The 208,312-nt window shown below is 50.0% G+C and overlaps 9 protein-coding genes, 1 long non-coding RNA gene and 2 other non-coding genes across 56 annotated transcripts; 8 read left to right on the forward strand and 4 right to left on the reverse strand.

Annotated features, from left to right (window-relative positions):
- Positions 1-18,037: 18,037 nt before the first annotated feature.
- COL5A3 (collagen type V alpha 3 chain) lies at positions 18,038-62,483 on the reverse strand. Of its 3 annotated transcripts, XR_014056103.1 has the most exons (68): positions 62,256-62,478; positions 58,293-58,451; positions 58,020-58,209; positions 57,788-57,944; positions 56,151-56,255; positions 55,672-55,824; positions 52,853-52,966; positions 52,601-52,747; positions 51,016-51,072; positions 50,901-50,942; positions 50,519-50,581; positions 49,942-50,016; positions 49,757-49,840; positions 49,328-49,384; positions 49,176-49,229; positions 48,572-48,625; positions 47,439-47,492; positions 47,303-47,356; positions 47,056-47,109; positions 46,442-46,486; positions 46,277-46,330; positions 46,048-46,092; positions 45,154-45,207; positions 44,970-45,014; positions 43,767-43,820; positions 43,621-43,665; positions 43,430-43,483; positions 41,681-41,725; positions 41,518-41,571; positions 41,273-41,380; positions 40,796-40,849; positions 37,256-37,309; positions 36,267-36,311; positions 36,031-36,084; positions 35,862-35,906; positions 35,412-35,465; positions 35,267-35,320; positions 34,960-35,013; positions 34,718-34,825; positions 34,452-34,541; positions 34,043-34,096; positions 32,856-32,963; positions 32,644-32,751; positions 32,502-32,555; positions 31,798-31,851; positions 31,049-31,156; positions 30,919-30,972; positions 30,510-30,563; positions 30,350-30,403; positions 30,162-30,215; positions 29,250-29,357; positions 28,529-28,582; positions 28,300-28,353; positions 27,975-28,028; positions 27,760-27,813; positions 27,241-27,348; positions 27,011-27,064; positions 26,632-26,722; positions 26,245-26,298; positions 25,941-26,048; positions 25,636-25,689; positions 25,516-25,551; positions 25,041-25,094; positions 24,271-24,478; positions 24,073-24,185; positions 21,631-21,699; positions 19,138-19,377; positions 18,038-19,041 (listed from the first exon to the last, which is right to left on the reverse strand). XR_014056103.1 is itself a non-coding variant. In XM_081498139.1 (67 exons), the coding sequence occupies exons 1-67, from the start codon at positions 62,341-62,343 to the stop codon at positions 18,895-18,897; spliced, it is 5,250 nt and encodes a 1,749-aa protein (XP_081354265.1). In that variant the 5' UTR covers positions 62,344-62,483; the 3' UTR covers positions 18,038-18,894. The 3 variants fall into 3 exon arrangements, 2 of the variants coding, with proteins under 2 accessions (XP_081354265.1, XP_081354266.1); XM_081498139.1 differs by lacking the exon at positions 26,632-26,722 and having other exon boundaries at positions 58,293-58,454; positions 62,256-62,483; XM_081498140.1 differs by lacking the exon at positions 26,632-26,722.
- On the forward strand, positions 42,146-44,771 carry LOC145509472 (uncharacterized). The gene is made up of 3 exons (XR_014056104.1): positions 42,146-42,259; positions 43,753-43,913; positions 44,597-44,771. It is a non-coding gene; the product is annotated as an uncharacterized LOC145509472 (long non-coding RNA).
- Positions 62,484-64,780: 2,297 nt separating the features above from the next.
- RDH8 (retinol dehydrogenase 8) lies at positions 64,781-71,284 on the forward strand. Its single transcript, XM_081498142.1, has 6 exons — positions 64,781-64,883; positions 67,578-67,739; positions 68,388-68,567; positions 69,568-69,661; positions 70,021-70,204; positions 70,315-71,284. The coding sequence occupies exons 1-6, from the start codon at positions 64,781-64,783 to the stop codon at positions 70,528-70,530; spliced, it is 939 nt and encodes a 312-aa protein (XP_081354268.1). The 3' UTR covers positions 70,531-71,284.
- A 26,197-nt stretch (positions 71,285-97,481) lies between these two features.
- Positions 97,482-115,930, forward strand: LOC145509470 (complement C3-like). The gene is made up of 23 exons (XM_081498141.1): positions 97,482-97,605; positions 97,722-97,861; positions 98,326-98,532; positions 99,516-99,567; positions 99,740-99,826; positions 99,958-100,161; positions 102,174-102,249; positions 102,502-102,670; positions 105,379-105,474; positions 105,634-105,787; positions 106,793-106,974; positions 107,170-107,328; positions 108,497-108,556; positions 109,701-109,791; positions 111,846-111,891; positions 112,935-113,022; positions 113,305-113,391; positions 113,596-113,701; positions 114,376-114,465; positions 114,740-114,826; positions 114,915-115,004; positions 115,116-115,251; positions 115,700-115,930. The coding sequence occupies exons 1-23, from the start codon at positions 97,536-97,538 to the stop codon at positions 115,830-115,832; spliced, it is 2,610 nt and encodes an 869-aa protein (XP_081354267.1). The 5' UTR covers positions 97,482-97,535; the 3' UTR covers positions 115,833-115,930.
- Positions 115,931-126,916: 10,986 nt separating this feature from the next.
- On the forward strand, positions 126,917-131,314 carry SHFL (shiftless antiviral inhibitor of ribosomal frameshifting). Of its 2 annotated transcripts, none has more exons than XM_081498177.1 (8): positions 126,917-127,052; positions 127,509-127,632; positions 127,822-127,871; positions 129,280-129,318; positions 129,455-129,604; positions 130,051-130,154; positions 130,296-130,450; positions 131,012-131,314. In XM_081498177.1, exons 1-8 carry the CDS (start codon positions 127,032-127,034, stop codon positions 131,239-131,241), a joined length of 873 nt encoding a protein of 290 aa, XP_081354303.1. In that variant the 5' UTR covers positions 126,917-127,031; the 3' UTR covers positions 131,242-131,314. The 2 variants fall into 2 exon arrangements, with proteins under 2 accessions (XP_081354303.1, XP_081354304.1); XM_081498178.1 differs by having other exon boundaries at positions 130,404-130,450.
- On the reverse strand, positions 131,277-141,082 carry ANGPTL6 (angiopoietin like 6). 27 transcript variants are annotated; one of them, XM_081498154.1, is made up of 9 exons: positions 140,523-140,693; positions 139,665-139,772; positions 138,431-138,536; positions 135,418-135,559; positions 134,621-135,224; positions 133,318-133,495; positions 132,577-132,764; positions 132,227-132,497; positions 131,277-131,512 (listed from the first exon to the last, which is right to left on the reverse strand). In XM_081498154.1, exons 5-9 carry the CDS (start codon positions 135,215-135,217, stop codon positions 131,310-131,312), a joined length of 1,437 nt encoding a protein of 478 aa, XP_081354280.1. In that variant the 5' UTR covers positions 135,218-135,224; positions 135,418-135,559; positions 138,431-138,536; positions 139,665-139,772; positions 140,523-140,693; the 3' UTR covers positions 131,277-131,309. The 27 variants fall into 27 exon arrangements, with proteins under 27 accessions (XP_081354280.1, XP_081354274.1, XP_081354278.1 ...); XM_081498148.1 differs by lacking the exon at positions 138,431-138,536 and adding an exon at positions 135,651-135,723 and having other exon boundaries at positions 140,400-140,693; XM_081498152.1 differs by having other exon boundaries at positions 140,400-140,693.
- On the forward strand, positions 140,873-144,912 carry PPAN (peter pan homolog). Of its 4 annotated transcripts, none has more exons than XM_081498172.1 (12): positions 140,873-140,947; positions 141,036-141,206; positions 141,722-141,924; positions 142,025-142,075; positions 142,378-142,548; positions 143,195-143,271; positions 143,467-143,574; positions 143,689-143,812; positions 143,901-143,979; positions 144,084-144,213; positions 144,287-144,453; positions 144,544-144,912. In XM_081498172.1, the coding sequence occupies exons 3-12, from the start codon at positions 141,832-141,834 to the stop codon at positions 144,753-144,755; spliced, it is 1,212 nt and encodes a 403-aa protein (XP_081354298.1). In that variant the 5' UTR covers positions 140,873-140,947; positions 141,036-141,206; positions 141,722-141,831; the 3' UTR covers positions 144,756-144,912. The 4 variants fall into 4 exon arrangements, with proteins under 4 accessions (XP_081354298.1, XP_081354299.1, XP_081354296.1 ...); XM_081498173.1 differs by having other exon boundaries at positions 143,470-143,574; XM_081498170.1 differs by having other exon boundaries at positions 141,722-141,823.
- Positions 141,868-141,951, forward strand: LOC145511837 (small nucleolar RNA SNORD105). Its single transcript, XR_014058211.1, has one exon. It is a non-coding gene; the product is annotated as a small nucleolar RNA SNORD105 (small nucleolar RNA).
- Positions 143,309-143,388, forward strand: LOC145511850 (small nucleolar RNA U105B). The gene has a single exon (XR_014058222.1). It is a non-coding gene; the product is annotated as a small nucleolar RNA U105B (small nucleolar RNA).
- A 306-nt stretch (positions 144,913-145,218) lies between the features above and the next one.
- Positions 145,219-147,878, forward strand: P2RY11 (purinergic receptor P2Y11). Of its 2 annotated transcripts, XM_081498175.1 has the most exons (3): positions 145,454-145,513; positions 146,033-146,153; positions 146,492-147,878. In XM_081498175.1, the coding sequence occupies exon 3, from the start codon at positions 146,572-146,574 to the stop codon at positions 147,592-147,594; it is 1,023 nt and encodes a 340-aa protein (XP_081354301.1). In that variant the 5' UTR covers positions 145,454-145,513; positions 146,033-146,153; positions 146,492-146,571; the 3' UTR covers positions 147,595-147,878. The 2 variants fall into 2 exon arrangements, with proteins under 2 accessions (XP_081354300.1, XP_081354301.1); XM_081498174.1 differs by lacking the exons at positions 145,454-145,513; positions 146,033-146,153 and adding an exon at positions 145,219-145,322.
- EIF3G (eukaryotic translation initiation factor 3 subunit G) lies at positions 147,875-152,611 on the reverse strand. The gene is made up of 11 exons (XM_081498176.1): positions 152,557-152,611; positions 152,369-152,415; positions 151,710-151,793; positions 151,513-151,601; positions 151,307-151,366; positions 150,028-150,132; positions 149,737-149,926; positions 148,761-148,868; positions 148,506-148,642; positions 148,312-148,418; positions 147,875-147,998 (listed from the first exon to the last, which is right to left on the reverse strand). Exons 1-11 carry the CDS (start codon positions 152,574-152,576, stop codon positions 147,983-147,985), a joined length of 963 nt encoding a protein of 320 aa, XP_081354302.1. The 5' UTR covers positions 152,577-152,611; the 3' UTR covers positions 147,875-147,982.
- A 12,091-nt stretch (positions 152,612-164,702) lies between these two features.
- Positions 164,703-207,744, reverse strand: DNMT1 (DNA methyltransferase 1). 12 transcript variants are annotated; one of them, XM_081498179.1, is made up of 41 exons: positions 207,613-207,744; positions 199,532-199,568; positions 198,724-198,831; positions 198,310-198,529; positions 197,442-197,517; positions 196,096-196,171; positions 193,158-193,192; positions 192,685-192,766; positions 191,173-191,207; positions 190,167-190,254; positions 188,446-188,480; positions 187,872-187,953; positions 186,652-186,690; positions 185,852-185,886; positions 185,502-185,547; positions 185,325-185,405; positions 185,143-185,252; positions 181,947-182,065; positions 181,521-181,613; positions 180,893-181,044; positions 180,397-180,584; positions 180,111-180,294; positions 178,779-178,876; positions 178,284-178,431; positions 177,156-177,271; positions 176,540-176,744; positions 176,327-176,460; positions 175,193-175,366; positions 173,296-173,517; positions 172,237-172,429; positions 171,247-171,331; positions 170,926-171,054; positions 170,483-170,765; positions 170,020-170,161; positions 168,522-168,688; positions 167,956-168,133; positions 167,053-167,248; positions 166,568-166,731; positions 166,332-166,448; positions 165,464-165,554; positions 164,703-165,061 (listed from the first exon to the last, which is right to left on the reverse strand). In XM_081498179.1, the coding sequence occupies exons 1-41, from the start codon at positions 207,690-207,692 to the stop codon at positions 165,030-165,032; spliced, it is 4,875 nt and encodes a 1,624-aa protein (XP_081354305.1). In that variant the 5' UTR covers positions 207,693-207,744; the 3' UTR covers positions 164,703-165,029. The 12 variants fall into 12 exon arrangements, with proteins under 12 accessions (XP_081354305.1, XP_081354310.1, XP_081354309.1 ...); XM_081498184.1 differs by lacking the exon at positions 207,613-207,744 and adding an exon at positions 207,386-207,426; XM_081498183.1 differs by lacking the exon at positions 207,613-207,744 and adding an exon at positions 207,057-207,426.
- Positions 207,745-208,312: the final 568 nt, after the last annotated feature.

Consider the following 208,312-nt stretch of genomic DNA (forward strand, 5'->3'; position numbering starts at 1 on the left):
TACGTTGTCAGTGGGGAGTGGGAGGGGGATCAAGGGGCGGGAGTAGTAGGAGGAAGGCCTGGTAGCAAAGAAGAGACATTGAGAGGCCTCGTGTTTAAAGAAGTCAGGAGTGAACAGAGAAACTGAGGCAGAGTCTGTGAAACTCTGCTTTGCAGGAAGGGGTCACGGCCATGACATGGGGGGCGAGGGGTGGGGTGGAAGATGGAGACAAAAAGAGAGACAGATACTGGGGGCGGGGGATCGTTAGACTAGGCCGAAAGGGGTGACCAGCTGGTGGGCACCTTGTTATCACCTTCTCGCCTTCTCCAGGGGTCCTCGGGCTCAGTCTCCCTTCCCCCACCACACCTGGGACAGTCTCTCCCTCTCATTTCAATGGCCCAAGACAGGAAACTAGAATGCTAAGAGAATCAGTATTAACGCCACCTCCACACGAAGCTATTTGCATATGAAGGGCGTCCTTGTCTTGCCTCCATCCTTTCTCTGCCTACCCCCTCATCGGCTTCCCCAATCATCTTCTCTTTCCAAAGTCCCTCTATGGCTTTTTTGGAGGGGAAGGGTAGTAAGGGAGCAAGCCAGTCAGGTTATAGAGGAATCAATCATAAATATTGGGAATGGGGAAGCATGGAATTTTGCTGATCCTACTGTGTGGGACAGATAACAAGTTATGGATGTTTTTGTCAAAGCAAGGAGAAAGAGCTTGTTATATAATAAGACCTGGGTTCCACCCTGGTCTGTCCCTTCTCGGCCATGCAATGCCAAGCAAAGAGCTTTCCTTCTCTTGGGAGACCTGTTTCCTCTTGAGTTGTTGGGGACTTTGTGACTCATGCATAAAGAGAGCACCTAGCCAGCGCTCAATTCCCAGAGGGCATTACTACAATGAAGGATATATTAAAATTATGATCAGGTCATATTGCGGTCAGAGTCATACTGGGTGTCGTGATTGTACATTGTCAATTTGGACATCAGCGCCATTGGGAGTCCTCACCATGGTTCATTCAGCTCCTGCCAGGTGGCCGTTACCCTGGTAACCCCCTCCTCCCTTTGCTGCTTCAGCGCTTGGAGGTAGTAGCTTGCTACTCCTGAGTAGATTTACTTTCTCGCATTTACTCTTAAAGCTTAACTGCCATATCTGTGACTAAATCCCCATATTAAATTCTTGCTATTGAACTATCTGGTGTGAGCTCTGTTTTTCTGACTGGACTCTGACCAATATGTTCAACAGCTGTTATCAGTGGCCAGTTTCAGCGTCCTGATCATGCTATAGTCAGTGTCCTGTTAAACTGTGATCTGTGCTGCCGTCAGCATCCTGGTTCTACTGGGGTCAGCGTTGCAGTCAGTACTGTGGTCTTTACTGGTCTTAACTGTGCTGTGGTCAGTGTGGTGGTCAGCTTCCTGGCTGCGTTGTGCTCAGAGTCACGATCACTGTCCTGGTCATGCTGTGGTCAGGGTTCTGACCTAGCTTTGGACAGTGCCCTAGCCATGCTACCATCAAAATCATGATCAGGTTTTACTGTCATCAGTGTCATGCCCAGTGTCCTGGTTGTACAGTTGTCAGCTTCAAGATCAGCACCATGGTCAATGCTATGATGAGCATGGTGTCTGCCTTCCTCTGTGGTTAGTGTAGTGGTCAGAACTGAGCACCAGCACTGAAAAGAGATCAGCTTCTCAAGGACCTTGTACAACAAAAAAAACTACTGGGCCAGGTGGCTTGGGGTCTGGCACTGGCAGCCAGCTCTCCATAGTGTACAGAGGTACGGTAGAAGAGCAGTGGATCCCTGCCAACTCTCATCAGGTGTCATTGGGTTTTCTTAATTGGTGCTTGAGCATCCATTGGCTTTACTCACCTATGACCCCTCTATGTGTCCAGCTAGAGGAAGAAACAGTCCAGGCCTTTGTTTTCCTTTACTCTGCACAGGGCCTGACATGGAGAAGATGATCAAGAATAATTTAACGAGTAAATGAGCCTAAGCCATGCATGTCTACCCATGCCTTTGTTCTTGCTAATCCCACCATATATTATTCAGTGCTCCTTTGATAGCAAGTAGCAGAAAGACAACTTGAACTGTCTTAAACAGTAAAGACTATCTATTATCTCACACAACTGAAAAAAAAAAAAAATCCAGAGGTAATGGAATGCAGGCATGGCTGGATCCAGGGATTCTGTTATATCATCAGAATTCTGTCTCTCCCCATTTGTCATCTCTACTATTCTCTATGTTGTTGTTGTTGTTCAGTCACTCAGTCATGTCTGACTGTTTGTGATCCCCTGGCCTGCAGCATGTCAGGCACCCCTGTCCTTCACTATCTCCCAGAGCTTGCTCAAACTCCTGTCCACTGAGTCAGTGATGCCATCCAACCATCTCATCCTCTGTTACCCCCTTCTCCTCCTGCCCTCAATCTTTCCCACCATCAGGGTCTTTTCCAATTAGTTGGCTCTTTGCATCAGGTGGCCGAAGTATTGGAACTTCAGCTTCAGCATCAGTCCTTCCAATGCATATTCAGGACTGATTTCCTTTAGGATTTACTGGTTGGATATCCTTGCTGTCCAAGGGACTCTCAAGAGCCTTCTTCAGCACCAGAGTTCGAATGCATCAATTCTTTGGCACTCAGCCTTCTTTCTAGTCCAACTCTCACATCTATATATAACTACTAGAAGAACCATAGCTTTGACTAAACAGACCTTTGTCAGCAAAGTGATGTCTCTGCTTTTTTTTTTTTTTTAATAAATGTATTTATTTTAGTTGGGGGCTAATTACTTTACAATATTGTAGTGGTTTTTGCCATACATTGACATGAATCAGCCATGGGTTTACATGTGTTCCCCATCCTGAGCCCCCCTCCCACCTCCCTCCCCATCCCATCCCTCTGGGTCATCCCATTGCCCCGGCCCTGAGCATTTGTCTCATGCATCGAACCTGGAATGGTGTTCTGTTTCACATATGATAATATACATGTTTCAATGCTATTCTCTCAGAACGTCCCACCCTCACCTTCTCCCTCAGAGTCCATAAGACTGTTCTATGCATCTGTGTCTCTTATTCTGTCTTGCATATAGGGTTATCATTACCATCTTTCAAATTCCATATATGTGCATTAGTATACTGTATTGGTGTTTTTCTTTCTGGCTTACTTCACTCTGTATAATGGGCTCCAGTTTCATCCATCTCAATAGAACAGATTCAAATGTATTCTTTTTAATGGCTGAGTAATATTCCATTGTGTATATGTACCACAGCTTCCTTATCCATTCGTCTGCTGACGTCGCTGCTTTTTAATCCTTACTCTCTATAAGGGATCTCTTTTAGCCAGGAGATGATGTAGATACTTCCCAGAAGCTTTCATCTTCCAAGCTCTTCAGCTTTAGCAAAAAGTGAGCTTGCAAAATAATGACTCTCATTGGCCCATCTCAAGTTATGTGCCTATCTCTGAGCCAATCATATTTCAGAGGACTTGACTGTGTAGCTTGACCAGAGCTGGTTCATAGATCACCCCTCTGGAGCCGGAAAGAGGAGTTAGCCTCATTTAAACTATATTGGATAGAAAACAAGGGAGTAGGGGTGGAAGATATGAAACTTTTACCATTGAAAGAGGGAAAAAAATTCTGTGTATCAAAACCAAGAGACAATGAACTGCCTCAGCACCATACCAAACCCCTAGTGTGCCTTCCTAAACTACAGAAGCTGCAAAGCTAAAAACTGTTTTTCAGACTTCCTTGCAGCTAGATTTCTGTATGGCAATGAGATTCTATCAATTAGAAGCATGAGATGTGGGTGGGGGAAGTGAGTGAAGGTGGGTGGAGGTCATTTTTCTATTGTGTTGCAGTGATGTCTAGCAAGCACAGGTGTAGAGACACTAGGTTTTTCTGCAGGAATGCTACAGTCGCCATACATACATACATATATATATGTATATTTAAGTTTTATTGAGATATAATTCACATACCATATAATTTGCTCTTTAAAATGTACAATTCAGTGGAGTTTGGTATATTGCAGTATTAATTTTTTTAAGTTGTAGTAAAATACATGTATCATAGAATTTGCCATTTAAACCATTTTTTTTAAGGGTACAATTCAGTGGTATTACCTCTGCAGTGTTGTGAAACTATCAACACTATTTTTTTCAAGTTTTAGTTTTTATTTATTTACTTTTAATTTATTTTTATTTGAATACAGTTGATTTACAATGTTGTATTAGTTTCAGGTGTACTGCACAGTGAATCAATTATACATATACACATATCCACTCTTTCTTATATTCTATTCCCATATTGGTCATTACAGAGTATTGAGTAGTTCCCTGTGCTATAGAGTAGGTCTTTATTAGTTATCTATTTTATATATAGTAGTGTGTATATGTCAATCCCAATCTCCCAATTTATCCCTACCCCATGAGACCGTTTTCAGAACTTTTTCATCTTCCCAAAATTTTAGATATTCCATAGAATTAGAATCATACAGTATTTGTCCTTTTTTGCCTGGCCTCTTCACTGAGCATAATGTTTTCGAGGTTCATCCATGGTATAGCATGTGTGAAAACCTTATTTCTTTTTATGGCTGAATAATATTCCATTGTGGGCTCCCCAGGTGGCAATAGTGGTAAAGAACCTGCCTGTCAATGCAGGAGACAAAGAGATGCGGGTTTGATCCCTTGATGGGGAAGATCCCCTGGGGGAATGCTTGGCAACCCACTCCAGTATTCTTGCCTGGAGAAGCCCCATGGACACAGGAGCCTGGAGGGCTACAGTCCATAGGGTTGCAAAGAGTTGTACACAACCGAAGCAACTTAGCACACAATATTCCATTGTATGGCTAGGCCAGATTTTATTTATGCAATATGGTGTATTCTTGAAGTCAGTGGTTCCCAGTATATCATACCCCACCTTCCTGTGAATAATAGAGGCAGAAGCTCCTGGAAGCACAAAGTTCCCTGATTTTGGTCCTTATTTCCCACAGCTAATCCCTGATTGACATGTGCTTGGAACATGCATTCCTCTTATTTGTATGGAGAAAACCTCATCATTCACGAAGCCCTAATACCAAGGGCTATGTGAGACTACCCACTCAGGTCTATACCTCTCTCTTTTTTTTAATTTTAATTTTTGGCCATGCCTCACAGTTTGTGGACCCCTGACCAGGGAACAACCCCATGCCCCCTGCAGTGGAAATGTGGAGTTTTAACCACTGAACCACCAGGGAATTTCTTACATCTCTTTAATAACAACCATCCCACTCATCAAGCTCCCACTTAGGACTCAACACGAGGTGAAGTCTTTTCCATTGCTTCTTTGAATTCTTCCAACAACCCTTGGGGTAGGAATTATTATCCCCATTTTAAGATTGAAAAGTCTGTGGCTCAGAGAGGCTAGGTAACTTGGCCAAGGCTGCCCAGCTATGAATAGCAGACACAGGATTCAAACCCAGTTCTGTCTGACTCAAAGTCAACCTATTGACCTCCGTGGTATTGTGTTGGGTTATTTGTTCTGCATCTTTCCTTTCCTATCAATTCTGATTAGACAACTGAGGGTCAATACTCCTGGAAACCCCTGGGAGAGTGTGTAGATGCTGGCTGCCCTTCATAACTGTCCCACAGGAGGATGAGGGAGGTGGGTTTTTATTCTCCAAGTTCCACGTGTCACTGGGAGAGGGCTGCTCCCAGAAGTGTCAGCTCCTCAGCATTTCTGATCTGGCCAGCATGTGAGCTGAGACATCCCTGAGGCTGAAATGTGCACAGAAACCCGTGAGGGCAAGGGGTATATAGGCAGGGCACTGACATCATCTGCCTCAGTCCCATGTTTCAGATGGAGAAATTGAGGCTCAGAGAACTTAGGACACTTGAGCAAGGCCACAGAGGGTGTTCAGCAGAGCTTAAGACCATAATCGGATTCATGTGCAATTCCAGACACGAGGTTCTTTATTTTTTTAATTTTATTTATTTAGTTTTAGCTGCACTGGGTCTTCATTACTGCATGCAGTCTTTCTCTAATTTTGGAGACCGTGGGCTACCCTTCATTGCAGTGGCTTCTCTTGTTGCAGAGCACAGACTCTAGGGTGTGTGGGCTCAATAGTTGTGCACATGAGTTTAGTTGCCCTGCAGCATATGGGATCTTCCCAGACCAGAGATGGAACCTGTGTGCCCTGCATTGGCAGGAGGATTCTTAACCACTAGACCACCAGAGAAGTCCACAAGGCTCTTAATGCTGTGGTTGCCGGGGATATCTGGGCCAGCTCCTCTGGTGTCACATGGCTTCCAAAAGACCTGGTCCAGACCAGGTGAGCTGAGCATCATCTCTTCCCTTCCCCAGCTTCCACATCTCCATGGCAATCATTCCAGGGCCCTTCCGGTCCAGGGCTCCCAATCCCGCCCCTCCCACTGCTCACCCAGAATGGAGCCCAACTCTCTTTCCGTGTCCTGGAAAAGGCTCCAAGGTTGAGCCCTTGAGCTTGGGGTTCCCCACAGACTGTCCCCACAGTCCAGCCCCATTCTTTCCTTCTTGTGGGCCTTTCTCAGCATGGGAGTGTAGCCACCACAGGAAATCCTTCCACTCTAGATATCTCACACACACACACACACACACACACACACACATATACTGAATGACCACATGAAAATAGGAATTTGTCCCCCAGTTGCACAGGACTGGCCTCAAGTCCACTGACACACAAGTACACAACATTAGCATACGGTCACCCAGGGACACTACACCCCTATAAGTGGTCCAGGCACAACGCCATGCTCAGACCAAACAGTGTCACCCAGAACCAGTACACACAACCACCATCAACATACAGCCAGATACACGTTCCAGGCACAAGGGCCCACAGAAACCACCCCCTTGACACACATACACACCCATCAAAGGGAGGAAGAACATCAGAGGTGAACCAGCCAGTTACCCAGGAACCAGCACTCACACAATTGACCCAACACACACACAGACCCCCAACACAAAAAAATACACAGACTCCACAGTTCCAGCACACAGCTCACACACACAGATTCACACGCATAGAGATTTGTAAAACAGATCGTTGATACATTAACACGCGGGACTTCCTTGGTGGTCCAGTGGCTAAGACTGCACTCCCAATGCAGGGGGCCCAGGTTTGATCCCTAGTCAGAGAACTAGATCCCATATGCTACAACTATAAGTTTGCATGCCACAACTAAGCCAAATAAATAAATAAACATTTTTTAAAATACAGTAACATATACAAACCCACAAGACAATCACACAAAACAGGACAGATAGACTACATGCAACACAAGGACACACAAAAACAGACACATTGTTTGTTTAAAGCCTACCCACAGACCCACAATTCAGACACAGTCACACACACAAACAGTACAGGCAGACAGCTCAGACACACATACAGACCCACAGGGACCCATGACACGACAACAGACATCCTGGACACGCGAATCCCAGGACGGGGCAGCGTGAGAATGAGGCTGTGAGAAACTGGGAGAGGGGAGGTGGACCAGATGACTCAGGAGGCCTCTCTGGGGGAGGAGGTGGAGGAGGGCAGGCGGGTGGATGGGCAGGCGTCCAGCGCATATGGTTCCCATTAAAGGCTTGGGAATTGAGGGTTGAGTTGGCGGGACAAGGAGAACCAGCATTGCTTCCCAGCCCTGCCAAGCCAGGAAGGAGTGAAGCCCTAGTCCAAGGTTGTGGGGCTGGAACTTGGCTCTGAACCACAGCAGCTCCTACCAAGAGTGGTCTATCCTGAGCCAGGTCCAGATGGGGCTCATTTGAACCCCTGCAACAGCCCTAGGAAGGGTTTCACAGAAGAGGAGCATAAGGGACTCAGAGGGGTTAAGACACTTGCCTGAGGTCACACAGCCAGGAAGCGGTGGAACTGGGATTGGAGCCCAGGTGTCTCTGCAGCTGCTGCCCCAGCCCCAAGACAGATGCAAGGACTCCTCCATTTAGCCAGCAGCAGAGACCGGGCACTCAATCTGGGCCCACCCTGCCCTGGATTTGAGGCAACCCCATTTTCAAATAATTGAGAGTTAGGAGTGGGGCGGGGTTTGCTGACTGGCGGTGTCAGCATCAGAGAGTGACACCAGAGTTGCAACCTGAAGTTTGAGTAAGAGCTGAAGGGGTGTGTTGAGCAGAAAGAAGTGCAGGTGCAAAGGACCTGAGGCCATGGAGTGCAGGAGGCAGTGTCTTCTAATGAGGTATGGTGACAAGTGAGACCAGAGAGGCAGGTAGAAGAACTTGGACTTTGTCTCAGGGCCAACAGGGAGCCTCGGGAGGGTGGTGAGCTGAAAGGTACACAGTGAAGTTTGGATAACCAGCATGAAGATCATACTCAGGATAGATGAACATGTACATTCTCCCTGACCCAGAATTTCCTATTTTATTATATATTTATACACCCTAGAAGGGGAAGATCCCCTGGAGGAGGGCATGGGAACCCTACTCCAGTATTCTTGCCTGGAGAATCCCATGGATGGAGGAGCCTGGCCGGCTACGGTCCATAGAGTTGCAAAGAGTCAGACACGACTAAAGCGACTTAGCACGCATGCCCTGGAGACACTTAGCCATGTGCACACATGCCTGGATGTTTGCAGAGGAACAAAATGGGAAACACCTAAAAGTTTATGAGTAAGAAAACAGTTAACTCTGTTGAGGTAAACTTTTCAAAGCAATTAAAAAGACAAGATTAGATATACTTGTGTCTACATGGAGAAGATGGAAAAAAATCTCTGGCTGAGCTAACAAAGCAAGTCGCAAAAGAACATGTTCAATATTGTACCCATGTGAGACAGTTTAGAAACTTGCCAAATCATGTTGTGCATCACCCCTGGATACAACTTCCTGTATGAGATAAACATGGAGAAATAATGAGGTCAAAAATTCCCACAACCTAGGGAAAGGAAAAAATAGGGAGTTAGGGTTTCAACTGGGGACAGAGTTTCAGCTGGGGAAGATGAAAAAGCTCTGAAAGCGAATGGTGGAGATGATGGCTCAACAATAGGGATGGGGCACTGAACCAGACATTTAAAATGGGTAAATGGTTTAAATTTTATAGTATGTACTTTCAACCACAATTAAACCCACGTTTTTCACTGAAATTCATCTACCCTTGGAGGAGAAGGAAGAGAAATGCCATGGCGGAAATATACTCTTGTGTGCGTGCGTACTAAGTCATGTCCAATTCTTTGCTACTCTATGGACCAGGCTCCTCTGTCCACAGGATTCTCCAGGCAAGAACACTGGAGTGGGTTGCCATGCCCTCCTCCTTCCCAACCCACGGATCTCAGCTGTGGTTGTGATGCTTTATTCTTAGGTTGGGTGGTGGACATTTGTGTGTTCATTATAAAATTTCTCTCTTTTTCTCCCTCCATATGTGGATATATATGTTGCATTTAAGTGTTGCATAAATATGCATATTTTTATATATGCAACACTTAAATACAACATTTGTATAGCATTTACCTCATGGCAGACATTGTTCTAAGTGTGTGATCTCTTTTAACTAATTCAATCCTCACACAAATCTGATGCTGTAGGTGCTATTATTCACCCCATTTTACAGCTCCGGAGACTGAGACTCAGCATGGTGGAGGTCACATCTGTTATAGCAAAGGATCTGACACTTGTACCATGTGACTTGGCTCTAAACATTAGGCCACACAGCCTCTGTACAACTTCCATGTTTCATTCATAGGTTTTGTCACATATGGCATGGATCTGAGAAGAGGGTGTGTCTTGGCAGGGGGCATGGGAAAAGACATGAGGAATTTTCTGGGTGCTGGAAACAGTCTACATCTTGTTTAGGGTGTGTAGTCAATTGTCAAAAGTCCTCCACAAGAATGCTTAAGATCAATGCATTTCATTGTACATAATGTGTGTCTGAATGAGAACAACTTCTAAAAAGAAATAATACCAGATCCAGCAATTCCACTTCTGGGTATAGATCCAAAAGAATCAAAAGCAGGGTCTCAAAGAGATACTTGCACTTTTATATTTATAGCAGCATTATTCACAGTAGCCAAGAGCTGGAAGCAACCCAAGTGTCCATCAGCAGATGAATGGATAAACAAAATGTGGGCCAACCATCCAATGGATTATTATTCACTCTGAAAAAGCAAGGAAATTCTGACACATGCTATACCACACATGAACCTGGAGGATATTATGCTAAGTGAAATAAGCCAGTCACAAAAAGACAGATATTGGATGATTCTACTTATATGAGGTCACTAGAGGAGTCAAATTGCTAGGAACAGGACTTTCTGGGAAACCCAGTGCTTAAGAATCACCTGCCAATGTAGAGGACACGGGTTCATTCCCTATCCAGGAAGATTTCACATGCCATGGGGCAACTCAGCCCGTGTGCCACAACCACTGAACCCAGGCATCCTAGAGCTTGTGCTCCACAACAAAAGAAGCCACTGCAATGAGAAGCCCTCGCACCACAACTCGAGAGTAGCCCCTCATCGCTGCAACTAGAGAAAGCCCGTGCACAGCAACCAAGACCCAGCACAGCCAAAACCAACCAAACAAACAAACAAACAAATTAAAGGTGAGCACCAGGGTTTGAGGTGGGGGGGAATGAAGAGTTGTTTAATGAGTATAGGTTTTCGGCTTTGCAAGATGAAAAAGTTGTTGCCCAGCAGTGTGAACATACTTAACACTACTGACCTGTACAATTAAAAATGGTATATGGAAATTTTATGTTATGTAGTTTTTCAACACAAAAATACTATAAAATAAATATACCAAAGGAGGAAAAGCGTATATAAAGGAGATGAAACCAGCATCACAGAGGGACAAGACAATCTCTTGACGTCAATCTGGTCTTCCGTCTGCTCAGCCTCCCATCTCTCCTGTGCTACACAGTCATCTTCAGAGTCCAGGCCCGTCCTCTCGAAAGGAAGTTCTGATATGTCTGGGACACTAAGCATGGGAGGCCACACGTCTGCTCTTGTGGGGTTGGGACCTCTTTGCGAGACCAGGTGGGAATCAGCATGGTTCTGAGTGGTTCACTGCCTCTGGGCCTGGCTATGTAGGTGTCACTTGGCTCCCTCTCTGTCTCTCTGTATGAGCCTCCACTTCAAAGGTGCCTTCTCTAGGAAGACTTCTCTGACTACCCAGTCTTAAAGAACACCCCTCTAGTCCTCCTCCCTGCCTTATTGTCATAGTGCCACCTGACATATCATATATATATATATATATATATCTGCTTATGGCCTGCCAGCCCCACTAGAGTGTTAACTCCACAAGGGCAGGGAATCTTTGTTTTGTTCACTGCTGGGTCCCTGGAGCCTAAAACAGTGCCTGGCACGTGATAGGTACTTAATACAGATTTGTTGGGACTTCCCTGGTGGTCCAGTGGTTAAGAATCCATCTTGCAATGCAGGGGACAATGCGGATTCAGTCCCTGGTCAGTCAACTAGGATCCCACATGCTGCAGGGCAACTAAGCCCGTGCATCACAACTACTGAGTTGCCCACGCCACAACTAGAGACTGTGGGCCCTTGCCTGCAATGAAAGATCCTGCATGCTGCAGCTAGGACCCAGTGCAGCCAAATAAATAAATTAAATATTAAAAAAAAAATTGGTGGAATGAATGAATGTGTGGGCAGAGCGAGGGTTGTCTCTGAAACAACCATGATGGAGTTTACCTGGACCCACGTCTGTGGCTTGTGTGTTGGTAGCACGTCTCTGTGTGGGGGGCTGTGTGTCCATCTGTGTATCTAGCATCTGCCGGGCCCCAGGATGTGGTACTTCTGTGTGTGACAATGAGGACTCCCTCCAGAGGTGGCTCCATCTCTGAGTGTGGGTTTGTGAACATGGTTGTCTGGGGGGCTCTGGGTATGCATCCAGACACAACCGTATGTGTGGCCTGCTATGCATGTCAGCATATCCGCATCTGGCTAAGGATGTAGGAGTGTGTGTAAGGCAGGTCTGCTTCTCTGAGTCTGCTTGTGGGTCCAGACTTGCAGCTGTTGGTGGCAGAGGGGGAGGGGAGGAGGTGACAAGATGAGCGTCTGATTCCACCTGACCTTGGTCTGTGTATGTCATTGTTTGTATCTCTGACAATGTTATCAATGAGTATGTGTAAATTCCCCTGCTCCAGCCACCCCCTACAGCCTTGTCTAAAGCCACAGGCAGGCCTCCCCGCTGGCCATCCCAAGCCCCACCACCACCACCACCTCGAGAGTAATTGCTCAAGAAGCACTAGCAGTGTGATTAATTACGGCTGCTGAATATGCAGATCAGCTGGGGGTTTCCTAGCAGCCGCCTGGGTGCTGGTGATGATGCTGAGTAAATACAGAGCAGAGGCGAGCCAGGCCTAGAATTCCCTCCTTACATCTTTGTCAATTACTCTTTAATTTAGAGGGCAGATTTCTAATTCTTTAATGAGCTTTTACCTAATTAAAGAGTCCTCATTACACTATTAATTGGTCCTCCCCTCCAAAATACCTGTACCAGCATGGGATTGGAGTTGCCAAAGTGGATGCTGGCTGACCTGCATTCAAACCCTGGGGTGTTATTGGGTGTAATTTTTAAGATTATGCTGGAAATAATTCCCTTTAGGGAGAAGATGGCTTTTTGCTTAGCAAAATCATTAGCTGTAGACTCTGGGCAAGTTACTCTCTACCTCTGTGTCTCAGCTCCCTTATCTGCAAAAGAGAGGTAGTAAGAGAACCTAGTGGCTCAGACAGTAAAGAATCTGCCATCCTCTGGAGAAGGGAATGGCTAACCACTCCAGTATTCTTGCCTAGAGAATTCTGTGGACAGAGGAGCCAGGAGGGCTACAGTCCATAGGGCTGCAAAGAGTCAGACACAACTGGAGTGACTGAGCACAACAGAACCTTCCTCAAAGGTGGTGATGAGAAATAAATTAAAGCATTCGGGGAAGACATTTGATGAACAGTGCTGGCATGGAGACAAACGATGGTCTTTATTATCATTATTAATAGTGTGAGTTGAACTAATCATGGATCATGTGAGCATGGAGACAGGGTCTGAAAGAAGGGTTGAGGGGATTGATCTTCATAAGAAAGTGAGATAAATTCGATCTAGCAAGATAAATTTGATCCAGGGAATTCCCTGGTGCTCCAGTAGTTTAGGGCTCTATGCTTCTATTTCAGGGGGTGTGGTTTCGATCCCTGGTCAGGGCACTAAGATCTTACAAGCCACACTGTGTGGCCAAAAATTAAAAAAAAAAACACAGAAAGACTTAGAGGAAGGGAGTGAAGTCTTAGGCAAGGAGAGCTATCAGGGAGGGAAAGATGGTAGGGGGCGGGAGAATGGTAGGAAACCTGGGCTTGGGAAGAACACACCTCCAGTGACAAATTCACAGTGGTGGACACATTTGAAGATAATGATATTCAATAGTAAATTTTAGCTTGATTTTCTTGCAGTGAGACCTCCTGGTTTGCACACATGCTTATTTGCTGACCTTCAGTAAAATTTGGATTTATTCACTGTATTAGTCAGGATAATTAATGATAGCTGCTGTGACAAGCAACTCTTAAAAATCTCAAGGGCTGAAAACAAGTAATTTCTTGATCATATCTAACGGAGTTCTCCCTGACAGCATTCTTCCAAGTGCAGTTGACCCTTGAACATGAGTTTGAACTCACAGTCTTTTATATGTAGATTTTTTTCCAATAAATATATACAGTACTACGGGCTTCCCTGGTGGCTCAGCGGTAAAGAATCTGCCTGCAAAGCAGGAGCCACAGGAGATGTGGGTTCGATCCCTGGGTTGGGAAGATCCTCTGGAGGAGGGGATGGCAACCCACTCCAGTATTCTTGCCTGGAGAATCCCATGGACAGAGGAGCCTGGTGGACTACAGTCCACAGGGTCGCAAAGAGTTGGACACAATTGAAGCGACTTAGCATGCTCACACAGTACTACAATGATCCCAGGTTGGTTGAACCCATGGATTCGTAATCATGTATGCAGAGGTCTGACTATAAAGTTATGTGCAGATTTTTGACTATGCAGGGGTTGGCTTTCCTAAACCCAGCCTTGGTTCAAGGCTCAGCTGTAATAACTAATGGAAGCAGCCTTTCTAGTTCCACATCTGATACTCTCCTCTGACACACATGATCTCCAAGGTCTTCATGGAATGGAGAGAAAGAGCAAAGAGGACTGTGTGGGAGGTTTTATGGCTACACACATCCTCTTGGCCAAGACCCAATTGTCCCCAACCTGACTACAAGGGGAGCTGGGAGATGTGATCTCAATTATGTGTGCCCAAGAAGAGGAAAATAACATAGCAGCATTGGTGATACCATTATGCATTCTTTTGGGGGGTGGGGTGGGGCTGTGATGGGTCTTAACTGCAGCACGCAGGATTTTGGTTGCTACATGTAGAATCTAGTTCCTTGACCAGGGATGGAACCTGAGCCCCCTCCATTAAGAGCTTGGAGTCTTAACCACTGGACCACCAGGGAAGTTCCCAGTGTATGCCTTTTTTTTTTTCCTTAAAAGATGCATTTATTTATTTATTTAATTTAGCTGTGGTGGGTCTTTGTGGCTGCACGCAGACTTTCTCTAGTTGCAGCAAGCGGAGGCTACTCTCTAGTTGCAATGCGCGTGCTTCTCTGCCATGTCTTCTCTTATTGTGGAACACAGGCCCTAGGTTCATGGGCTTCAGTAGTTGCAGCTCTCAGGCTCTAGAGCACAGGCTCAGTAGTTGTGGCGCGTGGGCTTAGTTGCTCTGCAGCATGTGGGATTTTCCTGGACCAGGAATTGAACCTGCATCCCCTGCATTGCAAGGCAGATTGTTAACCACTGGACCACCAGGGAAGCCCACCATATGCATTCTTGAGTTAAAGATGTTTGAGAGAGGAACTAAAAGAAGGCAGGGCCAAGTCAATGTTTGGATTGATAGAAGTCAGGATGAAGAAATCAGCAAAAGCCACACATCCAAAGAAGAGGTGACTGGGAGAAACACCATCCTCTCAAGAGCCCTCATGGGTATTTGATGATTTCCGGGTTCTTACACTGTGTGTCAGATACTTCCTTAAGACTTCACATGATGAGTTCCCTGGTGGCCTAATGGTTAAGATTCGGGGCTTTCACTGCTGTGGCCTGGGTTCAATCCCTGGTTGTGGAACTGAGATCCCAAAAGCCACGTGGCCAAAACAACCTCCGTATGGCTCTTTTCTCACATCCTTCAGATCTCTGCTAAAACACCAGCTCCCCAGCAAAGCCTCATCTGACCAACCAGTTTCAAACAAGCCATCACTCCATCAGTCTCTATCCATGCAACTTGTTTGATTTTCCTTCACAACAATTGAAAGTGAAAGTGTTAGTGGCTCAGTCGTGTCCGATTCTGTGATCCCATGGACAGAGGAGCCTGGCGGGCTACAGTCCATGGGATTCTCCAGGCAAAAATACAGGAGTGGGTTGCCATGCCCATCTCCAGGGGATCTTCCCAGCAGACTCTTTACCATCTGAGCCACCAGAGAAGCCCTCACAACAATCACTACCACCTGAAATCATATTACACAGCTATTTGTGTATAATATGTTTTCCACGGGAGTAAGATCTTAAGGGCCGACACCACATCTTTCTTTTATCCCCAGCATCTAGAAACATGCCTAGTGCTGAGTACACATGCCACACAGATAAACAAATGAATGAATAAGTAAATAAATGGATGACCTCTGGGCATCAACATTCTTCATAGAATTTGAACTCTTAGTAACATTTATTGAATGAATAAATGAATCCAGGTGGCCTTAGAGAGCCTGCTGGCAGAAATAGTAGAGTAAGCTCTGACTTGGGCTTCCCACATGGCTCAGTGGTAAAGAACCCACCTGCCAATGCAGGAGACACAGAAGACTCATGTTTGATCCCTGGGTCAGGAAGATCCCCCAGAGAAGGAAATGGCAACCTACTCCAGTATTCTTGCCTGGGAAATCCCATAGACAGAGAAGCCTGGGAGGCTACAATCCATGGGCTGGCAAAGAGTCAGACATGACTGAGCATGCATGCATGCAAGCCCTGGTTTGGCAGAGGCAACTTACTACAACCTGTTACTTCTGCCCACCCAATCCCACCTGATCCAACTTAATGCACACCAGCCCTCCATCACTCCTAACTCAATAATGTCTATCAGCTGATGAATGGATAAACAAAATGCAGTAAATTATTATTCAACAATAAAAAGAAATGAAGTTCTGACACATGCTGCAACTTGAACTGTGAAATTATGCTAAATGAAAGAAGCCAGACACAAAGGACCACATGTTGTATGGTTCTGTTTATGGGAAATGTCAAGAATGGGCAAATCCACAGGGACAAGAAGATTAGTGGTTTTCTACCACTCAGAGGTTTGGAGGAGATGATGAGTGACTGCTAATGGATATGGGATTTCTCTCCGAGGTGATAAAAATGTTTCAAAATTGATTGTGGTGATAGTTGCACAAGTCTATGAATACCCTAAAAACCATTTAATTATGTACTTTAAGTGGGTGGATCAGATGGTACGTGAATTACATCTCAATTCGAGCCGGTGGCTTGTGGGATCTTAGTTCTGCCACCAGGGATTGAACCTCGGCCACAGCAATGAAAGCGCCAAGTCCTAAACACTTCATCACCAGGGAATTCCCAATCAATCTGTTTTTTAAAACTCTCAACCCGGGGAATTCCCTGGTGGCGCAGTGGATAAAAATCTACCTGCCAGTGCAGGGGACATAGGTGCAGTCCCTGGTCTGGGAAGATTTCACATGCTGCGGAGCCACGAGCCCACACGCCACAACTACTGAGGGCGTTCTCTAAGGCCTGTGAGGCCCAAGTACTGAGCCCACGTGCTGCAAACACAAAAGCCTGAATGCCCTAGGGCCCGACAGCCAGAACTAATGAGTCCCTGTGCCACAACTACTGAAGACTGTGTGCCCCAGAGCCTTTGCTCCACAAGAGAAGCCACTGCAAGGAGCAGCCTGCACGCTGCAACTAGAGTAGCCCCTGCTCTCTGAAATGAGAGAAAACCTGCGTGCAGCAACAAACACCCAGTACAGCCAAAAATACATAAATGTAAAGCAATGTGTACATGTCAAAAACAAAGTTAAAATCCTCAGCCCAACATCTAATCCCCAACACAAGTCATCCCACATCCAACTCATCTTAACTGATCCCATTTTGACTTACCAAATAGATAATCCCCCACCTCAAATTCATAATAACCCCTACTCACCTCTACTCAACTCAATCTACCTCTTAAGTCAACCCTAATTCAATTCAATCCAGTATCCAATTTCAACCCCTTAACTAAATCCTCTCGTCATTTCAACCTCCAACTCAGCGGATTCCCAGACCGACTCAACTCACTTCAAACTACCCTCCAACCTGACTCATCTTTAACCCACCTCCCTAATGGCTCAGGGGATAAAGGATCTACCTGCAATGCAGGAGACACAGGAGGTGTGGGTTCAATCTCTGGGTTGGGAAGATCCCCTGGAGGGAAATGGCAACCCACTCCAGTACCCTTGCCTGGAGAATTCCATAGACAGAGGAGCCTGGTGGGCTACAGTCCATGAGGTTACAAAGAATCAGCCACAATTGAGCATGCACATGAATCCCCAAAGCTACCTCTATCAAAAGGCACAATTAATTAAGGTAAGTGATGGCAAGATACCTTGGGTGAGATAAGAGCCAGACCCTAAGAGAGCATCAGTTGACAGACACAGACAAGGAACTTCCCTGGTGGTCCAGTAGTTAAGAATCTGCCTTGCAATGCAAGGAACATGGGTTCTATCCTCAGTCTGGGTAAATTCCATATGACTCGGGGCAACTAAGCTCGTGCACCACAACTACTGAGCCCATGCTCTCACACTCTAGAGCCAAGAAGCCAAAACTGCTAAACCTGTGTGCACTAAAATCCATGCCCTGGAATAAGAAAAGCCACTGCAATGAGAAGCCCAGGCACCACAACTAAGAGTAGCCCCTGCTCACTGCAACTAGAGTAAGCCTGTGCACAGCAATGAAGACCCAGGGCAGCCAAAACTGAAAATAAATAAATAAAAATTTAAAAAGAAAGAAAGACACAGACAGGACACAGTTCACTGATTTATTCTCAGACTTGAGATGCCAATTATGCCCTATGGCCTGGGGCAGGTGGCGGTGGGGGGATGGGGATCACACTAGAATTTCTCTCATCATATCCCAGCCTTCCCTAAGGAGGAAACAGATTAAATATACAACAGAGGGTATTCTCCCTTTCAATACAGACCCAGGTATAAATAGGGCAGCACCATTAGAATCCTGGTTTTCCCCCCGCCATCTTGGTCCCCATGCCACCTGGCATAGCAAGGTGTATTTGGGGAGGCATGGAGGGAGACAGTATTCAGAGCTGGGCTGAGGCAGCAGAAAGAGTACGCAGCTCAGTCCAGGGAAGTCCCACTTCCCTCCGTAGTCTGACATCAGTCCCTTCACTGCGAACCCACCTGGAAAGAGGAAATGAGCAAAGGGATCCCAGTCTGGGTTCAGGAGACATCCAGTGCTTAACTATGGGGAAGGTAGCACCAAAGGGTGTTGAGAGCACTGACTGAGGGGGTGGGAGGCAGGCGTGGGTGGGGGCATTCATCAGCTCTGAGTTAGAAGTTCATTGCTTTGTGGGGAGGGGAGGTTCAGGGGAGGGTTCAGTGGTGGGTGGGCACCGAGGGGAGAAAGAGCCAGACTACAGTTATGCCAGCCGGGGCGCAGTGCAGAGAAACTGGACCCATGGACCAGAATAGTCCAGCCCCCAGACCCCCTGGAACGGAGAAGGAATATTGTTTGACCGTGATGAGCAGACCGTTTCCTGGCTCCACACAGTCACAGGAGACGATAAATATGATGGCTTCAAAGCCTCAGCACCAAATGTGGCCCATCTGGGGGGCTCCCTCATTGTCCCTCGCAGCCCCCAAAACTCTCAGCTGCTAAAGCAGACAGGGCCCAGTTCAAACCCAAACTTCTGGTTTGTCTGGCCAAAGTCAGCAGCTGCCACATCCAACAGGGGCAGAAATCCCACTCGGGAGGAGCTGAACTCGAAGAGGGTCTTCGACTGTCCCTTCCGGAGCTGACACAGGAAGACAAGGATGGTGGGTGAGTCAGGGGGAGGGGAGTAATCACAGGCTCCTCTCCTCAATCTGGCCAGTCCCTGCCTCTTCCTTACCCTGCAGCCATCGTAGGGGACTGTGATGGTGGCGGCTGTCGTCTGGTTGAAAGACAGCTCCTCCCCATTGGCCCCAAGGAAGCGGGCAGAGCGGCTGTGGTCACCTACAGCTTCGTCCAGCCAGGCGGCCGAGTTCTGGCAGGTGTACGTGAAGCTCTGGCGGGCCGTGGCACTCAGCAACTTCAGGAAGGTCAGCTGTACCACACTCACAGGGGCCCCATCGGCATCCACGTAGGAGAACTGGAGGTGGGACAAAGGGGCGGTGAGGATGTGTCATTTGCCTCGACTCTTTCCGAGGTACCCACCTCCCAGGATCTCTATCCACTGCCAACCTGCCCTTTCTGCCAAGTCTTCCTCTTTGGCCTCCCCACCAGCCATCTGATCATCCCTGGTTCTCCTGCAAGCCCCTAGGCATGTGTGGCTATTGAGCACTTGAATGTTGGCTTGTGAGACTGAGAAACTTTTCACAATTTCAGTTAAATTTTAACTTTTTTTTGGCACTCATTTCTTAAAAATTGAAGTATAGTTGATTTACAATGCTGTGTTAGTTTCAGGCTTATAGCAAAGTGATTTAGTTATATAGATATATACACAAACATATATATACATATATATATTCTTTTTCATATTTTTTCAATTACAGTTTACTACAAGATACTGAATATATAGTCCCCTGTGCTATACAGTAGGTCCTCATTGTTTATCTATTTTATACATAGTAGTGTTTAGTGTGTATATATTAATCCCAAACTTCTAATATATCCCTTTCTCCCTTTCCCTTCTGGTAACCATAAGTTGGTTTTCTATGTCTGTGAGTCTGTTTCTGTTTTGTAAATACATTCATTTGTATCATATTTTAGCTTCCACATGTAAGTGATATCATCTGATATTTGTCTTTTCTGACTTACTATACATAGTAGGATAACCTCTGGGTCCATCTATTTAAATTATTTAATTTAAAAATGTTTAACTTTATTTAATTTATAACTAACAACTGAGCCTCAATCCATTTATCAGAAAACTGAGGTTTGGAACAACTTGAAGATGCAAATCTACTTTTTCAACTGCAGGTTTATGCAATATAAGTATTTCCAAGGAAATTTAGTATCAAAATTATGATGTGCTATAAATATAAAATATGCACCAGACTCTGAAGAACTCACAGGGAAAAATTTGAAAGTGCTTCAATAATCTTTATATTGATACAACAATATTTTGGATATATTGGGCTACATAAAATATATTATTAACGTATCACTGGCTTGAGATAACTAGCCCAGTAACACATCTTTTTTGGCTTCCTTCTCTTCCCTGTATCATTTCACATTTCCTGATTTATGTTTTCTGGACTTACATCACAGATAAACCCCTCTCAATTGAATCTCAGGTCTGTTTTAGGGGAACCCAAACCCATATACCACTTGACATTATATGGTAGCTTTGTTTCCTTGGTTATTGTCTGTCTGCTTCCTTGGTCCCATTCCCAATAGAATATTAACTTCATGAAGTCAGGAAGTGTGTGTTTTCTTTGCTGCTATGTTCCCAGTGCTTAGCATACATATATATGTTACATAAACACATCCCAAATGGACCCAAGATCCCCCATCACTGTTTAAACATGATCCTCTTCCCATTTATATATCTCAGAATCTCACTAGACATCTGTTCTTCAAACCAGGAACCTGGGCATCATCTCTGTCTCTTTCTTTTCCTCCCCTCCATCTCATCAATTACTATTGATAGGTCCTATTGACTTGCCATCTCATCAATTATCTAGGTCCTATTGACTTGCCCTCTTAGATAACATTCTAAGCCATTCCTTCCTCTTCATACCCCATGCCACTAGCTCCAGCCTCTTCCCTTCCTTGCCTTTCTAAACCAACACATCAGTCTCCTCCTGGGTCTCCCAGCCTCCAGTTTCCCCACAACCACCACCAGCAGCCCAGAGGCATTTTCCTATCACAGAGATTGAATCTCGGTCCCTCTCACTTAAACACATTCCATGGCTCTCTATTGCCCATAGATCTTTCTGAAGAGGTGGTCTAAGCTCTCACCTACCTCCCCAACCTCTTCTCCTACCACATCCTGCCTCACTCTCTTTAGAGCAGAGCAAATCTCTTTTTCTTCTAATTTACCAGGCTTTCTCTTGACTCTGGGCCTTTGTATATGCTGTTCCATCTCTCCAGAACACCCTTCCTTGTCCTCCCAAACTTGCAAACCAGTTAATTCCTTAGATCTCAGCTGAGCTGTGACTTCCCTCAGGAAGCCTTCAGGTCCTTCCAGCACTGCCTTTAGATCACCACCATGCCCTGTGTTTCCCCCCACATCACACATCTGATGCTGCCACACCCAACACCCCCCTACCCCCGCAAGCCTATGATCAGCATAAAGGCAGAGGTGAGGCTATCCTGTTCATCTCACCTTCTCCAATTCCCCATGCTGGTTTACACCAATTTTTATACCACCCCCTCCCTGGCTTTGCAGGCAACTCACCTTTTTCCCTCGACGGAATGTGCTATACCAGCCACCTGGCTTTTCTTTGGACCAAGAGGCCAGTTTCACCTGGGGGACAGAGGGAAGGGTGTAACAGGTGCCCTGGGGTGGTGGTGGTGGGGGGCTGGCAACGTGTCAATTTTGCATTTACCACCTCACATTGAAAGCTACTGACTGTAGGGAACTTCCATGGTGGTCCAGAGGCTAAGACTCTGCACTCTCAATGCAGGAGGCTCAGGTTCAATCCCTGGTCAGGGAACTAGATCTCACATGCTGCAACTAAGATCCAGTGCAGCTAAATGAATAAAAAGAAATCTACTGACTATAAATATCAGGGACTCTTAGGCTATTCTCTGGCTGTGGGACTGAGCTTGGCAGGTGCCCAGGACAGAGCCAAGAGGCTGGGGGTTTCTGACTTCTGAGGTCGCCTCCACTGATGATTGAAAACAGCTGGTGGATAAATGCTCCAGCTCCCACCTCTCCCCCGAGCTGAGGTAACTCCCAGGAGCCTGCCCTACACTGTCTGAAACCCCTGAAGCCCCCTGTGGATCAGAGCCTTGGGTGTCCAATGGTGATGGTTTAACAACACACCCCTTGGGAGTTGCCTGGTGGTCTAGTGGTTAAGAATCCACCTGCCAATGCAGAGGATATGAGTTCAATCCCTGGTCTGGGAAGATGTCGCATGCCACAGAGCAACAAAGCCTGTGCACCAAACTAATGGGCCTGTGGGCCACAACTACTGAGTCTGTGTGCCTAAAGCCCATGCTCCTCAAAAAGAGAAGCCACTGCAATGAGAAGCCTGTGCACCACAACAAAGAGTAGCTCCCGCTCACCACAACTAGAGAAAGCCCACACACAGCAACGAAGACCCAGTGCAGCCAAAAAATAAATTAATTTAAAAAAGAAGAAGAACATTACTGTGCACTTTTGCAGGCCCTGTGCTCACTATGTGTTTACCTGCAGTAGAGATATTAAGGAAAAATCAATTAGTCAAGTGACTCGGTCGTGTCTGACTCTTTGCAACCCCATGGACTGTAGCCCATCAGGCTCCTCTGTCCATGGACGTCTCCAGGCAAGAATACTGGAGTGGGTAGCCATTCCCTTCTCCAGGGATCTTCCCAAACCAGGGATCAAACCTGGGTCTCCTGTATTGCAGGCAGACTCTTTACTGTCTGAGCCACCAGGGAAGCCCCAAGAGGTATTAACACAGCACTGCACACAGTCAGTGTTTTATCAATGTCATCTGATATGGGTACTGGTACCAGGACTGCACAACTACCCTATGAGGTAGATACTTTCTTGACCCCCCACTTTACAGAGGAAAAAACTGAGATAACAGATCTGGATTCCAACCCAAGCAGTCCAGGGTCCAGAGGCTCACTGCTCTACAGCTAAGCCTGGTTCTTGGTGTCAGAGACTGTTAGGCTCCCTGATGGAGAACCCCAGGATTTCTGGGCGACCAGGTGGAGGGCAGTTAACCCATGGGACCTATAAGAGAGCAGGTTAGGAGGCAGTGTAGACGGGTGGTTAAGGGCTGAGACAAGGGCCAGATGATCATGGGTAATCTTGTCCTTCTCTGTGCCTCAGTTTCCCTATCTGGGGGATGATAACAGAATTGTTTTTTTTTTAATTGAAATAGAGCTGATTTCCAATGTTGTGTTAGTTGCAGGTGTACAGCAAAGTGATTCAATTATACCTTTTTTTTTTTTTTTCGGATTCTTTGCCCTGATGTTGGTGTTGTTTAGTCTCTCAGTTGTGTCCAACTCTTTTGCAGCCCTATGGGCTGCAGCCCACCAGGCTCCTCTGTTCATGGGATTTCCCAGGCAAGAATACCGGAGTGGGTTGTCATTTCTTTCTCTAGGGGTTCTTCCTGACCCAAGGATCTGGCTCAGATCGCCTGCTTAGCAGGTGGATTCTTTGCCACTGAACCACCAGGGAAACCCTCTCTCCCCTTATAAATTATTACAAGATATTGAGTATAGTTCCATGAGCTGTACAATAGGTTCTTGTTGGTTATCTATTTTAGGGATAATAATAGAATGACCACATCAGTAAGTTAATGCAGCTGAGTGCTTAGGGCTGGCACATATATCCTACTATTTCAAGGTTCAACGCTATTATTGATTTCTTTACTATTTTTTCTTATCTGTCTTTCCCCATAGAAAATGAGCTCCATAAAACAAAGCGAAGCAAAGAGGGTTTTGTTTTGTTTTGTTTTAGTTTGTTTGGTGTTTTAGATTCTCTGCTGTTGCCCCAGCATTTCAAGGACTTTGGCATACAGAAGGTGCTCAATAGACGTCGGTTGAAGGAAAAATAAAATCCCAATCAACTCCTGGTGTGGGGCGGGGTTGGGGAGCGGTGAGGTATGAATGAGATATGAGTTCCTCCTTCCACCAACCCCCCTTCCACCAACCCCTCCCAGGCCCCTACGCAGGTACTCACGGTCTCAAACTTCTTGTCTGGGTAGAGGCAGGTTTCTCCTCCTGCCGTGAAGTTACAGAAAACTCTGAGCGCATCCCGCGCGCAGCCTTGATTGGGATCAATCCAGTACTCCCCTGCCGCAGAGCCAGTGGGGAGAGGATGAGCCGGGGGCTGGATCCCATGGCTCCCCGCCCTCCAGGGGCAGGGGCGAGACCTCACCGTCGGGCAGATGCGGATGGCTGCGGTGCAACTCTTTGCACACGAGACCTGGGCGCTCAGCCGTGCCAGGAGGGCGCCGCAGCTGCTCCAACTCGAAGCTCAGAGACGCCATCGAGGCCAGCACCTCCTCCAGGCCGCCCTCCAGGGTTCCCAAGCCCAGCACGGAACGTCGGCGCCGGCGCAGCCCGTGCAGCTCCGCAGAGGGACCCTGGGCAGAGGTGGGGATGGAGGAGAGGAGGAAGGCAGGAGGAAGAGACAGGGAGAGAGACAGGCAGAAATGAGAGATGTGGGAGGCAGAAAGATACAGGGGTGTGGGGAGAGGAAAAAGAGTACGGAGAGATAGAGACAGGGACCGGGGACATAGACAGTCAGAGACAGAGGGAGACATAGCAAGGAGAGGGACAGAAAGGCTCAGAGATGGGAAGCAGAGAGAGGAAAAAGAAGAGCCAGAACCACAGTCAGGCAAAGGAGAGAGAGACAGAGGGAGACCCGGAAGACAAAAATAAAGATAAAATAGTGAAACAAAGTTTTGAGGTAGAGACAGAGAAAGGCCAGAGAGATGGATAGTCAAAATCCAATCAGAGCCCCGATGGAGGTCCCCCCAACCCCCTACACACAGCTCAGGTCCTCCTTCAGCTTTTGAGCCACCTTCCTTCCCACCTGCAATCCCTGAACACCTGGTGTGTGCACCGCCCACTTCTAGTCACTGAGGGACGAGGGGGTACACTCGGACAGAGCCCCATGGGGACAGAGCCCCATGGGGAACTTACCGGGGGACCAGGAGGACCTGCGGGGCCGGTGTCTCCCCGAGGACCTTGGGATCCCTGTAGAGAGAAGTCACTTGGGTGTAAACTCTGTCTATGGAGATTCCTGCCTGCCAACACACACACACACACACACACACCACTGGAGGAAGGACATGCAATTTTCAGCCCCAAATATAAAATGCAAATTTTCTTTCCATATTTGAACATCTCTGAAATCAGCATCTTAACATCTATGACAAGTCATCATTTACTTGGCAGAACTGTTTTCTTCTGTAGCAGTTCATAAAACAATGGCACACCCTGCAATGGATGACGTCTTAGATTTGATAAAATACAATGGTAGGTATTGAAGAAATAGTTGAATGCTTGACTGAATGAATAAATAAATGAATGAACCCAAAGGCATTGAAGGTTCTGGTACAGTGAAGGGGGCTGGGGAGTTGGGAGGTGAGAGCCCAGGAGAGCAGTGACTACTTACCTGGGACCCCTTTGAGCCTTTCTGTCCTGGAGGACCCTATGGGGTAGAGATAGGGAGGGCTTGGACTCCTGGCTGGCCCAACAGGGTGAACCCCCGTCCCCACAAACCCCTCATACTCACCACCACGCCTTGGGGCCCGGGGTGGCCCAGAGAGCCAGTGGGACCAGGGGAACCCTGGGAAAAGGACATCAGAGTCATCACTGATGGTCCAAACACATCCCCCAGACAAGTCCCCTCAAAAGAAGACTCTCAACCCCAGACACAACCTTCAAATCCCCCAGATAGAGCCCCCCATTTTCCCCAGACACAGTCCCTATTGTTTGAGACCCAGGCTTCCCAATCCCCCACACCCAAACAAGCCCCATTTCTGCTTTCCCATCCCCCTCGAACACAATCTTCCCTCTTGGGGCAGGACTCACACTCACCGGTTCTCCCTGGAGGCCAGGGGAGCCTTGCACTCCTGGCAACCCCTGATCCCCTTTCTCACCAGCCTCCCCAGGGGGGCCGATGAGACCAATTAATCCAATGTGGCCCTGGAGGATATGAGAGACACATGTGGGGGAAGAATGGGGGTGGGGAGTTGAAAGACTGTTCCGTTTCAGCCTTGGGGTAGTGAGTTTGGGAGCAGAGGAGACCCCAATGTCCTAGCCCTCTGGCTATGAAGGGAAGTAAAGGTGGAGGAGAGGGAGGTAGCTGGGGGAGAAGAATAATAAAAAGAGGCATCCTTACCTTTTCCCCCTTGGGGCCAGCATCTCCCTTCAGCCCTGGGAGGCCAGAGGGCCCCTGGAAGGAGAGTTAGGATCAGTTGAAAGTGAAAGTGTTAGTCACTCAGTGGTGTCTGACTCTTTGAAAACCCTATGGACTATAGCCCGCCAGGCTCCTCTGTCCATGGGATTCTCTAGGCAAGAATACTGGGGTGGATTGCCATGCCCTCCTCCAGGGAATCTTCCCAACCCAGGGACTGAACCCAGGTCTCCTGCATTGCAGGCAGATTCTTCATTGTTTCAGATACCCGGCAAGCCCTAGGGTCAGTTGGTGAGTCTCAAACAGAAAGCCTCATGTGAGTGACTGGGGGATAGTCAAATGGGAAATTACCTAGATTTCAAATGGAATTACCAGGTAAGTGGTCATGGGGGTGGCCAGGAGAGAAGAGAGATGATGAGAGATGAATGGAGGAGTTTTTTGGAGGATGGCCAAGATGAATGATCTGTAATCAACATCGGTGTGGGTAGTCAGTGTAGACTATTAAGATAGATGGTCAGTTTGGTCAGTGTAGACCATCAAGATGGAGGGTCAGGGTGGGTGGTCAGTGTAGACCACCAAGATGAGTAATCTGAAGAGATGGTTAGTATAGATGGTCAGGGTGGATCATCAGAAGGATAATCAGTGAGGGGTCAGTCTGCACTATCAGTACCCAAGGTCACTAGATGGTCACTGGATGGATACCCAGTGTGATTCTCAGTGCTGAGACCTCAGGGATGAAGAAGTCTCTTACCAGGGGACCAGGAGGGCCTAACAGTCCAGGACGTCCCAGGAGGCCTGGTTCACCCTAGGGCAAAATAGAACATGAGGGGGCTGCACTCTGCCAGAACTCAGTGTGGCGCCCCCCTCCCACCCCGACCAAGGTCAGCTCCTCCCAACTGTGATGATAAATTACAAGAAGCGAGCACACAGGCAGGGCCTGATCCCACCCCCCAACCCCATCCCTGTTCCCAGTCCACTCACCACAGGTCCGGGGATCCCACGAAGACCCTCAGGTCCAACACGTCCAGGGGGCCCTCGAGCCCCCACTGGGCCTGTACTCCCTGGAGGCCCATCAGGACCTGGTTCCCCCTGAAAAGGAGCAAGGTGGAAGGAAGGAGGCAGAGAGAATCAGGGGGTGCCTGCCTCCTGACCCTCCAGCCAAGAACCATCAGGGAGCGGGGAGAATTTGGGGCAACTGTGGTGGTCACAGGTCCCTCCCCATTCTTCTGGCCCAACTGTTGACCAATGGGTCAGGACAAGGACCGCTCCCTGGGACTTCCCTCATGGTCCAGTGGTTAAGAATCTACCTGCCAATGCAGGGGACACAGGTTTGATCCCTGCTCTGGGAAGATCCCATATGCTGCAGGGCAGCTAAGCCCGAGCATCACAGCTAGAGGGTAGCCCCCACTTGCTGCAACTTAGAGAAAGCCTACACACGGCAATGAAGACCCAACGCAGCCAAAAATAAAAGGACCCCTCTCTTGGCCAGGGGGAACTCACCTTGGCACCTTTCTCTCCTTCTTTGCCTTCTGGACCCATGCGACCAGAAGGACCCTGAGGGGAGAAAGTGTGAATAGAGGGCTGTGAGCTGAGTAGGGGGTTGTGATGGTGAGTGGGGGGCTTGTAGGTATGAGGCGGGGCTTGTGAAGGTAAGGAGGGCCTGTGAGAGTGAGTGGAACCAAGTTAGAGCCAGGGGGTGGAGTGTCATCACTCACCCTTTTACCAGGAGGCCCAGGGGCGCCAGGCTCCCCAGAAGCGCCAGATGGACCCTATGGAGATTGTAACCAGCACTGGAGTCAAGGATGACAGTTTCAGGATGCCTCTGATGGGAAGACAGCCTTCCCCAAACATCACCCCAGCACCAGCCATCCCTCCTTTCCCCTGCCTCCTCCTTCAAGCTGCTCACATTCATGGTATGAAGCAGATGCATTTCTGGGGGCCCTGGGGACCTCATTAACCCATTCTCCTGGCCCTCAATTCACTCACTCACCTGCCCCAACACCCCTCTTTAGGCACCACCTCCTCTGTTCCCCTACTCACCGGTCCCCCCACATCTCCAGGGTCTCCCTTCTCCCCTGGGGGACCATCTTGACCCTGTGGTAGGGGGAATGAAGTTGGGAGGGGTCATGAGGGCACAGGAGAATGTTGGGGTGATGCTTGGAGGAAAGTGGATGTTTTATGCTTCATCGACCTTGCCCAGGTCTATGATGAGTTTGGGGACAGAATAGGGAATATGCTGGGCTTTTGAGGAAGGCGGGGTCAGGCTCACCGAAACTCCAGGGTCTCCGGGGGGGCCTAGCTCTCCTGGGATCCCTGTGGGGCCCTGGAACACAGAATGATGAAAAATCATATCTCTGAATGGTGGAGCATTCATTCATTTATTCATTCACTCAGCCATTCTAAGACACAGTTCTGGTTGCCGGGGATACATTGGTGAAGAAAACACAAAATACCAGCCCTGCTAGAAGGAACATTCTGGTGTTTAATGGGAGCTAAAAATGTTCCATGAATCATTTCACTGCATCCTCCCAGCTTGAGATTTACGGATAAAAATCAGAGAGGGGACCCGGTAAGGGGTGGGTGCTGAAATTCAAATCAAGGTCCCTCAGACTCTGAAGCTCCTCACCGCCCTCCCTCTCCACCCTGAGCCCCATCGCCATGGCAGGAGGGGCGCAACCTCTGCCCTGATGGCGAATCCCAATCAACCATCCCTGATCCCTCATCAGCTTCAACTTTGACCTTTCCAGCACTGTTAGAATGACTCTGTGTAGAAGCAAGTTTCCCCTGCTGCCATGACTGATTACCACTGTATATTTACACTGATTCATTCTTTCATTCAATCATTCATTCATTCAGCCATGTTTGGGGCTGCTTGTGGAATCAGCACACTGATCAGCACATGGGACCTCTGGCTGGAAGTTGGGAAGCAGGTTCGAGTTGACACATGAGCCCCTCCCCGGGTCTCAGCCTCCATGTGCCCCAGGACTCACCACATTCCCCTTTGCTCCATCCTCTCCAGGGGGGCCTTTCTTGCCTGGGGGTCCAGCAGCCCCAGATGGGCCTGCATCCCCCTTTTCACCAACTTCTCCCCTGGGGCCCTTTGCAGAAACAGAGGTCAGAGATCAGAGTAGCCTGGACTCTCCGGGGGTCAAGGTTAGCATACCTGAACTCAGGAATCTGCGTGGCCTGGGACTTTCCTGGGGTTAGGGGTCAAAGTAGCCTAGACTACCCAAGGGTCAGAGGAATCTAGGATTTATAGGAGTCAGGGGTCAGGGTGATTCAGTTGACCAGAGGTCATGGGCCAGTTTGGGCTAGCCAGTGTGCCACTCTGGAGTGAATCAGAAAAGGGGTCCCAGGACCTCCCTAGTAGTCCAGTAGTTAAGAATCCACCTTGCAATGCAGGGAACACAAGTTCAATCTCTAGTCAGGAAACTAAGATCCCACACGCTGTGGAGCAACTAAGCCCACATGTTACAACCACTGAACTCTTGCGACACAACTAGAGAGTCTGTGCACCCCAAGGAAGGATCCCACATGGCCCAACAGAGCTCCCATGTGTCCCAACTAACACTGGACACAGCCAGACAAATAAATGAATCAATATTTTTAAAAGGAAGAAAGGGATCCCCTCTGGGCAGCTCATTCTCAAGCCAGGGCCTATGCTTTAGATCTGAGCCCCACCTACCCCCTCAGCCCCGCACCCTTGCACAGTACACAACCTAGAGAACTTGATGTAGCAACCCTGACACTTTTCAGGTCTCTGTCATCAAGATAACTGGGGATGCCCATAGGTCTGGGTCCATGAGTGACCTAGGGCTGCTCAGAGGTCACGGGGGCCCAAGATGCCCAAAGGTCGGGGATTCCCTGAGATGGGTGCAGGGGCCCAGAACAAAGTCACTCACTGGGGTGCCTGGGGTCCCTGGGGGTCCTGGGTCTCCAGGCTCTCCTGGCTCACCCTGCAGGAGGCAAAGTGAAAGTGAGGAGGCGTCCCCTCCTGGAAGCCAGAACTGCCACCACCAACCCCCCCCCAACCAGGCAGGACTGGTTGAACCTCCCTGGCCCCTGGGCATCCCCTTGTTCTCTCTCTCACCTTCTCGCCCACAGCACCGGGCTGACCAACTCCCCCAGGCAACCCTGGAGGACCCTGGAGAGACAACGAGGGATACAGGTGGGATGGAGGGATTCCAACAGCTCCTTCTTGGGAAAGTGATGTCCTGAGGCCTCCTAAGGCCCTCCCCCCAAGTCCTCACCTCTGATCCGCTGGGGCCCTGGGGACCCCGAGGGCCTGGAGCTCCGTGGGGACCCTATGGGACAGTCAGAATAGCATCCAGTGACCTCATTGCCCCTCAAAAAGCTCCAAGCAAGAGGAGAAGGGAGCGACAGAGGATGAGATGGTTGGATGGCATCACCGACTTAATGGACATGATTTGAACAAACTCAGGGAGACAGTGAAGGACAGGGAAGCCTGGTGTGCTACAGTCCATAGGGGTCACAAAGAGTCCAACACGACTGAGCGACTGAACAACAACAAACCACAAACACCACCCTTGACACTGGTGACCCACGTGATCCTTAAAACAATGTGCCCTGTGACCCCTCAAATCGATCTGATGGCCAACCCTGCCCTACTGCCCCTCCCATTTCCCCCATAGTTCATACCATGGACCCTACATCTCCAACTTCTCCCTTTTCTCCAGCAGGGCCTGGCATTCCCTGTGGAGCAAAGAAGCAAAATTGGGGCACAAAGTGGGGAGGACCCGAGGCCATACCCTCAAACTCAGACACCCACCTGTAGGCCAGGAGGGCCAATCACGCCAGGGAAGCCTCTCACTCCATCATCTCCTTTCTGCCCAAAGAGGCCTGGGAGTCCCCGGCGTCCCTGAGCCCCATCTGCTCCCTAGAAGGAGGACAGGGCAGGACACAGTTAGGATCTGTGTCAAGGGTTGGAGTTAGGTTCAAGGTCAAAGTCAGGATGGAAGTTCAAGGTTGGGATGAAGTTTGGGGAGGGTCAGGGTTGGGTCTGAAGCTAGCGGTGCAGGTTAAGGGTCAGGGTTTAGGAATGAAATCCAGGACTGAGTCAAAGTCTTGAGATGAGCCTTGGTGGAGAGTCAGGGTCAAGCTGAGGTCAATTAAGGTCCAAGTGGGGTTGAGAGGTAGGGTTGGGCTTGAGCTCAGGTCCAAGGTAAATTCAGAATTGGAGCTCAGGTTTGGAGTCAATATTGGAGGGTGGGTCTGGACTGGGGTCAAGGGTAGGACTGGGGTCAAGGGTAGGACTGGGTCAGGTTTGGCTAATGCTGGATGTGAAGATAAGGTCTGAGTTAGGATTGAAGTTAAGGTCACAAGCTGCATTAAAATTAGGGCTGTGATGGAGTTTGGGGGTTGAGGTCAAGACTGAGTCAGATTCTGGGGTGAGTTTGAATTGAGCATTGGCATGAAGGGGTAGGGGTTGAGGTTGAACTGGGGCCTGAATCACAGTGGAGAACACTGTCCCTTCCCATGAGGGATCCAGAGGAGGACCACAAAGCTGGGAGTACTCACCGGGGAGCCTGGGTGTCCCACCGGACCCCGTATCCCTGTTGGTCCAGGCGGGCCCTGGCGGAGGGAACAGAGTCAAGAAACCTTCAGGTTTAAGATTAAGATCACACGTGGGGAACTTCCCTGGTGGTTCAATGACTAAGACTCCGCACTCCCAAGGGGGTCAGGATTCAATCCCTGGTCAGAGAACTGGATCCCAGAGGCCACAACAAAGATCAAAGATCTCATAAGCAGCAACTAAGACCCAGTGCAGCCAAATAAATAAATTTTTTTTTTTAAACTGGAAAAAAATGATGAAGGGGAAACACCAGAGACATCAATCACTGCACCCCTGTCCACTCCCCACCCCACTAGAAAACTGCATTTCCCTCCCCACAACCCTGTCTTCCTAGCCACCAACTCATGTAACCAGACAGAGCATCTCTCATAAGCTTGGCCCATCAGAATGATGGCCCCAAACTCCCATCAGTTTCCCAGGACTGAGCTGGCTTCCGGGTGATGGGTGCTGAGACTGAATTCCTGGAGGGAAGTTGGGACCACAGTTGGCCCCTTTATTCTGGGTAGCTTAAGTGACTTCTGTTACTTGCGAGTGTCAAGATGGGGCTCAAGAAGGCAGGAAACCCCATGACCCACGCCCCTGCCCATCCTCTCAATATCCCTTTTACCCCTCCCCAAAGACCAGCTCCCTCTCTGGGGTCCCCACTCACCGCATCTCCCTTGTCACCTTTGCTGCCCTTGTGACCAGGGGCACCCACTTCTCCCTGCAGAGGAAACAGGAAGAGGGTCGACCCAGCCTCCCTCTTCCCCTATCCTCCCCCAGCCCCTCCCACTGCATCAACTCTCTCTCACCTTGTCCCCTTCCTCGCCAGAAGGCCCCGCAGCTCCAGGGGGTCCAGGAAGCCCCAGGGGCCCAGGGATCCCATCTTTACCAGTGGGGCCAGGGGCACCACGTTCACCCTGTTAGAGGGAGTAGAAAGAGTCAAGGCAGAAATGCGGTCCTGGTATGTGGAGGGCTGGTTCTTGGGGATGATGCCTGGGGAATGAAGGGGGCAGGAACTTACCGGGGAACCCTTCTCGCCTGTGGGGCCCACAGGGCCTTGGCCTCCACTTTGACCAGGAAGCCCAATGCCCCCTGCTGGGCCTACAGGACCACGCTCCCCAGGGGAGCCCTGAAAACAGGGGTGGAGTGTCAGGAATGAGAGCAATAACAGTAGATCTCATTTATTGGAGGGTTTGCAAGCAGCCTTGAGTTAGGTGGTTACCACCAATCCAGGCTGTTCCCCCACACAGCAGCCAGAGGGCGATGTGAACATCCAAGTCAGAGCACGTGACCTCCTCTGCCCGCAGCCCTCCAAGGCTCCCACCTCACTTGGAGAAAAAAAGCTCTCCTGGCAGCCCACCAGGCCCGGGGCGACCTGCCCCCATCTCCTCCCTGCCCTCACCTCCTCCCACTCACTTCCCTCCAGCCACACGGCCCCCCTCACTGCTTCCTCCAGCCTCAGGACTTTGCACATGCTGTTCCTTCTGCCTGGCACACACTCTTCTCCTAGCCAACCACATGGCTCTTTCCTCAGGTCTCAGCTCAAATGTCATCTTCTCAGGAGACTTGCCCTAGTCAGCTTTTTTATTTATTTTACTTTTTGGTGCCTCAGGGTGTAGTTCCCCCACAAGGGATTGAACCAGCGCCCCCTGCATTGGAAGCACGGAGCCTTAACCACTGCACCTCCAGGAAAGTCCCATGGCCAGACTATTTAAGGGCTCTCCCCTGCTCCCCACTAATCTGTGTTATTTGGCTTTGTGGCATTCACCACCGCTGATCCATTATCTCCTTGACTAGATAGTAGTAAGCTCCAGGAGAACGGAGGTTTTTAAAGGGGCTCACGTCCAACTTCCCTGAGGTCAAGTGGTTAAGACTTTGGCCTTCCAATGCAGAGGGGACAGGTTTGATTCCTGGTCAGGGAACTAGAGCCCACATTTAAACGGTAAGATCTGGCATGGGAGTAAGTGTGTGTTGGACAGAGCATCTCACTGAGGTTTACAACCTGGAGATGGGACTATTTTACAGACAAACCAACTGGGGCTGGTGGAATGATAGACTGCTTGGCCAGTGAGTGGCAGAGAGGAGTGTGACTCAAGCCTGCTTGGCTTACAAAATAGCTGGACATGATCATGACCGTACCCAGCTTCCCAGATATCTTGAAACCCCTCCACCCTGTCCACCCCCCATAGCAGATGGGTTTACACTTACATTGGCACCAACAGGACCCGGGGGGCCCTTGTCACCCTTTAAACCAGTTGGTCCCTGAGGAGGAGATGGTTCATAGTCAAGAGACCCCCCAAAGGTAATTCACTGGTAGTCCAGTGGTTAGGACTCTGTGCTCTGATTGCTGAGAGTCTGGGCTCGATCCCTGGTCAGGAAACTAAGATCCACAAGCCCCCATGATTTGCTTCCCCAGAAACAGAGAGACCCCCCCAAAGTGCCCCCAGGTCCCGTGTTTACTCTGGGGGGCTCAGAGTTCCCACCCCCTTCCTGGCACTGAGGTTAAGGGATCCATCCCTCCTCCTCCATGGTCAGGATGCTATGGCCATGTCCCTCCTGAGCCCCCCTTTCTTTCTCCACTTTACAGCCCAGCCAAGTACATGCAAACCATACTTACTGGGTCCCCGGGGGCTCCGTGGGGACCAGGGAAACCTCTGGGTCCAGGTGGCCCTTCCTTCCCAAGGGGTCCCAGTGGTCCCATGTCCCCCTGCAGGAGTCCAGGGGAGGGAAGTCAGACTGTGGAGAAGGGGGCATCTCCCCTCAATCTGTGAGTCTGGGTCCCCTACCCCACAGGGTTGATGCTGAGCCTGGAGATGACAGTGAGGCCATTCCAGGATCTTTGGGGTCATTCAACCGAGATGTCCCATGGGGTGGTGATCTCACCTTGGCCCCTTCTCTGCCTTCCAGGCCAGGAAGACCTTGTTCACCAGGAGGTCCAGGGGGCCCTGGGGGCCCTCTCTCACCCAGAGGCCCTGCTTCTCCTGTCTTTCCCTGGAGAGGAAGAAGGCTCATCTTGAATGGAGGTGGCCTGAGGCAGTGGTTCTGTCTGGGATCACCACCTCCTCTCCCCCCAAATATCCCTGAACTGGTGCAAAACTGAGGAGACCTGTAGGGTTCACTCTGACCTGAGGACCCACGACACCAGCCGGTCCAGGTGGGCCTGTCTGACCTTGGAAACCCTGAGGAGAAACATTGAAAGAAGGTGTCACGGGACTTCCCTGGTGCTGCAGTGGTTAAGGCTAAGCATCTTCTGCAAAGGGGTGCAGATTCCATTCCTGGTAAGGGAACTAAGATCCCACATGCCACAAGATGTGGCCAAAAAATTTTTTTAAAAAATAAAATATAAATGAAAAAAAATATATCACGGAGTGGAAGAAATGAAGAGCCCAATGGGGTCAGGGGTCAGGGGTCAGAGGTCAAAGGGTTGCTCACCAATTCTCCTCTCTGTCCAGGGTGTCCAGGTAGCCCGTCTTTCCCCTGGGGACCCTGAGGGACAAAGCATGAGAGAGTTGAAGCACAGTAAGGAGTCTTCCCACTGCCTGGCTCCCCCTCCCCCCAGCAGGATATGCTCACTTACAGGGGGACCCTTTGGTCCAGAGAACCCAGGAGGACCTTGCAGACCTGGGAGGCCCTGAAGTGGAAGCAGAAATCATTAGAGCATCCTTTCTGCTTTCCTCCCCCTCCCCTTGAGTCCCACCTAATGACAACAAGCATTTTGGGTACTTCCTGCAGGCCAGGCATGGAGTCAAGCATTCTACCTGCAGGAAGTCATTTCATTTGCCACTGAAGCCCTTTGGGATGGGGACTGTGGTTATTCTCATTTGGTAGAGGGAGAAACTGAGGCACAGAGAGGTTAGGTGACTCAACCAAGATCACAGAGCAGGTGAGCAGCAAAGTTAAGACTTGAACTCACAGCTCTCGGATATCAGAGGCTCTTTCTGCATGCTGCATTATAATGTCTCCCTACCTTCTGGGCTTGTCTCCCACCCAAAATCTCACACACACACACGTTCACTCACTCACTCACCTTTTCTCCAGGGAACCCAGGGGCTCCGTCCTGGCCCACATCACCCTAGGATAGAATGAATTAGACTCAAGCTGCCGAACAAAGTCAACAGGAAGGTATTGGGAGGGACTTGGTGAGCCTGAACCAGAAGGCCTGCATGGGGGTGCCTGACCACCCATCCTCTCCATACCTTAGGGCCTGGCTGCCCTGTGGCACCTGGTTGTCCTCTCTCTCCGCGGGCACCCTGAAGAGAAAAGAAGCAAAGATTAGAAGGGAGAGGGTGGGGGAAGCCTAGGAAATGAGGCCGAGTCCCTAGGGTCCCTTCTCTCTGTGACCACCCAAGGACCACCAACATGCCCCAAACTCTCTTCCCACCCACCTCTCCCCTCGTAGCCCATCCTTCTGGCCCTGTCCCCATTTTCTTACTGGTGGTCCCCGCTCTCCTTCCAGGCCTGGCTGCCCGGCCTTCCCCTGGAACATAAATTGGGGTGAGGGGGAAGAAGAAGGTGGTGATGGTGCAAAGACAGGACAGAAACACACAAAATACACCCAGTCAAAGACCTGGAAAGATGTCTGTCTCACATTCATTCACAACCCTTTCACTCACTCATATACATAAACACAACTTACACCCAACTATGAAAAGATGACAGACACCCAGTTATATTATGATTGCACCTACAGGGTCCACACCTAGAAGCATGTTCACTCACACAGACACCTGTTTGTTTATCACAGCTGCATGGTATTCACTCAGGATTGTGTACCACCATGGCATGCAAGGGGTGACCACAGCTTTGAGATGACACATGGAGCTTGTCATGTAATATGTTCCTTGCCCATGTGTCTAAACACATGCAATAAACACATATGTACATGGGCTCATGTGAGGACACGGTCTTGATAAACACAGCAGTATACATGATGGGTGCATATACACAATATCCATTTACATAGCCATAGTGCACACATAGCCAAACAATGCATGCATGTATACACAATCCCTCAGGTGCACAGAAAACACATACACCTATGTGTGTTTCCCTATTCTTTCATACACATCGACATGCCCTCTCATGCATTTATGCCCACAGTCACACGACATACATGCAGCTGGTGCCCTTGTTCACCAAGTCACAAGCCCCTAGGCTGCAGCATCCAGGCCTCATCTGATTTGCACTGAAGGGCACATAGGATGCACGTGCATGCATGGACACATGGGCACACATGCTGTAGTGCCAGGTGGGATCACCTACATGTGCTCTGCATTGCATGTGGCAATATGTCTGCACACAACTTCTTCCAGGCATAGACACAGCCGCCTAGGGTTCCACCTGCTGTCACGCACAGCCACACACACTCCTCCTCTCGCGCAGGCCCTTCCCCTCCCCCCTGACCCCTAGATCATGACTCACCCGCTTCCCTTTTTCTCCTAATGGTCCCAGGGGTCCCGGAAAGCCAATAGATCCCTGAATCAAGAGAATGAGAGAGAAGAAATGGGGATGAGGAGTGGGTGGTGGGCAATGTGAGCCCTCCATTTGGCCATCTCATCTTTTCAGGCATTTCCAGGTCATTGATTCCACAGGCTTCTTTGGTCCCTCCAGCCCCAGCCTCCTCCAAGACAGCCCTTAGGCATCCTCTCTCCTCTTGCTCACTCCTTTCCAGCCACACTGGCCTCTTTAATGCTACTCACATACCAGTACATTCCAGCCTCAGGGCCTTTGCACTGTCTGCCTTTGCCTAAAATTCTCTTCTTTCAGATCCCCTCCTCATCTAGATCTCATTCAGATGTCACCTCCTTCAAGAAGCCTCCCACCACCATCTTGACCACCTCATCCTCAGATCATACACCAACATATTTTCCTATTTTGTCTTGAAATGACGCTGCTTATATTCTTACTTATTCAATGACTAGGACATAATACTCTGGTCCTAATCCCCACTGCCCGGCATATGGTGGGCACTTTCTCAATACTTATTAACTGACTCCAGTAAATGCTTTCCTGCCCATCTTGGAGGCATCCTCCCTTGACCTGGGGGGAAGACATCATAGGCTCCAATATCCCCTTCTCACCCCTCACTGTGTTTTGAATCCTAGATCCATCACTGGACTAGCTGTGTAGCCCTAGACAAATGGCTTAACCTCTCTGAGCAGCAGTCTCCTGGTTTGTAGCCTGGGGATATGAACAATACCTGCTTCACAAGGTTCTGGTTAGGATAGATGGGATATGTATAGAAAGTATCTTGTTTAGTTTTGTTTTTGTTACAAAGTACTTGGCACATAGTATGAGTTCAAGAAATGTTAATTGTCATTGTTTCTCATGTGATTACTAACTGCTATGGGCTGAATGTTTCTGTCCTCTAAAAATTCATATGTTGATCCTCAATCCCAAGTGTGATAATATTTGGAGGTGGGGCCTTTGGGAAGTAAGTAGGTCATGAGGGTGGGGGCCTCATAAATAGGATTAGTGTCCTTATAAGAAGAGGAGGCTAGAAATACTGAGTGAAGTAAGTCAGACAAAGAAGGAGAAATATAGTATGACATCCCTTATATGTGGAATCTGAAAAGAAATGATACAAGCAAACTTACTTGCAAAACAGAGAGAGACTCACAGAATTAGAGAACCAACTTATGGTTGCCAGGGGGAAGGATGGGGGAAGGGATAGTTAGGGACTTTGGGATGGACATGTACACACTGCTATATTTAAAATGAATAACCAACAAGGACCTACTGTACAGCACATGGAACTCTGCTCAATGTTATGTGGCAGCCTGGATGGGAGGGGAGTTTGGGGGAGAATGGATACAGGCATATGTATGACTGAGTCCCTTCATGGTTTACCTGAAACTATCACAACATTGTTAATTGGCCGTATCCCAATACAAAATAAAAACTGTTTTTTTTAAAGAAAGGAGACTATATCTCTCTCTGTCTCCTCCCTCTCTCCTTGGTTGTTGTTCAGTCACTAAGTCACGTTCGACTTTTTGTGACCCCGTGGACTGTAGCACGCCAGGCTTCCTTGTCCTTCACTATCTCCCAGAATTTGCTCAGATTCATGTCCATTGAATCGGTGATGCCATCCAACCATCTCATCCTCTGCCCCCGCCCCTTCTCCTTTTGCCTTCAATCTTTCCCAGCATCAGGGCCTTTTCCTCCCCTATGTGAGGACAAAGACAGAAAATGTTCATCTACAAACCAGGAAGAAGCCCTCACAGAATCTAACCATGTTGGTGCTCTGATCTCAGACTTTTGGCCTCCAAAACAAATTACTATGTTTAAAACATCCAGTCTAAGGCATATTTATTCTAGCAACCCAAAACTGACTTCAACTTAACTGATACATTAGGCCTCCTGTAATGTGTTCATTGCTTGATGCCCAAGGCACACTGCTCAGTCTTGGCTATGAGCCTTTGAATTTCTTTGAACTCCCGGGAATTTCTGTTCCAACAGGCTGAGTTCTGCTCTGAGTTTGGTGCCTTGAGTTAAATCCCAAACCTGTTTATAGCAGTTACCCTTGCCAATGGACTCATGTGATTTAATGAAAGTTTATGAAAACTGATGAAATGTAGAAAGGGAAAAGAAAGATATCTCTAAAATCAAAGTTATATGGAAAAGACAAGAATTCCCTGACAGTTCAGTGGTTAGGACTCAGAGCATTCACTGCCAAGGACCTAGGTTCAATTCCTGGTCTGGGACCTAAGATCCTGCAAACTGCAGAGCTCAACCAAAAAAAGAGAGAGAGAGAGAGAAATAGAAAAGACTTAATATAAAGGAAAGCAATTAAAAAAAAAAGAATCACTGTCAAATTATGCATGGGCAAGATAACTATGGGGCTTCCCAGGTGGCGCTAGTGGTAAAGAACTCATCCGCCAATGCAGGAGACATAAGAGAGGCGAGTTCCATCCCTGGGTCTGGGAGATCCCCTAGAGAAGGGCATGGCAACCCACTCCAGTATTCTTGCCTGGAGAACCCCATGGACAGAGGAGCCTAGCGGGCTACAGTCCATGGGGTTGCAAAGAGTCAGACATGACTGAAGCCACTTAGCATGCATGCAGGCAGGGCCTCCAGGGTATGCAGGGGCCTGGTTAGAGGGAGGCCTCAGAGGCAGCGCCAGGCATTAGAGTCGGGAAGATCCCCTGCAGGAGGGCGCGGCAACCCACTCCAGTATTCTTGCCTGGAGAATCCCATAGACAGAGACTAGTGGGCCACAGTCCATGGGATTGAAAAGAGTCAGACACAACTGAAGAGACTTAGCACACACAAATTTAAGAAAACTGTGCCAGAACAAGACGCCAAAAGTATGGAACTCGAGGATTCTGTACTCAGATTTCTTCTAAATATCTTTGATTTTTTTGCTCCGCTTTATGTAAACAAAAACTACAAATCATCAGTGATGTAATACGGGTGTGGCTTAGGCAGAAAGACATGTCTTACCAATGCTTCATCCATCAAAACATTGGCAGCCAAATGTACATTTTTACATAAGCACCTTTTAAGTTATAATTAATTCAAGATATGTAAGATGCATGTTTTTTATTATTCTCCTCCTTTTTGTTTGAACCAGCCTCAATCATACCAGTAAGAAGGGTCTGAAAGATTTATTATCACCAAAATCATCAACATTATCATAATCAAATTGATGAGGTAGTTACTGCTGGTATCTCCTTTTTGCAACTGAGAAAATGGCTCAATAGACTTGTTCAAGTTCATGTAGCAGGTATTAGGGGGTGACTTACTCAAGGTCACTTAGCAGGTGCGTAGTGACTTACCCAAGGCCACTTAGCAGATAAGATTGGGTATTTGAGCCTAAGTTTGATGCCAAAGCCCACATCTTACACTTTCAGTGCCCCATGAGGTGGTCAGTTCACACCCTCAGACCACAGCCTAGAACCCCAAATGTTAATCAGTCTCTAAACCCTACCCTTGCCCACCACCTGCCTCCTAGCATCTGACCTTAGGGCCTGGACGTCCTGGATAACCTGGGAGACCCGGCACTCCAAGCTTGCCCTGCAGAGAGATTGTAGGAAAAAAGTCAGAGATTGCAATTTGGGGGTCAGTGGGCGAGGGGCAGGATGGCCAGGGCACGGTGGCAGAGGGAGGAGGGTGGGATCCAGGGAAACATGGGTTCAACTCCTGGTCCCTGCCTGCTAGGGGCATGTCCTTGGACAGATCATTCAACCATTCCAAATCTCAGTTTACTTGTCTGTAGAATGGGAATAAAAATGTCTGTTGCCTATAGTGGTTACAGGGATATAAATAAGACAGTGTGCATGGCATTGCTCTGTCATGCTGAGCTGCAGAAGTGAAGAAGTTGAGAGCTTCCTAAAGTTGGAGATAAAAGAACAGAAGGCTGAAGGCAAAGGGCCAGGGAACACCTTGACGGCAGGAAGCTGGGGACAGACTGGAGGGGGGGTGACCAGGTCCACTCACCTTCTCCCCAGCTGAGCCTGGGGGCCCCTCATCACCAACCAGCCCCTCCTGCCCCTTTAGCCCTTCAGGACCATCGTCTCCCCGAGGACCTGGGGGTCCGGGTTGCCCCTGGAACAGAAAGGAGAAACCCTGATATCAGTCCTTCTTTGTCACCCCTGCCCCCTGTCTTTGCCCCAGTCCACCTCCTCCCTGTTTTTCCCAAGTCCCCCAGGTTCACCAGACCCCTCCTCTGGAGATCATCTTACCCGATCTCCTTTAAGCCCCGCATCACCCTTGAAGCCTGGGAAACCATCCTCTCCCTGGATGGAAGACAGTACAGAGATCGGAAGTCAAGGCTTTCACGAAGGGGCAGAGTCAGAGCCCCATTATTAGGGATCCCCTCTCCCAAGGAATCCTCTTCTTTCTTACCTTCTCTCCTTTCTCCCCCTGGAGGCCCCTGTTGCCAGAGGTACCCTGAAAAGAAAGAATCTCTCAGTCCCCACGCTGCCCCCACTTAAGAAGGGCCCTGAACTCAGTCCTCTGCCCTGAAACAGCCAGGACAATCCCAAGAGGATGCAGGACTAGAGGGAGGGGGTGGGGAGCAGCCCCAGAGAAAATTATGTTTCCCCAGTGTCTGCTAGTATGATGTGCAAGAGGTTGCATTTCCCCCGCCCCTTCTCACTGGCAGCCTCCCAAGGTCATCTGTGTGGGGGTGTGAAGGGAAGGCCAAATTTCCAAGTAAGTGATTTCCATCTCCTAGGGACACTGTGTCCACAGTTCCTTCTGGCAGGAGAAAAAGGATGAACATTCCAGAACCCAGCTTCATTCTAAAGGCGAAGGAATGTTTCCCATTGTGCTGGATACAGTGCGACTCTGTGCCTGGCAACAAGAGAAGTCTGTGCTTGGCTACAGCGAGACTGCTCCGGGCAAGCCCAGATGCTGCTCACACCAGATTCTTGGCTTGGGCCATAAGAAAAGCTGCACTTGGCTACAGTGTAACTGAGCTCAGTGAGTTAAATGAAATTGTACTTGGATACACTATAACTATGTTTTGATAATAGCATGACTGTTTCCAGCCACAGGGAGACATACTATAATGGAATTAAGTGACTATAATGAAGTTATACTTGAATACAATGTAGCTATGTGTTTTGACAATATCATGACTGTGTCTGGCCACAGGGCAATTCATTGACCACTGTGTAACCCAGTTTGACCACAATTGTTCTCTGACCATGGCTATAGTGTAACTAGACTCAGCCAAAACATAGTCTTCAACTCTATGTAGAAAACCATGCCTGACTTTCAAAGGAACTCTGAGTTTGGACACCCACAGGACTTCGTGGCCAGCTACAACATAACTACACCTCCTTGGTTATAGGGTAACTAAGCTTGTCTATAATGCAAAAATGTCAAGAGCTGGCTTTTGGCTACAACCAAACTCTGTTCTTAGACTACAGCTAATGGATACCTGTACTTGGCTACAAGGTAACTGGACTTAACTACCACACAGATTTTAATTACAATGTCCCTACAGCTGGTCAACAGTGAATCTCTATTCAGTACAGCTCTCAACTGGTCCTAGCATTTCTAGGCTTGAAGATTGTATGGCTCTTGGCATGAGTTTTTGTTGCTTTTGTTTGTTTTAATTTATTTATTTTTAATTGAAGGATACATGCTTTACAATGTTGTGTTGGTTTCTGCCATACATCAACATGAATCAGCCATAAGTATACATATGCCCCCTCCCTCTTAAGCTTCCCTCCCACCTCCCACCCCATGCCACCCCTCTAGGTTGTCACAAAACACTGATTTAAGCTCTCTGCATCAAACAGCACATTCCCACTGGCTATCTATTTGAGCTTTTAAAACAACCCTCTGCTTGATTATCATGCGTTGACCTGGGGATGTGATGTGTGTGCTTAACAATGAAATGGGTTCAGCCTGTAATGGGTTTAACTGTTCTCAAGTACAAGGTGACAACTACGCTGTAATGTTATCCTTTGGCTGTTCAGCTTCAAAGTAGCACACACCCTACTATATAGGGTCAGTCCCAGCACACCTTGCCTGGCAGGCTGATCCCTCTCTCACACACTTGTAGAAGTGTCTGATGGAGCTGGCTTCCCAAAGTCAATGCTGATGAATCAACCCTAACTGCAGGCCCCAAGCATCACCTACCTTCACACCCCGAGGTCCAGGATAGCCCGGAGGGCCTGCTGACCCTGCTGGACCCTGAGATGGAGATAAGATCAGTGTCAACCGGTTCTTCCCCCTCCATGTTCCCAGTGCCCTCATCTCTCTTCGCATGAGACTCCTGGCCCTGCCTGCCAACCCCCATCCCCAAATCACCCCCTCTTCAGGTCACTTACCTGGGCCCCTTTGTCTCCTGTTGGGCCCTCATGACCGGGGTGACCCTGGGAGAAAGACGTTCTGAGTTGTCAAAGACCTGATTTGCCATCCAAACTCCCAAGCTTCCCCCTTCTCCTTCCTCTTCCTCCCAGAATCTAGTTCTCACCGGAGGGCCTTCAGATCCTGGGAGGCCTGGAATTCCTGGGTTTCCAGGGGGACCCTGAAAGAAGATGAAAAGTAGGGAGAGATACAGGGTCTCAGAGCCTGGCATTCCACCAGGATCATCCCTACTCAGACATGCAGCTGCCTCAAGGTGAGAGAAAAAGCAGATCCTACTGGTCAAGAAATCGATTCTCAGCAATTCCAAACTTGCTGTATGACCCTGGACAAGCCACCTCCCCTCTCTGTGCCTCAGAAAGCCTCTGCTTCTGGGAGAATTCAGGCAAGGGATATAATAACGGTGTGAGAGACATGCTGGGATGGGGGACTCCTTTCTTTAGAAGCCTCTTCGACCCACAGTTCCACCAGAGAGGGGTGGGTCTACACAGGCATGTGGGGACCCCTCTATGTCCTGCAAACAGTTGATGAGTCCAGAGGAGCGATCCTGGCCCAGCTAAGCCCGTCAGCCAGACTCTCTCCTGAAATTTTGAGGGAAGCGACACCTTGCCTCATAGAAAATATGATCAGATGGATTTGGATAAAGAAACTGTAAGATCCTAAGGAGCTGGGGACTGAAACAGTGACAGAGCAGCACAAGACTGTGTAGCAATAGAAGTTGGAGTAAGAACAGACTCAGATGGTAAAGAATCTACCAGCAACGCGCGAGACATGGGTTCGATCTCTGGGTTGGGAAGGTCCCCTGGAGAAGAGAATGGCAACCCACTCCAGTATTCTTGCCTGGAGAATCTTGTGGACAGAGGCACCTAGTGGGCTACTGTCCATGGGGTCAGAAAGAGTTGGACATGATTGAGTGACTAACATTTTCACTTTTTCAAGATGTATATAGGAAGAATCCTGTCTTGCAGGGGAGATGGAAACAGACGTGCAGAGGAACAAAGATGACACTGCAAGGCCCCAGAGAAAGGGATTTCTTGGCCCATGAATCTTGGTAATACTTTCTGGCTTCTGAGAGATCGCCCCGTGTCTTGATAATATCCCCTTGTACTCTAAACTTGGTGGAGGTCTATTTCTCACAATCAGCCCTTCTCCAACAACGACACTTGGTTACTCTGAGCTTGTTTAGGGAATGTTGCAATCGATCATTATCCATGGCTTACAAAAGGGGCCCAATGGGAAATTTTTCCTGCAGGCAGAGTTGAAGGAAGAAGACATGATGGGGGGAGGAGGGAAAAGTAGAGCTGTCACTCACCTTCTCCCCAGGAGTGCCGATGGGCCCCTGGGGGCCAGGAATTCCCTGGAGATATTTTAAAAGAGAGAGAAGAAAAGCATTAGAAAGGGACAGTGAGTGCAGAAGTTGGAGAAGCTAGGAATGGTCTATGACCTTCATGGACCACCACCACCACCACCACCCTTATTGGAAAAATAGCTCAAACCTGGGACCCAGGATTTCCCTGCTGTCCTGGGGGGCCTGGTTCTCCTGGAGGACCCTGGGGAGAAAGTGAGTGTTCTGTGAAGCTGGAAGGGTTGTGGTGTTAAGGTGTCAGTGAAGTTGAAATGAGGGAAGGGGTCATGGGAGTGGACAAGGATATGGATGGTCATAGGGTCAGAGTGTCTGAAAGCATCAGGGGGACTTCCCTGTTGGTACAGTGGATGGGAATCCACCAACCAATGCAGGGGGCATGGGTGTAACCCCTGGTCCAGGAGGATCCCACATGCCACGGGGAAACTGAGTCCATGTACCACAAGTACTAAGCCCACGAGCTGCCAACTACTGAAGCCCGTGTGCCTAGAGCCCGTGCTTTGCAACAGGAGAAGCCACCACAAGGAGAAGCCCTCACACCACATCTAGAGTAAGCCTGTGCCCAGCAATGAAAACCCAGTGCAAACAAAAATGTAATTAATTCATTAATTTAAAAGAAAGCATCAGGTGGGGCTTCCCTGGTGGCTCAGTGGTAAAGAATCCACCTGCCAATGCAGCAGACACAGGTTGGATCCCTGATTTGGGAAGATCCCACATGGCAAGGAGCAAATAAGCCCAGCAAATAAGCCCGTGAGCCACAAGTATAGAGCCTGTGCTCTAGAGCCTGGGAGCCGCAACTACGGAGTCCACGTGCTGCAACTACTGCAGCCCATGCACCTAGAGCCTATGCACGTAGAGCCCGTCCGTGCTCTGCAGCAAGAGAAGCCACCACATTGAGAATTCTGTGCACTGCAACTAGAGAGTAGCCCCCACTTGCCGCAACTAGAAAAAACCCCGTGTGGCAACAAAGACTGAGTGCAGCCAAAAATAAAGAAAGAAAGAAAGCATCAGGTGTCAGAACACGTACCACATTTCCTTTGGCACCTGGAGCACCATCACTTCCAATCACACCCTGGGGGAGGAGAGGGTTTGAGACCAGGGCAGACACATGTGGAGGAGCCTGCGTCTGAGACGCTGAGAGACACAGGGGGAACGGTGAGTGGGCAGAGAAGTCAGGCAGCAAGGAATGGACATGCAGAGGAGATAAAGGTGAGGAAAGGACAAACAGGGATGTAGAAAGACAGTGATGTTCTCACCGGGCGTCCCAGGGGTCCAGGGGAGCCTCTAGGGCCAATTAGTCCTCGAGGGCCCTGCAAAGAAGCGGGAGCTAATGTTAATCCAGCATCCCTGCTCTGAGGCCCGAGGAGGCCTGCCTCCCTCCTCTGTGTCAGACAAGCAGTCCAGGGGTCCCTCATACTCACCGGCTCCCCTGCCTGGCCAGTGGGCCCCGGAGGTCCCTCTGCACCCTGTGGGAAAATGGCATCACTTGGGGAGGCAGGGGTATAACCTTCAGAGAATCACCTTCCCTCATCTGGGCAGCCCCTTCCAGGGCATCTCAGAATCAGAACTTGTGGCAGAATCCAGCCAATTGGGTGTACGTGATTTGAAATTCAGGCCTGTGACCCCAGTCCTGGATCTGCAGTCCTGGGCCTCACCTCTGAACTCTAGTTATTGTTTAGTCTCTAATCAAGTCTGACTCTTAACCCCATGGTCTCCAGGCTCCTCTGTCCATGGCATTTTCCAGGCAAGAATATTGGAATGGGTTGCCATTTCCTCCTCCAGGGGATCTTCCCGACCCAGGGATGGAACCCATGTCTCCTGCATTGGCAGGTGGATTCTTTACCACTGAGCCATAGTTGAAGCCCAGTAACTCTAGTACTAACCCCCAAATCTCCATGTCTTTTTGAGCCCCCGATGGGGCCTCCTGACTCTCCAGTGCAGACCTTCACCCCTCCCCCAGTCTCCTGAATGCTCTATTTCCCTCATTCTGGCTTTCCGGCTTCCGAACCCCACCCTAACTTGCTTCCAAACTTACCTTCTGCCCATCCTCTCCCGGGGGACCAGGTTTCCCCACATAACCAAAGTCACCCTGGAGTGGGGAACACAGAGGGCCCTTCAGAGTCAAAAGAGGAGGATAGAGACCAGCCCCCAAGGAAGGGAGATGGGGTGTGAGGGGTGACCACTCAGACACAGGGATAGAGGCTCTGATATTGGGGGTGGGGAGAGTGTCATGAATATCGGGAGGGGCCTGGATGTGGGGGAGGGGGGCCTCACACACTCACCCTTTGGCCCTTCTCACCAGGCAGCCCTGGCAGGCCATCAAAGCCCCGATCACCCTGCACAAAGAGACACCATCTGAGCCTTGAATCCTCTACCCCGACAGTCCCTCCAAGTCCCAGTCCTGGCCACATCACCTACCTTCGGTCCTGTGGTGCCTGGGAGGCCCCGAGCCCCATCTGCTCCTGCGCGACCCTGTGGGGGAGGTGACATGGTCAAGATGTCTACTGCCATGTATGGAGTACCTTCCTCATGCAGTCCCTTGTGCTGGCAGTTTCTCTGTGTACTTATTGAACCTCTCAAGTATATCTCAAACCCATCCATTACTCTTTATCCCTAGTGCCCTTTCTCTAGTCTAAGTTACCAGCATCACAAAAATGAAAAACCCTCATCTTCAGGGAATTCCCTGGCAGTCCAGTGGTTGGGGCTCCATGCTTCCACTGCAGGGGGCAAGGGTTCCATCTCTAGTTGGGGAACTAAGATCCCACAGACCGCATGGCCAAAAAATAAAATAGATAAAAATTTAAAAAAAGAGGACTTCCTTTTCGGTCCAGTGGTTGAGAATTGATCCCGGGTCCAGGAAGATCCAACCTGCCATAGTGCAACTAAACCTGTGCACCACAACTCCCGAGCCTGAGCTCTAGAGCCCATGAGCTGCAACTACTGAAGCCCGTGGGCCCTAGAGCCTGTGCTCCACAACGAAAGAAGCCACCACAATGAGAAGCTTGTGCACCACAACTAGAGAGTAGCCCCCGCTCACTGCAACTAGAGAAAGCCCTTCACAGCAATGAAGACCCAGTGCAGTCAGAAAAATTTTAAAAATTAATTAATTTTTTAAAAAGAAAAGAAAGAATATACTTAAAAAAATAAAGCCCCCATCTTCAGTCTCCATTAATCTCCTTGCTGTATGTTCCCCATGGAACGTTAATACTGTCTGGAATTATCATCTCCCTCAGTGTGCCAGTCTTTCCTTTTGCATGTGCTGTTCCTTTGGTTGGAATGCCCTTCCTCTCCTGTTTCCCTGGTTATACCTCAAATCTCAGCTCAAGCATCATTCCTCAGCTGGTCCTCCCTGACTCTGTGACCTGGCCAGCTTCCTTTGGCACCCTTGACTGGGAACGGCAGTCCATAACCCTCAGTGGACCGCCATTCCCTGTCCTCAGTACTCTTATCCCACCAATGACACCAGCAGACCCTGAGAGCACAGAGCCGAGGCTCGTGTTGGGGGCTGAGAGATGGATAAGGGATGACCTGAAGACCTACGAAGCACTCACCATCTTTCCTTCTCGGCCAGGGGGCCCATGAGGTCCTTGAAGCCCTCGGGGACCCTAAAAGAGAAAGAAGAGGAGGCAGAAAAAGAATAACAAAGAGTTAGGGCTTAGTTTAAGTCATTCCCTGTTGAGTTCAGTCACTAAGTCGTGTCTGACTCTTTGCGACCCCATGGGCTGCAGTGCACCAGGCTTCCTTGTCCTTCACTATCTTCTGAAGTTTACGCAAACTCATGTCCATCAAGTTTGTGATACTATCCAACCACCTCATCCTCTGTTGCCCCTTTCTCCACCTGCCTTCAATCTTTCCCAGCATCAGCATCTTTTCTAATGAGCTGGCTCTTCAAATGAGGTGGCCAAGTTATTGGAGCTTCAGCTTCAGGATCAGTCCTTCTAACAAATATTCAGGGTTGACTTCCTTTAGGATTGACTAGTTTGATCTCCTTGCTGTCCAAGGGACTCTCCAGCACCACAATTTCAAACATCAAGAAGGCAGTAATTGCAAGTGTACCACCAGCCCTTTTGCCATTTTCCCCAACTTGCACTTTATCCTGTAGCTGTGGGAGAAGACCCTTCCCATCCACCCTGCCCCGCACCCCACCAGTCTCACCTGTGGCCCCATTTCTCCCATCTCTCCTTTCAGACCTGGATACCCAGGGAGACCCTTGGAGGAAGAAAGATAGGGTGATGCACTTAGAGGGAGTTTGAGTTAGAGTCATCTCCACGGATGCATCCCCTCTTCCATGCAGCCTCCTTACTCACCACAGGGCCTGGGCGTCCAGTGAGCCCCACTGGGCCAGGAGGGCCTTTCATAGAGAGCTGAAGAGACAGAGGGCAACAGAGCCTCAGGTCTTCCACACCCCCACAAAATCATCATCAAGAGTTAAATATCCACCTGTCTCCTGACTATTCTCTGCCTCCCACCTTTGTTATTCTCTCAGTGTCCTCCCATTACCTCCCAACATGCATGCTCAGTTGTATGCTACCTCATGGACAGTAGCCTGCCAGGCTCCTCTGTCCATGGAATTCTCCAGGCAAGAATACCAGAGTGGGTTGCAATTCCCTTCTCCAGGGGATCTTCCCGACCCAAGGATCAAACCCGCATCTCCTGAATTGCAGGCAGATTCTTTACCGCTGAGCCAACCGGGAAGCCCCAGCCCCATCACAGTCCCCGGATTATCCTCCCCTCACCTGAGCCTGTTGCAGGACTGCCTGAGCCTGGGCCTGCTGGAAGGATACTGGGGGTCCTTTGTGAGAGCCTCTTGCAAACTGGAACTAGAGGGCAACTAGTAGTGAGGGTAACTTCTACAAGAGGTTCCCCCTTCCTGGGCCAGGACTCCACTCCCCACAGCTGTGCCAGCCTGTCTCCCTCTTACCGGTATCATGATCACAGTGCCTGGAAGACCCCGGATCCCATCGATGCCAGGGATGCCTGGGAGGCCAGCAGGACCCTGAGAGAGGAAGAGAGACACAGAGGGATGGAGCTAGAGAGATGGAGCAAAAGAGAGGGGAAGGAGGGGACAGAGAGAAACAGAGCGGAAGAGAGGGAGAGAGACAGAGGTGAAGGCAGAGAGATGGAGAGAGAGAGGCAGGGAGAGAAGATATAGAAGACAAGACAAAGGCAGGGAAATGGAGGGAGGGAGGGAGAAAGTGGTAAAAAGTGAAAGAGACAGAAACAGAGAGGAGACAGATGAAAGAGAGACGAGGAAACAGACATAGAAATAGATGAAGAGCATCAAGGATAGAGACAGAAGGAGAAAAGCAGGGGACGGCCCCATCCCCAAGATGGAAGAGGAGCCAGACGGCAATTCACAAATGGGGAGAAAGATGAGCAGGAGGGGTCAGTGCCAGCCCCAAGATGATGTCCCCAGCCCCAGCCATGCTCCCAGCTTCAGCTCCACAGCTTGAAATCTCCCTCCCCCGGAAGGGTACATGCCAGAGAGACTCTCTTACCGGTAGACCACGGTCTCCAGGGAATCCTGGGGGGCCAGGAGGGCCTAAGGGGCCAACCACCCCCTGTTGCGGACAGAGGAACAGAGGTCATGAGAAGTGCAAAGTCTGAGCCAAGCGGACTTGCGGCCCACCACTGACCTCGGCCCCGTGTTGACCTTCCTACCCCATCACTGAGCCACTCCTGGCCCCTCAATGCTATGCTGATCCATATAAAGCTCCAACTTTACATCTCAATCCCCTTTTTTATTTAGCTTTTGAGCCTCAAGTATCTAACAGTCTTTGAATGATCTGGCAACATTATACTCCAACTCTCCACCCTGGGAGATCAAACACCCCAAGTGGAAGTAAAAGACAAGAAGAGGGGAATGCAGTCATGACTCACTTGGGGTCCCGGGGCTCCTGGGGGTCCTTCAAACTGCTGTCCCTGAGGGGAAAAAGGAGTGTGACCCCCATTCTTGCCCATAGCCCTGCAACTCTGCCAGCCCCACACCCCTTACCTGTTCGACCATGGCCGGTTCTCCTTTTTCTCCTTTTTCTCCTTTCTCCCCAGCACCCTGGGGCAGGGGGTGGAAAGAAAAGAGATGTGAGCCTGGAACTCAGACACAGAACTCTCAGCTAACTGACTTCACACTAAACACACACACATGCACGCATGTGTGCACAGAGGCCATTCTCTGAGCTGCCTCTGTTGTTCTTTTTTCAACCAATATGTTTCCAGCAGCCCAGCTTCCAGTTTTGAGCTGGCCGTGCTGCCGCAAGGTGAAGACCATGAACTCTGGGGCATGCTGTGGGATATTAATCCTGGAACTGCCTCTCGCTGAACTGAGTGATAGTGAGCAACTTATTCAACTCCTGCAGATTCACCTGCAAAGTTCATGGGTCAAAGCCTACTCTATACATCCCATGGGAGGATGAAGAAGTTAAAACAATGCTTAGCACATCACAAGCACTCAGGGTAAGATGGTTAGGATTATTCATCTTCTTCCCTGTCCAACATCAAGGCTAGAACCTAGATGCCTTCCCTATCTGCGTTATTTTTCTAGACAATCTCCTCCAATCCCTGGACTAAAGATAGAATCTCTCTGCTAATGAGTTCTAAGTCTTTATCTCCAGTCTAGATCATCCCTTGAGCTCCAGAATTTTCTAACCAATCACTTGCACTGACAACCGAACAAGGATTGCCAATTTGTCATTGCTGTTGTTTAGTCTCTCAGTCAAGTACGACTCCCTGGAACCCCATGGACTGTAGCCCCCGCCAGGCTCCTCTGTCTATGGAATTTTCCAGGCAAGAATATGGGAGAGGGTTGCCATTTCCTTCTCCAGGGGATCTTCCCAACCCAGTGATCGAATCAGCGTCTCCTGCACTCACAGGTGGGTTCTTTATCACTGAGCCACCAGGCAAGCCCCGTTGCCAATTTAGCACATCCAAAATAAGATCATTGACACTTTCCACCTGCTCCTCCTTCAGGCTTCCCCATCTTACTCAGTGGTGCCACCGTGCATCTACCCAGTCATCTTTGCATCTTTCTTCACCTTCAGCAGCAAGAGCAAAATGGGGCATGGTTCAAATCAGTCTACTCGTCTCTGTCCGCGCCCCCCTGCCTCTGCCACCACCACCACTCTCATCCAGGTTACCGCTTTCTATTTTGCATGTGTGTGTGTATTAATCGCTCAGACATGTCCTACTCTTTGCGACTCCGTAGACTGTAGTGGGCCAGGCTCTTCTGTCCATGGGGTTCTCCTTTTGCATAGACCGCTAGTTTCCCTGCTGCCCTTCTTGCTCCCCCTACAGTCCATAGGTTGTTCAGCATCAGAGAGAGCTTTGAAAACACCTAAGTCATATTCCCTCTGCAGGGGCTTCTCATCATGCCTAGACTAAAAGCCAAATGAATCACCCTACCCACAGAGCCATTCATTATCACAATGCCTGTCACATTAGCACAGTATCTGTAGATAAATATTTGTCAACTGCACTGTGGTGGTGGGAAGGCATTCTAGGCAAGAGTAAAGAAAGCAAAAAAGAGAATGTGGCCATATGTGGCTCCAGGAAGGAGTCCCTGCACCTAAGCCACCCAGACTCACAGGAAAGATCTGGAACTCAGTATTCCATGACTGTTCTGCTGCCCGGAAGTGGGGGCCCATGGTGGGACCACCTTCTTCTTCATCTTCTCTGGCTAACTCAGTCTCCGGGGTCTCCAGTTCAGTTCCATTGTCAGGGTCCAGGCCCTCCTGAGGACATTGGAACAGACCAAAGTTTGCCCCTGACCTCTTCATTGTCTGCCACCACCACCACCCCAGGACCTTCCCTTCCAGCCCCGCCCACTTCCCACCAACCTCTAGGATGGTGACATTGCTACCAAAGGTCACAGTTGTGGTGATGACCAAAGGCATGGGAGTCGGAGACAGAGTTGGTTCTGGTGTCTCTGTCTGGGGGATGTCAGTGGAGGTCTGGAGGAAGGACAGAGAGAGTATCAGGTCTGGGGCCAGGACAATCAAAGTGGAAGGGAGGGCACTTCCCTGGTGGTCCAGTGGCTAAGATTCTGCACTCACAGTGCAGGGAGCCCAGATTCAATCCCTGGTCAGAGAACTAGATCCCACATGCTGCAACTAAGAAAGATCCCACGTGCCACAGCTAAGACAGTGGAAGTGTTAGTCATTCAACTGTGTCCGACTCTTTGCGACCCCATGGACTGTAGCCCGTCAGGCTCCCCTGTCCATGGGATTCTCCAGGCAAGACTACTGGAGTAGGTTGACATTTCCTTCTCCAGGGGAACTTCCCAACCCAGGGATCAAACCTGGGTCTCCCACATTCTGGGCATATTCTTTACCATCTGAGCCATCAGGGAAGCCTAAGACAAGGCACAGCTAAATAAATAAATAAGTAAATATTTTTTAAGGTGAAAAGGGAAGATACTTTAAAAAAAGAAAGGCAAAAGGGAGGTGAAGGACGAGACAGACCCTGTCTCCCAGAGCACTCAGTCTAGGGAGGGGGACAGAGGAGGATTCTTAAAAAACATCAGAGGGGTGTAGGGCACCCGCAGGCCTGTGGAGGCGAAGGTATGCTGGCTGGATGAGGACAGCCAGCAGGGGGAGCCCTCTTGTGTGGAGGACAGACAGGGCTGGCCAGGGCTGGGAGGCCTGGAAGGCACAGCAGGACTGGATCCAAAGCCCAGTGGTCAAGGTCAATGTCCAGCACTCAGGGCCAGACTCCCGGAAGCCTAGCCCATGTGTCCGTTCCCAAGGCAGAGCTCAGCGGTCAGCCAGCCAGGCTGAAGTCAGAGGGGGAGTTCAAGCTCCTGCTGGCCCAGACAGCTACAAAGGAACTGGGTCAGGGTGCAAAGCGGGTGGTGGGGGCCCAGGTGAAGGGGTGACGCTGAGGAAGGGGCTGAGGAAGGGTAGAGTAGTCCTGGTGTCTCTGTTCTAGGCTGAAGTGCTAACCTCTTTCTCCACACTGATGCTGAGAACAGATGTAATGCAATCGGTGACCCTCCAAACAAGGGCCCCAAACAAAGGGCACCTACCAGGGACACCTACACAGTGGCCCTGCCAACTGATGACCACCATCAATGGCCCCCAATTATTCCTACAGTCATGACCCATTGTGTGTATGCATGCTAAGTCACTTCAGTCATATCCGACTCTTTCTGACCCCATGGCCTATAGCCTGCCAGGCTCCCCTGTCCATGGGTTCCTCCAAGCAAGAATACTGGAGCGGGTTGCCATTTCCTCCTTCAGGGAATCTTCCCAACCCAGGGATCAAATCTGCGTCTCCTGCATTTGTAGGTGGGTTTTTTACCACTAGCTCCACACGGGAAGCCCAATTTAGTGACCCTCCAATTAATAACCTGTGATCAGTGACCCCCATTAAGAATCCTAACCAATGACTAACCAAAATACCTCCTAATAATCTGTATCATTGATCTTCCACCAGGTATTCCTATAAGCAGTCACCCATCACTGGCCCCCCAGTTAATGACTTCCACCAATGACCCCAACCAGTTACTCTTTCAGTCAGTGACCTCCCCAACCAATGACCCCCCACAAGAAGTACTAACCAATGACTCCCTAACCGATGAATCCTCTTAACCAGTGATCTTTCAACAATGAATACCCACAAGTGAACTCAACTAGTGCTATCCAACCAATGACCCCCAGACAGTAATTTCATTAACCAATGACCCATCAATGACTTCCCAACTAATTACCCATCAGGGACTCCCAAATTAACTATGTTATCCATGATCCCCTAAAAATCACTCCCCAACTAATGATTCCAACTGGTGACCCTACCAGTGCCTTCTAATCAATGGTCTCCCACTGGTGACTTCCCCAATTAGTGATCCTCAACAGTGACACTCCCCCACCATTAGCCCTAAACTAGTGACACCAATAACACCAACAGTGGCCTCCGTCAATGGCTTCCAAGAGTGACCTCCAATTAGAAACCCCCAAACATCAACCTTAATAAATATCTCCTTACAGTGACCCATCCCAACCAGTAATCTCTATCAGGGAGTCCAAATAGTGTCCCCTTAATTGCAGTTTTTGCTGTTCAGTCACCAAGTCACATCCAACTCTTTGAAACCCCATGGATGTTAGAAGACCAGACAACTCCATCCTCCATTATGTCCTGGAGTTTGCTCAAATTCACGTCCATTAAGTCAGTGATGCTACCTAACCATCTCATCCTCTGCCATCCCCTTCTCCTATTGCCTTCAGTCTTTCCCACTATTAGGGTCTTTTCCAATGAGTCCCCCCAGTGAGTGACCCTTCATTGAATAACCCCAACCAGTCAACGCCAAACAATGATGCACCAACAAACCCATCATTGAACCCAGCTAGTGGCTCTTCTGAACTGAACTGAACTGAGTGGCTCTTCTTAAATAGTAGCCCTCACAAGAACCCCCCTAATAATAATGTACTCATCTGGGTGTGCCCCCTCCCACCAGCACCCCACCCCTAGAACTGGAGGTTGGGAGGAAGATATGAGAGAGCTCCTAAGACAGGATCAGCAACCCCCAACAGTGATTGGTCAGCCGAGAGAAGTCAAAGGTCAGGGATTGGAGACCAGAGGGGGAGACCCTGGAGGAGGCACAAGGGGTCAGTGGGGATCAGAGGCCAGAAGCAGGGTGGTTAAAGAGCAGGCCCCTTACCTGGTTCTCCAGGGAGCCAGGAGGTGGACTCACAGCTAAAGTTTCCTTGTTCTTCTTCTTCCTGCCCTTCCCCTTACGACCTCGTCCTTTTTTCTTCCCTTTTCCTTTCCCCTTCCGCCTTGGAGGAGGGGTTTCTGGCTCCCCCTGAGGGACCTGGGGAGAGGATTCCAATCAGATCCAGAGTCCCTGAGTGGAGGCTCCATCACTCAGATCACCGGAGGTCATGCTGGCACATGGTCCATTGGTCCTGTGTTTTAAAGCCAGGGCTTGCTCAGCCCTGAGAACTGGAGTTAAGGTCATTATGTGATCTGGGGCCAAGGGTCAGTTATATAACTGGAGGTCAAAGTCCTTCATGCCTAGAAATGGTTTGAGGGCAGGGGTCACTCAGCCCCATGGACAGGGCTCAGAATTCACTTATTCCTGAGACCTGGAGCCAGGGATGTCTGAGCCAGTGACCTCAGGACAAGCCCCATACTCACCCTGGTGACTGTTGGATCCAGGTCATCGCAGCCAGGAAGGTACTGCTCACATGCCTGGAAGGCAGCCTGGGGATCTGGGCTTATCACCAGCTCCTGAACATCTCCCTAGGGAGAGAGTGGGGGTTGGCAAGGGGGTCCACAGGCTGACTCCAATCCCCATTCCAAGCATCAAGGTCTCATGTTTTTCCACTCAAATCACCACTACTAAATATAAGGAAGGGGTAGCCCCACCACAGCCCCAGAAATTCCTCTGCCCCCCAAAACTGAGAGCAGGAAGATTCTATCAGGGTAATGCCAAACCACAAGCCACACCCCACAACATCTGTCCCATCAGAGGCACATTTGTTCCTTTCTCCTCAGGCACATAGTGACACCTACTGTGTGTCAGGTGCCCTTCAAGGTGCCAGGGACAAGAAGGGAAACCAAAACTTTCCTAGTGGTCGAGTGGTTAAAAATCTGCCAATGCAGGGGACATGGGTTCGATCCTTAGTCCAAGAAGATGCCACATGCTGCAGTGAAACTAAATCCATGCATCACAACTACTAAAGCCCACATGCCTTGGAGCCTGTGTTCCCCAACAAGAAAAGCCACCACAAGGAAAAGCCCATGCACTACAAGTGGAGAGTAGCCACAGCAGCAACGAAGACCCAGCACAGCTATAAAAATAGACATTTTTTTTTTAGAAAAAGAAAAAAACCAGATGATGAGTTCCCTGGATTTTTACGACACACATGACAATCATTTCATTGAAAACACATCTGTCACAGAGCCTTGTGACACCTCGCCTTGCTTGCAACACACACGGTCACAACAACCAGTGTGGTCACGCATCACAGTCTTATCCTCCCACTATAAGCCAAGTATGTGTGTGCATGCTAAGTTGCTTCAGTCGTGTCCAACTCTTTGTGACCGCATGGACTATAGCCCAAAAAGCTCTTCTGTCCATTGGATTCTCCAGGCAAAGATACTGGAGTGGGTTGCCATTTCCTCCTCCAGGGGGTCTTCCTGACCCAGAGGTCAAATCCACGTTTCTTATGTCTCTTGCATTGCCAGGCAGGTTCTTTACTACTAGTGTCACCTGAGAAGCCTAAGCCTAGTATGCACCATCACAAATGATCAGTTCATGGTTTTACAATCTCACAGACAGACACCAAAGATGCATTACAACACAAGGGGCTCCCTTCTCTCAGCTTCCTGGTGCTGAATTGAAGCTGGATAGTTCCCTTCTCTGATCTCTTCTCCAGATTCAGGCTGCAGACCAACCTTCCTTCAGCCCTCTGCCTCAGTTTCCCCATCACTGAAGTGAAGTGAAGTGAAAGTCACTCAGTCGTGTCTGACTCTTCGCGATCCCATGCACTCTACAGTCCATGTTTCTCCAGGCCAGAATACTGGAGTGGGAAGCCTTTTCCCTTCTCCAGCGGATCTTCCTAACCCAGGGATCAAACCCAGGTCTCCCACATTGCAGGTGGATTCTTTACCAGCTGAGTCACAAGGAAAGCCCAAGGACACTGGAGTGGGTAGCCTATCCCTTCTCCAGTGGATCTTCCTGACCCAGGAATCGAACCGGGGTCTCCTGCATTGCAGGCGGGTTCTTTACCAACTGAGCTATGAGGGAAGCCCAATCACTGAAAGGCTACCTCAAAAGTCTCCTCTCCAAGGTCCTGGGTCCCCAGCACAGTGAGTCCCGCTGTACTGATGAATCGAGGTCCCTGAGCCAACATGGGGAGCTGAGGTTCACAGTCAGCCACCAAGGTCACCATCCCACCGTCCACACTGACTGCCACACGGTGCCACCTGCAAGCGCACAGTCTCAGTGGAGGGGTGCTCCTCACCCACCCTCCCGGGATCCCCCACCCTCCCCATATTCACCTGCCATCCGTGAGGTTGACTTGCTGGGGGAGGGGGCTGAAGGAGTCACCTAGGAGGTCCAGAGCTGGCCCCAAGGCCAAGCCCAGCTGCCGGACACCGCCCTCATCATAGACAGATAGAAGGACAGAACGGTTGGCTGGCTGGCCCCGCAGAATGATCAGGATGGAGAAGTTCTCAGGAAAGTGCCCATCTGGGAGGGCAGAGGGAAGAGGGCAGTTCATGCTGTGACCCCAGCTCCCAGGTTGACCCACAGCCCCTCTGGCCCAGACTCACCTTGGAAGAGCTCCCACGTGGGGACACCAAGTGTGCTGGTCTTGCCCACCCGGAATGCTCGGTCACCCTCCGGGACCCTCTGGGGGCACAGGCCGGGTCCCTCAGGGATCCCAGCCTGGCCCCCCCGCATGCCCAGCGCCTTCAGCACATCCACAGGATCTGCTAGAGAAAGAAGGCGGGGTGCGGGGCAGTTAGAGCAAGCCCAGGACTCTGTGTGAGCAGCTCCAGTTTGGAGGACTCAGTACTCCCAACTGTGTTTATGGGTCAGGGGGAAGGAGCAGGCCTGGGACCCATGCTCCCCTCACCCCTCCACAGCTGTTCCGGCCTCATCAGCCTGTTGACTCCTGTTTTTTTCCCTTGGTTTTTGGTGAGAAGAAAAAAAAAAGCTGACCTAGTTCTGGGATGAATCAAAGCTTCCTGGCCTGAGCCCCAGAGCCAGGCAATCCCCCTCTCCACACTCCCCCGCACCAGCTCCTTGGGGCTGCTTCCCAGGCCTGAAGCCCCCTTGCCAGGGGAAACCCGCTTAGAGAGGAGGGGCTCCTTCTGTATGCTCTTCCCACCTCTTCCCTTGGCTCTGCTTCCTCTGACCTCCTCCCTCTGACCACGCTCATCCATGACTTCCTCTGACAACCTTCACCCATGACTTCCTCCCTCTGGCCACCACCTCTCCTGGCTTCTTCCTTCTGACCACCATCACCCACGGCCTCCTCCCTCTGACCACCATCACCCAGGACTTCCTCTCTTTGACCACTACCACTTTGGATCTCTTCCCTCTGGCCACACTTTATCTGATCCCCACTGTTTTCAGGCCATGCCCTCTGACCTTCCTCTGCCTGACCCTGACCGTCTCCTTCTGACTACCCCCTGACCTCTTTCCTCTGCCTATCCCAGTCTCTTCCAACCTGTGACCTCCCCATTTTATCACCCTCTTTGACCTTCTCCTCTGACCACCTCTCCCTGATAACCTCCTGACTTCCCCCCTCTGACCCTCTCCCTCTCATTCCAGCAAAGGAAGAGACTGGTCCAACCAGATCCTAACCCAGGCTGTCTTACCAGCCCCACCCTGCGCAGCCTGGCCAGTGCTAAGTAGAACCACATGGCTTGGGCAAGGGTGGGCGGGGTCCTCCTCTGGGCCCAAAGCCCCTGCCTGATCCCCCTCCCCTCAGCAGACTGTCCCACTGACCCTCTGACCCAGCCTCTTGGCAGGAGCCAGATTCTGCCGAATCTGCCATGACCTCACCCCGGGGGCGGCTCGGCTGAGCTCACCACTGGGGAGCCAGGGTGAGGGGCCAGACTTGGGGGAGATCGGGGCTCAGATGTGGGCTTCCCATCCCTGCTCCTCCTGGGTCAGATCCCGCATTCACCAGACTCTACAGAGCCCTGTTCCAGCCTCAGCTCTCTCTTGCCCCAAACTTCTTCTGCTATTTTTCCTTCTCTCCCCCTCCCTGCCTTCTCCCCATCCGACTTTCTGTGTCCAACTCTGAATCAGTCCCTCTCGCTCTCCCTTTTGCTAACTCACACTCGCTCTCACTCTCTAGCTCTCTCTGTCTCTGCCTCTTGGTACTTCCATGGTTCTCACATCTGTTTTTCTCTGCATGCCTCTCTATCTCTGTGTGTGGATTGCTTTCCCCATCTCTCTCTCTCTCTCTCCATACCCACTCCCCCCCAACTCTGCTGTTTCCACTAGCCCCATCTTTAATTGCCTGAATTGCCTGTTCTGTGGCTGGGCTGTCATTAAGAGGTATTTGGGTTACAGCCCCCTGGGGCTAAGATCTGGACTCCCAGGCTCTCCTGACCACAAGGGTCACTCCTGGGTGGAATGATCAGCCCAGCTGCCCTCTCTCCAGGCTGGAGCTCCAGGGAGGGCTGAGATCCATGATTCCACCCAGCGTGGCTCTCCCAGACTCTCCTTTCACCTGGACTCAGAAGGATCTCCCTTTGACCAACTGCTCAATCACATTTTAAAAGTCTTCCCCATCATCTAACCCAAATGTCTCCTACTTCAATCTGTGTTTCTTCTGTCATGGCCTTTCAGAAACTAACTGCCCTTTCTTTTCATGGCTGGCTTGGTGACAAGGAAACACACAAGAGGCATTGAGTTCTGCCTGCAGGGCCAGGAGGTGGGGGTCTGTCAAGCACCCAGCTTGCCCTTCTCCCCACAGACTCTCCTCGGTGCCGATTAGATGCTAGGCGGGGTCTAGGATGTGGAGGGAGGCAGGCTGGGACATGGCTGGGACCCCTCAGATGTGTAGGGGAGCTTAGGTATGAATGTGCAAATGTGTATATATGCTACAGTGTATGTGGGCAAGACTGTGCAAGTGTGTATATAACTCTATATGGTCCAGGGACTAGCTGAGCATGTGCTTTGTGGTGTGTCTATGTCTGTGAGTATTTGGCCTATGATGGAGTGTTTAGGTGCAGTTCTTTGACTTGTTCTGGGGTCCCAGGAGTGAGTCAGAGGTTCTGCAGGTGATTCAGGAAAATCTGTGATTGTAACAGCTCAAACTCGAGCGAGATGCAGACGTGGGGTTATCTGTGAGACTGTGGCCAAGTCAGCGAGTGAGTGACTGGTTGAGAATATTTTACTGCTTTGTGTGGATGCCAGTGGAAGAACGTGTGACAGTTTGAAAGCGTAGGCGGGTGACAAAAGCTGTGGCCGTGTGGCAGACGGCTGATGGGGTTGCCTGGGCATGGGTACCAGGTGTTTAACATTCTTGGTGTCCCAAGGGCCTAATATTCGGAATGCATGCCTGAGATCGCACGACTGTGTGGATGTGTGAGCCTGGGAATGGGGCATAGGCTAATTTGAGATTATCCGCATGAGCAGGGACCTCTCTGAACTGCCGAGAAAGTGAGAAAGTTGGAGGGGCCAGGGTGCTCGGTGAGGGGTGGGCTGCGTCTGAGTTCACCTTAGCGGAGGATTACCGGGAGGGCTTGACTTGGGGTATCTTAGACCAGGGAAGCCCCCTCAATCACACTTGAAGAACCACTACCTTCCCAAAGCCCGGGGCGCCCCCGACCCAGAACCCTGAGGGGCGGGGCGTGGCGTCCTGCCAGAACCGCACAGCTGGGCGTGCGTCAGCGCTGACTCATCCGTCCGGCGGCCCCCGGGACCCCCTGGGGGGGGCCCTTGAAATTCCTCGGGAAAAACACCCGAAGCTTGCTGAGCTTGGGGGAGCAACTTCCAGTCCCCCCACCACCCGGCCCGCACTCCGCCCCTCCCTTTCCTGAGCCCCGCCCCGTCTCGCCCCTCCCCAGGGCCCTCCCGAGGCCCTGTCCATGGTGCTGATCCCGGCTCTGGGGAGCGCAGGGTGGGGGAGGGGGGCAGGGATGGGTGAAAAGGAGGTGGGCGCGCGCTAACTGGGGTCAAAGGATGAAGAGGAAGAATACGGTGAAGCCATTTGGGGAGTCGCCAAGGGAGCTCTGAATCCTAGGTCAACCCTCTCCCCTACAAGTCCCCACCCACCACCCCCCTTAGAATGATCCTCGTGGGCAGTTCTTTACCTGTTTATCCTCCAAGTCACAACCACAGCCCTCATAGAGTCACCCAGAGACACACAATCACACGCATAACACGCGCGGTTATTCTTAAACTCAGCCCCACACACAGACACACACTCGCAATACAATTCAATCACAGATTTGTCCAGGGATCATCCCATCACCCATATCCACACAATCGTCAACTCCCACTCCGAGCACACACATAATTTCACTCTAAATGCCCCCAAGCTCATGGCTGCGTACGCACACATACCTATAAATTGTATGCATTCCCATGCACGCACCGCAAACAGGGTCACAGAATTCCATGCCCCCCCAATTGTCACACCCGCAAACCGCCCAGAATCAAACACTCGCGACCCACGCAGCGTGCACACCCCCCATTCCCCACTCCGCGGCGTCTTTGGGAGCCTCGCTGGACCCTACACTCCAGGTCCTATTTCCCCTCTCCCGGCTCACCGGCCTGCGTCCGGGGCAGAAGCTGCAGAGAGGCCAGGAGCAAGCAGAGGCCGGCCCACGGCTGGCCCGGGCCCCGGCGACTCCGCATCCCGGCGGGGCCCACACTCAAGGCGGGGGACCAGCCGGGGCGGCTGCGGGGCGCGGCGTCTCCTCGGGCTCGGTGCAGTCCCTCCGCGGCCGACTCCACTCGGGATCCGCAGGAGACTGCCCAAGACCCCGCCCTGGCCTCGCCCTGCGCTCCAGCGCCCGGCCAGGCGGAGCTCAAGGGAAGGGGGGCAGCTGACAGCTGGTGTGGGGAATTGGGAAAGTTTGTGCTGAGCGCTGATTGGCCGGCTAAGGGTGGAGCCCTGGGCCGGGAGCTGGGCCCTTTTGCCCCACCCCACAGTAGCGGAGAGTGAAAGAGCCGGCTTAAAACTAAATATTATAAAAAACTAAGATCATGGCACCTGGCCCCATGACTGCAGCCATGAAATCAGAAGACGACTGCTTCTTGGCAGGAAAACAATGACAAACCTAGGCAGTGTGGTGAAAAATAGAGACATTACTCTGCCGACAAAGGTCTGTATAGTCAACGCTGTGGTCTTCCCAGTGGTCAGGTACAGTTGTGAGAGTGGACGGTAAAGAAGGCAGAATGCCAAAGAATTGATGCCTTCGAAATGTGGTGCTGGAGAAGACTCCTGAAACTCCCTTGGACAACAAGGAGATCAAACCCGTCAATCTTAGGGAAATCAACCCTGAATACTCGTTGGAAGGACTGATGCTGAACCTGAAGCTCCAGTATTTTGTCATCTGATGTGAACAGCCGACTCACTGGAAAAGTCCTTGATACTGGGGAAGATTGAGGGCAGAAGCAATAGAGGGCATCAGAGAATGAGATGTCTGAATGGCATCACCGATGCAATGGATATGAACTTGGGCAAACTTCAGAGATGCTGAGGGACAGGGAGGTCTGGTGTACTGCAGTCCATGGGGTCGCAAAGAGTCGGACACGACTGGCCGACTGAATAACATCAGTAACAGTAGCGGAGGAGGGTCACTCCCACCCAGCCTTAAATTCCGGGGTCCCAGACTTTTTCTCCAAACAGGCTCTGTTGAAGATCTTAGTCACTTTCAAACCTGCAGCCTCCATCTAGGGCCTGGAATTACAGGGTAGAGCTTTATACCAGATCCTTTCTGTCTCAGTCAGGCCCACCTCACCCACCTGCCTGACCCCACAATAAGGTACCAGCCTCACCCCCTGCCTCTCCTGTGTGTGCTCAATCATGCCTGACTCTATGGAGACCCATGGGCTATAGTCCACCAGACTCCTCTGTCCATGGAATTCTCCACACAAGAATACTGGAGTGGGTTGCCATTTCCTTCTCCAGGGGATCTTCCTGACCTAGGGTCCAACCCGGGTCTCCTGCATCACAGGCAGATTCTTTGTTGTCTGAGTCACCAGAGAAGCCCAAACTCTTAATCTTCAAATAAAGCCCCCCACTTTCATCCTCCCTGCACTTCTCGCAGACTCATCCCAGCGGGATGTCCCAGCCGAAACCCCAAATCCTCAAGCATTTCCCCATTAAATCAGGGATGCTGATACTACCCTCAAGCAGGGCACTGCCGCAGGGAGGGGTGGACCCCTGCCATTCCTGGGGTGAGGCAGAATGCTCCCTTCACCCCACTGGGAACCCTCCCCCACCCCAGTGTAAGGAGGACCTAGGGGGTCAGGTCAGGCGGAGCAGTCTGTGCAATTGAACAAGCTCAGACAGGCAGGATCTGAGAGAGCTTCCGCAGGGAGGAACCCAAGGGGCGTGTCCCGGGCCCTGAGCTGCCCCGCCCCCCATGGGGAAGAAGGAGAAGCCTCCCTCCCGGCCTCTGACTCTTAGACAAAGAGACTTTGTGTCCCTGGGGAGAAGGGGGTGGGGACCCATCTGGCCTGAGGGGGAGGGGGGCCCTGAGTGGGAGGAGGAGAGGGAATCTCAAGTCACTCCTCCTCCCCCTTCAGGGACACCGGAGGCTAAGATTTTCCTAGCTGAAGACCCATAAGGTTCCTGCCCTGCCCTGTTTTGTTGGGAAGTTCTTCCTATAGTCTAACCCCATCTTCTACAATTTCTATGCGCTTTCTCTCTTTGAAAGGACCCTTCTGGGACCACACTCTCTCCACCAGAGATTCTTTGCCCAGGGTAGAAACAGCAAGAGAACACCCCTGCTCATTTCCCATGCACCCCAAAAACTACCAGCCCTGAATAACTTATCATCATAACAAAAGTCCCCAGTTATGAGTGTATGGGGAGGAGAGGAAATATTTGACAGATAAAAAGAAAGGACTATATTGAAGTTAAGGGATTCTCCTCCCCTCCCCCGCCACCTCCCCGCCCCGTGGCTGCTTGTGCAAGTTCAGTTCATAATGAAGGGATCCCAGGGTCCCTTCACGCTGCTGGGGATCAGGTGGAGGGTGCTTAGGAGAGAACAGATGAGTAGATGACAGGTGGCGGGAGTCAGGTGCTGGCCAGTGGAGGTCACGCGTCCAGGGAGGAATCAACATGGCCGATGCACCCCGGACTGTACTCATCTCAGGATGCTCCTCTGGGATTGGCTTGGAACTGGCAGTGCAGCTGGCTCATGACCCCAGGCAGCGCTACCAGGGTAAGGGGCCTGGGGGTGGGGAGGACAGGCTGGGAAAGACAGGAGTGGGCATGGCTTCCCAGGATCCCCCAGCTCTCCCTGCACTAGTCCATGCCTTCAGCTGCCTTGGTGAGCTTGGGGAGAACCCAGAACACCCAAGAGGTCCCCTTCCCACCTCTGCTTGTGAATCATCCCCCATCCAAAGAAAGTTTCTAATGCACCTATTGGTTCTCAGGTTTTAGGTGTGGAAATACAGCTGCGAAAAAAAAATAGACAAAAATCTCTGCCTTGGGCAGTGATATAGTAGGCGAGGAGAGGGAAGACAAATACTAAACAGATATTTTAATTGTATTATATGGCTAGTGCTGATGAGTGGTCAGAAGCAAAATAAAGGAAGCGGGGTGCGTGTGTGTGATATTTTTAGAAGGGCTGGCTGAGGAGGATTTTTCTGAGGTTTCACTTAGGCATTACCCGAAGATTCCCCTCCCCCACCCCTCCCCAGATTACTACTCAGTGATAAGCCTCTTAAGTGACCCTGACCTTGAGGGTTGGGGGGGGGGGCTGTAGGTCTAAAGACTTGGCTTCCTGCAGCCCTAGAGTCAACGGCCCCAATCTGCACCCCACCCAGAACCTCTGACCCAGAGCGCACTAGAGTCGAAGCAGCCAAAGGGCCATTACTTAATAGGAGGATGCAAGGGTGAGGACATTGCCCCACTTGGCAAGGCTGCTTCTCCCAGGGCTCTGCTCTCTGTCTTAGAGACATGCACAACTTTGGCAAAACCCATGGTCGGAGGAGCCTGGCGGGCTACAGTCCATGGGGTCGCAGAGAGTCGGGTTTGACTTAGCAACTAAACAACAAGGATAAATTAGGCAAGAAACTTCATTTGGTTGAGACTTGGTGAGTTAATGGGGATAATAACATTATCTATGTGTTCTGATTACTACTGTTAAAAACAGAGCACCTCCAAATGTATGGCATACAAGAGCTGTGATCACCTATCTTGAGAGATTTAAAAAGGTTATGAATTTGGAAGAGCTCAGCTGGGCAGTTCAGCCTCAAGGTCAAAGGCTACAATGAGAACAGAGGAGACTGGAACATTTCAGGGTTGGGCAGACATCTCTCTCCCTTCCAGCCATCTCGGGGCTGCTTCATGTGGTCTTTCTGTCTGGGCTGGCTTGGGCTTCCTCCCAGCATGGTGGCCTCAGGACAGGGCTGCTATAGGGTGGCTAAAGGTTTCAAGAGTAAGTATTCCAGCAAGCAAGGCAGAAACTGCAACATCTTTTCCATCCTAATCTCTGAAGCCACACAGTGTTACTTTTACCACAGTCTATTGATTCCCAGCTAGTCACAGGGGGGATTCAAGAATCAGATTTCATGACCTGCTGGGTGAGAAGCTACATTCTAGAAGAGCATGAGCAATAAAAGATGTTGTGACCATCTTTGGAAAATAAGTCAATGACCTAATCATAGGATTCTTGTGAGGATTAGAGTTAGCACTTATTAAAAAGTGTTTAGCATAGTATATGGCACATAGTAGGCGTTCAATAAATTGGAATCTATGCTGATGATGTAAATGTGGCTATTCATACTTACATGTGCATATTTGCACATATGTTGACTTTATTTTTTTATTGGAGGGTAAGGTGGCGCTAGTGATAAAGAACCCACCTGCCAATGCAGGAGACATGAGAGACATGGGTTTAATCCCTGGGTCAGAAAGATCCCTTGGAGAAGGAAATGGTAACCCACTTCAGTATTCTTGCCTGGAGAATCTCATGCACAGAGGAGCCTGGTGGGCTACAGTCCATGGGGTCACAAAGAGTTGGACACAAAGTGACTTAGCACAGCACAATGGCTTTACAATGTTGTGTTGGTTTCTGCCATACAATGCAAATCACCCACAATTATATTATATCCCCTCCTTCCCCACTCCCATTCCTCTAGGTCATCACAGAATGGAGGCTGGGCTCCCTGTGTTATATAGCAGCTTCCCACTAGTTACCTATTTTACACATGGCACCCCACTCCAGTACTCTTGCCTGGAAAATCCCATGGACGGAGGATCCTGGTAGACTGCAGTCCATGCGGTCGCTAAGAGTCGGACACGACTGAGCAACTTCACTTTCAGTGTATATATGTCAATGCTATGTTCTCAATTCATCCTACCCTCTCCTTCCCCCGCTGTGTCCATTCTCTACGTCTGTGTCTCCATTCCTTCCCTGCAAATAAGTTTACCAGTACTGTTTTTCTAGATTCCATATATATATACATTAATATACAATGTTTGTTTTTGTCTTTCTGACTTCTTCACTCTGTATAACAGGCATATGTTGACTTTAGATGTGCAGACATTTCTTTTCTCAAACTAATCTGTTCTATGTTTATTTTATTGTCTTACCTACTGGTTTTGAATTCCACAAAGGCATGCATTTTATCTTATTTCATGTGATAGCCTCTGCACCTCAAATAGGGCATAGGGTAGAGTGGATGCTCGATAAATGTTTGCTAGATGAATGGATGGATGGATGGATGGAGGTACATATAAATGTCTGTACATAAGTAGGCATTTATGATTGTATGGTGAATGTAGATGTATAAACCTATGGGTCCCCATTCCTCTGTGACATTCCTCATGCAGTATCACAGGAACATGGAAGTTCACTCATAGGGTAAAGGAACCCAGTGCCTGCTCCAACTCTGCTCTCTGTTCCCAGTGGTGGCCACCATGAGGGACCTGGGAAAGAAGGGGACACTGGAGGCAGCTGCTGGGGAGGCTCTGGGTCAGACCCTCACCGTGGCCCAGCTGGACGTGTGCAGTGATGAGTCAGTGGCCCAGTGTCTCAGCTGCATCCAGGGAGGGGAAGTGGACGTGCTGGGTGAGTCTGAGCATCCCCTGGGGTCACTTACCTCCTCCTTGGCCTAAGCAGAGATCCTCAATCACAGCAAGCCCTCTCCAGTGTCTGGGAACCAGCCCTCTTGTTTCACCAGTAACCTCTGACACTGTACGGAAGGGGTAGACCAGTTGGCTAAGAGCCCAGGCTACCATTCAGTTTATTAAAGTTACAAAAAATAAATTGAGACCTGGGAATAGGGCGGATTTTTTTTTGAATGGAACTTCTCACATATGAAGAAAACCATACGTGGTTGGGGAAATTAATTTGATGAGTCATTGAGGGAAAGGAGCATGATGAAGAAGCAACTCATGGTCCCTAAATGGTCCTCTAAGGAGGGTGGATGTGGCTGTTTTGATGCAATTTGGGGTCAGAGCTGAATTGCTCATGCATTGAAGGGGAGCCTGTTCCCAGCAGTCCTCTTCCCCACCCAGGATTAAGAGTACCCTATAACAAACGTTAAACTATATTTAAAGATTTTCAAGGCTCCACATTTGTCCACCCTAGATACCCTGGATTAACCCCAGACTTGGAGTGGGGGAGGGGTGGGATGATTTAGCGAGTGTCCCTGGGAGAGTGACCCTAGAAGGGTTGGGGGACTTCAAAGTAACCCTCACCCCTACCTCCGCTTAGTGAATAATGCTGGAGTGGGCCTGGTGGGGCCCCTGGAAGGGCTCAGCCTAGCTGCCATGCAGAACGTCTTTGATACCAACTTTTTTGGGGCTGTCCGTCTGGTCAAAGCTGTGCTTCCCAGCATGAAGAGGAGGCGACAGGGCCACATTGTGGTGGTCAGCAGCGTCATGGGGCTACAGGGTGAGTCCTGAGGATCCAATGCTGGGAATCCTCCCAGTGTCTGACCCTCCCCCAGCTGGAAGGATGGCAACTAGGTTTTAACTCATATTCCCTAAATAGGCCTGCATTGAGAAGAATACTGAACTTCAGGAGGAAAAAAGTTCTGGGATAGATTAATTATGTCTACCATGGTACAGGAATAGACAGAGCTGGTATACATGCTGCCAATGGCCATCCACATCCATTATCAATCCCACTTCTGGAGACCTCCAAAAATCTCTTCCAACCATCCCACAAAATTCAAAGGAACTATCAGCACTCCTCCTGAGACCCCTTCTTGCCAGATCCCACCAGACCCCAGATGTCTAGATCTGAGACTCTGAGGTTCTGCAGGAAATGGAGTGGTGACTGACTAGTGATGTCCTCTATGGGCCTACTATGGAGGCCACCTACTTGCCATCCTTGTGCCTGGCTCCTTCCTCCTCGAACCTCTCTCAACTTCCTTCCTCTCCCTGGAAACTTCCTTGGAGCTGCCCCTCACCCCAGCAGCCCCCTAAGGAATCCACCCTACTTGTAACCCTGACGAGGGTTATCTACAAGGAAAATCTACATTTACCCAGCTCTTTGGCCCCCCTCTTCCAGCTACGCTCCCTGACTGTGGGGGGACACATTCACTGTTCAACAGGGGCCAATAAAGACCCTGGTGAGTGGGGCTTGTCTTGGGGACCCCAGGAATCCCATGACCAACGGCCCAAGCATTTAGAGGATGGAGGGAAATAGGAGAGTTCCCTGGACTAAGGATGGATGGAACACTGCAAGGAAGAGGTGGGACCTGGCACCCCAACTTCATCCTGACCCCACATGGTCCCATAACACACTACCATACACCCATCACAGTGGCCCCAGATATCCTCTGATCCCTAAATCATCTTTGCTCTGTCTCCCAAGACCCCATCCCTCTGGACCCACCAAGCCCATCACCCAGACCCCCAAAGGGCCCACCTTCCTGCCATCCTCTCAGGTGTCGTGTTCAATGAAGTCTACGCGGCCTCCAAGTTTGCCATGGAGGGGTTCTTCGAAAGTCTGGCTGTCCAGCTGCTACAGTTCAACATCTTGTGAGGCGGGCATTTGGACAGTGATGGGAGGATGGAGGCAGTGACTGGACAGACAAGGAGAGAGGAGTAGCAGAGGAAACGGGTGGGAGCAAGGAGGCATGAAATAACAATGGGAGACATGGGGAAGTGAGGAGAAAAGAGGGACAGTATTGGAGATTTTCCTGGTGGTCCAGTGGTTAAAACTTCACTTCCAATGAAGGAGGCATGGGCTCAATCCCTGGTCGGGAAACTAAGATCCTACATGCCACGCAGCCACAAAAAAAAACAAAAACAAAACAGAGACAGAGACAGTATTAGACAAAATGGGGTATCTGGCATTTTGGGGGGCACCAGACTCTCTCCCCTCCCCCTTTTCTCAGCATCTCCTTGGTGGAGCCAGGCCCGGTTGTCACAGAATTTGAGGGCAAGCTCCTAGAGCAGGTTTCCACAGCCGAGTTCCCAGGCACCGACCCTGACACCCTGAGCTACTTTCGAGATCTGTACCTCCCAGCCTCCAGGGAGCTCTTTCACAACGTGGGACAGAGCCCACAGGATGTAGCCAAGGTGAGGTGGGGCCCGGAGCCCCAAGACATGGCTCAGGTATGTGAGGGGGCCCTTCCCTACAGAAACCCTGCCCCTCCTTGGGTCCCAGAGCTCAGGGCTCCACCCCACAGGTCATCGTCAAGGTCATCGGCTCTGCCAGACCACCCTTGCGCCGACAGACCAACATCCGCTACACTCCATTGACCGCACTCAAGGCCATGGACCCCTCCGGCAGCCTGTATGTGCGAACCTCCCACCGCCTGCTCTTCCGCTGGCCACGCCTCCTCAACCTTGGCCTTCGGTGCCTGGCCTGCAGCTGCTTCCGCACCCCAGTGTGGCCCCGATGAACAGAGCCTCACCCATCCCTCCTCACCCCTGAACAACCAGGCCTCTTTAGTTCACACCCCTCTCTGGATGTATGACCCTTCACTCATTTATTCATTCATTCATTCAACAAACTCTGCCTGACACATTTTTGTGTCTAGGTATTGCTGGAACCCAAGAGAGCACTCAGCCTCCAGGCACAGACCCCTCTGTGGTCAAGGCTAGGAGCAGAGAGAGCAGACCCTGGGATCCTGGCATCCTGGGCTGAGGAGCCCAGATCAGAGAGCTGGAGTTGTGTCCAGGAAGGCAAGGAAGGTTTCCTGGAGTGTGGGGGGGTGGGCATTGTCCCTGGACCTTGAAGGATGAAACAGGCTGTCTCAGTCAACCTCTGGACTTCATTATCTTCAGTCTGGGGATTTAGGAATGATCCAAACATCCACATCCCTCCTCCCCTCCTACACACACACTCAAAGCTGGCTTGACTAAGGGGTTTCCAGACTTCCTGGTCACATACTCCATCAGGAGCGCTTCCCAGGTGGCACTTGTGGTAAAGAACCTGCCTGCCAATGCAGGAGATATAAAAGATGCAGTTTCGATTCCTAGGTTGGGAAGATCCCCTGGAGGAGGACATGGCAACCCACTCCAATATTCTTGCCTGGAGAATCCTCATGGACAGAGGAGCCTGGTGAGCTACAGTCCACAGGGTCACAAAGAGTTGGACATGAATGAAGCAACTTAGCATGCACACATTCCATCAGTAAAATATGTTTGCATACACACCAGCAATGTATGTATATTTTTTCATAAAATATATATTTGCAACTAATAGTAACCACTGTAAATAATAAAGCTCAATTTCTTATGTATAAATAAAAACATTAAAAAGAAATGGGGCCTTTCTCACACCTATTAGCATGACTACATTTTTTAAAATGCCCAGAAAATAGCAAGTGTTTGCAATAATGTAAAGAAATTGGAACCCTGTGCACTGTTGGTGGGCATCCCAGATGGATCAGCAGGTAAAGAAACCACATGCAATGCAGGAGACACAGGAGACTCAGGTTCAATCCCAGGGTCGGGAAGACCCCCTGGAGAAGGAAATGGCAACCCACTCCAGTATTCTTGCTTGGAAAATCCCATAGACAGAGGAGCCTGGCCAGCTACAGTACATGGGGTCGCAAAGAGTCGGACACGACTGAGCACCTGGCACATTAGGCATTAGGCATGCACTGTTGGTAAGAATGTAAAATGGTGCAGCCACTATGGAAAGTGGTATGGCAGTTCCTCAAACAATGAAATGAAATTATCATATGACTCAGCAGTTCCATTCCTGGGTATTACCCAAAAGAATTGAAGAGATATTGTACACCCATGTTCAGAACAGCGTTGTCCACAATAGGCAAAAGGTGGAACCAACCCAAATGTCCATCAACAGATGACTGGATAAACAAAATGTGATCCATCCGTACAGTGGAGTATTTATTCAGCCTTAAAAAGGAAGGAAATTCTGACATATGCTAAACCATGGATGAAAGTTGAGGACATTATGCTGAGTGAAAGAAGCCAGACACAAAAGGATAAATAGTTGATGATTCCACTTATATGAGGTCCCTAGAGGAGTCAGATTCAAAGAGACAAAGTAGAATGGTGGGTACCAGGGGCTGGGGAAGGGGGAATGGAGAGTTGGTGGTTAATGGAGCTAGAGTTCCAATTCTGCAAGATGAAGAAAGAGTTCTTGGAGATGGATGGTGGTGACAGTTACACAATGATGTGAATGTGCTTATCACTAATGAACTGTAGGGGCTTCGCTGGTGGCTCAGTGGTAAAGAATCCACCTGCCAATGTAGAAGACATGGGTTCAATCCCTGATCGGGGAAGATCCCCCAACCGCGGAGCAACTAAGCCTGTGTGCCACAACTGTTGAGCCTGTGCTCTAGAGCCTGGGAGTCACTGTTACTGATGCCCTGGAGCCCTAGAGCCCATGCTCTACAACAAGAGGAGCCACTGCAATGAGAAGCCCAAGTACCACAACTAGAGAGAAGTAGGGAGTAGTCCTCGCTCGCTGCGACTAGAGAAAGGCTGCATGCAGCAATGAGGATGCAGCACAGCCAAAAATAAATAAGTACATTTTAAAAAAATCTAGTCAACTATACTCTTAAAAATAGTGACGAGGGACTTCCCTGGTGGTCCAATGCATAAGACCCCATGCTCTCCATGCAGGGGTGCAGGTTCGATCCCTGGTCAGGGAACTCAGATCCTGCATGCCTCAGCCAAAAAAAAAAAAAAATAGTGAAGATGACACATTTTGTGTCGTATATACTTTGCCACAATTTAAATTTTTTTTAAGCCAATAAGGATTCCATCTGAACCCTGAGACAAGTGTCCCCCAGGTTTCTTGGTCCTCCTCTTGAGAATTCGGAAGCAAATGGACTCTGGGTGTAAATGCTGACTTTGCCTCTCATTCAGTGAGTGGCCCTGGGCGGTAACTCCCCCGGTGTCATCTTCTACCAACCAGGACTAGCAATAAAGTGCTGAAACCAAAGTCCTCTGGACTGTTTCATTTCACTTGGAATACTTGTTGTGGCTTTGGGTTCAATAACCACCTTGGAATGCCAAGCTCCAGGCAAAGTTTTTTAATTAAAGTTTGCTCGGCAGCCTTATGAGATGGAGTCACTCAGAACATCCCCAGTTTCGTGAGACCAGGGGAGGCAGGAATCTAGTCTGGGGCCATCCAACTTGGTCTATGCTGATCTTTAGAACCTCTTCTAGGAAAAGGGAAACTGAAAAGGGAAATCCAGGACCCTCAGAAGAGATCTCTTTGAGTCAGTGCAGGGGCTACTCAATATTTTTTCAAATCAGTTCCTCCTTTCTGCTCCCTCTGTACTGGATTTTCGAAGCAATGTTGGAATACCTGCAAAAGAATATCTGGAAGTAGATAACGGTGATGGTTGCACAAGCTTATGAATCCACCCAAACCCACAGAATTGTGCACTTAAACAGGGCAGTGTTTATGGCATATGAATGATATCTCAATTAAAAAAAATTTTTTGGAGTCTATCTCCAGAGGACGAGGGTTCGATCCCTGATCAGGGAACTAAGATCCCCATGATGCTGCACATGATCCCCACATGCATGTGGTGACTTCCCTGGTGGCTCAAATGGTAAAGAATCTGCCTGCAATACAGGAGACCCAGGTTCCTTCCCTGGGTTGGGAAGATTTCCCTGGAGAAGGGAATGGCTACCCACTCCAGTATTCTTGCCTGGAGAATCCCATGGATAAAGGAGCCTGACAGGCTACAGGCCATAACATCACAAAGAGTTGGACATGATTAGACAATCAACACTTCCATTTTCATCCCCGTAATTTCATTTCACATGACCTGAATACTGATTTTTTAATTAATTTTTATTGGAATATGGTATTCACCTGCAATGTAGGAGATGCAGGTTCGATTTCTAGGTCTGGAAGATCCCCTGGAGAAAGAAACAGCAACCCACTCCAGTATTCTTGCCTGGGAAATGCCATGGACAGAGGAGCCTGGCGGGCTACAGTCCAAGGGATCACAAAAGAGTCAGATACAGATTAGCGACTAAACAACAACACAGTTGGTTTACAATGTTGTGTTAGTTTTTGCTGTGCATCAGAGTGAATCAGTTATACATATACATATTCCCTTCTATTTTTACATCTTTTTCCCATTCTTTTTTAGATTCTATTTCCATATAGGTTAGTATGGGCTTCCTGAGGCACAGTGGTGAAGAATCCACCTGCCAAAGCAAGAGACCCAGGTTAGATCCCTGAGTCAGAACGATCCCCTGGAGATGGAAACGGCAACCTGCTCCAGTATTCTTGCCTAAAAAATTCCAAGGACAGAGCCGCCTGGTGGGCTACAGTTCACGGTATCACAAAAAGTCGGACACAACTGAGCGACTAAGCACATAGGTCATTACACAGCATTGAGTAGAGTTTCCTATGTCAATTTTTAAATTAAATTAAAATTTAAAAATAATAGATGAGGGACTTCCCTGGTGGTCCAGTGGTTGAGAACCCATCTGCCAATGCAGAGGACTCGGGTTTGATCCCTGGTCAGGGAACTAGATCCCTCCTGCCACAGCTAAAAGATCCCATGTGCCACAGCTAAGACCTGGTGAAGCCAGACATAATAAACAGACAAATAAACACTGGGCTTCCCGGGTGGCGCTAGTGGTAAAGAACCCATTTGCCAATGCAGGAGACGTAAGAGACCGTGGGTTTGATCCCTGGGTTGAGAAGATCCCCTGGTGGAATGCATGGCAAACCATTCCAGTACTCTTGCCTGGAGCATCCCATGGACAGAGGAGCCTGGCAGGCTACAGTCCATAGGGTCGCACAGAGTCAGATACGACTGAAGCAAATTAGCACACACAGACAAATAAACATTTAAAATAAAATAAAAAAGAGTAGGTGTGCAAAAGGTCTTTAACCAGGAGGCTCACCCAAGGATTAGATCAATCAATTTTCTTCACCTCTGGCTTCCAGTTGCGTTGGATTCTGCCAGTGGGAGGCATCAGTAGGAGGTCAGGGGGTGGGAGGGGAAAGACCAGGGTGTTTGTCCCTCAAGCTCCTTCCAAACAGCGTCCCTGTGGATCCGAAGCATCTGTCATTCTCAGGCCCTGACTCCAGTTTCTGAGGACCATTCCCTCCTTTTGCCCCTTTCAGCTAAAGATAGTGATGGGACCCCATGGTTGGCAGCAGCAAGGCACTGCATTATCCTCCATTAGAATCCTGACCCGAGCCCTTCCTTTAACCATTGTTCCTGTCCCCATCATTCCCCAAATTACCCACTGCGAGTGTGCTGTCTCTTTCCATCTGGGTCGCTGACTGATGTAACAGTACATGCACTTGACAAGGCAGAGGAGCAAAGGGCATACACGGTAGCCTACCGCCAGACTCTACCATTAGAACGTTATTGATACTGGCCGCCTGCCTCACCCCAAAGGTCTCCTCTGTCCTGAATTTTATGATTTTCCAATATTTCCTTGCTTTAAAAAAAAAAAAGGAACTCCGATTTTTGTTTTTAGGACTTCCATAGTGGTACAGTGATTAAGGATCCACCTTCCAATTCAAGGGACCTATTCGATCCCTGGTTGGGGAACTAAGATCCCACACGCCTTGGAGCAACCTGCAACCACTGACTGGGCACTCTGGAGTCCATGAGCCACAACTCAAGAGAATCCTAACTGTCGCCACCGAGACTCAACACAGCCTGATTAATTAATGTAGAAACCTCCTTTAGAACTCTCCTCAATATTCTGTGATGACCTCTGTGGGAAAAGTATCTGAAAAAGAATGGATATACGTGTCTATATAACTGAATCACTTTGCTGTACACCAGAAACTAACGTAATATTGTAAAGCAACTATACTCCAACACAAAATAAAATCTGCATTTATAAAATGTTTTAAAAACTCCCTTAAGTAAATTATTTTTAAAGACACAATTACCTCCTTACCAAGAAGGAAGAGCCATCACACCCAGGATGAGTGAAGCCGAACTTGATTTTTATTTGCAGGCGGGGCAGACAGTATTCCAAACCCCATTCATATAGATTCTTTTTTTTTTTTTTTGGCTGCTCTATGTCTTCATTGAAGCTCACAGGCTTTCTCTAATTGCAGCAAGCAGGGGTTACTCTTCATTCCGGTGCGCAAGCGTCTCATTGCAGTGGCTTTCTCGTTGCAGAGCATGGGCTCTAGGCATGTGGCTTCAGTAGTTGTGGAGCATGGGCTTAGCTGCCCTGCGGCATGTGGGATCTTCCCAGACCTGTGTCCCCTGCATTGGCAGGCGGACTCCTAACCACTTGACAACCAGGGAAGTCTCCATATAGACTCTTGGCACAAGAACACCAGACCTTCTCTCCCAGCTTCCCTTGCAGCTTGAGGGCGAGCATGTGACCCTGATCCTACTCTGCAGATGCACAGGATTTAGAATGGAGAGTTGCCCACCCAGAGGAATGATCAGGAAGAGGAGGGGGCAGAAGGGATGCAAGCATGGCATCACCAGTGTTGGCAACAAAAGCCAGAGCTGCTGGTTGGTTCCGGGGGGTGATTTAAACTGTGGTGTTAGCTGCTGTCCTGCCCTCACTTTGTCCTTTTCCATCTTCCAAAGCTGATGATCCCATGAGCCCCCAGTATCCACCGAAGAAATTCCTCTGCAGCTTAAATCACCCTGAGTCAGTTTCTGTTGTGAATCAGAAAGAATTATCATCAATCCAGATAGCAGCTCTACAAACAAATGCAGAGCCTCCCTGGTGACTCAGTGGTAAAGACTCTGCCTGCCAATGCAGGAGACATGAGTTCAATCCCTGGTCCGGGAAGATCCCACATGCCATAGAGCAACTAAGCCCATGCATTGCAATTACTAAGCCTGTGCTCTAGAGCCCAGGAGCCACAACTACTGAACCCACCTGTCACAACTACTGAAGCCCTCTCACCCTAGAGTCTGTAACAAGAGAAGCCACCACAATGAGAAGCCCAAGCATGGCAACTAGAGAGTAGCGCCCGGCTTGCTGCAACTAGAGAAAGCCCACCAACAGCGAAGAAGACCCAGTCAAAAATAAATAAATAAATACATTTACGAAGCAATTGCAGTGGGAAGAGAAAGGTTGCTATTAAATTCTAGGTGGAGGCTACTGCTGACCAGCAGAGACTGACCAAAGCTCAGAAGGTGATAATAACCAGCCTACCTTTGACTCTTGATTTCTACACTCACACCCCCCACCACCCCATCTTCCCACCTTAGCAAAAATAAGTCCACCCTAACTGCTCAAGCCAAAAGTCTTGGCATTATCTCTACTTTCTTTCACACCTCATAGACAATCTATCAGGAGATCCTGTTCACGTGACCTGCAAAATATATTCAGAACCAAGTACTTCAAAACACCATCTTGGCCTCCAGCCTAGTCCAACCACCAAGATTTCTCACCTAGAATATTGCCCCAGCCTCCTCCCCTTCTGCATTTTCCTCCCTACAATATATTCTCCAGACAACAGCCCAGAGGATCCTTAAAAATATCTTTCAAATAGTTAAAACATTCACAGTGCTTTTCAGAGTCAGAAAATACAAAAGAACATACACAAAAATAAAAATGAAAAATATATATTAAGAAATATTTTTAAGCCATTCTCTTACCCTCCTCGTTACTCAACTGCCCAGTTTCTGATTCCCCACCCCTGCCTGTTGTAACTTTCATGAGTTATTTATCCAGATTTTCTTTCTGAATATACAAGGGAAAAAAACACCTTATGAATGGATAAATGAACAGTGGTATATATACACAAAGGAATAGTATTCGGCCTTAAAAAGGAAGGGACTTCTCTGGTGGTCCAATGGTTAGAAATCTGTCTTTTAATGCAGGGTACATGGGTTCGAGCCCATGTTGGGGAACTAAGATCCCAGGTGCCACCAGGCAACTAAGCCTGCATGATGCAATTAGAGAAGCCCACGCACTGCAACAAAGAACCAGAGCAAGCAAAATTTTTTTAAAAAAGGGAAGGAAATCCTGACCTGTGCTACAGCACAAATGAAACTTGAAGACATTACACAGATGAACCTTGAAGACATTATGCCAAGTAATACAAGCCAGATGCAAAAGAACAAATATATTGCATGATTCTGTTTATATGAGGTACCTAGAATATGTAAATTCATAGACAGGAAGTAAAATAGTGGTTCAAAGAGTCTGGGGAATGGGGGTGGGGAGTGAGGATTTAATGGGGACAGAGTTTCAGTTTGGGAAGATAAAAAGAGTTCCGGAGATGGATGGTGGTGGTGGGTCAACAACAGTATGAATGTGCTTAATGCCTGTGAACTGTACACACGAAAACGGTCAAAATGGTAAATTTTATGTTGTGTGTATTTTACCACCACTTTAAAAATAAGGGGGCTTCCCTGGTGGTTCAGTGGTTGGGACTGTGCCCTACCAAGGCAGAGGGGCATGTGTTCCAATTCTGGTTGAGGAACTAAGATTCCACATGCTGCAGGGGTGCAGCCAAAAATAATACAAAAAGATTTTTTTGTAATATTTTAAAATAAAATGCTCAAATACTGCCTACATTTAAAAAATAAATAAATAAAAATAAATGTGTAGCATTTTAGTGGAAAAAATGAATATACACTTTTAAAATTTTTCACAAAAAGCAACATACTATACAAATAAGAGGGAAGAGTGAAGTGAAGGGATCTTTCCTTGAGTATGTCCCGGGAGTTTTTCCACATCAGCCAGAGCAGACTTCCTCATTCTTTGATTCAGCCGTAATATATTCCATTGTGTAGATGGAGGATAATTTATGCAACTGGTCCTGGAGTTCATGAAGAATCTTAGGGGTTCTCTCCAATCTTTGGCTATGATAGAAATGGCTTCAATAAATAACTTTGTGTTTATACATCATTTCACACATTTACAAGCATTTCTATCATGGGATTTCTTGGCCAAAGAAGCTAAGCATTTGTAATCTTTATGAACATCATCAAATTCATCTCTACTGGGGAGGACTGAAGTCCACATATTAATATGCTCACTCTTCAACGGCTCAACCATATTGAGCATCATTTTGCCAATCTAACATGTAAAAATTGGTATCTCACATTCCTCTTGTTTTAACTTGCATTGCTCTTGTTATGAGCGAGGCCCAGTGTCTTTTAATGCATTAAAGAACCCTTGTGTCTCACTTTTTGTGAACATTCTGACTACACCACTTGCTCAATTTTTTTTCTGTGGGGTTTGCATATTTTATGTAAATTTATATTTATATTTTATCATTAATTCTTCGAAACTCTTTACATATTATAGACATTAAGGGGTCTATAATATGAAGTACAGTTATGTTTTCCCAGGCTTTTTTTTAACTTTTCTGTGGTGGCATTTGGCCTTCTTTTTTGTGTGTGTGAAGGTGCATTTGTTTATTTATTTATTTTGACTGCATCGGGTCTTCATTGCTGTGCTCGGTCTTGCTCTAGTTGTGGTGAGCACAGGCTACTCTCTAGGTTCGGTGCGTGGGCTTCTCACTGCAGTGGTTTCTCTTGTTACAGAGCACGGGCTCCAGGGCACACAGGCTCACTAGTTGTGGCACTTGGGCTTAGTTGCCCTGCAGCATGGGGAATCTTCCTGGACCAGGGATGGAGCCCATGTCCCCTGCACTGGCAGGCAATTTCTAACCACTGGACCACCAGGGAAGTCCTGGCCTTATTTTTATGTTGTGGAATTTTTCACCTTTCTTCTTCTTGTTACTTTTGGATTTCCAGTCATAGTAACAAAGGGCATCCACAGACCAATTTGCTAACACAGAAAGAAAATGCTGCTCCCTTCTTCAACATTCTCCACTGGTTCCTTCTCTAACTTAGATTCAAATCCACAGCGATGAGGCCTCCTACATGATCTTGTCCCTGAATATTTATCTCAAATTATCTCCATCACTCTCCCCATCACTCACTCCAGTCCCGGAACACAGGCCTCCTTGCTATTTCTTAAACCTCCACACACACTTCCGCCTCAGGGCCTTTGCACTTGCTGTTTCCTCTGCCTAGAACACTTTCCCCAAATATCCACAAATCTCCCTCCTTGATCTCATATAGGGACTCAGAGGGGCCCCTCCCTGATCACCACAAGATGGCACAAGCAAGTTCATTGTATACCTTGGACCTGCTTTATTTCTCATCACTGGACATATTTGTTTCTTGCCCATCTCCACCCATTAGAACATCGTCTCCATGGGGAGGAGACTGTGTGCTCAGCTGCATCACCAGCACCTATGGCACTCGATTGTTTGTTGTTCAGTCGCTAAGTCGCGTCTAACTCTTTGCGACCCCATGGACTGTAGCATGCCAGGCTTCTCTGTCCTTCACTCTCCCAGAGTTTGCTCAAAATTACATCCATCGAGTCAGCGGTGCTACACAACAATCTCATCTTCTGTTGCCTTCTTCTCCTCCTGCCCTCAATCTTTCCCAGCATCCGGGTCTTTTCCAAAGAGTGGGCTCTTCCCATCAGGTGCAAAGTATTGGAGCTTTGGCCAATATCAGCTTCAGCATCAGTCCTTCCAATGAATATTAACAGTTGATTTCCTTTAGGGTTGACTGATTTTATTTCCTTGCTGTCCAGGGGACTCTCAAGAGTCTTCTCCAGCACCATAGTTGAAAAGTATCAATTCTTTGGCACGCAGCACTCTTTATGGTCCAACTCTCACATCCATATATGACTAATGGAAAAACCATAGCTTTGACATGGTAGAATCCCAAATATCTGATAAATGAATGAACTGGAAAGTTTTAATTTTTTTTTTTTGCCACACCCCAGGGCATGTGGAACTTCCTCAATCAGAGATTGAACCCTTGCTCCCTACGTTGTGGAGAAGGCAATGGCAACCCACTCTAGTACTCTTGCCTGGAAAATCCCACGGATGGAGGAGCCTGGTAGGCTACAGTCCATGGAGTCGCAAAGAGTCGGACACTACTGAGCGACTTCACTTTCACACATTGGAGAAGGAAATGGCAACCCACTCCAGTGTTCTTGCCTGGAGAATCCCGGGACAGCGGAGCCTGTTGGGCTGCCATCTATGGGGTCGCACAGAGTCGGACACGACTGATGCGACTTAGCAGCAGCAGCAGCCCTCCATTGTAAGTGTGGAATCTCAACCACTGGACCACAAAGCAAGACCCTGAATGAGTATATTAACACATCGAAATGAGACTCTTCTTGGCCTAATAAGAAAGATTTAAAAATCTTTTTCTCTTCCCAAACCACCATGCTGCATCTCCCTTCCAGGTTTTTGCTCAGACTGTTCACCCTGAAACAAAACCATCTTCTCCCTCCCATCCTTAACCTTTCACTTGATTAGTCTGAGACTCTCTGGAAAAAAAAGAAAAGTGTTAGTCACTCAGTCTTGTCCGACTCTTTGAGATCCCATAGACTGTAACCAGGCTCCTCTGCCCATGGAATTCTCCAGGCAAGAATACTGGAGTGGGTAGCCATTCCCATCTCCAGGGAATCTTCCCAACCCAGGGATTGAATCCAGGTCTCCTAATTTACAGACAAATTCTTTACTGTCTGAGCCATCATGGAAGCTCTGAGATTCTCTGATTTCAGCCTAAATACCACTTCCTCCAGGAAGCCTTCCTTGACTCCTCAGACTAAATGGGTTAGCAGGCTCCTCTGGGCTCTCACATCTGCTTATTTATGAGTAGTTCTCCCTAACCCGGCTGTGAGCTCTGTGGGGACACATATTATTGAAATTCCATGGTGCTTTCAGACCCAGTAATCAACCCCAAATGTGATTGCTAAATTATTCTTTCTCCTCTGTTGGCAATAAGCTTCCCTTGAAAACTCTGACAGCCTTCTGAGACCGCCTTTGACCAGCAGAGAAGGCATGCGATTCCCTTAGAGAACAGGAAGCAGAGCCAGTGCTTGAAGCTCTGAGGAAGCCACAAAATGGCCCAAGGAGCCTGGGCTAGGACTGGAAGTGACTAAACTGGCCACATCCTGGCCATGCCTTCCACACTAAGAAGCTCCTGACTCCCCCTACCTGAGCAATCAACTGTACCTCTCTGAGCCTCAGTTTCCTCATCTGTAGAATGGAGCAGTTGGTGGAAAGTCCCATCAAGTGCAGGAACTTCGTAGGTGTACTACAAATGACAGCTATCCGTTGTTACGTTGCTATGGGTGTTATTCCCTGCCTCCTGGGTCCTTCCCAGCCTTTCCCGGGAAGCCTCGGGCTGGAAGCCCAGGCGTAGAGGGGCGAAAACAGAGGCCACAAACCCGTGCAAAGCCGCCCCTCCCGCCCCGCCCTCCTTTCTGCAAGCCCGGTGTCCCAGGGAGGGAGGGGGAAGGAGGGCGGAATCTGAGCGGCGGCGGCAGCAGCTGCTCTGGGCTGGCCGCCAAAGTCCCCTTCCTCCGCCACTGACATTCCTGCGGGAGGAGGCCGAGCGCTACTCAGCGTCTGGCCCGAGGTTCGCTGGCGCCCTCTCGTGGCCAAGTTCAAGAGGTTGGACGATCACTGGTGGCTGTCGAAGACGAGGGTGGACCCCATGGCTGCCCTCCCCAGCTCCTACCCTTCTTGGGCTCCCCCTTTGTTTCACTTTTTAATTGAAGTAGAGTTGATTTACAGTGTTGTGTTAGTTTCTGGTGTATAGCAAAGTGATTGAGCCATAGGCTTCTCTGGTGGCTCAGATGGTAGAGAAGCTGCCTGTAATGCTGGAGACCCGGGTTGCATCCCTCGGTCGGGAAGATCCCCTGGGGGAGGAAATGACAACCCCCTTCAGTATTCTTGCCGCGAGAATCCTATGGACAGAGGAGCCTGGCGGGCTACAGTCCATGGGGTCTCAAAGAGTCGGGCACCACTGAGAGACTAACATTTTCACATATATATAAGTATATTCTTTCTCATATTCTTTTTCATTATTTCTAAGTCTTTATTGAATGTTACAATATTGCTTCTATTTTGTTGGGTTTTGGCCCGCGGGCATGTGGGATCTTAGCTCCTCGAACAGGAAAGTGAAAGAAAATGAAAGTCGCTCAGTCGTGTCAGACTCTTTGCCACCCCATGGACTATATAGTCCGTGGAGTTCTCCTGGCCAGAATACTGGAGTGGATAAGCCTTTCCCGTCTCCTTCTCTCACCAGGGATGGAACCCAAACCCCCTGAATTGGAAAGCAAAGTCTTAACAATGGACCAACAGATAAGTCCTCTCCATTATGATTTAACAGAGTATATTGACTGTAGTTCCCTATGCTATACAACAGGACCTCCTTGTTTATCCATTTTATTGAGATATATATATATATATATATATATATATATATATATATATATATAAGTTGTTTGTATCTGCTAATTTGGGCTCCCTCTTAAATCCAGATTCCGAGGCGCAGTTCCATCTCTTAACTTGCTGTGTGACCCTGAGTGAGTCACTTAACCTCTCTGTGCTTCAGTTTCTTAGCTGTACAGTTTGGGGCAGGAGACTTCACTTCGAGTTTTCTTCACCTGCAAAATGGGCCAATGATGGATTTTTAGATTGCTGAGAGGATTCAAAGAGTCCAGGTGAATGTGGCTATGGTAAATATCCACTCCAGGAGGGTGGTGGTTTCCATTCTGTTCACTGCTGTGTCCCCAGTGCCTACAGCAAGGCTGGGCATGCAGTAGGTGCTCAAATTTATTTCAATTATTGAGCAAACACTTATCATTTTTCTTTTGGGGGACCTAGATTGGGATGGGATGGAGGGATCAGGTGGATGAGATATGAACTCCTGTTATCACTCATTCAGTCAGCACCCATTCTTACCTCCATCCATTAGTTCATTGGGTGCCAAGGCTATAACCCAAAGTAGTCTAATTGCTTCCTGCCTCCTCTGCTGCTCACTGGCACTCAAGGGCAGTTTTTCCTTCTTGGACCCTTCCAAATCAACATACTGATAGAAACTCGAGAGACTGCTGCAGGCCTGAGTGTGCTGCAGAGAGGCTTGGAGGCACCTACCTGGCAAAGATTCCCACTCAGGAGACAGAGGCATTGGCATGGAGGAAGGAGCCCAGACTGGAGAGAAAGATGAGATTATATAAGCCTCTGCAGCCACTCACCATTGGGTATCTCTCATCCTGGACATGTGGGGGCCCCTGGGATGGGTGGGGGAGATGCGAACACCTGGTGTAGGGATGAAGATGTGAAGTGGGAGAGCTCACTCCAGCCAGGGGAGAGCTGAACAAGACCAACAGAGGTTCCCTGAGATCCTGGGACAGCGGTAGAATACGCCACCCCAAATGGACACCAATGTTCTAGAACCTTCTAAATTAAGTCTCACCTGCAGCCCTGATCCAGGCTGTACTTCCGTTCGGTTGATTCTCTACTTCGTAAGAGATTGTTTACCATAAACTTAAGGTAAGGGCACTACCCGACCCTCAGGGTTCACGTGCCTGAAATGGGGGAGGTTGCCCACAGTCTCTGGGCCTCAGTTTCCTCATCCATACAATGGGTGGTAATTCTTAATTCGGCATGACTCTGAGACTTCAGCGAGTGTACATCTGGCACGTAGTAGGTGCACAATAAGTGCCTGAGGAATAAATGACTACCTTCTTTGTGTCTGACACAGTTTCCCAGCTCTCTACAAAGCTAGAATCTACAAAGTGGTACACAGAAAACCAAAGTCATGGGAAGCTATAAAATCTAAGGAGAAAATAAGTTCTCAGAAAGTATCCACTCCATGAAAGCAGAGACATTGTCTATTATGGTCACTGCTGTGTCCCCAGCATGCTAAGTAGGGCCAAGCTTGTAGTAAACATTTGGTGAATCTTTGTAGCATAAATGTATATTATCATTGTTTGGGGAGGTCTGGGTCCCTCCTAGGCAAGACTCCCCAGGCTGGCAGTGTTGACTTCACCGAAGAAGGAGACCTATTTTTATTTATTTATACATTGATTTATTTATCTTTGGTTGCATTGGGTCTTCACTGCTGCACGAGGGCTTTCTCTAGTTGCAGTGAGTGGGGGCTACTCTTTAGGTGTGGTGTGTGGGCTTCTCATTGCAGTGATGTCTCTTGTTGCAGAGCACAGGCTCTAGGGTGCGCGGGCTTCAGTACTTGGGGATCCCAGGCTCAGTAGTTGTGGCTCACAGGCTTCGTTGCTCCATGGCATGGGGCATCTTCTAGGACCAGGGTTCGAACCTGTGTCCCCTGTATTGGCAGGTGATTCCTACTTATCCACTGTTCCACCAGGAGAGTCCAAATAGAGCATATTAGACAGCCAGTGAGAATGATTTCAGCTCAGAGGAAACCTTCTTCCAGGAATGCTTCAATCAGGATGTGTTTTCCTCCATGGTTTAATGGCAACCCACTCCAGTATTCTTGCCTGGAGAATTCCATGGATGGAAGAACCTGGTGGGCTACAGTCCATGGGGTCACAAAGAGTCGGACACAACTAAATGACCAACACTTTCACTTTCACTTTAATAGCGTATAATTTGCCATCTGGAAAAGGAACCCAGAGAGACTGGTGTGATTTTGGAATAATGGACAGTGGACGATTTACCAAGCATAACTGTCTCCTGCTTCCCCGATGGCTCAGATGGTAAAGAATCTGCCTGCAGTGCCTGAGACCCCGGGTTGATCCTTGGGTCAGGAAGATCCTCTGGAGAAGGGAATGGCAACCCACTCCAGTATTCTTGCCTGGAGAATCCCATGGACAGAGGACACTGGCGGGCTACAGTCCATGGGGGTCACACAGAGTCCAACACAACTGAGCGACTAACACACATAATCATCTCCTGCAAGAAAAGAGAAAAGCCACGAGGTGCATGCTAAGTGAAAGTCTCTCAGTCTCTCAGAAGCCCAGTAAGAGGATCTGACCTGTGCATTTCCCAGAAGCTTCCACTACAGTGGGTCCCAGGGCCAGATGGCTAAATGCCTCATACTGCTTATCACATCTGTGATTGGGAAATAAAAACATAATGCCTGCATTGCCCTCGTTAGAGCAGCTACCCCAGAAACTGTTGCCGATTTCACAAGAGCAGAGGTGGGGATGGCCTATTTCCTCCTACCCTACCACCCAATCCCAAACAAGTCTCGAGTGCGTGCGTGCCCAGGGGTCACCTGGCCTGGGAGGTGACCTCCTTCCTGCTGCAGGAGGAGAGGGCTTCAGTATGAGACCCAGTGGCTGATGGGAAAGACAGCCCTCCCCACACTCTGGCCCCCAAGGTGGGGATGGGGCTGGAATACGTCTCAGCGCAACTTTCTCCCTTCCCCCCACCCTGCAGAGCACCGGCTGAGAAGGGGGGAGCAGCCCCTCGTCTTTCACTGGATTTATGGGAAGTTCCTCCCCTTGTTCATTTAGATATTAACTCAGCCAGGACAAGCCAAGGCAAACAGACCAGCGCTGACGTGGACAAGAGGACAAGCATCTTCCACCCACCACCATGGACGTGCCCTGGGGCCTGGGGCTGATTCTTCTCCTCCTGGGGATCCCCGTCGCCCAGGCTGAGCCGCTGTGAGTCAGAACTGAGGGGACTCCGCCACTTGCATGATTCCTTGCATTTGACCCCAGTCCGTTGCTTCCCCTACTTGAATCCCCCCATTCCCCCGTGTATGTTCACTGGCAGGTACATCCTGGTGACCCCCCGGGTCCTGCGGATCGGCAGCCCAGAGACCATCCATGTGGAGGCTCATTCTGACTCCAGTGAGCCCCTCAGCAATCCCCTTGAGGTGACTCTCAACGTGTGGGATTTCCCCATGAAGAATACTCGGGTGGCCGAGAGACAGCTCGTTCTCTCACAGGAAAACCACTTTATGGACCAGGCATCAGTGACGGTGGGTGACAGGCCAAGATGAGTGGGCTGGATATACTTACTGCCCCTCTTATGTCCTGCTTTTTGTCTAACTTATTGAAGTATAGTTGATTTACAACATTGTGTTAATTTCTGCTGTACAGCAATAGGCTTCCCTGGTGGCTCAATGGTAAAGTATCCACCAGCAGTGCAGGAGACTAGGATTCAACCCCTGGGTCGGGAAGATCCCCTGGAGAAGGGAATGGCTACCCACTCCAGTATTCTTGCCTAGAAAATTCCATGCATAGAGGAGCTCACCAGGCTATAGTCCGTAGGGTTGCAAAGGGTCACACACGACTGAGCGATTAACACCATTTTTTTTTTTTTTTTCAGAAAATCTCGGAGTAATCAAGTGAAAGGTTAAAGGTGGGAAGGAGAAGATGGCTTTGTTTCAGGGTGAATAGTCTGAGCAAAGACCTGGAAGGGAGATGCAGCATGGTGGTTTGGGAAGCAGAAAAAGATTTTAAAATCTTTCTTGTTAGGCCTCAGCTCAGTTGGTAAAGAATCCGCTTGCAATGCAGGAGACCCCGGTTTGATTCCTGGGTTGGAAAGATCCATTGGAGAAGGGATAGGCTGTCCACTCCAGCATTCTTGGGCTTCCCTGGTGGCTCAGATGGTAAAGAATCCACCTGCAGTGCAGGAGACCTGGGCTCAATCCCTGGTTGGGAAGATCCCCTGGAGAAAGGAATGGCTACCTACTCCAGTATTTTGGCCTGAAGAATTCCATGGACAGAGGAGGCTGGCAGGCTACAGTTCATGGGGCCACAAAGAGTCAGATACAACAGAGTGACTTCCACTTTCATACATTCTTTTTCATATTCTATTCTATTATGGTTTATCACAGGATTTTGAATAGAGTTCCCTGTGCTCTACAGTAGGACCTTGTTGTTTATCCATTATATATATACTGGTTGACATGCTCTATGCATTTAGAAATTCAAAGTCCCCTAAGTCTGGGCTCCAAGAAAGGCCTTGATTAGGCCACATGACACCTCTGTGCAAATCTAAAAAGAAATGATACCAATGAACTTACAAAACAGAAAGAGACTCACAGTATTAAAGAACGAATTTATGCTTGCCAGGGGGGAAGGATGTGGGGGAGGGATAGTTAGGGAGTTTGGGATGGACATGTACACACTGCTATATTTAAAATGGGTAATCAACAAGGACCTGGGAACTCTGTTTAATGTTACGCGGCAGCCTGCATGGGAGGGGAGTTTGAAGGAGAATGGATACATGTATATGTATGGCTGAGTCCCTTCACTGTTCACCTGAAACTATCACAAGATTGTTAATCGGCGATACCCCAAAACAAAATAAAAAGTTAAAACTAAAATAAAATAAATCATAACTTGAGATTTGAAAGGATAAAAGGCGCCCTCTGCTGGTGACTTGGGAAACAGCATAAACGGGATTGCATCGGGGCTGGATGCCCTAGTTCGGCAGCAACCTGGGCGTTGCACTTGGGGACCTTGCTCCCAACAGCAGAGCCAGAGAGCTCCCATTCAATTGCTTCTCCAACACCTGGTCCAGGCCTTTGCCCTCAAGGATGGAGACCCCAGCAGACCCTGAGGAGTGTGGGCATCTCTCCCCAGATTCCCGAGAAGCTGGTCTACCCCCCAAAACCCGGGACGCAGTATGTCATCATCGAGGCAACCTGGGCGCCCACCTCAGTCTCCTCATCCATGGAGAAGCTGGTGCTGGTGGCTCCCCACGCTGGTTACATCTTCATCCAGACAGACAAGACAATCTACACTCCTGAGCAATCGGGTACAGCCCCCCGGCGCACTTGGCCTGGGGCAGGTGCTAACTCTCATCCCGTTTCCCCTTGTGGGCCCCAAGTTCCACCTCCCAAGGTGGCCTTCTGTCCGAGGACCTCCACCCTCACTGCCCAAGATCCTCATAACTATACCCACCCCCTCTCCAAACCCTAGCCCACCCTCAGAATCTTCCCTCCTTCTCCAGTTCAATACCGGGTGTACACTGTGAACCACAGGATGGATCCTGTGAACAGGACTTTCACTCTGGACATCAAGGTGACCTCTCCTGGGGGGAGGGTGGATCCCAGGTGATGTGGTTCTATCACGTGCTGGAAGGCTGGGGCGTGAACCACCCGCTCTCTATTCCTGCAGAACCCGGAGGGGATTGCTGTGATCAGCAAGGATCTCATGCCCGATAATGGTGTCTTCGTAGATTCCTTCACCCTCCCAGAGCGTATCAGGTACCCTGCCAGGAGCTCTAGGGATGGAGTGGGGGCAGGCCCTCCTTCTCGGGCTCCAACTCTCCTAACTCTCTGTGCCTCAGTATTGGGACCTGGACCATTGAAGCCAGTTACCAAACTGCACCCAAGCAGAAGTTCAAGACAGGCTTTGAAGTGAAGGAGTACGGTGAGAAGGGCGTGCCGGGGAGGACAACGTGGGTCCCCGCAAGGAGTGGAGCTGGAAATGCAAAGGAGGTCTCATGGTGCATGTTCCATGTGCCAGGGCCTGAGCTGGGGGCTGGTGAACAGGACCATGTGTCCAGCCCACCAGGGCTGCCAGAATCACCGAGGAAGGAGCAAGTGGGGCAGGGAAGGGACGGGAGTGGGGCGGGCTCAGTGAAACGCTGAGGGTAAGTAACTCTCTTTACTCCACCCAGTGCTCCCATCTTTTGAGGTCCAGCTGACACCCAACAAGACTTTCTTCTACCTCAGGGATGAGGTTCTGGGTGTGAATATCCAGGCCCGGTGAGTTCCTTTACCCCTAGCCTGGCCAGAGGACCAGGGAGGCCAAGAAGCTGAATGGGCACAGAAGTGAGCCCTTCTGTAGCTCTTAGGGTATAAGAGAGACACTCTCTGCCACCCATGCGACATTCTTGTCCTGTGAGGTTGTGCACATCATCCCCTAGGTCTCCAGGGTTGCACAAGCCACCTTGTCTACATAACGGAGTTACACCATATCTCATGGTTCGGACTGTCTCTAAAGATCCGTGAGGTCGCATAGGCAACTTTGCCATCTCCTGAGATTGTCCAGGTCATCTCTGGAGCTCAATGAAGCTGCAAATGCCACATTCGCTGCCTTTTGGAATTTTACAGACCATCTCCACAGCTCTATAAGGCTGTACAGACCATGTTGTCTGTCTAGGGTTGTAGGGGCCATGTCTGTCCCTTCTTGACATTATACAGACCACTTCTTCAACTCTATCATCCTACACAGGTCACCTAGACTGCCTGATGAGGCTTCACAGACCACTTTTGCCACCGCAGGGTTGTTCAGATTTCCCTGTGGCTCCATGTGGCTATACAGCCTACCTCTACCATCCTGGGAGGTTGCGTAGGCCACATCTGCAACCCAACAAGGCTTCATGGGATTCTTTTGTCACCTCCCAGGCTTGTGTTGGTCAGTAATGGAATCATCTTAGTCACGAGGGGCCCCCTCCGCCCTTCCCAAGTGTTACAGCCTTTCCTCCAGCTCCATGAGGTCCTACAGGCTGTGTCTGCAGACACATGAAGTTATGTCTGCAGGCAGACACTCGAGGTTGTGTCTGCAGGCAGACACATGAGGTTATGAGGGTGCTTCAGAGCTAGTGAGATGGCTGTCCATCCTCCAGGTATATATTCAACAAGCCAGTGGATGGACATGCTCTGGCCATCTTCGGGGTGAAGCAGGACTCCCGTCGGATCCCCATCCAAAGCTCCCTGCAGAGGGTGGAGGTGACTGAGACCTACCCCCTCTGCTGTCTCTCCTCCTCCACCTCCTCTCCCCTCTTTCCCCCTCTCCCACCTCCCTTACTTCGACCATCCCCTGCTTCCCAAGAAACCATCTCCTCTCCTCTCTCCCACCCCAAGAGCAGATCTCTGAAGGCCATGGCCACATCTCCCTCCAGAAGGACACGCTGATGGCTGCCTTCCAAGGCCCAGAAGAGGACTTCATTGGGGCCTCAATCTTTGTCAACGTCACTGTCTTCTCCTCAGGTGCCATCCTCACCTGGGCCCCTGGCTGCTTAGACCCTCTGTCCTTTCCCACCCCAGGCCACTCCACCCATGTGACCTCAGGCCAGCTCCTTAGCAGAGAAACTGGGAAATATCAGAAGGACTGGGAGGAGCCGAAATTGTGTTACCATCTTATCTTGCCTTCACCAAGTTGTGCCTTCCATACCAGCAGCCCTTCTTCTTCCCCAAGAAACTTAACATCTGCTGCAGATTTCACAGTCCCCTTGTCTCTCCAGGGGGTGAGATGGTCCAGGCCGAGGTCTCCGGGGTGAAGATCGTTCAGAGCCCATACAACATCAAGTTCATCAGGACACCCCAGTATTTCAAGCCGGGGATGCCATTCCACTTTAGGGTCAGAGTCTGTGTTTACTCCACTCAGGGACTCAGGGTCCCCCTCCCTGAAACAGACCTTCCCAGGAGACAAAATCCCACACTAGATTCACCTGCCTCCCAGAATTCATTTGTCTGAGAGTTGAGTCCATCATGTCTCCAGACCTATTCCAGGGTTCCCTCAAGTCATAACTCAAATCCCCCCATGGCTCCAGAATTTCTCCAAGGGTGGAGGGGGGATGGTTACAGACCACAGTCAGGCTGGAAGGTGGTGCTTAGACATTTATCTTGAGGCTGCATTTGCACAGAAAGCGTGCTATTTTTGTATCCATTCTTTGGGGATGATTTTGAAATGTCTGGTAGGCATTATAAAAGCTGGTGCCAATCCTACTCCAAGTTTTCCCCAAGCCCTGCATGTCTTCTCCTACACTTTTCACCCTCAGTTCCCCCCACCCCTACCCACCCAGCACACCAAAACCCAGGGCTACCACATATGGCTTTACTCTGCAAAACTCTAGGGGGTGCCATTCATTGGCATTAAATGAGTGTTTCTCCTGGTGTTGCTCAGTGCACAACTTGTACAGCTGTACAAAGCAGTCTTATCCAGACTGCATTCACAGTTCCCAACTCTTACCTAAGGCCACCCTCAGGCCTGTCCTTGATCTCACACCAGATTCCACCCCAGGTCTTCGTCTCAAATCCTGATGGGTCCCCAGCCTCCAAAGTCCTCGTCAGCTGCAAAGACATGAAAGTATACACCACACCAAGTGGTGAGGCTACACTGGTCATCAACACAGATGCAAATCTGAAGGAGCTCACTATCCAGGTACCAAACTTAGGGGGCAGGGATAGTGGGGCTGGGATATTGTAAGCTGGAAGAGTTATTGGGGGGTTTACTTGTCCATCACTCTCCCCAGGTGAAAACGGAGGCACCAATCCAGCCAGAGGAGCAGGCTTCAGCCAGTATGACAGCTCGGCCTTACTCAACTCAAGATGAGTCAGGGAACTTCCTGCACATTGATGTGAAGGCATTGAGCACAGAAGTTGGCAGCAACATCCTGCTGAACCTCAACACGAATCTTCGAGATTCTTCTGTCAATGACAAGATCACTCGCTTCACCATCCTGGTGAGGGGCTGGGGTCAGGACTTGCACTGAAGAATTCTTTCTCTGGTACAACCTGGCAAGCTGAGTTGGTGGGAACCATCTGGGATGGAATCCGACCTAGGGGTGGGCTGAAGCAAAGGGACTACGGGCCTCCCCTGTGGGCTGGGATAGCTTTGGGGAAGGGCTGGTCCTGTCCTTCTCATCCTTAGTCTCCCTTGTCTCCAAGGTCTTGAGTAAGGGTCAGATTGTGCATGCCAAAGAATTAAAAAATGATGGGAGTATCTTCGCATCCACCATTATTGATGTGACTTCCAAGATGCTGCCCTCCTTCCGCATTCTGGCCTTTTATTTACTGCCCAAGGGGACAGGACAGGACCCTGAACTGGTGGCTGATTCCATTTTGATTGATGTGAATGACAAATGCCAGGAGAAGGTGAGCCTAACTCCTTACAGTTGTATACCACCATCATAACTTTTGGGAGATAGTCTGTACAAATTCAAGGGTTCTCAGTCTGGGGGCAAGGGAGAGGAAGAGGAAGTGATGTGGCATTAAAAGCTCAACCTCAGAGGTGAAGAAGATGCAAGTAAGTGTGCAGAGTTGAGACTGGCCTGGTGGAGTTCCCAGATGCACCATCAGAGCTGAAGGGAGCATGGACTTGAAAGTGGACTTGGGGAAGCCCCTTGGTGACCTACGAGCCTCTTTTCCTCACATCTCTCTTTTTCCTTGCTTAGCTGAAGATTGGGATGAAGAATGAAGCATACCTCCAGACTATACAACCAAACAGCAAGGTGGCATTGAAGGTTACAGGTGATGCAGAGGCCACAGTGGAGCTAGTAGCTGTGGATAAGGCTGTCCATATCTTGAACAGCAAGCACAAGTTCACACAAAAGAAGGTAAGAGCATGTGGGCTTTGAGCCAAGAGATTGCCTGGAGATTCTAGCTGGAGCCTCAGTTTCTTCACCTATTAAATGGGTAATATTGGTGACTGCAAGGATTCAAGGAGCCTGTGGACAGCATAGAAGTTGGCAGGTGGTAAGAGCTCAATAAATCGATGATGGTGTGAAAATTATTATTTGAACCAGCAATTACAGTGTACCATTGCACCTTCCCTGGAGGGTTAATACAAGCTCCAAATTCTGGGTCCTCTCTTGACCCTCAGATCTGGGATACAGTGGAGGAACATGACATTGGCTGCACAGCAGGCAGTGGGAAAGACAGACTTGCCGTGTTCAAGGATGCTGGATTGGACATGAAGATGAGCACGGGGATGGACACTTTGGCAAGTACAGGTACAGATAGGGGACAGGAAGAGGGTAGAGGTAGGGAAAGTGCTATCCAGTCGTTAGGCACATGGGCTTTGGTGTGAAACAGATGAGCTAAAATCTAGGACGCTGCCGTTTACCGTAGATCAGTCATATTTCCTCTCTGATTCTCAATTTATCTGACCATAAAATATACATAGTAATAGAAGTAACTCACTGTGTGCTAATTAAGATGCAATTTTAGCCATGTGTATCAGAGATACAAATTAACATTAACTTAAACAAGGGAGACATTTATTTCTTGCTCAGTAACAGGCCAGAGATTATTCTGGGACTCAGGCTCCTTCAAGCTTATTGCTCTGCTGTATTCCAAGATGGAGTCTCATCAGGACCTCCTGCCAGGCACTAGGACAAAGGGACTTAAGAAAAAGAAGACACATCTCTCTCATCTTATTGGCCAAAATTCAGTCACACGGCCCATCTAGATGCAAGGGAGGCTGGGGAATGTAGTATTCATTTCTGAGTGATACATTAAAGATGGAGGCTTAATTGCCACAAACCATAGGGGAGAATGGATATATGGGGACAACTAGGCCTATCTTCTTTCAGCTATAAATAGTGAAAACAATAATGATTTCTATTTACTGCAAGCTGGAGCCTGCGCTAAGTACTTTTATATGCATGATCTCACGGATAGAACTATGATTATTCCATTTTACGCAGCTGAAGAAATTAAAACCCAGAGAGGTTAAGTGACTTGCTGAAGATTGCACAGCTTTTAAGTGTCAAAACTTGAATATGAATAGGCTATGAGATAAAATGAGGTGATGCATATAAAGCACTGGGTAGGCAGTAAGCACCCAATAAGTATCAAGAATGTGGATAATGATCTTGACTTGTCCTCTCATTCTTACCTCTGACCCCCAGACTGGCACTGCCCCCCAAGCCCCTCTCCCAGCCATCGCCGCCGCCGCTCCTTGAAGAGATTGGAGACCAAGAGGAAAGCAGGTTAGTACTAAAGCTGGACATGGCCCTCTTGGCTCCCTAACCAGGGCTTAGAACAGAAAACTGAGACCACTCTAGATACTCCAATGAGGAGAAGAGTGATTTAATGATGGAAGTTTAGTGCTTTGAAAACCATTAGCTGAGCTTTGGGAGTGGAAGTTGGAAGGGTGTTTGCTGGGATTCAAGGTCACGCCACTGCAGATCTTGCAATGCACAAAATCTCGGGAAATTGCTGTCAATATCCCTTGGGAAGCTGGTGGGTCAATAATGAAACACAGAATTATGCCTGCTACAAAAACAGACTGTAGCCCACCCATCAACTACCACTGATGGTAGGGAAAATGGTCTCCACCTCTCTTCCACCTTCCAAATCCTATATAAGAGCGTCTGAAAAGTGAAAGTGAAATGGAATTCTCCAGGCAAGAATACTGGAGTGAGTAACCATTACCTTCTCCAGGGGATCTTCCCGACTCAGAGATCAAAGCTGGATCAAGCAGATCTTTTACCGTCTGAGCCACCAGGAAAGCCCCCACAAGAGTTTCTAGGTGGCAGAATCTCGTACCATCCAGAACCTTAGCAGCAAGGGAGTCGGGAAATGTAGTTTTTAGATGTCTGGAGTCTGTGATACTGAAAGGAGAGAAGGATAACATGTAGACAAAGACCAGGGTGTAGACAGGATCAAGAAGTCTAGAGCTGAAGGAAGACGGGAGGTAAAACTAGGTGTTTTTAGAAGATGGATTCTATGAATATTAGGCTTTTCAGTCTCTTTGAGCAGTGCTAATTACTTTGTGGGTCTACATAAAGGGGAAATAAGTGAAGTCTAATAAAAATTTAGGTAAAATGCTGTCTAATTTCAATATCAAAAATTATGCTAACCTTCATGGAAAAGTACATATTATAAACTGTTGTTACATTTATGATAACAATCAGTCATATTGCTTAACTATAGATGTTCTGATTGTATTATATGGTAGATGGCAAGATTTTTAAATTGCTGTAATATTTTAATCTTTAAATGCATTCCTTCAGTTGGCTAATTTAGAAGCCTTCAACTTAGCATCATGCTCTACAGCAAGTTTTGTGTTTTCATTTTTTAAAAAATACACGATGGAACCAGGAGTCAAAACTGCACCTTTGTAAGGCTTATTTATTTATTTTTGGCTGTGCTGGGTCTTCGTTACTGCAGGTAGGCTTTCTCTAGTTGCAGAGAGCAGGGGCCATGCTCTAGCTGCCGTGCGCAGGCTTCTCATTGAGGTGGCTTCTCTTGTTGCGGAGCACAAGCTCTAGGGCGCAGGCCCAGTAGCTGTGGTGCATGGTCTTAGTTGCCCTGTGGCATGTGAAATCTTCCCAGATCAGGGATTGAACCTGTGTCCCCTGCATTGACGGGCAGATTACTAATCACTGCACCACCGGGGAGTCCCAAAATTGCATCTTTAATAAACAAACATGGCATTGCCAATCCCCGTCCAAAAGGAAGGAGGAAGAAAAGCAGAAGCAACAGGACCAATAAATTCCAGTCCCAGCTCTGCTGCTTCTGAGCTGTGTGACCCTGGGCCAGTGAATTGATCTCTCTGTGCTCAACTTCCTCATCAGAACACATCACAAGGGAAGGGTTCAATGTGAAGCTTCAGGGGAAAGATATAGGCAAAGCTCTGGGGACAGCATTGCCAGAGATGTGGCTAAACAGAGGTCGAGTGTTATGGTGCTTAGGTGGATGGGTCCCCGCCTCCTCAGGTCCCTTCCAGACCCTCCTCTGTCCCTCTAACTCTGGCCTGCAGTGAACAAGTTCAAGACAGAGCTGGAGCAGAAGTGCTGTGAGGCTGGGCTCCGGGAGAACCCAGTGGGGCTGTCGTGTAAGGAGAGGATCCAGCATGTCCGCTATGGACCAGTCTGCATTGCTGCCTTCCTGAGCTGCTGCCAGCTGTCTGAGACCCTGACTCAGGAGGCCCGAGAGGAGCAGCTGCTTCTGGGAACAAGTGAGGGGGCCATGGCAGGAGGCACAGGGTTGGGAGTGCTCCACTAAGGGGGCGTGGAGTGCGATGGAGGGTTGGAGTGGGAGGACCCCACTGAAGGTCTGGTGGCTCATGGGAGATGTGCAGAGGAGACCCTGTCCTTCATCTGCCCCCTGCAGCGGATGAAGATGATGATTTAGATGACTTCTTCCTGGAGGATGAGCCAGTCCGGAGCTTGTTCCCTGAAAGTTGGTCCTGGAAGACCATTACTCTGCCAAAAAGCACATCGGGGTAGGATTATGACCCTCATACCAGCCTCTGGTCCCTGGCCCTTCCATGCATTATCAGGGGATGCTGCTCCATGGCATGTGGAATCTTCCCAGACCAGGGATTGAACCCATGTCCCCTGCTTAGGCAGGCAGATTCCTAGCCACTGCACTACCAGGGAAGTCCCAATATTGCATCTTTAATAAGTAAACATGGCATTGCCCATCCCTCTCCAAAAGAAAGGAGGAAGAGAAACAGAAGCCGCAGGAGCAGCAGCATAAATTCCACACCCAGCTCTGCCGCTCATGAGCTGTGTGACCCTGGGCCAGTGTATTGACCTCTCTGTAGCTCAACTTCTCCGCAAGTTGAATGCTTCTAAATCAGCTAACTGAAGGAATGCACTTAAAGATAAAAAAAAATATAACTTAACCATCTTATTGTCTACCACATAACACGATTAGAAGAGCTATAGGTCGGTAATGTAACTTGATTGTTGCCATAAATAAAAAAGCTGTTCATATTATGTACTTTTCCAGGGTCAATGCTCCTGGGGTGACACTGAGCTCTCAGAATCGTCCCATGCCTTGCTGGATGGGGATAAAGATCCCAGTGGGTTCCCCTCCCAAATGATGGCCCTCTAAGGATAATGTCTCTAATTGGGTGACTCACAGACCCCTCCATAGTGATGTTAAGCCCAAGACAGTGACCCTCAAGTCAGAGGCTCTGTCCAGGCAGCATAGACTCATCATGTCCCCTCCACCCACCCTCTGGGGCTTCCTGCAGCATCTCCCACTGCATCATGGATGTGACCGTGCCCGATTCCATCACCACATGGCAGTTCGTGGCTGTCAGCATCAAGACTGGACAAGGTGACCCCACAAGCCCAGTGCTGAGGAAACAGGAGAACAATGGCCCTGACCAGCCCCCCACCCCCACACCCAGGACAGCTGGCCTTGCTTAACGGCGAGTGTTCTCCTGGTTCTAGGTCTTTGCGTCTCAGATCCCTTTGAGCTGACAGTTATGAAACCCTTCTTTGTGGATCTTAAGTTGCCCTTCTCCGTGATCAGGAATGAGCAAGTCCAGATCCAAGCTGTGCTGTACAATTTCTTGCAGCATTCAGTCAAGGTGAAGCCCCCAGCCTTCCCCCTGTCCCTTCAAACATATCTGTTGGTGTGTTTTATAAAAAGGGATGGAGTGTGTCCGTTTACGGAAGGGGCCACTAAAGTGGCAACCTTTTTATGAAAGCTTCTAAGACATTTTCTCATTTAAGCCTCACAATAACCTCAGCAGATGGATTCTCTGACCATTCCTGGTTTAGAGATAAGGAAACTTACATTGCTTCCTGAGGTTACACTGCACCTAAGTGACAGAAGTCTGGCATGCTGCAGTCCATGGGGTCACACAGAGTCTAACACTTAGTGGCTGAACATCAACAAGTGACAGAGGGGTTTGAACTCAGGCAGGGTCTTTACTCTCAAGCACTATGCTACATTGTCACATACGCAGGATTCTCAGGATGGAGACTGTGACTTTAGGGTCCTGGGCTTCCTCATGCCATCAGGACCCCCTAACCATGCCCTCTGCCCCAGGTCCGAGTGGAGTTCCCTCACAAGGAGTCACTATGCAGTGCAGCAAAGCCAGATGCCCCTTCCCGTCGGATAGTGGCCGTGCCCCCCTCCTCCTCCAAGGTGGTGCCCTTCGTGCTCCTTCCACTTGAAGTAGGCAAAGTGGACGTGGAGGTCAAGGCCAGAGGCTCCGGGGTCCAGGACCATGTGAGGAAGACACTCCTGGTCCAGGTAATGGGCACCCCCTAGCCCTTGCTGCCCATGTAGACAGTGGGGTGTCTACACTTGGGGCTCCAGGCTGTGTGATCATGGGAGGGAGTGGTGGTCCCAGGATCAACAAAGAGGCAGGAGTGAGGGGCATGATGATGATTTAAAAGTTCAATCACAAAGACCCCCACTTTGGGACTTTGGAGTCAGGCTTGGGTTCAAACCTTGTGTCTGCTGTGTGATCACAGCAACTTACTTAACTTCTCTGAGCCTCATTTGCAGGATGAGAATAATCCTCATAGCCATGAGTGATCAGAGAGCTGTGAACATTACACACAACCAGGCTCCCTGGTCAGTGCCTGACCCATCAGTAATAATATTTTATTTACTTGACAAACACATGTTTAACACATAGGATATAACACTTTGAAGATATTAACTCACTGAGCCCTCAGAACAACTCTGTGAGGTAGGAGTTATTATCCTCTCCCTTTTATGGATGAGAAAACTGAGGCACAGGGGAATGAAGTATTTCATCCAAAGTCGTGCAGCTAGGAAGCAAAAAACCTGGGATTTGAACCTAGTTCTCTGGGCTCCAGAGTCTCTGGTCTTTTTTTTTTTTTTTAACTTATTTGTTTGTTTTTGGCTGTGCTGGATCTTTGTTGCTGCTTGTCAGCTTTCTCTAGTTGCAGCCAGTGGGGCTACTCTCCATTTGTGGTGCACGGCCTTCTCATTGTGGTGGCTTCTCTTGTTGCAGAGCACTGGTTCCAGGGCACAGTGGGCTCAGTAGTTGTGGTCCATAGACTTAGTTGCCTCAAAGCATGTGGAATCTTCCTGGACCAGGGATTGAACCCATGTCCCCTGCATTGGCAAGAGGAGTCTTAACCATTGGACCACCAGGAAAGATTGAGTCTGCTCTTTATAGCTAAGCAAGACTTCCTCTTACTGTCATTATGAATGTCATTATGACTGTTGTTTTTAACCTGCTTCTTCATTGCATCCTACAGGCAGGGGGTCAGACTGAGCAAATATCCCAAAGCTTCCTCCTGAACCCCCAAGGTTTGTGGGGTTTTCATGGGGCTTCTGGGATCCTGGGGCCATGCTCCAGTGGAGGGAAGGTCTGAAAGGAGGGGGTCCAGCAGGTGGGCAGTCTGATCTCCTCCCAAAGTCTGCACACCCTGACCTCCCCAGTCCCAGAGCCCAGTCATCACACAAGGCTGTGCCTGCTCAGGTCAGACCCAGACGCAGCTGGTGCCAAAACAAGAATTCTTGAACAAGATGCCCAACACAGAGGCAGATGTGTTTGTCAGCGTCCAAGGTACCTGGGAAACAGAGCCAGCTCCTGTGGGGGCTGGGGTGGTGGGTGGGGGTGTGCTGGCTCCTCCAGAGCCTGCCTGGGCACAGGGTGATGGGGGAGACCTGGTGGCTTAGACTCTGCCCACTGGACAGGTGACATCCTTGGCGAGACCATCCTGGGGACCCTGACACCCAGTGAAACAAGGCGGCTGCTGAGGATCCCGTCTGGCTGCCCCGAGCAGACGCTGAGCGCCCTGACGCCCGTGGTCATCCTGACGCGTTACCTGGATACCACGGGCCAGTGGAACAAGGTTGGGGTGGAGCTCAGGGAGCAGGTGATGAAGAACCTTGCCAGCGGTGAGAGTGGGTCACCTCCTGGGACCTTGATGAGGGTGTCTGAGTCTCTCAGGGAGAGTAGCTGAGGTACCCTTGGGGCTGGAGGAGGGCCCCACTGGACCCTCCCAGACAATAGCACCCAAACTATGACTCCCAGGGGACTTCCCTGGTGCACCAGTAATTAAGACTCCACACTTCCAATGCAGGGGGCGTGGGTTGGCTCCTTGATTGCAAGCGTGTGTGTGGTGTGCGTGCTCAGTCGTTCAGTCATGTCCAACTCTTTTGCAGCCCTATGGACTGTAGTCCGCCAGGCTCCTCTGTCCATGGGATTCTCCAGGCAAGAATACTGGAGTGGGTTGCCACGCCTTCCTCCAGGGGATCTTCCTAACCCAGGGTTCAAAACTGCATCTCTTGCATCTCCTGCACTGGCAGGCAGATTCTTTACCACTAAACTACCTGGGAAGCCCTGGATCCCTGGTCGGGGAGCTAAGATTCTGTATGCCCTGTGGCACAGCCAAAAAAAAAATTCCCAAACTCTGACTTCTCTCTCAGTTGACAGCCTGATACCAAGTTCCCCAGGTGACCTCCAACTGTGACTGACCCCTAGGTTATTCCTTCACCCTGACCCCTCTCCCAGGCTACACATCTCATAACAGACACCCTGGTTTACCCTAAAGCAGCAACTTCCTAGGTTATGTTATATTTAGAGACTGTCCCAGGCTTTAGCCAGTCAGTTCTACGCGCTGGGCTACATTCCCAGGGAATCTCCAGGTAGAAAACTCCAGAATAATCCCAGGTGGTGGCTTCCTGGTTACACCTGAATGACAACACCTTCCCAGGTTATATCCAAATCCCCCAGGTAACAACTAGAGATACACACCCTGCTTACACCCAGACAGAGACCCTCTAGCGTGTCAGGATGGCCAAGTGGTCTAAGGCACCAGACTCAAGTTTCTGCTTCCCCAGACAGAAACCCTCGGGTTAGTTTGGACACTCACCCTCTCCTCTCCCTGGTTACACTCAGACACCAACTCTCCATCCACATGCTCTGGATGGTGCTCCATCCAGCTGACACCCAGCTGCTATCATCCCCGGTGTTAAACCCAAACAGTAAACCTGAACTTCCCTGCGGGCCCAGTGGCTAAGACTCTGCGCTCCCGATGCAGAGGCCCAGGTTCCATCCCTGGTCAGGGAACTAGATTCTGCATGCCTACAATGAAGATCAAATATCCCACATGCTGAAACTAAGGCCCAGCGCAGCCAAGTAAATAATTAAAAAAAACAAAAACAGGAAACCTCCAGATAACCTTCAGATAATATCCAAGTAGCAATGCTCAGAATCCAACAGAGAGGTGCACCCTCCAGACTACGCCCAGGAGTAACCCCTTCTGACTACTACTGACACCTTTAGATTACAGCCAAGAAACAGCCCCTAAGAAAACACCCAGATTGTGGACCCTCAGGGTTTCCCTGGTGACTCAGTGGTAAAGAATCTGCCTGCAATGCAAGAGATGCTGGTTCATCCCTGGGTCAGGAAGATCCCCTGGGGAAGGGAATGGCAACCCACTCCAGTATTCTTGTTTGGCGAATCCCATGGACGGAGGAGCCTGGCAGGCTACAGTCCATGGGGTCCCAGAAGAGTTAGACATGACCGAGTGACTAAATAATAATGGCCCCTCAGAATATGCCCTTTCCTGAGTTTCACCTTCCACAATCTTTGGTAGCGGTAATTCCCCATCACACCCTTCCCCAGAGGACCCAACAGCACTTTCCAGTTTATTCCTATATACAACTGTCCCCTGGATCCCACGGTCACACTTGGCCATGACTGTCATTTACACCTGGGCCCTGCAGGCCCTTCCGTTCTGCACTTGGACAAATCACCGCCTCCAGGTTCCATCAATACGCAAGGAACCCCTAAGTCTCACCCACACCCTGCTCCCCAGATTCTGCCTGGTAACTGACCCCTCCCTTGACAACCATACCCAAACACCAACTCTCCCTGTAAATTTCCCATCCACCTATTTCCCCAGGGTACAGCCGGATGTTGACCCACCGGAGTGAAGATGGCAGCTACCACACCAGCAAGGGAAACCCAGGAAGCACCTGGTAAGGATGAGGACACTGGTGGGAGGGGCCAGCCTGGGGCTTGGGGACCCAAGCCAGGAGCTTGTAACCGGGAGCACCCCCACCATGGAATCTTGGGGCAGGCAGGCTGTAGGGGCGGGCAGACCATGGGGCCAGTGGTGTTCCAAGTTCCTATGGTGTCTGGCATAGACTTCTCCACAGAGTAGAAGCCCCTGTCCTAGAATGCCTTGGTTAATGTTGCCAGCCATCACCCACCCATCTCCTTCCCGACAGGCTCACGAGTTATGTATTCCGGGTCTATGCCTTGGCCTACCCCACCATGACGATCAGGGCACTCAGTCTTGATTCTATCTGCAACATCGCCAACTGGATCATCACCCGCAGACAGGGGACGCGTGGAAACTTTGTGGAGGAAAGCCCCGTGGTCATGTGGTCCATGCAGGTACCCATCGTCCCCCTGGCTGAGCCGTTCAAATAAAACCCGAGGGCTTTGTATATGGGGAGGGGATGTCAGCCCCCTGGTGTGTTCACAGGTAGAATGAGAACAGGAAAGGGCTGAGGCCCAGCACCCAGCTCACATCTCCCTGCTCTGGACCATCCTGGACTCTGTTACAATGTGGGGAGGTGGGGTACATCCAGGACCCACCCCTCCCAACCCTACTCCAACGAGTTACCAGTCCTGGCCCACCTTTCTCTGGGTCTGAGTCCTCCCTGTTCCCCCAGTCAATACACCCATCCCTACCAAGTATTCCTCCACACCAGCCTCCAGAAACAACTTTTAAAGTGGGAGGTGTGAAATTCTGGAAGGCTTCATGAGGAGATGATGGGCTTCTCAGGTGGCTCAGTGATAAAGAATTCACCTGCCAATGCAGGGGACATAAGAGATGTAGGTTTGGTCCCTGGTTTGGGAGGATTTCCCTGGAGGAGGAAATGGCAACCCATTCCGATATTCTTGCCTAGAGAACCCCATGGACAGAGGAACCTGGTGGGCTACAATTTATGGGGTTGCAAAGAGTTGGACATGACTGAGTGACCAAGCGCACGCACTCATAATATTTATACAGACCTGGGGAGGTGAGGGAACCAGTCCCAGTGGATAACTAAGGCCAGAGTGTTCCAAGCAGAGGAAGCAGCATGTGCAAAGGTCCTGAGACTGGAATGTGTCCAACATGTTTGAGGAACAGTGAGAAGGCCAGTGTGTCTGGAACAGAGTGAGCAAGGGGAGAGGGGGAGGAGGTGAGAGGAAGGAGGTAGTGGAACAGATTGTACAGGGCCTTCTGGGCCAAAGGGAGGACTTGAGCTTTTCCCCTGAGTGAAGGTGGGAGCCACAGTAGATTCTGAGCAGAGGATGGGTGCAAACTGATCCAAGAGTTCACAGGCTTCATTGGCCCTCCAGGAAGAAGGAGCTGTGGGCTATGTATTAGCTTCCTAAGGGGGCCAGAATTAAGCAGCCCAACTAGATGACTTAAAACAACAGAAATGTATTTATTTTGTCACAGTCCTGGAGACTTAAAGTCCAAGATTAAAGTTTGGGCAGGGCCATGCTCCTTTGGAAGACTCTGTAGGGCGGGGATGGCGAGGGGAGAATCCTGCTTTGTCTCTTCAAGCTTAGTGGTTCCTGGCAACCCTTGGCATCCTTTGGCTTGTAGCCACATCACTCCAACTTCTGCCTCCAACACCACATGCCGTTCTTCCTTCTGTGTGTGCTTTCTTATATGTATACCAGTTATTGGATACTGGGCCCACCCTAACCCAGTAGAACCTGTTAGTCGCTCAGTCATGTCTTACTCTTTGTGACCCTGTGGACCGCCAGGCTCCTCTGCCATGAAATTCTCCAGGCAAGAATGCTGGAGTGGGTTGCCATTTCCTCCTCCAGGGGATCTTCCCAACCCAGAAATTGAACCCAAGTCTCTTGCATTGTCGGAGAAGGCAATGGCAACCCACTCCAGTACTCTTGCCTGGAAAATCCCATGGATGGAGGAGCCTGGTAGGCTGCAGTCCATGGGGTTGTGAAGAGTCGGACACGACTGAGCGACTTCACTTTCACCTTTCACTTTCATGCATTGGAGAAGGAAACGGCAATCCACTCCAGTGTTCTTGCCTGGAGAATCTCACGGACGGTGGAGCCTGGTGGGCTGCCGTCTGTGGGGTCGCGCAGAGTCGGACACGACTGAAGCGACTTAGCAGCAGCAGCAGCAGCAGCTCTTGCATTGCAGGCAGATTCTTTACCGTCTGAGCCACCAAGGGAAGCAGTAGAACCTGTTCTTTTCTAAATTTTTTTAACTTTTAAATTTTATTTATTTACTTTTGGCTGTACTGGCTCTTCATTGCTACACATGGACTTTCTCTAGTTGTGGCGAGTGGGGGCTACTCTCTAGTTGCAATGAGTAAACTTCTCATTGCCGTGGCTTCTCCCGTTGCAAAGCATGGGCTCTAGAGCTCTCGGGCTTCAGTAATTACAGCACATGGGTTTGGTAGCTGTGGTTCCTCGGCTCTAGAGCACAGGCTCAGTAGTTGTGGCACAGGGGCTTAGTTGCTCCGCAGCATGTGGGATCTTTCCAGACCAGGGGTCGAACACTTGTCTCCTGCATTAGCAGGCAGATTCCTCACCACTGAGTTACCAGGGAAGTCCCAGTATAACCTGTTCTTCACTTAGCGAGTTATATCTACAAAGACCCTATTTCCTAATAAGATCACATTCCAAGGTTCTGGGTGGACAAGAATTAGCGCCGGGGGGTGGGGTGGGGTGGGGTGCGGACATTATTTAACCCAGCACAGGGATTGAAGGTGGAACCTGGGAGACTAGAGAAGAGTTTGAACCTTAAGGTGGTCATTTACTAGCAATAGAGACACGTCTCCAACCCTCAGGTTCCTCGTCAGGAAAATGGAGCTGCTGCAAGAATGTTTTGAGCTAGCTTAGAGAGTGTAGCACAGTGTCCTCCATGGCTGTCAGCTTTTGTTAGTAAGGCAGACCCCACACAGGCAAGTCTCAAGATAGCTCCTCCTCCTCTCCCTGTCTCCACATCCTGCTTTCAACATCATCCAGCCCAGAGCTGAGCACCCGGGAGCTGTTCAAGGTCAGGGAGGAGAGACTGGGGAAAGTGCCTCCAAGATGGTAAAGGGATCATGGGTGTGGTTCTGCATTTGCAGGGTGGCTACCAAGGCTCTGAGGCAGACATATCACTCACAGCTCTTGTCCTGATCGCCCTGAATGAGGGGAAGGAGTTGTGCAGCCAGAAGATACCGGTAGGACTCAAAGAGGAGGGCAGGGTCTCAAGGTGCCGTAACCCCTGCACACAGGATGCTCCCTTGCCATCGTGTCCTTCTCAGTGCCTCCCTCTCTTCTAACTCCCAGACCCCTGCCCTCACATCACCTCCCTCTAGCCTCCTCTCTTGACTTTCTAGAGTTTGGCTTACAGCATGAAGCTTGCCGGTGACTTCCTGGAGAAAAAACTCCCCCACATTCAGACAACTTTTGCCATGGCCATAACCTCCTATGCTCTGGCCCTCATCAGGAGCCCCCGAGCCAATGACCACCTGGACAGCTTTGCCAGCAAGGGTGGGTATGGGCCACTTTTTAACCAGCTATGTGTTCACCATAGTCATGGAGGCAGAGTGAGGGAGATTGCATGATCTCAAATCCAGCAAGGTGTGATTCATCATTTATTGAGCACCTATTGTGTGCCAACCTTTGAGCTCAGGCCCTGAGAAACCAAGGTGAACGAGACTGATGTGGCCCCTCCCCTCAAAACTACCACTGTTGTTAGGGGAGGCTGGCAGAAGACAAACAGGTCAATAGAGAATTACAAATTGAGACTGGTGCTGAGATAGTAACATACAAGGTGGGTGGGAGCAATGATGATGAGGGGAGGGAAGTATAGATTGGAGAGCTGGGAAGGGCCTCCATGAAAAGGGGACCCCCTCAGCTGAAATGAAAGATAAGAAGGCTCACCTACATGAAAGATCAAGGTTATTCCAAGCAGAGGGGCTGGCTCATGCAAATGCCCTGAAGTGGGCAAGTGCTCGGTATGTTTGAGGCTAGAAAGAAGGTCATTAGACATAGGTAACTGAGAGGGGTCTGCTTCCCATGGTGTTGCCCTATCCCATCCCTGAGAGTCCTTATCTCATCCTCTCCATCCCCCAAGTCAAGAGGAGTGGAGTTAGAGAAACTCACTTGCATGAGTCTGGGAGGGATGTGGAGGAGCTCCTTTGAACCTCAGTTTCCTCAACCCTAAATAGTGTCCCTGTCCCCTAGAGTGGTTCTGAAAAATGCAGTGTCCATATGTCTCCTCAGCAAAGGTTTTCACAAGAAGTAGGTGCTCAATAAAATAGCCATGAGGGTGACAGAGGATGAGATGGTGGGATGACATCACTGATTCAATGGACATGAACTTGGGAAAACTCCAGGAGATGGTGGGGGACAGGGAAGCTTGGTGTGCTGCAGTCCATGGGGTCGCAAAGAGTCAGACGTGACTTGGCAGCTGAACAACAACAACACAAGGAGAGGACAGGTTTATGGAGATGGTTCCAGATCTACATGACCAGGGGGACACTCATCTTCTAGACAAAACCCATTGGCCAGTGGGTTTGGATGACCTGGACCTAGACGACTCCCTGTACACCATTGAGGCCACGGCCTACGCACTGATGCAGAAACTGGAGCTGGGTCGGCGCAATGAAACACATGCCATCGCTAACTGGCTATTGAAGAAACGGCAGCTGGGAGGAGGCTTCCAATCCACCCAGGTGACCAAAAGAAAACTAGGGGTGGAGGGGTCGAGGGTGGAGGGGTGGGTTGCTAGCCGAGGTGCTGACACGACTGGCCCTTTGGGTGGGGCTGTCCATGGTGCTGGTACCCACGGTGGGGGGGGGTGTCCCAATGTGCTGTCCCTGGTGCTGATCTGACACCCCCACCCCCCACCCCGCCGTCCCAACACCCAGACCACGGTCGTGGCCATCGAAGCCCTCACCCGCTTCCGTGAGGCTGTCCCCTTCGATGGTGTCCAGGATCTCCACATCCAGATCAAAAGTTCCAAGAGAGCCTTGCATGTGGAATGGGTCATTGATGAAAAGAATGCCTACCAGCTACGGTCAGCAAAGGTATGGAGCTCAGGGGCAGATAGGATGTCCACACGGAAGTGGCACTGGAGATGAGGCCAAGAGTCATGTCCCTGACAGTCTCCAATATTATCTAGCCACCATGGGCTATACTCTCAATGTATTGGTTCATTTATTCTTCCTGAGCACCTACTGTGTGCCAAACATTCTCCTGGGGTACATTATGAAGCATCTGCAGTTCCAGCTCTCAAGGAACTTACAGTCTGGAAAGAAACTAAGACAATAAATTTAATTCTACATTCTGTTCTAAGCTTTCTGAACACAGGGGAAGGAAATAAGTGTATAAAGGAAAAAATAACCTTGGTATGGTGGAAAAGGTCATCTCCATGACCTTACCTCATGGAGGAGGTGATACTTACCTTCAATTACTCAGTTATCTTTACTGGGCACTTACTGTGTGCCAGGCACTGTTCTAGGTTCTGGGAATATGGCCATAAATGAGACAGGGAAAAAAATCCTTGTCCCTGTATAATTTTATATTTTAGTGAGAACAGAAAATAAAGAGATGTGAATAAGTAAGATGTATAATGTGTTAAGTGATGACAAGTGCTACGGGAAAGAATGAAACAGGAAGAGAGGTAGGAACATCAAGCAGTTGTCATTTTAAGTAGGTTGGGCAGGGAAGGTCTCACCAAGAAATTTACAATTGAGCAAAGATCTTAAGGAAAGGAAGGTGTGATCTTTCTGGAGATCTAGGCAGAAGAAACAACAAGTGCAAAGGCCCTGAGGCCAGAGTGTTGTAAGAATAGCAGTGGGATTTAAGCAGGGCTGATGTGATTGGATGTGAATGCGTAAGATGTTGCTCAGGCCGATGAGGGAAGAATGTATGAGGGGAACAAGAATAGGTGCAGAGAAGCCAAAGAAAAGAGTCTTGGGGGGAGGAGGGGCTTCACACATGAGGAACTTCAGAGACACTGCAAAGTTGACGGTGTAGACAGATCTACATTAGGACTGAGTCAGCAGTTGTAGTTGATCTGTGACAGTGTAGACACCATCTCCATGGAGAGGGACAGAAGAATCACTAGACCCCAAGTTAGGGAAATAATTGAGTTCCCAGTGCCCATGGATGCTTCCCTCTTCACCCTCATTGCATGTGAGCCATGTTTTGCTGCTTCCTCTGCCCTCAAATCCTCCTCCCCCTTCATTTCAGTTCTCTGCTGAGGAAGACCTACAGATCAAAGCCAGGGGCACTGGAAGAGGCACCATCTCGGTAGGTCTTGTGTTCCTTAGCTAGAGCCCAGTGCTCTCCCTGTTCATGGGAAGAGAGGCAGATATAGACTCCAAAACAAGATTGAAATCACCAATAAGCTTAGCTATCATTTAGAGCACAAATGTGGGAATCAAGCTAAGGACACCTGAAAAAAAACCTGAGAAGTCAGTAAAAATATGGGCTCCATTTGACAGGTGGAGAAATAAGGTTTTCACTTGCAGTAAGTAAAGAGTTGAGGTAAAGGCCAGAGATACTTGGAGTTTGGGTTTGGTTTGTTTTGTTTAGGCCACACCGTGCAGCATGTAGGATCTTAGTTCCCCCACCAGGGATGGAACCCACATCCCCTGCAGTGGAAGCAGAGTCCTAACCACTGGACCCACAGGGCAGTCTCGAGGCCATAGATTTTTGGACGACTTCGGCCCTTCCTATGTTGAGTCCCTGAAAAGATGTCTTTTCCTTGTCCCCCCAAAGGAAGATTCTCCTTCCAGGGTGCCTCCCAAGGCCCAGAGAACAACTCCATCCTTCCCCCAACATCTAGGGGCTCCATCACATCATCTGGCCCTATGCCTTGATCCAGGAGGACAGCCCTCTTGGTCACTGAATTCAAGGTAGCCCTCTATCATGTGTCAGGCAATGGAGTCACAGTTGAATCCCTGCCTTTGTTGTGTGACCTCAGGCAAGTCACACTCTGCCTTCAGCTTCAGTCAATTTTAAAGTAAATAAAATAAAAAATTCAGTTCCTCAGTGGAACTGGCCACATTTCAAGTGCTCGGTTAGCCACATGTGCGGACTTCCCTGGCAATCCAGTGGTTAAGACTCTGCACTTCCACTGCAAAGATCGTGGGTTCAATCCCTGGTCAGGGAACTAAGATCCTGTATGGCGCAACCAAAAATAGCCACATACGTCCAGTGGCTGCCACATGGAAAGCACAGATAGAGGCTATTTTACAATCAATGCAGGAAGTTCTATTGCACAGAGGTGGCATAGACTCCATAGGCTGTTCTGGCCACTGAACCCACTGGATCGAGGAGGGAAGACCTCGCTGTGAATTCCCCATGGAGCAGAGAGCTGAGCAGGCAAGAATAGAAGCAAGGAGAAAAGGAGCAGGTGTGAATGAGCGCTGACCTCTCCTCTGCCCAACAGATCCTGACCATGTACCACAGGTCCCCAGAGTTCCTGGAGGACACCTGTAAGAGGTATCACCTGAATGTGAATCTAAACGAGAACCAGGAAGGTGAGCCTGGACCCAGAGATGCTCTTCTTCTTTTTTAAATATAATTGTATTTATTTATGTATTTTTGGTTGTGCTGGGTCTTCATTGCTGTGCTACGGGCATGTTCTATTTGCAGCAAGCAGATTGCGGTGCAACTGCTTCTCATTGCAGTGGCTTCTCTTGTTGCAGAGCACAGGTTCTAGATCTCAGACTTCAGTAGTTGCAGGTCATGGGTTTAGTTGCTCTGCAACATGTGGAATCTTCCCAGACCAGGGATCAAACTCATGTCCCCTGCATTGGCAGGCGAATTCTTATCCACTGTCATCACCAGGGGAGTCCCTAACTCTTCTTTTTTTAGTATTTTATTTTAGCTACCATTCAGTAATCACATCTATTGCTTTATTCAGCCATTCCACAAAGAATCTGTGAGCATTTACCATGTGCTTCACTCAGTTTGTAGCCTTGGGAACATAGGCATGAACAAGAAAAACAGCCCTTCTTCTCTGGGAAATCACACTCTAGTAGAGGGACACAAGCAATATGATAAAAACAGTATGGCATACTTTTATTGTTATTTATTTATAACATAACTAAATCTGCATTGTAAAATGTAATACGTAGCATAGTAGCAGGTGATGACTAAGTACCACATAAAATAAAGTAGGAAGAGGTGCTACAGACTTGAGGGAGGTCCAGGGGAAGCTCTCCCCAGCATGCTTTCAACTGAGATATGGAAGAAGTGAGAGAGTGTGCTGTGGAGGATCTGAGGGAAGAGCACTCCAGGCAGGCACAACAGCAGGTGCAAAGGCCCTGAGACAAGAATGAGGTCACCCGGCTTGAGTAACAGCAGGAAGACCAGAGTGGCTACAGAGGAGCAAAGGTGAAAGTTGCTCAGTTGTGTCCGACTCTTTGGAACTCCACGGACTGCAGCCCGCCAGGCTCCTCTGTCCATTCTCCAGGCAAGAACACTGGAGTGGGTAGCCATTCCCTTCTCCAGGGGATCTTCCTGACCCAGGGATCAACCCCAGCTTTCTTGCATTACAGGCAGATGCTTAACTGTCTGAACCACCAGAGAAGCCCCCAGAGAAGGAAGGGGTAGTTTTAGGAGGAAGAGTTGGAGAGATGATGAGGCAGGGACTTGCGGACCATGGCGAGGACTTTGGGTTTGGCTTGGAGGGAAGTAGGAGCCAGAGAGTGTTCTGAGCAGAGGAGGGACATGATATAGCACAGGCTTGCACAGGCTACCTCTGGGGGAAACAGACTATAGAGGGTACAGGTGGGAGCTGGGAGAACAAGGAGGCAGCAACTGCACTGTTCCTGCAGGAGATGATGGACTAGACCAGGGAAGGGGTGTTGGAGATGATCAGAAATGGATTTGCCTGGTGGTCCAGTGGTTAAGACTCTGCACTTTCAGTGCAGGGGGTGTGGGTTCAATCCCTGGTCAGGGAACTAAGATCCCACATGTCATATGGTGTGGCCAAAAAATAAAATTTTTAAAAAAGGAAGAAATGGATTCTAGAATTTCCAGTCCTGAGTACCAAGAAGGAAGAGCCAAGGCTCTGCCACTGGGAACTCACTGTCAGAGTAGGGCGGGAGATAAGCCTCACCAGTGCCAAGACTTTTGGGGACTAAAAGTGACCAAGAGGGGACTTCCCTGGTGGTCCAGTGGTTAAGACTCCATGCCCAAATGCACAGAGCACTTGTTCAGTCCCTGGTTAGGGGACTAAGATCCCACACACTGTGCAGTCAACAAATAAATAAATGAAAATAAAAGTGACCAGGACTTTGGTTGGGGGTCTATTTCTTAATAGTAGTAGTAATGTGATAGTAATAATAACTGACCATTAGAAAGCCCTGATCCAGCACTATATTAAATGCTTCACTTGTATTTACTCACTTAAAATTAACCAACTTGGTTGGGAATATCATGATCCCCTTTTCCAGATTAAGCAACCAAAGCACAGAGAGGTTAAACAACTTGCTCAAAGTCACACAGCAGAGCCAGGATTCAAACCCAGGAAGCCAGTTCCAGAGACTGTGTTACCCAGCCTTAAATTCCTGCTTTCTTTCTGCAGAGAATAAAAAGGGGGAAGCAACCTTTCAGCTCCGGATGGAAACGAGGTCAGGGCACAGGATCTTCGCCTAGGCAGGAGGAAGGATGCACCTCCTGGAGTCCAGAGTCCTTAGCAGCTCTCCCTGTGTATTGAGTGGAAGCTGGAAACCAGCCAAACCCACCTCTCCATGCCTGCTCCATCATTGCTACCTCTCATCCTGCCCTCCCCTGCTTGTCTACCATGCCACTGCCCCAATCCTGTCCTCCATCCTGCCGTGTCCTAGAATGGCAGGCTCCTGAATGGTGGACATGCACCATGACCCAGATGCCCAGAGCCTGCTCCAAGCGTGGTGGCTCTCCCCTGTCTTCATCTTCTCTAGCCATTCCAGCTCCCACTCCAGTCTGGCTCTGTCTCCCAAATACCCTTGCCCAGGTCTAGATAACAAAACATGTACTGAGTGCCTCCTGGGTGTCAGGCTCTGTTCTAGGAGCTACAGACACAGTTGTGAGCAAGACAGCTCCTCCCTACCTGGTGAAGCCCACAGTCTCTCAGGAGAGACAAACAGTAACTGAACAATCACCCAGAATCAGTGCAAAATGACCACTGTGATTAAATGTGGTGAAGGAGAGGTCCACAGAGCCACGGGAGGGCAAATTAGAGAATGATCAGTTGTGAGGGCTGAGGAAGGCTTCCAGGCAGGGGTGGGGGGGTGCGGTTGGTGAAGGGATGCCTCAGGTGAGATTGCAAAGATGAAAGCGTTTTTCAGGGCAAAGAGGTAGAAAGGAGAATTCTAGGCTGAGAGAACAGCATGTGCCAAGGTCCAGTGGCAGGAGAGAGATCAACACTTCAGAGCAATCAATTGGAGGCTGGAGTGGGAGGAGGTGAACTGGACGGATGAGACCAGGCATTTTGTAAAGCAAGGAGGGTAAACCAGGAGGCGATGTATCAGATTTCTGTTTGCTAAAACTGTACGCTGTTTGGGGGCAGAAGAGTGACAGAGAGTCACAGGAGGAGGTTACTGCCCTTGTCCAGGCGAGAGGTGACAGCAGTGGCAGTGTGGGGGAGGGGCAAGAGGACAGTGGGAAGAGACTCGCGCTGTGAAATCCCCAGGTTCCAGGGTCGTCGAGATGCCACAATGACCATCATGGAGGTCTCCCTGCTCACCGGGTTCTACCCCAACCAGGATGACCTTAAACAGGTAATGAGCAGGGCGGGGATGCCCTGGAAACCTCCCACACCCCTCGAGTGGGTGCAAAGCACCTGTCTGTGAGTCAAGGCCCCCAAGTTAACGCCCCCACGGTCCGTGCCCCAAGGTCAGTGGCCATGGTCAACTTTAGCTTAACCTTTGCCCTGATTGTGTCTCAGTTTCCCCAACACTGGAGCTGATTGGACAAAGGTTGGGAGCTCTAAGAGTGGAGCTCTCAGGGCTGGGTGCCTCTGTGGATCTCTGCCAACTGGCAGGTCTCACCTTCTGCCCCAGCTCACGAGCGAGGTGGAGAGGTATGCCTTCCAGTACGAGACCAAGATGAACTCCAGCGACAGCACCGTTGTCCTCTACCTGGAGAAGGTAAGGCAAGCCAGGTGTCCTCTGCCAGGGGTGTGCGAGCAACAGCGTAGGCCGAGAAGCCACGGTCAGCACCCTGGTCAGTGATGCTGAGAGTCGGCTCTTCAGTTCAAGACCACGTGGTCAGTGGTCATGACCGAGTCTCTGTAGTCGGTATCCGCAGGCACAGTGGCCCTGCGCGCCTCAGATAGTACTCCCCTCCTCCAGCTCTCCCACAAAGAAGACACGGTGCTCGGCTTCCGGGTCCACAGGATGCTGAAGGCCGAGTTCCTGCAGGCTGCCCACGTCACAATCTACGACTACTACGAGCCTTGTGAGCAGGGGCCTGGGAATGGAGGGGATCCTCAGAGCATTCAAGGCCTGAGAAGGATGGGGCCAGAAAACAAAACAGAGGGGTGAGGCGCGCGGAGCCAAAAACGAAATGGGGCGTGGCAGAGAGGGTCTTCTTTGGCTTCTGTGACCAGAAGGGTGCGGGAAGGGACTTAAGGGGCGTGGTGCTGAGGGGCGTGTCCTTCCTTGGTGGTTGAAGATGCGGGGAGGTGGGGCAGTAGGTTGCCTGGAAGGGGGTGTGGCCGAGCTGAGAAGGGACTGGGCGTGGCCTGCTGGGTCAGGGTGGGCAAAAAGCAGGCAGGGTCTTCAAAGAGGAAGGACTTGTTAAGGGGGTGGCTGGGCACCCAGATGGCCGCTAGTGGTAAAGAACCCTCCTGCCACTTCAGGAGACGTTAAGAGACGCGGGTTCGATCCCTGGGTCGGGAAGATGCCCAACCCACTCCAGTATTCTCACCTGGAGAATCCCATGGACAGAGGAGACTTGTGGGCTACAGCCCAAGGGGTCGCAAAAAGTCGTACAGGGCTAAAGCGTGAAGAATGTTAAAATGTTGGGCAGGGCCGGTGGGGCGGGGCCTTCTGAGGGCGGTGCCAGACCGGCACCCAGCCCTCCAGGAGCAGAGGCCCAAGCCAACCCGGGTTACTCGCCCCCTCTCGCAGCCCGAAGGTGCACCTCCTTCTACAACCTGCCCACAGAGCACAGCTCCCTGCGGAAGATCTGCGACAAAGACGTGTGCAGATGCGCAGAGGGTGAGGCCATGGAGACGGAGGGCTGGGGTTGCCAGGCTAGGGATTCAAGAGCTTTTTATCACCTCCTGGGTGCCTTCTGGGTTGAGTTGAGACAGCGAGAGGGAGAGAGAGAAAGACAAAGAGAGACAGAGGAGGAGAGAGCACACTACAGACCAGAAAGGCCAGAGCCGCCCCGCCCCCGGGGGTTGCACCTGGGGCCGGATGGGGGTCAGAGTGGAGGAAGGCCCCACCCCTAGCGCCGCCAGAGCATCCTCCCCCTCCCCCAACCTTCCAGAGCAGTGCCCAGCCCCAAAGAAGGACAGTAACCACCTGAGTCAGGAGGAGCTCCAGACAGCAGCCTGTGAGGCTGGAGTGGACTTTGGTGAGTGTGGGGCTTGGCAGGGGGAGTAGGGGGCAGAACACCTGCAGACTGGACACCAACACGACACACCCCTGGACCCATTCCCCAGTGTACAAGACCAGTCTGGAGTCTGTAGAGACCTCCGACTCCAACCCCTACATCTACTACAACATGAAGCTCCAAGCCATCATCAAAAGTGGTATGTCCAAGGTGGCAGGGGAGATGGTGTGGGGGCCTACCCTGGGGGTCCCAAAGTGGGAGCAGGCCAGGCCCATGCAAGTGAACACACACTGGGTCTCCTCTCCTCCAGGCACGGACTCTGTCAGACCCCTCACCGTGAAGAAATTCGTCACTCACACCACCTGCCAAGACTCCCTGGGGCTGAAGGAACACGAGACATATCTCATAATGGGCCAGATTTCAGACCTGTGGAGAGTCAAATCTGAGTGCGTGGCTGGGGGGCTCCTGCTACCCTGGGGACCTAGGCCTGGGTCCCTTTCCCTACCCCAGGCCAGTCCTTGGTGTCAAAATTTCTACTGCACCTATCAACAGGAGTTTTGGGTTTCAGGGCTGCCCTGAATGAAGGTGTAGCCTGTGTGCTGCACAACTCCCGGGAACACTGTTCATTAGGGGATGCTGTAGATATTGATGGTGGTTTTCCAGCAGAGGGTAGGAAAGAGTCAAAGAAAAGGGAGACTTTTCTAATCCCCAGTAGTATGGGCTGGGGGGGGGCAGGGAGCGGTGGGTAGGGGGAGGCGAGATGGCCCTGTGGAGGACATTATAGGTTGTGGTTCTGGGACTCTGTCAAGCAGGGCAGAGGAGCAAGTCAGAAAGGTCTCCACACTTCCAAAGCAACAGGCTCTCCTCACCATCCTTACCACCTCTCACCCACAGATACATCCATGTCCTGGGCAAGGAGACGTTTCTCATGCACTGGCCAGTGAATGGGACAGTGGGCAAGAAGGAATTGCTGGACCAACTGGCAGGGTTTTCAGACTATATGCACACTCATGGCTGTGAGTCCTGAGACCCTAAGGGTTTCAGCTGCTCACGGGAGGGTGTCTCCAAGCACGCCTGAGCCCCTGGGCTTAACCTCAAATAAAGAGCATAGATATTGTACCCAAACTCCAGACGTGTTCCTGACGTGGAGAATTAAGCAGGGACCCTGCAGAACCTGCTCTGACATTGACCTGCCTCCTCTTTCTCACTCCTATTCCACTCCAGTCACACTGGCCTTCTTTGTGCCTTTCCAACACCCAAGTTGATTACCCCACAGGGCCTTTGCACTGGGCCCTGTCCCCTCTGTCAGGTACACCCTTCCTCCAGATTTCTTGATGGGTTGAACACTTACCTTATTTGAAACCTGGGGGGGGGAGTTGTTTGCTTTGGTTGTTTAATTTAATTAGTTAATTTATGGCTGTACTGGGTCTTCGTTGCTTCATGCAGGCTTTCTCTAGTTGTAGACAGCAGGGGCTACTCATTGCTGTAGCTTCTCTTGTTGCAGAGCACGGGATCGTGGGCTTCAATAGTTGTGGTGCATGGGCTTAGTTGCTCCGCGGCATTTGGGATCTTCCCAGACCAGGGATTGAACCTGTGTCCCCTGCGTTGACAGGCAGATTCTTAACCACTGGACCACCAGGAAAATGTCTGGACTCTATTTTAATGTCACTTCCTCAAAGGTATGTGCTTTAACAACATATCTAAAATAGACCTCCTCCCTTGAAACTTCCCTGGTGGTCCAGTGGTTAAGAATCTGCCTTCCAATGCAGGAGATATAAGTTCAATCCCTGGTCAAGGAACAAAGATCCCGCACAAGAGAGAGTGAGAGTGTTAGTCGCTAAGCCATGTCTGACTCTTTGTGACCCCATGGAATGTAGCCTGCCAGGCTCCTTTGTCCATGAAATTCTCCAGGCAAGGATACTGGAGTGGGTTGCCATTTCCTCCTCCAGGGGATCTTCCTGACCCAAGGATCGAACTTAGGTCTCCTGCATTGCAGGCAGATTTCTTACCATCTGGGCCACCAGTGATCCCACATGCTGCAGAGCAACTAAGCCCACAAGCCACAAGCCACCCCTTGTGCCATAACTAGACGGGGTGCAGCCAAAAATAAATAAATAAACATATTTTAATAAACAAGTAAAATAGGCCTCCTCCCTTCACTCTCAATAACACTTAAAATACATAATATGTGACATTTATTGATTTGATTGTTAGCTAATCATGTATTTCTGCTGCCCCGCAATATCAGCTCCTTGAGACCACATGTCTGTCTGATTCATTGTGGAATTCCCAGTTCCAGTAGCAGGGGCTGGCATACAGAAGGTGCTCAGGAAATGACTGTTGAATGAATGAATGAATTTAGCATACACTCTGCACTTGGTCTTGATGAAAGCTTTGGCCAGGAATCCTAGGAAACTGGAGAATTGAGAAAAGGGGCAGGGTAGGATGACTGAGTTTCATCAATGTGGCCTGGAGTGGGAGTAGGGGACTGGCAAGCCAAGGCAGTAGCCCATGAGGGTCAAGGGACACCCCCCCGCCAAGGAGTTCCGGAGGGATTGCAAGTTATCCAGGATGGCTTGAACTCAGAGTGTCAAGGAAGGGCTGAAAGTGAGGGAGAAAAAGAAAGATGGAGTTTTGAACACTAGGCTAAAGGGCTTGGTCAATAAGAAGGGCATTGGGGAGCCATGGAAGGTGTTTGAGCAGGAAGAAGAATTGACCAGTTCTGAGATGGAATGGCCCAGTTGACTGATGGGCAAAGACTGAGTTGATGGCAAGAAAGCTGAAGAGGAGGCTGGGGTTGTGGGCCCACAGGATAGCAGGGCAGCAGCTACCTGAATTCTGTCTAACTGCCTCCACCTCTTCATGGCTGTGTGTGACCTTAACCCAGTTGTTCACCTCTTTGTGCCTTGGTTTCCTCATCTCTACCCTTATTCCCATCAGAGAGTTACTGTGAGTATCCAGTGTTCTAAGTGCTCAATAACTCTTCAGCGGCCTTATTATCAGTGAGCCAGATAAGAGGCCTTGGGGAGGGAGTAAAACTGCTGGAATTCACACAAAGAAAATCAGATCACAGCAACCCCTGCCCAACCCCCGCTACCCAGGTGAGACTTCCCTGGTGGTTCAATGGCTAAGACTCTACGCTCCCAATTCGGAGGGCCCAGGTTTGATCCCTGGTCAGGAAATTAGACACTGAATGCTGTAACTGAAAACTGGCACAGCCAAATAAGTAATTATTTTTTTTAATTTAATGGGACTTATCCTGGGACCAGGGCAATGAGGAGTTACCACCCCATCTTATATTCTTCTTCTTCTTCCTCTTGTTATTTTTAATCATACGTGAAGACTTTCTAGCAAAAAAGGTTCTCCAAAAGGCAGACATAAAGGAAAAAAATATGAGGCCCCCCTGTTCCCTCCCCAGAGGAACCAGAACCATCCATGGTTTGCTTGCATACCCTGTGTTCTCTTTCCTGCTGTTTATGGACACTCTGACGACCACAGGCAAAACTATAACTTAAGGTTTTATTTTCCTATGTATATAAAGACCTCCTCTTTCTAAATCAAACATTTCTTAATGTTTAACTTTTTTCTTTTTAAGAACAAACACACAGTGCTTGCAATCAGGAAAAAAAAAAAGGCAGAGTCTTGTTTTTTTCAAGGGGGCTTCTCACAGATTTGAAATTTCAAACTGTGACATAGAAAGAGATCAAGTCATCTGGCCACTTGAGCTCCCGGAGCTGAGTTACCTCACACACTTTCCTGAAACTTTTCCTGTGAGCTTTCCGGAATGTGGGATCAATGATTAACTGAATGCTTCTGCTGCCAGGAGCAGACACAGGGCTACCGGGCCCAGGGCTGGAGCACGGAACTGTTTTCCCACAGTTCACACCTTTAGGAAAAGCGACAGAAACCAAGGTGCTTGCATGCTCAGTTGCTCAGTTCTGTCCGACTCTTTGTGACCCCATGGACTGCAGCCTGCCAGGCTCCTCTGTCCATGGGATTCCCCAGGCAAGAATACTGGAGTGGGTTGCCATTTCCTCCTCCAGAGGACCTTCCTGACCCAGGGATCAAACCCGTGCCTCCTGCATTGGCAGGTGCATTCTTTACCACTGAACCACCTGGAAAGCCCATAAACCAAGATAGTATGATCATAAAAATAGCTACATGGTCCTTGGAGGATTACCATCCTTTGTATCCTCTAAATCAACACAATCCCATAAGAATATAATGTAAGTCACATGTAATTTTTTGTAAGATTTTTTACAATTTTTTGGCTTCACTGGGTCTTCATTGCTGTTCACAGGGTTTCTCTAGTTGTGGCAAGAGGGGGGCTACTCTTTGTTGCGTTGCACAGGCTTCTCATTGAGGTGGCTTCTCTTATCGCAGAGTATGGGCTCTAGGCTGTGGGCTTCAGTAGTTGTGGTACACAGGCTTAGTTGCCCCTCCGCATGTGGGATCTTCCCTGAGCAGGGCTCCAATCTGTGTCCCTGCATTGGCAGGCGGATTCTTAACCACCGGACCACCAGAGAAACTCCCATACGTATAATTTTAAATATTCTAGTCATCACATTAAAAGGACAAAACTGGTGAAATTATAACAATTTTATTTAGCCTAATATGTCTAAAATATTATCATTTCAAAATGTAACCAGTACAAAAAGTTAAAAATGTGTTATTTCACATAAATCTTCAAAATCCAATGTGCATTTGACACTGACAACACGTCTGAATAAGGAGCCACCATATTTCGAGGGCTCAAATGCTACATGTGACCAGTGGCTACCCTATCAGACAGCCCAATTCTTAATGGTTTATCTATATTAACTCACAGAATCTTTACAAGAACTCTATTCCCATTTCATAGATGTGGAAATTTAGGCTCCAAAAGATGAAGAAACTGCTCAAAGAGTTAGCAATGGACTCAAACCCAGACTGTCTGGTTCCAAGGTGTACCCCCTTGGCCTCTATACTTCTCATCCTCAATTCCATCTGGAAGGAGCGATGCATTCACCTGTCCTGGGTTCAAGTCCTGACAGTGCCACTTACAAGCCAGGTCACTGCATGATTTGCTTAATTCCTCTGAAATTTCATATTCTTCATCTGAAAAGGGGGCAGTAGCACCTAAGCCAGAAGGTTGAAGGATCACTTGCTAGCCTAAAACCTGGAGGACACTCCACAGAGAGCCCGGCACCCCGCTGACCCATGGGTACACTTGGGCTATTTCTGCCACTGCGATTTCTCCATTCAGTGAATTCATTTGGGCCACCCAACTTTGCACATAACACATTCTTGAAATGTGTATTTGAAGCCGATTTTGCACAACTCAAACAATAGATTGCTGTGCTGTCAAGGGCACTCCATTTACAAAGAACCACACAAATTATGAAATTCCAAATTACTTCTCACCTCTTAGGTGTCATTTTCAAAGACATATTCCCAGGGTCTCGTACATGTTATTTTAAAAAGTAATTGGATTTGTCTTATTGTGTATTTTCTTGATTCTCATTACAAAAGTGATGGATGCTTGTTGCAAATAAAAAAAAAATTTGACACTTCGAGAAATATGTCATGTTGAGAGTAAAGGTGGTGTGGGGATCCACATGCAGAAATGCACATGGATGGGGTGTGTGTGCAAGGGAGTGTCAGCGAGGCCCCAGCTGTCAAAGCATCAGAATACAGAGGTTGAAAGAGACAATTAAAATAACACACAATATTCTGGAAATTTCACACATACATACACACACACACACACATAATGAACTACGTAGATGAAATTTTTTCTGAGCCATAAACAATAAAAAACAAATACTGATCAACCATGCTAGAGAAAAAATAAATTATCTTTGTAGTCTCTCTGAAGAAAATATTACAAATAATTGTCATATGATGAGTCGGTTAAAGAGTTTGTTGTTGTTTAGCCACTAAGTCATGACTGATTCTTTGTGACCCCATGGACTATAGCCTGCCAGGCTCCTCTGTCCATGGGATTTCCCAGGTAAGAATACTGGAGTGGGTAGCCATTTCATTCTCCAGAGGATCTTCCTGGCCCAGGGATCGAACCTGAGTTCCCTGAATTGCAGGCAGATTCTTTACCACTACGCTACCTGGGAAGCCCTGGTTAAAGAGTATATAGCCATAAAATGTGGGGGGAAAGTTTGGAGAGGCATGCTTGACAGTTAATTAACAAAAACACTTTGTTATTAAAAAAAAAAAAAGAGCACACCATGCTTTAGTATGTGTCGCAGAGTTGCTCTCTCCAAGGATTCTACCAAGGGACACCCTTTCCAACCAACAATATGGAGATTTCCCATACCCCAACATCTCCATTTCTGGGCATTCCCAAATTTCTTCATTTGGTTAAACTGAGGGAGGGACTTAACCAGTGGTCCAGTAGTTAAGACTCTGTGCTTCCACTGCAGGGGGCACAGGTTCAACCCCTGGTTAGGGAACTAAGATGCTGTGTGCTGCTCATCATGGTCTAATTAATTAAGCTGAGGGAGAAATTGACTAGGTTGTGAAAAGCACACACATCCTCCAATCATGTCCATTTCCTCCACAACTAAACATACTTTCACCCAGCATATGCCTCTGCAGGTCCAACTGAAGGTCAAGATTCGGGCATGAGCTTCCCCTCCGTTCACTCTCCACCCTGTTCACTAAACCCCAGCCAAGGTGGCCTATAGATTCCTGCAATATACCCAGCCCCCTCCCACCTCAGGACCTTTACACATGCTGCTCTCTCTACCTGCACCTTGTCACCTTGTTGTTGTTATTCAGCTGCTCAGTCATGTCTGACTCCTTGTGACCCCGTGGACTGCAGCACCCCAGGCCTCCCTGTCCTTCACCATCTCCCACAGTTTGCTCAAACTCATGTCCATTGAGTCAGTGATGCCATCCAACCATCTCATCCCCTGTTGTCCCCTTGTCCTCCTGGCTTCAATCTTTCCCAACATCAGAGTCTTTTCCAGTGAGTTGGCTTTTTGCATCAGGTGGCCAAAGTATTGAAGCTTCAGCTTCAGCATCAGTCCTTCCAATGAGTATTCAGGGTTGATTTCCTTTAGGATTGACTGGTTTGATCTCCTTGCTGCCCAAGGGACTCTCAAGAGTCTTCTCCAGCACCACAGTTGGAAAGCATCAATTCTTCAGCACTCAACTTTCTTTATTGTCCAACTCTCACATCTATACATGACTACCAGAAAAAACATAGCTTTGACTGGACAGACCTTTGTCAGCAAAGTGATATCTCTGCTTTTTAATATACTGTCTAGCTTTCTCACAGCTTTTCTTCCAAAGAGCAAGTGTCTTTTAATTTCATGGCTGCAGTCACCATTTGCAGTGATTTTGGAGCCCAAGAAATAAAGTTTGTCACTGTTTCCATTTTTTCCCTAAGTTGTTCCTATTCATCCTTTGGAGAGACCCCCTACCCCTGGGAGGTCCTTGTTTTCCCTTTTGTAATAATATTACCCCCTTTATATGATTTCTATCTGGATCAAATGAGATATGCAGTTCAAAACACTTGACACAGTGTTTCAGAAAGTGTCAAGACTTCAGTTCAATGGGGTTTCCCTGGCCTCCAGTGGTTAGGACTCATAGCTTTCACTGTCATGGCCCCAGGTTCCATCCCTGTAAAGGAACTAAGATCCCACAAGCCACAAAATGCGGCAAAAAAAAAACTTCAGTTCGAGAGACATCTCATCCATGAAGCCCTCCCTGACAACCCTACCCACATCTGGTTACCATGTGTTATCCTTTCTCATGGATCTCTCAACTTCTCTTTTTGGTACATACCATAAATATAATTAAATAATTACTTGTGCTATCATCTGCTTCTTGTTTCTCTTTCAGATTAAGACCATGACTCCAGAAGGGCAGAAATGGTACCCAGCACCATGCCTACCAGATAGGAGGTGTTTGATCCATGTCTGTCCAATTAATGAATGGATGGGTCAAATGGGCTCCGTCTTTGACTCAATTACTAAAATGTCAGAGGTTGCACTTCTTATCACTGTTATCACCACATCCATTTTTCCCCCTTTTCACACCTTTCTATAAAGGTGAAGAATAAAATGCATTCGTGTTCACATCATGGGACAACAAAGCTATCTATATCTACCCAGACAGACCAAGATGGTTACAAAGCTCAAACTAAACTTTGAGGTAGGCAGCGCCTCCATGTGATTGCTGGGAATCTTTGTTTTTCTGTTCATCATGTTTAGTCGCTAAGTCGCCTCAGAGACTTTTGCGAACCCATAGACAGTGGCCCACCAGGCTCCTCTGTCCATGGGATTTCCCAGGCATGAATACTGGAGTGGGGTGCCATTTCCTTCCCCAGGGCATCTTCTCAGGTCAGGGATCAAACTGCGTCTCCTGCATTGGCAGGCAGAAACTGCCAAGCCACCAGGGAAGCCCTCTGCTCATCTACAAATGCCAAAATTCAATACTCACAGGCTGTATCTCTGTCCCTTCAGGTTGACTCTCACCCTCCCCTCCTGCTCTGTGCCCTGACAGGCTAACTGCCTGACCGGCTCCCTTCCTTTCCTTGCCTTCTGGCACTGGAAGCTAGAGACTCCAGTAGGAGATGGGGAGGGAGGAGGGGAGTGAGGGCAGGGTCTTTATCCTCCTCTTCCTAAACACAGGCTGGATCTGGCGACTCAATTTTATCGCACAGGATGTGGCGGCTGAAGTGACGCTCTGGGACTTTCAAGGGTTGGTCATGAAACGATAGAACTTCCACCAGACTTTCCTTCTCTTGGGCTGCCTGCCCTGGCGAGGCCAGCTGCCAGGTTGGGCGTATCAAGCTCAAGTCAACCTAGGTAGGGTGGAACTGAGGCGTCCCGCCAACAACCAGCACTCACCTGCCAGTCACGTGTGAGTGAGCCTCCTCGGAAGCGAGATCCTTCAGCCCCAGTCAAACCTTCAGAGGAACGCAGCCCCAGTCAACATGTCGACTACAATCTTATGGAGACCCTGAGCCAGAAAGCCTACTAAAGCCGTCCCTGGGTTCCTGACCCACAAAACCTGTGTGAGCTAATAAGTGTTTCTTGTTTTAAGTCACTACGTGTGTGGTGCTAAGTCACTTCAGTCATGTCCAACTCTGTCACCCTATGAACTGTAGCCCGCTAGCCGCCTCAGTCCATGAGGATTCTCCAGGCAAGAATACTAGAGTGGGTTGCCATGCCCTCTTCCAGGGGATCTTCCTAACCCAGGGATCGAACCCACATCTCCTGCATTGGCAGGCGGGTTCTTTACCACTAGCACCACCTGGGAAGCCCTTAAGCCATTACATTTGGGGAGATAATTTGTTACACAGCAACAGAGAACTACAACACCTGGTAACAAGAGCCCCCAGTTCCCATTCTTCCTGGAACCCTTTTCCTCTACATCCTTCAGGTCTCCACTCAGATGTTACTTCTCACAGTCTTCCCTAAACTCTCTTTACCCATCCCCCTGTGGCAGTTTATTTTTCATCCTGGCATATATTATCTCCTGAAAGTAGTAAGAGTGTTAGTCACTCAGTTGTGTCCGACTACAACTCCATGGAGTGTAGCCCACCATGCTCCTCTGTCCATGGGATTTTCCAGGCAAGAATACTGGAGTGGGTAGCCATTCCCTTCTCCAGGGGATCTTCCTGACCCAGGGATCGAACCCAGGTCTCTCCCATTGCAGGCAGATTCTTTACTGTCTGAGCCACCAGGGAAGTTGCCTACCCATCACATATTTGTTTCTTCTATCTCCCCCACTAGAATGCCAGCTCTGTAGGGCAGGGATCTTTGTTTTCTGTGATGCTGTGTCCATGGTACACAGAACAGTGCCTGGCACAGAGCAAGCTCTCACTATGGTGATCATTAGGATAAGAATCTAACAGACTTGAGTTGTGTTGGGGCTGGATCAGATTCCTACCTGTTTCCTGCCTGTTCTGTGCTCACCATGATCAGGGATGGGACATAGCTGTGACCTCCCCTTCCACTGGGTAAGTAGTAGTTGGGAATTATAACGAGAGAGCCCCTCCATGCCTCCATGCCTCCCCACTTTCCTGGGATAAAATCCCAGGTTCTCTCAGCAGTCTTCAACCTTTTCTGCACCAGAGACCATTTTCCTGGAAGACAATTTTTCCACAGACGGGGTGGGGGTGGGGGGTGGTTTTGGGATGATTCATGTGCATTACCTTTAGTGTGCAATTTATTTCTATTATTATTTGCATCAGCTCCACCTCAAATCATCAGGCATCAGATCCCAGGGGTTGCGGACCACTGCTCTGTGACGCCTACAGTCCCCCATTCCTACCTAAACCCCCACCACTCAGCCACAAAGAAGGATGAACTGTTTACATTCGCTAATAGAGTAGGCTCCAGGGAGGAGTACCTAGACCCCACAAACAAAACTTTGGAGTTCCAGTAGAAAACATTAGAACATTTATATTTTTAATCATTGGGGATGTTCCCCACCCAGGAATTGAACCCCCATCTCTGGAGCCTCCTGCATTGACAGGTGGATTCTTTACTACTAGGGGGGATTCTTTACCACTAGTGCCACCTGGGAAGCCCAAGGAATATCATTATGTAATAAATACATTATCATAAAATGATCTACAGAATCTGATCATTCTCTAGTAGCTCAGTTGGGCTTCCCTTGTAGCTCTGTTGGGAAAGAATCTGCCTGCAATGCAGAAGACCCGGGTTCGATTCCTGGGTCGGGAAGATCCCATGCAGAAGGAAATGGCAACCCACTCCAGTATTCTTGCCTGGAAAATCTCATGGACAGAGGAGCCTGGCAGGCTACAGTCTATGGGGTTGCAAGAGTCGGACACCACTTAGCGACTAAACCACCACCACAGAATCTGAGTATAACTGTATTTGTATATAATTCATAAACAAACACTCTTTGGGGAATTGAGCTTCCACATTTTTACTGATGGAGGTGCACGTTAAACAATTTGAGGGGTGTCATTTATCCGAACACAATTTTGCCACCCCCAGAGGACATTTGGCAACTTCTGGAGACATTTTCAGTTACCACGACTGGGGCAAGGGTGCCACGGGCATCTAGTGGGTTGAAGCCAGGGATGCTGCTAAACATCCTACAATGCACAGGGCAGGCCCCCAGAATCACCCAGCCCTAAGTGCCAGTAGTGTTGAGGTTGAGAAGCCCTGGCTTAAAGCGTTAGTCACTTTTTTCTGGGGTCTTCGCACCCAAAGCTGTTTCATCCCGCACTCCGTTCTTCTGACTGCTGAGACCTCGCTCTTCGGGACTCCTCCAAGAAGCCATTTCTTTTCTTTTCTTTTTTTTTTTTTTTAAGAAACCATTTCTGATGCCGCCAGGTAGGGCTCCTCCAGTCCCCTCCCCCATCCCCTCATGCTGGGTTAAAATTGTCCTGATCCCCTAGGGTTCTCATTCTTCCGTTTTTCAGCGCAAATTTCCTGGAACCCCAGACACACCGATTCCGCAAGACTGCGAGGCACTAGGAACCCGTATTTTTAACGAGCACCTTCTCCCCACCACAACTGCCTGCTTCTTAATACCTTGCATATAGTAGGTGGCCCAGTGACTAGTTGAATGTCTACAGCATGCCAGGTGGTACTAAATACGCGACCTGGGGATCTCTAATCCTGGCACGTGCGCGAGCACACAGGAATGAGCACGCGCGCGCACACACACCTGCCCCCAGGATGTAGCCACTATCATCACCCCCATTTTACAGAGAAGTAAACTGAGGTTCAGAGAGGAGAGATAGCCGGGTAAGAGACTCAAAGTGAGACAGGGGTCCAGATCCTCGTTAGCGCCTGATTCCTGGGGGAGGGAGGAGACCGAGCGATGAACAGGGGAGCGCGAACAGGCGGGGGCACGGAGATTCGCCGCGGCCTTCAGATGCGGCCCCGCCCCCACGAGGGACGTGAAGACGCGGACCCCGCGCAGCGTGGGGACATGTGACCGACTGCAGAGGCCGCGCCGCTTCCCCCGCCCGAGTTCTGCGCGCTCCGCTGCAGGGTGCAGATCCGGGGCGCCCGCCTGGGTTTGGGGCGCAAGAGCAGAGGCGGAGCCAAGGCGGAGCCAGCGCTCCCCGTCTACCACCCCGTTCCCAAACGAAAGCGAAACGGAGCGCAGGGAAGGAAGGGCGGAGCCGGCCTGGAAGCCCCGCCCCCTGCCCTGGGCGGCCGGACCGACGGGCGCGCCCAGGTAGGGGGGCGCTGAGCGCGCAGTGCGGACCCTCGCGGGGACCTACGCCGCCACCATGTCTCAAGAAGGTGTGGAGGTAGGAGATGGCTACAACTGGGCCGGGGGCCCGCGAGAGATGCTGAGGAGGAGCTAGGGGCACGGAGCGGGCTTCGCAGTTGCTGGGGACTCCATCCAAACCCAGACCTTCCCCCCAAGGCTGGCACTCGTCCCCCTCGGAAAGGAGAGTGATCGCCACTTGCCCCAGAGCAAAATGCGGCCTCCTCGAGGAAAAGCGGGGGCTGCTGGGTCAAGGGTCAGAGGCCAGGGGTCATCTGGCCGGCCACATCCCTTAGCCTGGGACGCTCGCCCTAGTCCGCTCCCTCCCCCAGTGCCCTGTGGGGACTTTGGCTTTTTCCAGGAAATGCAGTAGAGGGATGGTGGGGGGGGTGCGGAGGCCAAAACCCAGGATCAAGTTCAGGCGGTGAAAAAAGGAAGCCTAGGGATGGAGGAAGGGCAATTGCGCTTCTCCTTCCTCCATCGGTCCCCACCCCAGCTGGAGAAAAGCGTCCGGCGCCTCCGGGAGAAGTTTCATGGAAAGGTATCCTCCAAGAAGGCGGGGACTCTGATGAGGAAATTTGGCAGCGACCACACTGGAGTGGGGCGCTCCATCGTGTATGGTGAGCAGGTGGGGGTCCTTCCTGGTGAGAGAAGCTGGGGAGCAGGGAGGGGGTGTGGTCTGTGCTGGGGCCTGGAGGAGGCGATGAGATCATCTCTTTGGGGGGCGGTCTGGATCGGGGTTCTGGGGGCCCTGAAATTCCCACAAAATCTTTCAAAGGGCCTTCACTTACACTTACTCTCCCCACCAGGGGTAAAGCAGAAGGATGGACAGGAACTGAGTAATGATCTGGATACTCAGGTAAACTGCTCCCCTCCCCTCAAAACACGTGGTAAGGGGAGGAAGAACGGAAGGGTCAGGCTCATCCATGGCAGAGCTCCATCTATGCACTGACCATCCACAACTCATGGTCTAGCCTCATTCACTTACTCACCTCTCAGTCGTGGATCTGACCAAGGAACCTCCAAACCGTAGATGCTCATTACATGCTGATTGTATGAAGTCGAGGAGAGAGAGAAGAAACTAGGCAGTGAAAAGAATCAGGATTATCGTCATTACAGAGGAGCCAAAGAGGTCAGGGAAGGCTTCCTGGAGGAGGTGGTACCACATTCTTCAAGCCTAGGGAGGAGTGATCCCTGGGAAGGGGAGGGGTTGGAGATCTTCCTGGAAGAGAGGATGACCTGAGTAGAGGAACTTGCAGACAGGCTGGGATGAGTAGGAGATGGGGGAGGAAAGAGGGGCAGGGAAGCCCATGTGAATGAATAGAACAATGAATGAATGAAAACCTTTGTATGGCCACTTTGCCCCTTAGATGGCCTTGGTAGCTGGTGCACTGGTTTGCCTGTCTGAAAGGGCCCAGCACAGAGTTGTTAGAGCGTATAATAAAGTAATGTATTATACTTGTAACATTTATATATTTACAGTTATACATATAATTAGTATAATAAAACTAGCAAAGAGTATCATTGACTGAGCACTTTCCCTGCAGCAGGACTCCAGGAATTCTACCTGTTGACTTATTGCCACAGGTCCTGTAAGACAAGTCCTATTATTTATCATATCCACTTGACAGATGAGGAAACTAAGACACAGGGTGATGAAGTCACTCACCAGGTTCATGCTGAATGCAGGTGGCGACGGGGATTTGAACCCAGGTCACCTAGAGTCAGAACCTGGACTCCTAGATGTCCTTCATTAGGGAGAGTGGCTTGGCCACGACCCCACAGCTGGAAGTGATGAGGCCAGGATTCCAACCCGTGGCTCTCTGAATCCAGAGCTCAAGCACTTAGCCTAAAGCAGCATAGCCTCAAAGAGGCAACCTGTTACAATGCCACACAAAGAGGTAACCTGTTACAATGCCAGCAAGTGTGTGGCATTTGTCAGCATGAAGGGAGCACGGGGCCCAGGCCTATTGCCCCACACTCACTCAGGGTAATCTCAGGCAAGCCCTCTCAGGGCTCTGGGCCTCAGTTTCCCCATCTGAGCAATGGGGATCACAGGTGTGCCCACCTCTCAGGGTTGCTGTGAGGACAACTGAGGTCACACACCCTTGCCCTCAGGAAGTGGAAGCTGTTCAGTTAACTTCTCCTGAGTTGGGGACACCTTACTCATATGGGGTCAGAACCCTGCCTCCTCATCCAGAAGCCCTGCTCCCGGAAAAGAGGCAGGAGCCACCTCCCCAGTTTCTGCCCCTGGTGTTTCCACCCAGGACCCTCCAGAGGACATGAAGCAGGACCGGGACATCCAGGTGAGTCCAGGGTGTGGGACGGGGAGGTATAGCGGTGAGCACACCCCTGGGGATGTCCATACGTGAGGAGGAGGGACACTTTAGGGGCTGGAAGAGGACTGACCACCCTCTCGGCCACACCCACCCCATTCTGCAGGCGGTGGCGACCTCCCTCCTGCCACTGACAGAAGACAACCTACGCATGTTCCAGCGTGCCCAGGAAGACCTCATCCCTGCCGTGGACCGGCAGTTTGCCTGCTCCTCCTGTGACCATGTCTGGTGGCGCCGCGTGCCCCAGCGGAAGGAGGTGATAACCCAACCCCTGACCTTGGGTCTGTCCCGGCTCTGCTCCCAACCCCCATTCTCAGGGTCCAAACCAACTGACCTAAGAACATCGGCCTCTGAGAACCCAACCCCGGACACCTGCAGCCTCAGAGATCAACCCCAATCTCAGCCCCAACTCTGACCCACTGAGCTGGACTTTCAACTTAACATTCAACTGGAGAAGTTCAACTTACCCCTGAACTCTGACTACGCAGTTTGACTGCTACTGCAGAAATCAAACCTGAACCCCAAATCTGGTTTCTGAACCCCTGACCAGTGGCGTGCTTCTGGTAAATGCCTAATAACCAGCCCTTGTAGGAAGGAAGTGCCCCCAGATTTACAGTGTTTTCCAGTTTCGATGGTGTAAACCCCACTATGACCACCATCAGGCTATCAGTGTCCATCTGCTCCGCTCGTCTGTACCCCCAGGTGTCCAGATGCAGGAAATGCCGGAAGCGCTATGATCCGGTGCCCAATGACAAGATGTGGGGCGTGGCTGAATTCCACTGCCCGAAATGTCGGCACAACTTCCGGTGAGGGCACAACTTCCCAAGAGGGAGCTGACCCCACCCCCTCACCCTCGGCCCCGCCCCAGCCCAGCCCTGCCCCTCCCTGCCCTGGCCCCATCCTGGCCCAGCTGGCTCTTGGACCCTCATGGCCCTGCCCGCCCCCAGGGGCTGGGCACAGATGGGGTCCCGGTCCCCCTGCTACGGGTGCGGCTTCCCCGTGTATCCGACACGGATCCTCCCTCCGCGCTGGGATCGCGACCCGGACCGCCGCAGCACCCACACCCACTCCTGCTCCGCTGAGGACTGCTACAATCGGAGAGGTGAGCGCCTGGCGCGTCCCCGTGGCCTCCCCCTATTCCGGGCCGTCTATATGGCCTGGACTCCTGGGACTTCCACCTCTGGGGCTTTTAAGTACCGAGGTGTCTGCCTGCTTCTTCCACATAATTCCTAAGGTCCTAGTTCTGGAGGCCAGTTCATCTCTTACCACATCGGCCCCTCCTTCCACATCTTACACGGTCTTCCACCTCCTAGCCTCCAGGTCTCTCCTGGAGGACCCCTCCAGGAGTGGGTCCCTCCTCACACTCGCCTCCCATGGCATCAGCCACCCTCCATGTTTTCACCCATAAGGCTTTGTGGTTTCGCCCTGATGGCCCACATTCCCAGTGTCCTGTGGACTCAGCCCCTGTAGTCTCTCTGTGTTCTTGGCTCCTGTTTTGTCCTCTGTAGTCTCAGGTGATGCCCATGACCCTGGGTCTCCTGTGGCTTCAACGTCTATGACTTCCACCTCTGCCCTAGAGCCTGTGGCCTCAGCCCCTCCCCTCCCCCAGAGCACCCCGTGGCCTCCAGCCCCAGGAGGGGGCTCAGAACCTCTCCCTCCCCAGAGCCCCACGTGCCTGGGACATCCTGTGCGCACCCCAAGAGCCGAAAGCAGAACCACCTGCCCAAAGTCCTGCACCCCAGCAACCTCCACATCAGCAGTGGCTCCACTGTGGCCACCTGCCTGAGCCAGGGGGGCCTCCTGGAAGACCTGGACAACCTCATTCTGGAGGACCTGAAGGAGGAGGAGGAGGAAGAGGAGGAGGAGGAGGAGGAGGGCGGGCACGGGGAGTGACCCCTGCCAGATGCAGATGCAAACCAGACACGGTCTGTGGATATTTTGTGTTGTTATAAAATATGAGCTCAAACTGCGATCTCAATGCCCTTGGGGAGCCGTCTGGGTCCAAGATATTGGCAGGGGGATTCCTGGGCACTGTCTGCAGAGCCCTGGGGAAGCCCTGAAGATCCACAGCGGGAAGAGGTCTGTGGGGTGTGGTCTGCGTGGAGCCACGAAGGAGGGGTGGCCAGGACAACTTGAGCTCCTGCTGACACACATCCCCTGGGACCTGAGGGACAGATGGACAGAGGGTCACAGCCTCAGGGGCCTGATCAGCATGGCAGCCTTCTTGAGAGAGTAAGCCCCACCACGAAACTCGGCCCAGTAGACCCCGTCCTGGTAGCGGCTACGGTAGTGGCCACCACGATGCCACACACCATTGAGGTTGGAGTGGGCACAGGCATGGTACCACCAGCCTCCCCGCTGGTACAGGGCACAGTTACCTGAGGGGAGACAAAAAAAAAAAAGCCTTATTTTATTCTTCTCACCAGAATAAAAGCCTCTACCAACACCTCACTAGCACAAGGCTTTTGCCAGGCATCCTCTGTCCCCCTACTTCAAAGTAATAACCTTAGTTTCTTCTTTATCCCCTTACCAAAGTACAAGTCACAGTTTTCTCCATCCTTTCTGCAAACTAGGAGCTTTACCTCTCATTCCTTTATCAGAAAAAACAACCTTCTCTACTTTCTTACTGGAATAATTAAAAGTCCTAGCTCTCACAACTCCCCCTTTCCCCCACCACCTTTCACAAAGGCTGGAGCCCTGACTTATTGACTCATTAGAGAATGAATCTAGACTCCCTCACCAGAATAAGAGTCCTGTCCTCCATTCTTTTGTTTGCCCTAATCCCTACCAGAGGAAACTCTTACCCCACCCTCTTTCATTTCCTCACTAAGAGTCTTCTATCCTGCCCCCATACACCACCAAAATAAGAGCCCTTTACCAGAATAGGAGTCTCTGTCTCTATCCACGGTGCTGAAAGGCTTGTCATTGTGCCAGGAAAGAGAGTCTCCAGCATCTCCATGGTACTGGCCAAGCCGCAGGCGGTAGTGGTCACTCTCAGGCTCCAAGGAAAAACCATCATAGTGAGCACGTGCCCCACGGCCTCCCCAGTCTTCAAGGAGCACCAGTAGCTCATGGTCTCCACGGCTGGTAAGCTGATGCACAGGTTCAAGGCCCAGCCAGTATTCCCCATCAGGCTGCCCGAAGCCCGCCTGGCAGGGCAGGAAAGTCAGAAAGTCAGGAACTGGTCCCCTTCCCCTGCCCAGCCCTGCCCCACCCACCTGTGCCCACCTTATAGTGCTGCCAGGTAGTGAAGAAGTTGACTGAGCCATCTTGCCGCCTCTGAATCACAGTCCAGCCTCCTCCCTCCAGCTGTTGCTCACACCATGCTGACACCACGTGCCGGCCCACTCGTAACTCATACACTCCACTCTGTCCATGGCCTGCCTGGCGGGCCTCTGCACAATCCCGCCATGGGCCTATGGACACAGGGATATGGGAGAGGCACAAGCTGGACCAGTCAACCCCTTACTGGAGTAAGAGTCTTGATTCTCACTGGTCCCCTCACCAGAATAGCAGTACTGCTTCTCTTATTCCTTCTCCGGGATAAAAGCCCCAGTACTCCTTTTCTTACCAAATAAGACTCTAAGTCACTCTTCTCTCAGTAGAGCAAATGTGGAGCCTGGGATTCTTAAATCCTCCTTCTATGGTTTCACCAGAAGAGAGGTTCTGAACATGGCCCTCTGAACTTCCTCAAATTCTCACCAAAGTAGCATTCTTAAATCTGCTGCCCTCTCATCAAAGTAAGAGTACCTCTCCTAGTTTCACACCATAGTAAGAATTTTGTTCCTTATCAGAGTAAGAGCCATATCTCCCTGTTCCATCAACAGAATAAAGTGCATCATTTCCCCCCAGTCCCCTCACCATAAAAGGAATCTCACATTAAGGTCCTGACTCCTATTTCCCTCTATTCATGCTACACTGGGAATCCCCTGGCTCCTTGCACCCCCAACAGCCACGCCCTTGACTTACCTGCTGGCTTAGGAGGAACAGCAGGGTACCCAGAGGGCAGAGGCGAGGCCAGGGGTCCTGGCTGTCTTAGGGTCTGATCTCTCTGGGGTTCTGCAGCCGAGCTTAGCCTCCTGCCGGTGTCGTCAGTGCCACCCACCAAACTGACGGGAACCACAGGTACCAGGGGTGGGGGCAGGACCTTGGGTAACCAAGAAAGTCAGATACATTAGCCCTGGAGGCTCTGGGCTCCTACATCTCCCAGCACCCAGATGGGAAGGCGATCACGCAGGAGCATGGATTGATCCTCCCAAGCCTAACTCCAGCAGTCAAGAAGAGACAGAGCTGGACTTCCTGGTGGTCCAGCAGATGGGACTCTGCTTCTACTGCAAGGGGAGGCATACGGTCCCTGCTCAGGGACCTAAGATCCCACATGCCTCAAGGTGTGGCAAAAAAAATTTAAAAAGAGAGAGAGAGCTGGGCTTAAACTCTTGCTCTGGTGTCCACAGCTTAACCAATCTGTGCCTCCAAACTTTTCTGTAAAGCAGGGATAATATGAGGCAATCCAACACTGAGTATTAACTTACTGAAGCCTCCCAAAGCTGTAAGGTAGCTACCATCAGAAAAACAATCTCTTAGTCAAAACCCAAGGCCAGACATAGTCCAGAATTCTGAATAATACAGCAGGAGTTAGACACAGTAACTGGAGAAGGAAATGGCAACCCACTCCAGTATTCTTGCCTGGGAAACCCGACGGACAGAGGAGCCTGGCAGTCTACAGTCCATGGGGTTGCAGACAGTCAGACACAGACTAAAGGACAACAAGAAACAGTAACACAGGGTCTACATATATATTCCCTAGCATCCCTAATGAGGACTTTGGTCTTCATGCACATATTAGTAATATACCTGATTACAGGAATCTGCCTGCAATGCAGGAGAGCTGGGTTCAATTCCTGGGTCAGGAAGAACCCCTGGAGAAGGAAATAGTAACCCACTCCAGTATTCTTGCCTGGAGAATCCCATGGACAGAGAAGCCTGGCAGGCTACAGTCCATGGGGGTCGCAAGAATCGGACACGACTTAGCGACTAAACCACCACCACCATGAGTATTCGTATCAGGTAGATAAGTAAAGACTTTAAGTAGCTACCAGTAGCGTTTTGACCCAAATGAGTTGTTGGAGGAGAGGTAGGGATGCGGTTTATGGAGTTTTTTGTACTTCAGAACTGCGGATAAGAGATCGTGGGGTTTCAGGAGGCCCCACCTTACTGAAAATGTCCACAAGAAGTGGCTGCGATTTGGGGAGGGTGAGAGTTTCGGAGTTACCTGCTGCTGCCCGCCCGCACTTCCCGGGCACAAGCGCTCCAGGCGGGCGATGAGGCCACTCTGCTGGCTGACTAGCTGTGCCAGCTCGCGGAACTTGACGTCCAGCTGGTTGAAGCGAGCGGCGGCGCGCTGCGCCTCGGCCGAGGCGTTCAGCACGCGATCCCCGAGCAGCGCCAGCGCGGAGGCGGGTTCCGCCCCCGGGCTCGGCCCCGCCCCCGGGCCCGCCTCGTGCTGCAGCTGCGCGCGCAGCTGGCCCAGGCGCGCGCTCAAGCCACGGCTCTCCTTGCGCAGCGCACGCACTTCGCCGGCTACGGCGCCGTCGGCCGTTGCCAGCCGCTGAAGTTCGCGCAGCAATTCCTCGTGGCGGCTCACGCGCACGCGCAGCGCCGCCACCTCGCTGGCGTTCACGGCCTCCGGCGTCGGGCGCGTGGCCGCCTGACCGCTCCAACACACGGCGCCTGTGAACTTCTGCGGGGGCAGCACGAAGGTGTAGGTGCAGCGCGGGGCGGCCGCGCGCGCCCACCACGCGCCCAGCAGCAGCAGCAGCAGCAGCTGCTGCAACAGCTGCTGCAACGTGAGCAGCCGGGGTGCAGACATGGCGGACCTGCGGGCAAAGGATGAACGGGAAGGAGGGGGGCTGGACCCCCCAACTATCAAGTCGGACCAAGCCCTGTGCGCTCCCACACGGGAACGCACATGTCTACACCTGCGTGTATCACTGGCCGCACACACCCGATACATCCCCTTCCCAGCCCCGAGGTAGGAGATGCTGCCGTAGAACCCATCCCTGGCCTCACCACTGAGTTCCAGGCGCCCTACAGGTCAATATGCCTCGTGCAGTCACTCTGCAAGGCTTCAATGAGAGCTGACTGTTTGCTGGCCTCAGTTCTAGGCGCTTGGGTATACAGTCGGAGGCAGCACACACAAAAAATCCCTGCCCTGGTGAGCAAGGAACAAAATTAAGTTAGAATTAATAGGATATTAGATGGCCCTAGTTTGTACTAAAGATAACAGTAAAAGAGGGGAATACCCTGGCCATCAGTGGTCTAACTGTGCGCTTTCGCTACTCGGGACTTGGATTCTATCCCTGGTCGGTCCAGGAGCTAAGATCCCGCAAGAGGAAAAAAAAAAAAAGACACCAGTAAAAAGACAGACATACGGGGATTTGAGAGGAGGGAAGACCTGGAGGAGGTGACATTTTTATACAAAAACCTGAGGGAGGAAACCATGGGGGCTTCTAGGGGGGAAGAGGTCCCTGGCAGGGGGAACCGAAACTTGAAAAGCTCTGAGGGTGGATCATGCCTGATGTATTAAAGGACCTGGAGGAGGCTGAAGCAGAAGCCATGGGAAAATGGGGGGAGAGAGGATGAGGGAAAAGTCCCCCTAACTCAGTCTAGTAGCAGAAGCCACATTTCCCATATACCCAGCCCAAATCCCCAGGGTTGTTCGTGTCTGTTTCTCCATGGCAGATGGAACCCATCAGCCAGGCCTGACAGCTCTGGTGTTTAGACCCTGAATTCCTCCACATCCCCCCCCACAACCATGCTAACCCCCTCTCATGATCCAAGCCCAAGACACCATCTGGCTTTCCTTACAGCAGCTACCTCCCAGGTCTCCAGGCTTCTGTTCTTAGGCTGTGCTGTTTTTCCAACAGCACCCAGAGAACACCTGTGAATACCCAAGTCAGGTCATGTCCCCTCACTTAGAGGAAAAGCCGGAATCCTCCTGCAGCGGAGAAAGTTCTACATGCTCTGTCCAATCCCCTCCCTTTCTCACCTCCTCCTGTTCACCCCACCCACTCACTCTGCTCCAGCCACCCTGGCCTCCTGGCTCTTCCTCAAACACACAAGGCATCCTTCAGCCTTAAGGCATTTGCACTTGCTGTTTTCTCAGCCTGGAATATTCTTCCCTGAATTTATCATGCCTCCCCCTCCTTATTCAGGTCTCAGCTCAGCTATCTCCTTAGAAGCCCTCCTTGACTACCCCATTTAGAGTCACCTCTCCTGGGCACACCCTATACGGACTTTTTCTTTCTTTTTTTCTTTTTTTAAATGTTTATTTATTTGGCTGCACCAGTCTTAGTTGCAGCATGTGGGATCTAGTTTCCTGACCAGGGATTTAACCCAGGCCCCCTGCATTGAGAGCTTAGAGTCTCAGCCAGTGAACCACCTGCGAAGTCCCCATGGTCTTTGTCATTTTAGCGTTTGTCATTCTGCATTTGCCTCATTGATTTGCCACTGTTTATGCTCTGAATTCCTCCACCAAAATATCAGCTCCCAGAGGCTGAGTCTGGGTTTTGTTCACTGTACTGTCCCCAGCTCCTAAAACAGTGCTTGGTGCCACACACACCCCGCAACACCCACATGCTCCCCCCAGCTGTTCCCTGACTCCCACAGGTGAGTTAATATAGGTGTCTTCGCTCAAGGACGTATACTTGTGGCCACTAACCCTCTGCCCTGCAGGATCCGCACCCAGGCCCCCACTGTCTTCATTCCTGGGGTTCACACACTTGCAGCCTCTCAGATGGGGAAACACGTTCCTGCCATGTGCGTTTGCCCACATTCAGAAAACGGTCCACATGTCCACATGGCAGCCCTGTCTGCACCAACATCCTCTTTGTCCAAACCCACACATCCTGATGGCCACACAAGCGTGTGTCCTGTGGGCTTCATCGTCACACACATTACCTCATTCACACACTCAACAAGCATTCCTTGAGCACCTATTGTGTGCCAGGAGATGGGGACACAGCTGTGACCAACACAGATAAAACCCCTGCCCTCACAGAGCAGATTGGAAAAAAACACAGTAGGTAGGTCTTAGAGTGATAAGTCTTAGGAGAAAAAATATGGAAGGATGTGAGAGACCTGGGCTGGGGGGCACTTTAAATAAAGGAGTCAGAATTCACTTTCACTGCCAGGGGCCTGGGTTCTATCCCCGGTGAGGGAACTAAGATCCCACAAGCCATGTGGCAAGGCCAAAAAAAATAAATGAATAAATAAGTAGAGGAGTCAGACCTCACTGAGAAAATGAGACTTTGAGTGAAGATCTGAAGGAAGAGAGATAAAGGGAAGAGCATTCAGGCAGAGGGAATAGCAAGTGCAAAGGCCCTGAGGTGGAACCTAACTTAATATGCCCAGGGAATAGCAGGGAGGCCTGTGAGGCTGGAACGGAATAAGAGAGGGGGAAAGCAGGAGGCAGTGAGGACAGGAGGTGATGTAGGCACAGTGTGCAGGGACCAGAGAAGGATCTGGAGTTTTACTCCAAGTCCCATGGGAACAGTGGAGGGTTCGAAGCTGCAGAAAGGCATATTCACAACAGTACTCAAACACCAAGCACTAGCTCCCCAGGGCAGAGCAGAGTCCTCTCCTTGCCCCCAGCCCTGGAAGACATCAGGCCCTACATAATAGGGATGGACCAAACCCCTTGGAGGCTTTCCCAGGTGGTGCAGTGGTAAAGAATCTGACTGTCAACACAGGAGATATGAGAGACATGGGTTCAATCCCGGGTCTGGAAGATCCCCTGGAGTAGGAAATGGCAACCCATGCCAGTATTCTTGCCTGAGAAATCCCATGGACAGAGGAGCCTGGTGGGCTACAGTCCATGGGGTCACAAAAGCATCGGACACAACTGAGCATGCACACACACAAACCCCTTGGAACTAGAGTGTGTGTAACATCTGCTGCCTTTTGGGATCTCAGCCTGTGGTAAAGAGGAGGCCTGGGGAGCCCCCCCCGCCAAACCAAGGCCCAGGTTTCCCAACAGACAGATTCAGCCTCCATTTACCCTCCCACCCTCCTGCGCTCTCACCTCTCACGACCAAGACCCTGAGTTCCACAAGGCCCACAGCAGACACAAGAAGTTCAAGAAGGAGCCAAGGGTCCAGCAGGGCCTCTGAACTGGAGCAGGGGAGAGGCTAGTGGGAGAGCAAGGAGGAAGGAGGCATAGTAACCACCCCCAGCCACCCAGAGCCTGGAACTGGAGCTGTGAAATACTAAGCCGGGGAGCTCCAACTGTAAATATTTAGCATTTCCCACGTGAGAACAGAGGCAGAATTGCCAGACCCTCCTGCTCAGGCCACCAGAGCCTGATAACACAGTTCAGTGCCCTGAACATTCCCCCAACAGCAGAGCGTGGGAGGCTGCAGGCCCAGGAAGCTGGGGCGAATCTCAGCCTCAGACATAGACACACAGACACACATCACAGAGAACCACAACGGCAAATATCAGCAGCACCTGCTGCCTGGCAGGGGTAACTCTAAACTCCACATTTTGTATCTCATTTAATCCTGGCCACCTGAGCTGGTTTCTGTAAGTAGCCACATTTTACAGCAGAAAACTGAGCCTCAGAGAGGGTGAGCAACTGGCCTGTGGGTCACAGCCAAAGAAAAGATCAGCAGTGGGATTCAGCCCAGGTAACATGGCTCCAGAACTCACACACATAACCACGACAGGCACACACTCCTGCGTAACAGTGCAGTGCAAAGACACATACGAATACCCCAATAAGACATGCAAACCATTGCACAAAGCAGCAAAGATAGATGGAATCTGTGTGTATGTGTGTGTGTCCATGGATTTGCCTGGCACATCCAATTATAAAGACACAACTGGAGGGAATTCCCTGGTTGCCCAATGGTTAGGATTCTGCTCTTTCACTGCCGGGGGGGCAGGTTCCATCCCTGATCAGGGAACTAGGAAAAGACAGCTGGAAACACAGCACAGATTTAGGCAGTGACTTTTCAAAGTGTGGTCACATACACACATACATCACGACAAAGGAAAATATCCTGTGGGCTGAGTGTGTCCATATCTGTGCATCAGGCACATATACACCCAAGTACGCTCAGTTACACACTGGCAAGGGCAGAGACACAAACCAACTGGAAAGCTCAGAGACAAGCCCGATACCCGCCTGCCACCCAGCGCAAGTCTCCGTTTATCTCCCACACGCTTTTACATCCTCACACAGGTCAAGTCCTGCAAGGACGAAAACAAGCAGCAGTAACCACACACTCATCTCTCAGAGGTACAAAGCGACTCACGTAGAGCCCCCACCGGACCAGGGTCTCCTTGTAAGAAGGCCTCCCCGACCAGCAGACACACTCCCAGTTGCTACTGTCCTGAGCTCGTAACCCGAGTGGCCTCCCGAGCTGAAGGAGGAAATGGTCGTCCCAGATCTGAGAGACGCTGCCAGGCTGGGCTCTGGGCCTGGGCTGGGGCCCCTCCGCCCCCCACTGGTAGTCTCCTCCGGCTCCCCCTTTTGGCCGCAGAGAAAGAAACCTCAGAAGTCAAGGAGAGGGGCTAGTGGAAGGGAAAGAGTGTCCAAGAGACAGAGGAGAGACGTAGGGAAGGTGGGGAGAAAGGGTGGGCGATGAAGAGAGAGATGAGAAGAGAGAAATGGGAATTGGGACAGAGAGAGGACAGAAACTTATAGATGATGAAGGAGACAATTGATGGCAGGAACAAGACTGAGGAGAGGGAGGCAGACAGGGAGAAGACAGGAATGGGGAGGGGGAGACAGAAGTGCGGAGAGGAGAAAAAGTTGGAGTGGGGAGACAGGAGAGGGGAAGCAAATGGTGGGGAGACAAATGGGGGAGGGGAGTAAAATGGGGAGGGGAGACAGAGGAAGGAAACAGATGGAACAGGGAGAGAGATGTTGGGGGAAATCTCTTCCCCCACCCGAAGGTTCTGGGGAAGAAGCCAGAGGCCTGAGGCCAAGACTGGGGCTTTGAGCGGAAACTGGGAGGGGGGAATTATTGACCAAACGCCCGCCTTGCCCTGAATTTCCAGAAGGTGATGTGGAGTTTCCATCCCCCAGCCAGTCCACAGACAGGGCCTCTGCGAGGGACAGCTGATCCTCAGGAGCTGGGGGCCCAAGCGAGTAATTGCCAAAGCACTACCTCCTTCTCAGGCTCCCTAGTGCCTGGCTCAAGGGTGCCAAGTATTGTGTACACATCATCTCTCTTAATTCCCGGTCAGAGAGGAAATGATGATAATTTGGGATATTTTAGGAGCCTTAGAGTGGAGAACTTGGCTCTCAAAATCGCACAGCTGGTGGAATTGGCCGAGGCGGGATTCGAACCAGCGGCTCAGTTCGAACCATGGCCCCGCCCTGGTTTCCGTAGAAACACAACCTTGATGTCTCCATAGCAACCCCTCCAAGGACTTTTTTTCCCGCCACCTGGTGCGCATGCACTGTTGGTGACGTCATCGCGGCGCCTCACATAGTCGTTCCGACGGAGCCGGAAATGAGCGGAGCGGCGCCGGAAGCAGCCGGCAGACGAGGCCTCGTGGAAAGGACGGCGGCATGGGACAGTCAGGGAGGGTGAGTCGCGGCGGCCAGGATAGCGGGCACCGCGGGCGAGGTTCCGCCAGCGGCCGCGGGGCTCACCTCTTGCCTCTCGTCCCCGCAGTCCCGGCACCAGAAGCGCGCGCGCGCCCAGGCCCATCTCCGGAACCTAGAAGCCTATGCCGCGCAGCCGCACTCGTTCGTGTTCGCTCGGGGCCGCGTGGGTCGCAGCGTCCAGCAGCTCAGTATGGACTTGCGGCGGGTCATGGAGCCGCTCACCGCCACCCGCCTACAGGTCTCATCAACCAGCCCACCTCTACCCGCCCTGGGCCTCGTCTTCTCAGCTGCGAGGGTGGCTTCATCCTCGAAACCGCTGGAGGCCTCAGTTTCCCTGGCTGGAGAAAGGGACCCTTATGGGGACCATCATGCCTGCCTCTCAGGGCTTTGAGGGTCAGCAGCGAGAGCGAGCAGATGAACGCACCCAGCCTATAGCTTGGCTGAGTGCCTAAGGCTGATGGTTAAGAGGGGACTCTAGTTAGCAAAGCTGGCTTCTCTCAAAGGCCCGAGCCAAGTTACTTAACCTCGCTGAGCCTCAGATGGGCCCTCTGAAAAATGTGGTGATGCAGTGTCAAGAGACAGAAGCTTCAATTAAAGTCTGGTTGGCTCTAGAGGTCAAGAGCATTCCATTTCCCTCTCCCCCTAGTTCTCTAAAGGGTTAAGTGCAAGAAATGGCATAACAGGTTAGGCTTAAAGACTTTACTTAATAAGAGGTTATCTGTGATCGTCCATTTTTCTTTTTATCGTTTCCAGATACGGAAGAAAAACTCTCTGAAAGATTGTGTAGCAGTGGCTGGGCCCCTTGGGGTCACACACTTCCTGATTGTGAGCAAAACAGAGACCAATGTCTACTTTGTGAGTGGATGCTCTTGCCCCCTCACTCCCCACACCCTCCTCCGCCGCCAGCTCTCGTGATGACCCTTGTGCCTCTGAGCTGCCGTGACTCTGGCTTCAAAGTAAACGCTCTGAAGAGATGGGCGATGGTCCCCATTTCCCACCCCCTAACCCAGCTCCTGAATTAGACACCTCAACCCTCACAGATCTTTTTTTCTGCAGAAACTGATGCGTCTCCCGGGAGGCCCCACCCTGACCTTCCGGATCAACAAGGTAAGGGTGACATGGGGCTCAGCTGGTAAAGAATTGGCCTGTAAACCCAGGAGACCTGGGTTTGATCCTTGGGTTGGGAAGATCCCCTGGAGAAGGGAACCCACTGCAATATTTTGGCCTGGAGAATTGCATGGACTGTGTGTATAGTCTGTGGGGTCGCAAAGAGTCAGACACGACTGAGCGACTTTCACAACAACACAAGAGGTGACGTGAGGCCACTGAGGGGCAGGAGCTGGGTTTGGGGATTGTGCCAGCTGCGTATGCTGGGCAGGTGGTCACTCATTCCTCACCCCGCCCTGCAGTACACGTTGGTGCGTGATGTGGTCTCCTCGCTACGCCGGCACCGCATGCATGAGCAGCAGTTTGCCCACCCACCCCTCCTGGTGCTCAACAGCTTTGGCCCCCATGGCATGCACGTGAAGCTCATGGCCACCATGTTTCAGAACCTGTTCCCCTCCATCAACGTGCATAAGGTGAGCTGGGCCATGTGTGATGAAGGTGAATGTAGGTGAAGCAGGCAGCAGGGACCACACTCAGGCTCAGTCTTCACCTCCCAGCCCTAAGGCTGAGAGTTCTTGGTCCTGAGTTCTAAACCGACTCATACGTTCTGTGACACTGGGCAGGAGGTTTCCCCTGAGCTGCTCTCCCATCTGGCAGGTGGGAAATAATGTCCGTGGTACTTTATTTCCTAAGGGTACATTCATTGAATGCTGATCTAAGCTAAGTTGCATGTTCCATTTTACAGAGAGGGAAACTGAGGTGAAGACACTAGTCTCAGGTTAGACATGAAGGACAAGAAGGCAGGACTGGATTCTTTAAGTCTCTCTGGCTCCAGAGCCCCGGCTCCTGATCCCTGGCATCAGTGGGCCTCAAATTAGGCTTATTAGATGCCAGTCATCAGGGAGTCCAGTGTGGGTAACCTTAACAGGCCTCGGAAGCTGGATTTCTAGCCCCAGGTAGCCCATAGACACCAGTTGCAGCCCCATCCGTCCCTGCAGTGCTGGCAGCACCCAGGCTGCCCTTATGGAGTGTGGCCATAGCCAGGGCTCAGCAGGGACTCCAGCACACGGGAGGCCCATGAGCCACTCACCAGGTGCCGTGACCTCTTTTCTCTCCCAGGTGAACCTGAACACCATCAAGCGCTGCCTTCTCATCAACTACAACCCTGATTCCCAGGAGCTGGATTTCCGTCACTAGTGAGTTCTCAGTGGGGAGTGGGAGGGGTGCATAGCCCCATGTGCGGCTGATGACAGCACTGCTGCTGAGACTCTGTGATTGCTCAGTCTCAAAGTAAACGCGCTGACGCACTGTGGAAAGGGTTGGCAGGGTAGAGCTGATCTGTGACCCCATGGCTCCTGACCCCCATCCTTGCCTTCCTCCGACCCCTGCAGCAGCATCAAGGTGGTCCCTGTGGGTGCCAGTCGTGGGATGAAGAAGCTTCTCCAGGAGAAGTTCCCCAACATGAGTCGCCTGCAGGATATCAGTGAACTGCTGGCCACGTGAGGAGGGCTGGGGCTGAAAGCAGGGAGGAGGGGGCACCACACTCCAGGGGACCCCAAAGCTGTCCTCGGAGCCAGGAAGCCCCGGCTGAGCCCCTTGTGTGCCCCGTGCAGGGGCGCAGGACTGTCGGAGAGTGAGGCAGAGCCTGATGGCGAGCACAACATCACAGAACTGCCACAGGCTGTGGCGGGACGCGGCAACATGCGGGCCCAGCAGAGCGCCGTGCGGCTCACAGAGGTGAGGTCCAGTGCGAGGCAGGCCTGGTGGCTCCCCCCATCCCAGAGGAAGGACTGATACCCCATCGTATCCTCTGCCGTCCCTCCAGATTGGGCCTCGGATGACACTGGAGCTCATCAAGATCCAGGAGGGGGTCGGAGAGGGCAACGTGCTGTTCCACAGGCTCGGTGAGGGCGGGGCCAGGGGCACAGTGGGGCCCGAGGCCTGGTCACGGGTGGGCTCACCTGGGTCTTGGGGATGAAGAGCTCAGTGGCCACCTCTTCCTGCTCAGTGCACAAAACAGAAGAGGAACTCCAGGCCATCCTGGCTGCCAAGGAGGAGAAGCTCCGGCTCAAGGCCCAGAGGCAGGACCAGCAGGCCCAGAACATTCGGCGCAAGCGGGAGCAGCGAGAGGCTCACAAGTGTGTGGTCACCAGGCAGGTGAGGCGGGGTCCCAGGTGCAGGCTGCCACGTTGACCGGTGTCCCTCCTCCAGGAAGAAGAGCCTGGCAGGCATGAAGCGGGCGCAGGCAGAGGCTGATGGGGACAGCGATGCAGAGGACCCTGGGGCCCCGCCAGAGGCAGAGGGGACCAGCCAGCAAGGAGAAGAAGAGGATGAGGCTGAGTATTTCCGCCAGGCTGTGGGCGAGGAGCCTGATGAAGGTGTGTGGCAGACAGGGCTCAGGGCACCTGGGTACCATGGGCCTGTCTGTCCCTGCGCCCTGGTGGCCCTGACACTGTTTGTCCCTGCAGACATGTTTCCAAAGGCAGCCAAGAGGAGGCGGCCCACTGGGCCCCCAGGCAAGAAGCAGCGGCTGAAGGAACGGAAGCCGGACCGAGGCAGTGATCGGAGGCCTCAAAAGGCCAAGGGCAGGGGCCCAAGGGCCCAGGCCAAGATGGGACCCAGAGGGGCTGCCAGGGACCGTGGGCAAGGCCGACCTTGGCCACCCAAGAGAGCAGCCTGAGGCCAAGCCTGGGTGGCAGATGGAACGCCCCAGATTGGGGCCCGAGAGATGCTGTGCTGGGCTCCCCTCCTGGGCCTCCATGTGCAGCCCTCGGTTTCCTTTCATAAAGGAGAGCTGCTTTCCCACCTTCCCCTCTAATAAACTCATTTCTCCTGAGGCTGAGTCTGCATTTGAAATGGCGGGCCTGCTTTCTCCTCCACACCCTGGCCCCTGTCTGCACCTGGGCAGTGGACATGCAAGGCCTTATTTCATATGCCAGGGTGACACAGGTGTGACCCTCCTATGGTGCCCTGGGGTCCTGGACCCCTCCCCAGCCTACCCAGTGCCCCCACAGCAGATGAACCAGCTCTGGAGGTTGGTGCTGTCAGAAGGAGGGAAGCAGGAAGTGGAAGTGAGGCACGTGCCCAGACCAGCTTTGTGGGCTGTAGGTGGTGCTGCTGGGAAGGGGAGGGGCCAGCGGCTTGTCTCAGAAGGGACCACGCTGCACGGGGCACAGTGTGGCTGCGGGCACAGTGCGGCTACAGACCCAGAGGCAGGCCATGCGGGCCCCAGCCAGCAACATCTCAGGTGAGGAGCCGGTGCTACCGGGCTAGTGAAGCCAGGCACATCCAGGGCCTTGCGGGGGGAGGTGGCTGGCTCCTAGAGGGTGGTGGGGAGATCGGTAAAGAATCACTGCTGGACCCACTTCCTCCCAGACCAGAGGGATGGGATAGGAAGGCAGAAGTGAAAGTGGAGGAGCCATCTGAGTCACGGAAAGGGTATGTGCACAGAGCTCATGGCCAGCCTGCTGGACCAGCCAGGAGTCCAGGCCATTCCTCAGAAAGCTGAGGGTGAGTGGGGTGTGTGAAGGATAGACTACAGAGCTCAGCGCCCCTACACTGCTGCGTCCCGGGTGCTGGCATGGGGAGGCCAGGAGCAGGGCACGTCTACCCTCAGGAAGAAAAGTTCTGGGGATTTTCCTTATAGTGGTCATATGGATGGGGATAGAGCTGTGGAGGAAAAATAAGCAGGGTAGGGGACCAAGGAGTGCAGTCACCAGGTTAGGGTCGTCTCAGGACCAGAGACTAGGAGGAGGTGGGGGGGACTGCCTCCAGGGATGCCAGGTGCATCAGCCAGTGCAAAGGCCCTGAGGTAGGTTTTGCTCTAAGGAACAGCCAGGACACCATGGTTAGTGAGAGCCGGAAATGAGTGCGTGGGGTGGGAGCAGTAGCTCCCTCAGGGCATTGTGGGAAGACATGAATGCGGTTTTTTCCAGTGAGCACTGATTTTTCTTCCAGGTAGGTAGGGAGAGAGTCTGGGAGTGTATGGTTGTGACCTGACTCAGGTGCCTTTTGGAGGCTGTGAGAACAGATGGATGAGGGTGGGAGCAGGGACACCGAGATGGACCAGACAGTCCAGGTAGATGGTGACACTCGGGGTGACAGACTCTGACACATGGGTCTTAAGAGTTGCAGAGGGAGGTGGCGGGGTGGGGTGGGGGGACCCTCCCCTGGGCTCTTGCTTCTCTGCCCCAGGCCCTGATGGCTCTGGCGGTGAATGCCAGGCTACACGCATCCCTGGTTCTTGCCCCAGGACACACAGCCTAATGGACTCGGGGCTTTGGCCTCTGAGTCCTTCTGTACAAAGGTGCTGTGGCTGGCACCCCCCCTCCTGGGTGTGGGAAAGCACTCTGGAAACATGCCCACAAGGGGCTCCTGGCACACAATAGGTAAGGGTGCCACACCCTCTGCTCACAGGTACCCTGCAGTGCCCAGTCAACTTCTCGGAGGCTGCGGATCGCATCCTCAGTGGCCTCCAAGAGGGCTTTCTATGGCCCATGCTGGCAGCCGAGTTCCTGGTGGCCTTGGCCGGCAACAGCCTGGCCCTGTACCGCTTCTGCAGCCGGGAGCAGCGCCCTTGGCCCCCAGCTGTGATCTTCTCCGCCCAGCTGGCAGTCAGTGACCTGCTCTACGCCCTGACGCTGCCCCCCCTGGCTGCCTACTTCTACCCGCCCAAGCACTGGCGCTACGGGGAGGCTGCCTGCCGCCTGGAGCGCTTCCTCTTCACCTGCAACCTGCTGGGCAGCGTTATCTTCATCACCTGCATCAGCCTCAACCGCTACTTGGGCATCGTCCACCCCTTCTTCACCCATAGCCAACTGCGGCCCAAGCACGCCTGGGCTGTCAGCGCTGCTGGCTGGGCACTGGCGGTCCTGCTTGCTGCCCCCACGCTCAGGTTCTCTCACCTGAGCTGGTCCCAGCAGAAAGGCCAGTGCTCTGTGGCCAGCCCGGGGGCCTGTGTCAAGTGCCTGGGGACAGCAGATGACAGCCAGCTCGAGGCCTACCAGGTCTACAGCCTGGCGCTGGCGGTCCTGGGCTGTGGCCTGCCGCTGCTGCTCACCCTGGCAGCCTACGGCGCCCTGGGGCGGGCCGTGCAGCACAGCCACGGCATGACGGTAGCCAACAAGCTGCAGGTGATGGTGCTGGTGGCCAGCGGTGTGGCCCTCTATGCCAGTTCCTACGTGCCCTACTATCTCACAGCGGTGCTCAACGTGTATGCCCGGCTGCGCTGGCGAGCCCTCTGCCCGGGTTTTGTGAATGAGGCCGCGGCTGAGAAGGCACTGGCCTGGAGGACATACCTGGCCCACCAGGTGACACGAGGCCTTGTGCCCCTAGCCATCTGCATCCACCCACTACTCTACATGGCTGTGGTGCCCAGCCTGGACTGCTGCTGCCAACGCTGCCCAGGCTGGGGGCAGGGCCAGACACCAGACGACAAGTGCTCCGGCCAAACCCTGCCCCTCAACATCACAGCCACCCCCCAAACCTCAAGGCTCCAGTCCCCCGAGCTGAGCCCATGACCTGGCCCATCTTCAGCCCCCTCCTCATCACAAGATGCTGGAACACGGCAGCAGAATGGAGGCAGAGAGCAGGCCCCCGGCCCCTAGCCTCCACTTCCTCCCACAGAAAGGCCTCCGGTGGGACTAGGGGGCGCCCATGCCAGAGCTGCAGGAGCTTCCACTCACAGCACTAACCCTGGGCAGGGCCACGGAGCAAACCCATGATGGGTTGGCAGCGGGGGATGCTAGCCCCACCCACAACAGTGTGATTGACATCAGGGAATAAATGGAACAGCACAAGGCGACTAGAGACTTTTTATTGCCCTTGAAGCCCCCTGCTCCAGGAGGCTGCCTTCTGTCACTGAAGGGTCCCGGGGCCAGGGGATGAGCAGCAACAACAGCAGCTGGCTTAATTGGTTGATGGCCTAGAAAGGGAAGCATGAGATGGGTGAGGATGGCAAGTGGGGGAGCTCTAGACCCTTTAGGGAGTCCCAGGACCACCACCCATCTTACATACACAACACGAACTCAACGGGGAGGAGGGGGGACGGGGCGGGAAAAGATGTGGTGGAGGCACAGAGCACATGAGGGGCCAGACAGGCCTTGGGGTGTGGTCCCCTCCATGAGAAGAAAAGGACAGTCAAAGACCCATGCTCCGGGACAACCCTGGTGAGGCCCACAGTCAGCCCAAGAATCAGCTATGATGCCATGAGGGGCGGCGGAGGGCAGAGGTCTTACTTGGCCCACTCGACGTTGAGGATGAGGTGGTCATAGCCAAAGCCGGACACCCCGGCGATAGCACGCGCAGCATCCTCGCGGCGGTGGAAGCTGATGAAGGCAAAGCCCTGGGGGAGGGAGTAGGGGTCAGGGACAACACTCAGGGCACAGTTGGGAGTCAGGACCCCACCCCGCCCCCACGGCCGCTGGCCCACCTTGGACTGGCCGGTGGTCTTGTCCTTTGCCAGGTAGATGCGGGAGATGGAGCCAAAGGGCCGGAAGAGCTCCTGCAGGTCGGTCTCACGCGTGTCCTCGGACAGGTTGGTGACACGGATGGTGGCATTGTCATCAGCTGGGCAGGCAAGGAGAGGCGTCGGTGAGGGGCTGGCCCTGCCCGTGGGATAATCATAGGGTACAGGGGAGGCCCGCCCACGCATCAGCCCAGCGCTGGGGTGCCCTCCCCACCTCACCTCTGCGGTTGGGCTGCATGGACTCCCCGCGGCGGCTGGCCCCGTCGCGCAGGCTCGGAGGCACGTACTTCCCAGTCTTGTTTTGAGTGGCCTGCACAGGCTCCAGCTCTGGGGACCAAAAGCACGGTTAGGTCAAGCCTCCCCTGGCATGGGCCTGGCCCAGGACGCTAGCCGCTCCAGCCATGATCCAGCCCCAAGCACCCTCTCTCAAACCATAGGCATCCAGTGGATCTCTTCAAGGGCTTGAGACTAAAAGGACTTAGAGGTTACTTCCAGGAAGCTGACCCACCCACATGCCCTGCCTGCTAGCAGCACAGGAAGAGCGAGAACCCACAGTGAGAAAACAGCCGGCCTCACAACACACACCAAGACAGGTACGCAGGGTAGCGAGAGCCCCCAGGTTCCCATCGTGCACACGAGTCACAGGTGTAGAACTGTCCAACCTCCCCATCAGCAAATCTGTGTGTGTGTGTGGGGGGGTGTGTGTGTGTGTGTGGGGTGTGTGTGTGTGTGGGGTGTGTGTGTGTGTGTGTGTGTGTGTGTGTGGTGGGGGGTGGGGGGGTGTGTGGTGGGGGGTGGGTGTGTGTGTGGGGTGTGTGTGTGTGTGTGTGTGTGCGCGTGCAAACACAGCAAGCTCCAGTCAGGACAGACACACTGAGAGAACAACCATCTCCCCTCACTACTCGCGATGTCCTTACACCTGCAGCCGTGCTCACTAGAGGCTCTCACAAACCCCAACAGGAAGAGACAGGTTACGTCACCAGCAATCAGAGCACCCACTTGCAGTCTCTCACACAAACCAACGTGGGCTCTGGCCATAGCCTTGCAGTTGTGTGGGAGGTGATAACCGCCAACAGTGGTAGTCCTGTCCAGACCCCAGGTGAGGACCCGTGACTCCCAGAGATGCACACAATTCCTGTGCTCCACTCCCACTCCTCCCCCCAAGCCTGCCCGCCGCATCCCAGGGCCCTGGCACCTCCAGGGAGCTTCTCCTTCTCGCCAGTGGACAGGCCCAGTTGTTCAGCCAGCTCCTTCTGCATGGGCCCCAGCGTGTCCTTGTAGGGGCAACGGGTGGTCCAGTGGTCGCCCTTGCAGATTCGGCAGGACACAATCTTCTGGCCCTTGAGCTTGTTCATTGGGTCCTCCTCTTCCTGGCAGTTCAGATCCTGGTAGGGCAGGTAGGGGCAGTTCAGGCGGGGCAGCCGCTCTCCCGCTGCTTCCACCAACACCCTGGCCACTGGTTCCCCCAGCCAGCCAGCCCAGTTACCTCTTTGCTGGTGATGAATGTCATGGATACATCATCACTGACTGTGGTGGTGGCTACGTTGGGCCCCGGTGGGTCAAACTCTGAGTTCCCAAACTTCTTCCAGTTCTGAGCTCAAGGCAGGATGGGGGACAGGTCAGGGCAAGGACAAGTGGGACCCCCTCCATTTGCACCCTAGACTTAACAAGAGCCACATCGAGGGTGGGTGGGTCTTGAACCCCATTCACCACCCTCCTCAAATGCTCCTTGGAGCAGCGACAATGACAGTGTCTGTTCCCTGAGGGCATGCCAGGCCCCAGCTTCATGCCAGCTCCAGGAAGTAGTAGGGGCAGCTCTCAGCCCCATGTTCCAGATGAGAGAACTGAAGCTGAGGGGTAAACAGGCCCAGAGCCAACAACCCCTGGCAGGGGCTGTGCAGGTAACAGACAGACCAGCTCCCACTGAGTGATACTCAGGGATGTACAGGATCACGCAGATTTCCAGGGGCCTTAAGCTCCTTAAACAATCTGCACCTCGGCATCCTCCCCTATAAGGGACCACAATGCTCCCCACACCTCCCTGGAATGCTAGGGGGACTGGATGACAACATACTTCCCATGAAGCACCTGGGTCTAACACAGAGTATGTAGGTAACCGTGCAAAATGTATTTACTGCCATCACTTCTGCTGCTACGACCACCTCACAGGTGGGCTTGGCTCTGTTCCTCCCAGGCGACAAGCCAAGAGAAGTTAAGAACCAACCCCCACCCCAATCCTGCACCTGCTGGACTTTTCAGGGGCCCCATGGACTGCAAACAGGCCTTAGTTCTGCTCCAACAAAACAGGTACACACAGGGGACTTCCCCAGTGGCCCAGTGGTTAAGACTCTGCACTCCCAATGCATGAAGCGTGGGTTCAAGCCTTGCTCAGGGAACTAAGATCCCACATGCAGTGTGGTGCAACCAAAAAATTAGAAAAAAACAAAAAAGCATTAGTCGCTCAATCATGTCCGACTCTTTGCGACCCTATGGACTGTAGCCCACCAGGCTCCTCTGTCCATGGAATTCTCCAGGCAAGAAAACTGGAGTGGGTAGTCATCCCCTTCTCCAGGGTATTGTCCTGACCCAGGGATGAACCGGCATCTCCTGCATTGCAGGCAGATTCTTTACCACTCAGCCACCAGGGAAGCCCACAAACAGTTAAATCCCACTTCTAAAAATGAAGGCAATGGGGAAAAGAACTCCTATTTTTTCTCTGAGTCAGCCCTGGAGGAGCCGCCAAGACAGGGGGAGAAGGGTCTTACCTTCCTCCTCGCCACAGCTTTTGAGGCCTTCCGGGTCTCAATTCTGAAGGTGCGGACAATCTGTGGACAGGAGGGGAAAGGTTTGGGCCTCCTGCTCAAGGTTCCTAGAGCCAGCAGATCTTCCTCATCAAGACATCCAACACACCACTCTCTCCTAGTCCAAGTGCCCCTCAAGTAAAGGGCGCCCACCTCTCCCCCAGCCTCACCTTGAACTTCTTGCCATCCTCATCTATCTTATACTCCGTCACTGTCTTGATGTTTCCATTGATGACCTCCTTGGGAGGCGGCAGTGGAGCTGGGAGAGGGGAAGAGACAAAGGAACTGAGCCCTGGGTAACAGGGACCAGAAGGAAGGAGGCTGGGGAGAGAGACGGCCCAGGGCTGGAGTGGAGTCGGGCACTCACCTCCTGGCAATAGTTCAGGCTCTGGACTGGTATCCCCAGTGGCCAGGGGGATCCCCTTGAGGAGCTCGCTGGTGACACATTTGTCTGTGACAGGGAGTGGAGGGAGCAGGGGTCAGCTGAGGGGACGGGGGGGGGGGCGGCAGGGACAAGAACTCCCAAGCTGAAATCGAGGGACCTTTGGGATAATGCCTGCACCAGGAGCTGAGAAAGGCGGGACCAAGGGCAGAGGACTGGCCAGGAAGTTTCTTGGGATAGCCATCCAGGGACACGGAGCTGGCCAGTAGTAACTTCCAGCAATGAGAAGCATAGGGGATCCCTGGCCTGAGGGCAGGGGCGGGCCATAGGCATCCGGGCGCTAGTATTAATACAAAGGCAGGAGTGTGGCGGTTACAGTTTCCTCTCCGGAGTAGGGAAGCAGCAGTGCTGGCATCAAAGACTTGGGCGGTGGCATGGCAGAAGATGGGCTGGCTGGTGAACATATGGAACTGGAGATAGGTTGGCCCAGAGGAGAGTGGCTCGGGGCAGGGACTGGACGTGAGGGGAGATGCAGGATCTGACGGCGGTGCCAGGGTGGAGGATCAGAGCAGGCAGCAGTGACGGCCTGGGGGCGGCGCGGGTAGGCCGGGATGTGGTGATCCGAGGCGACAAGGTACACTCACCGTCCTCTCCTTCCTCTTCCACCTGGTCCGCCCAACTGGGCTTCGAACTGCGGGGACAAGTTTGTCAAAAGGAGGGATGAGTGAGCCGAGGCCCAGCTCCCGCGGACTCGACGCATCCAGGCTCCATATTAACTCCTAGGACCCTCCAGTCTGCCTCCCAAACCCCCCCTCCACGACCCCAGACTCACTCAAAGTCTCCGGTCGGCATCGCAAAACCTTCTCCACGCAGCCCAAGCCTGGGCCAAAGACCGGAAATAAGAGGTGAAAGAGACTTCCGGCTCCGCTGCCTAGAGCAGCCGTAGCACTCCTCAGCGCCCCCTACGGACGGAGGTAGAGGCGCCGGCTGTGTGAGAGGCTGGGCCCTGGTATGTTACTGTTAATAGCTGAATAGAGGCTCAGTTCATTTACCTTAAAATCTTATTTATTAATTTATTTATTTGGCTGCGCTGGGTCTTAGTTGCAGTATGTGGGATCTAGTTCCTGGACCAGGAGCGCCTGCATTGGGATCACTGAGTCTTAACCACCAGACCACCAAGAAAGAACCTCTTTTACCTTTTTTAAAAAATTAAAAATAATGACAATAAAGCTCAATTATAGAGCTCTTACTGTTTGCAGGAACTGTGAAGAGGAAATTATAATTTCCATTTTTCAGCTGAAGAAACCAAAATAGTCTTCCTTGTCTGGAAAGAACTTTCCTGATTCAAATGATCAAGATATCAAGTCACCCCCTAACCATTGTTCCTCCTTGAGTGACTTTTTCTTTATTTTTTTCTGGCACGGTGAGGCTTGCAGGATCTTAATTCCCTAACCAGGTATTAGACCTGGGCCCTGCGGTGAAAGTGCAGAGTCTTAACCACTGGACCACCAGAGAATTCCTAGTAACATTCTTGGCTCCCTCATATAATATTTTCCATTTTCTTTAATTTATTGCTTATTGTCCAGCTTTCCCTCAACTGCATCCATTCTCAGTGGGAGTGATATGACTCCCAAGGGGACCAAAATTAATTGTTCCATGGCAAAAAACAAAAAAACCAACTTGGAGATGACAATGACTTGTGGCCCTCCAAAGCCTGCCCTTCCAGACAAAATCTTATTCCTAAACATTTAATTTCTATTGTTAGGGAGAAATTAAATGTAATTAGATTAACATTGATTTAAATTAAAGATAATTCCATTTTTCTCCTTTAGAGGGATGATAATTAAAAAAATGGTAAAAACTGCTGTAGACAGCTGCAGAAAGACATTTGCCTGCTTCGTTCACCTCTGGGTCCCCAGCATCCACAAGGTGTCTACACTTGGTAAGTGCTCAATTCGTGGGTATTTGGGACAGATAGGAACCAGATTATAAAGAGCTTTAAAAACTAGACTAAAGATCATAGTCTCTTTATATATATATATATATATATATATATATATATATATATATATATATATGGTTTTAAACATTATTTTCTCAACAAAGGTCCATCTAGTCAAGGCTATGGTTTTTTTCAGTGGTCAGGTATGGATGTGAGAGTTGGACTATAAAGAAAGCTGAGTGCTGAAGAACTGATGTTTTTGAACTGTGGTGTTGGAGAAGACTCTTGAGAGTCCCTTGGACTGCAAGGAGGTCCAACCAGTCCATCCTGAAGGAGATCAGTCCTGGGTGTTCATTGGTAGGACTGATTTTGAAGCTGAAACTCCAATACTTTGGCCACCTGATGCGAAGAGCTGACTCATTTGAAAAGACCCTGATGCTGGGAAAGATTGAGGGCAAGAGGAGAAGGGGACGACAGAGGATGAGATGGTTGGATGGCATCACCGACTCAATGGACATGGGTTTGGGTGGACTCCGGGAGTTGGTGATGGACAGGGAGGCCTGGTGTGCTTCGGTTCATGGGGTCACAGAGAGTCGGACATGACTGAGCGACTGAACTAAACTGAACTGAAGGTTTTAAAAAATATTTCTTTTTATTTATTTGGCTGCATAGAGTCTTATTTGTGGCATGTGGGATCTAGTTCCCTGACCAGGGATCTAACCCAGCCCCCCTGTATTGAGAGCGCAGAGTCTTAGCCACTGGACCACCAGAGAATTCCCAGCATAGGCTCTTTATCCTGCAGGCTGTGGGATATGGGTGAGGCAGTGACATGTTCCGAATGGTGACCCAATGTGACCAGGTTTTCTTGTGAGAAAGATTATTCTGGAAGCCTGTAGAGGATAGGGTGGAAAGGAATAAATTAGCAGGAGACCAGGAAAGAGGATGGGAAAGTAAGTAAGTAAAGAGGGTGGTTGGGAATTCCTGATGGTCCAGAGGGCAGCAGAGGATGAGATGGTTAGATAACATCACTGACTCAGTAAACATGAATTTGAGCAAACTCTGAGAGACAGTGAAGGACAGGGAACCTTGGCATGCTGCAGTCCATGGGGTTACAAAGAGTCAAATGAGACTTAGCAACTGAACAACAGTAACAATCAGTGGTTAGGACTTCAAACTTCTATTGTAGGGGTCACAGGTTCAATTCCTGGTCAGGAAACTAGGACTGCAAGCTGTGAGGCCACCAAAAAAAAAAGACAGGGCAGTCTGACAACAGATGAAACTATTATAAAGTTTGTACAAAGAGTCAATAAACATTTGTGCAAACTCACTCAAGTTTACTTCAAGAAATGCAAAATCCAAACAATGAATGTTGCAGATGGGCAAAGCTGTAAAAATTTGATATTACTCAATGGTAGCAAAAATACAGAGAAAAAGACACTCCTGTACTTTGTTAGTGAGAATATGCAAACTCTTTAGATGGCATATTGATGATATCTACTAAAACTTAAATATACATACGTGTTTTCCTTTGAACCAGTTGACAGTTCAACCTGTGAGAAAAACCTGGGAATGTATGTAAAGATGTGAGAACAAGCTATCCAAGGAGTACTGTTCATGATAGCAAAAACTGGAAACAGCAGCTGGTTAAATAGATTAAGACGTGTTATGCTGCTGGGACCTCCCTGGTGGTCCAGTGGCTAAGACTCAGAGCTCCCGATGCAGGGGGCCTGGGTTTGATCCCTGGTCAGGGAAGATCTGGCATGCTGCAACTAAGACCTGGTGCAGCCAAATAGTAAATAGTAAAAGAAAAAAAGACATGCTATGCTGTAATCTATTAAATGCTATTCAGTCCTAAAGGAAGTAGATCTACTTGAGGTCATGTTAAAAATACATCCAAGAAAAGGAGAGGAAGCAAGGTATAAAATGGCATATGCTATAGGAACCAATTTTTGTACATCTTTAATAATAGTAGATAGATATGTAGATACATTCAAGCTATTTTAGGAACAGAATTATCAAACTGTTGCTGAGGGAATGCTTTGAGAGGAAGCCATCAGGAAAGAGAAGCTTATTTTTAAACTTTTCTGTTTTACTTAAAATTTTTACCATCTGATTTTTTTGGTTTAAATACAAACATATACATAAACTATAAAATTATATTTTTCATATTAATATATAGCACACATCCTATGTTATATATGTGAGATGTATAGATATATTTTAATATGCTTTTTAAATCTCTTCTTTTTTTGTATTTACTTACTTGGCTGCACCGTGTCTTAATTGCCTGTGGGATCTTTAGTTGCAGCATGCAAACTCTTAGTTGCAGTATGTGGGGTCTAGTTCCCTGACCAGGGATTGAACCAGGCCCCCTCCCCTACCCACTGCATTGGTAACTTGAAGTCTTAGCCACTGGACCACCAGGGAAGTCCTTTTAACATGTTTTTCATATTCACAAATTTGCATGTCCTCTTCTGGAAGGGGCCTAAGGAAATATACATCCAAGTGCACTAAACTGGCTATAAGAAGGCATCCAGCGCAGTGTGGCTTAAAGGGTTGGAATTGAAAACAGCACAATCATCATGATTAAGGGATTAGCTAGATATTGCCCACTGAGCTTCACCTCTGTTAGAGAAAACTGTGCCCATTTCTGGCTACCCAGAAGGATGTTAACCATTAAACACTGATACTTCTGGGTGTTTCAATTTGGCCTCATCTTTACAGGCATACTTTGTTCCATTGCACTTTGTAGATTTCCTACCAATTGAAGGTTTGTGGGAACCCTGCATGGTCAGATGGTGTTTATTTAGTATTTTTAGCAGTAAAGTATTATTAAATTAAAAGATTTTTTTTTTCTAGACATAATGCTATTGTACACTTTAAATAGACTACATAGGGCTTCCCAGATGGTGCTAGTGGTAAAGAATCCAACTGCCAATGCAGGAAATGTAAGAGATGTGGGTTTGATCCCTGAGTCGGGAAGATTCCCTGGAGAAGAAAATGGCAACCCACTCCAGTATTCTTGCCTGTAGAATGCCGTGGGCAGAGTAGCCTGGCAGGCTACACTCCACAGGGTCACAAAGAGTTGGACACCACTGAGCACACACACACGTATACACATAGTGTAAACATGACTTTTAAACAATAACCTTATTTACTTTGGGCTGCGCTGAGTCTTCATTACTGTGGGGACTTTCTCTAGTTGCGGCCAAGGGGCTTTCTCCTTGTGGTGCCTTCCCTTGTTGCACAGCAGGGACTTTAGAGCACAAGCTCAGTAGTTGTGGCTCACAGGCTTAGTTGCCCCACAGCATGTGGAATCTTCTTGGACCAAGGATTGAACCCCTGTTCTCTGCACTGGCGGTCTTCCCTTGTGGCTCAGCTGTTATAGAATCCATCTGCAATGTGGGAGACCTGGGTTCGATCCCTGGGTTGGGAAGATCCCCTGGAGAAGGGAAAGGCTGCCCACTCCAATCTGGCCTGGAGAATTCCATGGACTGTGTAGTCCATGGGGTTGCAAAGAGTCAGACATGAAGTGACTTTCACTTCACTTCCCTGCACTGGCAGGCAGACTCTTAACCACTGGACCACCAGGGAAGTCCAAACATGACTCTTATTTATTTTCAAAATGTATTTATTTTTGACTGCGTTGGGTCTTTGTTGCTGCTTGGGCTTTTCTCTAGTTGTGGAGAGCAGGGATTAGTCTCTAGTTGCAGTGCCCAAGCTCCTTATTGCAGTGGCTTCTCTTGTGGAGTACAAGCTCTAGGGCTCCATGCCTTCAGTAGTTGTGGCCCCCAGGTTCTAGGGCACAAACTTAATAGTTGTGGCACACGGACTTAGTTGCTCTGCAGCATGTGGGATCTTCCTGGATCAGGGATTGAATTCGTGTCTCCCGCATTGGCAGGCAGATTCTTTACCACTGAGCCATCAAGGAAACCCCCAAGCATGACTTTTATATGCTCTAGAAAAAAAAAAAAAAAATTGTGACTCATGATATTTTCTCTATCAATTGATTTCAATATTTGCTTTACTGCAGTGGTTTACAACTAAAGCTGCAACATCTCTGAGGTTTGCTGGTACTTCCATTTCAGTATTCTTTCTGTATGGAATACAATTTTCTTTTTAGTTCTCTATTTATTTTTGGCTGCACCACACATCATGTGAGACCTTAGTTCCCTAAGAATCAAACCTGTACTTGCTTCAGTGGAAGCACAGAGTTTTAACCACTGGACTGCCAGGGAAGTCCCTGGAAAACTTTTTACTAAACATTGAACATGTATTTTTTTTTCAAATCAGGTATTTTCTAAGGGATAATAAAAGGGGGCCAAGGGAAGCATAGGACAGTGGGGAGAAGCCTGAATCCGAGGTTAGATGGAAAAGAAGTCCCTGAGCCATTCTTTTGGTCCTTTATCACCACACCAACATTCTTTCCACATCCAGAGACTCCACAGGACAGCAGCCAAGATTAAGAGCAGGACTTCCCTGGTGGTCCAATGGTAAAGAATCTGCCAATGCAGGGGGCAGGGGTTTGATCCCTGATCTGGGAAGATCCCACATGCTGTGGAACACTAAACTCCTGTGCTATTACTGAGCCTGTGTGCCTGGAGCATGGGAGCCGCAACTGCTGAAGCCCTCACATGCCTGGAACCCGTGCTCCACCAGAGAAGCCACTGCAATGAGAAGCCTCCTGCTAACCACAACTAGAGAAAAGCCCGAATGCAGCAGTGAAGACCCAGTGCAGCCAAAAATAAAAATAATTAATAATAATAAAAAAAGACAAGAGCAGAAGGAACTCTACAAAGAGCATCAGGAGGGGAGTGTGGATACTCAGGGTGTGGCACCGCTTGGAAACTTGGCAGCAGTTTCAAGGGACTCACTGGTGCTCACAGGTGGAATTCTACTTCTTGGTATTCTTCAAAAGCATCAGAAACACACATCCACAAAAGGTTACATATTAGGACATGCACATGAACTTTCATAGCAGATTTATGCACAATGGCCCAAACTGGGAATGATTTGAATTTGTTTCTGCCATAACAAAATACCACACACTGAACAGCTTATAAACAATGAAAATTTATTTTCTCACTGTTCTGGAGGCTGGGAGTCTGAGATCAAAATGTCCTTCTGAGTCCTATCTCCTTGGCTTGTGGATGGCTGTCTTCTCCCTGTGTCTTCACATGGTCCTTATAAGGACACCAGGCCTGTTGGCTTAGGGCCCACCCTAATGACCTCATTTTATTTATCTTTAAAACTTTTTTTTAATTAAAAAAATTTTTTTTAAAGATTCTATCCTCAAATATATTCACATTCTGAGGTACTGGGGATTATTCAACGTATGAATTTTGTGGGAGACACAATTCAGGCCATAACAGAATTCAAAAATCCGTCATCAGAGGCATGGACAAACAAACTGTTCCATCTCTACAATGGAGTACCATGTAGCAATAAAGGGAAGCAAATGACTGATACAGTGACATGGATGCATGTCTCAGACACAAACGAATAGACACATGATTCCACTGGTGTGAAATTCTCTAACAGGCGAAACTAATGCATAGTAACAAATCATCTGTGATCATCTCTTAATGGAGATGGAACCGGTTTTCGGGGCCAGGCAAGTGAAGGGAATTTTCTGCATCTTGATCTGGGCAGTTGATGACATAGGCAAATACACAAGTAGAAAGTCCAGCTATCCTTAAAAAAAAAAAAAAGCCAGATCCTTAGAAAAAAGTCCAGCTGCACATACAAGATGTGTGCATTTTAATAATAAAATCTGGAGAGGAACAAAGTAAGGATCAGAGTCAGACCATCCCAATTCATTGCTTTAAAAAAAAATTATGTATTTGGCCAAGTGGAATTTTCTGTCTTTGTTGTGGCATGTGGGATCTTGAGTTGCAGCATGCAAACTCTTAGTTGCAGCATGTAGGATCTAGTTCCCTGACCAGGGATCAAACCCGAGCCCCCTGCATTGGGAGCGTGGAGTCTTAGCTACTGAACCACCAGAGAAATACCCAAGTTCTCTGCTTTATTTTGATTGTAGTATTTCTTGCTTTTTAAAATCCCCTCATTCTTTGTGGAGTTTGTCTGCCTGCTTTGTTCTTGAGACATTTGGGGATGATGTTGGTCTGTGTGATTGCTGCATGTATGCCCAGCCCTGGAACCAGTGCTGGAATAGTCAGTGGTAGATCAATGGTTGTGTGATTGTTTGTGTCAGTTTTCAATTAGTAGTTGCAAACGATTGCATGTCAGTGTGGACACATTACATACCTGCGTGATCGTGGTCATTGTGGTGATGATGGGGTGTTAGAAAAGCTTCCTTGTGACACAAAAATGGGAAACAAGTACTGACCATTCATTTTGGCCATTGTGGGATAATGTCTTTTTCTCTATAGCTTGCTTTTGTTTGAAAATTGCAAATGAGCTTGAGAGAGAAAAGCAGGTTGCCGATAGATATGTGTAGTAGAATAGGTGAACCTAATGTTCTTTAAAGATGCAGAGAATAACTGAGTTTAGGAACATGTGGTAATGGTGGAAAAACCTGGACAGGAAGGAAACAGCAACACTTTCATCATGGTTGCATCTGAGGAAGTAGCAGGTGGGGAAGACAGTCTTCATCTGTACTTTGAATACTTATTTCACTAAAAACAAGACAAAACAATCTGGACTTCCCCAGCAGTCCAGTGGTTAAAGACTCCATCTTTCAATGCAGGGGATGTGGGTTCAATCCCTGATCAGGGAATTAGGATCCCACATGCCGTGGGGTGAAGCCAGAAAATAAAAAACAAAAACACAACTTGGCTGTTGTGGAAAACAGTATGATGGATCCTCAAAAATGTAGAAATAGAATGACTACAGAATAGAAATATGACCCAGCAATTCTACTTCTGGGTATATACAGAAAGGCCTTGAACAAATGTTTGTATATCCACATTCATAGCAGCATGATTCACACTAGCCTGAAGGTGGAAGCAACCTAGTGTCCATCGATGAATGAATGAATGAACAAAATGTGGTCCATCCATACAGTGGAATATTATTCAGTCTTAAAAGGGAAGGAACTTCAGGGAATTCCCTGGTGGTTCAGTGGTTAGGACTCTGGGCTCTCACTGCTGAGAGCCCAGGTTTATTCAGTCCCTGGTCAGGAAACTAAAATTCTGCAAGCTGTCAGGGGCATATACCCAGAAAGAACCATAACTCAAAAAGATACATGTACCATAATGTTCAATGCAACACTATTTACAATAGCCAGGACATGGAAGAAACCTAAATGTCCATCAACAGAGGAATAGATAAAGAAGATGTGGTACATATATACAATGGAATATTACTCAGCCATAAAAAGGAATGGAATAGTGCTATTTGCAGAGATGTGGATGGACCTAGAGACTGTCATACAAGGTGAAGTAAGTCAGAAAGAGAAAAATAAATATTGTACATAATGCTTCTGTGTGGAATCTAGAAAAATGGTACAGATGAATTTATTTGCCAAGCAGAAATAGAGATACAGATATAGAGAATAACTTACGGATAGCAAGGGGAGAAGAGGGTGGGATGAAATGGGAGACTGGAATTGACATATATACACTACTCTATATAATAGATAACTAATGAGAACCTCCTGTATAGCACAGGGAACTCTATTCAATGTTCTGTGGTGGTGACCTAAGGGCTTCCCAGGTGGTGCTACTGGCAAAGAGCCCGTCTGCCAATGCAGGAGATGTAAGAGATGGGGGTTCGATCCCTGGGTCGGGAAGATCTCCTGAAGGGATAGGCTACCTACCCACTTGAGTTTTCTTGGGCTTCCCTGGTGGCTCAGATGGTAAAGAATCTGACTGCAATGCGGGAGACCTGGGTTCAACCCCTTGTTTGGGAAGATCCCTTGGAGAAGGGAACCCACTCCACTATTCTGGCCTGGAGAATCCCATGGACAGAGGAGCCTGGCAGGCTAGAGTCCACGGGGTCGCAAAGAGTCGGACACGACTAAGCAACTTTCACTTTCACAATACTCCAATAAAAATTAAAATTTAAGAGAAGATTCTGCAAGCCACAGGGCATGGCCAAAACAAAAAACCAAAGACAAAAAAAAAAGACAAGTACTACATGATTCCATGCAGTACTGATTGCACGATTCCAACTCCAGTGAGGTCCCTAGAGGAGTCAAATCCATAGAGACAGAAAGTAGCTGGTAGGGGGCTTGGGGCTGAGGTAGGGGAGGGATGGGGAGTTAGAGTGTTTGTTTTAAGTGTAGTTGATTTACATACAGTATTGTTAATTTCTGTTGTACAGCAGACTGAGTCAATTATACATATACATATTCTTTTTCATATTCTTTTCCCCTGTGGTTTATCACAGGCTTTTGAATATAGTTCCCTGTGCTACACAGTAGGACCTTGTTTATCCATCCTATATATAATAATTTGCATCTGCTGATCCCAGACTCCCAATCCATCCTTCCCCCAGCCTTCAGAATTGGTGTTTAATGGGGACCGAGTTTCAGTTTCACAAGATGAAGCAAGTTCTAGAGATGGATGGTACTGATGGTTGCAGTGTGAAATTACTTAGTGCCATTGAACTGCACACTTAAAAATGGTTAAGAGGGAAAATTACAATGTGTATTTCACAATTTAAAAAAATAAAAATGAACATGCAGGCACACACACACCTTAAACCTGAAACCAGTAAAAACCACAGTGAGACAATATTAGGATGGCTATTATGAAACAGAAAGTAACAAGTGTGGGCAAAGGTGTAAAGAGACTTGAACATCTGTGTGTTGCTAGCACAAATGTAAAATGTACAGTTGCTGTAAAAAAGTTTTTTTTTTTTTGCTGGTTCCTCAAAAAGTTAAACACAGAAGTACCGTGTGATTCAGCAGTTCTGTTCCTAGGTATATACTCCAGAGACCTGAAAGTGGGAACTCAGAGAGATACTTGTACATCAGTGTTTACTCCAGCATTATTCACAATAGCCAGAAGGTGGAACCAATGCAAATGTCCATTGACAGATTGATGGACAAAATGTGTAAGGATACAAGGGAATATTATTCATCCTTAACAAGGAAGTTATAACCAGTGCTACAACATGGATGAGCCTAAAAAGTGTTATGCTAAGTGAAAGAAGTCAGACACAGAAGGCTAACTATGATCCCATTTATATGAGATGCCTAGAATGGGGAAACTCAGGAAGTATAGGGTAGAGGTTACCAGGGGCTAGGCAGGGGGAGATGGGGAATGAGGGGTTATTATTTAGTGGCTATAAAGTTTCTGTTTGGGATGATAAACATGTTCTGGAAATACATAGTGGTGATGGTTCTACAATAGAGTGATTGTATTGAATGCCATTGAACTGTACACAAACACACAAAAAAAGGCTTAAAACCCCTCAAATCTCAGTCATGATTTTTGACAGAATAAATTAGATCATCATTCAGTTGTTAAGTCATTTCCGACACTGCAACCCCATGGATTGCAGCACGCCAGGCCTCCCTGTCCATCACCAACTCCCGCAGTTCATCCAAACCCATGTCCATTGAGTCAGTGATGCCATCCAACCATCTCATCCTGTCGTCCCCTTTTCCTCCTGCCCTCAATCTTTCCCAGCATCAAGGTCTTTTCTAATGAGTCAGGCTCTTCACATCAGGTGGCCAAAGTATTGGAGCTTCAGCTTCAGCATCAATCCCTCCAATAAATATTCAGGGTTGATTTCATTTAGTATTGACTGGTTTGATCTCCTTGCAGTCCAAGGGGCTCTCAAGTCTTCTCCAGAACGATAGTTCAAAAGCATCAATTCTTTGGCGCTCAGCCTTCTTTATAGTCCAACTCTCACATCTATATGACTGCTGGAAAAAACCATAGCTTTGACTAGACGGACCTTTGTGGCACAATGGAAGAGTCCATACAAGGATGCTCAGCATGGTGCTGTTTACAATAGCAGGAAGATGAAACATTTAATTACTTCCTATGAGGTAGATTGGTCACTAAGTCGTGAAATCGTGTCCGACTCTTGCAACCCCATGGACTGTAGTCTACCAGGCTCTTCTGCCCATGGGAATTCTCCAGGCAAGAACACCAGAGTGGGTTGCTATTTCCTTCTTGAGGGGATCTTCCTGACCCAGGGATCAAACCTGAGTCTCCTGCACTGGCAGGCAGATTCTTTACTGCCAGGGAAGCCAGATTACTTATGAAGGAGCTGAATGGATTTTACATTTGAACACTCTCTAGTCCTTTAGTCTTGTGATTAAGGCATCTGTGACTTACGTGACACGTTCCACTAGAGGTGCCACCGAGTGCTCTCCTGGATAGAGATGGCGCAGGTGCTACTTGACATCTTACAGTGGCCCCCTGGGGCGTGTGTGCTGGTGAGTGACACTTCTTTGTCTGCTTCTGCTTCATTGTCACTTTACAGCAGGTCTTTCCCAAAGATGAACCAAAGAAAAGGTTTGTTCCTCCTAGAATTCAGTGGCATTGAGTCAGGCTGAAAGTGTGGAAAGTCCACCTAACAGATTCTTAAGCAAATAAAGGGTCTGTCTGGGGGTGGCAGGCCAGGGCTCCAAGTGATGCTTCTCTTCTTGTGCCACCATCCGTTGTGTGGGGCTTCTGGCCTCATGGTCACAACACAGTTGCTGTACTGCCAGGCATCACAGCCCACTCCAGACCAAAGAGATACAAGGCCACAAGGAAGGCCAACTAAGACTTCCTGGGGACTTCCCTAGTGGTCCAGTGGTTAAGACTCCATGCTCCCAATGAAGGTGGCATGGGTTCGATCCCTGGTTGGCGAACTAAGATCCTGCACGCTTCCCAGTGTAGCCAAAAAATAAATAAATAAAAGACTTTCCTGGAAGCAACACCAGCAAGTTCTACTTGCATGTTATTGGCCAGCACTGAGTCACAATCTCTACCCCAAACACACATGGAATGATCTAACTTTAGATGAACACCTCTGTGGGGTCACACTCGGCACTTAGGACCCCACTCTCATCCGGCCTCAGTGGAGAGGCAGCCAGAAGTCCCTCGTAAATTGTGAGTCGCCACCCAGGGTGATTTATAGGAGAGATTTATTTGAAGAAATATTACAACATATAAAAACTACATAAAGTCTTAATTTCCACTTCATACAGTGGTAAATTTGCTATAATGCGTAATAAAAAACTTTTAAAATCCAGAATGGACAAAGTACTGCACAGTTTGATCACTAAGTCAAATTAGCCGATAGGCAAATCTCACTGAAGAGCTTCATGTCAGCCAAGGCCACAAACACCGCATACGACACATCTGAACTGACTGATTGACATGTGAAAAATACAACAATATCAGTGCACGTTGGGGATCTCTGGTGGCAGAAACATGGGTGATGGGAGGACAGAACTAGTCCTTGGCAGCCTCCTCCTTGATTTTAGCTGAAGGGAAATAAAAGGGAGAGTCACTGCAGGGAACGGATGTTACACTAAGCAACAGACAAGTACAAGTACATTAATCAGGAGCCATGTTAACGCCCAGGTGTCGATGTTAAAGGACGACCAGGTAAGAACCTGTGGCAGCTCTGTATCAACATTCAGAGAGACTGAGCGCTGCTCAGGTGTCCCCTAAAGGCTTCCAGACTGCCTGGGTTGGCGTCCACGGTGGGCCCAGGCAAGCCAGACTCTGTCACAGGACAGAACCGGGCCCCAGTGCCTGTCCACTTACCCACCCCCTGGCTGCTCAGTCTCACAGCAACCCTGAGAGAGACGTGCGGCCACTGGGTGCTCGCCCCAGTCCCAGAGCCTAACGTCACACCCTTGCCATCTCTGCCCCCATCATACCTGAGGAGCTCTCTCGTGCTTTGGCCAACATGCAGCGCTTGATCTCCAAGCCGATGGCTTTGGCCAGTGGCGGCGGCACAGCGTTACCCACCTGCAGGAGGGAAGGAGGGTGACACCTGGTTTGGCATGGCCGGAGTCAGCACCAGCCTCCCCTCAGACCTGGGCACTGGGTCCGTGGCCTCAGGCTCATAGGGGCCTCCAAAGCCCTTCCGCTGGGATGGTGCACAGACCCTCCTCCCACCCCAAACATTGATGGGTCAAGAATAAGCCAGAGAAAGAGGCTTTAAAGGGCTTTAGAAAATCTTAGAATCCAGATACAGAAGCCACCAGGTCTCACTTCTGGCTGAACGTTGATACTCCGGGAGAATAGGATGATGGGAGTTGAGGGTGGTGTGAAATGGGAAGGCTTCAGTGTAACCTCAGCCATGAACCTGCATTACTTGGATGTACCTTAATTAAGAGCCAAACCCAGTGCTGAGAAACAGGAGGAAATATCAGTTCATTTCAACGCTTAGTGACAAGACTGTGAATGTGCACCACCACACACTTAGCCTGCTCTGTGTGATGTGCAGGAAGTTTCCTTTGGCCTAAATCTCCTTCAGCTGTCAATAGCAACCACACGCTTAGTGATTCCACCTGACCCATGAGAACCCAAGGCCCCAGGGATGGCGGGTTACCCCTTTCTTACCACCACCCTCCTGGGAACATTGAGGCCAGCCAGTCAACCAGCTGTGGGGGTTCAGCGGCCCCTCAGAAGTGACCGTGTGAGCCAAGCTCCCCATGGACCCACCCCACCCTCTTCTCCCTCTCGCAGGGCCTGCTTCATGGGAGCTGCCGGCTGGCCCCGCCTCAGTGTCCATCCACTGACCTGCCGGTGCTTGTCCAGGATGTTGCCGAACAGCCGATAGGTGTCGGGGAAACCCTGGGAGCGGGCGCACTCCCGGACGCTCACCACTCGGTGCTGCTCGGGGTGGAGCACGCGGCCCTGGGGGCGAGAAGCATGGTGGGGGAGGTGTGAGAGGGGACCACCTACGACAGGAAGCCCACCCTGGCCCTGGCCGGCAAGTCCGTCCCCACCCAGGCCCGAGGGGCCCGCAGACCTACCTGCTTGCCCATGGGCTCGGGGTTGGTGACAGTTGTGCTGAAGAAGCCATCCCACTCGAGACGCCCATAGAGGCCGGCCCAGTGGTTGTGCCTGTTCCCAGTGTGGGGCAGGCACCAGGGGATAAGGGTGTTGAACTGTCGGGCCGCAGGCTCACAGGGCTTGCCTGCAGGGAGAGAGGGCTGTGGTGGGGCTGTGGGGACGGGGCGTGAGGACACAGCGGCCGACAGTGCGCCAGGCGGAGCCTCCCCATGAGCCCTGCTTTCAGCAGCATTTAGAGCAGGGACACCCAGGTCCGGTGGGTCTGCACCCGGCTTGGGGCCGTTGGGCTCCTGAGCCCCTGTACCTCCTGCTGAGAAAGCCTGAGACCATGCCCCTTCCCTTGAGCCCCCCACATGGCTGCAGACCCTAAGGGGGCTGGACGCTTCGCACCAAGCAGGAGGAAGCCATACTTGGAGGCCAGGGCATGGGGAGGGGGTGGCCCCACCTTCCACACAGGAGCAGACCCCGCGGAGGGCGCCCGTGCTGCTGCAGCCGTTCTTCTTGTCATGGTAGCTGTACCGCAGCTTCCGGGCCAGGGTGCCGTCAGAGAGCCGCACCTCAATGTTGGGCAGGTCACGCCAGTCCGAGCCCGGGGCCAGGGGGATGTGCCGCATGCGGGCAGCCACCAAGGCGCTCATGTCCTGCAGGAGCACAGCAGGCCTGGCTGTCGCCCAGTTCGGGGAGCACCCAAGCAGGTGCCATGGGGGCTGGGCGCTGTCATGGTGGGCACTGGGCACATTGGCAGGGGCTAGGAGCCCCCAGGGGCTTGTATCCCACTGGGGGATACTGACAGTAACCCCAGTGCACAGCCTGGAGTCATACACGTGCCGTGACAACTCCAGAGCGGGGACGTGGGATAAGGGAGGCTGGGTGAAGGAGTGGCTTTGGGCAAGTGTGGGGAGGGTTTGGGAGGAGCTGACGTAGCACAGGTGGAGCCAGAGGCGGGAAGCCCTGGGGTCACCCAGAGAACAGGGGTGGTGAGAGACGGGGTGGGAAATAGTGGCCATTCCAGACCTATTCTAGGAAGAGTGTAAACTCTTTTGCTAGAGTGTGAGGTCTTCCTAGATCTATTACTTCAAAGTTAATAAGCTCTGATGAGCACTTCCTACGACCAACTACTGCGGTGGGGTAGGGTGGTGGTGGTGAGAGGGTGGGAAGTAAGAGAAGCAGGAGGCAGTGAGGTGGTGAGGCTGGGGGCCGGCTGAGATAGCGCTGGTCTAGGGGTGAGGGATCAAGAGCAGAAGAAGTGGAAGGGGAGGGGCAGAGATCAGCTCCCCCCAGCCCAGGCTGGGCTCCACCCGCAGCTCTGTCCCCAAGAGGCAGCTACAGGGAGGCCTGCTCTGGTCACCTTGCAAATATGATCCCTGAGAATGGGCTGGTACTGCGAGCCCCGGAGCTGCCTCTGGAACCAGGACTGGGGCTCCCCGTTGTATGAGATCTCCAGTGCCGAGGCCCCGTTCCGGATCTCAGGGAGGTCGGACATGGTGTCCCGCACCGTGATGGTCCGGAAGGGACCCGAGCTCAACCTGCAGCAAAGCATGGAGGGTTGGCACCTCTGGGACACACAGCTACTGTCACCTGAGTCACGGCTGCTATCCGCGACGACTGGCACTGTCTTCTCCAGAAAAGGGGACCTCGACTTGGGGTCAAAGGGCCACCCGAGGTCACCGGGGCAGTACTCTCCTCAGAGCCTGTGTAGAGCGTGGGCTCTGGCTGTGGCCCTGTACTCAGGGTGCTCAGGCAGGATGAGCCCAGAGGGGCAGAGCGTTCTGGGGACAGGCTGGACCCCACACCACTGCTCCTCACTAACACTTTCTCCGGGCCCAGGCCTTGTCACTGAGGTCCCCTGGCACCACCTTGCTGCCCCAAGCCTCACCGGCACCACAACCACGGAGGGGAGGGCAGGGCTCCTACCTGGTGATGTTGCTGACAAACTTCTTGTCGTCCACCACGACACTCAGCTGGCAGGCCCGGGGCGCAAACACGTGCAATGGCTCCGGGAACAGAGGGAGTGGCTCCCCAGGGGCTGCGGCCAGGATGATGGCTCGCCTCCGAGTCTGGGCCACGCCGTACTGACCAGCCTGTGCAGGGAGGGCCAGAGATGCACACAGTCAGCGGGCACCCTGACTCGCTGGTCCGAGGGCTGCGGTCCGTGGCACCTGACTTTGGGGAGCAGCTGGCCAGTGTGAAGCACACCCAGAGAGCCCCTAGTTAACCCACAGTGCTAGTGCTAAGTTGCTTCCGTTGAGTCTGAATCTTTGCAATCCCATGGACTGCAGCCTGCCAGACTCCCCTGTCCATGGGATCTCCCAGGCAAGAATACCGGAGTGGGTCGCCATGTCATTCTCCAGGAAGTTAACCCATAGGCTTACACCTAACCGGAGTGAGGCCAGCGGGAAGGACAAGCGATCCCAGGAGGTGGCCGGCAGCCCCTGGAGGAGGTGAGAGTGAACTCCGCAGATGCTCTCAGCCGGTTCTTTAGACAGACAGGGGTGCCATGGTCTTAGCATTGGGGAGGAGAGAGGCCAGAGAAGACACCAGGAGCTGCGCCTCCCGCCTTGCAGCCCACAGTCACAGGGACAGAACACGGCCACCAATGAGGCTTGTTCAGTGAGGCTGAGACACTGTGGAGACTGACTGGGAGGGCTTGGGGCCGAGTGGCCACCCTCTCTGCTCCACACACTCACTGTTTTCCAGCCAACTCTCCCTGTTTCAGCACTTCCTTCAGTTCTAGTTCTGCCATCAGTTACTGAACAGGCACACACAGAGCAGCTGCTCTTCAGGAGAGGCCTGGTCCCCTCTGACCACCCCATGGGCCTGTCGCTGCAGACAGAGCCACTGGGAGCCCCCTGGAGTGTCACCATCCACACCCTTTAGGTGTTCATAAGCACGTCCGTTCACCCAGAGAGACTCGGCTGTTTATAAAACAGTTTGGTCTATGTGTGGTTCCTGACCCACCCTGTGTGGGAATCTAACTGCTACCTGGAGTTCCACCGCTGGGCACCCCTACACCCCATCGGAGGAAACGAGCTGGAAATGACGTGGCAAAGAGGCCTCTTACACACGGCCCCTCAGGACTTGCTGGGGTCCTGGCTCTGAGTTCCTCCAGAATCTGAATGCCAAAGGCTTCATAGCGCAGGTGCAGGCCCCAGCATCTGCCTCCCCCACACTACAGGTCATCACCCTACAGCCTGACCCTTTGAGGGTTTTTGTTTTGTTTTTAATTTTTGGCCACATTCAGCAGCATGTAGGATCTTAGTTCCCCACCAGGGATCAAACCCACACCCCCTGCAGTGGAAGTGCTGGGGAAGTCCCCTTTGGAGTTCTGTTTTCAGTTAGGGACAGTTTGTTGTAGCCCAGGGACGGCCACCCCTGTCTCTGGCCTCTGCGTCTGCCCCCAACCTGGGCCCACCTGCAGCACACCGAAGGTGCACTGGTAGCCCATGCGGACCAGGCAGCGCAGCGTTAGCTTCAGGACCATGGAGCGCTTGAAGGAGACGAAGTTCCGAACGTTCTCCAGGAGGAAGTAGCGGGGCCGGTAGTAGTCACAGTAGCTGTCGGGGATAGGAATGACCGAGAGATTCAGCCCCACACCTGCAGAGAGCAAGAAGGCCTCCTCGGCCAGAAGTCACTCCCAGCTAGTTTGACGCTTGTCAAGACGCACCTGCCAGCTCTCAGGGTCTCTCCCTAGTGGAGAGGGAGCCGTGAACTCCCTGAAGGCTGAGACTGGAGCCTCGCTCAGCAGCGGCCTTCTGCAGGAGTGAAGGCTAAAGCGGTGACTGCTTGGCCCTGGCACCAGGCGTTGCAGCGCAGGGGCAGGCCATCTAGTTGCCCTTGGGTAGCACTGAACGCAGAGGGGCTTTGGCTCTGTTTACCTGAGGAAGGAGACCACCAGGGAGTTCTTGAACTTGGAGTAGGTTCGAGAGTTGAAGCGGTTCATGCCGCTGAAGCCCTGGCAGGGCGGCCCGCCGCAAAGCATCTCCACGTCTCCCTTCTGAGGCAGCTTCTGGCCGCGGGAGTTGGTCACCTCCCCGGCCATGACCAGCTTCAGCAGGACGTTGCAGTCCTCTGTGAACACCGTGGACCCAGGGTTGTTGAGCCGGAACGCCTGGGCCGCAGGGTCCCACATCTCGATGGCCCACAGTGTCTCCGAGATGCCTGGGTGGGGGATATGAGGACATAGACGTGTCATGAACTCCCCAGAAAGAGACTCTCTAGTCAGAACTGTAACCAGGGCTACAGAGGTCTTCCAGACACAGCCTGCCCGATTCAGTTTTTAACAGGCTGTGTGGAGAGACCACCCTCCCCCGGAGCGCACCTGCTTGGTGGAAGCCTTCTGACAGTCCCCCACAGCCGGAAAACACGTCCAGAGACCGCAGCTTCGGCAGTTTGATTTCTGTCTCCAGTTCACTTGGCTCACACGTCTGAGTTTTTGTCCTGTTTTTTCCTGCAGAAGGGCCCCAAGTCAGAGCACGGTCCTGACCTGCTCTCCTCAAAGCCCCTGGTGACTCAGAGTCCACCTCGATTTGAGGGAGGTAACGTCAGAGACTGCTCTTTCATATTGATTGACTCATGAGTATCCGAGTTAGAGGACACAGACTTGAAAAGGAGCCTGGGGGAATGACATACCACGACATACCTTTCCCCTTCCCCTTCCCTTTATTTCCAGGGCTCCGGGCGTGGTTCGGAGGATCCTCAAAGCTTTTGCTCTTGGCGTTATAGGCCTGAGAGGGAAAGAACCACAGTAGTCTGGAAGAGAAACACCAGTTCCCCTCTCTAACAAATAGGATTTAAGTTAATTTGATAAGAATATACTTCATTTCTCCCTAAGTATGGTCAAAAGCCAAGAGGGCTTTGATTCTAATAGAGAGAAGGGGAAAATTCTATTAATAAAAATCTTTTATGTGGCTGACAGAAATTCCTGCTATTTTAAGTACCTGGACTACTCATTCTGAAAATAGGCAAATGTTATAATCAGGCTGTACAGACCGGAACCTGGGGGAGACGCGGGTTATCTTAAGACCATACATGCCTGTCACAAAGAAGCCGTGCTGAAACAATTTAAAAGTGATTAGCTTAAATCAACAACTCCTGGCTCTTCTCTCAATAACCAGGCCACAAGCTCAGTTGTGAGGCTGAAGGGACTGGAGGCAGGACTTCATCTCCTGGGGCTAGAGGTCCATTTCCCTAACTCATATAGACACTGGCCAGGCCAGCAGAGGCCACCTAACAGTCTACAAAAATTGTTATTGCATTGTGTATGCGTGTGTGTTAGTCACTCAGTTGTGTCCGACTCTTTGCAATGCCACAGACTGTAGCTTGCCAGACTCCTCTGTCTATGGAATTCTCCAGGCAAGAATACTGGAGTGGGTTGCCATTCCCTTCTTCAGGGACTCTTCCCAATCTAGGGATTGAACCCAGGTCTTCCGCATTCCAGGAGGATTCTATACCGTCTGAGCCACCAGGGAAGTCTGAGTTATTGCATTAGGACGTTAAAATATTTCGTTTTGCTTTAAGTGTTAAATTCCAGAACAACCTGAGTGTCACAGACTCGTGCTCTGGGTAAGTAAACTTCTCGGGCACTGTGTCTGACCCAGAGGCCCGCCCTGCAGTGAGCCCAGGGCCCTACCTCGAGAAAGTAGAAGCGATCGGGGCCACCAGCGGAGAAGTCCTGGAGGCACTCAGGCAGGTCCTCTCCATACTCCACGGTGCAGCGGCCCTGCACGGCCTTGAAGTCCACCACGGCCTCCTCATCGCTCCAGTAAAGCAGGTTGATGTCTGCGTGGTAACTGGCCGGGGTAGACTTGTGTGTATTCTCCGGCCTGGGAGTGCAAGAGTCTTTGTTAGTTTGTTTGTCACAAGTTGAAAATGAATTAAATGGCATATTCTTGGGAATGTGCTCATAGGATCAGTGGGTAAAGACAAGGCCCCACCCCTCACTAAGTCACCTTGATTACTAACCCCCTTAGTCGGCACTAAACACCACAAACTAAGTGGGATTTCTTACCATGAACTCAACTAAGGGTTTGCTTGCTCTTTATGCCTCCAAGACTGGGTGGGCCTCAGCTGAGACCCTTGGTTGCTGACCTCCTGTTGAGAAGCATGTCTAGAGCTGCCTTCTTCCCCCTATGCCCGCCAGACTCCTTGTTCTCTCAGTACCCTGTTATTTCAAAGACTTCAGAAAATCTTTCCTGTACATTAGCTAAGAAGTGGAGCAACTGTAGACCTATCTGTATGGATTAGCTTCAGTTTAATCTCCTAACTACTATTAGGATCCCAGAAACTCAGTGAAGCCAAGACCTTGTGACAGAGAGAAACCCCAGAAACGGGGAAGAGGGCCTGAAAAGGACAGGAGGACTGGCAGTAGGGAGGGGGCGGAACACAACGACAGTTTAAACAGATCTCAGGGTTCTGATGGCACCTCATATAGAGCCCAGGATATTCCATGCCTGCCTCGGTTGCACTCTGGACCTCTGCTCACTGATTTCTTTTGGACAAAGCTCTGCAGCTTTAAGACAGGAATCCAGGGCTGTACTATACAGCTGTAGTGATCTTCAGCAGCCACCAGGTAATCAGGAACACCTGGGAGGACTACCTCCTCCACCCCTTAGACCACCATTGTGTGTGTGTGATTCACTACCTCCCATGACTCAGGCAGAGGCCCCTGGAGGGAAGAGCCCTCACTGACCTGTAGAACTTGTTGACCTTGATCTTGATGTCTGTCTCATTGGGCCGGCCGTTGCTCTTCTTGCTGCAGAAGATCTCCTTTATGCGGCCAATACGGTAGGGCTCGGGGGCATCCAGGTTGCTGCCCTTGATGTAGTCGGAGTACTTCCGGTAGTGTTCTGGATACAGAGATTCGTCCACAGGCTCCTTCCGGGGGCGTTTCACAGGACTGGACAGCTTGATGCTGCAGAGAAGCGACTGCTCTGAGTGACTGAACGTGAAACATTAGAAAGTGGTTTGGCGTGACTGACCAGTGATAATCACTGTTTAAATTCCAGCGCCTGAACTAACGCAGCTCAGTACCTTAAGCACAGATTTAGAGATTCAATCCCATCCACACTTTAACACAGGTATTCCCCATCTCTGCTCTGGGTCTCGCTGCTGAGGTTGTTCACCTTCTCCCGTGCCCCGCCTCAGGGCAGCACTTCCTGGCAGGTGATGTGTTCAACTCCATGGGTGTGAGCAGCTGTGATACACAAGCCCTGCCCTGGCAGGAGAGCTGCCAGTGCGCTTCCCCTTGCCTCGGATGGGCAAATTCTGAGAAGGCAGAGGCCCTGTCAACCCAGGTCCGAGTGACACAACAGTCTGAGCCCCGAACCACAGTGGACACACAGTCCAGGCAAGAGGTAAACTTCTGTGACCTGAGTTGTGCCCGTGGCATAACCTACTTTCTGACTGAGGCACTAACCTAGGGGCACTGCAGGAGAGGCCAGGGGAGAAGACGGGTAGTCTGGGCTAGCCGAACCTGGCCTGGCCATGTACTGGTGGGATCAGGCCATCACATCAGATGTCAAGCTGCCAGGACCACAGGGCCACACTCTGAAGACAGGAAGTTGAGCAGTTCAGGAAGGCAGCTGCCGTGTGTTCCCGCCAGGCCCCCCAAAGTCTGTCAGGCCCCAGAGGCTCTCTGAACACCTGTGCTCTCACTTCCGGCTGGGCCAGGAGTACCTGGTCAACAGCCCTACAGGGCGGCCTCCCCTTTCAGGCCAAGAACTGGTGCTTCAGGGCGCCACGCACACCCACTGCGTGGGGCTGGAAGGACTGCAGCTCTGCAATTCAGTGCATGGGTGGACTGGGTTGAACCCATTCAGTTGAATGGGTTCCAATGAGGACTCGAGGAAAATAGGTTGGGAAACTGAGCTAAGGTTGCCAAAATGCTGGTTGTAAATCCAACCACATGCTAGTTCTAAGAACCAACAAGAAAGGGATCAAGTGTGGGAAATATCTGTGGCTTTGATTTTTCCCTGAAGAGCCTCAGTCCTTTGATGTGGAAGTCTTTTGATGCAATTTCCAGTTACCAAGCAGTAACTCACAGTCAGCCTTTACACTAAGCCAGGTGCTGTGCTAATAAGCACCTTTTTTTTTTTTTAGTTTAGATTTTTTTGGCCACACCATGGGGCATGTGGGATCTTAGTTCCCTGACCAGGGATTGAACCTGTGCCCCCTGCATTGGAAGGGCAGAGTCTTAACCACTGGACCACAAGGGAAGTCCCTAATAAGCACTTTTAACTCATTTATTCCTTAGAGGCCTGGCAGGCAAGACAAGATACTCCTCTCCCCATCTGATAACGGGAACTGGGGGCGGGGTCCCTGACATGACCAGCTGGGCAGGAACCCATCACTGACCCCAGCATCCTCCTTTAGCCAGCAGGCTCTGTCTGACTTCTTTCACAGACAGCTTCACTGCCACAGAAGGACAGTGGCTCCACACAGGACCGCTGGATGGCGTCTGCTCACCACAGACGCCAGTGCGACGGCTCGGCAGCAGCTGGTAGTGGGCTGAGGTGGGGGGCACATGGTGGAGCCAGCCTGCTGCTGGCCCGGAGCTCCTGGCCCCACTGGCTCCAAGGGGCACTCACTTGAAGGTGAAGGCCTCGGGAGGGAGGTACACGCCGTCGCCCACCCGGTACTGGACACCATTCTTGGTGGCGAGGCTGTAGAGGACACGGCCTTCCAGGTCCTGGAGCTGATCCATGACCCTGGGGATCTCCTTCTGCCTCATTTCGGCCAGACGTGCACAGCTCGCGCAGAACCTGAAGGAGCAGTGGACAGAAACCAAAGGCCCTTGAGTGGCTGGTGGTGACTATAAGCAGCTGCTGCTGGCATATTTCCAGAGACTCCAGTGACCAAGAGGAAGTATGCATGGATGTTAGAAGGCACTGGCTCTCCTGCACTTTTATGTTCACACTTTGAGAGCACATATTGGGGACCAAAGCCCAGAGATATGCACAACAGGAAAATGACAAGTTGACCCCACTTTTGAGTAGCTGACATAAAAACCCAGAGACATTAGCAAATGAGCTAGAATCTGGTTAAGAATCCACCATGAATGGTAATGCAGACCACGGTAAAGCCAGGAACTCAAAGCAATGCAAAGGAGGCTCACACTATTATCTCTAAAGGCTGAAGAAGGATTTGGTAAAATGCAACATTCTTGATTAATAAACCCTTCAGAGGAGAGTTAGAGTGCCTTAAAAACAGATCAAGCCCCAAAGCAGCCCCAGGCTGACTGGAGAAATACCAGAGGCAGCTCAGCGAGCCCTCCCAGCCTCACTCCCACACACTGCTCATGATGGAAGACTCCAGTCACCACCTTTAGTTAAAAAAAGTGAGGTATCAAGGTTAGAAAGGAAAACAGGAGCACTAAGCATTTAAGAAGCAAGCCTCTCTGAAAGCATTAGCGTTAAACGGAATCAAAGATCTCACTTATGAGGAAAGACATAGATTTGTGGGACAGACACAGAAAGACACATCCTATCCCAGTGGGACGGCTTCTCATGGGGGTGACCCCCACCCGCAACCAGGCTGTCCACACACTCACAGCCACTGCAACCGAGTCAGGCTGGTCTCTGGTTGGCAGGGAGGGCAATCAGAGGACGGGGGGACAGCAGACCCAGCAGAGAGAAGCGTAGAACAAGCAGGGGGGTTCACGCACTCACACAGCATCCTAGAGCACCGACAGGGCGGCCTGGGAGCCCAGGCTCCGGACTCACTTGTACTTGTTGTCCTCCGTCGGCTGAGTTTTCGGAGGGGACTCAAATCTCGCATAGTCTTGGTCGTACCACAGCTGGTAGAAGTAGGTCTTCCCATCGTCCTCCGACATCAGGGCCTCGGGGTCCACGCCTCCCTGGGGATGGGGCCACCGTCAGCCATGATGACCCGGCGCAGAAAGGGGTGGGGACACATGCGGGGCACCGGGAACTCACCTCCAAGGCCCAGTTCTCCGAGGGAGCCTTATAGATGACCTGCACCTTGCTGTGGATGTATGAGAGCTGCATGTCCTCACACTCGTCGACCAGGAACAGCTCCAGGGGGTCCGAGGTGGCCCCGAGGACCGTGTCCGTCCCAGCACAGAACCAGTGGGCGTGAAACATCTGCCCATTGCTGCAGTCCTCCCACAGCGCTGTGACCCTGGAGCCAGAAGATGAGGAGGGAGAAGGTTCTAATTTGACCAGTGGAGCTGGACTGAGGCTCCTCAGGAGTACAGGTAATTTTTTGGTGTCGCCTGTGTGTGTACTCAGTCGTGTCTGACTCTTCGCGACCCTATGGACTGCAGTCCACCAGACTCCTCTGTCCATGGGATTTTCCAAACAAGAATACTGGTGTCGGTTGCCATTTCCTTCTCCAGGGGAACTTCCCAACCCAGGGATCAAACCCAGGTTTCCTACATTGGCAGGAGAACTCTTCATCACTGAGTCACTAGGGAAGTCCATTTCTTGGTTTTAGTCTAGGGCAAAGAGCTGCTGCTATTTTTGCAAAACAAGCACCTCCTGCTTTTACTCAAAGTGTGGGCTGAAGTCAGGCGGAAGGAAGGATACAAACCTTGCTAGATACAGTGGTTTTGAAGAGTCGTCTGGAATGACAGAAACACAGTCCCCCACTTCCAGGGTTTCCGAGTCGATGCACACCTTCTTGTAGTAACTCTTCTTCCCATCGGTCTGAAAATAAGGGCTTAGTTTCAGGAGAGGATGGATCTGAAGGTCTGTGCAAGGCTTGTCCTGTGAGTTCCTGCTGCTTTACAGGAAAGCATAGCTCATGACGATTTCTCTAAGAAGCCGTGAGCTCCAGCAGCCTGGCTATTTACTACAGAGAGTGGCCCCTCCCCTGGCTGGAAGCCTGCAGCCGAGGCACTCACAGCCCTGTCGCCAGCTCTGCCCTCCTTTGTCAGCAGCAAGTCAGATCCTAGCCTTCAATCAGAACAGCGCCGCATCCCAGTCATCACACCCCCCTCAGACACACGGACCCTCTTCCTTCTCTCCCACAAGGAAAGCTGGTTCCCACCACAGGGCCTCTGCCCTGGTTCCTCTCAAGGACTTTAAGTGGCCAGCTGCTCTCCAACTCTTCGGGAGGTTGTTCCACCAAGAAGCCTCTGTGGCCCCAGCCTACTTCCCATGCCCCACCCACCTGACAGCACTTGTGTGGCCCAGACCTAGAGCAGCATCCAGCAGGGGTATGCCTCAGGCTTGCTGAGGGACCTGGCCCATCTCCAGCTTATGGACACCAAGGGACTAACACAGAGAACGTATTCACTCTCTAGCTGTGGTAAAGGATTTGACTCTTAGGCAGGTGAGCACAGAGCCCCCGGAGGCAGTTTGCTAGTGCTCCCAAACACCAACTCCTAGGCCAGAGGGGGCTGAGGGCTCTCCTCAAAACCAGCCTCACAGGGGAACCAGTCTCACACACCAGGACTGTATCAAATGCCCACTTTGGAGGGTGAGGAACATCGAGTCCTTGGGCATACAAGTAAAAACGCATTTTTGGTGCTTGACTACGGACCCTAGCCTCTCAGCCGGCTCTGCTCCGCTCATGGCTACAGGATGAATGGGTAGGTTTCTCAGCTCCAGGGCTCCGGCTGCTCTCAGAAGGGCTGGCAATGAGCAAGACACCAGGAGACACCTGGCTGCTCAGCAGTGCAGCACGAGGACAACTGAGAGCCCACTCCTGGATTACCTTGACGGCATCTCCAACCCAAGAGATCCGATTCTTGTTCTGCTTCTTTTTCTTCCCCTGATGCATCTTTTTGGGTGATGGCATCTCTGGAATATTGTCATCCACTTCCTCATCATCGTCTGCCTCCTTCATGGCCATGTTGGGACACCTACAAAGTCACTTGTGATAAGCAAAGTCTTCTTTAAAAAATAAGACCAACTGGGAATTCCCTGGTGGTCCAGGGGTTGGGACTCTGTGCTCTCACTGCCAAGGGCCCAGGTTCAATCCCTGGTCGGGCAACTAGGATCCCACAAGCCCCCACAGCACAGCTGGAAAAAAAAAAGTAAAACCAACTGAAAGTGTTTCACTAAGAAAACAGGGACAGGTTTGGCAACAACGCTAGACAAAGGGATCTTGCCTATTCTATATGTGTCAACCCAGCTGTCCCACACAAAGCCTATTTGCCATCAGCTGGCATTTCCCTCCATTCCAAAAACAATCATTGGCCAAACCTACCTCCTCTTTTGGCAAGCCTGCTTGCTCCGTCCACTACCACCAAATTTAACCATATCCTTACAGGCCTTACACTTTCCACACTCAGGCTGTTGACAAATCTAAAACACATTAAAAAAAAAAAATTAAAAGGCCATTAGTCACAGCTGATAACCACTTTTTGGTGAATTTTAAAATATGTAAGTTTAACCTCATTAGAACTCAGGGAAGTAAGAGTTAGGAACAAGACATGAGGTTTGTAAAGGTTAACCCTGAGACGTGGTATTGGGACAGGTATGGGGAGAGGAGAACTCAGGTGACTCAGAGGTAAGGTGGTGACAACTCTGGAAAACAGTGTTTTAGATCAAAGTCAAGTATGTAACCTACACCCCAGCAATTCTGCTTCTAAGTAGTGAAGAATCACAGAAGATACGTTAGAATATCACATTGCCCATCACCAAGGGATAGGCTGGGAGAGTCACAATGAAATACTATGGAATAAAGTGGTAACTAGGTCTACCTGTGTCAACACACAGTAGTTATGAAAGATGCCAGTTTATGTATATTAAAAAAAAAAGAAAATTTAAAGCTTGGATACGCATGTGCTAGATGAAATAAAAACCAAAACAAGAATGGCGAGGACAGGGAATTCGCTGGTGGCCCAGTGGTTAGGTCTCCGTGTTTCCACTGCTGGGGGGACACAGGTTCAACACTCAAATTCCTATTGAGGGCGGCCACTGAAGACAGAGGAGACCCTCAGAATCCAGGGACTAGTGTGAACAGAGGGTGGTTCTGAAGGCAGCTGCTATATTTTTACTTTTAAGCTTTCATCCAAATTAAGTCACACAGACACCAAAACAGATCTGATCTCTGGATCAGTGATAGAATTAGGGAGATTAATTCCTCCAGGGTGAAGTAAGTATATATTATACTAAAAAATTCAGAGAGAGGTTGTTTCAGGCCTCAAAGCTAAGCTGGGCGAAGCCCCCACATTCCAAGGAAAGTTACACCATGAGACAAGACAGGATCCTGGGAGGATGACCCCGTTTGGAGGAAGCAGTGCTGGCCTCTGTGGGGCAGTCACCCCCCTCACCCTCACACTGGGGCCTGAGGACACAATGGGACATGGCCAGACTCCTTTGTAGCAGCAGTGGCACTGATGGCAAAGTGCCTGAGCGTGCACCTTTTGATAGCTGTCCCGTAAGACATGCAAGTCCTCCTGGATAACTAACTCCTTCTCCGAGCTCTGTTTTTGGGGGGTCATGTCTACACAGTAAGATGCTCAAGCCAAAAAGAGAAAACAGTGAGCTCCTCAGAGATCATGAGGGGCGGGAGAGCCGGCTTAGGCGAGGTTACCTCACAGACGCCACAGCGCCGGCGCTTGAAGGCGTTCTCCTTGTCTTCCTTGTCATCTTTTTCAATTTGCTCCGCAAAGAAAGTGTCGAAGATCTGGTAGACCAGTTTGGTGGTGGTGGCCTTGGTGGGGCCCTTGTCCTTCTCCTTGGCAGGCTGCCGGATGGTCTGCCGCCTTTCAGCTCGCCTAGGAGAAAGATTCCAGTGTTAGTGGCCCAGAAGCTCACGCAGTGCCCTGCCTTCCAGACTCCGTCTCCCGTCTTCAGTCTCACTCCTGCTGCACCCTTACCTTTTTCCCAGGGTGACCCCAGCTAGCTTGATGAGGTCTCTCATGCAGGGGCTCAGGAAGATGGGCTGCTCGTCACTGTCCCCAGCCCGATCGTAACTCTCTACTTGCTCCACCACAAACTGGGCATGCCGCAGGAGAGAATCCTCTGTGAATCGATTCAAGTTGAGCATACAAGGAGGAACAGTGGTCTTTTGGAAAAAAAACAGACGGAAGTTTCTCTTAAGCTTAAGCAAAACTGGTTTACGTCAATCAAACATGTTTCTTAGTACATCTGTATCACATGTAAATGGGACTTCCCACGTGGCTCAGGAACATCCCCTGGAGAAGAAAATGGCAACTTGCTCCAGTATCCTTTCCTAGGAAATCCCATGGACATAGAAGTCCGGAGGGCTGCAGCCCATGGGGTCACCAAGAGTTGAACCCAACTCAGTGAATGAACAACATCACATGTAAACAATCTGTGAATCCCAGATAAGGAAGGACTTAAGCCTCTTACCTCAATCTTATTGATTAGGTCTTCGTAGGTGGAGTCAGGGTTGTTCTGCAGGAACTCAACCACTATTTTACTTATGTAGATCTTCTCCTGCATCACGCTGAATAGCGGTGCATACTCTGGGCTGGGATCCATCAAGATATACTCGGCAAATGCTGGAGCGGACAGATGGATAAGAGCAGTGTGAACCTGATGGCAGTGGTGGTAGCCAAAGGGCAGGGATGAGGCTACGACGCTCACGGAACAGGTAGAGTCATTCCACACTCAAATGTCAAAACCCACGAGGTACGGTCAGGGTTACCTCATTCAGAAGGGGCCTGTCTGAGCCAACCAGAGAACAGACTGGCCAAGTGGCTTTCCTCTAGCTCGATTCTGGCTTTTGGAATTCAGTCTGGGTTTCAGCTGCTCTTATACTGGAAGGTCAGTTCCAGGGTCAGTTATAACTAGTACGAGAGGCCATCCCAATCAAGCCTGACATGCTTCCCACACAGTCACAAGAGCTTGAGACTTTCCAGAGCCCAACCAAGCCCGGTCATGGGAGCCTGAGACTCCCCAGAGCCCAACCAAGCCCCGTGGAAGACAGAAGCATCTTTCAGATTCCAGAACAGTCCACAGTTGGCCACATACTTACAGGTGCTAAAGCCAAGAAGAGCCTTTTCACCTCCATCAAAACCAGCAATCCACCATTCATTTATAGGGCCAAAATTTTTGCCATTAATACCACCTAAAAGAGGAGGAAAAGGTTTCTTGAAATGAAGTGGACTAAGAAATGGCAACTCACTCCAGTCTTCTTGCCTGGGAAATCCCATGGACAGAGGAGCCTTGACGGGCTACAGTCCATGGGGTTGCAGAGTTGGACATGACTAAAAGAATATGCCTCAAAAACCCAAGCAGGTTAAGTGGCAATGAGTCCCCACCTGAGCCCACACCTCTGATCAGGTGAGCCGGGCAGCCTTACTGGAGCCATCAGAGCTAGACTGCTTGTAGCTGCTCACAGCCCAGACTCTGTTCGGTTTATCAACTGACTGTCCCAGACAATCTGGAACATTCCCCTTACCTTCGGGAGATGGGTCATCCTCATATATCGGCTTTGCTGAACCAGAAAAGAGGAGCTCGACATCTTTCTCAATGAGGCCGGTGTCGATCGGGCAAAGGTGACCGCGTTTACAGTACACACTAGACGGGTGACAGAGGCCATTTACCAGGAGACCAAAGGCAGGCAGAGGTACAGAGTCAAGCTCAGACCCGGGGGGGATGAGGTGTGGTTCCTAGACTCCACTGTCTCCCTGGCTGCCAGAACACAGGATCAGTACAGTGCTTTTTCACCCCATAGCTTCTGATTTGCCCACCTGGGTACCAAGAGTGAGAGTATGAAAAGGGAACATGGAGAGGTCAGCAAGACCGACAGCGGGACAGCAGGAAACCTCACAGGGGCGCCCCTGGCGTGCCCTCCCTTGGGGAGTGGCTTGTGGAGATACACTGGCTGCTCCAATACATCCTACCCAGACTTGTGCCACCACCCCCTCTAGCTCCAAAACATTCTTGTTGCTGAAAATGAAACCTCACACCCACTGAGCTGTCACTCCTTCCCCCCTCCCCACAGCACCCCAGCAATTCCTGATCTGCTTTGTTTCTGTGGATTTACTGCTTCACATTATTTTATATGTTAGTTTTGCACTATGACTTTCACCTCAAAAAAATTAAAATAACGCATATTACACAACATCATAAGAGGCGAGGTGCACTGGGGACACGAGGAGGGACTTCCACCTCCCTCTGGGGGGTTAAGCCTCAAGTTCAAGAACATCCACCACCCAGAGATGCTCCATGATATTTAGAGAATGTGCATCATTGAGCAGGATGCTGAATTTGAGAAAACAGGATGGGATTGAGGTGGGTTCTGCTTACGGACCTGCCTGTGCTGGCCTCAAGGCAAGAGGTGCTGTGCAGGTCTGAGAGTATCCCCCACCACATTCCCACTGCCTAGGCCCCTGGAAGCCAAGAAATTCTCATCTTGGAATCTTACCAAATTAAAAAAAATGAAAACATGAGTACTTTGAGTGGAGCTCTTCCACCAGGCATAGCAGTCAGACATGGGTCACAGCCATGCCATTAGGACCTGAAGACGTGGCAAAGATGGACACATACCCACGGAGGGCAGGACAATGTGGACGCAAAGGAGGGGAGGATCCAGGGCCCAGCCTGACAGACTGTCCACGGGCTCCGTCAGGAGAGGTGACATCAGGGAGAAGTGCCGAGTCCCAGGCGGGGGCAGGCCCCACTAGTTTGCAGAAGGGGCTAGTTTCCACCTGCCACTTTCAGCCCAAGGACCAGAGGTAAACAGAGTCCCCAGCTAACCCAGGTGGTCTGGCTTCAACGGCCTGATGCTCAAAGGCATGTCATTCCTGGGACACGTGTTCTTATTTCCCAACTCACAGGAAGGAGTCTGGGGCAGACCTGTTCTTGAGGAGCCACCCAGAGGCCCCAAGCCCTGATACTCCTGATTACAGTGGCTCCAGCCCTGGGTTCTCGCGAGCCTCTGCCCTAGCAGTGCCACAGGGAAGCACAAGGCAGTGAACATCAGCAATGCTAACAGCACGTTTCACTCATGCTGTCAGGCAGAGGTTTGAGCTGGGGAGTGGCCAGGAAGTGGACAACATCCCAGTACGGATCAGGCTCCTGCTTGTGGAGAGGGGGAGACATACCTAACCACGGCGAGCATACAGAATACTGTGGAAGAAACACACTGGGGTTTTCTAGAGCCCCCCAGCCCACTGTGGGGCAGGGATGTCAGAAAGACCATCTCGAGATGATTCCACCTGAGGCTTTATAACAGGCGATCCAGCCACCCCTACTATTCTCTTGTCCAGGGAGAGGAAAAGCCCCTGCCGAGGCCTGAAAGGAGACATGAACTGAAGCCAAGCTATTTCCCACAGAGAACCAAAGGGAAGCACCTCCAGTGAGCAGGAGAGAGCAGAACAAAGGAGGCTGGAGAGGAGGGGAACTCTGCTCAATCACAGGCTTGTCTGAGCCCCAAAAGCAGTCCAAACTCCACGGAACTCCCCCAAGAAGACCCCAGCATCACTTCCTCGGCCTGAAGAGCCCTGCAGGATCCAGCCCCCGCCCTGGGTCCCTGTTCCCTGACCACATGCCCTACCACTCACCCCCCTGGCCCCCCCACTCCAGCCACATAGTCTCTCACCTAGTCTTCCACAGCCCATGTGCCCCGCTCCCAGCCTCCACCTGCTGTTCCCTCCTCCTGGATGTCTTTCCCTCACTATCTCCTTGGCTTGTTCTTACCGAGGCCTTTGCTCAAGTCCCTTCCTCTCCATTCTGAACAACTTTCTCCCACCCACTCTCTCTGCTCCCCATGCTTTTCACATCCACCACAATGCCACTACCCACAGGCACAGCTTGTTCTGCTTTCATGAAACCAGGGGCCTGAGGTGCTGTATCTATAATACCCACTGTACATAGCTGGCCCTCAGCGGAATGAATAAGCTTTAGGATATTTACCTACTCAAGGGCCTTCCCTGGTGGTCCAGTGGCTAAGACTCCATGCTCCCCAATGCAGGGGACCCAGGTTCAATTCTTCAGGTAACTAGATCCCACATGCCAGAACTAAAGATTTGCAAGCCACAACTAAGACTTGGCACAGCCAAATAAGTGATTTTTTTTTTTTTAAAGGATGTTTACCTACTCAAGATCTAATAGGTATAGATTTCACAACCAAAGACCTACCAGTCGTCTAGCAGCTTGGTGACCCTGAAGTGTTAGCAGCTTAAGAGATGTTGCAGATTAGGTGTTGAAAACTTTACTAGGATATTAAGAACTCAGGTGTCTTTAGGAAAATGCCCTGTTATGATAAGAAGCATATTAGTTACCTGCGCTTCCTTGGTGACTCAGTGGTAAAGAATCCGCCTGCCAATGCAGGGGACACGGGTTCAATTCCTGGTCCGGGAAGACTCCAAATGACACAGAGCAACTGAGCCTGTGCACCACAACTACTGAGCCTGTGCTCTAGAGCCCGTAAGCTGCAACTACTGAAGCCCCATACCCTGGACCCTGGGCTCCCCAACAAGAGAAGTCACCGAAATGAGAAGCCTGCAAAATGCAACTAGACAGTAGCCCCCGCTCACCACAACTAGAGAAAAACCCGCGTGGTAACAAAGACCCAACACAGCCAAATAAATAAAAAGACTCCAGCAGGATTTAAAAAAAACAATACAAAACACACAAAACCTATCAGTTACCTGAAGCAGGTTAGTTTGTGTTGGGGCAAATCCTCGTAACTCTCAAAGCCAGATTCGTTGGCATCAAAGATGGACAACCTCTCGTTGGTCAGTATCTGTATCTCTTCCACCTGAGAGACATTGGACCAGTGAGCAGAGACAGGAGACGGGAACTATACGGCTGAAGACAGACTGGAACTTACCGCATCAGGGGGATGCTGCTCGTATCTCAGCTCGGGGTCGTCCAGATACTGTAAGCACTCGGTGCACTTTGGAGGATCGGTCTGTGGGGACAAGAACACAGACGACGCTCAGATAGCCAGCCCCCACCCAGTCCCTTAGCATCACACAACGGCTTTTATTCCCCGGTGTACATTTACCTTGGACACTACTGCTATTTTGGTTCGAGTCATTTTCTTCTCAGTTCTGGGAACAAAGCAGAAGGTTTCTTTTAGTCATTACACGACACGTCAGAATCTGCCAAAGTTATACCGGATCCAGACACAGATGAGCGCCAGCTGCAGCATAAGGGGCAAGCGTGTCTTTACCATGCAGAGGGGACCTGCCTCATACAGCAGAACTGGCATGTCTCAGTCCTGCACTCACTATCCATCACACACAAGGCTAAGGCTGCTCCAGGAAGTCACTAAACGCCCCTTTTTCTTTCTTTCTCAGACAACTGTTTTAGTACTATGATCTGCTTGGTAGAAAGACAAAAATAAGTTCTTACAGTTCTCTGTATGTAGTTCTGCGTCTCTTCTCCTCCTAAGTAGAGAGAACAGAAGAGTGAAGGGTAAACAAGTCTTTTCCATCTGGACTATGTTGCAAAGTTAAAGAATTTTATGTACATGGTTATCACAAAACCTAGTCAGAGGCAGGAAGGCAGTCAGAAAACCAGTGAGACCCAAGCCACCTCCAGTGTCTAGTCTTATAAACAAAATTCTTATAACCAGACTTCCTTAAAAGACTCATGAGACTAGTGTTAAAAAAAAAAAGACAAAAACTTTTGTTGTTAAGTTACCAAGTCATGTCTGACTCTTTTACGACCCCATAGAACTGCAGCCCACCAGGGATCCCATCCATGGGATTTCCCAGGCAAGAATACTGGAGTGGGTTGCCATTTCCTCCTCCAGGGTATCTTCCCCACCCAGGTATAGAACCCGCATTAGCAGGCAGATTCTTTATCCCTGAGCCACCAGGGAAGCCTGACAAAAATTAGCTCTCCTGTATTAAGTGGTACCTCAATAAGTACATAACTGATATGGGGCGCTATGGACTCAGTTTTGTCCCTGCTCCCCAATCCAATTCTTACGTTGAAGCCCTAACCTCAAATGTGACTGTATTTAGAGATGAGGCTTTTAAGGAAGTGACTGTGGTTAAGTGAGGTCGTAAGTGGGAGAGACCTAATCCAATAGGACACCAGAGCGCTCTCATTCTCCCTACGTGCTTGCGCAGGGAAAGCTCATGTGAGGACCCAGCAAGAAGGCAGCCGTCCACACGTCAGGAAGAAAGACTTCTCCAGAAACTAACCCTGCTGGTACTTTGATATGTGAATTGTATTCTCCAGAACTGTAAGAAAAATAAACGCCTGTTGGTTAAGTCACCCAGACTGTTGTATTTGGTTATGGTACCACCCCCACCCCTGGTGACTAATAAGAGAAAATTTATTTCTAGAATTATTTTGAGTAAATGAAGGGATGACAGAACTATCACTCTGCAACTCCCAGTGAAATAATGGATTTAGGCAATGACTGTTAACAACAGGTGAAAAGCTGAGGGGAACTTTATAATGGATGGATCAGGCTGAGGGCACCTGGGTTCAGTGATTAGTCCTAAAGCCTTAAAAAGATAACCATGCCTCTGGTGTGATGCAACAGGAAGCACACAGCACCACCTTAGAAGTCCTCTGGGAAACAAGAGACATGCCTCTGGTCAAGCCTCTGGACCTACCTATTGGTCTGCAGGGGACAGGGATATGGGAAGATGGCAAACCTGAGAACCCACAAATGCTATGGGTAAGCTGGCTACTTCCACCAACTGCAAGTTAAGAGGATGGGGTGACACTGTAGATGACACACTGAGGACAAATGGCAACCAAGTATATCGTATAGACTTAGCTGGGGTCCTGAATCAAACCATAAAACATGCAATGCAGACCTCAGGGAAATCTGAACAGAGATTGGACTTTGATACTATGGTGTTAGGAAAATGGTATTGTGGTGATGCTTATTTAATTTTAATATTTTTTGATGTGGATCATTTTTACAGTCTTCATTGAATTGGTTACAACACTGCTTCTGGTCCACGTTTTGTTGTTTTGGCTATGAGGCGTGTGGGGTCTTAGCTCCCCAACCAGGAACTGAATCTGCACCCCCTGCACTGGAAGGTAAAGTCTTAACCATTGGACCACCAGGGAACTCCCTGTGATGATGTTTAAGAGACTCCTTTCCTTTTTAGAAGGAAGCACTTTATAAAAGCACTTCTGTTAATATTTCAGTAATACGTCTGGGATCTGTTTATCAGAGTGAGGGAGGGCAAGGAGAATAACTGAGGCTTGGGTAAAACATGCCTAGTCATGGGTTGATAATTGTTGAAGGTTGATGAGAATATGAGGGTTTGCTACCCTTTTCTGCCTACTCTGGGGTACATTTGAAAGCTTCCATGAGGAAAATTGTTTACAAATCACTTTAAGATATTCCAGCCAATGGGATATTATGAAACATAGTAGAATTGAAAAAACAAGAGCTTACCTTTTCATCTTCATCTTTCTCATCAGAAACTTGTGGTTTTACTCTTTCAGGTTCTTTCTCTTCTGGTCTCCGTTTGCTAGCTCTATTGGATAAACAAATAAGCCAAATGTCAGCTTAAAACCTATATTGCCAACTCACATAAAAAAATGACAAACTAATGCCTCCCTATAGAAAAGCAAAATATTCAGAATAGATCTGGTGAACAGACACTTTCTTCCCACCCAAAAGAAAGTCCCCTTGTCACAGTGGCTCCAAAGGTGCGTCACTGACACGTGATCCTGAAAAGAGGCCTTCAGATGCCCCATGTGACCCTCAGACATGGGGCCTGATGAGATACTGGAAACTAAGACATGTGACAGGGCGGTGATGGGAGTGCTACCCATGTGGCAGAGGGCGACAGGTAAGATGGGGCCCACAGTTTGACTTCTCATCCAGCCCCACCCAAACTGATCCAGTCTTCCAATAGCACCAGCAATTCCCTGTAAACATCTACGTCACAGATCTCCAATAGTCATTCTGGTAACTTAAACTACACAAAGCACAGCACAAAAGCACAAGCATTTTAACCACTTACAGATCTTTGGGTTGACTTCTGTGCCTCTTTTCATCCTGAGAGGGGAAACGTGTGGGTAGAGAAATAAAGGGGGGAAAGTTAATTTGAGCAAGAGTGAGACAAAACCCCAAAGTATCAGTTAATGATTGCAGCACCGTGGGACGAGAGAATTGGAAAATCTGGGCAGGTCTACAGGCTAGAGATGAGGCTTCAAAAATTTTAAGTCAGTTCTCTAACGCCTACAAGCAAGAGTTGGCAGATTTCCTGTAAAGGGCAAAAAAATAGACATTTTCAGGTTTCCAAGCCACAGACTTGCATCACAGCTACTCAACTGTGCCACTGCAGCACAAGAACAGCCAGAAACAATATGTAAGTGAAATGGCATGGCTGTGTTGCAATAAAACTTTATGAAAACAGGCAGAGGGCCAACTTTGGCCTGTGGACCACAATTTACACACCCCTGTCCTGGGATAGCTCAAAGTAAAAGGGACTGTCAGAGCCATTTTGCTTATGTTGGCCCAAATGTCTATAGCTCCATCTGTCATTTGGTCAGGGGTGAAGATGTCATATAAACAGGCACTGGGACAGGAGTGGGGGAAGTGGGTGACAACACTAAACTTTGGAATCCAGTATGGGAAAGAAACAGAAGCAGGAATTCTCAACTTGGTCACCAACTCATTAAAGACAGCTGAGCTCACATACAAAAACTATCTTTCTGATATGCTGCTGACCTTTATAAAGAAGTATACACACAGATTAAGTCAATAATTAAAAAAAAAAAAAAACTAGACAAAGTCAAACTTTTGGTCCTTTTCTGCCATTGGACAAAAGCGCTGGCTGTGGGGTCTGAAGCTCCTGCCAGCTGCTGTCTGAGGAAAACGGATGGTCTGACACCACCGCTGAGATCTCTCTAGACCTGAAGGGATCCCAGGCAAGTGCTGACGATTAAGATCACGAGTAATCAGAAAAGATGAGACAATAAGATGTTAGAACAAGCTGGAGGTGACACACCGAAAGGATCACGTGCCACAGAGCAAGCAAGGGCGCCCACTGAGAGCGAGAACACTCAGGACCCAGCAAGCCTGACCTCAGGCTCTGCTCCCTGGATCTCACAGAAAACCAGAGACAATCTTGGGACCATCCTGGTTTGGCTTTTCTTAGAGCAAACTGCTAAAGAGCTTAATAAGATCCCTGTGCTGCGGCCCCCAGCAGATGTAGCCCACTCCCCTGGAGTTTACAGCCCTGTGGATAACCTCACCATCTGCGGCTTTTATACAGGCCCACCCCTGGGTCAGTGTACAATATTTTTGGGTTTAAATATGTTCACTAAGCTGAACTGTGGGAGCTGGTGGGGATACGAGGAGCTAAACTCAGAACTCAGGAGACTGACTGGTTGATAAAGCAGCGCAAGCATGATGACACGCGTATCTGGGGTGACACGTCAAGCCTTCTCAAGCCAGAGGCTATGAAGAGAAGCTGGTTCCACACACGTCTTACTCCAGGCGCACATAGGCCCTTGCCACCATTACCATAAATAGACAACTGAACGCTCACTATGTATCAGGCGCTAACATGCAGTGACAGCTGCCAACCCCCACAAGGAGGGGCAGGTCACCTGCCCAAAACCACCCCAGGGCAGGTAGGGCTGGATTTCAACGCACAGCCCTAACCCATGCCATTTCTCCCAACCAACTGGGAACACAAGGATCAGTTAGAGATAAGTAATAGGAGTCAGTCTTTACTTTGTCTTCTCCTTCATTCATTTCAGCCTGAGCTCCTCCAGGCCTCACATCTCTGTCTGGTTCCTCCTTAGCTTTCTGTTTAGGTGTCCTGTCACAGAAGAAAACACACAGTCAGCTCAAGGAGCCCTCACCCTTTCAAGAAGCCCCAGCGAGGGTTTACACGGTTCCCTCCCCCAAGTTAGAGCACGGATGATTTTTCTCATCTGAGGGGCAAGTTTTCATTGCAAGAAACCCAAGAGGCATTTGGTACTTCAGAACTTACGATCTCAGAAGTACCATCAACACTTCACGTGTTGCTGAGACACACCACAGTTTAAAAACAAGAGACAAAAGGGCTCCCCTGATCCCCGATAACCTGACGGGAATCCTCCCTGTGGTGGATTTCTGTGCAGGTTTGCTAGCTGGCCTGAGGTGACATCTGAGAAGTCTTCCCCTCCTTCCACCAGGGCCCGGGCACTCGGTTCAGGAGTTCTGCCCACCCCAGCCTCAGGCCCAGTCAATACTTGCTTCAGTCCATTGCCACGTCAGAGGCTGCTTTCCACTGCCGCCCTCACACACTGCCACTGCTGAGAGCGCACGCCCCAGCTGGCCTAGTCCTAGGGCGGAAGCGGATCTGCCTGGCCAAGATCAGTCAACGGCCACCGAGCCGCAAACACAGAAGCTCAAAAAGTGCTTACTGTCCTAAGCCGCTGAGCTTTGGGGCAGTTTGTCACATAGCGTCTTCACAGCTGCGGGTAAGAGACAACGCTCTTTAAACACCACCTGACAAACTGCTTCCTGTATGAACACCAGTAAGGACAGACCACTAAGGACAGGCCAGCAGTCAAGGTCAGATAAATCTCAGTTGACCTCAGTCTACACTGGTTGCCTGACCTCCCAAGAACAGACGTTACCCACACATTACATGTATGACCTTAATGCTCTGTCCAATCCATAATTTTTACGAGAACATTTACTTTTGGAAGTAAATTTCACAAAGTACAAAAGGCATGTTAACTGCACTTACGGTTCTTTGGTTTGACTTCTGAGTCTCTTTTCTTCCTAAGTGGATGGGACGGGGAGGCAAAAAAAAAAAAAAGACTAGTTAATTTTCCCCCGTTTGATTCTAATCTTTCTATTAAAGAGCTTTATGAAAATAAAATACCTACTGATCCTATAGTCTAGCTGGTGAGAAGAAGGATTCTCTTCTTTTAAGATAGCACATTTTTTTTTGGTGGGGTAGGTAGGCAGGAAGTTAAAGAACTCTTAGATTCTGCTGTTTAAGAGAGATTTGTGGGCAAAATTACTGTTACTTGTCAGGATTAAGTGTTGACAATCTCCTTGATAACTTTATCAAACGAGAATCTAAATAAAGGAATGAAGTAGTATTACCCATTCAGAACAAGAGCTCTATCTCAAACATGGACAACAAATCATTTTGAGTCTGAATTTAGAGAGCTAAATGCATCTTTACAGAATTCAGCCTCAGGAACCCCTCACACTTTGTGAGGAGATCAAAGGTTGGTGATGTAAACAGAAAAAACACATGGCAGACTCTGCTACTGCAAGAGGAGATCCCAGGAGTCTGGTCATAGACAAGGGATTTCAATCACGCCCTAAATCCTTCTTTGGAGGGTGGTGGTTGAGCCAGTCGACTAGAACCCGCTTGTTCTCAAACGATTTAACATGTGTCCCAACTGTAACTGCTAACTTTAACTAGGATCAGGGAAGTGATCAATTAAAGACTAGCTTCAAGTAGCCAATGGTTTAAGAATTATCATGCATCTTGGTTGATTCTCCATTAGGACAAAATAACAGACACCCATTCTTTAACAGGCTCTCAAGGGCACACACCACCCATGGGAGTTTCTAAGAAAATTCTAATCAGTGTTGTCATAAAACTTTTGGGAATCTGAGATTGTTCCACCACCTGTGACCAACCAATGTCAGCCCTTTACCATATGGGGCAGTGCTGTCTCATGGTAAAGCCCCCATTTTCAGACCCCCAATTCCTTCTTCTATCCCCTCCCAAGCTCCTGAGGTGGGATTCGGTGGTACATCTGTATTTCACAGAACCTTAAGCCCATCTTGATTTTACAAAGGAGCCACAAGCCTGGGGAAAGAACTGGCCTGATCGCAGTTAAGAGTGCAGCTTTAACCCTGGACGATGCTGTAGCACTTTAGTACCTTGTGTGTCTGAATGTGAGATCTCCACCAAGACCTCATGAGCAACCGAGATGCACAGGAGAGGGGAGAGGCTGAAGCTGTGTGACTAACTGATCAAGTAGCAGAGTCCAGGTGACTTCTAGGCTTATCAGTGGTTTACTGTCACCAGAATCACATAAACACACCTTCCACATAGAGAAGCAGCAGAAAGAGGAGTTTGAAGAGCATTTTTGCTAAAGTCAAGGTCACTGTGATCATTAGTGAAAGTCATTCTGTTCCTACATGCTCTCCACGCCCTGATCCCTCTTCCTAGAACCAATGGGGACTCTTGATTCAGGTGGAAGTGACAAACATGGAGGTGACCAGGCTTTACTTTATCATCTCTTCCTTCTTCTTCCATGTGTGTTCCTGGCCTTACTCTTCCTGGTTCTTCTGAAGGGAGCAGCCCAGCAACTCTGTCAAGCAAGATAACACACCCTAAGGATGACTTTCAGAGACTCCTCCCCTGGAAGCAGTTTTCAAAAGGGCTTCCTTCCTCCCCCTGACCACCAAAAGCCAATCTTCATCTCAGTAGCCCTGAAAAGTACATATTACTTTAACATTTAATATTCAATACTACCTTTAGATCTATTTTTGATAACTGCCAGTTGCCCCCCACCCCAATTCACTCTTTGCAAGAGAATTTGACCTGAATCACAAGGTTAATCTGACTGCAAACTCAGCGCCCTTAAGCTATCTATGATCACCCTGGCAACTCACTAGTTCTTCCTTTTAAAACATTTCAGAAAAGTAATTTCAGTAGTCAAGATTACATATTACACAGAACAAAAAGGTATAAACTCTTACCGTTCTCTGGATGTAACCCGACGTCTCTTTTCCTCCTGTGGACAGAAAGGACGAGAAGAATATTTATTTCAAAAGAAGATCAAAACCAAAAGCACGAGTCAAAGTGTTAAGTAAATACATTTGACCTGGTTAAAAACAGGCTTCCCAGGTGGTGCTAGTGGTAAAGAACTTGCCTGCCAATGCAAGAGACAAGAGATATGGGTTCAATCCCTGGGTCAGGAAAATCTCCTGCAGGAGGGCATGGCAACCCACTCCAGTATTCTTGCCTGGAGAATCCCATGGACAGAGGAGCCTGGAGGGCTACGGTCCAGTGGGTCACAAAGAGTCGGATACAACTGAAGCAACTTAGCATGCATGCATGCATGGTTATAAACAGGGGTTGGGGGGTAATCTGGGTTTGGGGAAGATGTGGGCAACTGTTACTCTGGTGTTCATGTCCCACCAGCCTCAAAACAAAGGAGAGGCCCAGGAGTTGACCCTGTACACGTCCGCACAACTAGAGGTTGTCTAGTGATGCTACATGAAGTCAAAGATCCACCTCATGTCAGGGATTTGTTAATGTTAGCTAAAAAATCAAGCCAGTAATTTGGGATTCCCATCAGGAAGTGATGATGACAACTTAAACTGGACCCCAATTCTTCTCCGATGAACAGCCAGGACACTGCTTCCCTAAGTTCACAAGACTTGCCATTTCCAGGATATCTGTATTTATGTATTTAAACAGGATAAAAATACTGTGGTGGTGTTTGAGGTGGAGATTATAAGAATCCACACACACACACACACATCTGACTATGCATGCAGAGTGAACAAAGTCTGTAGATAATACCAATGTCCATTCCCTCGTTTCACTGTTGTATTACAGTTCTATGAGATGTTACCATTGGAGAAAGTTGGGTAAATTACACAGAAGCCCTCCATAATATATTACATGGAATTAGTCTATGTGTGTGTGTATTATATATAAAATTCTGACTCCAGACTGCTTTCAGACTTGAGCTACAACATCAACACTTCCCTGTGTCTGCAGCCTATTGGCCCGTCCTGCATATTTTGGACCTGCCAGTCTGACATCGTGTGAATCAGCTGCTTAAAATAAATCTCATATATACAGATATCACTGACTCTATTTCTCTGGAGAACCCTAATACAGATTATATACTAATATAATACAGTACTATGTATAGACATACAATCCAAAACCATATATTAGAAACTGATAAATGCTTGCCTCTAAAAGGACAGACAGGAGGGAGGGACGGGAGAAGGATGGACAAAAGAGTAGGAGTACCACCCCTTTGTACTCAATAGCTGTTTGTACTGTATTACCAAATGTAGGTAATACTTGTTTAAAAAAAAAGAAACATAGTAAGATCACAAAACTTTAAATTGGGGGACTTCCCTGGGGGTCCAGCAGTAAAGAATCCGCCTTTTAATGCAGGGGACATGGGTTCCATCCTTGGTCGGGGAACTAAGATCCCACATGCCGTGGAGCAACTAAGCCCGTGGGCCGCAACTAAGACCCAATGCAGCCAAATAAACAGATAAATAAATATATATGTTTTTTAAAGACACTTTAAACTGGCTAAAGTATAAGATTACCTCTGTATTACTACTTATTTGACCAACACCATCTGATATCACTGGTTTGGTGCACTAGGACTCTAGCATGTTGGAATAAACCCTGTTCCTACAGGGGTTCATCCTCGAAGTCCCCCAGGCCTCACACACACTGCCAGTGAAACAGCTTCCTACTTGGGAAAGAATGCCCTGGTTAATTTCTTTAAAAGCGAAAAGAAAAGGTTATCTAAGCCCTCCAAGACGTTAGAAGGGGGAAAAAAACAACTCAAACTGGTACATGTGTTTTTGTTTTTTTAAAAGACATCAATATTACAAGAGCCAGCTTGCCCATGACATGTTCTCCTAGGAGGTAAGGGACTTGGCCACATGGCTTAGACAAGACGTTTCCCCTGTCTCGGTTTCCCACCATGAGTGGGTACTCTGACTAAACCTAACTACAGGCACCTGAATAAGGGTCATGAACGGTCGCATATAATTTCCAAGAATAAGACAGGAGAATGAGCGTATCTTATCAAGTCTACCTCAGTGATACTGGGCTCAATGCTTCTCACTCAGGGCAATTTTGCCCCTCTGAGACATCTGGGAGAGACTGAAAGTCATTTTGGTTGTCACAACTGGGAGACAGGAGGGATGTTACCAGCATCTAGTGAGTAGGGGTCGGGACCTTGCTAAAGACTCTACGATGTACAGGACTGACCCCTACAGCAAAGGTTTATTTGCCCCCAAAAGTCAAGGCCTTGGTTGAGACATCCAGCCTTAGAACAAACCACGGATATTCATCTTTAGCAGGTAACAAGACATTTACTACCCACCCGAAAGCCTACAGACTTCTCGAATTACATAGCTAATCCTGTGGCAGAACTGAAATAGACAGCATGTGGCCACCTGGCATTACCTAGATTTGCCCCCCAAGCCACATGGGACAGCACCAGAGGCACTGTCTTTACCGGAGGCCTTTGGCAAGCCACCAGTTTTCCAACCTAAAAAGTCTAAGCCGCATTATTACCATGCACATAATAACAGGACAATTCTGCTCTTATAGAAAAATTAGATGTGGGAAAGGAGCTTATCTGACGTCAGAAGCAAATGCTTTAAACACATCACATCTGCTGGTTTGAACATCTAATCTTGACAGGTGGAGAGATAGGAAAGTAGACAGGAGAGAACAGACTAAAGTTATGGGCCTGCTAAGCCCTCGGGTCTAATCATGATACACTTTGTACTGCTCTGGGTCCAGGGATACGTTCTAACACCTTCTCAGTCACTTCTGGTCCACAGACAGACCGAGCATAAATTCACAATTACAGAAAATGTACCAAAATAAGGCAGAGTTAAGAAACTTAAATGCAAGCCCTACCTGGTCTTTTTCTTCATCAACAGAATCGTCTGATTTCACTTTTTCAGGTTCTTCCTCGGGTTTTCGTTTGGCAGGGCTGTCACACACAGTAAAGCCAACTGTTAGCTCAGCCCAACCCTAGAAGCAACTTACTGATACATTCCTCCCTCTGTTTGGGAAGATTCAGGGCATGGACTCCCCCTTCCCTCCAAGGAGAAGCCCTCATTTGTCATATGTTAAAGTTTAACGTTTCTTCAAATGACAGGTTTAGAATACCACCATTTTGCAAACCTTATGAAATCATGGATCTAGACTTTGATCAACAGCTGCTAACATCACCAAAAAGACGTGACATGCTTCTGATGGACAGTCCCGGTTCATCAATGAAGTTTCAGAAAATAAAGCTGGAATCTGAACAAGCCTCTAGACCTACCTACCAGTTTATAGAAAACCAGAGACAAGTGAACACATTAACCACCATTAACGATGAGGTCAGCCAGATCCAGAAGCTAAAACAAGACCTAGTTTCTTTAAATAAATGGCAAGAAAATAAGGAATCTTGCAAGGATTAAGGAAGAAGTCAACCAAACTCTTGTTACACAAGCGGAAGTGTGAACACTGCTGTATACCTGGCAGTCAGGAGCTATTATACTTTATGAGGGATGAAATTACAGTTCTGTTTTGTCTTCTTAAAAAGACTGTTTGCTAAATGTTAGCAACTATAGCAAAATATGAATTAAAACTTGTCAGAGGAAGACCTTGTCATCTAGAAATACAGTATTTATGGACAAGATGACATGTCTGACTTGTTTCAAAGTAACCCCATTGGGGGGATGTGGTATGTATGCAGTTGTAATTCATTTGGAGTAATTCAGTTGGAGCACATGGGGCTGTAGATGAAACGATCACCAGGAGCTGTTAACTGCTGTCACTGGGCCATATACCCAGGGGTTCATTTTACTACTCTTGGTGATTTTGTGTATGCGTATTTAAAGCTTCCTAGAAAGACTGAGGGCAGGAGTAGAAGGGGGCGAGAGAATGAGATGGTTGGATGGCATCACCAACTCGACTGACATGTGTTTGAATAAACTCTGGGAGATAGTGAAGAAGAGGGACGCCTGCTGTGTAGCACTCCATAGGGTCGCAAAGAGTCGGACAGGACTTAGCAAGAGAACAACATTAACAGTAAAAATGGGTGAGGTCTTTAGAAATGCTGTGCATGAGTATCTAATAACAAAATACCAAAGTGAAAACCAAGGCAATGTGGAAGGCAGAAGCACTAAATTACATCCTACTAATTCTATACGTGTTTTACCAAAAACAGTTGGCCCCTAAAAGAGGGGCTTGTCCATTCATTATATACTGACCCCCGTGTGAAATGAGATGTGATGGTGGTCTGCCTGGTAGTCTGCCTTGTAATCCTGGGGCTAGAAGAGACTTCAGCTGTTTAAAGAAAAAGAAACAAAGAAGTCACTAACAATAAAAAAGTTCACAGCAAAAGTACAGTTCTTCAGAATTACCAGGCTGCTGCAGAGACCAGCTTCTGAGGATTAAGTATCCTCCTCTTCTTCTTCTCAGCAACTACCATCTTGATAAAAGTCACCAAATAAGCACCTGCCAGTTTGCCTAGCCATTTTAACACAAGCTCTTATATGACAGGCCCAACCCTGACACACACAAGGAAACAGAACCTCTGCTTACATCGTCAGAAGGTGAACTGGTCAAGAGCCTGACCTGAGCTCAAATCCCATGCTCTTATTTTTTTAAAAATTTCAGAAGAGTTACTCTGACTACAAACGGGGAAGGAGCCTAGGAATAAATGTTTAGCTTAAACAGGCATATAACTTAGAAATTCTAAGTATCAGTAGATCCTGTTACTTTATACCTCAAATTCAACCACGTTTGGAGATCTAATGATCTCAAACTTGGTCAAAGGCAAAAATTTCTAGTCTACATCTAAGCTAGTTAGAAGTATACACAAAGGGGAATACCCTGGCGGTCCAGTGGTTAAGACTGGGCACTTTCACTGCCATGGGCCCAGGTATGATCCCTGGTCAGGGAACGAAGATCCCACAAGCCGAGTAGTGCGGCCAAAAATATATACATCTATGCATACACAAGAAATAAGTGCTGCCCAGGGGAGGGGGTGGGACGAACCTATGGCGCCAAGTCTAACTGTCCTCCCCTTTGGTGATACCACACTCCAACAAGGTCAAACGAGTCGAATGTTCTTACACTTTGTTTCTCCATCAGACTTGCTTCTCCTGGGCGTGTAAAGTCTGGAGACAGGTTTGGGGGGCTTGCCTTTCTCTGCCATTACCACTCTGCAATCCTCACCACTTGTCTGGCTCCCGTTCTCTAGACATCCATTGGCTTCCCGACTGAAAGCATGAGCTCCATTCTCCAAGGACAAATCTTTATTTAAAAGGGATTTGACTTTAGCCAGGTAGCCCTCCTACAGCAGGAAAGGATAATTTGAGTAGCAGTGAATGTAAACAAGTGGCAATGAGAGAATAATAAGGAAACACATGCGTTCCCTTTATGTAACTGTCAGGTGACATGGGGAGTTGGGATTATTCAGCCTTCCTGGTCATAGACCAGTTACCTGGGAGGCCAAGTCTTCCAGACACCAGGACCCTGAAGACTTACCTCAGATAATTCTTCTTTATGTAATTTGGTTTCCAAATCACATAACTGATTCTTTATTTCTGTCTGCAGAAATTCATGCAAGAGATTCAGTTTCTCCTTCACACATTCCTAAGGGAAGGATATATGTTTAGAAGTTCCCACAGTCCAAAACTATGAACTAATGGACTAAGGCACAAACAGTTACACTGCCTGGCCAGATAACAATGACTGAGTGGCAGGCAATGCTGAGTCGGCTAAAAAGATAGCTAGACAGTCACAAGACATGTTCGTGATGTTTCCATTAAGATCATATTACTTTTTTTTTTTTTCCTAAGAGGGACTTCCCTTAGTGGTCCAGTGGCTAAGACTCCACGCTCCCAATGCAGGGGACCCAGGTTCACTCCCTGGCCAGGGAACTAGATTTCATGTGCCACAATTAAGACCTGGTGCAGCCAAATAAATTTTTTTTTTTTAAAAAAAGATCATATCACACCATCTACAGGGTGGTGAAAAATGGGAAGATTAGGAGGTGAGACAGACACATAATGGTATATTAGAATAAAACTGATTCTGAAAAAAAACAGTGTGACCAGGGCAAGTTATAATCTAGACTTAACGATAGAGAACCTAGATTGGGAAACTTGATGAGTTACCAAAAGCTAACTGATAACAGCCTATTAACATAGCACATTAGACAAAAACATCCAAGTTATCCCCAAGACTTTAAGGAAAAGAGAGCCAATTCCACTTGTTTTGTTTTTATGAGCTACACAGTCTATCAGATAGTCACATCTGATAATAGATTTTGTTAAGGTGGATATTACCTTACCTTTTCAGTCAAACTATCTCTTTCCAAATCTTTGAGCCTGGGGGAAGAAAAAAGGGAAGAAAGGAAACACTTGTTAAGCAACACTGTTCATCTATAATACCACAGTTTAAAGAACTTTGGAAATAACTTCAACATGGATGTTAGAAAATACAATGGTTTTTCCCCCCTCCCTCAACATGTGGAATGCCCCATTGCAGTGCCTACATACATATTAAGAAGTTATTTGCAATCTAAATGAGGTTCCCCTTTTGAGGGGGTGTTTTTCTGATAGTGGAAAGGGATGATGCAGGCACTCTATAACAATGTTATTTTAAAGACACTGGCGGTCCAGTGGTTAAGAGTCTGTCCTCCCAATGCAGGGGACACAGGTTTGATCCCTGGTTGGGGAACTAAGATCCCGCATGTTGAACAGTGCAGTCAAAAATTAAGATTAAAAAAAAAAAAAAAGACACTGGGAAAGAGGAAGCATAGTTGGGGTCCTTCCCAAGTTAAGTGACCAACAGGTGATCTTCCTTCTGTTGGACCTGACCAAGAGTCCATAGAAGGACATATAGGGGTTAGAAAGAGTGGACCAGGGCAACAGGAGGCAGTGGGAACAGTCGGCTAACACCCCCAAAAGCCAGGATGGGGAGAGCGGGAGTGGCAGCACTCTGATGAGTAGGAAATGGAGTCGGGGTCACCTGGGGCAGCACAGGGTGCCCCACACACAAGGGAGAGAGAGGAAGTCAGAGAAGCTGGCTGGCACCTCACCCAAGAGCTCATCCTTGTGAACGTTTGTACCTAGTCATTCAGGTGTGCAGAACTGTCATGAGTTTCGCTGGGAAAATCATGGTCTAACTTGATTACTAAAGATGAGTGTCTTGCCTCTTTTGGGGGGAAGGGAGCAAAGAGAATAAAGGAACAAGAAGCAAAAGACACAGAGGAAACGGAGAGGCTGTTGTTCCTGGCTTGGGCAGTGTTCCTGTGGGCAGCGGGGTGAGAACAGGTCCAACCAGCTAAGCCAGCGTCCATCAGCAGACGGGGGGTGCCCTGGGCAGGGAAGGACTGGGCCTCCACCATGCGTGGGTTCTCCCTTTGGGCACCCAGGCAAGGTACTCGGTTACCACCAACCTGAAGGGCAGGAATAGAGCTCTCCCAGACGGACCTTCCCAGAGGGAGGGCAGATGTAAGCAGTACAGACAGGAATGTGAGTGACAAGCTCTGCTGGACTAGTGACAGACAGTGGCTACTTCGAGTGGGTGGGGATCCTGCTTCTAGCTGCAAACATCATCTGTGGGCGCCTCCTCTACACCAGACCCTGTTTCAGGCAACGAGCTGAGTGCTGAGATGTAGGCATTGCCAGGCAGGGGCCTCCTGAGTGGCGCTGGATGGCCAGCAGAGGCCTGGCTATAGAGAAGACTGAGCAGGGGCTTCCTGGCAGTCCAGCGGTTAAGACAATCACGCTTCCACTGCAGGGGGTGTGGATTCGATCCCTGGTCAGGGAACTGAGAACCCACACTGCCACGGGACACAGCCAAAAAAAAAAGACAGCAGCCTACAGATAGAGTGGTTAATATGCTGTGCATCACATGCGTTGTGTTAATTTGGACTCAAGATTCAGAGTCAGGCTTTCCAGAAGCACGCGGAGTCCCTTCCAGGCAAAAGTCATTCTACCCCCAAAGCAACTCAGGTCCTGGGAGAGCCTTAGTTGAGAACAACTGCAGAACAGGTTGCTCAGAGCCAGAGGCGCACACGTACACACTGCTGCCGGAGCACCACAGCTACGCACCTTCAGTCACTGTGTTCACAAAACCCTGGCAGAACACAGCTCCTACCTTGACCGGGTCACCTCGGGTGTCAAGGACAACACTCAGATGGAAGCCCATCAACAGGCCCTTTGCCCAACGCTGACAACGCCTACATCTGGGAAGGAGACAGATCTGGGGGGCAGAATTTTTTTAATCTTTCCTACTGAAGTGGGATATTTAGCTTGGCAGGGAGAGACGGACCTTGGGGGTATCTCAGAAGTCTCGCCCTGTGAAGACTAGATTTAACCTGCTCAGCCCTGGAGTGGGAGGTTGGAACCCAGGGCAGACACTGAGGAGCCAGAGGTGGGGCAGGAAGAAGGCTGGTCAGTGTGCCTCCCCTGACGCCCAGGCTTTCACTGGAGAGTTTATCCCCATCCCAGTAAAACTGGTGACACTACCTTCCATCTAGGTTCACAGCCAGGAGGATGAGAAGCAGCTATGAAGGACCAAGTAGAGTAGTCACAGAGGATGGCAACATTTTATATATGTGTGTGTATATATATATATATATATATACACACATATATATAAAACCTTAACTCCCTTTTGGTCCAAGATCCCATGATTCATTCCTAGCTGCTTCCATCAGAGCAGTTCTTGAAAGGCAAAAAAGATATATGTCGACCACTGTGAAGGCCAACAGAGTTTTAAGTCTGAGGCTTCTGAAGAAAAAGGGTATAAATGGCATCAGGAAGGAGGGACACAGGGAAGCTGAGAGCTCAGTGGGAACTGGGCAGAGGACCTGCCATAGCAGGGGCAAGAAACTCACACGAATCGGGCCAACACAGAGGAAGAAAGGCAAATCCTGAGAGGAGCTGGGTGCCTGACTCAAGGAGGTCAGCAATGTCAGGCTAAAAAATCACCGATTTTCTCCATAGTTAACAAACCACTGGAAGAGTCATGGGGGAGATAGAACCCAAGAATCAGTCACGTTTTAGTGGGGGAAAAACAAAGTCGAGGTGGCAGAAATATACAATATGTATTAGTTAAAAAGAGATAAGGTGTTAAATCACTCTAACATTCTAAATTGGGCTTCCCTGGTGGCTGGATGGTAAAGAATCTGCCTGCCAGTGCAGGAGACCTGGGTTCGATCCCTGGTCAGGAAGATCCTCTGGAGGAGGGAATGACTAGCCACTCCAGTATTATTGCCTGGAAAATCCGATGGATAGAGGAGCCTGGCGGGCTACAGTGCATGGGATCGCAGAGTAGGACATGACTGAGTGGCTAACTCTTGACATCCTAAATCAGAAACGCTGATCTGTAATATGGTTTCACAGCAGGAGCTGAGAACATCCTGGAGAAGTTACAAAGCTCTGTTAATTATATCTTCTGTAACTGGCTGCACGGTGGGTGGTACAGGGTGGCCGGAGACAGTATTTGTGGAGGGAAGGATAACGGACCCTCTCCCCCAATTCCCCAAAACCTGTGAATATGTTACCTTACATGGCAAAAGGGATTTTGCAGATGTGATTAAGGGTACAGCCCTTGAGATGGAGAGGGTATTTTGGATGACTCAGGTGGGCCCCATCAAACCATTTAAATCCTAGGAGCAGAGAAATTTTCCAGCTGCATTTCAAGTGATGTGACTACAGAATGGTCAGAAAGATGTGATGTGAGAACTGGCTTTGAGGGCTTAAAAGATGAAGGGGCCACAAGCCAACAGATGACGTCGCCTCCAGGCGCTGGGAACGGCTCTCACCCTACAGCCAGCAAAAGAAGAGGGACCTCAGTCCTACAAACACAAGGAACTGAATTCTGCTGACAACCTGAGAGAGTTGTCAGAAACAGGTTCTCCCCTCGAGCCTCCAGGAAGGAAGGCAGCCTGCTGACACTTTGGTTTTAATCCAGTGAGACCCACACCACATTTCTGACCTACAGAATCAGAGGATAACAAATGTGCTTTATTTAAGCTACTAAGACTGCAGTAGTTTGTTATGACAGCAGTTAAAAACTAATACAGCACCAGAAATTCAGAACTTTTTGGTAGGAAGGAAGGGAGCAGACCATGAATTTTAGGAGTAAAAGACATTTCAGTGAATCTACATGGCTATTTAACAGCTAGAAATCAGAACTGGCTCTCCAAAGAGGTATCTCTGGCTGGTACTCTTCAACTGCCGAAAGCAGAAATATTAAGACTGGAGGAAAATAATGGTTCAAGAATTTAAAAGAAATATGGGGGAGATCAGGGAAGAAGCTCCCAGGTAGTAAACAGCATCACAAAAGTCAAGAAAACAAAGAATTAAGGAGAGAAAACCATCTTAACTGAGGAATGGCTGGACACCTGGCACAAAGGCTAAGCTAAGGTGGCAGCAAAAAGAACAGGTCCAGATGATTATACAAGAAGCCAGGCAAATAGGAAGGTTGGAATGACAAGCAGGCATGGGCTGCTATGTTAGTATCTGCCTTAGTATCAGGTTTGCAAGTTGGTAATTTATTAGTAAGGTATGCCCCCCACCCCATAATGGAAGTGAAACATACAGCTGCCACGTGATAAGCAGGGAAGCAGGTTTCTGTGCAGGTGCTGCTCTGCCACGTTTACCTCTTTCAGCTCAGTCTTCACAGTGCCCTGGTGTGGCGGGCACCTCTGTCCCATTTTATAGATAAAGCATCAGGAGGTTAGACTACTTGGTCATATAGCTGGCAAGTGGCAGGGTGGGCTTTGAACCCCAGGAATCTGCACGTCTAGAATCCTACTTCAGGGGAGAACTAGAAAAGTCAGTTATGCCTTCTGTACCTACTCAAGAGCCAGAGACTAGTTAAGAACTTGAAGACTCAGTCTAATCTGATCAGAGTGGTTAGCAGAAAGGAAAGCTGTCATAATTACAAAGGCTGAATCAGATTTGTGTGAGGAGGTGTCTAGTATTAGTATGTCAATTCAGGCTTCACTGAAGGTGAAGAATCTGAGTCTACTGGATTCTAAGCTGCAAATGCAACCAATAAGGCAAATATGCTTGGACGACAAGTGATCATCAACTCCAGACTGCAGAGGCAGCATGAGGGGTACATTGACAGAATTTAACCCCTTCTCATCTCAGGGAAAGGGGACTGTCTTTCTGATCAGTCTTGGGAATGAATGGACAGTAGCCACCATGGGGAAGGGGTTAGGTGGAGCCCAGCCTCACACTGGTGGCTCTGTATGGTCTCAGGCCCTAAGAACCTAAAAGATAACCTGAATGGCTTGTAAGGAAAAGAAGGGCACAGGATGAGTCAGGCAAGTGGATGGCAGTCCTGCACTTCAAGTCATCATACGGTGTATGGGGCAGGAAAACCTCTGGCTCCAATTTATATCCTAAGAGGATAAGTTGCCACTTAGAGATAACAGACCTAAGTGGCAACAGAAAGACAAGTGGGAAGACTACTGCTTTTTCTATACAAAAGATGGTGGCTTGGAGAGTAAGAAAAATGAAGTGGAAAAATGTGGCTTGTCCTGAAAGGCCTGATTTTTAGAAGACTTAGGACATGTGCGTGCTAAGTCGCTTCAGTCATGTCCAACTCTTTATGATCCCATGGACTGTAGCCCGCCAGGCTTCTCTGTCCATGGGATTCTCCAGGCAGGAACACCAGAGTGGGTTGCCATTTCCTTCTCCAGGGGATCTTCCCAATCCAGGGATTGAATCCGCATCTCTTATGTCTCCTGCATTAGCAGGCAGATTCTTTACCACTAGCACCACCTGGGAAGCCCTGAACTTAGTTTTTACACTTAGTTACACTTTAAAAACGCAAACACTGGATTTGCCTGGTGGCGCAATGGATAAGAATCTGTCTGCCAATGCAGAGATACAAGCTCCATCCTTGATCTGGGCAGATTCTACACGCCGCAGGGCAACTAAGACCGTGCACCACAACCACTAAACCTGTGCCGTAGAGCCTGAGTGCTGCAGCTACTGAAGCCCACGCGCCTAGAGCCTGTGCTTCGAAAGAAAAGCCACAATGAGAAGCCTGCGCACTGCAACAAAGAGTAGCCCCTGCTTGCTGGAACTAGGGAAAGCCCAAGCACAGCAACAAAGACCCAGTGCAGCCATAAATAAATTTACAAATACCTAAACATTAAGAACACTTTCTAGTATCATTACATAGCTAATGAAGCGGTATGAGTCTTAAACGAAGCTGCCATGTAAACACAAGTTAGCATAAGTGACAGTGAGGAGTAGGCCTAAATTTTGTTTCTATTCTATTCTACTAGATTTAGTATAATCCATAATATGAGGTACCTAATTTTCATGAATCAAAAAGTTTTATCTCCATTTACAAGGTGGTATGAGGGAACATTTTAAAGGGAGTATTGAATGCCATGTTTACATCTGTATTTTAGAAGCTAAAATTCAAAATTTAAGAAAAGCTGTTGAGAGGGTCACATAAGGTGACAATGTCAGTGGTCTGAGGAAGAAACCTAAGCCTATATTGGACTTCCCTGGTGGTCCAGGGGTTAAGATTCCATGTTCCCAATGCAGGGGGCATGGGTTCGATCCCTGGTCAGGGATGGATCCCACATGCCGTGAGGTGCAATTAAAAAATAAACCAAAACGAAAAAAAAGACTAAAACCAGACTCTATACCTAACAGTAGCCACAATTCTAGTTCAAGGTAATATGGAACCTAGGGTGAATGATGGATTGATGGATTGTAACACTCACCTAAGAACATTCAAATTCAGCCAAACAAAACATTTGCTCTGGCCCAATAAAAGCCCTCACAGAAGGGAAAGTTTTTGCCAAGAAGCAGATCTTAGCAGAAATCTTTGCTTCCTTACAGTTAATTCCTGGGGCAACCACTCTTGAGAACAGTTGAGGATTAAGTGAGATCATGTAAAGTGCTCTATACAATTAGAAGAACTGAAAAAAAGCAAGTTAGATTAGTCAAGAATGCTAACATGGGGGCCTTTATGTGCCAGGCATATTCTCATTTAATCCAATACCAGTTTAAAGCCTATGTTAACTGTCCGAGTCCACAGACGCAACTTATTTATGAAACTTGTCCAAGGTCATAGGTGTCTCAGTGGAGGTAGCACTCTCACCATCAAGGTAAAGAAGGCTGGGCCCAATATCCCTGTCCTGGGTCTAAAATGAAGCAAGGCACTTTCATAAATCCATTTCAATTTCAAGTCATGTTTTATCTTGGGGGAGATGTATAGGGATTCTTTAGCAAGGCACATCACCCTCTAACTATGGCTAAGAAGTGGTCTGACACCTGGGAGGAAGATCCAAATACCCCTTATCACCTACTCTCCACCCTTCAAAAGCCCAAATCAGAACTGGTCTGGCACAACTATAGGAAACAAGCAAAGGGAAATAGGGAAATGGCAAAATCAGGTTCACAAATCTGGCTGGAAGCATTCAGGGTTGGTTCCCATGACTATTGTTGCAAGTGAGGTTTGCAAGTTTCCAAGAGTGAAACTGATGCCCTTTACCAGCAAGAAGCCTAGGGTGCACAGTGGTATTACCTGAAGATCCATGTGCACAGATTAGCTGTAGCTGCGTCCCCAATATTAGCTGCTGCCCCCCTCACTCCTCTCCCTACACATGCACATACATACGCACACATACACAAGGAAACCAGCCAGTTCTCCCTAGCAAGGCTTCCTTGATGCCCACAGCTCAGATTTACTAGAAGAAACCACTCAGTTTTCACGCTGCCCAGCCCTAGCCCTCACTGAACGATAAGGGGTCCTTCCAGAATGCGACTACCCTAGCCGTATGAGGTGATGGAGGGAGCCCCCCAAGGAAGACAGGGCTCGCAAACCTGAGCCGGCCGCGCCTGGGCCCCGGCCGGCGGCGGCATCTGTCTCTGGAGGCTGCCATCGGGATGCTTGGAGTGGGACGCCCAGAGAATCCCCCCAAATACCCCCGGGGACCAGGCCAGCCCAACCCCCTCGAGTGGACCGTGCACCGGAAGTGGAGGCCTAAGTGCCCGGGCCGAGGGGTATCCCGAGGCCGCAGGCTGCCCACTTCCTGCGCGACCAGGCTGGCGACGGGAGCTGGGCCCGAGGCTGCTCCGGGAAGCGGATCTCCAAGGAAAACCCAAAGCTTGCTCTACTTTGAGGTCAGAAGAGACCCCAAGTTTCTAGTCACCAGGGAACGGGGGGGTGGAGGCATTGGCCCATTTTGGCGCCAAACGGCCAGGGGCGCGCGCGACCGGAAGTGCCACCCTGCCCGCGCCAACTGCCGCCGCGCGCCGCGCCATCCCACGCATGCGCGCCCGTCTGTCAGCGGCGGCCACGGGCTACCCCGAGGGGAAATGACCCCCACCCCCACTGCCGTGCCACCCACCCAGGTTCCCGGTTCCCCGCGGCACCTACCGCCTGCGGACATCGTCAGGCAGTGAGAAGGCCCGGGAGGCCAGCGCAGGCACCCGCGCCGGGGCGGTACGGGCAGGCATCTTGGAAGGTGCAGCAGAGGCGGCAGCAGCACAGGCAACCCTGGCTTTTCGCGCGGAAACCGACGGGGAGGGGCCGCGAGCAGAGGCGGCGCGTACCATCCCGGCCCAGGCGTGGGGGAAGTCGGGCCGTACCACACGGAGAGAGGCTGTACCATAAGTGGGCGGAGGCAGTGAAACTGGCTGCCCATAGGGGTCGCGCATGCGCGACGGAGGAGCGCACCCCTGCGCGAAGCAGTGGGTTTGTCCAAGCTCCTCCATTTGCTGCGAGCCTTGCCGGAGACATTCATTCATTCATTCTTTACCCGCATGCTAGGGATAGAACGAGGAACATCCCCAGGGCATTCCACCCTGTGGGCTCTAAAGTTCAAGTACTCATTTCCAATCCCACCTACACTATATTTGCTCACTATAACGACCTTGGGCAGGTCACTTGGACCCAGCCTCAGTTTCCTCATCTGTGAAAAGGAGCTAACAGAACTTACTCCAGAAAGTGTTGAGGATGCACGAAGGATCTCACAGTGTAGGGAGACCTGGGCCACTTCCATAGCCTGTGTGCTTAAAGAAGCATCAGAACTCGGGCAAGGATAGTCTCTTCAACACATGGTGCTGAGAAACCATGA

Source organism: Giraffa tippelskirchi, chromosome 6 (genome assembly GCF_054371585.1).
Source record: "Giraffa tippelskirchi isolate mGirTip1 chromosome 6, T2T-mGirTip1v1.2.pri, whole genome shotgun sequence".
In the NCBI taxonomy this organism is placed as follows: Eukaryota; Metazoa; Chordata; class Mammalia; order Artiodactyla; family Giraffidae; genus Giraffa; species Giraffa tippelskirchi.

Bases quoted from the DNA above. Each gene is read 5' to 3' on its own strand.
- COL5A3 (XM_081498139.1), bottom strand. From the start codon at position 62,343: ATGCGGAGTCGCCGGGGCCCGGGCCAGCCGTGGGCCGGCCTCTGCTTG. The intron at 30,404-30,509 runs GTGAGGACTTGG...TTGTCTCTCCAG, and splicing joins AGGGCCCCAGCGGATCAGAG to GGTCCTCCAGGGTTGCCTGG. The intron at 25,552-25,635 runs GTGAGTATGAGG...TCTACCCCATAG, and splicing joins CCGGGCCCCAAGGCGTGGTG to GGTCCTCCAGGACAGAAAGG.
- RDH8 (XM_081498142.1), top strand. From the start codon at position 64,781: ATGGCCGATGCACCCCGGACTGTACTCATCTCAGGATGCTCCTCTGGG. The intron at 67,740-68,387 runs GTGAGTCTGAGC...ACCTCCGCTTAG, and splicing joins AGGGGAAGTGGACGTGCTGG to TGAATAATGCTGGAGTGGGC. The intron at 69,662-70,020 runs GTGAGGCGGGCA...CCCTTTTCTCAG, and splicing joins CTGCTACAGTTCAACATCTT to CATCTCCTTGGTGGAGCCAG.
- LOC145509470 (XM_081498141.1), top strand. From the start codon at position 97,536: ATGGATGTGACCGTGCCCGATTCCATCACCACATGGCAGTTCGTGGCT. The intron at 100,162-102,173 runs GTGAGAGTGGGT...CTATTTCCCCAG, and splicing joins GATGAAGAACCTTGCCAGCG to GGTACAGCCGGATGTTGACC. The intron at 109,792-111,845 runs GTGAGCCTGGAC...TTCTTTCTGCAG, and splicing joins TCTAAACGAGAACCAGGAAG to AGAATAAAAAGGGGGAAGCA.
- SHFL (XM_081498177.1), top strand. From the start codon at position 127,032: ATGTCTCAAGAAGGTGTGGAG. The intron at 127,053-127,508 runs GTAGGAGATGGC...TCCCCACCCCAG, and splicing joins TGTCTCAAGAAGGTGTGGAG to CTGGAGAAAAGCGTCCGGCG. The intron at 129,605-130,050 runs GTGATAACCCAA...CTGTACCCCCAG, and splicing joins GCGTGCCCCAGCGGAAGGAG to GTGTCCAGATGCAGGAAATG.
- PPAN (XM_081498170.1), top strand. The intron at 142,549-143,194 runs GTGAGCTGGGCC...TTTCTCTCCCAG, and splicing joins CCTCCATCAACGTGCATAAG to GTGAACCTGAACACCATCAA. The intron at 143,980-144,083 runs GTGAGGGCGGGG...CTTCCTGCTCAG, and splicing joins CGTGCTGTTCCACAGGCTCG to TGCACAAAACAGAAGAGGAA.
- ANGPTL6 (XM_081498143.1), bottom strand. From the start codon at position 141,071: ATGGGCCTGGGCGCGCGCGCGCTTCTGGTGCCGGGACTGCGGGGACGA. The intron at 135,560-141,013 runs GTGAGCCCCGCG...CTTGCTCACCAG, and splicing joins GCGGGGACGAGAGGCAAGAG to GGCAGGGATTTTTTGTGTGT. The intron at 132,765-133,317 runs GTAAGTCAAGGG...CTGTGTCCATAG, and splicing joins TGTTCCTCCTAAGCCAGCAG to GCCCATGGCGGGATTGTGCA.
- P2RY11 (XM_081498174.1), top strand. From the start codon at position 145,295: ATGCGGGCCCCAGCCAGCAACATCTCAG. The intron at 145,323-146,491 runs GTGAGGAGCCGG...CTCTGCTCACAG, and splicing joins CCCAGCCAGCAACATCTCAG to GTACCCTGCAGTGCCCAGTC.
- EIF3G (XM_081498176.1), bottom strand. From the start codon at position 152,576: ATGCCGACCGGAGACTTTGA. The intron at 149,927-150,027 runs GTAACTGGGCTG...CTGCCCTACCAG, and splicing joins CATTCATCACCAGCAAAGAG to GATCTGAACTGCCAGGAAGA. The intron at 148,419-148,505 runs GTGGGCCAGCGG...TCCCTCCCCCAG, and splicing joins AGACCACCGGCCAGTCCAAG to GGCTTTGCCTTCATCAGCTT.
- DNMT1 (XM_081498182.1), bottom strand. From the start codon at position 207,115: ATGGCAGCCTCCAGAGACAGATGCCGCCGCCGGCCGGGGCCCAGGCGC. The intron at 185,887-187,871 runs GTAAGCTCTTGT...CTCTCTACTTAG, and splicing joins AGAAAGATGAAGATGAAAAG to GAGGAGAAGAGACGCAGAAC. The intron at 173,518-175,192 runs GTGAGTGCCCCT...GCTTCTCTGCAG, and splicing joins CCCGAGGCCTTCACCTTCAA to CATCAAGCTGTCCAGTCCTG.